The sequence below is a fragment of the Odocoileus virginianus genome, chromosome 7, assembly GCF_023699985.2.
Source record: "Odocoileus virginianus isolate 20LAN1187 ecotype Illinois chromosome 7, Ovbor_1.2, whole genome shotgun sequence".
In the NCBI taxonomy this organism is placed as follows: Eukaryota; Metazoa; Chordata; class Mammalia; order Artiodactyla; family Cervidae; genus Odocoileus; species Odocoileus virginianus.
This window is the reverse complement of record NC_069680.1, coordinates 58,937,966-59,226,323: the sequence shown is the minus strand read 5'-3', so window position 1 is coordinate 59,226,323 and position 288,358 is coordinate 58,937,966. Positions and strand designations below refer to the sequence as shown.

Here is a 288,358-nt window from a genome sequence, read left to right as displayed (position 1 = left end):
GAAGTTGTTTTATTTTTTTATATTCCACATATAAGTAATACACAATATTTGTCTTTCTCTGACTTATTTCACTAAGCATAATACCCTCCAAGTCCATCCATGTTGTTACAAATGGGAAAAATCTCTTGGATTTTTATGGCTGAGTAGTATTCCAATGTGTGTGTCCAAGTGTGTGTGTGTGTGTATCACATCTTCTTCATCCATTCATCTTATTGATGGGCACTTATGTTGCTTCCACATCTTGGCTATTGTAAATAATGCTGCTGTGAACATTGGGGTATGTATATCTTTTCAAATTAAGTGTTTTCATTTCCTTTGGATAAATATCTAAGAATGCAATTGCAGGATTATATGGTAACTCCATTTCCAGTTTTCTGAGTTTTCTACAGTGATTGCACCAATTTACACTCCCACTAACACTGTACAGGAGTTCTCTTTTCCTACATCCTCACCAACATTTGTTAATTGTGGTCTTTTCAATGACAGCCATTCTGACAGGGGTGAGGTGATATTTTTTGTGGATTTTAGTTGCATTTCTCTGGTGATTAGTGATGCTGAGCATCTTTTCATGTGCATGTTGCCCATTCTTCTTTGGGAAAATGTCTATTCAGATCTTCTGCCCATTTTTCAGGTTGTTTGTTTTATGATGTTGAGTCATGTGAGCTGTTTATATATTTTAGATAGTAACCCCATATCAGTCATATTATTTTCTCCCATTTCAGTAGGTCATCTCTTTGTTTTGCCAATGGTTTCTTTTGCTGTGCAAAATCTTTTTAGTTAGGTCTCATTTGATTACTTTTGCTTTTGTTTCCTTTGCCATAAGACACAGATCCAAAAAAATATTGCTACAATTTATGTCAAAGAGAGTGGAAGATTATGGAGATTTGAGGAGGAAAGACAGTATAAAATAGCTGTTTTGGAGGATTTAGGTTATTTCTCTAGTATTTTAGATTAAATGAATTAGTTTTGAAATCCATGACTTAAAATAATGGAGGATGTTGTAACATCAGGTTCAAACTTTGTGCTGGAGATTTAAAACTGAAGCACAGGGTTGCAGAGTTGTATTTTAAGGATGGTGATGATATAAGTTCAGTGATAAAGGGGGTTGCCAGTATCCCCAAAGTGATAATAGGCTTACCTGGTTTGGACACAATGACTTATGTGGCTTTCAGAAGGGTGATTTTCTTTTATTTTTTTTTTTAAATTTAATTTAGAGCTCAGATTGAGTGTAGAAATCTATAGTTATAAAGGTCTGTAGTAAAACCTTTTCATCATTGCTCAGAACTGATCAGCCTTTTATACACACACACCTGCAGCCAATTCTCACTCACCCACCAGTAAGTCCTCAGTTACCCATTGTTGCCTTTACACACACGCACACCTTATTTTACATTATTCTTTGCTTCTCAGAACTACAGAGATCATGCATCAGGTAGACTAGGAGGTCTTCATATGCTCAGATTTGGCTCTTTTCATCATTGATCCACTTTATTTTTTAAAAAAGATTTATTTATTGGCTGTGCTGGGTCTTTATTGCTGCGAGTGGGCCTTCTCTAGTGGCAGTGGGCTGAAAACTACTCTCTCGGGCTATTCTCTAGTTGCAGTGTGCGGGCCTCTCACTTCAGTGGCTTCTCTCACTGCAAAGCACAGGCTCTAGAGCACATGGGTTCAGTAGTCGTGGCTGACGGGCTTAGCTGCTCTGCGGCGTGTGGGATCTCAGTTCCTGGACTAAGGATTGAACCCATGTCCCCTCCATTGGCAGGAGGATTCTTCCTGGACCACCAGGGAAGTCCCAGGAGAGTGACTTTCTATTTAAGCCTGGATATTAAAACTTTTATGATAATTCTTTTCATAATATATCTTTGCCACATGTAACTTTGATATTCAGTGAAATAATGGGCTCTAATACAATTCAATTTTTGTTACTTATGAATTCCTATTGGATCCTTTTTGCAAGTATAAGGCAGGTTTTATTTTATCAAGAAGAGGTATGGCTTTCTTTTTTATGAGTCATGGCCACTTATTCTTCCTCCCCCTAATATCTTTTTTTTAATCACTACTATCTAAACAGAACACTTTTATCACCCCTCAAAAATCCTATACCTATTGGCAGTCACTCTTCATTCCTCTCTCCCTCACAGCCAATGACAACCACTCTATTTTCTGTCTCTATGGATTTTGCCTATTTCTGTACCCTTCATATAAATGGAATCATATAATATGTGGCTTTTTATGTCTGGTTTCCTTCACTTTGCATAATGTTTTCTGGATTCAGCCATGTTGCGGCATTTATCAGTACTTATTTCTTATGGTCAAATAATATTACACTTTATGTATATATCAAATTTTGTTTATCCATTCAGGTGATAGACTCCTATTGGATTTTAATATATAATGTGCTCTATTTACATTAATAAAATAATGTTCAATTATTTTCAATACCTATTGGTGAAAAGTATTCAATTTTTGTTTCTGCCACCAGAAAAAGACCTTGCAAAAGTGTGAGTCATGTATTCTTGTGCATCTTATATACCAGTAAATACATTACAGTTTCACCCTGTACTATGCAGTGAAAATTGAACCATGGAAGCAAGATCCTAAAGAAAACGCTCTGGACAACCCTTCTACCTCCATGCCAAGATCTCAACAGAGGTTGACAAAAGTAAAATCTAGGAATTCCACTTACAAGAAACGGTCAGCCTTGGGAGGTGGGATTTTGCTGGATTCACTTGGAAGTAGATCAAACTCTGGTCCCTTTTCTTCAATGCAGTTTGCAGACTTACTGTCAGGACTGCAGCGTACCCACTGGTACCTGGCTTTCTGCACAGGAGAACCTGCCCAAACAAGGAAACCGCATGGTCAATAAGTATCTCTTACACAGCTTCTAATCACTCTTTCCCTAATAAATTTTTAATTAAATAGATTTTAAATTTTGTAGGTAAGGTGTGGACAGGTTTTATGACCATTTCACCCGTTGTTTCCCAGCCCTTTATACATAGTTTATCCTTCTCATACTACAACTGTGCAAAGTAGCCTAGAGATTAACATTAGAATAGGCTTTGGCAGTTAGCTGCCTCTGCTACTGGTGACCTGTGAAACCTTCACTTCCCCGAGTACCCACCAGAAAATTCAGGTACTAAAAGTGTCTCATTTTCATAAGCTGGTCACAAAAATTAAATGAGAAAATGTATGTAAAGATCTTAACATAGTGCCAAGCACACAGTAAATAAACACCTAATATTACTAACTATTATTCTCTCTGTACTATTATTTCCATTTTATACAAAGGAAAACTGAGGCTGCATAGGTACTAAGCACCCAGAATTCAACCTTCTATCTGACCCCAAAGTCTGCCTCTTCTGATAGAGATGAGTCAAATTATGTTCAGAAAGGTTAAGAAATGTACCAAATAGTCCTGAGATATTACAAAACTCCAGTTCTTTGGGACCATGTGGTATTCTTGAGAATGAAAGCAGATTAAAAACTTAATCTCTTTCTTTGGCCTTAGATCTAGTCAGAGATTTCAAAAGTCAAGGCTCTTCTGTTCACCAAAGCTGGGCTTTCACAGCCTGTTTTAATTTCTACATAAAAGGCTCCATATCCTGTGTTGAGGTTATGTAGGAGATCTCTTATTAATTTATGAAATAAATTTCATTCCTCAGTTTAGCAAGGATGGAGCCCTTGGTGGTGAGAAATACTTCACTACCCTGCCAAAGGATCATCTCCTCCCCACCTCAAATACATATTTGATTCACACAAGTACAGCTAATCGTCATCTAACATGAAGGAGCACATCTAAAACTCCTGAAAAGCAGAAAATGAGATTTTGTTAGGGGCACCACTGACTAAAGCTACCTTGTCCTGGCCAAGCACAGTCATAACCACTTGCTCGAGTTATCTATCATACAATAGGAGGTCCTGGTAAAGAATGCAGACTAACAAGCTACCACCCGGAAGCATTTGGGAAAGGTCAAAAGGAAAGAGGAGATGACAGTCCATACATCCTACAAACCTCCCAGAATCCTCCTCACTAGAATCCATCTTGGCTGAGTGATGTGCATGCTACCAGGAAGAACCCTGAGTCAGAATAACTAGCCAGAGACAACCTGAAAACTAACCCCATTACCCTAAAACCTGAGACTGTGAATTCCATGGAAGAGCAGTTCTCCTGGGTGCCCTACCTGCTGCTCTCTGCCCGGTGTCCCTTCCCAATAAAGTCTCTTGCTTTCTCAGTACATGTGTCTTCTTGGACAATTTATTTCTGAGTGTTAGACAAGAATCCACTCTCAGGCCATGGAAGGGGTCCCCCTTCCTGCAAGAGTATTAAAGCCCAGTACATAATTGTTCTGTACAGATTGAGATGCAACTGATAACACATATTTAAGAAAACAAAATAAAATGAAGAACAGTGTTGTAGATAATCACTGCAATATTTTTTGCAGTACCAAAGACTATAAAATTAAATGTTAGTGAATTAAGGTGCAGCCTACAATACTATGCAGCTATTAAAAGAATGTGGCAGTTCTCTGGGTACTGATATATAATAATCTTCAAGTATGTGTGTATACATAGTACATATATGTATATGTATGTGTGTATGTATGTGTATACATATATATATTTTTTTGGCCATGCTATGTGGCTTGCAAGAATTTAGTTCCCCAAACAGAGGTTTGAACGTGCCCTCAGTAGTTAAAGCATGGAGTCTTAACCACTGGACTACGAGGGAATTCCCTCCAAGGTAAAAAAAAGTAAAGAACACTATGCATTGTGTGTTACCATTTGTATGTGTTGTGGATTTTTGGAATTTATTTACATGCAAGCTTACATGCACAGAACACCTCTTGAAAGATACACAACAAACTGGTCATCTTGGTGGAGGGAATTAGTGGCTAGAAGAGAGTGGAAGGAAGAACACTGACTTTTCACTGCATATCCATTAGAACTTTTAGATTCTTGAGTTATACTTATGTATTATCTTTCAAAATTAATTATTTTTATTTTTAATAGCTTTATTAAGGTGGATTTGACATTCAATAAGCTGTGCATATTTAAAGTGTACAATTTAATGTTTCAACAAGTGGATACAGCATGGAACCATCACCACAGTCAAGGGTATGAACATATCCAACATCCTCCAGAGTTTTCTTGTGCCCCTCTGTGACCCTGCCCTTCTCCCTCCCTTCTCCTGACTCGCCCCCCCCCCCAATCATCAGTCTGCTTTCTGTCATTATAAATCAGTTTGCATTTTCTAGATTTTAAGTAAATGGACTCATGCAGCTACTTGTCAAAAGTTTCTGACTTTAACTCTGGGTCTAGAGGGCTCTCTACCTTTTATAGTACTCTCCTTAAAGTGGAGAGTCTATTTAGACATTCCTTAAAACTTTTAAAAATGTAGCAAATAAAGAAAAAAAAGTTACTCCTAATCTCATTACCCAAACCCCTAGAGACTATAAATTTTAGAGTTTTCTTTTTTTCCTTCTGAGTGTCAGTATTTCTGAGAGTATGCACAAGTTGTTTCCCTTCTCAACTATCAGAGGTTGAAAACTGGAGCCTCTACCAAGGTCAAATTCACTTTATATCTCAATGGGATGGCCAGGGACTTTGTTCCTAAAAGACTGCAGACCCACAGAATTTTGCAAAATGTTCTTTTTCCTTATGAACCTCTATTATGTTTATTTATACTCAACTTTGTTCTAGTTAATATTTCTGATTAATTTTATAAATACAGCTTTGTTAGCTTTCATTAAGATATACATATATATGAAGGGGAATACATAAAGAATTCATGATGCTGTTCACCCTAGTATTATTTAAAATAGGAAAACAGTAAATAACTAATCAAAACAAGAGAAAACACTGAGATTAATTGTGAGGCATTAATATGAGAGAATATTAACCAAACAGAAAAAAGTAGTAGCTATGGAAAAGACTACATAGCATCACAGGAAAGTTTATATTAAAAAATGAGTTAAAAATAGCAGAATGCCATTCTATGCATAATAGTTGTTAATGCAACTACATATACAGATATGGGGGATGGGAGGAAATACACAGAAATAGCTATAGTGGTAGGCTCGAGTGATTATTTTTCTCACTTTGTTTTCTAAATTACTGTAATAAACAATATTCTTTTAAAATATAAACAAAGCAAAGACTCTAATGTAGAAAGTAAATGTTTTAAATGGAAAAAAAAAAGAAAGTAAATGTTCTCCCACTGTTTTCCTTCTTTCTTTCTTTCTGTCTTGCTTTCATTTTTTTCTTTATTTTAGGACTACTACTCTGTCATACTCTTCCACATAGTTCCTGAATATAGCTTACACATTTCTAGTCTGGGAAACCATAGTCATCCAGAATGGGTTAGCTTTGTCACTGCTTAGAGGCTGAAGGTAAGGTTGCCAGATGACATCACAATGGCCGACCCTTACTAGCTATATAACTATAACCTCCCTGTGCCTCAGTTTCCTCATCCATAAAATGGGGACAGTAATAGATCTAATAATAAGATACAAATATTAGGTTCTTAGAATAGTACCTAGCACCATGGTCAGAGCTCTTTAAATGCTAGCTTCTGTGATGAAGAGGAGGATAACAATGACCTATTGACCTATCTCTGATAGAGATAAACCAAATTTAAATTCCTGTCCCACCATTGAGCGCCTCTCTGATTCTCAATTTCTCATCTTTGAAATGGGAATAATAGTATCCCAAAGAGTTCCTGGTGGCTCAGCTGGTAAAGAATCCACCTGCAATGCAGGAGGCTCAGGTTTGATTCCTGGGTCGGGAAGATCCGCTGGAGAAGGGAGAGGCTACCCACTCCAATATTCTGGCCTGGAGAATTCCATGGACTGACTGTATAGTCTATGGGGTCGCAAAGAGTCGGACAGGACTGAGCAACTTTCACTTTCAAAGAGTTCCAGTTTAAACAATATAGAAGTATGTGATACATCTAGCACAAGCTTTTGAGTACGGTAGGTATTTAATACATTTTAGCTCTTTCTCCCTCTCTGATTCTTTCTTGAAGAAGTTTGGCATCTAATGAATTACTGCTTAGAAGCTTCATCGTGTGAAGTCAGGTGAAAATTCAACATCTGCTCCAGCAGAGGGCAATGTCTTCACACCCTATGCCATCTAGACCAATGCAGTCCAATAGAAATAAGAGGAACCATCCGTACATGTCTGAAATTTTCAATATTAGGACAGTCATATTTTAAAAAGTAAAAAAGAAATAAGTGACCTTAATTTTAAAACATTTTACTTAAACCAATATATCCAATAAACAATGTAAGTTATTAATGGATATTTTACTTTTTTTTTCATACTAGGATTTTAAATCTGGTGTGCATTTTGCGCTTATACCAGGTCTGTTTGGACTTGCCATATTTCACACATTTCAAGTGCTTAGTAGCCACAGAGGTTCCTGGCCACCATTTTGGACAGAGCAGGTCTAGACATTCTCCTCTATTGCCACTGGTGGCTGAGTATCAAACCAAGAAACTGCTTGCATAGACAGGAAGTCAAACAGAAAAGTAAAACTAATAGTTTATGAAGAAACATCCAAATGAAAAGTCGTATCTTTTCACTAGCGTAAAAAACACAACTTTGATAAATTAGAAAACTAAAATACAAATTCTTTCTAAAGTTTAGCATCTCAGCTTTTAAAATTTATAATTTTTTTTTTTTTTTTTTGAGAGAGAGAATGTGAAAATTCTCTTAAGGCAAGACATTTCTTTCCAACTTTTATTATTATTAGCCGCATGGCATAGCACATGGGACCTTAGTTCCCTGACCAGGGATCAATCCCACGCCTCCTGCACTGGAAGTGTGGAGTCTTAACCACTGGACTGCCAGGGAAGTCCCCAAGAGGGTTTTCCTTTTTTGGGTAATGAAAATGTTCTAAAATTGACTATGGTGATGGTTGCACATATTTGTGAATATACTAAAAAACCATTGATGTACACTTTAAATGGGTGAATTATATGGTATATGAACTCTATCTTAATGAAGATGTTCCAAAATTTATAAGAAGTCAAAAGTAGAAGTCCATCTTCCCCCCAAAAATGTTTATCTAATTTGAAATTGGGGCTTCCCTGGTGGCTCAGCAGTAAAGAATACTACAATGCAGGAGACATGGGTTTGATCCCTGGGTCAGGAAGATCCCCTGGAGAAGGAAATGACTACCCACTCCAGTATTCTTGCCTGGGAAATCCTATGGACAGAGGAGCCTGGCAGACTACAGTCCATAGGGTCGCAAAGAATCAGACACAACTTAGTGACTAAACAACAACAACTTGAGACTGATGATTTACTTCATTTGTTTTAATTTTAAAAAGTTTTATTGGTATTTAACATATTCAACCCAGCACAAAATTCACTCTTCTAATATGTACATTTCAGTGGGGTTTTTTTTTAGCTTATTCATAGGTATGTGCAACTATCACCACAAATTTAGAACAATTTTATCATCACAGAGAAATCCTCTGTCTTTTAGCTATCCAAGTCCTGTATCTTATATGTCTCATCCCTAAGTAACCAGTAATCAATCTACTTTTTGTCTCTGTATTTTTTACCAAATTGGACATTTTATATAAATAAAATAATATGAGGTGGGTTTCTTTTTTAAGTATAACTGACCTATAACACTATATTTGTTTCAGATGCATAACATAGTGATCCTCGATTATTATACAAAATAATTAACACTGGGGATCTTAAATTTGCTTTAAAATAAAGAACGTGGTTACAGATATATTTATTCCTGATAAATTTATTCAAGAGTGTTGGCAGGATGTGAAAATTCAACAGTTCTAGCCCCCCAATGTGTGGGAGTATCTTGATTCTCTTTTGTTTGAGAGAAGTGTCTTGAGATTACGTAATTTAAAAAATAAGAGGAAACATGCTCATGGACAGAAAAATGATCTTCCTAAGAGGTCCCACTTACAGATCTCCTGGTTATTTCTGCAGTGGATTCAAGGAAGAAGAATGTTTTTTATTTGGAATCACTTCCCTCACTGCCTATACCTGTCCTTTCTTTCTGTGTCTCTGTCTTTGTCTCTCTTTCACATATACACAGAATCTACTAGTCCTACTTTAGCAAAACACTTTCTATGATTAATCATTACCATTTATAAAAAAATAAACCTCTGACATGGGCAAATAACTTACCCTAGTAATCTCTCTGTATCTTTTTATATTGTAGTATCAATATTTCCCCAACGTCATCACAGTTTACTAATTTCCTATTCTTAATGGAGACTTGCTGCGGGTTTGTTAGAAAAACTTTAAAATTGCCATGTTAGGGGAGAAAAAAGACCATTTTCATTCATTATTTAGTGGCATCCAAACAGGCATCACTATATAAGTTGGAGCTGCTTCCTTCTGGCCAATCAGTTGCACAAGATTCCTCACCCTTGTGTGGTTTGACAAGCTATAAAACGTTCCAAGTTTACTTTCAATTTCTCCCTCTCTGTCCCTCGACTCAGTGGTTTTTGTAGTAAGAGCTATAGTCAAAGCAAGGTTGTTTTAAATAAAGACAATCTCTACTCCAACTAGAAAACAGCTAAACTGCAGTAGAAAGTTAATTTGAACTTGAAATCAGGTGACCAGCTCTGCCATTAATTAGTTGTAATGGGCCTAGGGCAAGTCTCATACATTTTTTGCAAGAGGTTGATGTAAAGAAGAAATGAGGTGATGAATGTAAGATCCAGTTTTCTTCTCTATAAATTGGTATTAATTCCTCCTCACAGGGAATGTGATGACCATTTACCTGAGAATGGATGCGGAATCACTTTACAATTGAACAGCAGTGAACACTGGTGGAATCAATATTATTATTGTGATCTCAGAGGCAGTGTAGAGTGGACACAGGGTCTGGCAATGACCCCCCGGCTACACCTGCTCATGGATTTTCCGTTTTCCTTCTTTATGGGCATCTTTGAAAAAGAGAGTTAATAAAACAATTTGGGATTCACAGGCCTTATCAGTAATCTCCTGGAGCTCTACATTAAATTGATTACCCATCTGTCCTCTCCAGGGTCTCCCACACCTTGCCCAACGTCCTTCTCTTTGCACTTGGTAGATGGGCTTTTTATAGCATGTTTTTATTTTAGCTTCACTTACAGTCACTGATGTGGGCTTGAATTGTGTTGCTCCAACTCAATGTATTGAAGTGCTAACCCCTAGTACCTCAGAATAGGACTGTATTTGAGTCTTGGGACTCAATAGAATAGACTATTTGTATTTGGGACTTAAAAGAGATAATTATGGTATAATGAGTTTACACGGATGAGCCCTAATCCAGTACGGCTGTTGTCCTTATAAGAAGAGGAGACCAGGACACAGAAACACACAATCCTTATAAGAAGAGGAGACCAGGACACAGAAACACACAAAGGCCCATGTGAAGACAGAGATAAGATGGCTATCTACAAGCTGAGGAGAAAAGCTTCAGGATGAAACTAACCCAGCTGATACCTTCATCTTGGACTGCTAGTCTCCAGAACTGTAAGGAAATAAATTCCTGTTTTTTAAACCACCCAATCTGTGGTACTTTGTTATGGCAGCCCTAGCAGATTAATACAGTAACCTGAGATGTTTCGTTTCAGTAAAAGCAAGTCAAAAGTCTAGTGGATTTGATCAGTTAAATCAATGGGTTAAGAAAAAAATTATTTTTAAGTGGGGAAAGAGTGCTACAGAATCATATCTGGCATCACATAGAATATTATGAAATAGAAACCTCTTTGCAGCCTTGAGTTGATGTTACACACACACACACACACACACACAGCCAGTGGATGGGCGTCTATTTCCCTTCTTATTCAAATGTGGGCACAAACGCTTAATTCCAATACCAACTGCACTTCTCCTTTGGAAACTCCCTAGTTTTTCAGTCTATTCATTCTCTCATTTTTGGTTCCCTTCCCAACACAGAGCAAAACGTACCCAATGATGACATAAATACTAGTACTTTATAAAATTATATAGTAGTTTCTTCACTACTTTCTGGAAAATACCTATTACATAAAGAACACTTTTGTTTTAATTTTAGTTTTCCCTATTGAATCTTAGTGGGAAATGTGACACTTATGGGAGATTTTAAAGATGTAAAGATTCATCGAGCTCTGGTCAGAGTAGACCCAACACCAACAAGTCACGCGGGTCTGTTCTTCAAACATAGACTTGACTGCCTGGATCTTGTCAGAACACATTAGGGAATTATTTCATTGGCTGAAGGTTTTCCCTGAAAGATTGCAGTAAAGCCTGTTTCTTACAATCAACAATGTTTTATCCTTTAAAAAAAATAAATAGATTAGTGGGAAAGTTTCATCAACATTATTTGCTGGTTTTTCAATAATTGCATAACAAGAAGAAAGTGATTTTATAAATTTCCAATATATAATGAATGTATGTGAGGTTATGTGTACAATTTCATTTCCACCAGAAGTAAAAACAAGACAACTAGAAGTCACTTCGAAGAAACGTATCTAAGATATGTGCATCACTATGACTCAATATTTCCTTTACGATTTGGAGGAACTTAGTGTTTTTCTACTATAAATTCTCCCATCTACTTATCAGGCCATGACTATAATCCCTTATTTACCAAAGGAGAAGAAACTGTTTTTCTTACAAACTGATCATTTTCACTTTCTTAGTCATTAAAGGTTTTAAGTTGTTTTATTCTGACTAAACAATCCTAAATGATAGACCTAACAAAAATTTTCCAAATATGCTGTTTCTCTGAGCAACGACACAATTACTAAAATTCTTTGGCCTTTCTTTAAAATCAGAGAGGGTATTCATTAGCTACGTCTAAACATAAGTGAATTTTCACTAAGAACCAGGTTTAAAAAAGGAGAGAAAATACAAGCACATTTACTCTGATTTTAAAAATAGTATTTCCCAGTGTCTAAATAATTATGACATCACTCATCATTAAAACTTGAGATAGATATGGGCACTTAGAGGGAAACCATTTTCTCTATTCCTTTCTTGAGCCTTTAAAAATTTGTTAGCTATTTTCACCTGACAATAAAATAATACATTTCATTGTATATTTGGCAAATTAAACTTGACATTATCGTAAAAAAAAATAATAATAATACATTTCAATCATTTTAAGAACTTACAAGGCTGTAGCTGCCTCAGAGTTTAACTTTTTTTTTTTTGGTACCAAACTTAACCAACTTCACTCTAAGGAGTTCAGCTACCCCAAATTCTTTTTTTTTTTTTTTCTTGGCCTACTTTCCCTTAATAAACTATATTCTATACCTTAGAGTGAATATAATCATTTGTGTGGACCCTGGGGCATACAAGAAGATTATAAGGTGACAAGATTACTGGGTCTTACCTCGAACTGAAGATAAAATCAGGATGAAGGCAAGAGGCAGAATAAGCCTAGTGCACTGGAGGAGCACCTGCATGGTGACCAGCTTGCTTCAGCACCACCCGCACACCAACCTCACAACAGGGAAGTGTAGCCGGGTGCTCTCTGTCCCTTTTAGAAAAGGTTCCAAAACCGCAAACCCTGCCCAGAAGACACGTCAGTTTCCTGAGCAAATAGAAAGAGATCCACATCAACCCCAGAAAGATTTAGAAAAAAAAAGAAAAAGGAAGCAAAATAACTATTCATACCCGTTATGAAACTGCAGTGAACTCTCCCCAGGTCTGCTTTCTCAAAAGTTTTGTTGTTTGCCACATGCCTGTTAGAAATTTTTCCCCACTGAAACAGTAGAATCAGCATTCAGGACACTTTGTTTTTTCTTTCTTCAGGTAACAATCTAAACACAAGTTTGCTAGCCCACTGCACAGCTGATAAGGGAGCTGGATGCTGCCTTTTCATCACTGAGAACCTTCAACATAAAATATTCTTGATTTTATTTTTCATCAGGAGTAGCATAACTCACAGAGCCAAGCATAACAAGTGAAACTTCAAAGCTGAGTTCTAATCTACAAGAAAGTGTTGTTGGATTTCAGACAACTGGTTTCTTCTTATCAGATTCAGTTTCTCCCACTGGATCACCAGCTCTCCCTCTGCCTCAAGAATCTAGTGAGGATTTTTGGTTATGAAGAACTGGGTAAAAAGTTCTAAAAAAAAAAAAAAATCATTTGCAGTCCTCTGCTCCTTCACACTGAGCATTTCTTATGGCTTGATTCCATTTATACTCGGCTGTTGTTTTTTGTTTCCCCTGGTAAAAATTTTCAACTTGACTGTCAGGTGCTCTGGCCTTGAATAAGCCAGAAATCAGAAACAAGGGGAGGTTGTCCCGTCAGTGGGCTGCTGGACCTCAGAAAACATAAAACAAAGGAACAGCATCTCCCGCATATCCTGGGGATCATATGCTGACTGAAGCCTGAGGAACATGAGGTACAGGCTCCATAATAAAGTCAACAGTTTATCGCACACTCTTGCCCTTGAAACACACACTCTCTCCATTTCAACTTGTCTAACCCTGAAATGCCCACTTTCCATTTTCATCCTCTCTCTGGCCTGTCCTTTGACAGGAGGGAGGAGTTTCCCTTCCCTTGTTCTTGGCTTCCTGCTGATTCCTTTACCATTTCCTGCCAAGGACCAGCCTCAGACTAATCGCTGAGCAGCTGTGGTGCAAGTCCACAAAGGCTGCAAAGCATGCACATTTTGACCCTCCTCAGAACCAGCTGGAAATGTAGGGACGACTCCAAGTGCAGTAATCAACCCCCAGGCTCACAAATCCAGTGAGTTCCCCACCATGCAGTACTAGTTTCAGATTGAAATAACAACCCTCATTTTTGGCCCCTTTTAATTCTATCCCCCAATTTAAAACCCTGGCACCAAAACAATAATCCCTGTCAATAGCTTAAATAAGTCCCCTTTCAGTAAGTTCTCAGATCTGATTAAAGCTTGTGCTTTAAAATGGTAATTTTGGAGCCCTTTTCCACTTGAGTATTTTTTTTATTCTCTAGATTTTAGTGATTTTTTTTAAAGTATTCACAATATTCATTAGCATTTGCTCTGTTTGTGCTACACTGAAAACTAAGTTTCTTTTTCCAAATAGTCTTCCTCCAGCTTCATTTCCCTAGTCCTCTTCAAGCTGTGGAGGAGCAGCACATGCCTGCAGAAGCCACAAATCCTGGGTCTGAGCTCACTTACCAGATGAGAGACGCTGAGCCACGTACTCCTTGCATTCCCATCATTCTAGTTCCAAGGATGGTGTGGGACACCAAGGAGGGGGCACCCGTGAGAGCTCATGACTGTGAGAGTCGTGCTGGCAGTGGTCCTGAGGGTTGGGTATGGTCTTCTTGACCAAAGTGTTCTCCATTATTCAAAAAGGACTCCTATCTTTCCCTAAACCTCAACCTCTACAAAAGACAAATTCCACTCCAGATTTAATCCTTCATTCACCAGGCAACCTTTTTTTTTTAAATAGAGTTCTTCTTTTTAATGTTTATTTATTTATTTTGGACCATGCTGGGTCTTTGTTGCTGGGAGGGCTTTTCTCTCATTGCAACGAGTGGGGGCGACTCTTCGTTGCAGCACACAAGCTTCTCATTGCAGTGGCTTCTCTTGCAGAGTGCAGGCTCTCGGCACGCAGGCTTTCAGTAGTTGCAGCAAATGGGCTGCCCTGCGGCTAGTGGCATCTTCCCCAATAAACCTCGAACCTGAACCCGTTGTCTCTTGCATTAGCAGGCAGATTCTTTACCACTGAGCCACCAGAGGAACCCCTCACCAGGCAACCTTAAATGCACCTACTTTACTTGATTTACCTGTAAACTGAGTATCTTTATGCCTTAAGAGTCATCCTGGAACAGTTCCTTGTTGTCTTAAAGTGTAACTACCCCCCACCCCATTCCAGTGCAACATAAACACTATCTTTCACTAGCTATTGGTATCTGGGTGGTCTTTGGAAAAGGGGAGTCTGTTTGGAGCCCTTGAACTTTCCCAGAGTCACAACTCAGCAGAACACTTGTTACAACAAAGTGATGCTGTTTTAAGACAAATTGAGGTTGTCAGAGGAGATACTGAAGGCAGCACAAAACTGTTCCAAGGGACAGCTCCAGGGCTCAGTTCTTTCCAAAAACTCCCCGTTAAAGATTCGGCCACTCCTCAGCCTCTGGGGCTTTCTTGGCTCTTCGCTGAGAAGGTCTTGACTCTGAACTGGGCACTCCCACCACCCAAGAAAACAGGAAATAGAAACTGTACCAAACCTGTATTATGTTTCTGGAGGCTAAAAGAATGACTTTTCCATGAACTTTTGATTTCTAAAACTGGAAGAGACCTTAGAAATCACCTACCTCACCCACTCAGGTGGGGAAAGCACAAGTCCAGAAGGCTTATGTGACTTGCAGCTGGTCACACAGCCGGCAGATGTCAACACCTGGTCAGAACTCAGGCTTCCTACTTCATAGTCCAGCGACAGAGGAAGAGCGAGGAAGCAGCAAGATTAAGATTTGTAATCATCAGAAGTCTTCCTTTTAGTCTTTTTGGTTTTTAGAGGTATGTGCTGAAATATTCGGAGAAGGCAATGGCAACCCATTCCAGTACTCTTGCCTGGAAAATTCCATGGACGGAGGAGCCTGGTAGGCTGCAGTCTGTGGGGTCACTAAGAGTCGGACACGACTGAGCGACTTCACTTTCACTTTTCACTTTCATGCATTGGAGAAGGAAATGACAACCCACTCCAGTGTTCTTGCCTGGAGAATCCCAGGGATGGGGGAGCCTGGTGGCCTGCTGTCTATGGGGTCACACAGAGCCGGACACGACTGAAGCAACTTAGCACTGAAATATTCCTGTTTAGAATGATAAAAATGACTGGGATTTGTTTCTCAATAATCCAGTTTGAGGAGAGGGGATAAGAGAGGTATAGCAGTGAGCTGATGATTGCTGAAGATGAGCAATGGGAAAAGTGGGGGTTCATTATACTAGTCTCCCTACTGTAAAATGTTTTTAGAATTTCCATAATAAAACACCTTATAAAAAAAAATCAACCTTTTTAAAAGGTATCTTTATCTTTTTGGAATCCCCATAAATAAGAAAACATCACCTGAGTAAAAATAGGACTTTGCAGGAAAAAAAAAATTCTTTTTTTTAAAAAGCATGTTTTCATTCTTAGATCTCAAGTCATCCTTTGAATTTCCCATTCTTTCAGTTCTGCTCTCATTCCCCCCCGCCCCCCTCGCTTCAGTGCATGGGGAGACCGTAGCTAAGACAGAAGAGTATCTGGATGCTTCCGGTACAACAGGAGCAGCTACCATTGTGTCCTCAGACCTCTCACCAAGTATCTGTGTATGGGCACCCTCTGGATGAGTGCCCTAGGAGAGGGCACAGGCATCTCCAGCAGCTCTTTGCCTTGATCCTTCCTTCTCATCACTGACGCTACTTATCCAGCTTCCCAGGAGCAGGTGCCCCCTCCTGCACCTGTTGAAGGTTTCCACAGTCCTACTCTAGAAGTTGCCCTAGGTGTTGCCAAGTACATAAAACCTTGGGAACTTGAGTGTTTTAATCTTGAACTGGGAATAGGGGAGGGAAAGCTCCCCTGCCCCCCAAAGTTTGGTCTATAATTTGACAAGAAAAACACATGGTACTGATGGACCTATTTGCAGGGTAGGAATAGCGATGCAGATGTAGAGAATGGACTTCTGGACACAGCAGGGGAAGGAGAGGGTGGGATGAATTGACAGAGAGAGTAGCATTGGCATGTGTACATTGCCATGTGTAAAACAGATAGCTAGTGGGAGCTCAGCTTGGTGCTCTGTGATGACCGAGTGGAGGGACGGGGGGTGGAGTGGGAGGGAAGCTCAAGAGGCAGGAGATGTGTGTATACTTATGGCTGATTCATGTTGTTGTACAGCAGAAACTAACACAATACTGTGAAGCAATTGTCCTCTAATTTAAAAAGAAGAAGAAAAACAAAGGGGCAGGGGGTATGTAGGAAATCTCCATAACTTCTGCTCAACTTTGCTGTGAATCTAAAACCGCTCTAAAAAGTAAATTCTATTTTTAAAAAGAGACATAAAAGAACCTCTCAAATACTAACTAGAGTCTAGTAGAATACGATGTTCCAATTCCAAAATTATAGGGCTTTGATGAACTGAAATTTGCAGTGGAACTTGTTGAATATTATTGATATAAATAACCAGGAACAGGGGGATGTGTTACTTTTCTTGGGAATATTTTCACAGGGATCAAAAATACAGGAAACAAATCTCTTAGGAAATATTTCAGATGTGAGGGAATGGGAATGCACACATGATTAGGGGGAATAAGACCCTTTGAAAATGAATCAAGAAAGGAGGTCTTTATTTGACTTAAGTCTTATGTTTTCCCAAGACATACTGCCTATCAATACTATTCTAAATTATTTTTATATCTTTGTTAAATTATATTTCCTTGCTAGAAATTAATAAATGCTTACTATGGAAAAGTGGGCAGCTGAGGAATGGCAAAAGGGGATTTATAGGAAAGTACAAATCCCTTATCACCTTCCATTCAGATTACCCCTGCCATGTCCTGCCTTCGGTAATTCAAAGTAGCACCCACCACTTTCTTGCTCACTGGGGTCCTTCTTATCTCCTCTTATGGCTTTTATTTTGCACCTTAACCTGTGGCACTATCTGGCCTCACAAGTGTCTCCAGACCTAACATGTCTTCAGAACTAACTTGATTCCAGTCAGTTCTATCACTCTATCAATTCACCACTTGAATGCTCTGAGCTAACAAACTATCCAAGTTCCCAAACTCAGTGATAATATTTTCTGGGCTTCACAACCCAACCTCATCCCTGCTCCCCAAAATACACAGGTACTGAAGTTCCACTCACTCACCTGCAATTATATTTAAGGTTATCAGTCACTAAGGAAGAGAGAAATTCTTGCCCCTTAATTTGTAGCCACAGAACATAAACCCGATCTTCAACGGCCTGTTGATTTCAATCATCTTGAGGCTGACCACATTTGCCAATAAAGTTACTACACTTTAGTTGGTTCTTAATTTTTCCCAGACTCTAGGCCCATTTTTTTTCTTTTTTTGCAGGAGTTGGGGTGGGGAGGTTGTTTTTGTTACAAACATGAAAATGAACAAAATCTCTTAGTTAAAGTCTTTTTAGAAGCTTCACCATTTGGTCACAGTTATTACATTGAGATAGTAAATATTTTTCTCATGAGAAACCTTAACTTTTAATCCCCACTAAAGAATGAAAAGAAACTGCCTACCCTCCATCCAAAGAGACAGAATCTACTGCTGGAATAGTTGCTTTTCTGACCTCCACACTATGCTCTGCATTTAATGACCTTTATTTGATGACATACATGCCCAAGTAGACCGAACTTCTAGATGAGGTTACCATGCTTCTCTATTTTCCCCTAAGGCAATGAATGAATGGATAAATGAATGGAATCTGTATTGAATACTCCTATTTTGTTGTATGTTCTAGTCTTGTCTTCACACCTCGATTATTCCAGGGATATAGTTTTGACTGTTGTAGAATATAATGGGCTCAAATAACTATTGCTTACCAAGAAGTTAACAGTGGTGTTTTCTAGACAGTGGAATGGCAAATGTTTCTTCTTTATCCTTTGTAGACTATGCCAAATTTTGTAGAATAAAATTATGGATCATCTTAGTAATCAAGGAAAACACAATAAAAATATTTTGGCTGTTTACAAAAGTTAACTTAAAAAAAAAAACACTTTTAGTGGCAAGCATTCTTTGAATAACCTCCCTTGAGACACAGTGAGACTAAAGAAGTTGAGTCAGAGATCAACACTCAGGAACTGCCTGATAAAAGTAATTTTCCTCAAGGCAATGTTGCTGGGAATACCATGTGCTAAGTCACTTGAAACTCATCCAACTCTTTGCGACACTGTGGACACTATCCAACTCGTATCTCTTATGTCTCCTGCATTGGCAGGTAGGTTCTTTACCACTCGTGCCACCTGGGAAGCCCCAGGAATACCATAGACTGAGGGAAAGTAGCAGTCAGGGAGGCTGAAGTGAAAGAACGTTTCTGAGTTAGGCAGATAGTCCAATATCATCACAGACGAAACAAGAAGAATTTCTTTTCAGATTTTAGAATATCCACAGAGATAATAATACTACCAACTCATGGGGTTGGGGGCTTCCCTGGTGGCTCAGCAGTAAAGAATCTGCCTACAATGCAGGAGACACAGGGTTCGATCCCTGGGTCAGGAAGATCCCCTGGAGAAGAAAATGGCAAACCACTCCAGTATTCCTGCCTGGGAAATCCCATGGACAGAGGAACCTTGAGGGTTGTAGTCCATGGGGTCTCAGAAGAGTCGGACATGACTTAGTTACTAAACAGTAACAACATGGGGGTGGAAATGAGGTCTCTTTCTCTCTTTCCAAGAACTCGGAAATAGAAAAATGAGACCCTCTTCAAATAATGAATTTGAGGAAAGATGTACAGATTCACCCTAAAACAGCAGAATGAAGAAAGGGACAGATGAAGAGAGAAATCACATTAGCCTTTGCCAAGGCACATCCTACTCTAAAGACCAAACTGAAATCTCCTCGAATGGAATCAAAGAGAATTTCCCCAAGGGGAAAGGGGTGGTCTCTCCTTCTTCTGGGCTGCTAGGAATGGATGAGCAGGTCAAGTTTGCAAAATTCCTATTTTAAGGGATATAGTTTTTATATTCAGAATCATGCACCTAAAACAATATGAACCCAAGGTGCTCAGAATGCTAGTGTCTGCTCTCATTCTCATGGCTGCTGCCTTTTGGTTAATGAGGTTCCCACTAGAGCTAACTGACTTGTGCTAGAAGGGCTCATTAAAGAGCAGGACACTGCAGAATTAGCTCTGCAAGGCTTTCCTATTACAACTGGCTTTCCTACAATGCTACTTCCCAGAGCTTCCAAACAGAACCCAAAGAGACATTCTACTTCCCATCTTTATCTCTATCTCAACTGCCTTAGTCTCAGGTGATACTCAATGAAGGTATTATCCCAACATTTTCATTTTAATAGAGGATGACAACTATTAATAAACTTATTTTAGATTTTAATCCTCAAGACAAGCAGAGGCGGAGGATGGGCTTAGTGGGGAGGGATAGACCGTTAGGGGCAAGCAAGAGCTTGCTCAATATATCTCTGTTCAAAACCACACTGTTGGACTTGTAGGGCTTGCATCAAGAACCTCCATGTTCCATATGACCAGGAGACCCCCGCTTCCCAGAGGCCATACTAGTTATCATAGTAGTGATTGGGACAAAGTCAGAACACAGAATGACTAACCCACCCAAGCTCCCTGCCCAGAACCATCCTCTTGTCATTTAGAACTGTAGTGTCCATCAGGGTAGTCACATGTGGCTATTAAGTACTTGAAATGTGACTAGTCTCAATTGAGATGTTCTGTATTTGTAAAGTATCATTGGATTTCAAAGATACAGTAAGAAAAAATGAATATAAAATCTCATTAATAATATCTCTATGTATTCATATTTTATGTCAAAATACTATTTTAGATATAATAGGTTAAAATGTATTATTAAAATTAATTTAACCTGTTTCATTTTACTTTTTTAAATGTGACTACCAGAAAAGTTGAAATCAAATATGGTGGCCTGCATTTTTGGATTGCATTGTATTTCTATTAGGCAGTTTTGACTTAGAAAATGGAGGCTCTTTTAAGATCAAAAAACATATTGGTTAGAAAGAAGAGAGGCACAGAGAAGTATATTCAATATCATGTGATAAACCACAATGGAAAATAATATTTTAAAAAACAATATATATATTTAGCTGAATTACTTTGTTGTACAGTAGTAATTAACACAACTATAAATCAAATATACTTTAATGAATGGTAAATATTTCTATAACAAAAAATTAAGAAAAATAAAGACAGAGAGAGATGCATGACCTGCAAGTGTGCTTGTACTGAAAATGACCCTAAATAGGTACTTCTCAATGAAAAACACTCATTGGTTAGGAGGAATCCACATAACCCAAAGAAAAAACACCCACTAGTGACTTTTTCATTAGGACATATGTAAAATTAGATTTCATTGTTTAGTTCACTTGATAATCATAACTGTACTGTGCAGTAGCATCGTTTTTACACCTATTATACAGATGAGGAAACTGAGGCATAGAGAGGTATAAATGCAGGTGGGATTTGACTTTTGGCAGTCAGACTTCAGATGCTGACTTGCACCTGTTCTGCGACCCCTCACATAAACTCTCCTTCCTGGGTGTATTTTCTGGGGGGACTTTTCCTTGTTAGTCTTGTTTCCCCAGCAGGCCCACCTCAACTATGTCCTGGCACTACAAAATCAAACACTCCAGTCTGTCATAGAGAGGGAAAGCCCCTACCCTTAGGGCTCTGAATCTTGGAGTTTGGGCAAACCCAAGTACCTGAAAATATGGTGCTCTCAAACTCCTCTTAGCAACTCAGTAGGTTGTGAGAACACAGTTTTGTATTTCTGGACCCTGCAGCCTAAAGGCTAGAAAGTTTTACCGGGTTTTTATCTTTTTTAATTTGTCAGAAACCGTTTTTTCGCCTTACATAATACTTTCCAAACTTTCCCAAACTGACAGTTGGCTGCTTGCAAATGTTCTGAACTCAGCTAAGGAAATATTCTCAGGTAGCAGCCCAGAGGCCCTCAGAGCCCAGTTCCCACAAAGGGATGACAGTTAAACGCTGGTGAGAGGAAGCCTTTTGCCTCTTTCACCTCGTTTTTTTTTTTTTTTTTTTCCTCCTGACCAAAAGCCATATTCTTGCCTTTGGTTTCCTCAGAAACCACTGACGTTAGATAGTTTTGCTTTTTAAAATGCTCAAAAATAAGAATAATTTTCTTACTCTTGCTGGAAAGATGCCGCAATTGCCATCTTATTTGTAACTTTGTTATTATTGTTGCAACTATTATTGTTATTACTATTATTATTATAAAGTGCGCTCAGGGGATTGGTGGGTAGGAGGGAGTGGCCAGATGTTCCCTGTCTTCTTTGACAGACCTGGTAGCTGAGGCCCAGGGAGTATGTGACGCAGTCAAGGCCATGGCCTATTGTGTAAGAACCTGGATAGAGGCTAATTTCGCTTATCCCAGAGGTTCGGGCAGAGCCTGGTTCCCTGGGTCAGATAAGTCATCCCCCCAGCAGGGCAGCCACAGAACAATTAGCATAGGCATGCGTGGCCCCCTGCCTCCTTCCCCTGGCCTCTTCTCAGATTCCTTATCTTTTGGGTGGCCACTTCCTGCTGTTTGTGTTGGCATTTTTTTTTTTTTTTTGAGATGTTAGCTATTTCCATTGCCTGAAATGCTGGATTTCCAGACACCCTCAAGGCTAAATCCCTTACCTTTTTCAAGTCTTCACTCAAATCTGACCTTCTTAGAAGGCCTGCTTCCCATCTAATGGCTTCCCCATGATGGTGGTGGTTTAGCTGCTAAGTCTTGTCTGACTCTTTGCCACCCCAGGGACTGGGGCTCCCAGGCTCTTCTGGCCATGGGATTTTACACCCAAGAATACTGGAGTGGGTTGCCATTTCCTACTCTAGGGGATCATCCCGACCCACGGATTGAACCCTCATCTCCTGCATTGCAGGAAGATTCTCCGCTCTGAGCCAGAGGCGGGAAGCCGGGAATCCTTGGTGGATCAGCAGTAAAGAATCTTTCTACAATGCAGGAGATGAGGGTTTGATCCATGACTCAGGAAGATCCCCTGGAGTAGGAAACGGCAATCCACTCCAGTATTCTTTCTGGAAAATCCCTCAACAGAGGAACCTGATGGACTACAGTCCATGGGGTCACAAAGACACAAATGATGCTCTTGTGCTTCCTATCCAATACTGCAGCCTCCCAGCCCCCTTCCTTTTATTTTTTTCTATAGCATTTATCAACTCATTGTCTTCCTTCTCCTCTAAAATATAAGCTCCATGAGAACAGCGGTTTTTGTTCATTGATGTTTCCCAAGGGTGCAGAAGAACCCATGGTCACAGTAGGTGCTCAGTAAACACTGGGTGAAATGGAAATTGTTCAAAGCTGTTCTTGATGCTCACCAGTTCAGAGAGTAAGAACTTCAGGGCAAGGACTGTGTCGCTGCCACAGGCCACAAGTGCAGTGCCCGGCACATAGGCAAGCCCTTGTGATCAATGTAAATTCTAATATGCATAAAAATGTCAGGAGAGGAGGTCTTATGGATAACTTTTTTTTTTTTTACTACTTCTTTTCACTTTTATTTTCTGTCTGGAATATGAAAATAACAAGTCAAGCTAAAACAAAACTCTGAAGGCCCCATGTGCTCTCTGGGTGTGACCCTCATTGTCTAGCATGTAACCAGTGGAAGGAGAGAGCCTGTAAACTCCAAACACTGTTCTCAGGGCAGGGGACAGGAAACCAGGCCAGTGGAAAGAAGCCAAGTCCTTCTTCCTCAGAGAGATTTTGAGACATCATAAGACTATTTTCAAGCATGAGAAAGAACATGCTGATGGGCAATTTTCCATTCCTACAGGTGAAAGAGCAAGAGAAAAATGCCCATTTCTGACTATAAGAGCATTCATATGAGATTTAGAGAATACTTGCCTTAGAAGGAGATGAAATATCAGCAGAATATAATCAGGGGAAATTCGAGATGCCTAACTCTGGAGTAAAAAAAGTCTGGTTAAAAAAAAGTAAAGACCTCCCTGGCAGGCCAGCAGTTAAGACTCTGTCCTTCCACTGCAGAGGGCACAGGTTCAATCCCTGGCTGGGGAACTAAGATCCCATATGCTGTGCAAGGCAGCCAGAAAGAAAGAAAGAGAATATTAAAAAAAAAAAAAAAAGCAAACAAGTAAAATTCTTACATTCATAGGACAAAGTTGATGTTCCTTTTCCCAATTCTGGATTCTAAACATTAGGGTCATATTGTGGCAAGAAAATGGTGTGGTTGGGAGCTGAGGCTTAGACTGAAACTGCTTGGGTTTAAACCTGACACATCCTAGCTATGATGCTGGGCAAGTTGTTTAACAAGTTATGCCTCAGTTTTTCTACCTTTTAAATGGGGTGATAATTGCATCAACCTCCAAGGAACACTGAGGATCAGACAAGCGTATTCACCTTCCTGTGAAGATCTGGCACCTTGCAATAAGGAACAAAATCAGGCAGGCCCTCAGTCAGTGTCCAGTAAGCAGGCTCTTTTATCATATTGGCATGGTGAAGTTAGTAGCACTTAAAGGTAGAGGTGGAAAACTGGAATAGGGACCATAGGGTAAACTTAATGGAGACAGAAGCTACAAGGAGACACACTACATCTGGGAACTGGAGGGTGGTAAACTTTGGGGTTGGAGGCCATGAGAGGGTGGACAATTGGGAACTCTAGAATGTAAAAAAGCAGGAGCAAAAGCTTCCTGACAATCCCATTCACCATTGCAATGAAAAGAGTAAAATATTTAGGAATAAATTTACCTAAAGAAACGAAAGACCTATATATAGAAAACTATAAAACACTGATGAAAGAAATCAAAGATAACACAAATAGATGGAGAAATATACATATTCGTGGATTATAAGAATCAACACAGTGAAAATGGGTACACTACTGAAAGCAATCTATAGATTCAATGCAATCCCTATCAAGCTACAATGGTATTTTTCACAGAACTAGAACAAATAATTTCACAATTTGTATGGAAACACAAAAAACCTTGAATAGCCAGAGCAATCTTGAGAAAGAAGAATGGAACTGGAGGAATCAACGTGCCTGACTTCAGACTATACTACAAAGCTACAGTCATCAAGACAGTATGCTACTGGCACAAAAAAAAGAAATATCGATCAATGGAACAAAACAGAAAGCCGAGAGATAAATGCACATACCTATGGACACCTTATCTTTGACAAAGGAGGCAAAAATACACAATGGAGAAAAGACAACCTCTTTAACAAGTGGTTCTGGGAAAACTGGTCAACCACCTACAGAAGAACGAAACTAGAACACTTCTAACACCATACACAAAAATAAACTCAAAACGGATTAAAGGTCTAAATGTAAAACCAGAAACTATAAAACTCCTAGAGGAAAATGTAGGCAGAGCAATCTCTGACATAAATCATAGAAAGATCCTCTATGACCCACCTCCCAGAGTAATGGAAATAAAAGCAAAAATAAACAAATGGGACCTAATTAAGCTTAAAAGTTTCTGCACAATGAAGGAAACTATAAGCAAGGTGAAAATACAGCCTTCAGAATGGGAGAAAATAATAGCAAATGAAGCAACAAAGAATTGATCTCAAAAATATACAAGCAGGTAATGCAGCTCAATACCAGAAAAATAAATGACCCAATCAAAAAATGGGCCAAAGAACTAAACAGATATTTCTCCAAAGAAGACGTACAGATGGCTAACAAACACATGAAAAGATGCTCAACATCACTCATTATCAGAGAAATGCAAATCAAAACCACAATGAGGTACCATCCCAAGCCAGTCAGAATGACTGCTATCAAAACGTCTACAAACAATAAATGCTGGAGAGAGTGTGGAGAAAAGGGAACCCTCTTACATTGTTGGTGGGAATGCAAACTAGTACAGCCACCATAGAGAACAATGTGGAGATTACTTTTAAAAATGGAAGTAGAACTGCTATACAAACCAGCAATCCCACTGCTGGGCATACACACCAAGGAAACCAGAATTGAAAGAGACACGTGTACCCCAATGTTCATCACAGCACTGTTTACAATAGCTAGGACATGGAAGTAACATAGATGTCCATTGGCAGACAAATGGATAGGAAAGTCATGGTATATGTACACAATGGAATACTACTCAGCTATTACAAGGAACACATTTGAGTCAGTTCTAATGAGGTGGATGAAACTGGAGCCTATTACACAGAGTGAAGTAAGTCAGAAAGAAAAACACCAATACGGTATATTAATGTATATATATGGAATTTAGAAAGATGGTAACAACAACCCTATATGTGAGACAGCAAAAGAGACACAGATATAAAGAAGACTTTTGGACTCTGTGGGAGGAGGTGAGGGTGGGATGATTTGAGAGACTAGCACTGAAACATAAATATTACCATATGTGAAATAGATGAACAGTCCAAGTTCGATGCATGAAACAGAGCTCTCAAAGCCGGTGCACTGGGACAACCCAGAGGGATGGGATGGAGAGGGAGGTGGGAGAGGGGTTTGGGACAGGGGGACACATGTACACTCATGGCTGATTCATGTCAATGTGTGGCAAAAACCACCACAATAGTATAAGGTAATTAGCCTCCAATTATAATAAATAAATAAATTAAAAAAATTTTTTAAAGCTTCCTGAGAAATTGTTAACTTGTTTTCTAAAATCTTGGGTGAGCAGGAGCCTACTAGGTTCCAGGCAGGGTGTGGGTGTGAAATCTGATCTTCACGCAGCTCGGCCAGGCTGACCCGACCAGGTCAAGCTGGCTGGTAAAGGGAAAGAGCCAGGATGGACTGAGGCATCTGTCCATCTCTCTTCACGCGGCCACGTATAGTTACAATAACCATCACTCTTGTAAGAGATGAGCAGGCTTTGTTCTAAGCACTTTTCACATATCAACACGTTTAATCCTGTCACAGTCCACTGTGGATGGTACTAGTGGGGAAGCTGAGGATAGAATTTGATCAGCTGAGGCTGAGGTCCGAAAGTGTAGAGCAAAGTGGACCTCCCCAACACAGGGCAGGCCTCCAGAGTTGAGACTGAAGTGGGATCCCAGAGGGCTGACCCCAGAGGAGAGCCCAGACACAGGCCCCGCTAATCCCATTACCACCCAGTGGCCAGAGCCAGCTTGTTATAACATAAATCAGATCAAGTCACACTCCACCAGACCTTCAGAAGGCAGAGCCACCCAGTCAAGCACAATTTCTCCCTAGCAGAAATTTCTATTTAAGGGCTCTTAATCCTGGCCTTCAAAGTCTCCTTAGAAGGAGCTTCTCTGATAGGATCCATCTGCAGCATCTCCTCTTCTGTGGTGTGTATGTGAAGCAGAGATAGGGAAAACCCAACAATAGGCGTGTGAGGCAAGACCCCACAGAGGTCCAAGCGCTGGAGATAAGCAGGCCCTAGAGACCTCCAACCTTGTTTCAGTCCCCTAAAGAGGATAGTTATTATCTCACAGCAGCCACAGAGGATGAGGTTAGTCTCACCCCTTAATGCCTTCTGCAGGATAGGGGAGATGGGAGGCAGGGTCCTGCTCTGCTTAGGTCCAGTGTCCCCTGGATGCCGTATTCCTGGCTGTCCCAACCCTTTCCCCATCCTGGCCTGTCATGACACCAGCATGGAAACTGGTAAGGGCAGGGACTGGTTCTATATGGGTAGCCAGCAGATAGGAGGCTCTCAGGATATTTTTGTAGACCAGACACAGCTGGATCCAGTGCATACTGTATACAGCATGAGGGTTTAGAGCATGGTTGAACCAAGCTGCCTAAGTTCACTTCCCTGCTCAGACATCTGCTAACTGAATACCTTGGGGAGCCTTTAACTTGCATGTACTCCAGTTTCCGCACTTGTTAAAAATGGGGCAATACTACTTCCTTCACAAGGAAGTTATAAGAATTAAGTGAGTTGAAGCAGGAAGCCCTCTAGTAATAAGTGCTCAATGATTGTTAACTGTCAATTAGCACTACTATATTTAGCTGCATAACACTGGGCAAATCGCATCTCTGAGCCTTGGTTTTTGTTCATGTAAAGTAGTGATATTATCCACCTCAAAGAGTTGTTGGGAAGGTAGAGAATATCATGTATAGAGGACTTAGTATACTGCTTAGAAAACAATGGGTAAGAAGTCAGCCATTTACTGTGTTGGGCAGACTTTATTTTCCTGCACTCCAAAATTACTGTAGATGGTGGCTGCAGCCATGAAATTAAAAGATTCTTGCTCCTTGGAAGAAAAGCTATGACAAACCTAGACAGCATATTAAAAAGCAGAGATCTTACTTTACTGACAAGGGTCCATCTAGTCAAAGCTATGGTTTTTCCAGTAGTCATGTATGAATGTGAGGGGTGGATCATAAAGAAAGCTGAGTGCCAGAGAGTTGATGCTTTTGAACTGTGGTGTTGGAGAAGACTCTTGAGAGTCCCTTGGACAGAAAGGAGATCAAACCAGTTAATCCTAAAGGAAATCAGTCCTGAATAATCATTGGAAAGACTGAGGCTGAAGCTGAAACTCCAATATTTTGGCCACCTGATGCAAAAAACAAACTCACTGGAAAAGACCCTGATGCTGGGAAAGATTGAAGGCAGGAGGAGAAGGGGGCTATAGAGGATGAGATGGTTGGATGGCATCACTAACTCGATGGTGAGTTTGAACAAGCTCTGGAAGTTGGTGATATACAGGGAATCCTGGCATGCTGCAGTTCACGGGGTCACAAAGAGTTGGACACAACTGAGCGACTGAACTGAACTGATTTCAGTCTTTCAGGGCCTTCTTAGTTGAGTGAATAACTGGCTGGACTCTCTGGAAAAGATAAACATACTCTGGACCTCCCTTGTTGGGGGCACATCACGAATAGCTTCCAGATATAACATCCATCAACTTGATTCACTGGTAAATTTCCTCCAGTGTTGAGTCACTTAGTGGTTAGTGGTCCTCTTTCCATTGGAGAAATGTCTCAGAGAGGCTCCATTTCCAGACCTGTGCCTGAGCAGGAGCCTCAAAATCCTACCCTCAAAGATGGACTAATGGTGGTATTTCAACCAAAGGGTGGTTAGTGAGGGGTTATTCAGGGCAGGATCTTTACTAGTTAGCAAATGTCAAACCAAACCAAAAACACCCTACTTGTTCCTTGTCCCCAAATCAAGTCCTCCACTATGTGCTGACACAAAGGTCCCCATAAAACTGGCAGAGTGGGGGTCCTATACATACCAGGACCTCAGAAAGGGAAAGATGGCAGTGAATGCCTGCATCCCAGCTTCACAGAGGCCAACCCCTGGAACATGAGGAAGGTCGACCTGCAGTTATCAGCTGAGTCCTGGGCCAAAAGGGGATGTTAGGAAGTGGCCCCTCCCTGAGGGCCAGCAGTTTTTACCTCGCTGTTCTCTGAACTCAGAATGGGTCCCAGGTGGACAGGGGTTTTCCCCTCCTTTTTGTGATCTTATTCATATACAAAAAAACCTTAGAGGTTAAAAAAATTAAATCATTTGGTTATACTGTTACTAAACCACTTTAACTAAAAAGAACTAACTTACATGCAATCTAGACAAGAGGAGACAGTGCTTAAACTTTTCTTTTGATGGGTGGTATGTGGTTCAGAAGTGATTCTTTTCCCAGGTCTTTGCCTCCTCCAATATAAATACCTCTAGGTACCTTCAAAAGAGACCCAAACATTTGGAATATGATGCCCACTGATCCACTAGTTCAGCAAGTGTTTATTAAGCACCTACTATGTGCGAGATACAGGGTCATGAGGGTGAGGCATGAAAAACACAGACCCTGCCTGGAGGAGTTCCATCTAACCAGGACAAGTAAAGGACTTTGGCCCCCTGAGTCCTGGTCATGCCTACCAAGGAATACTCCCACACAGGTCTGGGTTTTATATTATTAATGATGATGCAACCATTAAAATTTAAGAAAAACTTTGACTAGTCCCTGCACATAATCTCACTGTCCTAGCACAACTATCTCCATTTGTCTTTCCTTTCACTTCCTAACTATGGCATACACATCAAGTTCTATAGCAGAAACAATCACAACATACTTACCAGAGAATACTTTTCCACCATTTATATTTTTATATATTCTTGCTTAATTTTCATAATTCACACTTTCAAAAAGCTATACGCTGCCCTATTCTGGGGCAGGAATGCCAGAATTACAAACTATTTCCCTGTTGTTGGACTTCTACTCTTTTTTCTTGGATTGTGGATAACAGTGCAGTGTTCATGGACTCAGAACTGCCTGTGGCGCATCTCTTCCACCCAGGTCCTGTGCTGAGAGCTTCAGGGCCCAGGAGTCACCAGCCACCGTCCTCTCAGAGCACAAGGTTCCATTGACCCATAAAGTCCCCAAGCACACCAGCAAACCATTTTAGCAAAGTACAAAGACACTTTGGAAGACATAGTGAGTGAATCATGCTAAAAGCCCCGGCAAAAGGGACTGAAGTCCGAGGGACCCAAAAGAATTCTACATTTTCAGAATGACTGAAGTAAAATGTTTGAGGAAGTCCCAGCTCCCAACTTTCAGTTACCAGCAGACCTGAAACTACCTCCACACAAGGTTGTATTTCTAAATGGCAAGTCTTCTGATTTCATTGGCAACCGAGGGAAACCCCACCTTTATTTCAGAATGAATTCCCTAACCCTACTGCCAGGAAATCCCAGACGCCTTGCCCATGCACAGGAGAGAGAATTTAGGCCCTTGTCTGGCATGGTAGAGCTACTGCATGGGCTGGCCTCTCTCTGGACCTTCCTGTCTTCTCTCTACTTCTCACTCTGAACAGAGGATGAGAAAGGAGCCCTATGGCTTGGGTTTTCTTGTTATTTGACTTTTCCACTGTTTTGGGGGGGGTTTGGTGGGGTTTTTTTGGCCTCGCTGTGCAGTTTGCAGGATCTTAGTTCCCTGACCAGAAATCAAACCAGGGTCCCCTGCAGTGGAAGTGCTGAGTCCTAACGACTGGGTTGACCACCAGAGAATCCCTTCAGTCTTTCAATGGTGGAGTGATGTCTCCACCATTAAAAGATTAAATTAATTAATTCAATCAGGCTGTGCTTCAATTAATTAGTTGCAGCATGTAGAATCTAATTCCCTGACCAGGGATTGAACCCAGGCCCTCTGCACTGGGAGAACAGACTTAGCCACTAGACCACAAGGGAAGTCCCTCTACTCTTTCTTTAGAAATAAAAGAGCTCACATTCACTTATTCTACCCCACCAGGATTGTCTCTCATGCGGAAACCCTCTTCTCCGGTCCCCATCCTAACCCAACTGCCAGAGACTGATGTAGAAGAAACACTAAAGGTTCACAGCCCAGCTGGAAACTCCAGGCCTCAGACAACCTGGGAGTTGTGGTTTGGCCCTCTTCCTTAGACTCTGAGGCCCCACAGGATCAGCTGTGTGGCCAGTGATGTGGGAGGAAGAATGGTTACTGGTCAGATACTGCCCTTCTAGGAATTTCTGAACAGCAGAAACTCTTCATCATTTTCCCCTCCAAGGCTGGCCCCAAACTCTATCTCCAGTACTTGGTAAACCTCGGGGGATTTGGCAGAGCACTTATCATGCATTGTGAAGGGAGTTGGTGCTAAGCGGCTCGGTCGTGGCTGACCCTTTGTGACCCCGGGGACTGTACCCCACCAGGCTCCTCTGTCCATGGGATTTTGAAGGCAAGAATACTGGAGTGGGTTGCCATTTTCTTCTCCAGAAAGGGAGTTTACTTGCCCCTACAAAGCCTTGAGCTTGGGGGTAGGCATAGATCTCACAATGACAGCTTGGTCAGTACTCTGTAATCAGTGACTAACGAGCCCTCTCTGGAAGCTTCATCCCATCCCAGTCTTCACTAGAGAGGAGACCCAAGGCAAGTCACATCCAGATCCAGTCAGGTCCTGGTGACGGGACAACAGTGGGACCTTCCTCACCAGTAGAGGGCCACATACTAAGTTCACTAGCTTTCTTGGTCTGGATCTCTCTGGCTTTGAAACATTTCAGAAAATGAATTCTCCCACCAGACTCAGCCCAAGGCAAATGTATCTCCAATGGTGCTAAATAAATGCATGTCTATTTTCTTGCCAGAGATTCTGCAGACCAGAGCCAGAAAGAGACTTACAGAGAAAGAGCCCAGAAATAACTAGCACCTGGTCCTCAAACTCAGCTGAAATTGAGTAACGAGCATTAAGAAACCCTCTTGTTAAGGGCGTGGGGTAGATGGGAAGATGTGTGATTAAGGAAGCAGAGTCAGATGGCCATGGCAGAGTCTAGGCGGTGAGTATATGGCTGTTCACTGCAAAGTTCTTTCAATTTTACCATCTGTTTGAAAATTTTCATAATGCATTGTTGGAAGAAAAATCCTGATGCCTGATCTCAACCTAGAGATGCGTTTAATTGGTACAGCCTCTGCGCCAAGAGTTGTAAGAACTCTACCAAGGTTGACTCTCCTTGTCTGGTATGTGGCAAGTGTGGTTCAGACCAGCAAAATCAGCATCAACTGGGAACCTGTTAGAAATGTGAATTCTGGGGCCCACTTCCAAATCTCCCTGGTGGCTTAGATGCTAAAGAATCTGCCTGCAATGCAGGAGACCCGGGCTCGATGCCTGGATTGGGAAGATAGCCTGGAGAAGGGAATGACTACCCACTCCAGTGTCCTTGCCTGGAGAATTCCATGGACAGAGGAGCCTGGCAGGCTACAGTCCATGGGGTTGCAAAGAGTCAAACATGACTGAGCAACTGACACTTTCATTCCAAATCTACAGAATCAGAAATCAGGTGGTGGACCCAACAATTGCTATTTAAGAAACACCTTCCAGTGTTTCCGGTGCATGCTAGCTAAAGCTAGTGGTTTCCAAACTTGGCTGCACATTGGAATCATCTAAGGAATTTGGTGGGGGTAATCAACACAATTTCAGAACCAGGCTCAGACCTTCTGAGTTAGGCCTTAGGAGCCTAGACTCTTTTTCATAAGCTCCCCAGTGATTCTGATGTTAACCAGAGTTTGTGCCCAGGCCCCTCCTCATGTCAGTCAGGAGCTGCGTCCCTTGGGGAGATTAGGGCCAGGTTCCTTGGCTCCTTGATCTACTGTTGACCCCACTCTCCACCTCCATATATTACCCGTTGTTTATGTCAATCAGGTGGTTTTGTTAGCTCCCTTCTAGTTCTCAAACTTTGCTGTACATTGTGATCACCTGGGAGATTTAAAATACCAGAAAACTTTCTCTGAAATAAGTAGAGTATGAGAAACATACTCTGGTATCATTGCATCTCTCCTGCAATTCCCCTCACTGCAGGCCTGTACCCAACCTCAAGAGGGTAGGTGAGAAGGGAGTTCTGTGGCTTCCTGGTGATTGCTAATTTGCTCAATCATCAATCTCAAGCCTTGTTTATGGAATCCGAGCAAGAGATGTAGAGCTACTTCCTGCTCTGCCACTAGCTTGCCCTTTAGCTCTGGGATTGTTACCTTTGTTCCCTGGGGTCACCAAGGAGGTTGGAGAAGCCATTAAAAGGAGTGACTGGCACAGAACTCCTTTTCACCTTGTCTAAAAAGATTTGGTAAATAATGTCCTCAAAAAGTGCTGTGAAGGGACTTCACTGGTGATCCAGTGGTTAGGACACTGCTCTTCCACTGCAGGGGGCAAGGGTTTGATCTCTGGTGGGAGAACTACAATCCCACAACCTGTGCAGTGTAGCCAAAATAATAATAATAATGCTGTGGGGAACAATGGGAAAGGGAAGAAAATGAGACAGGAGGAGGAGGGGATGTTCCTCAAAGTAAGCTTGTCACTTTTCCAGGCCCCAAGCAAGGTGGGAGACTCAACATTAAACAGGGAAAGAGTCCTGCCTGATCTAAGAGCGGTTGAGAGCACTCTTGGCCCCAGGACAATCCAATGGACCAGGCAATGTGTTCTCTTTCTGAGTGTGTCCTCATATAACAAGAAAGAAGCTTACAGGATGGTGGGGTTCAAAATTAACCAGGGCTCTCCTCTTATAGATGAGGAAACTGAGACTCAGAAAAGAAGCAACTTGCCCATCTTATGCTGGCAAAGAGAGAGCCAGAGTCTAAACCCAGATGTGTCTCCAAAGACTGGACTTAAGCAGCATCTAAGTAGTCAAGCTCAGATCCAAGCCTCCAGACTCCAGGGCTTTTGCTCTTTCCCAATAGCTGCTGTTTGTCTCAGAACAGCAGCTTCAGGAAGGTCTTAGAGACCACGAGTCAATCTGTCCTCAGATGCCAGGCAGCGACAATAGCCTCCAAGTGAGCAGCCCCCAGTATTGCCCACCTTCTCAGCTGATCCCAAACTCTTGGTCTGAGTATTTCTAAGCCAACATGACTGAGGTCTAAAACACAAGAAACTGTCTGTGATTTTCTTTTAACAAGACTTATTGCATCCCAACCCAACCACCCCCAGAAGGATCACCAATCCGTGCCCAAGAAAGGCAGGAGAGTTTGAACTTGAAGACACTCACCTCCCTCTGGCTCCAGTCCCTGTCTTTGTCCCTGCCGGAGCTGCACTGCCAAGGGCCAGAGCTGAGCATTAGGTTGTGTTTCTAGATGCCTGGCAAAGTCAGACAGGGAGAGTTCGAGCCTTTTGCATACAATAGGAGCACCTTCAGGTCAGCAGACAGTCTGCCACAAGGGAGGGTCAGAGATTGCTTCTCAAGGTCTGCCCACCTCTGAAAGCACACACCTGCAGCTATCTCAGAGACCATCCTCGAGGGGCAGGGATCCAAGGACCTCAGACCTTTTTGGACTCAGACTGACTTCTTACATTGTGACTTGGTAAAAAGAGCACTGGGATTAAATGGAGAAGGTAGTTTCACTTATCACTCCATTAATCTATTTTACTCCTTATCCATTCACTCATTCATTCACTCATTCAATAGATAGTTTTGGGTCATCGACTGTGAGCTGGCACTGCTATGTACTTAGTAGAATGGTGCCATGACAGGGCAAGGAGTCCAGTTATAATTTTCTTGAAGGAGTCCATGCTCTTGATGTAAACTCCTAAGGCCACTGCAGGAACCCCTTAAGACAGCTGATGAACACTCTTTTTGGAAAAATGACTGTAACCACAAAACTATTCACTTAATTTTAGGGATTTTAGAGTTAAACCTTCTATTCTGATATTTTCTACCTGAACTCTTCCATCACTTCTCCTGGACATATTCTTTCCCTACTGTAGACCTCAGTTTCCCCATATGTAACATGAATTTGCTAGACTCCCTTGGCCATACAGTCTCAAATCTCACATATCAGTGATTTCAGAAGTCCCCTAGTTCTTAGAGAGCAAGCCACCTAAAATGAGATTGGAAAGAGGAAAGCATGCCTGACTTTGGAAGTGTTTGAGGATGAATTGAAGGTGGAAGCTTCCTGTTTCCCTGGTAGCTCAGCTGGTAAAGAATCCACCTGCAATGCGGGAGACCTGTGTTCGATCCCTGGGTTGGGAAGATCCCCTGGAGAAGGGCATGGCAACCCACTCCAGTATGCTTGCCTGGAGAATGCCCATGGTCAGTGGAGCCTGGCGGGCTACTGTCCATGGGGTAGCGAAGAGTCAGACACAACAGAGCAACTAAGCATAGCACAGAATGTGAAGATAAAAAACACAGTTCTAAAGAGAGATGGAGGGAAAGAATGCTGGCCCCACCTGAGGAACAGTCAGTCTTCCTGAGGACAAAGACTGTCTGGATAGGACAGTAATAAACCCCTCAGGAAAGCTTCAGGGCTATGGTGACATGCAGAGGCCACCCCTTTAATCAGAGGAATTTCCAGGAGGATGAGGTCATCAAATGTCCCATCCATTCAGTAAATGACTATTGAGGAAGGCTGCAGGGATACCAAGGTATTGTTCAGAGGTCTGAGGAAGACCCTGGCCTCATAAGTGTCCTTTCTGGAGCAGAAAACAGACAACTCACATGTAAAACAAGATCATTTTAGGTCATCAGGAAGCAAGAAGAGAATAAAACCAGGAATGGATAAAGGATGTGTATGTGGGTGTGGGGAGGGCGGAATACTTTACATGGGGTCCACAGAAAAAGTGATGTTTGGGCTTAGACCTAAATGGTAAGAATAAACAAGCCAGGAGAGGATGGGGGAAAGGGCTTTCCAGGCAGAGGGAACAGCAAGGGAAAAGATCCTGAAATGGGAAAGAACTTGGCAAAGCAGTGAGGGGGTACTGGGGTCTGAAAGTCTTATAGCTGAGGAGCTAGAATCCACTGGAAGGTTTTACAGAGAGGAAAGGATGGATGCCTTTCAGACCACAGTTCCCCCCTCCCCCATTTACCTCTTTGACCTCATTGCCTCCTTTCCTTCCCCCAGCCACACTGCTGGCCTCCTTGCCTTTCATCCACTGCAGGCTACTATTACCTTGAGTCCTTCACATTGGCTGTTCCCCCTGCCTAGACACTTTCCCCCACATAGCTGCACGGCTCACTCCCTCTTTGTCAGTCTTTGCTCAGATGATATCCTCTTGATGAGGCCTTGCCCACCTCCAAATTTAAAACTCTAACTCTTCAACCAACTGCTCCCCATATCCATCCTCTGTTTTATTTATCCCCAGAGTACTTACCATTTTCTATCGGTCAAATGATTTGTATATTCACTTGTTTATTGTCTGTCTCTGTTGAAATGTCAGCTGCTTTAGGGGAGGGATTTTTGTTTTACTCGCTGCTGATCCCCAGTACCTGAACACTGCGACACTAGTAGGTGTTCAGGGGGATTCCATGTGGGCCAGTGGTTAGGACTCTGAGTTTCGCTGCCAAAGTCCTGGGTTCAGTCCCTGGTGGGATCTTAGGATCTTAAGATCCCAAGATACCACAAGCTGCTCAGTGTGGTCAAAAAAAGAAAGAAAGAAAAACCAACCTAGTAGGTGTTCAGTAAATATTTCTGGAATGATTGAAACAATTAAGAGGCAATCGCAGTAGTCCAGACACAAGATGACAGTGTCTTGTAAAAGAATGGAAGCAGAGGAAACAGAGGCAAAGCGCAGAAAGAATCCTGGAATGTTAGGCTGAGCGATTCTAGAGCTGGCTGGTCCCCAGCCCAAGTGCTCTTTCACCATCCCCTGCATGTTAGTCCTGGGGAACCCAGTGTAAAACCTCTCTCTTGCCTTCCTATTTAATATCAATACCTGAACTAGATCAAAGACAAAAACAAACAAAAACTTAATTTTTGAGACTTAGGCTCAGACCGCCACATTCCTACAAAACATAAATAAGTTGCCCACCTGACTTTATGTAGAACTTAGTATACTGTTTTCACTTCCATTATTTTTTTGAGATGTAAGTCAGAGACCGTAACATTCACCCTTTAAAATTTAGTAGTTTGTCAGTATCCTCACCACTATCTAAGTCCAGAACATTTGCATAATCCAAAAAGAAACCCTGTATCATTTAGCGGTCACTCTCCACTCCTGCTTCCACCCAGTCTCTGCTAATCACTTTCTGCCTCTATGGATTTGTCTATTCTGGACATTTTCATATAAGTGGAATCATATAATATGTGGTCTTGACTGGCTTCTTAGAATCATATTTTGAAGTTTACCTGTGTTGTAGCATATGTCAGCACTTCTTTCCCTTTTATAGTCAAATGCTGTTCATACTTTATCCAAGTTTGACATTTGAGTTGTTTACACATTTTGACACTAATATGGTAATGCTGCTATGAGTATCATGTGCAAATTTTTGTGTAGACATGAACTGTATTTTCAGTTCTCTTGGACATAAACACAGGAGTAGACTTGCTATGTCATATGGTAACTCTATGTTGAACTTTTTGAGGAAATGCCAGGCTGTTTTCTAAAGTTTCACCTTTGTCATCATCCTCATTTTGTTGAGGAAACTGAAGTGGGGAGGAAGTGAGGTGATTTGCTCATATTCCCCAGCTATTGAATGGCAGACCCAGGGGACGGATGGGGGTGCCCATGAAAAGGAATCCTCTTTCCAATGCATTTCATCCATTCCTCAAAACTTTTGAGTTCCTTCTATGTGCCAATCACTAGCCTAGGCACTGACATTGCCTCTAAAAGCAAGATAGATAGAATCCCCACTTTCTCAGAGACATAGTCCAGTAGAGAAAACAGAAAATAATTATAGCTTTGACAAGCACCATGGTGAAGTCTATGAGAGGGTATGTCTTAACTTATCCTGTTCTTTGTATAGTGAGGAAGAGCTTGGGTTGGAGCCAGCCATCCCAATTTCAAATCCCTACTATCCACATACTAGTCGAGGGACTTGGGCAAGTTCCCTACCCTCATGCCTCCTTTTCTTATGTGGAAAATGGACAGGGTAATAGCACATACTCTGAGGGTATAAGGTAGATTCAGTGCATCAACATCTGTAAAGCACTTAAAACCTGGTCTTGGTAAATCCCAAAGGAATACTAACTGTTGAAGTAGCTATTATACTGTCTACACTTTACCCATCATTCTGGAGTACAAACTCTGGTCCCTCCAACTTACTCTGTTACCCACTCCGTTTCCCTACCACGGCCCATACATACAGCTCTGGCCAAGAATTAAGCAGAATTCCCACAGTGCTGTGTTCCAGGGTCCTGCAGGTCAGTTCATCTGGTTTGGTGCCCCAATTAGAATCCCTGGATACCAGGTTCCTCATAGGACAGAGAAGGAAATGCTTTGTCGTCTATTCATTTTTTCTCCTTAACCAGATTGTGGGCTTCTTGAAGCCAGGCTTTCTCACTTCTGCACTGCTCAAAAACATTTTGGTGAGGAAAGCAAATGGAGGCTGAGTCATAGAGTGGGTGGTAGGGCTATAGGAGTGCAGGCTCTGGAGCCAGACAGACCTGGCCCTGAGCTCTGCTCCTCCACCTGGAGTGGCCTGCCCTGGGCGGGTTGTTGAGCCTCCTTATCTCATCCATGAAATGTATGTGTATGGTGGGGGAGCGGCCTCTCAGAGCTGTGGTGGATCCATAGTGAGCAGCAGAAGTCCCTTGTTTGTGCCAGAAAGACTCCAGCAGCCCGTGCTTGCCAGCACTCTCATCATGGCAGTGCTGCCGGAGGAGCTGGAGCCCTGCCAGGGCCACACGCCCAGCAGAGTCAGCTGCGCACAGGAAGTGCAGAAATGTCAGGAGGAAAATGAGCTGTCAGAGATGTCCTCTGATCACTATCATGTACATGGGGTTGAGTGGAACAGAATTTGCTGTTTGGGCTGTTTTCCTTTCCCAGCCTCATAGATGCTCCTTTTGCTATTTTTATCAAGTGCCAGCACGAACAAGAAGTATTCATTTAACTATGTCCAGCGAATTCTTAAGAAACGCAAGCGAGCAAAGATTGTGTAATTCTCAAACTGCCAGGCACCATTAGCCCATAATTCAGAGAAATACTATAACTCCTAAATCGTGCTCTGTTCCTAGGAAGTTTCCTGGATTGGCTTTAACACATTACTTAAGAGTTACAACAGAAGACATTAAAAATTCCTCCAACTCAGTGGTGCCCTGCCAAGGAGACCCCAGACCGGCAGTGCACGTCCCATATTTAATCTTCGGAAGCATGTGAGAAACAATACCATGTTTGCCATTGAAAAGTGTCTTTTCTTCAGGTGGGCTTTATTAAGGATGAGCTGCTTATTTGTATCAAAAGTGGGCACAGAATTTTTCTATCGCAATGAGCAAGAATTCAAAAGTAGAACTTATATACACACACACACACTTTTTTTTTTTTAAGTGGCTTTCCAATTTTTTTCTGTGGCAATTCTGAGAGGCAGGAGCTGTGTGAGGATTATCATTCCTGCGAGTCTTACCACGGTAGCTGGGAGGCTGAAAAGAGGCTATGGCAGCTTCTGCTTCATGTCTGTTTTGAATTCAGAGGCTCTTACAGCCAGGAGAACTTTGCACAGAAGGAGCCCCCAAATAGAATTCTGGACTCAGAGAAATCTTATTCATTTTGGCAGGGGTGGACCTGAAATTCCCTTTTACTTAGTAAACTCCTGAGATAGAGCAAATAAATTGTGCAAATATAGATCCAGGGTTGGGAGTGGTTGGAGTGGCATTTCTAATGACTTAAGAAAACTTAAGGGGAGTTTTCTCTTTAATGAACTCTTCTAAGACTCCAGATTAGTTAAGAGACATGCCAATTATAAATCAGTCTCATCTAGATTCCTCTTTTTAAATATTCTCTAACATAGACTCTTCATAAATCAGATAGACTCTACGGGAATTTGTATTTTGCCCCAAATTTGTCAATTTGACCATGAAATAAAAAATTGATTGGTTGGTGACAGGAAGAGAGAGTTGACTTCCCTTTGGTAGTGGCTAAAATTAGGCAAAACAGAAGAAAAGAGAGAAAGAGAGAAGAGGAATAAACTGGTCCACAATGAACTGATATTAAACAGAAACCAATGAAACCTGAAGAGTGAACGCTGGGGACAGAACTCTCAAATCCAGACTCCTATGTAGACTGCTGATCCCTGCCCACAGTAGACACCACAAGGCTTTGCCCCAGCCTTTGTAATGACGTGTTTTCTGAATCAATAACCAGGACACACAACTGAATGGAAATAGCAAAGCTGAAACGAACATTGATTTAGAAAATCCAGGGCCGCTGGGCACAGCATTCTTGAATGCAAGTCTCAGATACCTGCAGCCTGAATCACTCTTGAACCCTTTGGAAATCAGCCCCAAACCTGGGAGGGATTAGCTCACTAGAAGCACATTACCTACCCTTTCCTCCTTGTTTGTAGGTAGAGGAAGTTGAGAGATTGTGGGTGAGCCTCTCTTTTTGCAGCAGGTTCCTCTTGTCACCAGCATCCCCTCTGCCTTGCTGGGGATGTGGGGGGAAAGAGCCTGCCTTCTGCTGCTTAGCTGATTCTGAGAAAACACTACTTCCAGGCACCCTAGGCATAAAACCTTTGGCCCACTTTCCTTCCAGTTTTCAGCAAGGAGAACACTGCAGGGTCACCATGGTTTGGTTCTTGTGAAAATTCTGAAAACTTTCTCTGCTTGAGGAGGAAGGTATTAAATACAGAGGCGGCTAGAAGACTCTTAATAACATCCCCAGGTTATGCCTCACGGAGAAAACTTATTGGTCCTTTGCAGTAGAATCAAGAATTCAGAGAGAGGATGAGAACTGGGGGGAACTAGAAGCCTCTGCCACCTTTGGTGCCCATAGTATCCTATGTGTATTCTTACCAAGTAGCATCCTGGATGTAGTGTGGAACCAGATGTGTGGCCTGCCCTCCATCCCAGTTACCCTCCAAAGGAGACAATGTCGGGAAGGGGAAGGGCATCAGACCTGGGGTTCTGGCTCTGCCACCAGCTGTACAATGGGTTGTGGGGCAGTCAGTCCACTCCTCTGGCTTTATGTCTTTCTCCTGAAAACAGGGGGTTTCCACCTTTTAGTTAAGAACCTCTGAATGCTGTGCAGATTTATAGGGTACACATGCATTCTCCTAGGAAGAAACATCTGTAATTTTCTCCAGGGACTAAAATAATTCCCTGACCCCATGTGGATGAAGTTGTATCTGAGGGCCCTGTTCTCTGACTCTGGGTGCCCTGGGTGCCATTTCCTGGCCTTGCCATTGGACAGGGTTTTATTCAGGCTCTTGTCTCAGTGATCCCCACTCGCTCCCCGCCCCCCCCCCCCCCCACCTGTGATGCCTGCCACCCACAATTACTATTCTTTTTGTTTAACAAAGCCTTGCTTTTGACTGCAGAGCCAAGAAGTCAAGTTCCCGCACGGTGAAACTTCCAGCTCCCACTGACTGGTCACTACTGTCCACAGTGTACATGTCCGCAGGGCGGGGCATGCACCCCAGGGACAATGCCATGATCTGGGCAGCTAACACTCTAGCCTATTCTCATGCGACACCTTCCTCCTCAAGCAGAGAAAATATTCAAGGTCTTAACAAGAACCAAACCACGGTGAACCAGAGTGTTTGCCTTTGCCGAAACCTGAATGGAAAGTAGGCCAAAGGCTTTTGCATCCAGGCTGCCTGGAAATGGTGTCTTCTCAGCAAGAGCTCGGCAGCCCAGGAAGTGGGCCCAGACTCCTCTTTCCAGCTCTTACCTGTGCCTCTACTTTTCACTTCCTCTAAACCACCTCAGCCCTGCTGAGCAACCCACCAACAGCCCAGGAAGCACCATTTAAAATTAACTGAGTTGTTTTCAATTTGTTCCATTCACTTAGATCAGACTTCACCTCCAAACCTTTAAAAGTTTTTTTTTAATTAAAAAAAAATTTTATTGCAGTATAGTTGATTTACAAAGTTGTATTAGTTTCCAGTATACAGCATAGTGATTCAGTTATGCATATACATTTATTCACTCTTTTTCAGATTGTTTTCCCATACAGGTTATTACAGAATCCTGAGGAGAGTTCCCTGTGCTGTACAGTAGGTGCATGTAGGCTGTAAGATTTTAACCTCTTCCTCCTCTGAGTTCTTCGCTCTGATTCCCCTGCCAGAATGCCAGCTCCTAAGGGGCAGGAAATCTGGCTCAGGCTTGGATGTCCTCTGTCTGCTGAAGTGAAGAAGGGCTCTAAATCAATGGGGCTCCCCTTTCCTCCCTCTGGCTGATTACTACACTAATAACAGGGGCAAGAAGGAGTGGTGAGAAGGCAGCTGGGAGCCAGTGGTCAACACGCACTAGCCAAGGCTCAGGGAACAATCGCTCTCCTCCAGTCCAAGCTCTTCTTGTTGCCTAGATGTCTGGGTTGCCCCCTCTGCAGGGGGCCATCGTGACAGAAGGAATAGCCTCAGACTAGCACCAATAGACAGGCCTCCTTCAGGGCAGCCAAGGTGGGGCAAAGGGGCACTTTTGCCCAGAGAGGGGAAATGGGGTGAATGAGCTGGGGTGCCCACCCCAAGGGCAGTCAGACAGCCCTGACCATGAATGGCATGACTTTTGCTGGAGGGCCACATAAAGAGTTACTGTTTCTAGTACATGCCACTTGATTCTCCTCTGGGGTAAGCAGGGACCTTCCTCTGAAGGTTTGCCTTGATCAAGGACCCCTTTGGCCATCTGGGAGACCCTATGGGCCCCCTCCCAGAATAATGTTTAAAAATGCATATAATATACATAGAGTTTCAGTGGAAATGATCATATGGAATACCAGTAATCAAAATACTTTTAACACTGTGTTGCAGATGTAGATGCATGTTACACGTGCATCTATATGAATACATTAAATAACCCAGTCTAAGGCAAGTCTAATACTTACCTTAATTTTGAAGTAGGGATGAACTTATATGTCAAGATACCCTCAACAACCATAAATTGATATGACAATATCTGTGACTTTTATGGGTGACAAAGTCACAGGCACAGTTGACTCTCTTGCTTGACATCCACATCCATAATGAGAGAAAACGCTCAACTCCAGTTAGAGGTTGGTGAATATTAAGGTGTGATCTATTTCCATTCAAGTTCACAGACTCCTTCTAATTCTGTTTGTGAAGCTACAGGATTAAGGATCTTTAACCTGGATCCTCCCCCAGTCCTGGGACAGCAGCAAGACTTCTAGGGCAGTGGTTCTCAAACTGGCTACATGTTAGAAGCATCTGGTGAGGTGCTGCCTGTCCCTACTTCTGACCATCTGAATTAGAATCCCTGAGGAAAGGACTCCAGCATCTGGTGGGGGTTTTTTTAACTCCTCATTTTTGAGTTTACGCTTCTCCATGCAGGCAGAATGAAGAGTCACCAGCTAGAGGAATGGAGTCAAGGGGAGTCAAGCCCTACTGGGTTAGAGGCCCGGTGTAAGAACAAGCCTGCTCTCTTTTCCCAAGACTGGAGCCTGAGCATGCCTCCCCACTCATCAAGCCTTCAGCTACTAGGCACTGGCCCTGGCTCGGCCTTGGACGGGCACAGAGAGCACCATAGGGCATCTCTGACCCTTACTCCTCCTGGCCTTGGGCGGGTGATGTTCTTGGGCTGGGCCCTCCCTCCTTGCTATCACTTCCTGCACATTTGTGCCCCCTCTTTCTTGTGAGCTCTATAACACGGCCCACCCCCATCCTCTCCCCACTTACCTCGCCCGCAGGCAAATATCTTGAAAGAACTATAGGTACCACTTATATCATGTTCTGTGAAAATGGTGCCCCCTGGTGTTGTGCAAGGAGGGGATCTACTCACCCCAATTAAAATGTGAACTCCCAAAGGCAGGCTCTGTGTCCCGCTCTTCTCCCTGCTGCCCCTCTGCTTCTGGCGCCAAGCCTGGCATTCTCAAGTAGTATCCTAAAGAATTCCTATTTTCTGCATTTCATTTCCCTTGCAGGGGAAGGCACAAAGGGGTAATTACTCTGGGCTCTTGTAATTCGGCCACTTAAGATTCTTTCCCAAAACATATTCACTGGTCTATTCATTTCTATCCACAAATATTGGAATACCTACCATGTGCCAGGCACTATACTAGAGTCTTGGGCTCCATCAGACAAAAAAAGGTACAAATCTTTGTCCTCATGGAGCTTACAGTTTCGCAGGACAAGGGTGGGGCGTGGAGCAGGCACAAAGTGACACGTCATGCCCTGGGAAGTTGCACGGTGTGCTGCATTGGGGAAATGAACGAGTCAAAGAGGGTGACACGTCATGCCCTGGGAAGTTGCACAGTGCGCCGCAGGGGAAATGAACGGGTCAAAGAGGACAGGCAGTTTGAGGAGGGATGCACTCTTCTTAAATAATCCAGCACATCTACCACACTGTTTTTCTCTATCCTCCTACCCTGCTTACCACAACCTGACACCATATTATGTACTGATGCATTGATTGTCTGTCTCCATTGCTAGAAACTGGGTTCCATGGACAAAGACTGTGTATATTCATCACTGTGTCCCTAGAGTCTAGACCAGCACCTACCTACCACATGCTAAGTACTCTGTTCCACCCTGTTTTAAATTTTTTAAGAAAATTTTATTTAAATATAGTTGATTTACAAAGTTGTGTTGATTTCTTCTACACAGCAAAGTGACTCAGATTTATATATATAAAGGAATATGAAAAATAATAATATATACTTTCCTTTATGGTTTGTCATAGGATATTGAATCTAGATCCCCATGCTATGCAACAGGACCTTGTTCTTTATCCATCCTATATATAATAGTTTGCCTCTGCTAATCCCAAACTCCCAACCCATCCCTCCCCTCCCCCTCCCTTGGCAACCATAAGTTTGTTCTCTATATCTGTGAGTCTGTTTTTGTCTTGTAGATATGTTGATTTGTATTGTATTTCAGGTTCCACATGTAAATGATATCATATGGTATTTATCTTCCTCTTTCTGACTTACTTCACTTAGTATAATGATCTCTAGGTTCATCCACATGGCTGCAGATGGCATTGTTTCAATTCATTTTGATAACTGAGTAATATTCATATATACATATATATATATATGTATATATATATACATATACATATATCTCAATCCAGTTCAGTCACTCAGTCATATCCGACTCTTTGAGACCCCACGGACTGCAGCATGCCAGGCTTCCCTGTCCATCACCAACTCCCAGAGCCTACTCAAACTCGTGTCCATCAAGTCGGTGTTGCCATCCAACCATCTCATCTTCTGTCGTCCCCTTCTCCTCCTGCCTTCAATCTTTCCCAGCATCAGGGTCTTTTCCAATGAGTCAGTTCTTCGCATCAGCTGGCCAAAGTATTGGAATTTCAGCCTCAACATCAGTCCTTCCAATGAATATTCAGGACTGATTTCCTTTAGGATTGACTGGTTGGATCTCCTTGCAGTCCAAGGGACTCTCAAGAGTCTTCTCCAACACCACAGTTCAAAAGCATCAATTCTTCAGCGCTCAGCTTTCTTTATAGTCCAACTCTCACATCCATGCATGACTACTGGAAAAACCACAGCTTTGACTAGAAAGACTTTTGTTGGTAAAATAATGTCTCTACTTTTTAATATGCTGTCCAGGTTGGTCATAGCTTTTCTTCCAAGGAGCAAGCATCTTTTAATTCCATGGCTGAAGTCACCATCTGCAGTGATTTTGGGGCCTAAAAAAATAAAGTCTCTCACTGTTTCCATTATTTCCCCATCTATTTGCCATGAAATGATGGGACTGGATGCCATGGTCTTAGTTTTCTGAATGTTGAGTTTTAAGCCAACTTTTTCACTCTCCTCTTTCGCTTTCATCAAGAGGCTCTTTAGAGTCAGTCTCTCTCATCAGGAAGCTTCCATAAACCTCTTATCCCTATTCATCAGAGGGCAGACAGAATGAAAACCACAATCACAGAAAATTAACCAAACTGATCACATGGACAAAAGCCTTGTCTAGCTCAATGTAACTACGAGCCATGCCATGTAGGGCCACCCAAGATGGACAGAGCATGGTGGAGATTTCTGACAAAACATGGTACACTGGAGAAGGGGATGGCAAATCACTTCAATATTTGTCTTGAGAACCCCATGAACAGTATGAAAAGGCAAAAATGTATGACACTGAAAGATGAACTTCCCGGGTTTGTAGGTGCCCAATATGCTACTGGAGAAGAGTAGAGAAATAACTCCAGAAAGAATGAAGAAATGGAACCAAAGCAAAAACAACACCCAGTTATGGATGTGACAGGTGATGGAAGTAAAGTCTGATGCTGTAAAGAGCAATATTGTGTAGGAACCTCGAATATTAGGTACATGAATCAAGGCAAATTGGAAGTGGTCAAACAGGACATGGCAAGAGTGAACACTGACATTTTAGGAATCAGTGAACTAAAATGGACTGGAATGTGTGAATTTAACTCAAATGACCATTATATTTACTACTGTGGGCAAGAATCCCTTAGAAGAAATGGAGTAGCCATCATAATAAGAGTCCAAAATGTAGTACTTGGATGCAATCTCAAAAATGACAAAATGATCTCCGTTCATTTCCATTCAATATCACAGTCATCCAAGTCTAAGCCCCAACCAGTAATGCTGAAGAAGCTGAAGTTGAATGGTTCTATGAAGACCTACAAGACCTTCTAGAACTAACACCCAATAAAGATGTCCTCTTCATTATAGAGGACTGGAATGCAAAAGTAGGAAGTCAAGAGCTACCTGGAGTAACAGGCAAATTTGGCCTTGGTGTACAAAACGAGGCAGGTCAAAGGCTAACAAAGTTTTGCTAAGAGAACACACTGGTCATAGCAAACACCCTTTTCCAAAAGCACAAGAGAAGACTACACATGGACATCACAAGATGGTCAACACTGAAATCAGATTGATTATATTCTTTGCAGCCAAAGATGGAGAAGCTCTATACAGTCAGCAAAAACAAGACTGGGAGCTGACTGTGGCTCAGATCATGAACTCCTTATTGCCAAATTCAGACTCAAATTGAAGAAAGTAGGGAAAATCACTCAACCATTCAGGTATGACCTAAGTCAAATCCCTTACAATTATACAGTGGAAGTGACAAATAGATTCAAGGGATTAGATCTGATAGACAGAGTGCCTAAAGAACTATGGACAGAGTTTCATGACATTGAACAGGAGGCAGTGATCAAGACCATCCCCAAGAAAAGGCAAAATGGTTTTCTGAGGGGGCCTTACAAATAGCTAAGAAAAGAAGAGAAGCTAAAGGCAAAGGAGAAAAGGAAAGATGTTCCCATTTGAATGTAGAGTTCCAAAGAATAACAAGGAGAGATAAGAAAGCCTTCCTCAGTGATCAATGCAAAGAAAGAAAGGAAAATAATAGAATGGGAAAGACTAGAGCTCTCTTCAAGAAAATTAGAGATACCAAGGGAACATTTTATGCAAAGATGAGCACAATGAAGGACAGGAATAGTATGTACCTAACAGAAGCAAAGATATTAAGAAGAGGTGGCAAGAATATAGAGAAGAACTGTACAAAAGATCTTCATGATCCAGATAACCACAATGGTATAATCACTCACCTAGAGCCAGACATCTTGGAATGTGAAGTCAAGTGGGCCTTAGGAAGCATCACTATAAACAAAGCTAGTGGAGGTGATGGAATTCCGGTTGAGCTATTTCAAATCCTAAAAGATGATGCTGGGAAAGTGGTGCACTCAACATGCCAGCAAATCTGGAAAAGTCAGCAGTGGCCACAGGGCTGGAAAAGGTCAGTTTTCATTCCAATCTCTAAGAAAGGTAATGCCAAAGAATGTTCAAACTACCGCATAATTGCACTCATCTCACATGCTTGCAAAGTAATGCTCAAAATTCTCCAAGCCTGGCTTCAACAGTACGTGAACCGTGAAATTCCATATGTTCAAGCTGGATTTAGAAAAGGCAGAGGAACCAGAGATCAAATTGCTGACATCCACTGGATCATCAAAAAAGTAAGAGAGTTTCAGAAAAACATCTACTTCTGCTTTATTGACTACACCAAAGCCTTTGACTGTGTGGATCACAGCAAACTGTGGAAAATTCTTAAAGAGATGGGAATACCAGATCACCTGACCTACCTCCTGAGAAATCTGTATGCAGGTCAAGAAGCAACAGTTAGAACTGGACATGGAACACAGACTGATTCCAAATAGGAAATGGAGTACATCAAGGCTGTATGTTGTCACCCTGTTTATTTAACTTTTATGCAGAATACACCATGTGAAATGCTGTGCTGGATGAACCACAAGCTGAAATCAAGATTGCTGGAAGAAATATCAATAACCACATACATACATACTACAAGGGCTTCCCTGGAAGCTCAGCTGGTAAAGAATCTGCTTGCAATGCTAGAGACCCCGGTTCTATTTGTGGGTCGGGAAGATCCCCTGGAGAAGGGATAGGCTATGCATTCTAGTATTCTTGGGCTTTCCTGGTGGCTCAGATGGTAAAGAATCTGCCTGCAATGTGGGAGACTTGGGTTCGATCCCTGGGTTGGGAAGATCCCCTGGAGAAGGGAATGGCAACCCACTCCAATATTCTTGCCTGGAGAATCCCCATGGACAGAGGAGCCTGGCGGGCTACAGTCCATGGGGTCGCAAAGAGTTGGACACGACTGAGCAACTAAGCAGAGCACAACACACATACACATCTTCCTTATCCATTCCTCTGCTGATGGACACTGAGGTTGGTTCCATGTCTTGGCTACTATGAATTGTGCTGCTATGAACACAGCGGTGTATGATATATCTTTTTAACGTAGAGTTTTGTCTGTGTTCTGTTCTTTCTTGAGATTAGAAGATGCTGGGGGAAATATACCTGAACACTAACCAGATTCTTTGGAAATGTCTTTACCACAAGTGCTCACCAGTTGTTTTGGGTTGAATAGTGTCTCCCCAAAATTCATGTCTACCAGAACCTCAGAATGTTACTTTGCTTGAAAATGGAGACTTTGCAGATGTAATTTAGTTAAAATGAGGTCATACTGGAGAATCCAATTGTCCTTATGAGAAGAGGACAATTTGGACACAGAAGGAAGAAGAAGATGCTAGGCAGAGGGAGAAGGGCCCAGGACTGTGGTGGCAGAGATTGGAGTGATGCATCTACAAGCCAAGGATTGCTGGCCACTACCAGAAGCTAGGAAAAAGAAAAGAAGAATCCTCCCCTTGAGCCTTCAAAGGGAACATGATCCTGCCAACATCTAATTTCTGACTTCTGCTCTCCAGAAGTAAGAAAGAATAAAGTGCTGTCTTCAATCAATTTTCAGCGCTTTGTTAGGGCACCCCTAGAACAATACATCATTGTTACCTGAGAGTCTGGTGTCTTAAGTGGCCAAAGATAAATCACTCCATTTGCTGGGTTCCCCTCCCTGGAGGGACCCAGCAGCAGTAGACATTCCCCTGCCCTTAAGGAGCTTTCTATTCTAGTTGGGAAGACAGGACTTACAGCTAGTGCTTGCCAAAATTTCCCTGCCAAGTCTCCTAACTGTCTTCCAGAAAGAGGAAGTGGTGGGCTGCAGCGAAGCAAGCACGCACTGACGGAGTGAAAAGGGTGGGGAGCCTCTGCTGACAGGGTTGTGTCACAGGGCAGTGTTTCCCAATAGACACAGGCCAGTCCCAGGGGTCATTTCGTATATACTAGCCACACTTTAAAAAGGTAAAAAGAAATAGGTGAAATTAGTGTTAATAAAATATTTTAAACCCCAAATATTCAGCTTTTCCAGGAGATCTTCCCGACCCAGGATCAAACCCATGTGTCCTGTACTGGTAGTTGGATTCTTTACCACTTTGCTACCTGGGAAGCCCCTCTCTTTTAATATATAATCCATATAAAAATTATTGAGACACATTCACTGTTTTTTTTCATACAAAGTCTTCAAAATCCAGTGTGTATTTTATACTCACAGTACTTCTCAATTCAGACGAGACACATTTCAAGCACTCAGTGGCCACGTGTAGCTAGAGGTTACCACACTAGACAATGCAGTCATAGAGGCTTCCAGACAGACTGGCAGAGTTTAACAAGGGGCCCATGGACCCCTAGGGCCTCACAAATGAGCTTTGGAAAGTCCATGAATTTCCCTGAAATTGCCAGCCAAAATTTGAGTGCATGAGGCTTTTCCTAAGGAGATAGTTTTATTAGATTTTCAAAGAAGTCTGGGTCAAAGTTTAAGAACTCCCACAGTAGGTACAGATTTATAGGCTAAGGACCAAGTCCAGCATCTTCATTTTGCAGCAAGGAAGTCTGTGAACAGAGAGGAAGGGGGTCCTTACTCAGCTAACACAGCATGGACTAGAAGCCATACCCGGGGCTGTTCATTCCCCCTCACCTCTGCCCAGAGGGCGGCTCAGATTCTTGGCGTGACGCCAGCAGTGGGAGGGGCTGGAGGTGGAAGCTGAAGCCAGTGAGCAATGGTTTCCACAGCTTCTTACGCGACAATGTGACACATCCTTCTGTGCTCATCTCAGTTCTCACACAAGTTTCCACGGAAGGAACAGCTTCCTCTTTTTTTGCTCTTGCCCCATCTTCCTCATCAAAAGCCATCATCTGTGAGTCTCCACCCTGCCGCCTGGAGGGAGGCTCCCAGTAGAAACCCTTCACAGCCTAACCCAGGGCGACCTACAGTGAAGACTCTTACAGTAAGGGTCCCCAAATCTGGCTGGTCACCAGAATCACTTGGGGGCAGTGTTGAAAATGTAGGTGCCTGGGCCCCAGACTTATTCCACCCAAAGCTCTGGGAAAAGGGCCCAGGAAGCCTCTACTGATAGTCTCCTAGTGATTCCACTTGTAGTTGCCTTTGGATTGCCTTTTCCTAAGGAAAGTGGCAGAGCAAGAGCTGAACTTTGCAGTGGCCTGAATTTTGAAGTTGAACTCCTGCCACTTTCTAGCTCTGTAACTTTGAGCAAATTTTTATTTTTACTTCTCTGAGTCTCCATTTCCTTACATGCAGGATAGAGATAATATGAGATTAAATCATTAGGGGGTATAACAGCACTGCAGATACAGCCTTCTGAGCCCAGCAATCCCCCCCAACAACCCCATCTAAATGGGAACTTTCTTTCAAAAATGTGGTCTAGTGATTTGAATGTTTCAGACACCAGCACTTTGGGGTCAAGATACTTCCTTGATCTCCTCCCAGGATGCCAAAATAATTATACAGTTATTTCCATCCCCTGCCCCCAGTGGAAAGAACATTCTTGCAACCAATTTCAGAGTCTCAACATGGTCCCAAGTGACCTTGCAGATTTCCTTCAAGTCCAGAGGCTAGGGTCCTGCAATTTCAATCAACAGAGGCACACTCCCTTGGAGATAAGGTTTGTTAGATTTTTTTCCTTGGAGACCGTGTGCTTTTTTTTTTAATTGATGTATAGTTTATTTACAACATTGTATTAATTTCCTGTACAGCTAATTGATTCAGTTACACATACATGCACATTCTTTTTTTAGTATTCTTTTCCATTATGGTTTTTCATAGGATATTGAATATGATTCTCTGTGCTATATAGTAGGCCCTTGTTGCTTGTCCATTCCATATATAAAAACTTACATCTGCTAATCCCAACCACCTCCCTCCTTGGCAACCACAGTTAACCTAACCATAGTTAGGTTCATTTGTGTTATATTTCAGATTCCACATATGAGTACTATCCTATGGTATCTGTCTTTCTCTTGCTGACATAACTTCACTTAGTATGACAATCTCTAGGTCCATCCGTGCTACTGTGAATGGCATTATTTTGTTCTTGTTTGTGGCTGAGTAGCATTCCATCATATGTATGTACCACAGCTTCTTCATCCATTCATCTGTTGACGGACATTTAGGTTATTTCCGTGTCTTGGCTCTTGTGAATAGTTATGAACATACGGGTGCAGGTATCTTTTTGAATTATAGTTTTGTCTGGATATATACCCACAAGTGGGGTTGCTGGGTCATATGGTAATTTTAGTCTTCTGAGGAACCTCCATAATGTTCTCCATAGTGCCTCCACCAATTTACATTCCCACCAGCAGTGTGGGAGGATTCCCTTTTCTCCACATCCTTCCCAGCATTTGTTATTTGTAGGCTTTTTAATGATGACCATTCTGACTGGTGTGAGGTGGTATCACAATCAAAACATTGTAGTTTTGATTTTTACTTGTCTAATAATTAGTGATGTTGAGCTGGCCATCTGTATGTCTTCTTTATAGAAATGTCTATTTAGATCTTCTGCCCATTTCTAGACTGTATTGTTTGTTTTTTATTTTTGTTGAGCTGTATGAGCTGTTTGTATCTTTCTGAAAATTAAGCCCTTGTTGGTCACATCATTTACAAATATTTTCTCCCACTTTGTAGGTTGTCTTTTCATTTTGATAATGGTTTCCTTTGCTGTGTGAAACCTTGTAAGTTTAATTAGGTCCCATTTGTTTATTTCTATTTCTATTGCCTTGGGAGACTGATCTTAGGAAACACTGGTACAATTTATGCCAGAGAATGTTTTTCCTATGCTCTCTTCTAGGAGTTAATTTTTTTTTTCAACTATATCTATATCTATATATATATATATATATACTTAAATAAATATATATATACTAAATATATATATAATATACATTTTTAGTATTTATTTATTTGGTTGTACAGGAGCCTTGATTTTCATTCCCAAATGTGAGATACTTTTGTTGCAACATGTGAGATCTAGTTCCGAGACTAGGGATTGAACCTGGGCCCCTTTCTTTGGGAGTGTGGAGTCCCAGCCACTAGATCACCAGGGAAGTCCCTCTTCTAGGAGCTTCATCATGTCATGTCTATGTTTAAATCTTTAAGCCACTTTAAGTTTATTTTTGTGTGTGGTGAAGATGGTGGGTTCTGACTTCATTGATTTACATGTGGCTATGAGACCATGTATTTCAAAAGTCCATAAACCCCCCAGTAACAAATTGTTTCAGAAAGTCCCATATTAAGGTTACTCTGAAAGATCCCCTGGGAAGCGGGGTACCATGAGGAACAAGTATGTATCTCCCTCTGCCCTATGCTGGATGGATGATGGGGGCCAGGGAGCAGCTCCAGCAGGCTTAGCCTCACAGCACAGCCTGACATCCACACTCTCATCCCCTTTCACCCGTCATGGACCTCCACTCCACGTAGGAAAACCTCCTCCTGGTGTCCAAACACCACTGGCCCAGCCTAGCCCGAGTCCTCATTATCACTTGTGCCCTCTTTACCTTTCTGCCCCTTCTCATCCTTCTAGTCCCACTTCCTCCAAGAAGTTTCCAGGCCTCTCCAGGTCCCTGGGTTTGCAGACTCCCTCTTCTGAGTTCCCAAAGCCTTGATTATCTGCATTGCCTCCTTGACCTCTTTACCGGAAGCCTAGATTGCCAGGCATGGTCCAGTTGCAGGGACTTTGCGCTAAAGAAGTACTCAATAAAACTTTGCCGATAGTTGAATGAGATAAGCCCTCCAAGGTGTAGAAGTGGAAAGTCAAATTAACTTAGGACCCAGATATAAATTATATCAATCTGAGACCTGGGTCTCCATGGCTCATGTTTAGGTTGCTTCACTGAGCCAGCCGTTGCAAAAGAGAGGAAACAGGGGTTGCTACAAAACAACCTAACCACAGTGTGCAAGTATCTTTATTATCTGCGTATGACACTTTTGGTTTCAGAAACAAAGGCCTATTGCAAGATTAGTTCTCTGGGCCAAGTATTAGGTCTCCTCTGTTGGATCATCTGAAGACAGTCAGGGGTGGGCCTCTCTACTAAGGGTTAGAACTTATGTTATATTTAAAAACACTTTTCCATGAAAGGGCTTATCTTAAGCAAGTCAAGGGGGAAGCATGTTGAGAAGGAAAAAAATCCTGCCCAGAGTGTGTTTTTCCTGAGTCACTAGCTTATTTTATTTCATGGACACAGCATTGAACTATGTAACTGGTTTAGTTTCCCTTTTCTCATTGGTTATTAAGAAACTCAGAGTCAATCCTGTGACCCACCAAAATGAGAATGTCCATTTCTGTATTAGTTTCCTGACAGGCTTCATTTTATTTTCACATCTTCATTTCTTCCTCTATTTTTCTCACCTGCTGAAATTTGCCTTAAGTACTATTTCAAATAATGTGGAGGGTAAGCAGAGAAGGGGGGAAAAGTAACAATGAAGGGGAGATACATAACAATGATAAAAATAATATTATGGAAACTTATTTATTAAATAAATATGAAACAAAATATTTATTAAATATATATTTAGTATACTGGGCTTCCCAAGTGATGCTAGTGGTAAAGAATAGGCCCGCCAGTGCAGGAGACACAGAAGATGAGGGTTCGATCCCTGGATTGGGAAGAACCCCTGGAGTTGGAAATGGCAACTCATTCCAGTATTCTTGCCTGGAAAATTCCATGGACAGAGCAGCCTGCAGGCTACAGTCCATGGTGTCGCAAAGAATCAGACATGACTGAGCACAATGAGCGTATTTAGTATTTAAACAATATGCTATATACTATAGTATATAGCATAGACTATGTATCATATACATATGATACATAAATATCATACATACTATGTATAGTATATATCATCTCACTAAATTCCCCAATAGGCCCACTAGGTAGATACAAAACTGTTATCTTTCTCAGATTAGTATTATAGATGAGGAAAGGGAAGCTGAGAGATATTGAGTCATGAAGACAAGATTACACAGCAGGCAAATGGTATGGCTGGGACCCAAGCCCAGATCTGGGTGATGGCAACACATGGTCTCATAGGCGGCACATCTATGAAAATCACATGTCAAGGGCAGAAAGTGAAGGTGCCATAGTGAGTCTTCATAGAGAGTTTGTGGAATTAATGGTTAAGGACACGACTTTTAGCCAGCATGCTCGAAAAAATGCCAGTATCTTTTTTTTAAACTGAAATATAGTTGATTTACAATATCATGTTATCTTCAGGTATACAGGAAAGTGATTCATTTATACATATTTTTTCAGATTGTTTTCCACTATAGGCTATTATAAGATATTGAATATAACTCCCTAAATTATACAGAAAATCCCTGTCACTCATCTATTTTATGTATAATAATTTGTATCTGTTAATCCCAAACCCCTTTGGTAATTATCCCTCCCCTTTTGTTAATTACCCTTCCCTTTCTATTCCTCTCCCCTTTGGTAACCATGAGTTTGCTTTCTATGTGTGTGAGTCTGTTTCTGTTTTATATATAGATTCATTTGTATTACTTGCTAGATTCCACAAAAGTATTTGTCTTTCTCTTTCTGACTTACTTCACTTAGTATGATTACCTTGAGGTCCATCAATGTTGCTGCAAATGGCAATATTTCATTCTTCCATGGCTGAGTAATATTCCATTGTGTAAATATACCACATCTTCTTAAACCAATCATCTGTCAAAGGGCACCTGGGTTCTTTCCATGTCTTAGATGTTGTAAATAGTGCTGCTGTGAACATTGTGGTGCTTGTATCTTTTCAAATTAGATTTTCATCTTTTCTGGATTTATGCCCAGAAGTGGAAATACTGGATCATATGGTATCTCAATTTTTACTCTTTTAAGGAATCTCTATACTGTTTTCCATAGTGACTGCACCAATTTACATTCCCACCAGAAGTGTAGGAGGGTTGCATTTTTCCCAGCATTTATTAGTTGTAGACTTTTTGATGATGGACATTCTGACTGGTGTGAAGTGATAACTTGTTGTGGTTTTGATTTGCATTTCTCTAATAATTAGTGATGTTGAGCATCTTTTCACGTGCCTTTTGGCCATCTGTATGTCTTCTTTAAAGAGATATCTGTTTGGGTCTTCTGTCCATTTTTTGATTGGGTTGTTTGGCTTTTTGATATTGACTATGTAGGCTGTTTGTGTAAAAAATTCCAATATCTTTGACTCAAATTAAGACTATTACTGGCTTCATTGTACCTTGGATGTAATGACATATAGCTAAGACAGTAAAGAACTTTTGGGTCCCAACTCTACGGCTCCTCATTTCCCCTCAAACCCAGGCTTCAGGGATGCATTGAATTAATAAATAAGTGAATGGGCTCTCAGATGCTTCACAAGCATTGTTGACACTGTACAGATGGAAGCTATACCCAAAACCACACAGAAGTATTCTGATTATGCACATCACACAGACACACGGATATAGATGCAGTCAGATCCCAGTTTCCTATAGAAGAACCTGACTTTTCCAGTTTAAACTGCTCACATCAAAAAAGCAAAAGAGTTCTAGAAAAACATCTACTTCTGCTTTATTGACTACGCCAAAGCCTTTGACTGTGTGGATCACAATAAACTGTGGAAAATTCTGAAAGAGATGGGAATACCAGACCACGTGACCTGTCTCCTGAGAAATCTGTATGCAGGTCAAGAAGGAACAGTTAGAACTGGACGTGGAGCAACAGACTGGTTCCAAATCGGGAAAGGAGTACATCAAGGCTGTATATTGTCACCCTCCTTATTTAACATATATGCTGAGTACATCATGCAAAGTGCCAGGTTGGATGAAGCACAAGGTGGAATCAAGATTTCCAGGAGAAATATCAATAACCTCAGATATGCAGATGACACCACCCTTATGGCAGAAAGTGAAGAGGAACTAAAAAGCCCCTTGATGAAAGTGAAAGAGGAGAGTGAAAAAGTTGGCTTAAAGCTTAACATTCAGAAAACTAAGATCATGGCCTCTGGTCCCATCACCTCATGGGAAATAGATGGGGAAGCAGTGGAAACAGTGACAGACTTTATTTTCTTGGGCTCCAAAATCACTACAAGATGATGACTGCTGCCATGAAATTAAAAGATGCATGCTCCTTGGCAGAAAAGCTGTGACCAACCTAGACAGCATATTAAAAAGCAGAGACATCACTTTGCTCACAAAGGTCCATCTAGACAAAGCTATGGTTTTTCCAGTAGTCATGTATGGATGTGAGAGTTGGACCATAAAGAAAGCTGAGCACCAAAGAACTGATGCTTTTGAACTGTGGTGCTAGAGAAGACTCTTGAGAGTTCCTTGGATAGAAAGGAGACCAACCAGTCCATCCTAAAGGAAATCAGTCCTGAATAGCCATTGGAAGGACTGATGCTGAAACTGAAGCTCCAATACTTTGGCCACCTGATGTGAAATACTGACTCACTGGAAAAGACACCAATGCTTAGAAAGATTGAAGGCAGGAGGAGAAAGGGACGACAGAGGATCCTGTCCTGTCTTGCTCCTCCAGACCAAGCTCCAGGAGTTTGTGATAGACAGGGAAGCCTGGTGTGCTGCAGTCTGGGGTTGCAGAGTTGGACATGACTGAACAACTGAACTGAACTTCAGTCAGGCCCTGGATTTTTCTTCCTGTTGATAGTCAATAAACATAGTTGACAGATCATGGAAGGCAGAATGGGGTAGTTACTAAACTCCAGGACTTTGGAGTCTAAACCAGGTTCAAATCCAATCTTAAGCACTGTGTGAGGGTTCTCAAAAGTATATATACATATACATAATTAGAGATTGAGATTGTTGGGTAAGTCCCAAGTCTTCAGGAAAGGCAGGTGAGCTAGAGATTCCCACAGGAGTTGATGTTGCAGTTTTGAATTCAAGGGTGTCTAGAAACAGAATTCCTTTTTCCTAGGGGATCAAAGTCCTTTAAGACCTTCAACTGATTGGATGAAACCCTTACTCATATGGGAGGCACTCCGCTTTACTCAGTCTATTGATGTAAATGTTAATCTCTTCTGAAATGGACTGATTTGCCCTCCACCAGATTCACATGTTGAATATGAATTAGAAGGTATTAGGAGGTAGGCCTCTGGGAGGTCATTAGATCCTGAGGGTAAAGGCTTCTTGAATGGGAATAAAAGAGACCAGAGAGTTAGCTTGCTCTCCTTCCACCCTGCAAGGACACAGGGAGAAGATGGTCATCTGCAATCTGGAAGAGGATTCTCACCAGAACCCAACCATGCTGACCCACACAGTCTCAGAATCCCAACCTCCAGAAGTATGAGAAATAGATTCTGCTGCTTCCAATCCACCCAGTCTCTGGGTGGTACTCTGTTACAGCATGCTGAAAGGACTAAGACATTATCTAAAAAATATTTTTCCAATGGCATCTAGATTGGTGTTTGACCAAACATCTGGACACAGTAGCCTCACCAAGCTCACACATAAAATGAGCCATCTCAGGCATTTACTGGACAGTGACTTGGGCCTCAGGGATGACATCTATGTCATAGAAGTGTTGGGAGGGTCAAATAAGGTGCACACCTGAGCACTTAGCACAGTGCCTGGCTCATGGTAAGTGTGGTCAGGTCTGGGCGGGACCCCTGGGAGTGGTGTAGGGGAGAGGTGGGGAGGAGGATTCAGACTGCTGATATGAGTGGCAATGGCAGCTGATTCACCTTTCCAATCAAGTACATGCATTCTGCCAGGTCAGAGAGCAGCTTGGAGCAGAGACCCATTCTCATTTCTGAGGACCACAGAAGCACAGGTGTCAGCTGCCTCTCTCTAGATGACCTGACCCTGAACTGGATCTGGCTGGGCTTGGCTAAGGTATGGTACTCAGTTGTTTAGTCAAAGGCCAGTCTAGATGTTTGGGGGAAGGTATTTAGTCCATTCAGAGTCACTTTTAAGCTCCTTCCTGAGGGCACTGGTGCCAATGCACTAGCTGAAGGGCCAGCTCCAGTGACCTGTCTCTGTGTCTCTTTTCACCCTAGAGGAAGGATCAGGCCATCAGATACATTCATCCAAGAAAGGATCCCCAGGAGATCCTCAGCAGAAAGTTCAACTTGTGTGACAAAGTTGAGCCTGAAAACACATAGCAAACACACATGTGAAAGGGAAATATTTCCCTCAGAATTAAAATCTCAAATCTAGACAGGTCCCCACATTTCCATTATCCAGTCATTTTCAGCCACTGACATTGCTCTAAGATGCATGAAATAAAATTTGAAATTAAGAAAGAATGACTTTTTAAAAATCATACTTATCTCAAAAATATCCATCCCAGCTTTGATGGAAAATTTATGGGAACACACATCTGCTGCCTCCAAGACGATGGACTACATGCATATTCTGGAAAAGGAGAGCATTGGGCCAAGGTGAGGGTGAATACAGAAGGCTCCCACCCCCACACCCTGTGCATGTCTGTGCCAGGAACAGATGCAGATGGTAGAGATGTAAGAGTCCTTCCTATACCTTCTCTTTATTCTTCTGTGAAGAGGAATCACGGAAAGACTAGAGTGTCAATGATCTTCTACTGTAAATCCCAAGTTCAAGAATCACATGATGGGACTTCACGAGATTAAAAATCCACCTTCCAAAGCAGGGGACATGAGTTCGATCCCTGATTGAGGAACTAAGATCCCACATACTGTGGGGCAACAAGGCCTACGTGCCACAACCAAACATCCCAAATGCTGCAGTGAAGATCCCACATCCTGCAGCTAAGACCTGATTCAGGCAAATAAATAAATAAACATTAAAAAAAAAAAAAGAACCACATGAGGGAACTTCTCTGGCAGTCTGGTAGTTAAGACTTGCCTTCAAATGTAGAGGTTGTGGGTTCAATCCCTGATCTGAGAACTAAGATCCCACATGTCTCATGGCCAAAAAAACCAAAACATTAAGCACAAGCAATATTGTAACAAATTCAAAATGACTTTAAAAATGGTCCACATCAAAAAAAAAAAAAAAGAATCACATGAAAACACACCCTCTCTCCTTCCCACAACAGGAAGTAAGACAGCTCAGAGGCAAGGTAACCTATGTATGTAAATGAACAGCTAAATGTGAATGGACACCTAGAGGGCCAGAGCACAGCCAAGACCCCTTGCTGACCCTTGTTTGTCCAGATCTGGAGTCTAGTTCAGTGGTCCCAATTTAACAGATGGATGTTTCAACCAAAGCTTCAGAGGATCCCTTTGTTGATTAAGAGCAAATGTTTTCAGAAGATATCAGCATTCCTGTTCATCTCCTAGTGTCAGGGCCATTCCTTCCTCTCTGTAGCCCCAGCACTGATTGTCCTTCCCTTTCCCTGGTTCATTTCCCCTTCCAGTCCAGAGCAGATTTCCTTCCAGAGAGCATCAGCCACACCACCAAACACTGACTGAGTGCTGCTTGGTGTCCAGCACTGTTCTCAGACTTGGGGCCCACAGCTCTGTCTCTGCCCTTGCAGAGGTGGCATTCTTGGCCTTTACACCTTCCATTTCCCTGTGTGAGTCAGAGGTTCACTAACCTTGACCTCCAGCTGGGACCTGACCCAGGAGCTCCAGCCCAGTTGGTCAGTCTGTGTGGCCCAACTCACTAGGACCCTATCAAACTTGTCTCACCCTCCTTCCCTGTCTCCACCCTCTACATCCCTATTTCTGCCAAATGCACTGCTACTTGCCTGGTCACCCTGGCCCCAGACTTCAGTAACAACAGAAATGGGTCACATCAACTGAGTGCTGAATAAGTTCCGGGCCCATTTTTGTTGTTGCTCGGTCACTCAGTTGTATCTGACTATTTGTGACCCCTGGGCTGCAGCACGCCAGGCTCCCCTGTCCTTCTCTATCTCCCTGAGTTCGCTCAAACTCATGTCCATTGAGTCGATAATGCCATACAACCATCTCATCCTCTGTCGTCCCCTTCTCCTCCTGCCCTCAATCCTTCCTAGCATCAGAGTCGTTTCCAGTGAGTTGGCTCTTTGTATCAGATGACCAAAGTATTGGAGCTTCAGCTTCAGCATCAGTCCTTCCAATGAATATTCAGGACTGATTTCCTTTAGGATGGACTGGTTTTATATCCTTGCTGTCCAAGCGACTCTCAAGAGTCTTCTCCAACACCACAGTTCAAAAGCATCAATTCTCCAGTGCTCAGCCTTCTTTATGGTCTCACATCCATGCATGACTACTGGGAAACTCCATGGCTTTGTCTAGACGGACCTTTGTCAGCAAAGTGATGTCTCTGCTTTTTAATACGCTGTCTAGATTTGGCTTTCCTGGTGGCTCAGTTGGTAAAGAATTGGCCTGTCAATTTAGAAGATGCAAGAAACACAGACTTGATCCATGGGTTGGGAAGATCCCTTGGAGAAGGAAATGGCAATCCACTCCAGTATTCTTGCTTGGAAAACTTCATGGACAGAGGAGCCTGGTGGGACATGACTGAGTCAGACATGAATGAGTGTTCAGGCTCAGGTTTGTCATAGCTTTCCATCCAAGGAGGAAACATCTTTAATTTCATGACAGCAGTCACCATCCACCATGATTTTGGAGCCCAAGAAAATAAAGTCTGTCACGGTTTCTATTGTTTGTCCATCTATTTGACATGAAGTCATAGGACCAGTTGTCATGATCTTAGTTTTTTGAACATTGAGATTTAAGCCAGCTCTTTTACTCTCCTCTTTCACTTTCATCAAGAGGATCTTTAGTTCTTCTTCACTTTCTGCCATAAGGGTGGTGTCATCTGCATAGCTAAGGTTATTGATATTTCTCCTGGCAATCTTGATTCCAGATTGTGCTTTATCCAGCCCAGCATTTCACATGATGTACTCTGCATATGAGTTAAATAAGCAGGGTAACAATATATAGCCTTGATGTACTGTAAGGTAGTCTGGACATACAGTCAAAGGCTTTAGCATAGTCAATGAAGCAGAAGTAGATGTTTTTCAGGAATTCCCTTGCTTTCTCTATGATCCAACGAATATTGGCTATTTGATCTCTGGTTCCTCTGCCTTTTCTAAACCCAGCTTGTACATCTGGAAGTTCTCAGTTCATGTACTGTTAAAGCCTAGCTTGAAGGATTTCGAGCATTACCGTGCTAGCATGAGAAATGAGCACAGTTGTGCAATAGTTTTAACATTCTATGGCATTGCCTTTGTTTGGGATTGGAATGAAAACTGACCTTTCCCAGTCCTGTGGCCACTGCTGAGTTTTCCAAATCTGCTGACATATTGAGTGCAGCACTTTCACAGCATCATCTTTTAGGATTTGAAATAGCTCAGCTGGGATTCCATCACCTCCACTAGTTTAGTTCATGGTAATGTTTTCTAAGGTCCACTTCACACTCCAGGATGTCTGGCTCTAGGTGCTAGGCTCTAGGTGAGTGACCACACCATCGTGGTTATCTGGGTCATTAAGACCTTTTTTTGTATAGTTCTTCAGTGTATTTCTGTCACCTCTTCTTAATCTCTTCTGCTTCAGTTAGATCTTTGTCATTTCTACTCTTTATTGTGCCCATCTTTGCATGAAATATTCACTTAATATCTCCAAATTTCTTGAAGAGATCTCTAGTCTTTCCCATTCTATTGTTTTCTTCTATTTCTTTGCATTGTTCATTTAAGAAGCCCTTCTTATCTCTCCTTGCTATTCTCTGGAATTCTGCATTTAGTTGGGTGTGTCTTTCCCTTGCTCCTTTGCCCTTCACTCCCCTTTTTCCTCAGTTATTTGTAAAGCCTCCTCAGACAACCTCTTTGCCTTCTTGCATTTCTTTTTCTTGGGGATGGTTTTAGTCGCTGCCTCCTGTACCATGTTACAAACTTCCATCCATCGTTCTTCAGGCACTTTGTCTATCAGGTCGAATCCATTGAATCTATTTGTCACTTCCACTGAATAATCATAAGGGATTTGATTTAGGTCACACATGAATGGCCTAGTGGTTTTCCCTTTGTTGTTTAGTTGTTGTGTCTGACTCTTTTGGGACCCCATAGACTGTAGCACCTCACATTCCTCTGACCATGGAATTTTCTAGGCAAGGATACTGCAGTGGGCTGCCATTTACTTTCCAGGGGATCTTCTCGACCCAGGGATCAAACTCGTGTCTCCTGAATTAGCAGTCATATTTTTTACCACTGAGCCACCTGAGAAGCCCAGTGGTTTTTCCTAATTTCTTCGATTTAATCCTGAATTTTGTAATAAGGAGCTCATGGTCTGAGTCACAGTCAGCTCCTGTATAGAGCTCCTCCATCTTCAGCTGCAAAGAATATAATCAATCTGATTTTGGTATTGACTATTTGGTGATGTCCATGTGTAGAGTCATGTTTTGTGTTGTTGGAAGAAAGTGTTTTCTATGACCTCCTGGGGCTCAAGAATTCCAAGACCCACTCCCTTTCTTATTTAAAATGCTACCTGACTAGTTGTGTTTGCGGGCAGGCACAGAATCTGGGCAGTGTCCATGCAGGTCAGAAGCAGGACCAGAGGCCTGAACAAGACTTCCTCCATTTTAATTTCCATGAGTGGGTATTTGTGTGTGCACTCGCGTCCAACTCTTTGCGCCCCCATGGACTGGAGCCTGCCAAGCTCCTCTGTTCATGGGATTCTCTAGGCAAGAATACTAGAGTGGGTTGTCATGTCCTTCTTCAGGGGATCTTCCCAACCCAGGAATCAAACCCCCATCTGCTGCCTCTCCTGAATTGGCAGTCAGATTCTTTACCACTGAGCCACCTGGGAAGCCCCTTTAATTTCCCTAACAGCGTCCTAATCATTCTAATCTCTGAAGCCTGTTACCTTACTCAGCAAAGGAAAATTAAGGTTGCAGGTGGAATTAATACATAATCAGATCTTACAATCAGGCATGGCCTGGGTTATCCAGGTGGGACCAGTGTAATCGCAAGCATCCTTTAAAAAGGGAAGTCAGAAAGGTCAGAGTGATGTGGTCTGGGAAGGACTCAGTTCACCTTTGCTAGCTGTGAAGCTGGGATTAGGAGCCACAAGCTAGGGAACGCAGAAGCTGGAAAAGGTAAGGAAGCAGATTCTCCTCTAGAGTCTTCAGAAAGGAACGCAGCCCTGCCAACACCTTAGTTTTAAGCCCAGTGAGGCCCATGTCAAACTTTCAACCTATAGAGCTGTAAAATGGTAAGTTTGTGTCGTTTTAGGCCAGCAAGTTTTTGGTAATTTGTTATAGCCGTCATCAAGTATGTGCTAATTTGTTCCAGTTTGACTTAGAAAATGAAAACACCTTGTATTTTATCTGTTGCCTAGCCTGCAGTTATCTGTTGCCTCGGCGGCAGGCCAAGTCTACACTTCTCACTGGAAACTGAGGTCCTTCATGGGCCATCCAGCAGCCTCAGCCTATCTTTCCAGCTTCATGTCTCTACTGGTGTTTCTCTCAATATCTTCATCAGGCAGTTTCCCATTTTCTTCCCTGGGCACCTGGTGTTAAGACTGACACCCACTCTCCCCAACACTCTCCCCAACGAGTGATGCCACACTCTCCCTTCTGCCACTGCAGCCTACCTGCCCCTCCCTTCAGGGCTCAGCTCTCATCCCACCTCTTCTAGGTGACCTTCATCCTCAGCTGCCATACACAAGCCCTCATTCGGACGCGGACACTCCTGCCTAAAGCTATGACTGTTTTAGAGGTGAGGACAATGGTTTGTCCCACTGGTGCTGTGTTGTCAGTCCTAGAGGGTGGCCTCCTTCCTAGGCTGGGCATCTGGTCCCTCCAAGTACTTTTTAGGAGGAGAAAATAGGCTCTGAGTGAGCAAGCGATGCCCCCCAAAGCCTCCTAACTTTCACTCCATCGGTCTTTCCACTTGTGTTTGCAGCCTTCAGGCCCTCAGTAGACATGTGTTGCATATGATGCTTTGATTTTTCAGCCCGGCTGGGTGAGTCGCCTACCTCCACAGGCCAGCCAGCAGAAATATGTGTGGAGTTGTAATGTGGGGGCTTCAAGGCTGGCTTTTTATGTTTTAATGCAGAAATAATTCAGCAAGAGGCAAAGTGATAGATAAGTGATTTATTAGAATAGGATGCTTGTGAACCTTCTAAGAGGGTCGCAGGCAAAGGAAGCGCTGAACCCTAAGAACTTAGTGGGCCACAGTTTTATAATCAAAGGAAAAGTGGGGAGGGGGAGAAAATCTGCTTTCATCATCAGCTCCTCCTCCACACCAGGTAAGGAAGTTTTCTTGTCCCTACGTGGTCATATTAGGAATATTGAAGTGCAGTGGAAATGAGCAAAAAGGTGGTCACATATACTAAATGTGGTAAATCATCTCGGGTTTCAATATAACATCTTTTCCTTATATTTTTGTTTTCAGCATGCAGAGGAGCATGTCCTAGGAATCAGTATCTTACTGAACTCGCTGGGCAGGATGTGGGTCTCATTCCACTATTGCTTTATTTGGGAGGAGGCCTATCTCATACTTCTGTTGCATGGGTTTGTGGCTAAGCAGGTCTGCTTGGTTTTGTGGTTAAGCAGACCTGTAAGTGAATGAGGAGTCATTCACTTGCAGGGGTCTCCCATATTTTTTTCTCACAATCCCCTAGTGGGATGACCTATTTAATCACCTATCTTGTCCCATTACTCTGTCCCTATCAGAACCAGTCTTTGAGCCAAGTCTACAAAATCACAGAAGGTTTGTAGGAGCAGAACAATATTTGTCTCCTAGCCCAGCAGAGTAAAATGGGGTGGGCATATGTCCTTCACCCTGCTCTCCTTTACAGTGTGAATGAGGTGTGCTTAGGGAACTTTACTGATACAGGAGGAATCTCCGATTCCTTGTTGAGCCCCAAGGCACTGTGCTAACACAGAAATGAAGCAAGTGTAAAATTGACTTGGGCAACATCAGTGCTCTGCTCTGAGCCTTGGTTTCCTCATCTGTATGTAAGAAATGTGTGCCATTGTGCTCATCCACACTGGTTGGTCAGAAAAATGCAAATTATAATAACAGCAAGATACCATTTTCACCCAGCAGGCAAACAAAACTCTGTAAAAAGTGATTTCTAATGTTAGAGGGAAATTGGTACATTTGTGCGTTACTTGTGGGAATATGAATTGCTATAGTCCTTGGGGAGAAGAGTGTTGCAGTATCTTCAAATGAAAAACATGCATGCCATCAGCAGTCAGGAGAGAGGGCACCCTTGGGAGTGGAGTATCGACCCAAACTATGTATAGTGTGGGCTCCTCAGGTGCTGGTAGTATTCTATTTTTGATTTGGGTCTGGTCATACTATGTCATATTGATGAAAATTCATTTATGAACAACTGTACACTTATGGCACACTTTCTGGCATGTTATATTCTGATAGAGTGTTATATGCTTGTCCTTTGATCCAGTAATGCCAGTTTCAGAAATCTATCCTACAAAAATAAAAGCACCAACATGTATCAAAAGTAAGGATTCACTCACAAGCATGTTGATTTGCAGTGACATAAAACCTGAAAATAACCTGACTGTCCTTAGGAAATAGATGAATAAACAATGTATATACCCACTGTGGAATCAGAAGCAGATTTTTCAAAAAGTTATATCAATCTTAGCTGCAGAAAGTTTTATGATAAATCATTAAATTAGGGCGGGGGAAGCAGGTTTGCAGAGTAAGATGTATAATATGATTCTGTTTTTGTGAAAGAAGAGAAGAAACTCATGTACATGTTCATATGTTTGAGTATGTGTATTTGAGGATAGATGAAGATGTAGAAGGGCATCCACCATGCTGCTAACTTAGATTCCCTCCCCTGAAAGTTTAGAAGAGAGGTTTTTATATTATATGCTTGCTTTTACAAGCATAATATGGGGCTTCCCTTGTAGCTCAGTTGGTAAAGAATCTGCCTGCAATGCAGGAGACCCAGGTTTGATTCCTGGGTTGGGAAGATCCCCTAGAGAAGGAAATGACAACCCACTCCAGTATACTTGCCTGGAGAATCCCATGGTCAGAGAAGCCTGGAGGGCTACAGTCCATGGGGTCGCACGAGTCGGACATGACTTAGTGACTAAACCACCACCACCACGAGCATAATATATTTTAAAAATTAGAAATCTTCATAAACCAAGAAAAAGGAAGACACATGCTCCAGGAAAGAGTGGCTCTACAAGGAGAAAGCAGAGGGGAGTCCCAGGACGGAAGTGGAGCGTCTGACCTGGAAGGCAATCAATGCAGGCTGGGGCAGGAGGAAGGGAGGGCTCCTAGAGGGAGGTCTTTAATGGGAAAAGGATGAGGAGATAACTATGACGGTGGATTGGCAGCCAGAATATGTTGACAGGGCAATACTGAGGGGGTAGGAGCAGTTAGAAACTCTAAGATCATAAGTCTGTAGTAGAGACTTCCCTGGTGGTGCAGTGGTTAAGACTCCACGTTTCTAGGGCAGGGGACATGGTTTCAGTCTCTAGCTGGGGAACTAAGGTCTCACAAGCTGTGAGGTACAGTCAAAAAAAAAAAAAAAAATACTGTGCAAGAAAAGAATATAATCATAATATATATTCTTAATTTTGCAGTGGGTGATATTTACACAATCATTGTAATGTAAATAGAGCTTATCATTAACTTTAGAATCCTTCTACAAAGATAAAGGAATTTGATTATAATAAAGTAAAATGTACACATAATAGGATGTATGTTTATCAACACTGCCAATGTATAAATTAAAATATAGATGATTTGTGAGGAAAGTTAAAGGCAAGGGTTTGGGCACTTAATGGATGATTAAGAAATTGAACAATAGAAGAAAAACAAAGAAATGGAACAATATATACAAGTATAAACAAATATATTTGTTGTTTACATAAGTATACCTACATATTTACATATAAATTCACTACATATATTCTATATGGCACATGTATAGTTTAACCAAAAACAATTTAATATTGGAGCTATATTGAAAGAGATGACAAGGGGCAGTAAGTTGTTGAGATATATATCCTTTACCATCATTGGAAAAAGCCAATAGATAGTGTTTTAAATTGATAAATCAAGAAGTAGTGACATGAGAATATTGTTACACTTAACCAGGTAACCAGCAAAATGCAGCTAAACAAGTTCCCTCCTTGGAGTGGTTGAGGGAAGGTAGGGGTAGAAAAAGACGGTACTAGAAACTACTCCTTTTCATCTTAAACTCCTTGAAGCTATTTTTTTCAATCAAGGGTATTTCTTAAATTGATTTTCTTAATATTTAAAATACAAGTTTTTTGTTTTTTTTTTAAAGGGAATGAATGTGATAATTGAGTGTAAGTAACCATCAACAAATTCTAATTTGGGGACAAGTGAACTAAAAAAATCAAGAACTACATCTCAGTGGTAACCAGGATTTTAAGAGTGGATGACATTGTTGTGGGGAACCTGGAGAGACTGACACTAGGTCAGAATGCTCAGGATCATATATTTAGGTGATTTTAAAAGCCCTTAAAGGAAAGCCAAGAAGTTGCCAGCAAGGTAGAGTAGGGGAAGGCAGTGTTGGGGAAGGATGAGGAAAGAGCCTTTTCAAGGAAAGGCCATGCTATCGAGAGGTCAGGAAATGCATATGTGTATGTGTACTGAACAAACTTAAATCCTTATTTGAAACATCTAATCTTTCTCGATGTGTAAAAGTACACAAGTGTTGAAAGTAGACAGTTAAAGTGGCACCTTCTAAGTATTCTGTTAATTCATAGGATTGGTTGTATTTAGGGAGTGGAATTGTTAAACTTGAGTCTTGGAGAGGAAGCTGACTGTTCACTGGGTGGTAGGGGATGGAGGAGGAGACAGGGAAGGAAGTGCAGAGAGAAAGGTTCTCTCTGTGTCCATCACGCTTTGGACAAGTTCAAAGCGATGGTCTAACCATTGTTCCATCTGTGCATTCTAGTTAATATTGCTGCGTGTTAAAGAAAATAAGCAAGTCCTAAAGCCCAGAGTATATTAAATGTAGAAGTATAAAATAATCCCTTAATATCTGTGCTTTTGTTTGTTTATTGGAAGGGCTATGTGTTCTGGGGATGTATGTTAATCCACCTCTTGGAGTTAGATACTGTTCTATATCCCAGTCACTGAAATTCTGAGGGGGGGTAAGAGGAAGAGGGAAGGCAGGGCTCCATGTCTAGAGGATAGTTACAGGTTATAACCATAATGTGTGTGCGTTTTTGTAAAGTACCTGTGTTTACTGTGGCCAAGGTTCATTCTTTTCTTTTGCAACATCTACGCTTCTTTTAGGGCCTTCCCTGGTGGCTCAGACGGTGAAGAATCTGCCTGGGGCGCAGGAGACCCAGGTTCAATCCCTGGGTTGGAAAGATCCCCAGGAGAAGGGAATGGTTACCTACTCCAGCATTCTTGCCTGGGAAATCCCACGGCAAGGAGGGGAACCTGGGGGGCTACAGTTCATGGGGTCGCAAAGAGTCAGACATGGTTGAATAACTAACACTTCTACTTCTCATGCTTGTTACAGGGCTTACCAGGTGGTGCTAGCGGTAAAGAATCCCCCTGTCCTTGCAGGAGACACAGGAGATGCGCGTTGTGTTTGATCGCTGAGTTGGACATGCCTGAGCATGACACAGCATGATGCTTTTTAGATGTCCTGAGGTTACAAGGTATGATAAAACATGGATGAATTAATCAATTTGTAAATCATAAATGTAAATTAATCAATTTGTTATAATTGATTTAAAAAAATATTTTGGGCATGGAATTATTAAATGGTTGCTGAAAAATGTACATCAGGACTTGCTTCTTAGGTTGGTAGCAAAGTGGTAGGAGGAAGTATAACAGGAGGGATGTGTGTGGATGTGTTTATGTTTATATATTAATGATACCCATCGATGTGTGCGCATCTCTTGGCTGTACTATAGGAATGCATTGTTAAATAATTCAGTGGAAATATACCTCCTTGCTAATACTTTAATAGCTTATATCAGATTTTTAAAATCCTGTTAGAAGCATTATACTTTGTGCACTCTTTACTATATTCATTTTTAATTGAACATTAAGGGAATATAGTATTTTAATCATAACTCTGCCAATATCTTTATCTAGAGGCCTGTTGCTATATTTGTCTTTTCTGAAATTTTTGTTTGCCAAGAAAGGCAGGATTACATTTTTCCTTCCAAATTGAGTTGGTGTGTATTCAAATACACAAATACAGCTTTGGGACTCTGAAATGGTAAATATTCATGCTGTGTTAAAAAAAAACATGGTACATTACTGTATGATCTTAATTATGTAAAAATGGATGCTTAGTTGTATGAATACATAAAGGACCTATAAGGACATAAATACATAAGTGGACCTAGAAGGACATATCAAAAGGTAAGCTGCTTGTGATTATGGATGATTTTGTTTTTTGCTTCCTGTGTTTTTTGATTTCCTGTCATGTACATGCCAACTTTTAAGAAATATTAATGTTGTTAAAAGGCTTTAAATGGGGGAGGGTCACGAATGAATGAATGAGAACTTAAAAGTTCCCATTGGGCTGATCAGCATGGTGGTCTCTGGACTTCTGGCCAGTGACTAGGTCTTCCACATCTCGTGTGCACATCCCTTGGTATATTGGACCATCTGCACTGTATTTGCTATGTTGGTGTCTTGGACTGCCTACTACAGAAATATGAGGGGAAGAGCACATTTTTCTCATACTGAGTTCCAGGTGGCATGTGACTCTCATCGCCTCCAAAGGAAGAGTGTTAATGGCAGGTCCAAGTTACAAATGTGTCTCCAGTCTACAATTAGGGCATTTCCCTAGGGAAGAGATGCTCTACAACCAGAGAAATGATGGCATCCCCACAAGCAGACACTCATTCTTCTTGAGCAGAAAGTCACCAGAATACACCCTTTCTTGGAATGTGAAAGTGGGAGAATCTTAAGTATTTGCTCTACCTCAAACTTTTCTAGCTCCTGAGAGATAGTCCGGGCTTTACATGCATAGTATTTAGTACCACACCCCTGGGACAACCACTGAGCATTTCCATTTATCCTCCAAGAATTGCTGCTTTCCTAGTCTGTGTTCCTTGCCAAACAACCTCTTTCTTTTTCCTTGCCTCCCTTGAGACATTCTAAAAGATTCTTCAGGGTTCACCAGGGAATCCTTAGCTTTCATGTAGGAGGCCTCCTCTTGAGCCCTGAAAGACCTAGTGTTGTGGTTACCAGTCTCAGCCCCCCACTTTCATGCACCCAGAAGAATGCTCCCCCTCTTACAGGAGGAGGGCCTTACAAGAACTAGGAGAGGGTTGCAGCTCCTCGGCTGCCTATAGCTGCAGGGAACACTCTGTCCCCAGGCTTGGTGCTCCTTGGAAACCAAAGGCATAGAGTAGCTTCGTGGTTCAGGACGATTCTCCCTATAGAAGCTACTCGAACACACTCTAGCTTCCTTCTCTGAATTTGAACAACAGAACTTCTTGCACTTAATGTACGTAAGAATTAAATGGGGTTCTACTAAAATGTAGATACCTGGTTCCCACCCCAAGTTGCTGATTATTTAGAGGCTGGAGCCTGGGAGCCTGCATTTTAAGTGCTTTAAAATGATTGACACAAATTGATCCTGGGACTTGACTTGAGCAAACAATGCCCTATACAACCTATTAAAAATATCTTAATTATCCAAATGATTCAATAGTCATTAACTATCATTAAATATATAAACAAATTCCTGCTGCTGACCCTGGAACAGCAGAGTCGCCCACATGAGAAGCAGCTTAATTAGGGGTCAGGATTTGAATTGGGAGATCATATTTTAAAGGTATTTGTGTTCTGTCTCTAGCAGCTTAGTGCCATCTCTGCTGAACAGTGGTCACCCAAGCCTCTAATATAATCTTCTCTGGAGGGTGTCTGCCAATTTCTGTAAACACCCCAAGTAATCTCAAAGTGACTTTCATTTCTAATCTATAATCATATATCAAGTCCGATCATTGCAAACATACCCAGTGTATTTGATATATATGCTTTATTAAGTTTGTGTGATGAGATATATATTCAAATTAAGAAGGTAAAAGCAACCATAATGTAAAGCAATTATGTTATTGTTCAGTCGCTCAGTCATATCCGACTCTTTGCAACCCCCATGGACTGTGCAACATACCAGCCTTCCCTGTCCTTCGTTATCTCTTGGAGTTTGCTGAAACTTGTGTCCATTGAGTCAGTGACGACATTCAACCATCTCATCCTCTGTCGCCCCTGTCTCCTCCTGCCTTCAATCTTTCCAGCATCAGGGTCTTTTTCAATGAGTCAGCTCTTTGCATTAGGTAGCCAAAGTATTGGAGCTTCAGCATCAGTCCTTCCAATTAATATTTAGGGTTGATTTCTTTTAGGATTAACTGATTTGATCTCCTTGATGTCCATGGGACTCTCAAGAGCCTTTTCCAACACTGCAGTTCAAAAGCATCAATTTTTCTTCACTCAGCCTTCTTTATAGTCCAGCTCTCACATCCGTACATGACGATTGGAAAAATCACAGCTTTGGCTATATGGACCTTTGTGGACAAAGTGATCTCTGTGACTTTTTAATACACTGTTTAGATTTGTCATAGTTTTTTTTTTCTTTTTTTCCCGAAGAGCAAGCATCTTTTAATTTCATGGCTACAGTCACTGTCCACAGTGATTTTGGAGCCCAAGAATATAGTCTGTCACTGTTTCCACTTTTTCCCCATATATTTGCCATGAAGTGATGGGACCAGATGCCATGATCTTTGTTTTTTGAATGTTGAGCTTTAAGCCAACTTTTTCACTCTCCTCTTTCATTTTCATCAAGAGGCTCTTTAGTTCCTCTTCACTTTCTGCCTTAAGGGTGGTGTCACCTGCATATCTGAGGTTACTGATATTTCTCCCAGAAATCTTGTTTCCAGCTTGAGCTTCATCTGACCTGGCATTTCTCATGATGTACTCTGCATAGAAGTTAAATGAGCAGGTGACAACGTACAGCCTTGACATACTCCTTTCTCAATTTTGAACAAGTTATATTCCAATTTAAAAAATAAATTCCTTTAAAAGTGAAAGCTGGCCTGTGGAATTGAATTAAATTACAAACCGGAACACTATGGCACATCCTCAACAAGTGAAACTTGAGATATTCTTCCAGAAGAGCTTCAGAATCATTTCCCCTTACTTTTAAGTGGAATGTAATTAGATTTTGTGGGCTCCAGGCAGAGAAAAACAGAAGTTTAAATATTCAGAAGCAAAGCTCAAAACTCCAGTATAAAAGGACAATAAGTTGTTAACAAAGCCATTCTATAGTTTTGTGTAATGGCAATTATTCTGTTTTCATTTTTATAATTTCTGATGTGATTGTACCATTTTCTTAGTGTCTAAGCAATAGATGTGGGGTGAAAATTAAAAGCATAAAAGTCATCTAAAGGAGATCACAGATGACTTGGAGGATGATGAGTCTCCTAATAACAAAACCTGACTTAGGGTGATAACAGGAAAGCCAAAGTGATTAAGATAACAGGAGGAGGAAGAGTGAGTGAGATAGTGCAGAAGGAAATGGGGGGTAAAGAGCTCCGTGTTCACAGGTGAGTGGCTGCTGCAGGTCACATCAGATTCAGAAGCTCATTATCATCCAGCAGGTTCTCTGGTTGGTTTTTCTTAACTATATTTTTGAACCCAGGTTTTATACAAAGCACTCATAAGGCCTTTTTGTCACTTCCTGTAGATGAAAAATTAATGTTGGGTCATGACCTCCCTGAGAAGTACCGGCTTAAAGAATCTGACTGGGTTGTATGGGTGACATTTATTCCCCCCATGAGAGCTATACTTTCTCTGGGATTTATCTTTGACACATAGTTCCTGGTTGTTTTGTTGAATTTTTTCCTCTATTTTAGGTTTTTTCCCAAAATCTCAAAATAATAAGTAATGATAACAACTAGAATGAATATTATGACCCCCAATTGATTCCCCCCAAAAACAATCACATCTCTCTGAAATGGTCCACTGGTTAAGAGTCCACTAAAAGGTCCAGTTGTGTACTGACACTTACCTATTAATGCATCTACATACACTGAGCCACTTAAAAAATACATCATTGCCCTAACGTATTTGAGTTTTCTCTCTCCATATCTCATGATTGGTAGCTGATTGTGATAATCAAAAACAGACCTGCAATGCAGGTACCTATGAAAAATTTAGAAATACTGCAATAGCTACTAGGCTACAAAGTAGAGAAGTTTTTAAACATCTATGTGTGTGTGTGTGTATGTACACATATAACTATATTTATGACTTGGATAATCTGATTTTAGGTTAATCTTCCCTTAATATAGCTTCAACCTGGTTCAATGGCTTGTCATCAGTTTTACTTCAGATGTAGTTGTCCCTTTAAAAAAAATTTTATTGATGTATTGCTGATATACAATGTTAGTTTCAAGTATATAACATGTTTGGACATTTATATATGTTCACCCTAAGTCTAGTAACCATTTACCACCATACAAAGTTACTGATTGGTAATGTTAAGTCTATAAGTAATAATATTGACTATATTCCCAATGCTGGATATGACATTCTTGTGATTTGTAACTGTGTATCTAATCTCTTTCACATATTTTCCCAACCACTCCTCTCATCTGGCAACCATCATTTTTTTCTCTGTATCCTTGACTGTTTCTGTTCATTTATTTTATATTTTAGATTATATATGTAGTGAAATTATATGGTATTTCTCTTTCTTTGTCTGACTGACTTCACTTAGCAAAATACCTTCTGGGTCTAGCCATGTAGTTGCAAGTGGCATGATTTTATCCTTTTCTTATAGCTGAGTAATACTCTGTTGCCAATATCCATTGGATCATTGAAAAGGCAAGAGAATACCAGAAGAACATTTACTTCTGCTTTATTGACTACGCCAAAGACTTTGACTGTGTGGAGCTCAACAAACTATGGAACATTCTTAAAGAGATAGGAATACCAGACCACCTGACCTACCTGCTGAGAAATCTATATGCAGATCAAGAAGTTAGAACTGCAGTTAGAACTGAACATGGAACAACAGACTGTTTCCAAATAGGAAAGGAGTATGTCAAGGTTGTATATTGTCACCCTGCTTATTTAACTAATATGCAGAGTACATCATGCGAAATGCAGGGCTGGATGAAGCACAATCTGGAATCAAGATTGCCAGGAGAAATATGAATAATCTCAAATATGCAGATGACACCATCCTTATGGCAGAAAGCAAAGAAGAACTAAAGAGCCTCTTGATGAGAGTGAAAGAGGAGAGTGAAAAGGATTGGCTTAAAACTCAACATTCAGAAAACTAACACCATGGCACCCAGTATCATCACTTCATGGCAAATAGATGGGGAAATAATGGAAACAGTGAGAGACTAATTTTGGGGGCTCCAAAATCACTGTAGATGGTGACTGCAGCCATGAAGTTAAAAGATGCTTGCTCCTTGGAAGAAAAGCTATGAAAACAACCTAGACAGCATATTAAAAAGCAGATGTTACTTCGCCGACAAAGGTCTGTCTGGACAAAGCTATGGTTTTTCCAGTAGTCATGTATGGATGTGAGAGCTGGACCATAAAGAAAGCTGAGTGCTGAAGAATTGATGCTTTTGAACTGTGGTGTTGGAGAAGACTCTTGAGAGTCCTTGGACTGCAAGGAGATCCAACCAGTCCATTCTAAAGGAAATCAGTCCTGAATATTCATTGGAAGGACTGATGCTAAAGCTGAAACCCCAATATTTTGGCCACCTGATGTGAAGAACTGACTCACTGGAAAAGACACTGATGTTGGGAGGAGAAGGGGACAACAGAGGATGAGATGGTTGGATGGCATCACCAACTCAATGGACTTGAGTTTGAGTAAGCTCCAGGAGTTGGTGATGGACAGGTAGGCCTGGCATGCTGCAGTCCATGGGGTCGCAAAGAGTCATACACAACTGAGTGACTGAATTGAACTGATTATTTTTCATATTCTTTTCCATTATGATTTATCTCAACAGATTGGATATAGTCCCCTGTGCTATACAGTAAGGCCTTTCCTTTATTCATTCTACATGTTACAGTTTGCATCTAGGCACCCAAACTTCTAGTTCATCCTTCCTTCTCCCCCACAACCCCCTTGGCAACTACAAGTCTATTCTCTGTGAATCTATTTCTCTTTTGTAGACAGGTTCACTTGTGCCATATATTCCACATAAAAATGATATGATATCATGTGGTATTTGTCTTTCTCTGATTTATTTCACTCAGTATGAAAATCTCTAGTTGCATCCATGTTGCTGCAAATGACATTATTTCATTCTTTTATGGCTAAATAGTATTCCGCAGTACGTGTACCACACGTTCTTTATCCACTTACCTGTTGATGGACATTTAGGTTGCTTCCATGTCTTGGCTATTGTGAACAGTACTGCTATGAACACAGGGGTGCATGTATCTTATTGAATTATAGTTTTGCTTTATGTATGCCCAGGAGTGCAATTGTTGGATCATATGGTAATTCTAATTTGAGGAACCTTCATAACTATTTTCCATAGTGGCAACTTACATTCCCACCAACAGTGGTGGAGCGTTCCCTTTCTTCCACAGCTTCTCCAGCATTTGTTATTTGTAGACTTCTTAATGAGGGCTATTCTGACTGGTGTGAGTTGGTACTTCATTATAGTTTTGATTTGCATTTCTCTAATGATTAGTAATTCTCTAATAACTGGTGATGTTGAGCATCTTTCCATAAGCCTATGGCCAACTGTATGTCTTCTTTGAGAAATGTCTGTTTAGTCTTCTGCCCATTTTTTTCCATTTGGTTGTTTGTTGTATGAGCTGTTTCTATATTTTGTAGATCAAGGATGGCAGCAGTTCTGAAATTAGGGACCAGAGAACCTCAGGCTTGGGCAAGAGACCCCATGAAGCTGTTATCATAATAATAAGACATATTTTGTTCACTCATGCTCTCATAAACGTACAGTGGAATTTTCCAAAGGCTACATGCCATGTTACATCATACCAGTTATGAGAATCAATCTGTTTCCTGTTGTCAGACATTAAAGATGTTTACAAAACTGTAAAATATGCCACTTTTTCTGGGAAACAATTTTTTCATAAAATTGTTTAAATCTAGGTCCATCCCTGGTAGTCAGGTTGTTAAGTCTCTGCACTTCCACTGCAGGAAGGCCAGGTTCAGCACCTGGTCAATGGACTAAGACTCCATGTACCTTGGAGTGCAGCCAAAAAAAATTTCAATGGGTTTATTATTAACACAAATTACTGAAATTTCCTTGAATTTCAAATAAACATAAAATATGCAACCTACATAGACAGTGGGCTTCCCTGGTGGCTCAACTGGTAAAGAATCCTCTTGCAATGCAGGAGACCCCAGTTCAATCCCTGGGTTGGGAAGATCCCCTGGAGGAGGGCATGGTAACTCACTCCAGTATTCTTGCCTGGAAAATCCCCATGGACAGAGGAGCCTGGCCGGCTGCCATCCAGGAGGTCGCAAAGAGTCAGATATGACTGAGTGACTAAGCACAGATGCACGTGAATGATGGCTCTCTGGCATCCTCCATTTTCAGTGCAAAGAGACCTTGAGACAAAAAAGGTTGAGAATTAATTAATCATCCAGAGAAGCAACAAAGTGTAGGAGAGCAGCTGTCTCTGGGAAGCTCAGAAAGCAGTTTGTTGCAAAGGCTATGTGAGTAAAAAGGTGCAGGCCACAAGCAGCCAGCGAAACTTTCTGCCAATAAAGACAAAGTCTTAAAATATGAAAGTCACTATAGACAGGAATGGCAAAGGGGAATGTGGATAGTTATGAGACTAAAGGCTGTTTTCTTATGATTTAATATTTATTATTTCTAGCTGTACTGGGTCTGCGTTGCTGCACGTGCTTTCTCTAGTTGCAGTGAGCAGGGGTTACTCCCTAGTCCTGGTGTGTAGGCTTCTCATCGCACTAGTTTCTCTTGCCGCAGGGCATGGGCGCTAGATGTACAGGTTTCAGTAGTTGAGGTTCATGGGCCCTAGCACTCTGGCTCAGTAGTTATGGCACATAGGTTTAGTTGTCCCCCACATGTGGGATCTTCCCAGACCAGAGATGGAACCTGTGTCTCCTGCACTGGCATGTGGATTATAGACCACTGAACCACCACGGAGGCCCCTAAAGGCGAGTTTTAAGACCAGTTCTTGTTACACTTGAATTTTATCTTTAGATCAGGATGAATTCAGTTGAGAAGAGGAAAAGCTATCAGGATTTAAGAAGCTGTGCCTTACAGGTTATATTCTAGAGTGTGGCACAGAGAGTAGCCCACAGAAAGAGCTCATTTAGTATCTGTAAAGCAAATGAATGAATGGTTATAGAGTGAAAGTATGAAGCTGAATAAGTTTGAGAACAAACTGGCCATACCAAGAATGGCTTATAACAGGGGGACTTGTTCCAGAGTCATTTCTCCAGAGGGATGAAGAACTGAGAGGAGCTGAGATGCAGAGCCATCTCACATCCCCAGTAAACCTTCCTCTGCTCTTTGCCTCATCTTGAATCCCCTTCACTTTCCCCTTCCTGATTAAAGGGGGCTGTTAGCAGTCATTCCTTCTCAAGCACCTTAGCACCCTAAACTCACTATGACCTAAACAGAAGTCTTCATTCTAACCCCACATCTCCCTCATGGAAATGAGGGTCTCCTGCACACTTCGACTTAATATGGTTCTTGACTCCTTTCCCCCTCATGCCTTCTACATAATCCTCTAGCACGTCCTGTGATTCTACTTCCAAAGTATACTTTGAATTTATCCATTTCTTTCTATCCCTACTTGATCACTGAGCAGTTACTGCATTAAAGTGTGTGATTGAGTTGTATGAGCAAATTTTTTTATGAGAGCTGTACTTTCTCTGGGATTTCTCCTTGACACATGGTCCTTGGTGGCTTTCTTGAATTGACTTTCCTGTTTTAAGTTTTTTCAAAGTCACAAAATATTAGGTAATGATAAAAACAACTTGAAAGGTTATAATAATAACCCCCAATTGACTCTCCCCCTCAAAGATCACATCTCTCTGATTGCAAAATGACTAAAAGGCTTCATTGTGTACTGACACTTACTTATTAATGCATCTATTACACGTACACTAGGCCATTTAAAACAAAATATTGTTGCCAGAGATCAAATTGCCAACATCCACTGGATCATCGAAAAAGCAAAAGAGTTCCAGAAAAGCATCTAATTTCTGCTTTATTGACTACGCCAAAGCCTTCGACTGTGTGGATCACAATAAACTGTGGAAAATTCTGAAAGAGATGGGAATACCAGACCACCTGACCTGCCTTTTGAGAAATCTGTATGCAGGTTCCCAATAGTAAAAGGAGTACATCAAGGCTGTATATTGTCACCCTGCTTATTTAACTTATGTGCAGAGTACATCATGAGAAACGCTGGGCTGAAAGAAGCACAAACTGGAATCAAGATTGCTGGGAGAAATGTCAATAATCTCAGATATACAGATGACACCACCCTTATGGAAGAAAGTGAAGAGGAACGAAAAAGCCTCTTGATGAAAGTAAAAGAGGAGAGTGAAAAAGTTGACTTAAAGCTTAACATTCAGAAAACTAAGATCATGGCATCTGGTTCCATCACTTCATGGCAAATAGATGGGGAGACAGTGGAAACAGTGTCAGACTTTAATTTTTTGGGCTCCAAAAGAACTGCAGATGGTGATTGCAGCCATGAAATTAAAAGACGCTTACTCCTTGGAAGGAAAGTTATGACCAACTTAGATAGCCTATTAAAAAGCAGAGACATTACTTTGCCAACAAAGGTCTGTCTGGTCAAGGCTATGGTTTTTCCAGTGGTCATGTATGGATGTGAGAGTTGGACTGTGAAGAAAGCTGAGCGACGAAAAATTGATGCTTTTGAACTATGGTGTTGGAGAAGACTCTTGAGAGTCCCTTGGACTGCAAGGAGATCCAACCAGTTCATCCTAAAGGAGATCAGTCCTGGGTGTTCATTGGAAGGACTGATGCTGAAGCTGAAACTCCAGTACTTTGGCCACCTCATGCAAAGAGCTGACTCATTTGAAAAGACCCTGATGCTGGGAGGGATTGGGGGCAGGAGGAGAAGGGGACGACAGAGGATGAGATGGCTGGATGGCATCACTGACTCGATGGGCCTGGGTTTGGGCGGACTCAGGGAGTTTGTGATGGACAGGGAGTCCTGGCACGCTGCAGTTCATGGGGTCGCAAAAAGTCGGACACGACTGAGCGACTGAACTTAACATATTTGAGTTTTCTCTCTTCATGTCTTATGATTGGCAACTGATTGTAATAATAAAAAACAGACCTGCAATGGAGATAACTAGGAAAAGTTTAGAAATACTGCAATGACAACTTAGCCACAAAATGGGTAATTTTATTTTGTAACTTTAAATTTTTATTTTGTATTGGGGTATAGCCAATTAACAACGCTGTGGTAGTTTCAGGTGAACAGCAAGGGACTCAGCTATACATATACATGTATCCACAAAATGGATAATTTTAACCTTAACATCTATGTATCTATATATATCGTTGTTGTTTAGTCCCTAAGTCATGTCTGACTCTTTGCATCCCCATGGCCTGTAGCCTGCCAGCCTCCTCTGTCCATGGGATTTCCCATGCAAGAATATTGTTGTAGGTTGCATTTCCTTCTCCAAGGGATCGAAACCAAGGGATCGAAACTGAGTTTCCTGCATTGGTGGATGGATTCTTTAACACTGAGCCACCAGAGAAGCCATCTATATATATAATAGGTATAGCTATAAATATGATTTGGAAAATATGTGTTTTTGGGTTCATCTTCCCTTAATATAGCTTTGACCTGGTTCAATGGTTTGTCAGTAAATTATTTCACATGCAGTTGTTGCTTTAAATTTTTCTCATATGATGTATAGCTCATATACAATATTTGCATCATGTACAACATGACATTTATATACATTACAAAATGGTCAGCCTGTTAAGTCTAGTAACCATCTGTCACCATGCAAAGTGATTGCATGGCAATATTACATCTATAAGGACTATTATGACTATACATTATATTCATTACAGATTATGCTATACATTACATCCCCATGACTTATAATTGTGAGTGTGTACCTCCTGATCTCTTTCATCTGTTTTGCCCAACCTCTCACTTCCTCTCCTCATCTGGCAGCCCCATATGTTCTCTGTATCCATGAGTTTGTTTTCTGTTTTGTTAATTTATTTATTGTTTTTCAGAATCCACATGTAAGTGAAATCATGGGGTATTGTCTTTCTCTGTCTAATTTACTTCACAGAGCAGAATATCTTTTGTGTCCATTCATATTGTTGCAAGTAGCAAGATTTCACACTTTTCTTATGGCCAAGTAATATTCTACTGTGTATATATACGACATTTTCTTTATCCATTCATCCATCAATGGATGGTTATCTTATAGTCCATTTAAGCTGAAATTAATAGAACTAGCAACTTATTAACTTGGTAAAAGATACTCATACTGGCCTTGGTTCAAATAATAGTTCTGCCAGTGCCTACTTGTATGATCTTGAGCACGTCACTGAAGCTCTCTAAGCCTCAGCTGAAAACTCTGTAAGAGGAGGATGAGAGTATCCGTGTCAAAATTTACATGCATTATTTCATATAATTGTCTCAAAGTCCTTAGTAGCCTATCTGGAATAGACTAGGTATTGCTCAATAATGTTAGCTTTTATAAGTACGTTTTTTACATAATGTATAAAGAAAATCTAAAAGTAAACCAATAAAAGCAAGAGTTGGTAAATGATGCCTCCAGGCCAAAGCCAGCCTGCCACCTATTTTCACAAGTAAATTTTTGTTTTTGTAATGCAGCCACATTCCTTCATTTATGTATTGTCTTCAGTTGCTTTCACAGCAGCAATGAATAGCTACAGCAGACTTCTTGGCCTGAAAAGTCTAAAATACTTACCATCTGGCCCTTTACAATTTGCCAGCCCCCAAGTACATGGAGAAGAAAACTAATTGGCTAAGAAAAATAGCATTTGAAATATGCATGTGGCTATTTTCTAGTCACAAACAAAAATAAGTGCTTGCTTTGGCAGCATATATACTAAAATTGGAATAATATAGAGATTATCATGGCCCCTGCAAAAGGACAACACGCAAATTCTTGAAACATTCCAAATTTTTATTACCTATGGCTGATTCATGTTGATGTATGGCCAAAACCATCACAATATTGTAATTATCCTCCAATTAAAAATAAATTTTTTTTTCCATTTATTTTTATTAGTTGGAGGCTAATTACTTTACATCATTGCACTGGTTTTTGTCATACATTGAAATGAATTAGCCATGGATTTACATGTATTCCCCATCCCGGTCCCCCCTTCCACCTCCCTCTCCACCCGATCCCTCTGGGTCTTCCCAGTGTACCAGGCCCGAGCACTTGTCTCATGCACCCAACCTGGGCTGGTGATCTGTTTCACCCTAGATAATATACATGTTTCGATGCTGTTCTCTTGAAACATCCCACCCTCGCCTTCTCCCAGAGTCCACAAGTCTGTTCTATACATCTGAGTCTCTTTTTCTGTTTTGCATATAGGGTTATCGTTACCATCTTTCTAAATTCCATATATATGTGTTAGTATAATGTAATGGTCTTTATCTTTCTGGATGGCTTCGCTCTGTATAATGGGCTCCAGTTTCATCCATCTCATTAGAACTGATTCAAATGTATTCTTTTTAATGGCTGAGTAATATTCCATGGTGTATATGTACCACAGCTTCCTCATCCATTCGTCTGCTGATGGGCATCTAGGTTGCTTCCATGTCCTGGCTATTATAAACAGTGCTGCGATGAACATTGGGGTGCACGTGTCTCTTTCAGATCTGGTTTCCTTGGTGTGTATGCCCAGAAGTGGGATTGCTGGGTCATATGGCAGTTCTATTTCCAGCTTTTTAAGAAATCTCCACACTGTTTTCCATAGTGGCTGTACTAATTTGCATTCCCACCAAGAGTGTAAGAGGGTTCCCTTTTCTCCACACCCTCTCCAGCATTTATTGCTTGTAGACTTTTGGATAGCAGCCATCCTGACTGGCGTATAATGGTACCTCATTGTGGTTTTGATTTGCATTTCTCTGATAATGAGTGATGTTGAGCATCTTTTCATGTGAAAAATAAAATTTTTTAAAAATGAAAAAAACCCCACAAATCTATCAAGCTCTTCCCCTCTCACACGATTTGGGGAAAAACTAACAGCCCTGGCTCAAACTGATCTGAGAAGCAAAGTAGACAACCCAGACGAACAAGATGCAGATAACCAAGAAAACTCCACTGAACCACAGGCAATTGCTAAACTTTCCCCACAGCAATTGTAACGGAAGAAGTCTCTCCTACACCCAGTGTGGCCCCTGAGACACACAGCCAAAAAATGAGAGTGGCGTTTAAGCAATCTTGTCCTTAATAACCAAGCTTTTCCCCCAAAGATAGCCTACCCCATCTGAAAGACCCTAAAATTCACAGGCAGTTTTCAGTGTTTTTCTCAGATAACAGATCAGAATTGACAAATGCTGTCTTCTGATAGTAGTCATTCACTTGTTGAATAAGTGAATGAATAAAGGAATGCTTTCAGCCTATTAGTTGTCTAAATCTAGCCATATTTTTGAGATCTTTTTTCTTTCAGTTTTATTGATATATAATTGACATATAGCACTGTATAAATTTAAGGTGTCCAGCATAATGATTTTATTTACATACATCACGAAATGATCACAATAAGTTTAGTGACAATCCATAATGTCATGCAGGTAGAAAATTTTTTAATAAGTATTTTTTCCTTGTGATAGAATTCTTGGAATTTGCTCTTAACAACTTTCATATATAACATAGAGCAGTGTTGTTAATTCTATTGCTTTTCTTTTTTTGTCCTGCCAAGTGTCATGCAGGATCTTAATTCCTGGACCAGGAATTGAACCTATGCCCCTGCAGTGGAAACGCTGAGCTTTAACGACTGGACTGCCAGGGAGGTCCCTACATTGTTTTCTAATGCCTATTCAGGTCCAAATGTGTGTTGTCATTTGTCTAGCAGTTAAAACAGTCAATACCCCGAGATATTTCTTACTCTTCTCCCTGAATTGTTATTTAAATTATGTACTTTAATTTTTATGGACTTTTGCCAGGTCTCTACCTAGAGTGTTAGTTCTTTATTTTTTTTTTTATTTTAATTTTTATATTTGGATATGGTTGTTTTACAATGATGTGTTGGTTTCAGTTATACATCAAGGTGGTTCAATTATACATATATCCATTCTTTTTCAGAGTCTTTCCCCATATAGGTTATTATAGAATATTGAGTGAGTTCCCTGTGTTATACAGTAAGTGCTTTTTGATTATTTTTAAACTTTAAAAAAAATTTTTAATTTATCTTTGGCTGCATTGGGTCTTGTTGTACTCATATCTCTGGTTGTGTTACACAAGCATGTATTATTTCCTGGAAGGTTGATACCATTCTTGGAATTTGCTCTTAACAATTGATATATAACATAGAAGCGTTTGTTAATTCTATTGCTTTTTTTTTTTGTCCTGCACACAGTGTTTGGATCTTAATTCCTGGACCAGGAATTGAACTCATGCACCTAGCAGTGAGAACGCATGACTTTAACGACTGGACTCCAGGGAGTCCCTGGTTGTTTCTATATGCTATTCAGGCAAATGTGTGATTGTCATTGTCTAGCATTAACAGTCCATACCCCGAGAATTCTTATCTTTCCCTGATTGGTTATTTAAATTATGTTTTAATTAGTTTTTTATGACTTTTGCATAGGTTCTTCGTACTATAGTGTTAGTTCTTATATTATTTTTTGTCTTTTAACTTTTTATTTGATATGGTTTTTACATATGTGTTGTTCAGATACATTAATTTCATTCTTCTATGCGATATATCCATTCTTTTGTCAGAGTCTGTGTCCATGCTTCTCATTGTGGTATCTTCTCTTCTTCCAGAGTACGGGCTCTTGGGCACAGTGACTTCAGTAGTTGTGGCTCCTGGGCTTAATTGCCCCGAGGCATGTAGTATCTTCCTGGACCAGGGATTGAACCCCTTCCCCCTGATTGGCAGGCAGACTCTTAACAACTGGACCACCAGGGAAGTCCTTATTTATTTATTTATTTATGACCATGCCACCCGGCTTGTGGTTTTAAGCTCCCCGACCAGGGCCTGAACTCCAGCACTAGGCAGTGAGAGCACGAAATCCTAACCACTGGAACACCAGGGAATTCCCTGGTTATATCTTTTGTATATAGAAGTGTGTATATGTCAATTGCGAACTCCAAATTTATCCCTGCCCCCAACATCTTTCCCTTTGGTAACTCTAAATTTGTTTTCCAAGTCTGTGAGTCTGTTTTTGCTTTGTAAATAGGTTCATTCGTAACATCATTTTAGATTCCACATGTAAGTGATATCATATATTTGTCTTTGTCTGACTTACTTCACTTAGCATGATATTCTCTAGGTCCATCCATGTTGTTGCAGATGGCATTATTTCATTCTTCTCTATGGCTGAATAATATCCCATTGTGTGTGTGTGTGTGTGTGTGTGTGTGTGTGTGTGTGTGTGAAGCTAGTGACATTGAAAAGAAAATGACAAGCAAGGACTTTTGTACCAAAAAATCTCACACTCTTTTTTCAGACTAGGTTTTACTAGGGCTCCTTCTACAGCATAGGGGAGTGAGACCAAAGCGTTTTCCCTTGCTTGCTCTCTCCCTGACGGGGAAGAAAGTCTGCTCCTTATATGAGGTGAGGGTAGGGCTGTGACTAGGGTCCGACCGGAGGGGTGGCTTAGGTACCTGCCCACCTGTTAGGTGGTGGCATGTGCAGGGCCATGCACAGTACCCTGCTCTTGCTCTCAACCATCTGCTTATGCTCCAGGCTCCGCAGAAGTGGAGGTTGGGGGTTTTTGCTGTCTTTGTATCGCTTAGGTCCAGAAATTGCCCCAACTGCCTACGCAGGCAGTTATTTTTAGCCCCACATAGTTCCTCTGTATTTTGTTGCTCCAGGAGAGATGTATTCAGGTGCAAGCATCATGCACTTGAGCAACGGGTCCCAGTCCCAGCCTGTCTCATTCCCCACAAAATACTCAACACCCTATTCTAAGACGGTAAGGGGCCAAAGTTCTCTTCTTCTGAAACTTCTTCCTCCTGGACAGAGGCTGCAGACCCTAGCCTGCCTGAGAGGTGTAGAAGTCCCTTGCTGACTGTTCCAAGCACCTATAGGGACCAGGGCCACTCTACTGGAATGGGCTGAATTGCTTGAGTCATCATGAGCCTTATTTCAAACTGTTGGAGCCTAAAAAACACACATTTAACCAACAGTTTCAATGAACAAGGATTGAAAAGGAGAACAACAAGAATAGCCTTTAAGAGGCCTAGAAACGGAAGGAACCAGGTTAACTTTGGGCTTTCTTAGCTGTTGACCAGACAAGGGAGGTGAAATTGCCCCTACCAAAATTATGAAGCTTCCTGGGCTCTTATTTCCTTAATATTAACTTTTACATGTCCTATCCCATTGATCCAAGTGCAGCAGAAAGTATTAGTTATCACACAAACTCTACCTTGTTCCACCAGAAGATATTCAAGTGTCAGATGACTGGCAAGAACCACATCAGCCAAGGAAACGAGAGGTCCCAAGTCCTGTTAAGGATTCAGATAGAAGCCAACCCACTACATCGTTTTACTTTTTTGTTGATGGTGCCCCCTTTTTTTAAAAAGCATTTAAAAAATGTCTATTTACTTATTTTGTCTGTTCTGGATGTTTGTTGCTGTGTGTGGGTGTTTCCCTAGTTGAGGCAAGCAGGGGCTATTCCCTGGTTTCGGGGTGGAGGCTTCTATTTGTGGTGGCTTCTCTTTTTTGCGAGGCACACGCTCTAGGCTCCAGTAGTTGCGGTGCATGGGATTAGGTGGCCCTTAACATTTGGGGTCTTCCTGGACCAGGGATTCAACTGGTGTCCCTTCCATTGCAAGGTAGATTCTTAACCACTCTACCACCAAGGAAGACTGGTGCCTGTTTTGTGACTAGGTATCTCAGATCTTCCACTGGCTTACAGCTTTCCTGCTCCTCTCCAGTGACCTGTGGGGTTTCTGGAAGTAAGAGTTTTAGTCTGTACAAACATCCCTTGCAGCTTGGCAGCAGTGGGGGTGGTTAAAATTACTTTATAGCTGTCCTTCCATTTTGGCAATTCTTGGTCCTGGGAGGACCCCTCTTTCCTTAGGAAGGATTTGATTTCTTTGATAAGGAACTGCTCCATTACTGTAGTTTTCAGTGGGAGCTTGACAGTACCTTGTAGGCGTAATCCTGGATTGCCTTCTCAACTTGTCCTAGATTAATAATATATGTCAGAGCCTGGTTCACTTCCTCATCAGTGAATGTCAGTAATAAGAAAAGGCCTCCCACAGGTCATTTCAATGTGCTATGTCTCAGACCATTCCTGGAGGCTACACAGACCCAGAGGACTGCAGTAGGAAGCAAGTTGTCCAGGGTTTCTGAGTTTCTTGGCAGAGCTTTGCCAAGATTTTCTATAAAGTATGGTTCATTTTCTCTACCTTACTTGAAGGGGTGTGTCGCTTGTAGTCTATCCCTGGGATAGGAGCCCCTGTGTGATTTGGGCTATAAGAGAGAGCCTGTTATCACTCCAGAGGGACTTTGAAAGTCCAAACTGAGGAATTATTTCTTTCAAAAGGGACTTACAGACTTCCATAGCCTTTTCAAATCATGTAGGGAAGGCTTCAGCCTACCTGTGAAAGTATCAATGAACACCAAAAGATATTTATGTCCTGATCATGAGAACATTTGGGTGAAATCTAACTATCAGTCTTCCCTGGGATATGTCCATCGGGGTTAAACCAACCTGGTAATGCAGGGGGGTTGGATGGGTGTGTGGGTTATTGTGGGCATATAAATCATAGGCCAGCATGACTCGTTTCATTGTTTGTTTGAGCCTCTTCCCTCCAATAATGGATGACATCATGTAAACTCTTAGTGAGTTTCCATTGTTGGGCCCCAGGGATTAAAACCTCATATTCCTTTTTATACCAGCCTGTGCTTCCCTTCTCATAGTCCTATTTTTCAGTATTTGTGTTCCTCTGGGGAATACTGGGGAAGGCTAGGAAGTTCAGGGGGGCCAATCACTAGAGGATGAGATGGTTGGATGGCATCACTGACTCAAATGACATGAGTGTGAGCAAGCTCTGGGAGTTGGTGATGGACAGGGAAGTCTGGCGTGCTGCAGTCCATGGGGGTTGCAGAGTCAGACACGACTGAGGGACTGAACTGAACTGAATCACTAGAGCCATGACTTGTTCGTGTGTGCTCAATCTCTCAGTCATGTCCAAGTCTTTGGGACTCCATGAACTACAGACCACCAGGCTCCTCTGTCCATGGAATTTCCCAAGCAAGAATACCAGAGAGGGCTGCCATTTCTTCCTCCAGGCTATCTTCCTGACCTAGGTATTGAACCCACGTCTCCTGCCTTGGCAGGAGGATTCTTTACAACTGAACCACCTGGGAAGCCCAGGTTCCTGCATTCTAGCTGCCTGTTTTGCAAGTCGATCGTCTTTGCTGTTCACTTTGCTGACAGCAGATCCTTTCCTCTGATGCCCTCTATAGTGGATTACTGCTACCCAGATTGGGAACTGCACGGCTTCTAAAACAGCCAGAACAAAATCTTCTGTTTTATGGGAGAATTTCTAGCAGTTAACCTTCCCCTTTCTTGACAAATGGTAGCACAAGCATATGGCAGGTGGAACCCACATTTAGAGTAAGTGAAAATATTTAATTTTGTATTCCTCCCTAAAGCTCTCATTAATGCAATCAGTTCAGTCATTTGGGCTAATATCTGAAGTGGCAGGGCCTTGGCCTTTATGACTTCATCTAGACTAGCTGTGGCATATGCTGCCTGTCAGGTTCCCATTTTTACAAAACTCCCATCAGTAAAGCATTCAACCTCAGGGCTGTCAAGAGGCTCATCTAGAAGATCAGACCCACGGGAGCAAGTTTGTTCTCTTGGGTTCCTATAGCTCGGGCAACAAGTCTCCACTCTCAACCAATGAAAGCAGAGTTACTAGATTCAGAGTTTGGCACACCTTTAAGGTAATGTCAAGGATGTCCATTAGAAGGGCCTGATATCTTATTAACTTTCCCAGTCAACCAACGACGTCCTCTGACTTCCAGCACAGATAGTACCTGATGAGGGGTTAACACATCTATGTGTTGTCCCAGGGTGAGCTTGGAAGCCTCATTAACCAACCTGGCTGTGACTACTACTGCCCACAACAGCTTAGCATTCCCAGGGCCACTGAGTCCAGTTGTTTTGAAAGTAAGCCACTGCTCTCTGGTCCAGTCCCAGCTTTGGAGTCAGGACTTCTAGTGCAATTCTTGACCATATAGAGTAGAGGCCTTGTCCAGATTTGGAAGCCCCAGAGCTGGTGCTCTGTTCAGCTCAATCTTTAGAGTCTCCAAGCCTTGCTGGTGGTCTTACTCCCTTGAAGGGGTACCCTTCCCCTCCCTTTAGAGCCTCATATGGGGTTTTGCTATGAGGCCATAATTTGAAATCCAGATAGCATCCAGCCATCCCAAGAAAGCTTGGAGTTACCTCTTTCTGATTGGAGATGGTAATGCACTAATCGCTGGTTTTCGATCTATGGCCAGGGCTCATGACCCTGGAGTCAAAACAAATTCAAAATATTGAATCCATTGCTGAGATTTGTGCCTTGGTTAAAGAGGCTTTATACCCCCTTTTTGCCCAAAACTTTACACCCTAACAGTATTTTTATTTGAGTCTTGTTTGGTCTCACTATTCATCAATAATTACCAACATAATTGTAGCAGAGTTCTCAAGGCTCAGTTCTCTCAATTCCCTTGCTAATGCATTTCTCAAAAAAGTGGGGGCTAACCTGAAAACCCTGTGTAAGCACTGTCCATGTATATTGGGTAGCCTCCAGGGTGTCAGGGCCACTCCATTCAAAGGCAAAAAGGTATTGAGAGTCGGGATGGAGGGGAATACAGAAAAATGCATCTTGGAGATCCAAAACAGAGTAATACTCAGCTTTCCCTGGCAGTTGTGTGGGAAGGGAGTACGGTTTTGGCACCAGGGGTGAACAGGGAGGACAGTCTCATTCTCTGCTCCTTAGTGTTGCACAAACTGATTCTCCCTGCTAGTCTTCTGAGCAAGGAGGCCAAGGTGTTGTAAGGGGATCAGCAGAGCTTAAAAAGTCTGTGTTTTAGAAATTAGCTGAACAGTGCTTGGATTACCCTCAGGGCCTCAGACTTTAAAGGATATTGTCTCTTCCAGGGGTGTTTTCCCCAGGCCTTATTTTTATTGGGGGAACACGTTTTGCACTTCCTGGCACCAAGGGATCCCAACTGCAGGATCTACTTGTCCTCAAATTTCTTGGGGGAGGTCTTGGGGAATATTTTGATGCCCAAAAGGTGGGTCATCTGGGACAACTAGCAGATGCATCCTCTGTTCAGATTCTTTACCTCCTTGGACTTAACCCTGTCCTAAGAATATACTAGCTCCTAACTTATTTAACAAGTCTCTCCTGGGAGGTGGACATGGCATTCTGGCATACACAAAAAGGAGTGAGTAATAATAACGGATCTGATTTTTATTGGCAAGGGGAGATTGCCGATAAAATTGCTTATCTTTGGCTGTCCATCAACTCCTGTCACTGCAGTCACGGTTGGAGAGGGAGTTGGCTGGCTAAGTCAGAATAGTGTCTACAAGAAATGCAGTTCTGCTACCTGCTGCACTGAGGGTGACCCGGAGCTCTGCACAAGTATTGGGGATGGATCAAGTGGGATCTGGAGCCATACAGGTGCTCAGGCCCCATCAGTTGGTGTGCAGAATCTCTCTTCTGAGAAACTCACAAGAATTGGGGCTGGTCACCGTTGCCCCTCAGTCATCACACCAGTGGGAGCTCAGGACATTCCCCCTTCCGGAGCCCCTCTTTCTGACAAAAGGCACACTGGCCCCAGCTCAGGTGGCTCCTTGCTAGTCTGTTCAGTCTCCCTGGCCCTCTAGGGTCCCCTTAGGTGGTGGGTGAGTGAGAACAGCCAAGAGCTGTGTTTTTTCCATTAGCCTCTTATCCTTATTGGCCTCCTCTGTTATGTCTTGGTTGCTATAACCTTGAAGGCCTCCTCTACCAAGGTTTACATTGGAGGCCCAGCCTGAAGCTTTTGTAATTTTCTTTTCATGTCAGGAGTAGTCTGGGTGATAAAATGCATGGCCAGTATGTCCTCTTCTGTGGACTCTGGATCTGTATTGGTGTCCTTCCTGAAAGTCTCTGTTACCCAGCTCAGGAATACTGCCTGGCTTTCATCTTTTTCCTGTGTAACCTCAGACCTTATAATTTACAGGGTTCACCATACACCTTTTCATTCCTTCTGACAGACAGGTAATATAGTATCTCATCCTTACCTGGCCTACTCAATCTTCATAGTCCCATGTGGGTCATGATCATGTGGGTCATGATCTATAATTGCATCCCCACCCACCTAGTAAATGTAATGGTGTTGATTGTTGGCCAGTAGACCTGCTGTATGTTCCCTGGACTTTCTCAGTATATGCTCCATTTCATCCCAGGTGCAACAGTGGGCCAGAATAACCATGCTGTCCTGCCAGGTGAGAGAGACTGCCAACCCCAGCCTGACAAATTTATCCCTAAACTTGTCAGGGTTCTCTGAGAACCTGCCAAACTTCTCCTTACAGATTAACCCAATTAGCTTAGGATCTCTCTTTGGGATGTTCCAGGGGCCCCTTGAAGCACACCAAATTTTACTGGAAGTCAGAAGAATTTCAATTAGAATTTGATATTTGGGAAGTCTGTCAAAAAAAATTTTTAAGTTTTAAAACATCCGGTCAGATAAGATCATATGTTTTTGTGAAAAAGTGCTTATTCTTTGATCTATGATGGGGAAAAAAAAAAAGTAAATATAGATCAGTTAAAGGCACCGGAACTCACACAGTCTGTTTTCAAAAGTAGCATCCAGAACAACTTTGTTCTCTTATGAGGGAGAGAAAGAAACCCAATCCTGCATCAGCCTATTCATAATAAAATCCACTCACCTAATTAAACTTAATCTACCTTAGAAGATCCTGACCACATGCAAAATTCTTTTCTCAATGCTCACCTTCCTTAAGCCTTCTACAACTTCCTGCAGCCACACATTGTCCCTTATTCTTTCCTCCATTTAAAAATAGCCAGCTCTAAGACAACATCATTCTTTTACCTTTCAATAAAATATATTTCCATTCCTCATACCTTCTTTTCTGAATATCATCCTACTTTCTTAAGCAACCACTAATTTATTGTGTGTGTGTGTGTGTGTGTGTATGCACGCGTGTGTGCGCACACACAGACTCAGTCACGAAGGCCTGACTCTGAGACCCCTTGGGCTGTAGCCAGCCAGGCTCCTCTGTCCATGGAATTCACCAGGCAAGGATACTGGAGTGGGTTGCCATTTTCTTCTCCAGGGGATCTGATCTTCCCAATCCAGGGATCAAACATGCCTCTCCTGCTTTGGCGGGCAGATACTTTCCACTGAGCCACCTGGGAAGCCCATCCTTTATATTAGAATTCCATAAATTAGTAGAAAACATGTTAAGGTGGCAACAAATATCTTTAGTTTCTCTCTCACAAGAAGAGAAAAATAAGTGAGTTTAGATTTGTTTAGCAATTAATGTTCCAACATTTTATCTTATTTGAAATGCCCTGTGTGAGTGTCAGTTGCTCAGTTGTGTCTGACCCTTTGTGACCCCATGGACTGCAGCCCACCAGGCTCCTCTGTCCATGGAATTCTCCAGGCAAGAACACTGGACTGGGTTGCCATTGCCCTTCTCCAGGGGATCTTCCTGACCCAGGGATCAAACCCAGGTCTCCTACACTGCAGGCAAATGCCCTATATATCCAATTAATTACCATCATTGAACTTAATTTGGTTTCAAATTTATCAAAATTTGGACAGACTATTTTAGATGGATATTTCCAAAACACGTAATCATCCCATAGCTTACCAAAACTTTGTATTCCAATTACATGTACTTAAAGTTTTATCATATCAGGTTATTTTTCCCTGTTAACAAGTTTATAAGAGAAACAATATGCACTTATTGACTTTCTATAACTCTTGGTATGGTGAAAGTACTATCCTTAATCTTGATAACTCTTAAAGATCTGGATTAATTAATGCCACAGGTTTGAGCTACACAAGTTAATTTCTACAGAACCAGAGATCTCATAGTTTTCCCACTTGTGTTTAAAATGGCCTTCTTTATCCGTCTCAGTCTGGCGGGACTACAGATGAATCAGGAAGTTCCCGAGAGCTGAGACAGTCAATTCCTAAGTAGGCTGATAAGAAGTCCAGGGTTCCCGAGGACGAGAAAGGGGTCTGGAGCCCTTGAGAAGGAGAAAGGGATCTGGGGCTCTCAAGGAGAAAAGGACAAATGTTCTTTTCTACATTGCTTTGTCTTAGTAAATATAACACTGTTATCTTGCTCGAGGACATGTTTCTCCTTAACAAGAACCTTCTGACTAATCTTGTCATCTTAAAATGTATATTATGGGAGTGGGTCTGGTAAAATCTTTCTATTGTTCACTCTAATCTTGTTAATTTAAGATGTATGTTGTGGGAGTGGGTCTGAAAAAAGTATATAAGGCCTTGATAAGACTAGCTGGGGGCCACTCTCAGTCCCCCTTCTGATGTCTGTGTCAGAAGTTTTCTCTGTCCCTGTTCTTACTTTAATAAAACTCTGCTACATAAAAGCGCTTGAGTGATCAAGCCCGGTTCCTGGTCCCGCAGCTAAATCCTCTGGAGATCATGAATCCAACATTGTTCACCGTAAGCTATCAGAGCCCTGATGGAATAGTTACAGTGCAAAAGCAGAGAAGGGAAAAAAAAATGAAAGCTCCTGTCTTGTCTTGTCTTTTCTTTAAAATCCCACTAAGGACCCCCAACAAGGCTAAGTCCAAGGCAATGAGGGCCTGTTTGTATTTCAAGGCTTCAGTGATCCACTGTGTCCACAATGTCAGCAGAGACTTACAGGAACATTTGGACAGACAAAACTAAATTACAAAGATACCAATGACAAAACTTAAACACACAAGCAAGAAGTTTTGAGGATAAAGGGGATGGGAGTATAGGGGTGAGGACCAAGGGAGAGGTATGGTGGGGGGAGACAGAGATTGCCATTTCCACCTGCCACCTGCAGGTGTCTATTTAGACACCAAACTGCATGCTTCCAGGAAGGGCCAGTGAAGGACGGAGTACCCTGTCCACTGCCCACCAGGGTGATCAAGTCAGGAAACCAGACTAGTATGTCCTGTGTGGGACAACAACCCACAGATGGGTCTCTCACCCACTCATACACCAGTACATAGAAATCCTCAGCCTGTTCCCAACTAGACTTCTCTTGGCGGCAGGAAAATAAAGGTGAGAATATTAGGAGGCTTTTCCAGTGGTCATGTATGGATGTGAGAGTTGGACTATAAAGAAAGCTGAATGCAAAAGAATTGATGCTTTTGAACTGTGGTGCTGGAGAAGACTCTTGAGAGTCCCTTGGACTGCAAGGAGATCCAACCAGTCCATCCTAAAGATCAGTTCTGGATGCTCATTGGAAGGACTGATGTTGAAGCTGAAACTCCAATACTTTGGCGACCTGATGTGAAGAGCTGACTCATTTGAAAAGACCCTGATGCTGGGAAAGATCGAGGGCAGGAGGAGAAGGGGACAACAGAGGATGAGATGGTTGCATGGCATCACCGACTCAATGGACATGAGTTTGATTAAACTCCGGGAGTTGGTGATGGACTGGGAGGCCTGGCGTGCTGAGGTTCATGGGGTCGCAGAGTTGGACACAACTGAGTGACTGAACTGACTGATATTAGGAGGATCAGACTTCCAGACACTACATGTAATGAGGTTTGAACCTGTATCACTGTCTTAAATCTCTGGTCAGTGGGGAGCCCCTGGACAAGGTCTGCAGGGTATGAGGTGAGCTTCTCCCTCCTCGGCTTGTCACCCATCAGGGTGAGCCTGTGCCGGCCAGAGGAGCAGGTCTCACAAGCCGAGAGGAGTGACACTGTAGCCGCCTGACAACCAGTCTTTCCAGGAGAGGATAGAAGTGACAGAGGACAAAGAGAAGTAGCTAGATTTCAGGAAAGGGAAAGGGAAGCAGCCTGAGTGAGAGGGCTGAGGCCCCAGGGGCCTAGAAGCAGGCTTAACAAGCATGGTTATGCTGAAACAAGAGAATCAGGTGACTGCTTTTTTATCACAGGGAAGATTCGATTGGTGGCCCCGGAGCTCACAGATCCTCTCCCCAAAAGGGGACAAGCCCCACGCTGGACACCACAAAATGTTACCAAGCAGAGTTTCTGCCCTTGTTAATCAATAGAAATTGATCAGAGGCCAAGACTAGAAATTCAGGCAAGGTTTTATTGGGATCGCTGCTACATTAAGGGGGACCAGGAAAAAACAACTGATTCCTTTGCTTGCTCACTCAAAAAATCCCACTTTTTAGTAGCTCAATGTGTAGTCTTTACCTGAATAACTAGTTTTAGGGGTGAGGAAAAGAACACAAGGCTATTTGAAATAACTCTATAGCTCTGATATATCACTGGCTCTGGTCCAAATTTTATCATGCTACAACGCTTCAAAGGGGTCTGGGCATATGTATTTCATGGAAGATTTTACCAAATCCCAGAACCATGAACCAACTGTCTAGGTAAGGGGAACTCTATTACCCTTCAGCGACTCCACAGCAACAGGGATGAAAACAACAGTGGAAAAGCTCTAACAGAGTTGAATCAGACAAAACAGTATGAAAGAACCCAGCATTGTCAAGACACCCAATACATTCCATGATGAAATAATAAAGACATGACATTGTCGTGATTCCAGACTGAACCAAAACCAACATGGACTAAATAAATGAGAGGAGTGTATATATTTTCTTTTAAACGCAAGACCTAGACCTGCCACTGCAGCCACGCTAGTTTCCTCAAGTAGCCCTCAACATCCTCTCTGCACCTTGCCCAACACAGAGCAAGGCCAGGACAGCGCTGCTTTTTTTTAAATTGAAGTATAGCTGATTTACAGTGTTATACTAACTTCTGCTATACAGCTATGTGACTCAGTTATGACTATGTACACACTCTTTTTATATTCTTTTCCATTATGGTTTATTCCAGGAGATTGGATACAGTTCCCTTTGATATACGGTTGGACTTCGTTGTTTAGCCATTCCAAATGTAATGGTTTGCATGTTCCAACCCCAAAATCCCAGCCCATTCCTCCCTTCCACTAATCCCTTGACAAGTCTGTTCTCTCTTGTTCTGTTTTGTAGACAGTTTCACTTATACATTTTATATTCCTCACATAAGTGGTATCATTTAAGATTTGTCTTTCTAGTTGCAACCATGTTGCTGAAAATTACATTATTTCATTCTTTTTATGGCCAAATAGTATTTCATTGTAATTATATGTATGTACCACACCTTCTTTATCCAATACCCTGTTGATGGGCATGTAGGCCGTTTCCATGTCTTGGCTATTGTGAACAGTGCTGCTATGAACATAGGGGTGCGTGTATCTGTTTGAATTACAGTTTTGTCTGATGTATGCATAGGGATGCAATTGTTGAGTCACACTGGGCTTCCCTGGTGGTGCTAGTGGTAAAGACCCGCCTGCCAATGCAGGTTAGATGTGAGACATGCAGGTTCAATCCTTGTGTCAGGAAGATCCCCTGGAGGATGGCACAGAAACCCACTCCAGTATTCTTGCCTGGAGAATCCCATGCACAGAGAAGCCTGGCAGGCTGCAGTTTGTACTGTTTCACAGTCAGAAATGACTGAAGCAACTTAGCATGCACATGGTGATTCCATTTCTGAGGAGCTTTTATACTGTTTTCCATGATGGCAACTTACATTCCCACCAACAGTGTAGAAGGGGGTCCCTTTTCTCCACACTCTCTCAAATGTTTGCTATTTGTAGACTTTTTAATCGGGGCTATGCTGACTGGTGTGAGTTGGTACTTCACTATAGTTTTGATTAGCATTTCTCTAATAATTTGTAATGTTGAGCATCTCCCCAACTCAAACTACAGGATCCACCTGATTTCTAATTCCTTAGAGATATTCTGGAAAATATTTTGATGACCAGCAGGTGGATCATCACTACCAATAGATATATTTTCTGTAATTCTTTACCTACTTGGATTTCACTTATCCTGAGACTATATAACTCCTAATTATTTATTTATTTTTTAGCCAACCTCTCCCAAGGAGGGGGACAGGGCGTTCTGTCATATACAGAAAGGAGTGAGTAGTGATAATGGACCCGAGTCCGCACATAAGGAGAGACATAAACCACCTTCCCTTTGACTGTCCATCATCTCCCATCACAGTACAGTCATGGCTGGAGAGGGGGCCGGCTGGTCAAATCAGAACAGAGCAGGTGGATCAGGTGTCCAAAGAAATTCAGTTTTCCTACCTGCCATGTCTAGGGTGACCTAAGCCTCTGCTGGAGTCATGAGGATGGCCAACTAGGATCTGGAGACAGGCAGGCACTTGGGCCCACCAAACAGTGTACAGGAGTCTCATTTGAGAAATTATCAAGAAACTGAAGCTGGCCAGGGGGTGCCCCTCAGTCATCCCACCAGAGGGTGCTCAGGACATTTCCCCTTCCAGTGTCCCTCCTACAGATGAAGGCACACTTGTTTCAGCCCAGGTGGCTTTCTAGCTATCTGTTGTATCTTCTCACCCCTCTAGGGTCCCCTCAACACAGCAGGTGAATCAGAGCAGCCGAAAGCTGCTTTCTTCTTCATTAGCCTCTTATCCTTATTGGCCTCCCTTGTTATATGCCTAGGTCCTTTTTGACCTTGAAGGCCTCCTCTATCAAGGTTGACAATGAGGTTTGGGGCCCAGACTCAAGGTTTTGTAATTTTCTCTGGATATCAGGAGTAGCCTGGGTGATAAAATGCATAACCAGTACGTCCTCCCTTCTATGAATTCAGGGTTCGTACTGGTGTTGTTTCTGAATGCCTCAGTCCCCTGGCTCAGGAAGACGGCCTGCTTTTATCGTTTTCCTGTATAACCTCTCAGACTTTATCATAATTTACAGGCTTTGCCACACAGCTTTTCATTCCTTCTGATAGACAAGTAGTGTAATATCTCATCCTAGCCTGACCCACATGATCTTCATAGTGCGGGTGTGGGTCATGTTCTGGGATTGCATCTCCACCCACCTGGTAAATTTGGTGTGGATGGGTGGCCGATAGGCCATCTGTGTGTCCCCAGCTTTCTCAGTATATGCTCCTTTTCATCCCTGGTGCAACAGCGGTCCAGAATTGCCAGGCTGTCCTACCAGTTGAGAGAGACCTCCAACTCCAGCCTGACAAACTCATCCCTAAATTTGTCAAAGTTCTCTGAGAACCTGCCAGATTTTTCCTTACAGATTAACCCAATTAGTTAGGACCTCTCTTTTGGATCTTCCAGGCATTTGAGCAGACTCCAGGAGATAGTGGAGAACAGGGAAACTTGGCATACTGCAGTTCATGGGGTCACAAACTGTCAGACCTGACTGCGCGCGCACACACACACACACACACACACACAAAGAGGGAACGCTTTTAGCACACCAAAGTTAACTGGAAGTCAAGAGAACTTCAATTGCAATTTGATATTTGAGGAGTCTGTCAAAAATTGGTAAAAGTTTTAAAATACCCAATTGGATAGTGTCATAGGTTTCTGTGAAACAGTACATGTTCCTGGCATTAAGTTGGGGGGAAAAAATCAAAAGTAAATATACATCAGTTAAAGTTACAGGAACTCACATGGAATGTTCTCAAAAGCAGCATCCAGGACAACAGTGTTCTCTTATGAGAGAGAGGAATCAAATCCAGCCATGCATCAGCCTGTTTATTAAAAAATCCACTTACCTAATGAAACTTAACCCAACCTTAGAAAGTCTGACCATATACAAGATTCTTTTCTCAATGTTCCTCTTCTAAACCTTCTATAACTTTCTGTAGCCAACTTATGTCCCTTATTCTCTCCCTACTCAGAAATAGCCAGGTCTAGGACAAAGTCACATGTTTTCCTTTCATCAGAATATTTTTCCACTCCTCATACCTTCTTTTCTGAAAACACACATCCTACTTAAGCAACTATGAACTGTCCTTACATTATCTTTCCATTCACTGATAAAGAACATGTCAAGGTGGCACCAAACATTTCTAGCTTCTATCTCTCAAGAAAACAAAAGTATGAGAACTTAGACCTGTTTAGCAATTAATGTTACAATAGTTAACCTGGTTTGCAATGGCCTGAATATCCAATTAATTCCTCTCAATTAACTTATTTTCAAATTTATCAAAATTTAGAGACTGCTTTAGATGGACGTTTCCAAAACATAATTATTCCTATAGTTTACCAAAAACTTCTTTTACAAGTTACATTTACTTAAAAATTTAATCATATCAGGTTATTTCCCTGTTGATAGGTTTTACAACAGAAACAATATGTAGGTATTGACTTCAGGTAACTTTAGGTACAGTGAAAGTGTTATTCTTCATATTGATAACTCTGAAAAGTCTATATTAAAGCCACCTGTTTAAAGTAGACAAGTATATTTCTACAAAACCAGAGATCTCATAGTTTTCCCACCTGAATTTAGAAGGGCCCCTTCCCCCCTCACTCTGGGAGACTACAGGTGAATCAAGTGGTTCCTGAGAGCCCGGGCAGGATAATTACATTGCAAGACCAGAGCAAGGAGGACACAAGCTCCTGTCTTTCCTTTTTGTTCTTTAAATTCCCACTAAGCAGCCAAAGAACGGAGTTCCGGGAACTATGGGCTGTGTCTGTATTTCAGCCTGGAGAAGGGCATGGCAACCCACTCCAGAATTCTCGCCTGGAGAATTCCGTGAACAGAGGAAGTGCTCCACTTGTTCACAGTATCGGCAGAGACTTGCAGGAGCAGTTGGACAGACAAAACTACATCAGAAACAATGATACCAATGATAAGACTTAAAGACAAACAAGTTTTCAGGATAAAGGGGACTGGAGAATAGGGCTGAAGGCCAAAGGAGAGGTATGGGCGGGGGGGGGGGGGGGGCCGGGGTGCGGGGACGGAAAAGACAGAAAGAGAAGCACTGCCATTCCCACCCTCCCCCTGCGGGGGTCTGTTCAGGCACCAACCGGCACGCTTCCAGGAAGGGCTGTGAAGAAGGGAGCACCGTGTCCACTGCCCTCCGGGGAGACCAAGCCTGGAAACCAGATATTTATATGTCCTGTGTGTGATGGCAAGCCGCAGGAGAGACTGTCACCCACTCATGCACCAGAACATAGAAATCCTCAGCCTGTTCCCAACTAGACTTCCCTTGGCAGCAGGAAAATAAAGGTGAGACTTTTGGGAGGATCAATTTCCAGCCACCACACCCGATATGAGGGTTGAACCTGTGTCCCTCTCATACAGCTTCCCACAGTGGGGAGGCCCTGGACCAAGGTCTGCAGGGGATGAGGTGAGTCCCTCCCTCCTCTGGTTGGTGAGCTTTCCAGGCCAGAGGGAGCAGCTCTCACAAGCTGGGAGGAGTGATTCTGTAGCTGCCTGGGGACCACACTCTCAGGCGACAGAAGTGAGAGAGGACAGAGAGAGAGGAGAGGGACGTAGAGAGGTTTCAGGAGAGGGAAAGGGGGAATGGTGGGGGGAAGGGGACTGAGGCCTCAGGGCCAGGGGAGCAGAGTTAGCAAACGTGCGACTCTGAAACAGCTGGAACAGGTTGCCGCCTGTCACCCGTGGGAGGCTGTGTTAGGTGTCCTACGGGTGCCCAGGTCCTTTCCTCAGTAGGGGACACACCCCATACTGGGCGCCATAAAATGTTACCTGCCAGGGTGGTTGGCTGCCATCATCAACAGAAATTGATCACAGGCCAGACTAGAAACTCAGGAAAGGCTTTATTGAGGCCCTTGCTGCAGCAGACGGGAGCTAGGACAAACAACAGTTTCCCTTGCTTGCTCCCTGAAAAATCCCCACTTTTTATTACCTCAGTATACAGTCTTTGCCCCAGTAATTAGCTACAGGAGTGAGGGAAAGAACAAAAGGCTCTACGGCTCTGATAAGTCACAGCTCTGGCCCAAGTTCTATCATGCTGCCAACCCATCTAAGGGTTCTGAAACAATCCCAGAACAATGAACCAACTATCTTCATAAGGGGGAACCACTAGTACCCTTCAGCAACTCCACACTAAGGGATGAAAATAACAGTGGAACAACTTTGACAGAGTTGAAGCAGACAAAATAGGATGAAAGAACCCAGCATTGCCAAGACACCCAATACATTCATGATAAGATAATAAAGACATGACATTGCCATGTCTATACACTCAACCAAAGCCAATGTGGGGTAAATAATAGAGGAGTCTATTTTTTCTTTGCATGGGAGAAATAGACCTGCCACTGCAGCCAGACTTAAACAAAGTCTCAACATCCATTCTGCACCTTGTCCAACACAGAACAGGCTAGGGAAGCTGTTCTTTTTCAATTGAAGTATAGTTAAATTACAATGTTAATTTCTGCTATACAACAAAGTGACTCAATTACACACATATATACATTTTTTTTTCATATTCTTTTCCATTATGGTTTATCCCAGGAGATTGGATATGCTTCCCTGGATATGCCATACAGCAGGACCTTGTTTTTATCCGTCCTTGATGTAATAGTTCGCACCTACCCACCCCAAACTCCCAGTCCCTCCCTATCCCTCCCCCAATGCCAACCACAAGTCTGATCTCTATATTTGTGAGTCTATTTCTGTTTTATAGATAGGTAGATTCATGTGTGCCATGTTTTAGATTCTACATATAAGGGATATTATCTGGTATGTCTTTTTTCTGACTTACTTCACTTAAAATGATTCTAGTTGCTTCCATGGTGCTGCAAATGCCATTGTTTAATTCTTTTTAAGGCTGAGTAGTATTCCATTGTATGTATGTACCACACCTTCCTTTTTTTTGTTTGTTTGTATCTATATCTGTATATGTATTTATTATTTTTTATTTATTTTTATTAATTGGAGGCTAATTACAATATTGTAGCAGTTTTTGCCATACATTGACATGAATCAGCCATGGGTTTACATGTGTTCCCCATCTTGATCCCCCCTCCCACCTCCCTCCCCATCCCATCCCTCTGGGTCATCCCAGTGCACCAGGCCTGAGCTCTTGTCTCATGCATCCAACCTGGGCTGGCGATCTGTTTCACCCTTGATAATATACATGTTTCAATGCTATTCTCTCAGATCATCCCACCCTCGCCTTCTCCCACAGAGTCCAAAAGTCTGTTCTATACATCTGTGTCTCTTTTTCTGTCCTGCATATAGGGTTATCATTACCATCTTTTAAAATTCCATATATATGCATTAGTATACTGTATTGGTGTTTATCTTTCTGGCTTACTTCACTCTGTATAATGGGCTCCAGTTTCATCCATCTCATTAGAACTGGTTCAAATGTATTCTTTTTAACGGTTGAGTAATATTCCATTGTTTTTATGTACCATAGCTTCCTTATCCATTCATCTGCTGATGGGCATCTAGGTTGCTTCCATGTCCTGGCTATTATAAACAGTGCTGCGATGAACATTGGGGTACACGTGTCTCTTTCAGATCTGGTTTCCTTGGTGTGTATGCCCAGGAGTGGGATTGCTGGGTCATATGGCAGTTCTATTTCCAGTTTTTTAAGGAATCTCCACACTGTTCTCCATAGTGGCTGTACTAGTTTGCATTCCCACCAACAGTGTAAGAGGGTTCCCTTTTCTCCACACCCTCTCCAGCATTTGTTGCTTGTAGACTTTTGGATAGCAGCCATCCTGACTGGTGTGTAGTGGTACCACACCTTCTTTATCCACTCATGTATTGATGGACATTAAGGTTGTTGGCATGTTCTGGCTATTGTGAACAGTGCTACTATGAACACAGGGGTGCATGTATGTTTTTTGAATTACAGTTTGGTACAGATATATGCCTAGGAGTGGGATTGTTAGATCATATGGTAATTCAATTTTTAGTTTTCTGAAAACTTCATATTGTTTCCTATAGTGACTATGGGAATTATATTAATTCCCACCAAAAGTGTAGGAGGGCTCCCTTTTCTCTATACCATATCTATCATTTGTTATTTATAGACTTTTCAATGATGGCCATTCTGACTGGTGTGAGATGGGACCTCCTTGTAGTTTTGATTTGCATTTATCTAATAATTATTGATGCTGAGCATCTTTTCATGTGCCCATGGCCAACTGTACATCTTCTTTGAGAAATGTCTTTAGGTCTTCAGACCATTTTTTGATTGCGTTATTTTTTCTTGTTGTTGAGTTATAAGAGCTGTTTGAATATTTTGTAGATAAAGTAGGGCAGCAGTTCTTAAGGTAGGGTCCAGGGAAGCTCAGACTGGAGCATGATGCCCCATGAAACTATTTTCATAATAATACGACATTACTTTGTTCACTCACACTGTCACAAATGTACAGTAGAGTTTTCCAAAGGCTATGTGACATGTTACATCACACCAATTATAAGAATCAACCCTTTCCTATTAAGTCAGAGATTAAAGATGTTCCAAAAAAGTAAAGTATACCACTTTTTCTGGAAGATAAATTTTTCATAAAATTGTTTAAACCCAGGGACTTCTCTGGTGGTCCAGTGGTCAAGACTGCACTTCCACTGCACAGGCTATGGTTGGATCCCTGGTCCGTGAACTAAGATACCATATGCCACAGGGTCCAGCAAACAGCAAAAAAAAAAAAAAAAATCCAATGGATTTATTAACATTAAATTGTTAAAGTTTCCCAAAATTGAATTTCAGATAGGGCAAACATTAGATAAAACCACACAAAACAAAAGCTCTCTGACATCCTCCATTTTCAGTACAAAGGGGCCTTGAGACCAGAAAGTTTGAGAACTGCTCATCCAGAGAAACAAGGAAGTCTGGGAGAACACGGGTCCCTGGCCCCTCTGCTCAGGGAAAATGGTCTGTGGAATAGGCTGTGTGAACAGAGTGCAGGCTACAAAGCAGTCAGAGAGATTTTCTGCAGATAACTAAAGGCAAACTCTTAAAATATGGTGAGTCACTATAGATAGCAAATGGTAAATAGTAAAGTATGTTGATGGTTACAAGGATAATGACTGATTTAAGACCAGTGCCTTTTAACATGAAGTTTACCTTTTGAACACAAGTTGAATAACAGATGAGAGGAGGAAAAACCACCAGGGTTTAAGGGGTTGTGCCTTACAGATCATGTTCTAGAGTTTAGCACAGACTAGCATGCAGAAAGAGCTCAGGAAATATATGTTAAGCAAACGCATGAATGATTATAAAATGAAGTTATGAGAGTGAATACGGTTGAGAACTAAATGGCCATACCAAGACAGGCTTGTAACAGAGGGACTTGTTCTACACTGATTTCTCGAGAGGGTTGAAGAAAGGAGAGGCGCTGAGATGCAGAGCCGTCTCACATCCCCAGTCAACGTCTCTCCCTTCTTTGCCTCCTCTTGATCCCCTTCACTTTCCTTTAAAGTCTGATTAAAGGGGGCTGTTAGCAATCATTCCATCTCAAGCACCTTAATATCCTAGACTCACTATGACCTAAACAGAAATTTTCACTCTAACCTCACATCTCCCTCAAAGAAACATGTTTCTCCTGCACACTTCAGCCTAATATGGTTCTTGACTCCTTTCCCACTCATGCCTTCCACGTAATCCTCTAGCATGTCTTGTGATTTTACTTCCAAAGCTCATACTGAATTTATCTAGTACTCTCCATCCTGACTTGATCTCTGAGAATTTGTTGCTTTAAAGTGTCTGATTGGGTTGTACGGGTGAGATTTCCTATGAGAGCTGTACTTTCTCTGGGATTTCTCCTTGACAAATTGCTCCTTACTTTCTTGAAATTTTTTTTCTTAAGTTTCTTCCAAGTCCAAAAATAATCAGTAATGACAAGAACAACTTGAATGGATATTATGACCCCAGTTTTTTCCCGAATGATCACCTCTCTTTAGAGTGCAAAATGAGTAAAAGCCCTAGTTTGTACTGATATCCTATTTTTAAAATAATTTTACTTATTGTTTATGTTAACTCTGCTGGGTCTTCATTACTGTGAGGGCTTCTCTCTAGTTGTGGTGCAACCTTCTCATTGTGGAGGCTTCAGTAGTTGCGGCAGGTGGCCTAGGCAGTTGAGCTCCCGGCTTTAGAGCATAGGCTCAATAGTTGTGTGGCACCAGCTTAGCTGCTCCACTACATGTGGCCATCTCCTAGATCAGGGATTGAACTCATTGTTCATTGGCTGGTGGATTCTTTCCCACTGAGCCACCAGGGAAACCCTCCGATGCCCTTTTAATGCATCTATTCTACATACACAGGGCTACTAAAAGCAACATCACTCCCCCAATGTATTGGAGTTTCTCTTCATATGCCATGGTTGGTAACTGATTGTGATCATCAAAAACAGACTTGCAATGCAGGTAGCTATGAAAAGCTTAGATAGACTGTCACAGCTTAGCAACTTAGCTACAAAATGGATAATTTGTAAATCTATATATCTGCATATAGATATAGCTCTAATTATAATTTGGACAAAATGATTTTAGGTTATCTTCACTTATTATAACTTCAGCTTCGTTCAATAGCTTGTCAGCAATTTTACTTCAGGTTCAGTTGTCATTTTAAAGAAATTTTCATATTGGTGTCTAGTTGATATACAATGTTAGTTTCAAGTGTACAACATGAGTTAACATTTACATAGATAACAAAATGGTCACCCTAATAAATCTAGTAACAACCAGCCACCATACAAAATTCCTGTATGGTAATATCATGTGTATAAGTAACATTATTGACTAAATATTCCATTTTTCATTGACTATCATGTACATTACATCCCTGTAACTTGACTTATAATTGTGTGTACCTCTTGATCTCCTTCACCTATTTTTTCCAACCTCTTACCTCCTTCTGTCATCTGAAAACTCCAGTTTTTTCTCTGTATCTGTGAATCAGTTTCTATTTTGTTTATTCACTTATTTAGTTTTTTAGATTCCACGTGTAAGTGAAATCATGGGGTATTGTCTTTCTCTGTCTGACTTCACTTGGCATAATACCCTCTGGGTCCATCCATGTTGTTGCAAGTGGCAAGATTTCATCTTTTTCTTTTTTTTTTTTTTTCATCCTTTTCTTATGGCTGAGGAATACTGTCCATATAAATTAAATCTTCTCTTTCCATTCATCTATCAGAAGATGGTTGTCTTTTCCTATAGTTCATTTAAACTAAAATTAATAGAAACAGCCGCTTGCTAACTTGATAAAAGATACTCATACTGACGTTGGTTCAAATTTAGCTCTGCCACTTCCTACCTGTGTGACCTTGAGCAAATCATTGAAGCTCTCTAAGCCTCAGATGCACATTCTATAGAAGACAGGATGAAAGTGTCCATGTCAAAGTTTGAGACAATTATATAAAATAATGCATATAAAATGCTTAGCAGAGTACCTGGAATAGACTAGGGAGCACTCAATAACATTAGTTTTTATGTTACATACATAAGGTATAAAGAAATTCTAGAAGTAAACCAGTAAAAGCAAGAGTTGGTAAACCACACCCCCAAGTCAAATCTGGCCTGCCACTTATTGTCACAAGTAAATTTTATTGTATCACAGCCACATTCCTTCATTTATGTATTGTTCAGTTTCTTTCACAGCAGAATTGAACAGCTGTAGTATACTGCATGGCCTGAATAGTCTAAAATTTTTACCATACGGCTTTTTACACAGAGTTTGCCAACCCGCAGGTGCACAGGAAAGAAACTTAAATTGGCTGAAACATAATTAAGTTTTGAAATGTGGATGTGGCTATTTTCTAGTCAAAACAACAAAAAAGAAAAATACAAAATCTATCAAACGCACCCTTTCACATGATTTGGGGAGAAACCCACAGCACTGACTCAAACTGATCTGAGGAACAAAGATGAGCAAGATGTAGATAACCCAGAAAACTCCACTGATCTACAGGCAACTGCAGGAACTTTCCCCAAGGCAATTTCAAGGAGAGAAGGAGAGTCTCTCCTACACCCAGGCTAGGCCCCTGAGAATAACAGCAAAGAGATGAGAATAGCATGTAAACAAACCTATCCTAATAATCAGGTTTCCCCCCTTATCATATAATAACCCATCTGAAATACAGTAAAATTCATAGACAATTTTCAACTTTTTTCCCAGATAACTTCTCAGAATTGACAGGTAAATGCAGTCTTCTGATAGAAGGTATTCACTTGTTGAGTAAGTGTATGAATGAAGGAATGACACCTTTAGCCTATTAGCTGTGTAGTAAAAATTATTTTTGAGATCTTTTTTTCCTCCAGCTTTATTGAGATATAACTGCCATACGGCACTGTATAAATTTAAGGTGTAGAGCCTAATGAGTTTCTTTACTTACATCATGAAGTGATGACTACAATAAGTTTGGTGGACATCCATCATTTCATGCAGGTAGAAAATAAAAGAAAAAACTATTTTTTCCTTGTGATGAGAACTCTTAGGATTTACTCTGTTAACAACTTTCATATATCACATACAGCAGTGTTATTCTACTGCTTTCTGGTGGGTGGCAGGCCCCACCAAGTGACATGCGGGGCCTTAGTTCTGGAACCAGGGATTAAACCTGTGCCGCTGCAGTGGGAGCTCCAAGTCTTAACTACTGGACCACCAGGGACGTCCCTCCACTGCTGTCTATGCCTATTCAGGTCCAGAAGTTATGTCTGTGCTGTCATTTGTCTAGCAGTTAAAGCTTTCAATACTCTGAGCTATTTCTTACTCCTTCCCCTGAACTGTTATTTAAATTAGATACTTCTATTTAATATTCATGGACTTCTCTTGGGCTCTGCCTAGATTGTTCCTTTTTTTAATTTTTCTATTGAGATATAGTTGATTTTCAATGTGTTGTTTTCATGTGTACACGAAGTGGTTCAGTTATATATATATCCATTCTCTTTCAGATTCTTTTCCCATATAGGTTATTACAGAATATGGAGTAGACTTCCTTGTGCTATACAGTAGGTCCTCGTTGATTATCCATTTTATTTTTAAACTTATTTTTTAAAGCCTTATTTTTGTCTGTGCCGCGTCTTTGTTTTTGCACGCAGCTTCTCTAGCGGTGGCAAACGAGCCACCCTCTAGGTGCAGTGCTCAGGCGTCTCAACGTGGTGGCTGCTCTCCGTGCAGAGCGCGTGTTCTAGGGCAGACCGGCCCAGCCCAGGCACTCGGGCTAGTGGTTGCCACTCACACTCAAGTGTGAGCTCAGTAGTTTTGGGGCACGGGCTTAGTTGCTCCACAGCATGTGGAATTTAACCCCAGACCAGGGGTTACGCCTCTTCCCCCTGCATTGGCAGGCAGATTCTGAACAACTGGACCACAGGGGAAGTTCTTATTTATTAACGGCCACGCCGCACAGGTTGTGAGATCTTAGTTTCCCCCAGCCCTGGCAGTGAGAACATGGAGACCTAACTACTTGACCACCAGAGATTTCCCTGATGATACATTTTGTATATAGAAGTGTGTATACCTTAATCCCAAACTCCTAGCTTATCCTTCTCCTACTTCTTTCCCTTTGGTAACCATAAATTTGATTTCCAAGTCTGTGAGTCTGTTTGTTTCATAAATAAGTTCATTTGTATCATCTTTTAAAATCCACATATAAGTGATATCATATAATATTTATCTTTGACTTACTTTACTTAGTATGATAATCTCCAGGTCCATCCATATTGCGCCAAATGGTATTATTTCATTCATTTTACAGCTGAGTAATATTCCACTGGGGCTTCCCAGGTGGTGCTAGTGGTAAAGAATCCATCTGCCAATGCAGGAGACCCAAGAGATGTGGGTTCAATCCCTGGGTCAGGAAAATCTCCTGGAATAGGGAATGGCTTATAGGGAATTCCCTGAGTAGGGAATATAACAGATTAAAATATTTCATTAAATATATATATATATACACACACACACACACACATATACATGTAAATCTAGCAAGATTGACTAGAAAATGGCAAAGGACTTTCATATAAAAAAACTCACTTTTGATTTTTTTATCAAAAAAATAAAAAATTGGGGCCTCCTGCTGTAGCAAGGGGAGCAGGGATAAACAAAAAATTCCCTTGCTTACTCATTCCCTGAAGGGGAGGTACTGAGCTTGTTTCTTGTATGCAGTGAAGATACAGTGTGTCCAGGGGTCAGACCAGAGGGGTTGCTTAGGTGTTTTGCCCACCCCTTAGGTGGTGTTGCCTGCAGGTGCATCCCCAGTACCCCACTTTTGCGCCAGGCTTTTCAAAAGTGACAGTTGGGTTCCGTGGTCTCTTTGTATATTTGGTCCAAAATTTGCCCTAACTGTGCACGCAGTTATTTTTAGCCCCAACCAGTTTGCTTGTACTTCGTTGCTCAAGGTGTGTCCAGCTGCAAGAATTGCAACACTGCAGCAAAGAGTCCCAGGCCTGCCTGTTTCATTCCCCCTAAAGGAATCTACATCCTTACTCTAAAGGTAAGGGACCAAAGGTCTCTTCTTCTGAAACTTCTTCCTGCTGGACAAGGGCCACAGGCCCTAGCCCACCCAAGAGGTGTAGAAGTCCCTCAATGACTGTTTCAAGGACCGATAGGAACCTGGGCCATTCTCCACCAGAATGGGCTGAATTCCTTGAGCCATCATAAGCCTTACTTCAAACTGTCGGAGTCTAAACACATGAACTTAACCAAAGTGTTAAACAAACAATGGCTAAAAAGGAGAACAACAATTGCCATTAAAGGATCTAGAAAGGAAGCAACCCAATTGATTTCTAGCTTCTTTAGCTGTTGACCAGACAAGGGAGGTGCCATCTTCCCTACTAAAATTATGAAGCAAAATCTGCCTGTACATAAATTTCCTTGACAGTAACTTTTACATGTTCTGTCACATTGATCCAAGTACAGCAGGAAGTATGCCTTGTTCAATCAGAAGGTACTGAAGAGCCAGACAATTGTCAAGAACCACACCTGCCAAGGAAAGAGTAGAGGTCCCAAGTCCATAAAGGCTTAAGATTGGAGCCAACCCACTACATCCTTTTACTTATCTGTTGATGGTGTCTGTCTTTTGAATAGGTTTCTAGCCACATCTTCCACTCACAGGTGTACTGTTCCTCTTTTGTGACCTGAGGGATTTTAGAAGGGCAAAAGCTTTAGTCTGGACCAATGTACCCAAATAGATATCTCAAGCAGTTTGAGATATTTGATCTGAATCTTCTTTGGTCACACTACTTATCAATAAATCATAAGCACACTGTAAGCAGAGTTCCCTTCTCAAGGTTCAGGTCCCTCGTTTCCCTTGCTAATGCATTTCTAAAAAGATGGGGGCTCTCCCCAAAATTCTGTGGGAGCACTATCCATGCATACTGGGTAGTCTCCAGGGTGTCAGAGCCACTCCCCTCAAAGACAAAAATGTAAAACAGTATTGAGAGTCTGGATGAATGCAGAAAAATGCATCTTTGAGAATGCATTTTGAGAATCCAGAAAAATGCATGTTTGAGGTTCAAAACAGAAAAACACTGGGTTTTCCTGGCCCTTGATGAGGAAGGCGTATGGTTTTGGCATAGTATGATAATCTCCAGTTGTAGCCATGTTGCTGCAAATGGCATTATTTTGTTTTTTTTTTTTTTTATCATTTTATTAGGAATAATTCCAAATGGGTTATGAAGAAAACTTATTCATTGAGTTTGATGAGTTTTCCAAAAACTCTTAATGAAGATATGTTCACCAATAAACAATAAAACATCAGCAGAACTATCATATACTGGGCAAAGAGTCAGGCTGATACCAAAAGCAACATGCAACATAAAAAAGATACAATATAAAGGAAGACAATCTGCTGAGGATTAAAAATCATCTCCATATGCACTCTTTGCATCTAGCACAGAACTAATTATCAAATCCAAACCACACCAAGGTACGCTTGGCTGATGAAAGCCAGGAGTCAATAACAATGGGGGGAGAAATAGAAGTTCCTCAGTGCAAGATCTGAATAGTGTTTTGGAGCATTTATTTTGTTTTTTATGGCTGAGTAGGATGCCATCATGTGTATGTTCCACATCTTCTTTACCCATTCATCTATCAATGGGCATTTAAACTGTTTCCATGTTTTGGCTATTGTAAATAGTGCTGCTGTGAACATAGGGGTGTGTGTATGTTTTGTTCATTTTTGGGTCTGTGATGAGTCGTCTTTGCCGCATGCAGGCTTTCTCTAGTTGCTGTGAGTGGGGGCTGCTCTTTGTTGCAGTGGCGAGTCTCTAACTGGCTTCTCTTGTTGAGCTCAGTCTCTAGACATGCAGGCTTCAGTAGCTTGGACACACGGGCTTTGTTGTCTCATGACACGTGGAATCTTTCCAGACCTGGGATCGAACCCTATCTCCTGCATTGGCAGGTGAATTCTTAACCATTAGACCACCAAGGAAGTCTGCATGTACCCTTTTGGATTATAATTTTGTCCAGGTATATACCCCAAGCCTTAATCTTCTTTCTTCAAATCTGTTTATTTATCTTTTGGCCATGCCACATAGCATGTGAGGCCCTAGTTCCCCAACCAGGAATCAAAATAGTGCCCCAGGCAATTGCTGAGCAGAGTCCTAACGACTGTAAAGCCAGGAAGTCCCCTGAGTATGTAACTCCTAACTAATATATCACATAGTATGCATAAACACCAAATTTAGGACCTCTGGGGGATGAAGTGGGAAGGAAGGAAATGAAACAGGAAGGGGTTAAGCAGTGTTCTGGGTATATTGGTGCTCATTATTCTTTATATCTTTTCATAAGCCTGAAATATCTTTCCTTTTTTTAAATTGAAGCACAGTTTATTTACAATATTAGTTTTATGTGTACCTCATAGTATTTCAAAATTTTAATACACTATACTTCATTTTAAATTTATTATAAAATGTTGGCTATATTCCCCGTAATGAGCAGTACATCCTTGTAGTTTATTTATTTATTTATTGAAGTATATCGCTTTGCATTGTTGTGTTAGTCTCTGCTTGACAATGGCATGAATCAGCTATATGCATATGTATTTACCATCCCTCCTGAACCCCCCGCCCACACCCCATCCCACCCATGCAGGTCACCACAGAGCGCCGAGCTGAGCTCCCTGCCCGTAGAGCAGCTCCCCACTACATACATATTACATACACGGGGTAGCGTATGTGTGTCGATGCTACTCTCCCCGTTCATCTCACCTCCCCTTTCCCACCTCTGGTGTCCATGTGTCCATTCTCCATGCCTGCACCTTTACTCCTGACCTGCAGATGGGTTCATCTGTACCATTTCTTATATATGCATTAATATACTATAGTTGTTTTTCTCTTTCTGAACTCCTTCACTCTGCATGACAAGACATCCGCATCACTACAAATGAACCAGTTTCATTCTTTTTAATAGCAGAGTCATATTCCGTTATATAAATGTACCACATCTTCTCTAACCATTCATCTGTCAGTGGACATTTAGGTTGTCTCCATGTCCTGGCTATTGTAAATAGTGCTGCATGAACATTGGGGTCCATGTGTCTTTTTGAATTATGGTCTTCTCAGGGTATATGCCCAGTAGTGGGATTGCTGTGTCCCAGGCCTTAATCTTATTTTTATCAGGGGAAGGAATTTGCCCTTCCTGGCACCAAGTTACCCCAAACTACAAGATCCACCTGTTATTTAAATTCTTAGAGAATGTCTTGGGATACATTCTGATGACAAACAGTAGGTCATCTGGGACTACTGCTACCAATAGACTCATTTTCTGTTGAATTCTTGACCTCCCTGGATCTCGCCTATCCTAAGACTATATAGCTCCTAGTTTAGTTAGCAAACCTCTCCTGAGGAGGGGGACAGGGCATTCTGGCACATACAGAAAGGAGTGAGTAGTGACAATGGACCTGAGTCTGCGGGCGAGGGGCGACATAAACCACCTTCCCTTTGCCTGTCCATCAGCTCCTATCACAGTGCAGTCATGGGTGGAGAGGTGGCCAGCTAGTCAAGTCAGAACACATCAGCGGGCTCAGGTGTCAAAAGCAATTCAGTTTTCCTACCTTCCATGTCTAGGGTGACCTGAAGCTCTTCTGGAGTCATGAAAATGATCAGGTAGGATCTAGGCAGGTACTTGACCCCATCAGCCAGTGTGTGGGAATCCCATTCTAGAGGTTATCCTGAAACTGGGGGGGGATCAGAGCTGTCTCTCAGGTGTCCCACAGGAGAGTGCTTGGGACATTGCCCCGTCAGTGTCCCTCAGACAGAATGCACACTGGTTCTGGCCCAGGTGGCTTCTTGGCTGTCTGCTGAATCTTCTCAACCCTTTCATGTCCACTCAATGAGGCAGGTAGGTTACAGCAGCAAGCTGAGCCTTCTTTACTAGCCTCTCATCCCGACTGGCGTTCTCTGTTACGTCTCAGTTGTTACAGACCTTGAAGGCCTTTCTGCCAAGGTTGACAGCAGGGCTTGGGACCCAGCTACCAGCTTTTGTAGTTTTCTCCTGATATCGGGAACAGACTAGATGATAAAATGCATGGCTGATAGCGACCTCCCTTGTGTGGACTCAGGGTCTATATTTGTGTACATCCTGAATTCCTCTGTCACCAGGCTCAGGAAGACTGCTGAGTTTTCATCTTTTTCCTGTGTAACCTTCAGACTTTATCATAATTTATAAGCTTCAACCTTTTCATTTCTTCTGATAGACCAGTAATGTCTCATCCTAGCCTGGCCTACACGATCTTCACAGTCCTTGTTTGGATCATGTTCTGGGATTGCATCCCCACCTACCTGATGAATTTGGTGTGGATGAGTGGCCAGTAGTGGATGCATGTTCCCTGGCCTTTTGCATACACAACTTTTCATCCTTTGTGCAACTGTGGACCAGAATAACCATGATATCCTGCCAAGTGAGAGAGACTGCCAATCCCAGCCTGACAAATTCATCCCTAAACCTGTCAGGGTTCTCTGAGAATTTGCCAAACCTCTCCTAACCCAGTTAAATTAGGATCTCACTTTAGGATGTTTCGGTGGCCCTTTGGGGCGCCCCAAAGTTAAATGGTAGTCAAGAGAATTTCAATCAGGATTTGGTATTTGGGAAGTCTGTCAAATATTTTTTTTTTTACGTTTTTAAACACCCAGTCTGATGGAATCATAGGTTTCCATGAAAAAATACTTTTTCTTGAGCTAAGTGGGAAAAAGAACTCAAGCATAGGTCACGTAAAGACACAGGCACTCACACCACCTGCTATCAAAAGCAGCCTCCAGGACAACATTGTTCTCTTATGAGTGAGAGAAACCAAATCCCATCCTGCATCAGTCTACTTTCTAATAAAATCCACTCACCTAATTAAATTTTATCCAACCTTAGAAAATCCTGACCACTGAGAAAATTCTTTTCTCAATGTTCCTCTTCTGCAAACCTTCTGTAACTTTCCGGAGCCATCCTTTGTCGTTTATTCTCTCCCCATTCAGAAATAAACAGCTCTAAGACAACATCGCCCTTTATCCTTTCAACAAAATATATTTACATTCCTCATACCTTCTTTTCTGAAAACACACATATACTTTCCTCAAGCACTCCTGAACTGTACTTTACGTTAGCATTCCATAGATTTGTAGAGAACATGTCAAGCTGGCACCGAACATCTTTAGTTTCTCTCTCAAGTGAAGACAAAAGTAGGCAAGTTTAGACCTGTTTAGCAGTTAATGTTCCAACATTTTATCTTATTTGAAATGGCCTGAATATTCAACTAATTCCTATCATTTAATACCTATTTTTTAAACTTATTTGGCTCTGCCAAGTCTTAGTTGTAGCACTTGGAATCTTTGATCTTTATTGCAGAATGTCAGATCTTTAGTTACGGCATAGGGGATCTAGTTTTCTGACCAGGGATCAAATCAGAGGGCCCTGCATTGGGAGCGCAGATTCTTAACCAATGGACCACAAGGCAAGTCTCTAGATAAGTTAATTTCTACAGGGACCAGAGAGCTCATGGCTTTCTTTCTTGAACTTAAAATGATGTTCTTTTTTCTTCTCACCTCAGTCTTAGAGACCACAGCTAAATCAGGTATTAATAGTTCCTGAGAGCCCAGGCAGAATAATCACATTGCAAAAGCAGAAGAGGGGAAATGCGGGCTCTTGTGTTTTTTGTTCTTTACAATCCCACTAAGTAATCCAATGCTGGAGTCTCAGGCAATCTGGGCTGTGTTTGCACTGCAGGCTAAAGTGCTCCACCATGCCCGCAATGTCAATAGAGACTTGCAGAAGCAGTTGGACAGACAAAACTACATCACATACAAAGATACCGCTGATAAACGTAATGATACAAACAAGTTCTCAGGATAAAGGGACTGGAGTATAGAGTTGAGGGCCAAGGGAGAGGTCAAAGGAGGAGGGACAGAAAAGAAGGAAAAAGTGACAAATGCCATTTCCACCCACCCCCTGCAGGTGTTCATTCAGGCACCAACCTGCATGTTTCCAGAAAGGGCCAGTGAAGGAGGGAGCACCCTGCCCACTGCCCACCAGGGTGATCAAGTCTGGAAACCAGAGACGTGTACTTTCTGTGTGAGACTACGACCCATAGGGGGGACTCTCACCCACGCATACACCAGTATATAGACATCTGCACTGTCCCCAACTACACTTCTCTTGGTGGCAGGAAAATAAAAGTGAGGATTATGGGATGATCGGATTTCCAGAGCCTACATGTAATGAGGTTGATCCTATATCCCTGTCACAAATCTCCAGTCAGAGACAGCTCACTGGACCAAGGAATGCACTGTATGAGGTGAACCTCCCCCCACCTGCTTACCATCCATCAGGGTGAGACACTGTCGGCCAGAGGGAGCAGGTCTCACAGGCCGAGAGGAGGGATGCTGTAGTTGCCCGATGACAGCACTCTTGCAAGGATAGGACAGAAGTAAGAGAGGACACACAGACAGAGAAGAGTTCAAAGAGAAGCAGAGACGTCAAGAGAGAGAAAGGGACCAGGGGGAGCGAGACGCATTGCCTGAACGAGGCCTCAGGGGCCAGGAAGGCAGAGTTACCGGACATGGTGATGCTGAAACAGGAGGCTCACATGGCCACTTGTCACCCAGGAGCAAGCTGTGTTTGGTGGCCCTGGAGGTCCCAGGTCCTCCCCCCAGAAGGGGACAAGCCCCACATTGGGCACCACAAAATATGTTACTAAGCAGAGTTCTCAGCCTCCTTAATTAGTAGAAATTGATCAGAGCTTAAGACTAGAAATTTAGGCAAGATTTTACAGAGGCCCCTGCTACAACAGGAGGGAGTGAGAACAAACAATAGTTTCGCCTGCTTTTGCTGACTCAAAAATCCCACTTCCTAGTAGCTCAGCATGCAGTCTTCCTTCAGTCACTAGTTGTAGGGGTGAGCAAAAGAACACAAGGCTGTTTGAAATAACTCAGTTGCTCTGATAGGTCATTGGCTCTGGCCCAAATTCTGTCATGCTGCTAACACTTCTAAGGTTCTGGGCATGTGTCTCTCATGGACAATTTTGCAAAACTACTCCAGAACTGTGAACCAATTGTCTAAGTAAAGGGAAACTCCTATTATCCTTCAGTGACTCATTCAGTACCAGGGATAAAAACAACAATGAAACAGCTTTGACAGAGTTGCAGACAAAACAGTATTAAAACACCCAGCATTGCCAAGAGCTCTAGTACCTACTGTGGTAAAATAGTAAAGATGTTACACTGCCATGATTCTAGATTCAACCAAAACCAATGTGGACTAAATAAGAGGGGTGTCTATATCTTTTTCAAATGGGACACCTAGATCAGCCACATTAGTTTTCTCAACTAACCCTCAACATCCACTCTGCACCTTGCCCAACATAGAACAGGCTAAGGGAGCAGTACTTTTTTTTTTTCCAGTTGAAGTATAGTTGATTTACAATGTTATGTTAATCTCTCCTGTACACCAAAGTGACTCAGTTATATACACATAGACATTTTTTTTCATATTCCTTTCCATTATGATTTATCACAGGAGATTGGATACAGTTCTGTGGGCTTTACAATAAGACCTTGTTGTTTCTCCATTCTAAATATAATAGTTTGCATCTACCCACCCCTAACTCCCAGTCCATCCCTCCCTCTCCCCTCTTCCCCCCAGCAACCACAAGTCTGTCCCCTATGTGAGTGTATTTCTGTTTGGTAGATAAGTTCACTGGTGTCATATTTAAATTCCACATATAAGTGGCATCATTTGGTATTTGTCTTTCTCTGACTTACTTCACTTATGATAATCTCAGGTCGCATCCGTGTTGCTAAAATGGCAACAAATATTCTTTCATTCTCTTTTATTGCTGAGTAGTATTCTACTGTATGTATATACCTCACCTTCTTTTTCCACTCACCTTGGATGGACATTTAGGCTGCTCCCATATCTTGATTGTTGTGAACAGTGCTATGAACACAGGAGTACATGAACTTTTTTGAATCATAGTTTTGTACAGGTATATGCCCAGGATTGGGATTGTTGGATCATACTGAAAAATCTGAGAAACCCCTTCATAGTGTTTTCCACAGTGGCAACTTACATTCCCACCAACAGTGTAGGGAGGTTCCCTTTTCTCCACACCCTCTCCAGGATTTGTTATTTGTAGACTTTTTAATGATGGCCATTATTCCTTTATTTTATTTATTTATTTGGCTGTGCTGGGTTTTAGTTATAGCACGGAGGTTCTCAATCTTCATTGTGACATGCAAACTCTTATTTGCATGCAGGATCTAGTTCCCAGTGAAAGTGAAATTGAAATCATTCAGTTGTATCTGACTCTTTGTGACCCCATGGACTGTAGCTACCAGGCTCCTCCGTCCATGGGATTTTCCAGGCAAGAATACTGGAGTGAGTTGCCATTTCCTTCTCCAGATCTTCCCAACCCAGGGATTGAACCCAGGTCTCCTGCATTATAGACGGACCCTTTACCATCTGAGCCACCACGGAAGTAGACCAAGGATCAAACCCAGGCCCCCTGCATTGGGAGTGCATAGTCTTAACCACTGAACCATCAGAGAAGTCCCAATGATGGCCATTCTGACTGGTGTGAGGTGTGTAGTTTTAATTTGCATTTCCCTAATAATTGGTGATGTTGAGCATCTTTTCATATGTGTTGGCCAACTGAATGTCTTCTTTGAGAAATGTCTGTCTAGGTCTTCTACCCATTTTTCGATTGGGTTGTTTTTGTTGCTGAGTATGAGCTGCTTGTGTATTTTGTAGATTAAGGAGGACAGGAGTTCTCAAAGTGAGGTCCAGGGAACCTAGACTAGGGAAAGAGACCCCGTGAAATTGTTTTCATAACAGTTTTTTCTTACTTACACGCTCACAAATGTACAGTGGAGTTTTCCAAAGGCTCCATGACATGTTACATCACCCCAATTACGAGAATCAACTTGTTTCCTATTACATCAGACATTAAAGATGTTTGCAAAAATGTAAAATATACCACTTTTCCTGTAAAATAATTTCTTTAAAAAATTGTTTAAACCCATTTGCTAGCTGTCCAGTGGTTCAGACTCCATGCTTCCTTGGCAGGGGGCATGGGTTCCACCCATTGTTGGGGAAGTAAGATCCCACATGCTGCTGGACTTGCTGAAAAAGGAAAAAAATACATTGGGTGTATTATTACATAAATTATTAAAGTTTCCATGCATTAAATTATCAAATTGGGTAAACATAGAAAGAACCACAGGAAGAAAAGCTCTCTGTCATCCTTCATTTTCAGTGCAAAGAGTCCTTGAGACCAAAAAGTTTGAGAAGGAATAAGCTAGAGAAACAAAAAACCTGGAGAAGAGCTGTCTCTGAGACTCTGGGCTCAGGGAGAGCAGTTGTGCAACAGGCTATGGGAGCAGAGTGCAGGCTACAAAGCAGCCACTGAGATTTTCTGCTAATAACTAAGGACAAACCCTTAAACTATGAAAAGTCACTATAGACAGAAAATGGCAAATAGCAAGCTATCTTGATGGCTATGAGGATAAAGACTGGTTTTAAGAGCAGTGCCTGTTACATGTAAATTTTACTTTTTGAACTCGGGTTGAATAACACAGTTGAGAAGAGGAAAAAGTTATCTGGATTTAAGAGTCTGTGCCTTATAAATCATATTCTAGAGTTTAGTGCAGAGACTAGCACGCAGAAAGAGTTCAGTAAGTATATGTTAAGCAAACGCATGATTGATTGTAAAATGAAGTTACAAGATGGAATAACATTGAGAACAAAGTGGCCATATCAAGAAAAGCTCATAACAGGGGCACTTGTTCTAAAGTCAGCTCTGAAGAGGGTTCAGGAACTGAGAGGAGCTGAGATGCAGAGCCATCTCACATCCCCCGTAAACCTTCCTCTGCTCTTTGCCTCATCTTGGTCCCCTTCACTTTCCCCTTCCTGATTAAAGGGTAATGTTAGCAGTCATTCCATCTCGAGCATCTTAATATCCTAGACTCACTATGACCTTAACAGAAGTCGTCATTCTAACCCCATGTCTCCCTCATAGAAACATGCTTCTCCTGCACACTTCAACTTAATATGGTTCTTGACTCCTTCCCCCCTCCATGCATTCCATGTAATCCTCTAGCATGTCTGCACTAGTGATTTACTTCCAAAGCACATTCTGAATTTATCCACTTCTCTCCATTCCTATTCAATCCCTGAGAAGTTTCTGGCTTAAAGAGTTGTATGGGTGAGATGTTCTATGAGAGCTGAACTATCTCCGGGATTTCTCCTTGACACTCAGTTCTTGGTTGCTTTCTTGAATTTTTTTTTTTTTTTTTTTAGGTTTTTTCAAAGTCCCCATATGGTAAGTAATAAAAAAACTTTGAATGAATATTACAACCTCTAATTTTTTTCCCTCAAGTGATCACATCTCTCTGAATTGCCAAATGAGTAAAAGGCCCATTTGTGTCCTGACAGTTCAGGTCAGTCGTGTCCAACTCTGCAACCGCATGAACTGTAGCACACCAGGCTTCCCTGTCCATCACCAACTCCCAGAGCTTACTCAAACACATGTCCATGGAGTCAGTGATGCCATCTCATCCTCTGTCATCCCCTTCTCTTCCTGCCTTCAATCCTTCCCAGCATCAGGTCTTTTCCAATAAGTCAGTTCTTCGCATCAGGTTTCCAAAGTGCTGGAGCGTCAGATTCAGAATCAGTCAGTCCTTCCAATGAATATTCAGGACTGATTTCCTTTAGGATGGACTGGTTGGATCTCCTTGCAGTCCAAGGGATTCTCAAGAGTCTTCTCCAACACTACAGTTCGAAAGCAACAATTCTTCGGTGCTCAGCTTTCTTTACAGTACAACTTTCACATCCATACACGCCTACTGGAAAAACCACAGCTTTGACTAGACAGACCTTTGTTGGCAAAGTAATGTCTCTGCTTTTTTTTTTTTTTTTTTGTCTCTGCTTTTTAATATGCTTTTAGTTTGGTCATAGCTTTTCTTCCAAGGAGCAAGTGTCTTTTCATTTCAAGGCTGCAGCCACCATCTAAAGTGATTTTGGAGCCCAAGAAAATAAAGTCTGTCACTGTTTCGGTTGTTTCCCCGTCTATTTGACATGAAGTGATGGGACCAGATGCCATGATCTTAGTTTTCTGAATGTTGAGTTTTAAGCCAGCTTTTTCACTCTCCTATACACTTTCATCAAGAGCCTCTTTAGTTCCTCTTCACTTTCTGCCATAAGGGTGGTGCCCTCTGTGTATCTGAGATTACTGATATTTCTTCCAGCAATTTTGATTCCTATTTCTTCTGGCAATCTTGATTCCAGCTTGTGCTTCATCCAGTGTAAACTTGAGCAAATCACTGAAGATCCCTAAGCCTCAGATGCACATTCTGTAAAATGAGGATGACAGTATACATGTCAAAGTTTGAGTGTAGTGTCCCTTTAATTTTTTTAAAATTGATGTAAAGCTGATATGCAATATTAGTTTCAAGGTTACAAGATGATTTCACATTTATATATACTGTGATATGGTCACCCTGATAAGTCTAGCAATCATTTGCCAACATACAAATTTACTATATGATAATATGATGTCTATAAGTAATATCATTGACTTTACATTACCTAGTTGACTGTGTTGTATATTACATCCCTGTGACTTTACAACTGTAAGAATGTACCTCCTGCTTTCCTTCATGCATTTTGCCCAACCTCTTACCCCTCTCCTCTCATCTGGCAACCCCAGTTTGTTCCCTGTAACCTTGAGTCTGTCACTGTTTTGTTTATTCGTTTTTTCTTTTATTCTACATGTAAGTGAAATCATGTGGTATTGCCTTTCTCTGACTGGCTTCACTTAGCATAATACCCTCTGTGTCCACACACGTTGTTGCAAGTGGCAAGACGTCATCCTTTTCTGATGGCTGAGGAATATCCTATTGTGTATATATACCACATCTTTTTTATCCATTCATCAATGGATGGTTGTATCTTTATATAGTCCATTTAAACTAAAATTAATAGAACTAGCAGCTTGTTAACTTGGTAAAAGATGCTCATATTGACCTTATTTCAAATAACAGGCCACTTCCTGCCTGTGTGACCTTGAGCATGTCACTGAAGCTCTCCAAGCCTCAGATGCACATCCGATAAAAGGATGTCAGTATCCATGTCAAAGTTTGAGACAATTATATGAAATAATGCATGTAAAGTGCTTAGCAGAGTATCTTGAATAGACTAGGTAGTGCTCAATAATATTAGCTTTTATTAGTACATTTTATATATAAGTACAAAGAAATTCCAAGAGTAAACCAGTAAAAGCAAGAATTTACCCCAGTAAAAGGAGTAAACCACACATCCAGGCCAAATCCAACCTGCCACCTATTGCCACAAGTAAATTTTTACTGTAACACAGGGCCATTTCTTCATTTATGTATGGTTTTTCACAGCAGCATTAAATATCTGCACCAGACCACTTGCCTGAAAAGTCTAAAATTTTCACCATCTGACCTTTTACAGAGAGTTTGCCAAACCCCAAGTACAGGAATACAGTTAATTGGCCAAAACAGAATTTCAAATACATTTGAAATGTTGATGTGGCTATTTTCTAGACAAAAACAAAAATCTATCAAGCCCTCCCTCTCACAAGATTTGAGGAGAAACTAACAGCACTGACTCAAACTGACTTGAAGAGCAGAGATGAACAAGATGTAGATAACCCAGAAAACTCCACTGAACTACAGGCACCTGCAAATACTTTCCCCAAGGCAATTGCAAGGGGAGAAGACAAGTCCTGCATCCAGTGTGGGCTCCTAAGAATTAACAGCAGAGATGAGAATAGCGTGTATACAAACTTGTCCTTAATAACCAGTTTTCTTCCCCAAAGATAGCCTGCACTATCTGAAGGATCCTAAAATTTATAGACAAATTTCAGTGTTTTTCTCAGATAACTCCTCACAATTGACAGGTAAAATGCAGTCTTCTGATTCTAGGTTCACTTGACAAATAAGTGAATGAATGAAGGAACGCTGCTTTTAGTTATCAGTTCCCTAAAAATAGCAAGATTTTTTTTGAAATCTTTTTTCTTCTAATTGTATTGAGACCTCAGCATTGCTTAAGTTTAAATTGTACAGAATATTAATTTGACTTACATACATCATGAAACGACCACAGTAAGTTTTGTGAACATCCATCATCTCATACAGATATAAAATAAAAGCAAAAAATTATTTTTCCGTGTGATGAGAACTCTTGGATTTACTCTCAACAGCTTTCTTTTTTTTTTTTTTTTTTTTACTTTTATTTGCATTTATTTTCTGCAGCATTTATTCCCGGGCCATAAGTTTTTGTTTCTTCAGTTTCTTCTGGGATATCTTTTTCTTCTGTGCAACCTCCTCTTCTGCTTTAGGAACAATCTGTTCTTTTTCAGTAAGGATCATCTCAATGTGGCAGGGAGAGCTCATGTAGGGGTTGATCCGACCGTGAGCTCTGTAAGTCCTGCGCCGCGTCTTGGGGGCTTTGTTCACTTGGATGTGCTCAGTGACCAGAGAATCTACATCTAAGCCCTTAAGCTCAGCATTACTCTCTGCATTTCTGAGCATGTGTAGTAAAAATTCAGCACTCTTTTTGGGCCACCGACCCTGCGTCCAGCCCCACTGTTTGGCCTGTGCACACCTACCAACTCCACCATTGTAACGACGGAACGGCACACATTGCTTCTTTAAAGTGACATCCTTCAGATACTTGGTGGCTTTTCGGATATGCATACCCTTTATGGCCTGGGCAGTCTCACGAGTGTTCTTAAAGTGAACATGAAGATTTGAACCTCTTGATTTGCATGATTTTGTGGGGTTTTCTGGGTCGAGTGAATAGCGCACCATTTTCAAGGGTCAGCTCAGGCCGCTTACCGGAAAAGTTCTCAACAGCTTTCATATATCACAAAGAGCAGCGTTATTAATTCCACTGCTTTCTAATGCCTGTTCAGTTCAGTCAGAAGTTATGCATGTGTTGTCATTTGTCTAGCACTTAAAGCAGTCAGTACACTGGGGTATTTCTTACTTCTTATCCTGAACTTTTACTTAAATTATATACTTTAATTTTCACAGACTTTTCCTGATCTCTACCTAAACTGTTCTCTTTTTAATTTAATTTTTATATTGATATATAGTTGAATTATTTGTTTCAGATGTACAGCAAAGTGGTTCAGTTGTATATGTACATAGATCTATTCTTCTTTGGATTCTTTTCCCATATAGGTTATTCACTTATTTTTATTGGAGGATAATTGCTTCACAATATTGTGATCATTCTGCCGTACATCAACATGAATCAGTCACAGATATGCAGATATTCCCTCCCTCTTATACCACCCTCCCCATTCCCTCCCCATCCCACCTCTCTAGATTGGCAAGGAGCGCCGGCTTTGTATTCCCTGCTTCATACAGTAAATTCCCGCCTGTTATCTATTTTACATGTGGTAATATACCCACATAGGTTATTAACTGAGTGGAGTTCTCTGTGCTACATAGTAGGTCCTAATTCTCCTGTGCTCAGTCATGTCTGACTCTTTGTGACCCTACAGACTGTAGCCCGCCAAGCTCCTCTGTCCATGGGATTTTCCAGGCAAGAATAATGGAGTGGATTGCCTCCAGATCCCTCCCCTCCAGGGATCTCCTCCAGGGGATCTTCCCTACCCAGGGAACAAACCCACGTCTCCTTCACCTCCTGCAAAGACTTTGCAGGTGGATTCTTTACCACTGTGCAATCAGGGAAGCCTGTTGATTATCTAGTTTATTTTAAAGCCTATTTATTCATTTATTTATGGTCACACTGCACAGCTTGCAAGATCTCAGTTGCCAACCAAGGATTCTTCTGGGCCCTCGGCAGGGAGACTCCAAGTTCTAAGCACTGGACCTCCAGGAAATCCCTGATTATCTATTTTATAGATAGTAGTGTGTATATGTTAACCCCCAACTCCTAATTCATAATTCCTCCTAAACTTTCACCTCTAGCAACCATACCATTTGTTTTTGTGAGTCTGTTTCTCTTTTGTAAATAAGTTCATTTGTATCTTTTTAGATTCCACCTATAAGGGATGTATTTTTTTTTTGTCTGCCTTCCCTTAGTATGAAAATCTCTAGGTTCGTCCATATTGCTGCAAATGGCATTATTTCATTCTTCTTTACAGCTATGATTAGTGATGTTCCACTGTGTGTATGTGTGTGTGTGTAGAAAGATTGAAAGGAAAATGGCAAGGGACTTTTGTATCAAAAATCCCACTTTTTCGGTAATGCTCTATTAAGGCCCCTGCTGCAGCAGAGGGGAGCAGGAACAAACGACAGGTTCCCTAGCTTACTCACTCCCTGAGGCAGGCCAGCCTGTCCCTTGCATGGAGCGAAGGCAGGGGTGTGTCTGGCAGTCGGGCCTAGGGTGGCTTAGGTGGTCTGCCCACCCCTTAGGTGATGTCATGTGCAGGGCCAAGTGCACTACCCTGCTTCCACTACTGTTGGAAGCTAAACACACAAATGTAAACAAAAGGGTCAATAAGCAATGGCTAGGAGAGGAAAAGCAATGGTCATTCAGGTCTGAGAAAGGGAAGGAACCAGGTTAACTTTGGGCTTGCTTAGCTGGTGAATAGACAAGAGAGACCATATTGCCCCTACCAAAATTATGAGGTCACTCTGCTTGGGTTTTCAGTTCAGTTGCTCAGTCGTGTCTGACTCTTTGTGACCCCATGAACCGCAGCACATCAGGCCTCCCTGTCCATCACCAACTCCCAGAGTCCACCCAAACCCATGTCCATTGAGTCAGTGATGCCATCCAACCATCTCATCCTCTGTTATCCCCTTCTCCTCCTGCCTTCAATCTTTCCCAGCATCAGGGTCTTTTCCAATGAGTCAGTTCTTCACATCAGGTGGCCAAAGTGATCCTGCTGCTGCTGCTGCTAAGTTGCTTCAGTCGTGTCCAACTCTGTGTGACCCCATGGACAGTAGTCCACCAGGCTCCTCTGTCCCTGGAATTCTCCAAGCAAGAACACTGGAGTGGGTTGCCATTTCCTTCTCCAATGCATGCATGCTAAGTCGCTTCAATCGTGTCCGACTCTGTGTGACCCTATGGACAGCAGCCCACCAGGTTCCTCTGTCTGCAGGATTTTCTAGGCAAGAATACTGGAATGGGTTGCCATTTCCTTCTCCACAAAGTGCTCCTAAGTCTGCACAAACCAACACTCCCCACTAGACTTCTGAACCGGGAGAACAGGGCTGCTGCAAGGGGGTTAGCAGCGCTTAAAGAGTCTGTGTTTTAGGAATTTTCTGACCAGTGGTTGGATCCCCCTCAGGGCCTCAAGCTTAAAAGATATTTGTCTCTTTCAGAGGTATCTTTCCTCAGTTCTTAATCTTTTTTTTTTTTAACTCTGTCAGAAAAAAAAATTGACAGTGTTTAATTTCTTTTGTTCTTGTTTCATGTATTGATATTCTTTTTATTACTTTTTAAAAATTGTAGTTCTTTTACAGTGAGCATCAATCTTTTTTTTTTTTAGTGTGTGTCAATCTTTGCTGTACAGCAAAGTTTTAAACTCAGTTTAAAACAGTTTTGCTCAGTTTTAAACACGCATACATTCTCTTTTAAATATTCTTTTCCATCATGATTTACCCCAGGAGACTGGATATAGTTCCTTGTGATATACAGTAGAACCTTGTATATGCATTCTGAAGGCAATAGTTTGAATCTGCTCACCCCAAATACCCAGCTTGTCCCTCTTCTGCTCCCCTCTACCTCGTGAACCACAAGTCTGCTCTGTAGTCTGTGAGTCTGTTTCCGTTTTGTAGACGTGTTCATTTGTGTCACATTTTAAATTCCATATATAAGTGATATCACTTGATATTTTTCTTTCTCTTTCTGTATTTCACTTCATTTGATAATCTCCAGTCGCATCCATGCTGCTGCAAATGGTTTTGTTCTTTTTACAGCTGAATAGTATATCATTGCATATACGTACTCCTACTTCTTATCTATTTATCTGTAGAGGGAGATGTAGGTTTCTTCCATGTTTTGGCTATTGTGAATAGTGCTGCTATGAACTTAGGGGTTCATGTATCCTTTTTACTTGTATTTTTTATTTCAGCTGTGCTTGGTCTTCCTTGCTGCACACGTGCTTTCTCTAACTGTGACAAGTAGGGGCTGCTCTTCACTGCAGTGCTTGGGCTCCTCATTGCAGTGGCTTCTCTTGTTGCCAAGCTCAGGCTCAGCAGTTGTGGCACATGGGCCTAGTTTTCTCATGGCATGTGGAATCTTCCTGGACCAGGGATCAAACCCATGTCCCCTGCATTAGCAGGTAGATTCCTAACTACTACACCATCAGGGAAGTCCACATGTATCCTTTTGAATTACAGTTTTGTCCTGGTATATGCCCCAGGACTTAGTCTTTATTTTTTAATTTGTTTATCCTTTGTCCATGCTGCTTGGCCTATGGGATCTTAAATATGAGATCTTAAATCCTTAACCAGAGATCAAATTCTCGCCCATGCATTAGTAGAGCAGAGTCTTAATGCCTGAACTGCCAGGGAAGTCCTCTGAATGTGTAACTTCTAACTAATATATATTAAAGGAAGGAAATGAAACAGGGCTAAAGCAGTGTTCTGGTTATGTGGGTGCTCATTATTTTTATCTTTTCATAAGTCTGAAATATTTCATTCTTTTTTTTAAACTGAAGCATATTTGATTTACAATATTAGTTTTATGTGTACCACATAGTAATTTGAAATTTTTATAAATTTTACTCCATTTTAAGTTATAAAATATTGGCTATATTCCATGCTGAACAATATATCCTTGCAGTATATTTATTTGAGTATAACTGCTTTACATTTTTGTGTTTTTCTTCTGATGTGCAACAACATGAATCAGCTATATGTATACATATATCTGGGCTTTCAAAACAGTCAGTCATATAGGAAATCGATCCTGAATATTCATTGGAAGGACTGATGCTGAAGCTCCAATACTTTGGCCACTTGATGGGAAGAGCCAACTCCCTGGTAAAGACCCTGATGCTGGGAAAGATTTAGAGCAGGAGGAGAAGGGGTGAAAGAGGATCACCCCTATCAGGGGGTGTGCCATCTGTTGGATAGCACAACAGATTCAATGAACATGAGTTTGAGCAAACTCCGGGAGATAGTGAAAGACGGGGAAGCCTGGTGTGCTGCAGTCCATGGGGTCACAAAGAGTTGGACATGACTTAGCGACTGAACAGTAACAAGTAGCCCAGGCTTCCTAGATGGCACTAGTGGTGAAGAATCTGCCTGCCAATGCAGGCTATGTAAGACAGACTTAGATCCCTGAATCAGGAAGATCCTATGGAGGAGGGCATGGCAACCCACTCCAGTATTCTTGCCTGAAGAATCCCGTGGACAGAGGAGCCTGGCAGCCTATAGTCCATGGGGTCCCAAAGAGTTGGACACAACTGAAGCAGCTTAGCACAGTCGCATACATATACCCCTCTTGAGACTTCCTTCTACCCCACGCCCCATCCTATCCATCTAGGTCATCACAGAGCACCAACCTGAGCTTCCTGTGCTACCCAGCAGCTTTGCACTAGCTAGCTATTTTACACATGGCTGTGTATATATGTCAATGCTGCTTTCCAATTCCTCTGACCTCCTTTCCCCACCCCCACCTTGTCCGTGTACCTGTTCTCTGCGCCTGCATCTTTATTCCTAACCTGCAAATGGGTTCATCAGTGCCATTTTTCTAGATTCCATTTAGACATGCATTAATATGTAATATTTGTTTTTCTCTCCCTGATCTACTTCACTCTGTTTGACCTACTTCACTGTGTACGACGGACTTGAGGTTTATCCACATCACCACAAATGACTCTTTTTTTTTTTTTAAATGGCCATGGGATCGCAAAGAGTTGGGCATGACTGAGCGACTAACACACACAATATTCCATCTTATATATGTACCACATCTTCTTTATCCATTCATCTGTCAGTAGACATTTAGGTGACTTCCATGTCTGGCTATTGTAAATTGTGCTGCATGAACATTGGGGTCCGTGTGTCTTTTTGAATTATGGTCTTCTCAGGGTATATGCCCAGTAGTGGGATTGCTGTGCCCTGGGTCTTAATCTTATTTTTTTTATCATTTCACCCTTCCTGGAACCAAGTTATCTCAAACTGCAGGATCCACCAGTCCTCTAATTTCTTAGAGGATGTCCTTGGTTATGTTTTGATGACAAGCAGGAGGGTCTTCACTACCAATAGATGCATTTTCTCTTTGAATTCTTTACGTCCTTCGATTTTACCTACCCTAGACTACATCACTGCTAATTTATTTAGCAAATCTCTCCCAAGGAGGGGAACAGGGCATTCTGGCATATACAGAAAGGAGTGAGTAGTGATAACAGACCCAAGTCCGCAGGCAAGGAGAGACATACCACCTTCCCTTTGGCTGTCCATCAACTCCCATCACAGTGCAGTCATGGCTGGAGAGGGGGCCGGCTGGTTAAGTCATAACGGAGCAGTGGCTCAGGTGTCTTTAAGAAATTCACTTCTCCTACCTGCCACGTCTAGGGTGACCTGAGGCTCTGTTGGAGTCCTGAGGATGGTCAAGTAGGATCTGGAGCCAGGCAGGCACTTGGGCCTGCCAGACAGTGTACAGGAATCTCATTTGAGAAATTTTCAAAAAACAGGCTAGTCAGGGTGAAAGGTTGTTGCTGAACCTCGAAAAGACACTGGGATTCTTGGGCTCTGGAGAAGAATTCAATCCGGGGCCAGAGACAAGGCTTGATCGCTCAGAGCTTTTGTGTAATAAAGTTTTATTAAAGTATAAAGGAGATAGAGAAAGCTTCTGACATAGGCATCAAAGGGGGATAGAAAGAGTACCAGCTTGCTAGTGTTAGCAATGGAGTTATATAGTCTCCAATGAATCCAAAGAATGTCTGGAGGTTGTAAAGACCTCACCAGACCCACTCCCATAATTTACATTGTAAAATAACAGAATTAGCCAGAAGGTTTAATCCAGAGACTGTCCTCAGGCAGGATACATTATTGTTATATAATCCTAAGGAATGTAGAGGGAAAAAAAGTTTGTCCTTTCTTCCTCCTTGAGAATTCCAGACCCCTCTCTCCTTGCAGACCTCTAGACTTCTATCAACCTACCTAGGAAATGACTTCTCAGGCACCCCACTGGAGGGTGCTCGGGACATGGCCCTTCCGGTGTCCCTTCTCAAACAAAGGCACTGATTTTGGCCCAGGTGGCTTTTTGGCAGTCTACCGGGTGTTCTCACCCCACTAGGGTCCCCTCAACATGGCAGGAGAGTTAGAGCAGATAAAAACTGCGTTTCCTTTATTAGCCTCTTATCCTCATTGGCCTTCTCTGTTATGTCTTGGTTGTTATAAACCTTCAAGGCCTCGTCTACCAAGGTTTACAGTGGGGTTTGGGGCCCAGCCTCAGGCTTCTGTAATTTTCTCTGGATGTCAGGAGTAGCCTGGGTGATAAAATGCATGGTCACTGGTGTCCTCCCTTCCGCAGACTCTGGGTCTGTACTGGTGTCCTTCCTGAACGCCTCTGCCACCTGGCCCGGGAAGACGGCCTGGTTCTTACCTTCTTCCTCTATAATGCCTCTGAGCTTATCATAATTTACATGCTTCACCATACTCCTTTTCTTTTCTTTTTTTTTTTTTTTTGTTACAGCTCTATTTAGATAATAGCAGGAAAATCCATCTTTGAGGCATGAGGGCACGTTGATCCAAAGACCCGAAGAGACGATCTCCCCATCGCGGGGGGGAGAGGGAGGGAGCAAAAGGGGGGCAGAGGGCTTTGGCTCCCCTTTTTGTATGTTTCTGTCCCTGGGCCTCTCTTATGTAAACTGGGCCGGCCAGGAGTGTTGTTGGTTTGACCTGAGGTTTTCACTCAGGTCCTTGGACCTTCCTTTGTTCTATTTTCTCGGGCTTTCCCTTCCAGGTCTTTTAGCCACCACCATTTTGGACTCTTTTTCCCTATTCTAACTACCTAACATTCCCCCCTCAAGAGATGGGAGGCCCAATTCTTTGGGAATAGGGGCGTTGAGGTCTCTCTGGCTACTTCCTGCTGAACTGGGACGGCGAGGGGCATTGGGCCTCCCCCTCTTGCTAGTCTCAGGCCTCAGAGTCCTTATAAGTGGTGTCCATCTAAGGTGACTGATGTTTTCTGTGGTTGGCTGTAGTTTTATCTTTGTTGAACTGGTGCTGCATGTCATAGCTTGACCTGGGCAGAGACAAGACAGGTTAGACAATTGACAGTACATGGAACAATCATTAGCAGCAGCAGCACCATACCCCTTTTCATTTCTTCTGAAAGACAAGTAATATGCCTCATCCTAGCCCAGCCTACCCAATCCTCATAGTCCCAGTGTGGAGTCATGATCTAGGATTAGATGCCCACCCACCTGGTAAGTTTTGTGTGGCTGGTGGCCAGTAGGCCATCTGTGTGTTCCCCAACTTCCTCAGCATACACTTCTCTTCATCCCTGGTGCAACAATGGGTCAGAATAACCATGATGTCCTGCCAGGTGAGAGAGACTGCCAACCCTGGACTGACAAATTCATCCCTGAACTTGTCAGGGTTCTCTGAGATCCTGCCTAACTTATCTTTATGGATTAACCCAGTTAGTCTAGGATCTCTCTTTCAGATCATCCAGGCATTTGAGCAAACTCCAGGAGGTAGGGAAGGACAGGAAAGCCTGGCATGCTGCAGTCCATGGTATCACAAAGAGTCGACACGACTTGGCGACCGAACAGTAACAAAGTCCACAGGCTCGCAAATAGTCGGACATGACAAAGCACGCACATACATGCGCACGGGGGACCCCTGAAGCACCCCAAAATTAACTGGAAATCAAGAGAATTTCTATTATAATTTAATATTTGTGAAGTGTGTCAAAAATTTGTTTGCAGATCATAGGTTTCTGTAAAACAAAAATTATTCCTTGCACTAAGTTGGGGAAAAAAAATCAAAAGTAAATAGAGATCACTTAAAGGCATAGGAACTCATGTGATCTGTTCTCAAAAGCAGCATCCAGGACAATTTTTTTTCGCAAGAGAGAGAGAGAAAGCAAATCTAGTCCTGCATCAGTCTACTTTTTAAAAAACCCACTTACCTAATGAAATTTAATCCAACCTTAGAAATCCTAACCACGTACAAAATTCTTTTCTCAATCTTCTCTTCTGCAAATCTTCTAAAACTCTGTAGCCAAGTTTTGTCTCTTATTCTTTTCATATGCAGAAATAGCCAGTTCTAGGGCAAAATCACCCAATTTCCTTTCAAAAAACGTATTTCCACTCCTCATACCTTCTTTTCTGAAAACTCACATCCTACTTAAACAACCCTGAACTGTCCTTTACATTCTCTTTCCATTCATTGGTAGAGAATATGTCAAGGTGGCACCAAACATCTTTAGCTTCTATCTCACAAGAAGACAAAAGTATATGAACTTAGCCCTGTTTAGTAAGTAATGTTCCAATATTTTATCTCATTCGAAATGGTATGAATATCCAATTAATTCCTCTCATTTAAATTTATTTTTCATTAATTAATTTTTTTAAATTGAAGGATAATTGCTTTACAGAATTTTGTTGTTTTCTGTCAAACATCAACATGAATCAGCCATAGGGATACATACGTCCCCTCCCCTTTGGACCTCCCTCCCATCTCCCTCCCCATCCTACTCCTCTAGGTTGATACAGAGGCCCTGTTTGAGTTCTCTGAGACATAATTTAGTTTCAAATTTATCAAAATTTGGAGAAACTATTTTAGATGGATGTTTCCAAAACATAATTATTCCTATAGATTATCAAAAACTTCTTATCCAAGTTACATTTACTTAAAAATTTAATCATCAGGTTATTTTTCCCTGTTGAGAGGTTTTGTAACAGAAACAATATGTACTTATTGATTTCCTATCTCTAGGTACAGTGAAAGTATTATCCTTAATATTAATAACTCTGAAAGGTCTATATTAATTAAAGCCACAGGTTTAAGCTAGACAAGTTAATTTCTACAGAACCAGTGAGTTCATAGTTTTCCTCCTTAAATTTATAATGGTGCTTATTTTTCCCCTCTCAATCTAGGAGATCAAATAAATGAGGTATTACTATTTCCTGAGAGCCCAGGCAAAATAGTTAGATTGCAAGTACAGAGGAGGGGAAAATCCAAGCTCCTGTCTTTTCCTTTGTTTTTGAAGGTCCCACTAAGTAACCTAAAGAAGCGTAGCAGGAAATATGGGCTGTTTGTATTTCAAGGTTTCAGTGGTGTGCCGTGCCCACAATGTCAACAGAGACTTACAGGAGCAGTCGGACATACATTGGTATCACAAAGATACCAATGACAAAACTTAAAGACACAAACAAGACGTTTTCAGGACAAAGAGGACTGGAGCACAGGGGAGGCGGGACAGAAAAGACTGAAAATGAGAGAGAGCTTGCCGTTTCCACACACTCCCTGAGGGTGTCTGTCCGGCACCAACCTGCACTCTTCCAGAAAGGGCTGTGCTCTTTAGCTGCTCACCAGGGTGATCAAGCCCAGGACCCAGACCGTTGTCCATCTGTGTGGGCCTGCAACCTCACAGTACACCGGTTCATAGAAATCCTCAGCCTGTTCCCAACTAGACTTCTCTTGGAAACAGGAAAATAAAGGGGAGAATATTGGGACAATTGGACTTCCAGCCACTACGCAATATGAGGTTTGAGCCTGTATCATTGTCATTAATGTCCATCAGGCAGATCCTGCTGGAACTAGGTTTGCACCGTATGAGGTAAGCCTCTCCCATCTCTGCTCATCACCCATCAAGGTGAGCCTCTGCCGGCCAGAGGAGGCAGGTCTCACAAGCTGAGAGCAGTGATGCTGTAGCTGCCCATTGTCCACACTCACGCAAGCACAGGATAGAAGTAAGAGAGGTCAGAGAGAAATAGATTTCAGGAGAGGGAAAGGGGAAAGGGAAGCATTGCCTGAGTGACAGGACTGAGACCCCAGGGGCCTGGAAGCAGACTTAACAAACATGCTGAGGCTGAAACAAGAGGATCAGGTGGCCTCTTGTCACCCACAGGGAAGGTGCGGTTGGTGGTCCTGGAGGTCCAAGAACCTCTCCCCAGAAGGGGACAAGCCCCACACTGGGTGTCACAAAATATGTTACCAAGCAGAGTTCTTGCCCTCCTTAATCAATAGACATTGATCAGAGGCCTAGAAATTCAGGCAAGGCTTTACTGGGGGCAAAGAGATAGCAGTGGAGACAAAGGACAAACAACGGATTCCCTTGCTTGCTCATGCAAACAAAATCTCACTTCGTAGGAGCTCAGTATGTAGTCTTTGGGGCTACATACTAGTGGCTCAGACAGTAAAGAATCCGCCTGCAAAACAGGGGACCTGGGTTCAATCCCTGGGTTGGGAAGATCCCCTGAAAAAGGGAAGGACAACTCACTCCAGTATTCTTGCCTGGAGAATTTCATGGACAGAGGAGCCTGGCAGGCTACAGTCCATAGGGTCACAAAGAGTCCTATACGAATGAATGACTTACACTTTAACTTTCACTTTCATATAATCTTTGCCTCAATAACTAGTTTCAGAGCTGAGGGAAAGAACACAAGGCTCTTTTGAAATAACTATATGTCTCTAACAGGTAACTGGCTCTGGCCATAATTCTGTCATGCTGCCAACACATCTAAGGGTTCTGGGCATATGTGTTTCATGGAAGATTTTGCAGCACTATTCCAGAACCATGAACCAACTGTCTAGGTAAGGGAGAACTCCTAGTACCCTTCAGTGACTCCACAGTAACAGGGATGAAAACAACAATGGAACAGCTCAGACAGAGTTGAAGCAGACAAAACAGTGTTAAAGAACTCAGCATTGCCAAGACACCCAATATATTCCATGAGAAAATAATAAAGACAAGACATTGCCATGACTCTAGACTCAACCAACCAAATGTTGACTAAATAAATAAGAGATGAGTCTATATTTTCTTTAATCAGAAGGCCTAGACCAGCCACCGCAGCCACAGTAGTGTCCCCAGATACCGCTCAATATCCACCCTGCACCTTGCCCTACACAGAACAGGCTAGGGCAGAAGTTCTTTTTTTAATTGAAGTAAAATTGATTTACAGTTATGGTAATTCCTGCTGTATAGCAAAATGATTCAGTTATATATATATATGTACACTTTTTTATATTCTTTCCGTTGTGGTTTATTCCATAATGGAGAAGGATATAGTTTATTCCACAGAGGAGATGGAATGTAGTTCCCTGTGATATACAGTGGGTCTTGCTTTTTACCTGTTCTAAATGTAAACGTTTGCATGTAGCAACCCCAAACTCACCGTCCATCCTTCCCCCTCCACCAGTCCCCTGACAACCACAGGTCTGTTTTTTGTGTTTGGAGTCTCGCTCTGTTTAGTAGACAGTTTCGCTTATGCATATTTTAGATTCCATATGTCAGTGATATGATTTAGTGTTTGTCTTTCTCTGACTTATTTCCCTTAGGACGATAATCTCCAGTTGCATCCATATTACTGCAAATGGCATTATTCCATTTTTTTAATGGTTGAATGGTATGTATGTACCACACCTTCTTTATACACTCATCTGGCGATGACCATTTAGGTTCTTTCCATGTCTTAATCATTGTAAACCATGCTGCTATGAACATAGAGGTGCATGTACCTTTCTGAATTATAGTTTTGTCTGATGTATGCCCAGGAGTGCAATTGTTGGATCATATGATAATCCTATTTTTTAGTTTCTGAGGAACCTTCATACTGTTCCCCATAATGGCAACTTACGTCCCCACCAATAGTGTAGGAGGATTCCCATTTCTCCACACCCTCTCCAGGACTTGGTATTTGTAGACTTTTTAATGAGGGCTATTCTGCCTGGTGTGAGTTGGTACCTCACTGTGATTTTGATTTGCATTTCTCTAATAATAAGTGATGTTGAGCATCTTTCCATATGCCTATGGCCAACTGTATGTCTTTGAGAAATGCATGTTTAGTCTTCTCCTTGTTTTTTTTCCATTTCATTATTTGTTGTTGCTGAGTTGTATGAGCTGTTCGTATAATTTGCAGATTAAGGAGGGCAGCAGTTCTGAAATTGGGGGCCAGGGAATCAGACCCATGAAGCCATTTTCATAACAATAGGGCATTATTTTGTTCACACACTCTCTCATAAATGTACAGTGCAGTTTTTCAAAGGTTACATGACAGTTTACATCACATCAGTTATGAGAATCAACCTTTTTCCTATTAATTCAGATGAAAGATGTTTGCAAAATGTGAAACATGCCACTTTTTCTGGAAAATAACTGTTTCACAAAATTGTTTAAATCCAGGGACCTGGCTATCCAGTGGTTAGGACCCCATGTTTCCACATCAGGGGCTGTACATTCAGGCCCTGGTTGGGGAACTAAGAATCTGCATGCCACGAGGTACAGCCAAAAAAAGAAAAATTCAGTGTGTTATTATTAAATTATTAAAAATATATAAATTATTTTTATATAAAATATAAATATAAATTATTAAAATTTCCTTAAATTGACTGTTAAATAGGGTAAACATAGAAAGATATAACCTACATAAACAGAAGCTCTCTGGCATCTGCCATTTTCAGTGTGAAGGGCCCTTGAAACCTGAGAGTTTGAGAACTGCTGATCTAGAGAAACAAGAAAGTCTGGGAGAACACCTGTCTCTGGGGCCCTGTGCTCAGGTGAAGCAGTCTGTGGAATAAGCTGTGTGAACAGAGTGCCGGCCACAAAGCAGCCAGTGAGATTTTCTGCTGATACATAAAGATAAATTCTTAAAATATGAAAAGTCACCATAGACAGCAAATGGTAAATAGCAAAGTATGTTGACGGTTTTTAGGGTAATGACTGGTTTTAAGACCAGTGCCTCAACTTCAATTTTACCTTTTGAACTCAAGGTGAATAACACAGATGAGAGGAGGAAAAACTCAGGATTTAAGAGGCTGTGACTTACAGATCAAGTTCTAGAGTTTAGCACAAAGACTAGCACACAGAAAGAGCTCAGTAAGTATATGTTAAGCAAATGCATGAATGATCATAAAAGGAAGTTATGAGACGGAATAAGGTTGAGAACAAATTGGCCATGTCAAGAAACACTTATAACAGGAAGACTTGTTCTAGTCAGTTCTCGAGAGGGTTGAAGAAAGGAGAGGAGCTGAGATGCAGAGCCACCTCACATCACAGTAAACCTCTCTCCCCTCTTTGCCTCCTCTTTTTGATTCCCTTCACTTTCCTTTAAAGCCTGATTAGAGGAGGCTGTTAACCATCATTCCATCTCAAGCATCCTAACATGCTAAACTCACTTGCTCTAGATAGAAGTCTTCATTCTAACACCACATCTCCCTCAGAGACATGTGCTTCTCCTGCACACTTTAACTTAATATGGTTCCTGACCCCTTTCCCCCCCATGCATTCCACGTAGTCCTCTAGTATGTCCTGCGATTCTCCTTCCAAAGCGCATTCTGAATTTATCTACTTCTCTCCATCCCAACTCCATCACTGAGAAGTTTCTGACTTAAAGTGTCTGATTGGGTGGGATGGGCGTTTTTTTATGAGAGCTGTACTTTCTGTGGGATTTCTCCTTGACAAATGGCTCCTTGCTTTCTTGAAATTGTTTCTTATTTTAGGTTTTTCCAAAGTCCAAAAATAGTAAGTATTGATAAAGTCAACTTGAATGGATATTATGACCGCCAATTGATTTTTTCCCCAAAAAGATCACATCTCTCTGAGGTCCAAAATGAGTAAAAGGCCCAGTTCGTACTGGCATCCTATTTTTTCAAATAATTTCATGTATTTATCTTGGCTCTGCTGGATCTTCACTGCAGTGCGGGCTGTCCTCTAGTCGTGTGGGCTTCTCACTGCACTGGCTTCTCTTGTGGAGCACAGGCTGTCGGGTGAGCGGGCTCCGGTAGCGAGGGCACACGGGCTGCGTAGTGTTCACTCCCCGGCTCTAGCGTAGAGGCCCCATAGCTGGGGTGCACGGGCTCAGCTGCTCCGCTGAATGTGGAATTTTTCCGGATCGGGGATTGACCTTGTGTCTCCTGCTGCTGTCTGGTGGATTCTTTCCCCCTGAGCCACCAGGGAAGCCCCCTGACACCCTATTAATGCAAGTATCCTACACAGACAGAGCCATTAAAAAAATCATTCCCCTAAGGTATCCTGAGTTTTTCTTCATATCTCACAATTGGTAACTTATTGTGATAATCAAAAACAGACCTGCAATGCAGGTAGCTATGAAAAGTTCAGAAGTACTGCAACAACTTAGCTATTTAGCTACAAAAAAGACTATTTTTAACATCTAAGTATCTGTTTATAGATTTAGTTCTAATTATAATTTAGACAATATGATTTTAGGTTAATCTTTACTTATTATAACTTCAGCTTGGTTCAATGGCTTGTCAGCAATTTTACTTGACATGTAGTTGTCAATTAAAAAAAAATTTATTGATGTCTAGATGATAAACAGGCTTCCCTGGTGACACAGACGGTAAAGAATCCACCTGCAATGCAGGAGACCTGGGTTTGGGAAGATTCCCACGGCAACCCACTCCAATATTCTTGCCTGGAGAATCCCCATGGACAGAGGAGATTAGCAGGCTATAGTCCACAGTGTCACAAAGAGTCAGACACAACTGACTAAGCACAGCACAGGTGATATACAATGTTAGTTTCAAGTGTACAAGATTTGACATTTATGTACATAACAAAATTGTCACCCCAATAAGTCTAGTAACCATCTGCCACCATACAAAATTCCTGTATGATAATATTATGTGTATAAGTAATACTATTGACCATATATTACGTCCATTGTTGACTATTGTGTATGTTATATCCCTGTGACTTGACTTATAGCCCTGATCTCCTTCACCTGTTTTGCCCAACCTCTCACCCTCTTCTCTCATCTGAAAACTCCAGTTTTTTCTCTATCTGTGAGTCCGTTTTTATTTTGTTTATTTGTATAGTTTTTTTTAGATTCCACATGTAAGTGAAATCATGGGGTATTGTCTTTCTCTGACTTCACTTAGCATAATACCCTCTGGGTCCATCCATGCTGTTGCAAGTAGCAAGATTTCATCCTTTCCTTATGGCTGAGGAATATTCTATTGTGTGTATATACCACATGTTCTTTATTAATTTATCTGTCAATGGATGTTGGTCTTTTCTTATAGTCCATTTAAACTAAAATGAATAGAACCAGCAGCTTGCTAACTTTCTAAAAGATACTCATATTGACCTTGGTTTAAATAATAGCTCTGTGAACCTCTGTGAACTTAAGCAAGTCACTGAAGCTCTCTAAGCCTCAGTGGCACATTCTGTAAAGGAGGATGACAGTATCCATGTCAAAGTTTGAGACAATTTTATGAAATAATGCATATAAAGTGCTTAGCAGAGTACCTGGAATAGACTAGATAGTGTTCAATAACATTAGTTTTTATAAGTACATTTTATATACAAGGTATAAAGAATTTTTTTAAAGTAAACCAGTTTTATTGACTATCGCAAAGCCTTTGACCGTGTGGATCACAATAAACTGGAAAATTTTGAAAGAGATGGGAATACCGACCACCTGAACTGCCTCTTGAGAAATCTGTATGAAGGTCAGGAAGCAACAGTTAGAACTGGACATAGAACAACAGACTGGTTTCAAATGGGAAAAGAAGTACGTCAAGGCTGTATACTGTCACCCTGCTTATTTAACTTATATGCAGAGTACATCGTGAGAAACACTGGGCTGGGTGAATCACAAGCTAGAATCAAGATTGATAGGAGAAATATCAACAACCTCAGATATGCAGATGACACCACCCTTATGGCAGAAAGTGAAGAGGAACTAAAGAGCCTCTTGATGAATGTGAAAGAGGAGAGTGAAAAAGCTGGCTTAAAACTCAACATTTAAAAAACTAACATTATGGCATCCGGTCCCATCACTTCATGGCAAATAGATGGGGAAACAATGGAAACAGTGAGAGTCTTTATTTTTGGGGGCTCCAAAATCACTGCAGATCATGACTGCAGCCATGAAATTATAGGACTCTTACATTTATATGCAGAGTATATCATGAGAAATCCTGGGCTGGAGGAAGCATAAGCTGGAATCAAGATTGCTGGGAGAAATATCAATAACCTCAGATATGCAGATGACACCACTGTTAACGGCAGAAAGTGAAGAAGAACTAAAGAGCCTCTTGATGAAAGTGAAAGAAGAGAGTGAAAAAGTTGGCTTAAAGCTCAACATTCAGAAAACTAAGATCATGGCATCCGATCCCATCACTTCATGGCAAATAGATGGGGAAACAGTGGCAACAGTGGCTGACTTTATTTTTCGGCTCCAAAATCACTGCAGATGGTGATTGCAGCCATGAAATTTAAAGACACTTACTCCTTGGAAGAAACATTATGACCAACCTAGACAGCATATTAAAAAGCAGAGACATTTTGTCAACAAAGGTCAGACTAGTCAAGGATATGGTTTTTCCTGTGAGAGTTGGACTATAAAGAAAGCTGAGCGCTGAAGAATTGATGCTTTTGAACTGTGGTGTTGGAGAAGACTCTTGAGAGTCCTTTGGACTGCAAGGAGATTCACCCAGTCCATCCTAAAGGAAATCAGTCCTGAGTGTTCATTGGAAGGACTGATGTTGAAGCTGAAACTCCAATACTTTGACTACCTGATGTGAAGAGCTGACTCATTTGAAAAGACCCTGATGCTGAGAAAGATTGAAGGCAAGAGGAGAAGGGGATGACAGAGGATGAGATGGTTGGATGGCATCACCGACTCAATGGACATGAGTTTGGGTAAACTCCATTCTTTCTCAGATTCTTTTTCCATATAGGTTATTACAGAATTTTTAATAGAGTTCCTTGGATTATATAGTAGGTCCTTGTTGATTATTTATTTTATTCTTAAACCTATTTCTTTTTTAATTTTTAAAAACTTATTTTTGGCTGTGCTGGGTCTTTGTTGCTGCGTGGCTTCTCTAGGTGTGGCAAGTGGGGGTTACTCTCTAGTTGCAGTGTTCAGGCTTCTCATTGCAGTGACTTCTCCCCTTGCAGAGCACAGGCTCATGGGCACACTGGCTTTAGTAGTTGTGGAACTTGGGCTCAATAGTTGCAACTCACTGGGCTCTAGAGTATGAGCTAGTAGTTTTGGTGCACAGGCTTACTTGCCCCAAATCATGTGGAATCTTCCCAGACCAGGGATTGAACCATTCCCCCTGCATTGGCAGGCAGATTCTTCACAACTGGACCACCAGGGAAGTCCTTATTTGTTTATTGATGGCCATGCTGCATGGCTTGTGGGGTCTGAGTTCCCCAACCAGGGATTGAGCCCCAGCCCTGACAGTCAGAGTACAGAGACCTAACCATTGGACACCAGAGATTTCTCTGGTTACATTATTTGTATATAGGAGTGTATATATGTTAATCCCAAACTCCTAATTTTTCCTTCCCCTACATTCTTCTCCTTTCAATTCACTCAGTCATGTCTGACTCTTTGTGACCCCATGGACTGCAGCATGTCAGGCTTCCCTGTCCATCACCAATTCATGGAGCTTGTTCAACTCATGTCCATTGAGTCAGTGATGCCGTCCAACCATTTGTCCTCTGTCTTCCCCTTCTCTTCCTGCCTTCAGGAAGAGATGCTTTCCCAGCATCAGGGTCTTTTCAAATGAGTCAGTTCTTCGTATCAGGTGGTCAAAGTATTGGAGTTTCAGCCTCAGCATCAGTCCTTCCAATGAATATTCAGGACTGATTTCCTTTAGGATTGACTGGATCTCCTTGCAGTCCAAGGGACTCTCAACAGTCTCTCCAACACCACAGTTCAAAAGCATCAATTCTTTGGTGCTTAGCTTTATTTATGGTCCAACTCTCACATCCATACATGACTACAAATTGTATTTCCCAGTCTTGAGTCTGTTTCTGTTTGGTAGATAAGTTCATTTGTATCATCTTTTAAGAGTCTCCATATAAGTGATATCATATAATATTTGTCTTTGACTTACTTCAAATCACTTACTTCATATCACTTAGTATGATAATATCTCGGTCCATCCATATTGCTGCAAATGGCATTATTTCATTCATTTAGTGGCTGAATAATATTCCACTGGTAAAGAATCCTCCTGCGAGTGCAGGAGACACAAGAGATACAGGTTTAGTCCCTGGGTCTGTCAGGGAAGATCCCCTAGAGGAGGGAAATGCCTGTAGGGAATTCCCTGAGTAGGGAATATAATGGAATATAATGTTCCATTATACATATATGTAACTCTAGCAAGATTGAATAGAAAATGGCAAAGGACTTTTGCATTAAAAAAATCTCTTTTTTTTTTTTTTCAGGCAAGGATTTATTAGGGTCCCTGCTGCGGCAGGTGGAGCAAGAACAAACAACAAATTCCCTTGCTGGCTCACTCTCTGAGGGGCCCCAGCTCTTTCCTACACGGGGTGAGGGTAGAGCGTGTCCAGGGCTCAGGCCGGAGGGTGGCTGAGGTGCACTGACCACCCCCGAGGTGGTGGTGTGTGCAGGGGGCAATGCAGCACCCTCCTTCTGCTCTGGACGATCTTCTTTTGATTCAGGGCTTCAAAAGAGACAGAGTTTGGGGCCTCTTTACATCTTTTGTCCAAAATTTGCCCTCACTGTGCATACAGGCAGTTATTTTTAATCCCATACAGCTTCTCGGTATTTCGTTGCTTGAGGAGAGATGTGTTCAGGTACAAGCTTTGCAGCACTTCAGCAAAGGATCCCAGATCCCAGCCTGTCTCATTCCCTCCAAAAGACTCAACACCCTTATTCTAAAGGGGAAAGGGGCTGAAGGCCTCTTGTTCTGAAACTGCTTCCTGCTGGACCAGACTGCTGACCTTAGCCCACCCGAGAGGCAGAGAAGCCCCTCGCTGACTGTTTCAAGGACCTGTGGGAACCGAGGCCACTCTCCACCAAAATGGACTGCATTCCTTGCACCATCATGAGTCTTATTTCAAACTTGCGGAGCCTAAACACACAAACTTAACCAAAAGGTTAAATAAACAAGGGCTAAAAAGGAGACTGACAATAGCCATTGAAGGGCCTAGAAAGGGAAGGAACCAGGTTAACTTTGGTCTTCCTAAGCTGTTGACCAGATAAGGGAGGCGCTAAATCCCCTACCAAAATTATGAAGCCAAGTCTGCCTGGGCTTATATCTCCTTAATATTAACTTTTATGTGTCCCGTCGCATTGATCCGAGTGCAGCAGGAAGTATTAGTTATCCCACAAATTCTACCTTGTTCTGCCAGAAGGTACTCAAGGGCCAGACAATTGGCAAGAACCAGGCCAGCCAAGGAAACAGTAGTGGTCTCAAGTCCATAAAGGCTTCAAATAGGATCCAACCCACTGCATCCTTTTACTTACCTGTGAAGGTGCTTGTCTTCTGACTAGGTATCTCAGATCTTCCGCTGGCTCACAGGTGTACTGTTCTTCTCTTGTGTTGTTTCTGGAGGTAAAATCTTTAGTCTGGACAAGTATACGCATTCTCTTTCAGTTTGACAGCAGTGAGGATGGTTTAAATTACTATAGGGGGACTTCCCTCTTGCCAATGGTTGGTTGGGGGAACCCCTTTCCAGGTTTTAAGGAGAACTTGGTCACCGGGGTTTCTTTGTGAAGGAACTGCTCCTTCCTATGTATTTTTAGGGGGAGCTGGCAGTGCCTTGTGGGGACAGTCCTGGATTGCTTCTGAACTTGTCCTAGGTAAATGATATATCTCAAGGCCTGGTTCAGGTCCTCATTCACTAGAATGTCAGTAGGAAGAAAAGGTCTCCTATAGGTCATTTCAAACGGGCTAAGTCTCAGATCACTCCTGGGGGATACACAGAACTTGAGGACTGCAATAGGAAGTAAGCTGGTCCAGGGTTCCTGAGCTTCTTGCCAGAGCTTTGCTAAGGTTTTCCTTAAAGTATGGTTCACTTCTCTAGCTTACCCGAAGACTGGGGGAGCCAAAGGCAGGGAGCTTGTAGTCTGTTCCTGGGGCCACTGTGAGCCCCTGTGCCATTCTGGCTATAGAGAGGGCCTGGTATCACTCAAGAGGCACTTTGGGAGCCCAAACTCTGGAATTATTTCTTTTGAAAGGGACTTACAGACTTCCACAGCCTTTTCAGATTGCGTGGGGAAGGCTTCAAACCATCTTGTGAAAATATCAACAAACCTCAGAAGATATTTATGTCCTGATCATGAGGACATTTGGGTGAAATCTACCTCCCAGCCTTCCCCTGGATATGTCCCTCAGCATCTAATCGATCTGAGCAGCAAAGAGGGATTGGATGGGTGTGTGTTATTACTGGCACGTAAATCCCAGGCAAGTATTAGTTGTTTTACTGTTCTCTTGACCGCCTTCCTGCAAAAGCCTTCTGCCCATATTGCATCCCTCCCATAGCAGGCGGCATCAGTAAGCTCTTCATGAACTTCCATTGTTGGGCCTCAAGGGTTAGAACTTTTTCTTCCTTTCCATACCAGCCAGTGCTTTTTTTTTTCTCATAGCCCCATTTCTCGGCATTTTCTTCTTCCTGTGGGGAATACTGGGAAAGGCTAGAGAGTTCAGGGGGGCAATCACTAGAGCCATGACTTGTTTGGCTCCTTGCAATTGAGCTCCTGTTTCGCAATTCGATCAGCTTTGCTGTTTCTTGGCTCACAGGAGATCCAGCTCTCTGATGGCCCCTACAGTGCATCACTGCTGCCCAGGCAGGGGCTGCACTGCTTCTTAAAGAGCCAGAATGAAATCTCTGTTTTATGTGGGAATTTATAGTGGTTAACATTCCTCTTGCTTCCCAAATGACAACATGAGGATTTAGCACATGGAACCCGTATTTAGAGTCAGTAAAAATATTTAACATCTTATCCTTTGCTAACCGCAATGCTCTCACTAATGCAATCAGTTCAGCCTTCTGGGCTAAAGTCAGGGATGGCAGGACTTCGGCTTCTGTGATTTCATCTAGACTAACCAAGGCAGAGCCAGCCTATTGGGTTCTCACTTCTTCAAAACTGCTCCCATCATTAAGTCACTCGACCTCAGGGCTACGAAAAGGCTCATCTGGAAGATCAGACCTGCTGGCGTAAGTTGATTTTAGGGTCTCTATACATTCTGCATTAAGTCTCCACCCTTGACCACTGGAAGCAGAGTTGCTGGGTTCAGGGTTTGGCACACCTTCAAGGTAAGGTCAGGGGTGTCCTTAAGAAGGGGCCTGATATCTTGCTAACCTTCCTTCAGTCAAAAATGATGTCCTTTGACCTCCAGCACATATTGTACCTGATGAGAGGTCAACACAACTAAGTGTAGTCCCAAGGTGAGCTTGGAAGCCTCATTAACCAACAGGGCTGTGGCTGCTAAAGCCTCCAGGCAACTTAACGATCCCAGGGCCACTGAGTCCAGTTGTTTTGCAAAGCAAGCCAGTACTCCCTGAATCAGTCCGAGTCTCGGGGTCAGGACTCCTAGCGCTGCCTCTGACCTCTTGTGAGCACACACAGTAAGTGGCGTGTCCACATCTGGAAGGCCCAGTGCTCTACTTGACTCAGTCTTAAGATTCTCAAAGCCCTGCTAGTGATTCTTATTCAGTTGAAGGGCTTCCCTTTCTCCTCCCTGTAGAGCCTCAAGTAGGGGTTTTACTGTGAGGCTATAATTTAGAATCCAGATGTAACAGAAGCCAGCCATTCTGAGAAGCCTCGGAGTTGCCTCTTTTTGGCTGGAGATGGTAATGCACTAACTGTTCATTTTTGATCTATGATCGGGGCTTCTGCTGCTGGGGTCAAAAGAAAACCCTAAATGTTGAATTCATCGCTGTGAGATCTGTGCCTTTGTTAGAGAGGCTTTAGAGCCCCTTTGCCAGGAAATTAGGACCCTAATGGTATCTGATGTGAATCTCGTTTGGCCACACTACTTCGTCAATGATCACCAACATATGGTAGAAGAGTTCCCATCTCAAGGCTCAATTCCCTCAGCTGCCTTGCTAATTCATTTCCAAAGGTTGGCAGCTGTCCAAAAACCCTGAAGAAATACTGTCATGTGTACTGAGTATCTGTCAAGGTGTCAGGGTTCCTCCATTCAAAGGCAAAATGGCATTAAGAGTTTAAATATAGATGAATACAGAAAAAGAATCTTTGAGGTTCATAACAGAGAAATACTGGGTGCTCCTGGCACTGGGGTGAGGAGTCTGCATTTGGCACGAGTGGGTGAACAGGGATGACTGCCTCATTCACTGCTCCAAAGTCCTGCACAAACAGTTACTCTCCACTAGGTTTCTGAATGCGGAGGATGGGGGTGATGCAAGGGAACTGCTGCTGTTGCTAAGTCGCTTCAGTCATGTCCGCCTCTGCAACCCCATAGACGGCAGCCACCAGGCTCCCCCGTCCTTGGGATTCTCCAGGCAACAACACTGGAGTGGGTTGCCATTTCCTTCTCCAATGCATGAAAGTGAAAAGTGAAAGTGAAGTCGCTCAGTCGTGTCTGACTCTTCACGACCCCATGGACCGCAGCCCACCAGGCTCCTCCGTCCATGGGATTTTCCAGGCAAGAGTACTGGAGTGGGGTGCCATTGCCTTCTCCGCCAAGGGGACTGGTAGGGCCTAAAGAGTCCGTGTTTTAGGAATTTTCTGACCAGTGGTTGGATCCCCTTCAGGGCTTCTGGCTTTAAAAGACATTGTCTCTTTCAGTGGTATCTGTCCCAAGGTCTTAATTTTTTTTTTTTTAACTCTATCAGAAAAAAATTGGCAATGTTTGATGTTTTTGTTCTTGTTTCATGTATTGACTTTTGTTTGTTGCTTTTTAAAATTGAAGTGTGGTTCTTTTATAGTGTGTGTTAATCTCTACTGTTCAGCAAAGTGACTCAGTTTTTCCATAAAATACACTCTGTTTTAAATACTCTTTTCTGTTATATCCTGGGAGATTGGAACTAGTTCCTTGTGCTATATAGTAGAGCCTTGTTGTTTATGCATTCTAAATATAATAGTTTGCATCTTGTTGTTGTTCAGCCGATCAGTCGTGTCTGACTTTTCTCAACCCCATGGACAGCAGCATGTCAGGCTTCCCTGTCCTTCACTGCCTCCTGGAGCCTCCTCAAACTCGTGTACATTGAGTTGGTGATGCCATCCATTTTGTCCTCTGTCATCCTGTTCTCCTGCCTTCAAACTTTCCCAGCATCAGGATCTTTTCTAATGAGTCAGTTCTTCACATCAGGTGGCCAAAGTGTTGGAGCTTCAGATTCAGCATCAGTCTTTCCAATGAACATTTAGGACTGATTTCCTTTAGGATTGACTGCTTTGGTCTCCTTGCAGTCCAAGGGACTCTCAAGAGTCTTCTCCAACACCACAGTTCAAAGGCATCAATTCTTCAGTACTCAGCTTTCTTTATAGTTGAACTCTCACATCCACACATGACTACTGGAAAAACCATAGCTTTGACTATACTGATCTTTGTCAGCAAGGTAATGTCTCTGATGTTTAATGCACTGTCTAGGTTGGTCACAGCTTTTCTTCCAAGGAGCAAGTGTCTTTTTATTTCATGGCTGCAGTCACCATCTGCAGTGACTTTGGAGCCCAAGAAAATAAAGTCTGTCACTGTTTCCATTGTTTCCCCATCTATTTGCCATGAAGTGATGGGACCAGATGCCATGATCTTAGTTTTTTGAATGTTGAGTTTTAAGCCAGCTTTTTCACTCTCCTCTTTCATGTTCATTAAGAGTCTCTATAGTTCCTCTTAGCTTTCTGCCATTAAGGTGGTATCATCTGCATATCTGAGGTTATTGATATTTTTCCTGGCAAGCTTGATTCCAGCTTGTGCTTCATCCAGCCTGGCATTTTGCATGATGTACTCTGCATATAGGTTAAATAAGCAGGGTGACAATATACAGGCTTGATTTAGAACCAGTCCATTGTTCCATGTCTGGTTCTAACTTGCTTCTTGACTTCGCAGGAAGCAGGTAAGGTGGTCTGGTAGTCCCATCTCTTAAAGAATTTTCTACAGTTTGCTGCGATCCACACAGTCAAAGGATTTAGCAGAGTCAATAAAGCAGAAACAGAGGTTTTTCTGGAACTCCCTTGCTTTCTCTATGATGCAACTGATGTTGGCAATTTGATTTCTGGTTCCTCTGCCTTTTCTAAATCCAGCTACCCACCCCAAATTCCCAGTCCATCCCTCTCCTCCCGGCCTCCACCTTGTGAACCACTAGTCTGTTCTCTAGTCTGTAGGCCTGTTTCTGTTTTGTAGACATGTTCATTTGTGGTCATATTTTAAATTTCACATATAAGTGATACCATGTGGTATTATTATTCTTTTTCTGTATTTCCCTTCGTATGATTATCTCCCATTGTATCCATGTTGCTGCAAATGACATTATATTGTTCTTTTTTTATAGCTGAGTAGTATACCATTGTATATATATACTACATCTTCTTTATCCACTCATCTGTGGATGGACATTTAGGTCATTTCTGTGTTTTGGCCATTCTGAATAGTGCTATGAACATAGGGTGGAAGTGTATTTTTTATTTTGGGATGTGCTTGGTCTTCCTTGCTGCATACATGCTTTCTCTAGTTGCTGTGACTGGGGGCTACTCTTCGTTGCAGTGCTTAGACTTTTTGCAGTGGCTTGTCTTGTTACGGAGTTCAGGCTCGGTAATTATGACACAAGAGCTTAGTTTCCTCATGGCTCAATCCTGAATCAGGGATTGAACCCATGTACCCTGCATTGGCCGGTGGATTCCTAACCACTAGACCATCAGGGAAGTCCACATGTATCTTGTTGAATCACAGTTTTGTCCTAGTATATGCTCCAGGCCTTAGTCTTTATTCTTTAATTTATTTACCTTTTGGCCATGCTGAACGACACGTGAGATCTCAGTTTCCCAACCAGGGATCAAATTTGCAGCCCATGCAATGTCAGAGCGGAGTCCTAACCACTGGACTGTCCTGAATATGTAACTTCTAACTGATACATAATACAATATGCATAAATGCCAGATTTAGGACCTCTGTGGACAGAAGTGGGAAGGAAGGAAATGAAACAGAGGTTAAGCAGCGTTCTGGTATGTTGGTGCTTATTATTCTCCACATATTTGTTAATATCTGATATTTGTCTCTCTCTCTCTGAGCCACTTCACTCTGTATGACAGACTCTAGGTCCAGCCACATCATTAAAATAACCCAATTTCACTCTTTTTAATGGCGGAGTAATATTCCTTTGTATACCTATACCACATTTTCCTTATCCCTTCATCTGTAAGTGGACATTTAAGTTGCTTCCATGTCCTAGATATTATAAATAGTACTGCTGTGAACACTGGGGTACATGTGTCTTTCTGATTTATGATTTTCTCAGAAGTACATGCCCAGTAGAAGGATTGCTGTGCCCCAGGCCTTAATCTTATTCTTATAGGGGAAGGAATTTCGCCCTTCCTAGAACCAAGTTATCCCAAACTACAAGATCCAATGTTCTCTAATTTCTTATAGGATGTCCTGGGAAATATTTTGATGACCAGCAGGTGGGTCATCTGGGGCTATCACTACCAATGAATGCATTTTCTGTTTGAATTCTTTCCTCCCTGGATTTCAACTATCCTAAGACTACATGGCTCCTATTTAGCAAACCTCTCCTGAGGAGGGGGACAGGGCATTCTGGCTTATATAGAAAGGAGAGCAGTGAGAGCGGACCTGAGTCCGCAGGGAGGGGAGACATAAACCACCTTCTTTTGACTGCCCATCATCTCCCATCACAGTACAGTCATGGCTGGAGAGGGGGCCGGCTGGTCAAGTCAGAACGGAGCAGTGACTCAGGTGTCTGTGAGAAATTCAGCTGTCCTTCCTGCCACGTCTAGGGTGACCTGAGGCTCTGCTGCAGTCCTGACGATGGTCAAGTAGGATCTGGAGCCAGGCAGGCACTTGGGCCCGCCAGACAGTGCACAGGAATCTCATTTGAGAAATTATCAAGAAACTGAGGCCGGTCAGGGGTACCTCTCGGATGTCCCGCTGGAGGGTGCTCAGGACGTTGCCCTCCGTGTCCCTCCTTAGACAAAAGGCAAACTGGCTTCGGCCCAGGTGGCTTCTTGGCTGTTTGTTGGTGAGTTACAGCAGCCAAAAGCTGCTTTTCCTACATCAGCCTCTCATCCTTACTGGTCTCCTCTGTTAATTCTTGGTTGTTATAGACCTTGAAGTCCTCCTCTATCAAGTTGACAGTGGGGTTTCAAGCCCAGCCCCGGGCCTTTGTAGTTTTCTCTGGATGTCAGGAGTAGCCTGAGTGATAAGATTCATGGCCAGCAGTGTCCTCCCTTCTATGGACTCAGGGTCTGTACTGGTGTCCTCTCTGAATGCCTCTGTCACCTGGCCCAGGAAGACTGCTGAGTTTTCATCATTTTCCCTGTGTAATGTCTCAGACTTTATCACAATTTATAGGCTTCACCATACACTTTTTCATTACTTCTGACAGACAAGTAGTAAAATGTTTCATCCTAGCCTGGCTTACACAATCTTCATAGTCCAGGTGTGGGTCATGTTCTGGGATTGCATCTCTTCCACTTCGTAAATTTGTTGTGGGTGGGTGGCAGGAAGCCATCTGCACATTCCCTGGCCTTTATCCGTATATGCTCCGTTTCATCCCAGGTGCAACAGTGGGCCTGAAATACTGTCATGTCCTGCCAGGTGAGAGAGACTGCCAACCCCAGACTGACAAATTCATCCCTGAACTTGTCAGGGTTCTCTGAGAACCTGCCAAACCTCTCCTTACAGATTAACCCAATTAGTTTAGGATCTCTCTTTGGGATCTTCCAAGCATTTGAGAAAACTCCTGGAGATAGTGAAGGAGAGGGAAGCCTTGCATGCTGCAGTCCATGGGGTCGCAGAGTCAGACACAGCTTAGCAACTGAGTGACAACAGGCAGTCTAGAGCGCATCAGGGTCATGAGGGGTCAGAAACAACTGAACATGCACCTACATGCACACAGGGGATCCTTGAAGCACCCCAAAGTTAACTGGAAGTCCAGAGAATTTCCATTAGATTTTGATATTCGGGAAGTCTGTCTAAACTTTGTAGAAGTTTTATAATACTCATATATCATAGGTTTCTGTGAAACAATACTTATTCCTTGGGCTAAGTTGGGGGAAAAAAAGTAAATGTACATCAGTTAAAGGCACAGGAACTCACATAATCTGTTCTCAAAAGCAGCATCCAGGACAATTTTACTCTTATGAGAGAGCAGAACCAAATCCAGTCCTGCATCAACCTACTTTAAAAAAAAAAATTCAGTTACCTAAAGAAATTTAATCCAACCTTAGAAATCCTGACCACATACAAACTCTTTTCTCAGTGTTGCTCTTCTGCAAATCTTCTAAACTTTCTGTAGCCAAAGTTTGTCCCTTATTATTTCCCCACTCAAAAATTGCCAGCTCTAGGAAAAATCACCCGTTTTCCTTTCAAAAATATATTTCCAGTCCTCATACCTTCTTTTCTGAAAACACACATCCTACTTAAGCAACCATGAACTGTCCTTTACATTGCCTTTCCATTCATTGCTAGAGAACATGTAAGGTGGCAACAAACATCTTTAGTTTGTCTCACAAGAAGACGAAAGTAGACCTGTTTAGCAATTAATGTTCCAATATTTTTATCTTGTTTGAAATGGTGTGAATATCCAGTTACTCTCATTTAGTTTCAAATTTATCAAAATTTGGAGAGAGTCTTTTAGATGAACATTTCCAAAACATAATTATTCCTATAGTTTACAAAAAACTTTCTGATCCAAGTTACATTTACTTAAAAATTTAATCATATCAGGTTATTTTTCCCTGTTGACAGGATTTATAAGAGAAACAATATGCACTTACTGACTTCATGTAACTCTGGGTACAGTGAAAGTATTATCCTTAATATTGATAACTCTTAAAAAGTCTATTAAAGTCATAGGTTTAAGCTAGACAAGTTAATTTCTACAGAACCAGAGATCTCAGTTTTCCCACTTGCATTTAAAATGTCTCTCTCCTCCCCCCAACCCATCTCAGTCTGGGGGACTACAGGTATTTCCTGAGAGCCCAGGCAGGAGAGTTACAAGCCCATGGCAAGAGCAGAGGAGGGGAAAATGCAAGCTCTGGTCTTGTCTTTTGTTTTTTAAAATCCCACTAAGAACCCGCAGCAAGGCCGAGTCCAAGGCAATGCAGGCTTGTTTGTATTTCAAGCCTTCAGTGCCCCACTGCGACCACAATGTCAGCAAAGACTTGCAGGAGCTGGTGGACAGACAAAACTACTTCACAAAGATACCAATGATAACACTTAATGACACAGAGTTTTCAGGATAAAGGGGACGGGAGTATGGGCTGAGGACTGAGGGAGAGGTAAAGGCAGGAGGGGCAGGAAACACTGGAAAACAGACACAGAGAGAGATCGCCATTTCACCCCGTCCCCTGCGGGTGTCCATTCAGACACCCAGCCACACGCTTCCAGAAAGGGCTAGTGAAGGAGGGCACACCCTGTCTCCTGCCCACTGGGGTGAAAGAGCCCGGACCAGTCACCGTCCGTCCTGTGTGGGACCGCAACCCACAAGTGGCCTCTCACACGTTCACCAGTGTATAGAAATCTGCTGCTTCAGCCCGTCCCCATGGGACTTCTCTTGGCAGCAGGAAAATGTGAGAATGTTAGGAGAATCAGACTTCCAGTCACTACAGGATATGAGGTTTGAACCTGCATCCCTCTCATAAATCTCCAGTCAGTGGGGAGCCCCTGGACCAAGGTCTGCAGGGTATGAGGTGAGCCTCTCCCTCCTCAGCTTGTCACCCATCAAGGTGAGCCTGCGCCGGCCAGAGGGAGCAGGTCTCACAAGCCGAGAGGAGTGACGCTGTAGCTGCTCCATCCACTCTTTCAAAAGGAGAGGACAGAGAGAAACGTAGAGATTTCAGGAGAGGGAAAGGGGAAATGGTGATGGAGGAAAAGGTATAAAGGCGAAGGGAAAGCGTTGCCTGAGTGAGGGGACTGAGACCCCAGGGGCCAGCGGGGGATTTAACAAACTGGGGTGACTCTGAAGCAAGTGGTTCAGACTCCTGTCACCCACGTAGAAGCTGTGTTAGGTGTGCAGAGGTGCCCAGACCCTTCCCTCAGGAGGGGTCGAGCTCCACTTTGGGTGCCACAGATCATTACCAACCAGGGTTGTTGGTCTCTTTCATCAATAGAAATTGATCAGAGGTCAGACTAAAAGTTCAGGAAAGGCTTTATTGGGGCCTTTGCTGAAGCAGAGGGGACTAAAGACAAACAACAGGTTCGCTTGCTTGTTCCCTGAAAAAAAAAAAAAAAAAAACCCACTTTTTATTACCCTGGTGTACGGTCTTTGCCCCAGTAATTAGTCTCAGGGGTGAACACAAGGCTGTGTGGCTCTGATAGGTCACTGCCTCTGGCCCAAGTTCTGTCTTGCTGCCAACACATCTAAGGGTTCTGGGCATATGTATTTCATGGAAGATTTTGCAAAACAATCCCAGAACCAAGAACCAGCTTCATAAGGAGGAATCACTAGCACCCTTCAGCAACTCCACACTAAGGGATGAAAATAACAGTGGAACAGCTTTGACAGAGTTGAAGCAGACAAAACAGGTTGAAAGAGCCAGGGATTGCCAAGACACCCAATACATTCGTGATAAGACAATAAAGACATGACATCGCCATGACTCTACATTCAACCAAAACCGATGTGGAATAAACAATAGAGGAGATTAATTTTTTTTCTTCTCATGGGAGGATTAGACATGCAACTGCAGCCACATTAAACTAAGTCTCAACATCCATTCTGCACCGTGTCCACCACAGAACAGGCTAGGGAAGCTCTTCTTTTTTAATTGAGGTATAGTTGATTTACAATGTTACGTTAATTTCTGCTGTAAAGTGACTCAATTATACACATATATACATTTTCATATTTTTTCCATTATGGTTTATCCCGGGAGATTGGATACACTTCCCTGTGCTATAAGGTAGGACCTTGTTGCGTATCCAGTCTCGATGTAATAGTTTGCACCTACTCGCCCCAAACTCCCAGTCCCTCCCTCTCTCCCCCAATGGCAACCCCAAATCTGTTCTATTTGTGAGTCTATTTCTGTTTTACAGATAGGCTCATGTGTGCCATATTTTAGATTCTACATACAAGTGATATCATCTGGTATGTCTTTTTTCTGACTTATTTCATTTAGTATGATAGGATCTAGTTGCATTCATGGTGTTGCAAATGGCAGTTTCATTCTTTTTCATGGCTGAGTAGTACTCCATTGTATGTGTCTACCACACCTTCTCTATCCTCTCATCTGTTGATGGACATGTTCTGACTGTTATGAACAGTGCTGCTATGAACATAGGGATGCAAGTATCGTTTTGTATTCTAGCTTGTAGATATATGCCTAGGAGTGGGATTCTTGGATTATATGGTAATTCTATTTTTACTTTCCTGAGTGTTTGTTTCTGATAGTGACAACTTCTGTTCACTCTCACCAACAGTGTAGGAGGGGTCTCTTTCCCCATACCCTCCTACAGCATTTGTTATTTGTAACAAATGGCCAATGACGGCCATTCTGACTGCTGTGAAGAGGTACCTTATTGTAGTTTTGACTCACATTTCTCTAATAATTAGTGACGCTGAGCATCTTTTCATGTGCCTGTGGCTGTGTCTCTTCTTTGAGAAATGTCTTTAGGTCTTCAGACCATTTTTTCTTTGGGTTGTTTTTTGTTGTTGTTGAGTTATATGAGTTATTTATTTTGGAGATAAAGTAGGGCAGCAGTTCTTAAGGTAGGGCCCAGGGAACCTCAGACTGGACTATGATGTCCCATGAAACTATTTTCATAATAATATGACATTACTTTGTTCACTCACACTGTCACAAATGTACAGTGGAGTTTTCCAAAGGCTACATGACATGTTACCTCACATCAGTTATGAGAATCAACCTGTTTCTTATTCAGTCAGACATTAAATATGTTTCAAAAATGTAAAGTATGCCACTTTTTCTTAAAGCAAATGTAAGCTTTTTCACTTTTTCATAAAATTGTTTATATCTAGGGACTTCCCTGGTGGCCCAGTGGTTAATACTCTGCAATCCCACTGCACGAGCTATGGGTTTGATCCCTGGTCAGTGAACTAAGATCCCACAGGATGCAGCCAAAAAAAAAAAAAATCCAATAGGTTTATTAACATTAAATTATTAAAGTTTCCCAAAATTAGATTTCAAATAGGGTAAACACAGAAAGATATAACCTTATAACCTACATAAAACAAAAGCTCTCTGGCATCTTCCATTTTCAGTGCAAAGGGGCCTTGAGACCAAAAAGTTTGAGAAGTACTAATCCAGGGAAACAACAAAGTCTCAGAGAACGGCTGTCTCTGGGGCCCTGTGCTCAGGAAAGCAGTCGGTGGAACGGGCCCTGAACAGAGCAGGCCATGAAGCAGCCAGATTTTCTGATAACTAAAGACAAAGTCTTAAAATATGAAAAGACACCAGATAGCAAGTAGTAAATAGCAAAGGATGTTGATGGTTACGAGGATAAAGACTGGTTTTAAGACCAGTGCCTGTTACAGCTGACGCTTACCTTTTGAACCTAAGTTGAACAACAGTCGAGAGGAAGAAAAGCTATCAGGGTCTAAGAGGCCGCGCCTCACAGGTCACGTTCTAGAGTCTGGCACGACCAGCCCACAGAGAGCGCTCAGTAGGTTAAGGAGACACCTGACTGGCTACAAAAGGAAGTGATGAGACTGAGTAATGTTAAGAATAAAACGGCTGTGTCAAGAAAGGCTTATAACAGGGGGACTTATTCTAGAATCGGTTCTCAGGACAGTTGAAGAAATGAGCAGACCTGAGATGCAGAGCCATCTCACATCCCCAGTCAACCTCCCTCCCCTCTTTGCCTCCTCTTGATCCCTTCAAGTCTGATAAAGGAGGCCACTGGCAATCATTCCATCTCAAGTATCTTAATATCCTAAACTCACTATGACCTAAACAGAATTCTATTCTAACCCCCATCTCCCTCAGAGACATGTGCTTCTCCTGCACACTTCAACCTAATATGGTTCTTGACTCCTTTCCCCCTCAGGCTTTCCACATAATCCTCCAGCACGTCCTGTGGTTCTACTTCCAAAGCACATTCTGAATTTATCCACTTCTCTCCATCCCTACTCGATCACCCTAGTCCAAACACTTGGATTAATCCTAATGGAATGTGGCTTGTTTCCTTGCTTCTCTTTTGGCGCATCCCCCTTCTCCCTACAATCTATTCTCCCCCCAGGACCCAGATCAGTTTTTCTTTAATATGCCCATCAGATCATGCTCACCCTTAAAAAAAAAAAAAAAAAAAAAAAAATCCACAAATGTTCCCACCAAGCCTACAATAAAACCCTAACTCCTTACCCTCATCTACAAAGTCCTCTCCCACACCTGCCCACCTCCTATGCTGCAGTCACACAGGCCTTCCTATCTTCTCAAATGCAAAACTCCTTCCTGAGTTCAGTCCAGCCTGAGGGCCTCACATTCTCTGGAACACTCACCCAAAGAATATTGATTTTGCTGCTCTTTTCAGTCAGCTCAGTTGCTCAGTCGCGTCCAACTCTTTGCAACTCCATGGACTGCAGCACACCAGGCTTCCCAGTCCATCACCAACTGAGCTTGCTCAAACTCATGTCCATTGAGTCAGGTGATGCCATCCAACCATCTCATCCTCTGTCGTCCCCTTCTCCTCCTGCCTTCAATCTTTCCCAGCATCAGGGTCTTTTCCAATGAGTCAGTTCTTCACATCAGGTGGCAAAGTATTGGAGCTTCAGCATCAGTCCTTCCCATGAATATTCAGGACTGATTTCCTTCAGGATTGACTGGTTTGATCTCCTTGCAGTCTGAGGGACTCTCAAGAAGAGTCTTCTCCAACACCACAGTTCAAAAGCATCAATTCTTTGGCACTCAGCTTTCTTTATGGTCCAACTCTCACATCCATATGTGACTACTAGAAAAACTTCAGCTTTGACTAGATGGACCTTTGTCGGCAAAGTAATGTCACTGCTTTTTAATATGCTTCCTGGTTTGTCATAGCTTTTTGTCCAAGGAACAAGCATCTTTTCATTTCATGACTGCAGTCACCATCTGCAGTGATTTTGCCCTTTTAGCCCATTAAAGTCTTATCTCAGTGTCACTGCCCACCTTTTCAGCAGCCTTTCAGGTCATTCACTAAACTAGTTCCACTTCCCATTTAATGTCAATCTAGCATTCTGGTTCCTTTTTAAAAAAATACTTATTTTATGTGGCTGCACTGGTCTTAGCTATGGCATGCAGGCTCTTTCAGTTGCAGCATACAGGATCTCTAGTTAAAGAATGTGGGATCTAGTTCCCTGACCAGGGATCAAACCTGGGCCCTCTGCAGTGGAAGCAGGGAGTCTTACCCACTGGGCCACTAGGAAGTCCCTCTGGTTTCTTTCTTAACAGCATTCATGACCTGAAATCTTCTTGCTTCTCTATTTACTTCCTCCATGAGAACAGCACCTTGTTGATCTTCTTCATCATTGTATCCCCTAAGCTCAGAAAATCAAGAACAGTGCCTGACCCACAGTAGATATTTAATAAGCATTAAATATTCAGTGAATCACACAATGCTGTTACATTCAAAGATCCACACCCCCACCTCCCTCCGGCAAACTGACCTCAAAGGAAAAGCAAGGTATTTACCACACATACATAAACATTACAGAATCTCAGGCTTGGCTTCAGAAAGCTTAGGACTAGGTTAACACACAGTGTTATTCTCTGTATCAAATTTTACAACTGATCTTGATATTTGCACTATCTGAAGAGGAGCTCCATTTCAATTCTGCATCTACTTAACATATATTAACAATGTTATTATGTACAGATCTTTTTTCAACAATGCTTTAAGGTTCACCAGTATACTAGGTGGAGAAGGCAATGGCACCCCACTCCAGTACTCTTGCCTGGAGAATCCCATGGATGGAGAAGCCTGGTAGGCTGCAGTCCATGGGGTCGCTAAGAGTCAGACACGACTGAGCGACTTCACTTTCACTTTTCACTTTCATGCATTGGAGAAGGCAATGGCAACCCACTCCAGTGTTGTTGCCTGGAGAATCCCAGGGATAGGTAAGCCTGGTGGGCTGCCGTCTATGGGTTCGCACAGAGTCGGACATGACTGAAGCGACTTAGCAGCAGCAGCAGCATACTAGGATCCTCTGAGAAACTGAATCCAGTAGAACTTTTCTGGTACATGGTAGTATTTCAGTAAGGATACTCAGTAAGATTTTATGTGTTCTCTCTGTACAACATTACCAAAGAAATATTCTTCTCTGGCTTCAAATAAGGTAATACTTTTGAAGTATCAAAAATAAACCAATTCTTAATGGGGAGGGAGGTGGGAGGAGGGTTCGGGATGGGGAACACATGTACACCTATGGAGGATTCAAGTCAATGTATGGCAAAACCAATACAATGTTGTAAAGTGAAATAAATAAATAAATAAATTTTAAAAATAAAAAAAATAAACCAATTCTTACAAGAAGACAAAAGAATAAATGGAAGCTTTTGTTAGTGAAACAAGTCAATTTATTATATTTCCAACAAGGCCTTTTTTTCTCTATAATGAAACATACTACAATATTTTACAACATAATTTAGTTTTTTAATATCTCAGAAAGGAAACTATTTTTTTTAGGAAAGTAAATATTTTGGGAAGAATAACTACAAGAAGTTACTTTTTCAATTTTAATACAGTAACAGCTTGCCTCCTAGGTATATTAACCAGCATTTTTTCCCTTAACAAATCCATCAAGTAAATATTAGCCAACAAAAAACCTACTTTTAGAAAATGAGGCAGGAAAGGCATGTATTTAAATAGGAAACAAGCAATCTAAAATATCAATCACATGTCACTTTAACAAGGCAATGTATTTACATAATTAGGTATAAATTCTTAATTATGCTGATTAAGGTCCTAGCAAAGACTCAATTGGTCTGACTATATCTCAAGCTCAAACAGCACTCACCTGGCTATTAAATTAAACATCACAATGGAACTGGGTCTGTTTAAGGGGGAAAAAAAATCTCAATATTGCACATCTTGTCATTAGAAACAAGGATCATTAAGTCAGGGCCATCTTGGTTCTGAATCGCTCCATTTTTGTTGGAAGAAGACTTACCATCTCTTTGCTAAGCTCTAGCTCAACTTCTATTTCCTGGGCAGCTTCAGGGTGCTTCTCACAGTAATCAACAATAAATTTGTAATGTTCCAATGATGTTGCCAAATTTTCTAGCTCTTTCTTGGGATCTGCAGTGATGATTTTGCCATAGAGGCGGGCAACTCGAAACTTAGCTAACATGGCAGGGCGAAGAACATCTTCCCCTATATGCTCAGGAAAGACTTTATTTGGGTCTCTTAGAGAGTCTAAGAAGAGCTGATAGTACTTCAGTGCTGACTTATTCAGATTATTGATTTTTTTCACAATGTGTGAATCAGGATCCCTCAGCTTGTCAGCTATGGCAACCTTCAGATCCATCATATCATAGTAAGCATGTGCAATTTCAAACTGAATCTGTCTGTTGACCAACAGGTAATACTGTGGATTGAGGTCCACCATCAGGGGTTCTAGCATAGCTATTCTGCGTTTATGCATCTTGCACCGTCTTTCCATGTCAGTTTCAAAGAATGCAAGCACCTTAAACAGAGCACTGTGGTCTTGGACAACTTCAATATGGTCAGTGACATAACCATCAATCTGAAAGAACTCTTTTGCCTCAAAGACATAGTGCTGGCCCGTTAAAAAAAGCTCTCTGGCTTCTTCAAAATCTAAAGGTCTCAGATAGCTCACTTTCTCTTCCACTGCAGAGATGGCATCACACAGTTCACCGGTTCCAAACTGCACAGCTTTTTTCCTAACTCTTTCTTCCTCATCTAGTTCTTTTTTTCTTAAAGCTCTAAGTTCAGATTGTTTATCAAGATCAAGCTCTCCTATGTTGTCCTGAAAGAAAAAAATAAATTATGGTTAAGGAAGATAGACACTGACTTGTCTCCTGCTGTCAGTACTAAAGCAAATTTAAGATCCCCTGGAGAAGGGGATGGCTACCCACTCCAGTATTCTTGCCTGGAGAAGTCCATGGGCAGAGAAGCCTGGCAGGCTACAGTCCACAGGGCTGCAGAGTCGGACACAACTGAGCAACTAACACACAAGACAAGAAAACCCTCTTACTTCCCGCCTGGGGGAGGAGGTATTACAATCACATCTTTTAGTCGCTCAGTTGTGTCCAACTCTTTGTGACTGTACGGACTGTAGCCTGCTAGGCTCCTCTGTCCATGGAATTTCCCAGGCAAGATTACTAGAGTGGGTTGCCACTCCCTTCTCCAGGAGATGTTCTCAACCCAGGGATCGAACCAAGATCTCCCACACTGCAGGCAGATTCTTTATCATCTGAGCCACCAGGGAAGCCCACATCTTTTTAAAGCTCTTAGTTTTTTTTAGTATTTATCTACTTTTTTTTTTATTTGACTGATCCAGCTCCTTAACTGTGGAATGTGGGATTTTTTAGTTTGTGGCAAGCAAATTCTTACTTGCAGGCATTTGGGATCTCGTTCCCTGACCCAGGGATAGAGCCCAGGGCTCCTGCATTGGGAGTGTGAAGTCTTAGCCACTAGACCACCAGGAAATCCTGACTTCTTTCTAGTTATATTCCAAGTAATTAAAAATGAAAGAAACTAGGAAAAAAGTAAATAACACAACTAAACTGTTTATTATTTTCCTCTTGGGGGAACTAACTCATTTATAGTTACTCCTTCAGATAACATAAATGCATATGAAAACTGTATTGATATTTTAACATTAAGAGTAAGGCTGAAATCAGTCTTAAAAATATTGCAAAGAAATTCCATTAAGATTAACAGCATGATGTTTATGCTAAGTTATTTAATAAAATATACTACAGAGAAATGCTCTAGGTCTCTCAAAGATACTAAAATAAAGACAGTGTTAAATCTACCATCATAGTTAAAGTTATCTCCCCTACCTCCTGGGGCAAAAAAAAAAGAGGAAGGAACTAAGATGGCTGAAAAATAGTCAGTTCATTCTCTTCTTCCTGGATGATAAAATTAAACATCAGATAACCAGTGGTCAGCCCCAAGGCCAGTTCTTCATTCATTTGAGGTCCTCTCTCTAGATCTGCATTGTTCAGAATAGAGTCATGTGCTATGCTCGGATGACTACTGAGCATTTGAATTGTCCAAACTGAGATGTGATCGGTGTAAAAGAGTACACACCCAATTTCCAAGATTTAATACAGATTATAAAATAGTGCAACAACTTTTTAGTATTAATGACAAATGGAAATGAGTATTTCTTTATATATTCTAGGTGGAAGAAATACAAGTTAAAATTCATTTCACCTGCTTTCTTCTTTGTCTAATGTAGCCACTTCCCAGATAGTGCTAGTGGTAAAGAACCCACTTGCCAATGCAGGAGACATAAGAGACACGGGTTCACTCCCTAGGTCGGGAAGATCCCCTGGAGCAGGGCATGGCAACCTACTCCAGTGTTCTTGCCTGGAAAATCCCAAGGACAGAGGAGCCTGGCAGGCTATAGTTCATGGGATAACAAAGAGTTGGACACGACTAAAGCGACTTAGCACTGAGCACAGTGTAGCCACTAGACAACTGAAAGTGACGAATATAGCTGTTTTTCTATTTCTATTGCACAGCACAGCTCTACACAGGTGTCTCCATCTGTGCCCATGGTTGCAACTGCCATCCTCAGGAGGAGGACCCACAAATCTTCAGCTACACCAGGCTCTTATTAGGCTCCAGACCCATAACTAAAGCTCCTTACACACCTCCTCCTCCTCTCAGAAGACTTAGACCCCTCATCCTCAATGTGTCCACAATGGAACTCTCCCTCTTCTGCAAACAGGTTCCTATTCTACTCTTATTTTAGTGAAGGTCACTCCCTCGAGCTGGACAGCCAGCTGATGCAGGAGAATCATCCTTGATCTCTCTCTCCTCTCTTAGCCCACACTTCTTATCTATCATCAAATCCTTTGTCTTGCCCCCTAAATAACCTCTTGCACCCACTCTTTTCCACCATCTCTTCCTCCACTGTCCTAGCCCAAGCTCCCTTCACATCTCACCCCCACTGTTCCAGTGATCTAAGCAATCCTCCTTGTCCACGCCTGCCTTCCCTCAATCCTCCATTCTGCCACCTAAGTGATCAGTCCAAACCCTCCCGCCCCCAACCAAGGCTTCCAGTCATGGAAGACCCAGAATGTTCCAGCCCCTTTCTAAGCCAGTCTTCTATCACACACGCTCACTCTGCTCCAGCCTCACAAGCCTTGCTCCATCATTTCCACCACCATGCTCCCCACACCACAGAACTTTTCAACATGCCGCTTCAGCTCCTTGGAATGCTGTGCTTTTTCTCCAATCTAGAAATTCCTATGCATTCCCAGAGCTTCCTTCAGATGTTACTTCCTCCCATAGTGACTCCTCATATCTTATGTTTCTCCTTTGTGGAACTTAACTAAAGTTGCACTTCCGTATGACGTAAACACCAGGTCTGTTTTTGTTCATCATAGTACAATGACTACTATAAGCCTGTCAGAAATAAATACTTAAATTGTAGATGTTATTAAACTTGAATTAAAGAAGGCTTTTCAGGTAAGCAAATGATCAAAGGATGAAGCTAAGGTAACAAAGCCAGATTAAAGGAAATCTAAGTAATTTAGAAGTTATGGTCTAAGTAATTTAGAAATGTGGTCACTATTTGAGTTTAAAACAAGCAGGTGGTAAATTCCAGTGCCCAGTCTGGAAAGCATGGACTAAACGAATGGTAAGAGTAAACCACAGGGCGCTTTGCTTGACACAATTACTTCAAATGCAGGCCTAAGTCTCTAAATCTTGTTTATTGACCATGCTTCCTGGCGGTGTGTTGATTTACACACTTTTTAGACTGCTTTCTGAGAGGAAGAACACGGACAGATTTTCTGGGCTGCAATTTCTCTAGACATAAAACTCCCTAGTTCTTCTCCCCACTTCCTTCCTTTTCCAAATATGCCTCATCTTTACCCTCTACCTCCAAAGTGCTCTCACCTTTGAAACACTTCTGTTTCTGGGGTTTTGTGGTTTGTCTGCTTTTATTTTGTATAGTAGTTTCACAAGGTTCTATATTTACTAGTAAAAATGGTTATACTTTAATGCATGTAAACAGAAAAGAGGCATAGCAACTCCTCCAGGAAAGTCTCCAATGTACTTTAGAATATGCATCCAAATAATTTATTTTCCTCTGAAGTGTTAGTGTCTCAGCCATGTCTGACTCTTTGTGACCCCAGGGACTGTAGCCCTCCAGGCTTCTCTGTCTATGGAATTCTCTAGATAAGAATACTGGAATGGGTTGCCATTCCCTTCTCCAGGGGAATCTTCCTGACCCAGGGATCGAACCTGGGTCTCCTGCATTGCAAGCAGATTCTTTACCGTCTGAGCCACCAGGGCTCTGACTAGGAACTAGAATCCATTAAGTATGGATTAGTAATAATGGTATCAACAATGACAGTTAACATTGATTGAGGACTTAGTTACCTCTTGGACACTTTTCTGAGCCCTTTTTTAACTCACTATTATTATCTCCATCTAACTTGTGAGGAAACTGAGACACAGAGAAGTTAACTGCCATGGATACACAGCCACAAACTAGCAGGGCTGTTTCCAGATACATTTATACTTACATTTTTATCAATATGTGTATTTACTGTCTAAAGTATATGAAGATTAGTAAGATTTCCTGCCATCAGGTTGCTTACAGTCTAAGAAGGGGTAAAGGAATAAGATAAGAATATGAATAAGGATAATACAAAGTCAAGTGACTTAGGAAGGGTTCTTAAAGGAGGGAGAAGAGATTTGTAGGGTTTAAGAATCGTATATACATTCAATCGTTTCTGAACACCTGTTATGTCTAGACATCGGTACATAGTATGAATATGATGAAGACTCCCCTCTGGTGGGGCTTATGCTCTATCCAATGGCAAGTCTTGAAGGAAGAGGTGCTGTTTGAGACAGCCTTAATGGATGAGTAAGATTTGAACAGGCTGAGACAGGGAAAGCAAGAAATAAGCCTTCTGCGTGCCATGAATAATACACAATGCAGTGAGTCCAATGAGCATACTTCCCATTTTAAGCCTTTAGTTACATCCTGCTGTTTAAGACAGAAAAGATCACTTTTGACTGTATTACCTGCATGGAAAGTTGGGCATTCTGCATGAGAGTCAAACAGTACTTGATCCAGCATCTTGCTATTTCCCCTTTTCTTTGGTGATAAAGCTCTGGCACATCTCCTTCAGCTTCCGTAGCTAAAAGGTACAACGTGACTTGTGTAAGCCAATGGTCACAACTGTAATTTTCATTGTGTATGCCATTCTTCTTTATATCACTCTTGATTTTAAAAATAACAAGTCCTAACTGAAGCAGTGGGAAGAAACAAACCCAAAATTCCTACCACCCAGAGCTTCTTTCTAGTTTTTTTCTTTAGTATTACCTACAGGTAAAAACTAAGGTCACCACATATCTTAAATTTTGCATACAAGCACCTCAGATATTGCAGGATTGGTTCCAGATCACTGCAATAAAATGAGTCTCGTGAATTTCTGTGGCTTATAAAAGTTAGGTTTGCACTACAGTGTAGTCTATTAAGTGTGCAATAGTATTGTCTTAAAAATGTACACATTTTCATTAAAAAATATTGCTAAAAGCTAAACATCATTTAAGGCTTCTGGGAGTCATAACCTCTTTCGCTAGTTAAGAGGGTCTTGTCTCATCGCTGATGGCTGCTGACTGATCAGGGTACTGGTTACTGAAGGCTGGGGTAGGGAGACTATGGCACTTCCTTAAAACGAGAGAGAAGTCTGCTGCACTGATGGACTCTCTCCTTCAGGAACAATGTCCTCTGTAGCATGCAATGCTGTCTGATAGCATTTTACCCACGGTAGAACTTCTCTCAAAATTAGTCAATCCTCTCAAATCCTTGCCCCACTTTATCAGGTTTATGTTATATTCTAACTCCTCTGTCGTCACTCCAGCGATTTTCACAGTAGCTTCACCTGAAGCAGATACCATCTCAAGAAACCACCTTCTCTGCTCATCCCTAAGAATCAAGTCCTCAGCTCTCAAAATTTAGCATGAGATTGTAGCAACTCAGACAAACCTTTAGGTTCAACATTTTTTAAATCTTTATTTACCTATTTATTCAGCTGCACTGGGTCTTAGTTGTGACACATGAGAGCTTTAGTTGTGGCATGTAGAATCTAATTACCTGACAAGGGATCAAATGTCGGTCCCCTGCATTGAGAGCATGGAGTATTAGTCACTGGACCACCAGGGAAGTCCCCTAGGTTCAACTTTTAATTTTAGTTCTCATGCTATTTCTACTATATCTGCAGTTACTTCCTCCACTGAAGTCTTGCAACCCTCAAAATCATCCCTGAGGGTCTGGTCAACTTCTTCTAAACTGCTGTTAATGTTGATATTCTGACCTCTTTCCATGAATTACAAATCTTCTTAATGACATCTAGAATGGTAAATCCTTTCCAGCAGATTTTCAATTTACTTTGCCCAGATATATCAGAGGAGTCACATCTACGACAGTGATAGCCTCATGATTTTTTTCTTCAAATAATAAGACTTGAAGGTCGAAATGACTCCTTGATCTATGGGTTACGGAATGAATGTTGTGTTAGCAAACAACATTAATCGTAAGTAAATCTCCATAAGAGCTCTTGGATAACCCAGGTAGACTGTCAATGAGCAATAATACTTTGAAAGGAATTTCTTTTTTTTTTTTTTGAACAGTAGGTCTCAACGATGAGCTTAAAATTTTTAGTAAACCATGTGTTGTCATCCAGGTTTTGTGTAATCAGCGTAATTTTTAAGGACCCCAGGATTTTCAGAATGGTAAAGTCACCAGCTGCACTAGCCCCAAACAAGAGAGTCAGCAGCTTGTCCTTTAAAGCCAGGCACTGACTTCTCTCCAGCTGTGAAAAGTCCTGGATGGCCTCTTCTTCCAACAGAAGGCTGTTTCAGCCACACTGAAAGTCTGTATAGTGTAGCCACCTTCATTAATGATCTCAGCGAGATCTTCTGGATAGCTCGCTACTTTACCCTTTCATGTTATGGAGACGGCTTCCTTCCTTAAATCTCAACGGCACACTTTTCTTCTGTAGATTCCTCACCTCTCTCAGCCTCCACAGAATTGAAGAAAATTAGGGCCTTGCTCTGGATTAGCCTTTGGCTTAAGGGAATATTGTGGCTGGTTTTACCTTCTATCCAGACCACTAAAACTTTCCCCATTATCAGCAGGAAGGCTGTTTTGCTTTCTTATCATTCGTGTGTTCACTGGAGTAGCACTTTTAACTTCCTTCAGCAACTTTTTCTTTGCATTCATAACTTGGCTAACTTGCACAAGAGTTCTGGCCCATTTTGACATGTGTTCCTCACTAAGCTTAATCATTTCTAGCTTTTAACTTAAAAGTGTGAGATATGCAACTCTTCCTTTCACTTCAAGACACAGCATTATTAAAATTAGATCAGTAGGGTTATTAACTGATCTAATTTTAATAACGCTGTGTCTTCAGGAAATAGAGCGGTCCAAGGAGAGGGAGCGAGACACAAGACAATGGCCAGTCAGTGGAGCAATCAGAACACATTTACCAATTAACTTTACCATCTTATATGGACATAGTTAGTGGCACCCCAAAACAATTTCAACAGTAAAATATCATTGATCACAGACCATCATAACAAATAACAATGAAAAAGTGTGAAATATAGGCATTACCAAAATGTAACAGACATGAATTGAGCAAATGCTGTTAGAAAAACAGTATTGATCAACTGCTCCAGAGTTGCCACAAAACATTTTCTTTTTTTTAATTCAGTGAAATGTAATAAAATGAGGTCTTCCCTGATGGCTCAGATGGTAAAGAATCTGCTCCCAAAGCAGGAGATCCAGGTTTGATCCCTGGATCAGGAAGATACCCTGGAGCAGGGAATGGCAATCCACTCCAGGAATCTTGCCTGGAGAATTCCATGGATAGAAGAGCCTGGTGGGTTACAGTCTATGGGATCACAAAGAGTCGGACATAACTGAGCAACTAACACAACATACTTATCATCATCAACTCTTTAACGTCATTTTTAAGTATAGCATCATGTACAATGAATTATATTTCTATACTTTATAGTCATTCTTCTAATACTGGCCACTGTTTCTAACTCCTCTACTACAAACAACTCTAAACAGGAAGATCTCTGTGCACAGATTTCTCTGGATTTGCAATTATTTCCTTTAGATTCCTAGATGTGAAATTTACTGGGTCAGAGTTTATACTATTTAAAATGCTCTTGATACACACTGCCAAATTATTTTCAACAAATACTGTAACAACATATAAAGCTACTCAATAAAGTTATTTTAAAAACATCAAACATCGCCAATGTTTTAGCTTTCTACTTCGAAGAGTAAAAACAAAACATCTCACTGGAGGTTTAGTTCTCATTACCTATTTTTCTTTCTTTTTGAGAAATGCCTTTTAGACTTCAACCAATCAATGATTGAATGTAATAAGAGAGAGAAAATTTAATTTTATAATGTACAATCCTCTAACTCAGCCTCTGTATTCTTCTGATCCTTAATGATACATTGTTACTTTACTATAAAACTTGTTAGATGACTAACACAGTTTTTAAACTGAGATAACTGACATATAACATTATATTAGTTCCAGGTGTACAACATAATGACTTGACGTTTTTAAATACTGTAAAATGATCACAACAGTAAGTCTAGCTAGAATCTGTCACTACACATAGTTAAATGCTTTTTCTTAGGATGAGAACTTTTAAGATCTACTCTGTTAGCAAATTTCAAATATGCAATCAATATATTATAACACATACCATGCTGTCCCTTACATCCCCATGACATTAATTTTATGACCCCCTTCACACATTCACCCACACCCACCTCTGGCAACCACTAATGTGTTCTCTGTACCTAGGAGATTTTTGGGTTTTGCTTTCTTGGATTCCACATGTAAGTGAAATCATACATGGTGTGCTGTTTTCTGATTTCATGTAGTATGATGCCCTAAGGTCCATTCATGTTGTAAAAAAATGGCAAGATTTCTTCTTTTTCTCTTTCCTTTTCTTTGTCTCTATCTTTCTGCATACCACTGTAATAGCTAAGATTTACTTTTCACTTTCCAAAAAACCATGTTCTCCCCTAGTAAGAACACATACTTTAGGTATTTTAAGCATCTTGTTAGAAACCAACGCCCATTATCATGATGTTCAGCCTGTTGTTCAGAACAAGTTTGGGAAAACTTGTTCCCAAACCTGTAGGTTTGGTTTTTATCTGTCCTGAGCCTTCCCAAGGTTGCAAAGCCCCCCGGCCCATTTCAGAGAGCAGAGATCAGGTCAGTGGCTCTACATGGAGAGAAGCAAGTTGCTCATCTCCCAGCAGTGATGTAAGTCACTGATCAGCTGGATCATCTCCTTCATATGAATGTTTGGTTCTACAGAAAAGGTAATTTTTAATCCCAACAGTAAAACTTTTCTACCTGGATTCTAAGGAAACAATATACAGCTGATTCTCATCATTTATGGTAGTTATGTTCTATAAAGTCACCGTGAATAATAAACTAGGGAATGCTAAAACATCACGCCTAGGGGAAACATAGAGTTAGGTTCTAATGAGCTTCTGGACACAATATTTTCATCAACTGATCAATATATAACCTTATTTTACACACATTTCTGTTTAAAGACACCTTATTTCATGTGTAACTGTTGACTCATTAACAATGAACTCATGGCCAATAGCACTGTCGCCTGTGCCTGAATGAAGCTTATCTAACACTGTATTTTCTCCAGAAGGTGCATCACAGCCTTCACGTGCTTACAAACACTAGATACCACCTCAGCACTACACGTGGGGGCCATTTTAAACAACAAAGTGCAGAACAATCTGAAAAATGTGGAACTAAATAGACCACAAAAAGGATACTTGCTTATAGTGTGAGGGCTTGAAATGAGAAGGCAGAGCGTTGCCTTGTTCAACTTCAGCAGCTGGTAATGTGCACCTCAAGTGTCTCAAACCCTCTGGCTCTCTGCAAATGACCACAGACGTGCTGCGAGTAGTAATCTTGGGGTTATAAGTAGATTGTAGCAAGTAGGCAAATTCAAAGATATGAAGCCCTTGATCTTTCCTTTTTAGACATAGCTTATGGATTATAGCTTATGGATCTGAGTAACTGACTTCCTTAAGGTCTAGAACCAAAAGTTACTGGACTGATACCTTACTAAAACGTGCTCCGAGGTCCTATGTGGGCATATTACTGCTTTGTTTTTTAATATTATAATTAAGAATGTTACGTTAGCATACAGCAGAGTAATTCAGTTATACATGCATCATTTTTCAAATTTTTTCCGCTTAGGTTATTACAGCATATTGAGCAGAGTTCCCTGTGCTATACAGCAGGTCCTTTCAGGTAACCTATTTTAAATACAGCAGTGTGTACATGTCAATCCCAAACTCCCAATCTAATCCTTCTCCCAATTTCCCCCCCTGGTAACCATAAATTTATTCTCAAAGTTGGGGAGTCTGTGTCTCGCTTGTAAAGAAGTTCATTTGTATCATCTTTTTCAGATTTCACTTGTAAGTGATATCATATGATAGTTGTTTTTTTCTGTCTCACTTCACTTTGTACGATAATCTCCAGGTCCATCCACGTTGCTACACACAGCATTGTTTCATTCTGTTTCCTCGCTGAGTAAGACTCCATTGAAAAGACAAGCCAAAGAGCGGGAGGAAGTATCCGTGAACGACACGACGGATTCATCTCCAAGATCTACAAACAGCTCACACATGGTTCAATAACAAACAACCGAATCAAAAAATGGGCAGGGGACCTGAACAGACATTTCTCCAAAGACATTTAGATAGCCAAGAGGCATATGAAAAAATGCTCAGCATTGTTACTTATTACAGAAATGAGGTATCGCCCCACACCAGTCAGAATGGCCATCATCAAAAAGTCTACTAATAACAAATGCTGGAGAGGGTGTAGAGAAAAAGGAACCCTCCCACATTGTTGGCAGGAATGTGATTTGGTACAGCCACTATGGAGAGCAGTATGGAAAATCCTTAGGAAACTAAGAACTACCATATGATCTAGCAATCCCACTCCTGGGCATGTATCTGGAGAAAATCATGGTTCAGGAGGATACAAGCACTGCAGTGTTCATTGCAGCACTGCTGACAGTAGCCAAGTCATAGAAACAAGCTAAATGTCCACTGACGGATTAAATAAAGAAGGTGTGATACAGACAGACACCGTGGAGTATTACTCAGCCATTAAAAAGACACTGCTAGCAAAGCTACCATCTGTGGGATTATGACTGAACGCCCAGGCGGAACGATATGGCAGCGCCGCCTCGGTTAGCCTCGGATAGCCGGTCCCCCGCCGTTCCGCGTCCCTCGGGGCGCGCCCCGCTGCTCGTAGGGACCGGAGTCCGGTGCGGAGAACCCCTCGTCCCGGGACACAGGGCGCGGCCGGAAAGGCGGCCGCCCCCTCGCCTGTCATGCACTGCACATTCGTGGGGAACCTGGTGCTAAACCATTCGTAGACGACCTGCTTCTGGGTCGGGGTTTCGTACGTAGCAGAGCAGCTCCCTCGCTGCGATCTATTGAAAGTCAGCCCTCGACACAAGGGTTTGAAAAAAAAGACACTGCTATATTTAAAATAGGTTACCTACAAGAACCTACTGTAGAGCACAGGGAACTTTGCTGTTTTCCGGAAACATAACACTGTTAATTGACTATACTCCAGTATAAAATAAAAATTGTTAAATAATTATAGAAAGTTCCAAAAGCAAAACTTGAATTTGCCACATGTTGTCCATTACTTATATAGCATTTACACTGTATTTAGTATTTGTAAATACTTTAGAGATGATTTAATGTATACAAGAGAGGATGTGTGTTGGTTATATGCAATATGATGGGAGCATCCAGAGGTGTCTGGTATCTGTGGGGGGTCCTGGAATCAATCTCCTGTGGACACGAAGGGGCAACTGCACCCAAGAATTACTGGATCATATATAGCTCTATTTTTAATTTCTTGAGGAGCCTCCATACAGTTTTTCATAGTGGCTACACCAATTTACAATCCCACCATAGTGCACATGGGTCCCCTTTTCTACATCTTCACCAACACTTGTTATTTCTTGTCTTCTTGATAATGGCCAATTAACAGATGTGAAGTGATAGCTTGTTTTGGTTCTGACTGGCTCAAATACAGAAGCTGACTGTGCTGTGATTTATAAAACTAAGTGAAACACTATAATTAAACTAGATATTTGGACACATCACATATATAGTATTCCAACCAAAAACGTATAATCTGAATCTTAGTGTAAGGAAACAAATATCAATTCATAGAAAATCTATGAAATAAGAGGCCTATATTTTTTCAAAAATGCCTGATGAAAGAAAAGCTGAGGGAACTGGTCCAGATTAAAGACGACTAAAGAGATGTGACAATTATTATGGAAAACAGTATGCAGGTTCCCTAAAAAACTGAAAATAGACCTCTCCTATGATCCTGCAATCCCACTCGGGCATATATCCAAAGAAAATCATAATTCAAAATGATATATGCATCCCAATATTCACTGCAGCACTACCTTCAATACCCAGGAAATGGAAGCAACCTAAATGTCCATAAACAGAAGAATGTATAAAGATCTGGTACATATATACAATGGATTATTGCTCAGCCATTTAAAAAAAAAAGGAATGAAATAACACCATTTGCAGCAACATGGATGGACCTAAAGATTTGAGTGAAGTCAAGTCAGAGAAAGACAAATATCATATGATATCACTTATATATGAAATCTTTAAAAGTGGGACAAATTAACCTATTCATAAAATAGAAATAAAGTCCCAAATGTAGAAAACAAACTTATGAATACCAGGGAGGAAGGCAGGGCAAGGCGGGATAAACTGGGAGGTTGGGACTGACATGTACACAGTACTACATATAAAACAGATAACTAATAAGGACCTACTGTATACCACAGGGAACTCTTCTCAATAATCTGTAATGACCTATATGGGAAAAGAATCTTTACCATCTGAGCCACCAGCGTAGCCCCTGGGAAAAGAATCTAAACAGTGTATCTTCGACAAAGGAGGCAAGGATATACAATGGAAAAAAAGACAACCTCTTTAACAAGTGGTGCTGGGAAAACTGGTCAACCACTTAACTAGAACACCTTCTAACACCATACACAAAAATAAACTCAAAATGGATTAAAGATCTAAATGTAAGACCAGAAATTATAAAACTCCTAGAGGAGAAAATAGGCACAAAACACTCTCCGACAAAAATCACAGCAGGATTCTCTATGACCCACCTCCCAGAATATTGGAAATAAAAGCAAAAATAAACAAATGGGACCTAATTAAACTTAAAAGTTTTGCACAACAAAGGAAACTATAAGCAAGGTGAAAAGACAGCCCTCAGAATGGGAGAAAATAATAGCAAACGAAGAAACAGACAAAGGATTAATCTCAAAAATATACAAGCAACTCCTGCAGCTCAATTCCAGAAAAATAAATGACCCAATCAAAAAATGGGCCAAAGAACTAAACAGACAGTTCTCCAAAGAAGACATACAGATGACTAACAAACACATGAAAAGATGCTCATCACCACTCATTATCAGAGAAATGCAAATCAAAACCACCACGAGGTACCATTAACGCCAGTCAGGATTGCTGCTATCCAAAAGTCTACAAGCAATAAATGCTGGAGAGGGTGTGGAGAAAAGGGAACCCTCTTACACAGTTGGTGGGAATGCAAACTAGTACAGCCGCTATGGAAAACAGTGTGGAGATTTCTTAAAAAACTGGAAATAGAACTGCCATATGACCCAGCAATCCCACTCCTGGGCATACACACCAAGGAAACCAGATCTGAAAGAGACACGTGTACCCCAATGTTCATCGCAGCACTGTTTATAATAGCCAGGACATGGAAGCAACCTAGATGCCTATCAGCAGATGAATGGATAAGGAAGCTATGGTACATATACACAATGGAATATTACTCAGCCATTAAAAAGAATACATTTGAATCAGTTCTAATGAGATGGATAAAACTGGAGCCCATTATACAGAGTGAAGTAAGCCAGAAAGATAAACACCAATACAGTATACTAACACATATATATGGAATTTAAAAAGATGGTAACAATAAACCTATATGCAAAACAGAAAAAGGGACACAGATGTACAGAACAGACTTTTGGACTCTGTGGGAGAAGGCGAGGGTGGGATGATCTGAGAGAACAGCATTGAAACATGTATATTATCAAGGGTGAAACAGATCACCAGTCCAGGTTGGATGCATGAGACAAGTGCTCAGGGCTGGTGCACTGGGAAGACCCAGAGGGATCGGGTAGAGAGGGAGGTGGGGGGGGGGGGGGTGATCGGGATGGGGAATACATGTAAATCCATGGCTGATTCATGTTAATGTATGGCAAAAACCACTACAATACTGTAAAGTAATTAGCCTCCAACTAATAAAAATAAATGAAAAAAGAATCTAAAGAGTGGCTACATGTATATGTAACGCTGATTCACTTTGATGTACAGCAGAAACTAACAACACTATAAATCAACTAGATGTCAATAAAAATTTTTTTAAGTACTAGAGAAACTAGTACTATAGAGAAACTGCTACAAAACACATCATGTAGACAGCTGCTAAATATGAATTATAGATAAAAGAACTGTATCAATGCTACATTTCCTGTTCTATGATTATGTAAGAAAATATTTCTAGGAAAAACTCACTGAAGTATTAGAGGGTAATGGAGCCTAAACATATCTGCAAATGAGGCAAATATAAAAACTCGGTGAATTTAGATGGGCCTATGGTAATTCTTTGTTCTGTTCTTGAATTTTCTAAATTAACAGGATTTCAAAATAAAAAGATTTTTTAAAAAGTTATATAATGAAACATGTACACATAAACTTACTGTCTTCTGTGGTTCGGATCTTTCCAATTTGACCAAAAATGACATTAGCAGCAGATAAACAGTGTCTGGCTTCCATAAAGCATTGCTGTTGCAGAAATAAGAATAAATTCAATTATCACAAAACCTTATTTGCAATAGATACTTGCATAGTCTTTTAATATGGGAAAAGCTATAAATTCAGGTAAAAAACACTACTAAGGAGACCCTGTATGGTAACTAAACAAGAAAGTATATGTCTGAATATTATTTGATTAAAAAACTATCTTAAAGATTAAAGTAACAATACCCACAAACTCTTAATAATCCAAACTGCCTGGAAAAATACCTGCTGATTGAAAATTAGCTCCCCTCCAGTATTCAATCAGCAGAAAAGAACGGCTATCATCCTAGTGTCCTACCACGCCTCCGCATCCTTTAAGCTTCAGTCTAAATAGCCGAGTTCTCTGCATGAACAATTTTTAGACCACTTACATTCTGTCAAAGACTGGAAGATTTCATCTTTCTCAAGTTTAGAGATCCCTTTTAAATACAATCATTCAAAGGCAAACAGGATAAATTTTGATAAGAGATTCTGTCTTCTGAAACCTTTACAATTTTACATATAATGAGGCTTCCCACCAAGTTTTGAAGTCAACAGATTTCCAGAGACGAACTCTGTGGAACTGCTTTACCGACAGTTGAAGACTTCACAGTTCAGATGGGGGCGTGGTAAGCTTCTCAAACCCTTGGAGAAGATCTCCTCCTTACTTACTTTACATGTGTCATGTATGTCACAGGAATACTCAGCAGAAGTACCAAGTTAAAAGTCCAAATTTTAGTTGGAAGCCACCCTTGTTAAATATGTCTACTTCATATGAGTAACACTGATTTTGCCAAGGTGGTTTTTAACAGTTGACTATGACTTTAAAATATCAGCACTCAATGTATCCCCCCATTATGGTAAATTCAGAAGCCATCTTGAGAACAGCTGGGTACCATGTGAAGTACTAGACCAGCAGTATCTACAGATCAAAATATTGGTATTAAACCTCAAAAACCAAAAGAAAGTTACAGTTTACATAAAGAAGTTTTAATTGTTGCCCTATAACTTGTTATTCATTATCACTTCAGCACTGTCCAGACTGGTCATCTGAAAGTAACCACTGTTAGAACTAACAGTGAGTGCACATGGGGTCCTCGACGTGGCTGGTAAATGTGGGACTTTAGCACTTGCAAGGTAGGGACTCAGTATGTAGCAAAACCTCATGGAACCAGATGAAATGACAGTGATATAAATGATAATTGTATTAAAAAAAAAAAAAAGGGCTCAAATCTCTCTGTGCATTATAACTTAGCTAGTTGGAAGAAAACTTACAAAACACTTTGGTAAAAAAAAGAAAAAATAAAAGCACAGGGTAGGGGAGGTACTTGTGAAATTTACTGCATGCTCTACATAAGCAATGCTTAACAACTTTATAAACTTGTAATTACACTTTAATATCTGGATATCTTAGTACAATTACAGTGAATAATTTTAAAGTTGCTAAACAAAACAAGAGGCCTCTGGGAACTATTATTAAAAAAAAAAGGTGCCACAGGCAGAAGCACCAGGTAAGTTTTGATGATCACAATGAAATGAATTCATGAGATTTAGATTTAACTGAATGCTTGGATACACACAGTAGCGTTACTTACACGCTTGATCTTAGACCAAAGTCCTAGAAGCGATGCTGTAGTCACCACAGCCCTTTCTCTCCTGCTAATAGCTTTTCTGAATGAAATTCTGTGGGACAATACTTTAAACACAGGGTGCGTTTATAGAACCAGCACTAACAAAACACTCAGAAAGGATAATAGGCCTAGTAAGGATACAGCAGCAGATAAACAGAGATCTAAGAAGGAACTCTGATAAGCAAAGAATTACCAAAGTTTCAGAGGCATGTGAATTCAAAATACAAAGAAAAGTTATTTCTATTACTGAGATACTGAGAATTAATATAAAATCTGGCTGGGAAAGGAGGCTTTAAAGTGTTTTAGCATTAAAAATTCTTGTAAGGGCTAAAAAATTTAGAAGGTCAATTAAGAATATATATACATAAAAAAATAAAAATACACATAATTCAGAATAATTCTGAAAGCAAGGAAGAAGCTCAAATTTGTCCTTGTGTAATACTCTAGGAAAAAATATAACCACCTAAAACTCTAGAATTGAGCAAGACATCCCCAACATAGAATAAGTTTCACTAAAGGAGTTAATTCTAAAGAATAACTGAAAGCATCACATGCTTCTATCAAAGCCCACATTTAACAGTCAACTTCCTCAGACAAATTCTCACACTTGCCAGATTACCAATGCATAAAGATAAAGTTAAATCTACAAGATAAAATCTGCAATTTAAGGTAAGAGATAGCCTGCCTGTATCAAAAAAGAATTGGTCTTAAGCAACATGTAGGACATGATAAAATTATTTTAAGATTTAAAAGGATTACTGCAACAAAAAGCTACAAACTTGAGTACAATGGCAAACTGGACTGCATTTTTCTATTTAGTTTACATCATAAACTACAAGCTATCTGTTTTTGAAAGATGACATTTTCAAGGTACTTTCGGTTCTATTTTTAGACACACTAACTGCTCTGAGAAGCTTACCTTATTGATATAAAACTGTGACAAGGTAGCAGCATTAATAGCCCACTCCATAGGATGGTAGGCATTGTGCTCAAGCTGGCGTTTTAGGGTACTGTGGCAATAATGGGCAGCCTTCTCAAACATTTCCATATGCTGGTAGACTTGAGCCAGGTAATACAGATTATGAGTGTAAACCTTCTCAAATCTATAAAGGAAAAAATATCTCTGTAACAGTGTATAATTTATAAGTAACTTTCAAATCTATCAAATTTATAAGGAACTTTTTATCTTGACCCTCCAGTTCGTATGACTACTGTATCTGACAGACAAGGAAACTGGGCCCCAGATATAAACAGGGTAACGCATCTAGAAAGTGGCAAATGAAGGTTTTAATCCACATCAGAATCCACATTCTATAACCTTTGCCTTGAAAGAGAAAATACTGAGCAATCATCTCAAATACACTATGTGGAAATACCTGTGAGGGCTGATTTCTAGACCTGCTCACCTTTTTGATCTCTCCTGTTCAGGAAGTTTCTCTTCTTCAGGAAGAAAATGCTCAGCAGGGTCAAGAGGAGGACTCCCAATCTGCAATCAAAGAAAAAGAAACTAAATTTTTGCTGTAAACACCAAGCGCCCTCCTCTGGAGGAAGTTGAGAAATCAAATTTGATTTTATTTTAATTTTTACTTCATTTTAACTAGTTCATTTTCACATACTATCCAAGAAGTAACTTCTTAACAATATTCTTAGAGTCAAACAAATTAAAAAGAGAATACATACAAGCTCACACTTAATAATACTTTAATTGCTGCTCAGGAGAACTTCAAATACACTTAAAAAATATTTCATTTTTAGAGATGTATAATTCTATAGGTATCTTAAGTCTTAATCTTCTCACAAACAAAAGCTCTTCTGAAAACTAACATAAGCATGGTGTATAAAAAAATGTATATACGTCCTCAGAGCAATATTGTTCTAAGCTGACCACCAGTAAAAATCAAAGTTTCCAATATTTTTTCTAATATTGTCAGGGGAACAAGGAAAGCATACACATACCCCCCTTTCAACACAAGGAAATTAAAGTCAGTTATTCCATCGTTTAATTACCTTGGGCAAGTTACGCCATCTCTTGTTATGTTTCCTCATCCATAAAGTAAGGATAATAAACATCTACCTCAACAAGTAGTTATGAGGATTCACTGAGTTAATACGTATAAAAAACATATAATCTCATCTGAGGTCTTCCAAAAGAAGCAGAACTCCTTAACCACTGCCTCATTCTACTTCCGGGAGGGCAGGCTCATCTGCTTTAAACTGAATTCACTAACTTCAACCATGGTTTCCATTAAAAAAAAAAGTGATCTTATATTCCAGATGCAAACATTAAAAGGATCACAACTTCTGTTCCTAGAACTTACAAAAAGTAAAAATGGCTAAGACAGGAAGTAAGGCCTAAGCGAACAAAATATTCTTCAGAAACCTCCTTAACAACTTTGAGGGCTGTTTTGAATGTTTAGCCCTGTACTGACGAGAGGAATTAATGTATTTTTTGATGTACATACTAATCACACTTCATACTGTAACACAAACCAGTCTTCAAGTCAAACCAGTCTCTTAAATTAAAAAGAGGTACAATTAAGAACAAAGAATTCTGCTATGTGTTTTATGTTTTTATATTAATACTAGTATTTAATGAAATATAGGCAATTAATAATAATGTTAAATGAAATACTTAATGACATTAAATGCTAATTAATACTAGCGTTTAATGAAATACAATGTTCACATTTTAACCTAACAATGTCATGTGTAAGACTATGATCCTAAATTCATAAAGGAAACAAACACATCAATCTGGCTTTGTAAGGCTCTGCCCTTAGCACTTTATGAGGAAATTTTAAAAACTAAGGTAGAATATCCACAGCTTTTAAAATTCAATTTGGTGATATATTCCTCAGAAAAAGTGTTAATGGCCTAAAAATGAACATTCAAAATTACGTTAAACTAATCAAAAATGGTCAGACATTCTAAAAAAAAAATCTTTTCTGAAAAGAAAAACACACAGCTAAGAGGCACATGAAAACATGCTCAGAACTGTTTTTTAATATTTATTTTAAAAATTCAACTCAGAATTAAACATGAGACATGATCGCAAACCACTCAGAAAACCCATCGTCAAAATTTCTACAAACAATAAAAGCTAAAGAGGGTGTACAGAAAAAGGAACACTTCTACACTGTTAGTAGCAAAGTAAATTGGTACAACTATTATGAAAAGGAGTACGAAAGTGCCTTTAAAACGCTAAAAAAACACAGCTGCCATATGACCCAGCAGCCCCACTCTTAAGAGTCTCTGGGAGAGACGCGGACTTTGAAAAGACACAGACACGCAAATGTGCCCCGCAGCACCTTTCACAACAGCCAAGACGTGGAAGCAACGAATGTTCATGGACTGACGAACAGATAAGGAAGTGGAACATGTTCACAACGCAACCTGACTCAGGCATGAAACAAGTAATCATGCCAACTGCCAGAACCTATGTGAAATAGAATCCTACTACATGACGTCAGAAAGGCAAAAATTCTATATCACTTGCAGGTATAATCTGCACACGCCATGAACTAATTGGGAAAACAGATTCAGACACTTTAGAACCAAATTTATGGTAACAACAGGGGAAAGAAGCGGGGAAGGGATAAATTAGGAGCTTGGAATGAACAAATACAATCTATTACCCATAAAACATAATTAACAACAAGTGATATTCTACAAAGGAAGACCTAATTAACACTCTTTAGTAACCTATATGGGAAAAGAATCTGAACATACAAAGATGCATGTATATGTGTAACAGGAAGATTCTGTACACCTACATCACCCACATGTATTTAAAAGTTACTCCAATAAAAAATTAAACATTTAATACAAAAGAGAGCTACCAAGGCAAGTTTTGGGGTGCTTCTTCTGAGGCATTCCACTCTACAACCCAAAAGCAGGACTTGCTCTAAGGTTCAATGTCGGCTTGCGGCGGGTGGAGGTGGAACAGGACTGGGGATGAAGAAATGCTGCCCACCTGTGGCCGCTTCAGGCAACAGCAACTTCAAAACTACTGCCTCAGTTCAGTTCACTTCAGTTGCTCAGTCATGTCCGACTCTTTGCCACCCCATGGACTGCAGCACACCAGGCTTCCCTGTCCATCACCAACTCCTGAAGCTTGCTCAAAGTCATGTCCATCGAGTCAGTGATGCCATCCAACCATCTCATCCTCTGTCGTCCCCTTCTTCTCCTGCCCTCAATCTTTCCCAACATCAGGGTTTTATCAAATGAGTCAGCTCTTCGCATCAGGTGGCCAAAGTATTGGAGTTTCAGCTTCAACATCAGTCCTTCCAACGGATATTCAGGACTGATTTCATTTAGGATGGACTGGTTGGATCTCCTTGCAGTCCAAGGGACTCTCAAGAGTCTTCTCCAACACCACAGTTCAAAAGCCTCAGTTCTTCGGCACTCAGCTTTCTTTATGGTCCAACTCTCACATCCATACTTAACTACTGGAAAAACCATAACCTTGACTAGACAGACCATTGTTGGCAAAATAATGTCTCTGCTTTTTTACATGCTATCTAGGTTGGTTACAGCTTTTCTTCCAAGGAGCAAGCTTCTTTTAATTTCATGGCAGCAGTCACCATCTGCAGCGATTTTGGAGCCCCCCAAAATAAACTCTATCAGTGTTTCCAATGTTTCCCCATCTATTTGTCATGAAGTGATGGGACCAGATGCCATGATCTTAGCTTTCTGAATGTTGAGTTTTAAGTCAACTTTTTCACTCTCCTCGTTCACTTTCATCAAGAAGCTCTTTAGTTCTTCACTTTCTGCCATAAAGGTGGTGTCATCTGCATATCTGAGGTTATTGATATTTCTCCCAGCAATCTTGATTCCAGCTTGGGCTTCCTTCAGCCCAGCATTTCTCATGATGTACTCTGCATAGCAGTTAAATAAGCAGAGTGACAATATACAGCCTTGACATACTCCTTTTCTTATTTGGAACCAATCTGTTGTTCCATGTCCAGTTCTAACTGTTGTTTCCGGACCTGCATATAGATTTCTCAGAAACCAGGTCAGGTGATCTGGTGGTCCCATCTCTTGAATTTTCCAGAGTTTGTTGTGATCCTCACAGTCAAAGGCTTTGGCATAGTCAATAAAGCAGAAGTAGATGTTTTTCTGGAACTCTCTTGCTTTTTCAATGATCCAACGGATGTCAGCAATTTGATCTCTGGTTCCTCGGCCTTTTCTAAATCCAGCTTGAACATCTGAAGTTCACAGTTCACGTACTGTTGAAGCCTGGCTTGGAGAATTTTGAGCATTACCTTACTAATGTGTGAGATGACTGCAATTGTGTGGTAGTTTGAGCATTCTTTGGCATTGCCTTTCTTTGCGACTGGAATGAAAACTGACCTTTTTCAGTCCTTTGGTCACTGCTGAGTTTTCCAAATTTGCTGGCATATTGAGTGTAGCACTTTCACAGTATCATCTTTTAGGATTTGAAATAGCTCAACTGTTCAAACAGGAATTCCATCACCTCCACTAGCTTTGTTCATAGTGATGCTTCCTAAGGGCCACTTGACTTCTCATTCCAGAATGTCTGGCTCTAGGTTGATGATCACACCATAGTGATTATCTGGGTTGTGAAGATCTTTTTTGTATAGTTCTTCTGTGTATCCTTGCCACCTCTTCTTAATATCTTCTGCTTCTGTTAGGTCCATACCATTTCTGTCCTTTATTGTGCCCATCTTTGCATGAAGTGTTCCCTTAGTATCTCTAATTTTCTTGAAGAGATCTCTAGACTTTCCCGTCCTACTATTTTCCTCTGTTTCTTTGCACTGATCGCTGAGGAAGGCTTTCTCATCTCTCCTTGCTAGTCTTTGGAGCTCTGTACTCATATGGGAATATCCTTCCTTCTCTCCTTTGCCTTTCCCTTCTCTCTCTTCTATTCACAGCAATTTTAAGGCCTCCTCAGAAAACCATTTTGCCTTTTTGCATTTCTTTCCCTTGGGGATGATCTTGATCCCTGCCTCCGGTTCAATGTCACAAACCTCCATCCATAATTCTTCAGGCACTGTGTCTATCAGATCTAACCCCTTGAATCTATTTGTCCTAGGGGAAAAGAATGTCCACAAGCACTTGTGGGCTGTGTATGGTATCTGTTCTCCAATATTTCCAAGAAAAAGTAAGCAAAAATAAACAAACATGGGGCACACTTTCAGGAAGACAATTTCAACAGGTAAGTACAACTCACAGTGTTTAAAAAAAAATAAAGCACTTGCAAATATACGAGACATGGTGAATTATCAGAGACATGCAAATCACAATCAAGAAAGATATCCCCTTCTTAGTGGGCTAACTAGCCATAATCAAGACATCTCCAGACAATAAAAGCTACAGTGGGACGAAGGTAAGGGGACCGTCGTCTGTGCCGCTGAAATGTCCACGGTTAACAGCCACCGGAGAGAACCAGCGAAAGGACCTTTAACAGCAGTAAGAGGACAGCTGCCAAATGTTCGGTCCTGCTCCTCAGAGTGTGAACCACAAACCAGACCCCGAAAACAGGCACCCAAACACGCACCACAGCACCACTTACAACAGGCAAGACAGGGAAGCACCGAAATATACATCACCAGAAGAATTGATCAGGAAGAGGAACATACAATGCAATCTGAATGAGGCATAAGAAACTGTACACACCAACTGCTAAAACACAGCTGAACCTAGAGATAATCCTACAAGGTGAAGTAAGTCAGAATTAGAAAGGCAACAATCATTTGCTATCACTTATAAGTGCAATGTAAACAAGCATACCCATGAACTAACTGGAAAGCATAAAAAGACTGGAGAGACTTGAAAACTACATTTATGGTAACCACAGGGGGAAAAAGTGGAGAAGGGATAAATTAGAAGGATGGGATAAACAAATACAAATCATTACCTACAAAGCACATGATCAAAAAAAAAGAAAAAAGACTATCAACCAAGGGAGGCCTACTCAGCACTCTGTATTAACCTATCTGGGAAAAGAACCCAAACAAGTATACGTATATATGGAAATACTCTTCAAGAAATGAGAATACCAGACCACCTTACCTGCCTCCTGAGAAATCTGGATGCAGGTCAAGAAGCAACAGTTAGAACCAGACATGGAACAACAGAATGGTTCCAAAATGGGGAAGGAGTATGTCAAGGCTGTATATTGTCACCCTGCTTATTTAACTTATATGCAGAGTATATCATACGAAATGCCAGGCTGGATGAAGCACAAGCTGGAATCAAGATCACTGGGAGAAATAGCAATAACCTCAGATATGCAGATGACACCAACCTTATGGCAGAAAGCAAAGAGGAACTAAAGAGCATCTTGATGAAAGTGAACGAGGAGAATAAAAAAAGCTGGCTTAAAACTCAACATTCAAAAAACAAGGATCATGGCATCTGGTCCCATCACTTCATGACAAATAGATGGGGAAACAATTTATCAGTGACAGACTTTATTTTCTTGGGTTCCAGAATCACTGCAGATAGTGACTGCAGCCATGAAATGAAAAGACACTTGGTCCCTGGAACGAAAGCTATAACCAACCTAGACAGCATATTAAAAAGCAGAGACATTACCTTGCTGACAAAGGTCAGTACAGTTAAAGCTATGGTTTTTCCAGTAGTCATGTATGGATGTGAGAGTTGGACTATGAAGAAAGCTGAGTGCTGAAGAATTGATGCTTTTGAAATGTGGTGTTGGAGAAGGCTCTGGAGAGTCCCTTGGACTGCAATGAGATCAATCCAGTCAATCCTAAAGAAAATCAGTCCTGAGTATTCACTAGAGGGACTGATGCTGAATCTGAAGCTCCAATGCTTTGGCCACCTGATGCCAAGAACTGACTCATCCTGATGCTGGGAAAGATTGAAGGCAGGAGGGGAAGGGGAAGACAGAGGATGAGATGGTTGGATGGCATCACCGACTCAATGGACATGACTTTGAGCAAGCTCCGGGAGTTGGTGATGCACAGGGAAGCCTGGTGTGCTGCAGTCCATGGGGTCGCAAAGAGTTGGACACGACTGAGCAACTGAACTGATGTATATATGTAACAGGAAAAGATGCTATACAACTAAAATACACAAAACATGTGTTTCAGTGTTACTCAAAAAATAATAATAATACAAGAAAGTGGTAACAAGGCACAAGTTTCTGGGTGATACTTCTGGCCCACTGCATTTTAATATAAAAACCCACACCAGGACTTGCTCTAAGGCTCTGTCAGCTTGCCAGGGTAACCAGAGCTGAGAAAGAAGAAATGCTGCCACCTTGTGGCAAATTCCCACAACAGCAATCTGAAAACTATTGCCTAAAGGGACAGAAAGAATATTCACAAGTACTGGCAGGTTTTATGTATATGGTACACACCCCATAATTTCCAGAAGTTAAGTAAGGGAAAACAATTAAACCCAGGAAACACTTTCAAAAAGTCAATTTCAACAGGGAAACACAACTCGAAGTGTTTAAGAAAAAAAAAAGCACCCGCAAACATACACACTGTGGTACATTATTAAAGACATGAGACTCAAAACCAGGTATACCTTTGCATTGTTCAAACTGGCCACAATCAAGAAGTTTACACACAGTGACTGCTACAATGGGTTAAAAAAAGGAGCTCTTCCTACGTTGCTGCTGAAATGTCAACGGTAGAAGCCACTGGAAAGAACAGTATGAGTGCCTGACCAGCAAAGCCACAGCTGACAATGATCTGGCAGTCCCACTCACAGGAGGCAGCGCACAGCAAACCAAAATTCGAAAAAACACGGGAACTCGAAGGTGCTCTTTAGCACCTTTTACAAAAACCAACACACAGAAGCCAAAAAAACTTTCCATCGACAAACGAATGAATAAAGAAGAAATGCAAATATTCACAATGCTATCTGATTCAGGCATGAAAAAGAATGTGATGACGTCAATATCTGGGACCTACCTGAAACTAGAAATAATCCTACTAAGTGAAGTTCAGCAAGATTCAGAAAGGGAAAAATCATAAGACATCAATTACAAGTGCAATTTACACATACACACCTATGCACTAACTGGGAAAACATAAAGGAGTCAGAGAATTGAAAATCAGCGGGGAAGGGATAAATTAGAAACTTAGGATGAACAAAATCTATTTCTAAAAAACAGATAATAAGGCATGATATCTAGCATAGAAGGTTTAATCATCACTGTGTAATAACCTAATTGGGAAAAGAACTTGAACATATGAAGATATATGTCTATGTGTAATACGAAAAATTCTGTTCACATACAACACACAAAACATTTAAATCTCACTCCAATAAAAAAAAAATTAATACAAAAGAGAGGTAACGACACAAGCTGTTGAGTGCTTCTCCTAACACACTGCACTGTGACTGGCAACCCCAAAGCAGGTCTTGCTGTGAGACTCTGCCCACTTGTAGGAGGAACCAAGGCTGGGAACTAAGAAATGCTGCTGCCTTGTGTCACACCCGCAACAGCAACCTGGAAACGACTGCCCAGGGGAACAGAATACTAACAAGCACTGGTGGGCTGTACATGGCACCTTCCCTCCAAAATTTCCAGGAGTAAGTAAGTGAAAACAATTAAACACAGGGCACACTTCCAGGAATTTTAATTCAATTTTAACAGGGAAGTACAACTTACTGTTTAAAAAAGAATAAGTCACACGCAAACAGGCAAAATACAGTGATTTAGAGATATGCAACTCAGAACCGCAATGAGTTATGCCCTTGCACAGGTCAAAATAGCCATGATCAAGAAGTCTACAGACAATAACTGCTACAGTGGGGTTAAGAAAAGGGGACGCTTTTACCGAGCAGCTGACATGTCAAAGGTAACAGCCACTAGAGAGGACAGTATAGAATGCCTTAGGAGTAAAAACATAGCTGACAAGGATCCGGCAGCCCTACTCCCAAGCATATGTGCACAGCAAACAAGACTTCGAAAAGACATGGAAGCCAAACAAATTTTCCGTCAACAAATGAATGGATAAAGAACTGCAACACATTCACAATGCAATCTGATTCAGACACGAAAAAGAATGTAATCATGCTAATTTCCAGAACCTACTTGCAAATAGAGATAATCCTACTAAGTGAAGTAAGAAAAATCAGAATGTCAAAAATCATGACACCACTTATATGTGCAAGTTACACATGCACACCCATGAACCAACTGGGAAAACATAAACGGAGTCAGAGACTTACTTGAAAGTCAGGTTTATGGTTACCACAGAGGAAAGAAACAGGAAAGGCATAAATCAGGAGTTTGGGATGAAAAATTTCTATTTCTACAAAACAGATAATCAATAAGTAGTGATCTACCAACGGAGGTCTAATCAACACTCAGATTCTATTTGGGAAAAGAATCTGAACATACGTAGAGTTATATATATCTGTAAGATGAAAAATTCCACACCAACAACACAAAGATGAGTTTAATACAGAAGAGAGGTAACAACACGAGCTGTGGGTGCTTCTCCTGGCACACCGCCCTGTAATTTACAACCCCGAAGCAGGGCTTGCTCTAAGGCTCTGTCCCCTCGTGGGGCAACCTGAGCTGGGAACGAAGAAATGCACACAGCAAACCAGACTTCAGGAAAACACAGGCATCCAACTCACTGTAGCAGATGGAAGCCAAAAGAGGTTCCCACCAAAAAAACTGATGGATAAAGAAGAACCGCAACATGTTCACAATGCAGTCTGACTCAGGCACCAAAAAGAAAGTACACGCCAATTTCCAGAAATTACCTGAAACTAGAGATAATCTTACTAACTGAAGTAAGCAAGAATCAGAAAGGAAAATATGTCATGATATCACTCAGAGGTACAGTGTAAACATGCACATCCTTGAATAACTGGGACAACATAAACGGACTCAGAGACGCGAAAATCAAACTTTTGGCTACCACAGGAGAAAGCAGGAGGGAAGGGATAAAATAGGAGCTTGGAATGAAAAAATACAATCCATTTCTACAAAACAGATAATCAATAAGGAGAGATACCTACCAAGGGAGGTCTAATCAACACTCTGTAATAACCTAATTGGGAAAAGAATCTGAACATACATACATATACGTGTATGTCTCACACGAAATTCTGTACACCTAAGCACAAAAGACTTGTATTCCAATGTACTATGGTAAAAAATAAGAGTCACTTTAATACACAAAAGAGGCAACAAGACAAGCTGCCGGCTGCTGCTTCTGGCACCCAGCACTACTTCTGGCGCTCTGAAATTTCCAGCTCCAAAGCAGCACTTGCTCTAAGGCTCTAGCCAGAGCTGCGAATTAACAAATGCTGCCGCCTTGTGGCCACTTCCCACAACAGCAACCTGAAAACCACTGCCTAGGAAAACAGAATTCAGCAGCACTGGTGAGCTGTGTATGGTACCTGCCCTCCAAAATTCCCAGGAGTGAAAACAATGAAACAGGGGGCACACTTTGAAGAAAACAATTTCTACAGGGAAGTACAATTCATGGTTTTTAAAAAAGAATAAAGCACCACAAACATGTGAAATATGGTGACTTACAGACATGCAACCAATAAAAGGTTATCCACTTGCACTTTTCAAAATGGACATGATCGAAAAGTCTACAAAGAATAACTGCTACAGTTGGGGTTTAAGAAAAAGGTACCCTCCTATGGTGCATCTGAAATGTCAGTAGTAACAGCCACTAGAGAGAACAGTATAAAATTCCCTTAAACACTCACCACAGCTGCCAAATGATATGGTAATCCCACTCTTAAGAGTATGTGCATAGCAAGCCAGAATATGAAAGACATGAGCACCCAAAAGTACACTACAGAACTGTTTGCAAAAACCAAGATCTGGAAGCCAAAAAATACTCCGCTGACAAACGAACGGATAAAGAAGAACTGAAACATGTTCACAACGCGATCTGATTCAGGGAGGAAAAGGAATGTAATCATGCCAATTTCTGGAACTCACCAGAAAATAAGAGATAATCCTACTAAATAAAGGAAAAAGAAATAGGAAGGCAAAAACCACATATCACTTACAGGTACAGTTTATACATGCACACCCATGAACTATCTGGAGAAACATAAATGGAGTCAGAGGCCTGGTAATCAAACATATGGTTACCGCAAGGGAAAAAAGCAGGGAAGGAATAAATTAGGATCTGGAATGAACAAATACAATCTATTACCTACAGAACAGATAATAAATAAGAAATGATACTTACCAAGGGAGGTCTAATCAAAACTCTGTAACAACCTAATTGGGAAAAGAATCCGAACATATGTAAACATATGGATACGTCTGACATGAAAATCTCTACACATACAACACACACAATGTGTATTTCAATCTTACTCCAGTAAAAAATAAAAATGAATTTAAATACAAATGGAAATAACAACACAAGCTGTCTGGTGCTTCCTCTAGCACACTGCACTGTAATTTGCAACACCAAAGCAGGACTGCTCTAAGGCTCTGTCCGCGTTTGGGGGTAACCAGAGCTGGGCGTGAAGAAATGCTGCAGCCTTCCCACAACAGTAAACTGAAACACTGCCGAGGGAAACATCCTATGCACAAGCTCTGGGGCCTGTAAATGGTATCTGCCCTCCAAAATTGCCAGGGGTAAGTGAATTAAACATGGGGCACACTGTCAAGAAGACAATTTCAAAAGGGAAATACAACTCACAGTGTTCAAAAAAGAATAAAGCACCCACAAACATGTGAAATATGGTGATTTAGAGACACGCAACTCAGAAGTACAACAAGGTATCCCCTCAAAACGGTAAAAATGGCCATGCTCAGGAAGTCTATGGACAATAACTGCTCAATGGGGTTAAGAAAAGGAGTTCTCCTATGGTGCGGCTGAACGTCAACACTGACAGCAACCAGAGAGAACAGTATATACTGACGTCAGCAGTAAAACCACAGCTGACAAATGATCTGGTAGTCCATGCTTAATCATATATGAACAGAAAACTGGAATTCAAAGATACGGACACCTAAATGTGCACTGTAGCAGCTTTTACAATAACCAAGATGTGAGCCAAATGAATTTTCTATCAACAAACATATTGATAAGGAAGAACTGTGACATATTCACAATGCAATCTAACTTAGGCATGAAAAAATCTAACTTAATCATGACAATTTTCAAAACCTACTTAAATTAGAGATAATCCTAATTATCTCTAATAAAGTCATATGATATCACATATAGGTGCAATTTACACATGCACAACCTTGAACTACCTGGGAAAACATAAATGGAGTCAGAGGCTTGAAAATCAAACTTTCGGTTACCACAGGAGAAAGAAGCAGGGAAGGGATAAATAAAGAGCTTGGAATGAAAAAATACAATCTATTTCTACAAAACAGATATGAATCAATAAGAAGGGATATCTACCAAAGGAAGTCTAATCAACACTCTTTAATAACCTAACTGGGAAAAGAATCTGAACATATGAAGATATATGTATAGGTCTAACCCAAAGAAGTTCATACACCTAAACACACACAACTTGTATTCCAAGCGTACTCTGATAAAAAGATAAGTTACTTTAACACACAAAAGAGGTAACAATACAAGCTGCTGGCTGCTTCTTCTGGCACAATGCTCTGTAATTTCCAGCCCCAAAGCAGCACTTGCTCTAAGGCTCCGTCACCGTGCCCTGCCACCACAGCTGGGAACTAGCAAATGCTGCCTCCTTGTGGCCACTTCCCACAACAGCAACCTGAAAAATATTGCCCAGGAAAAGAGAGAATTCAGAAGCACTGGTGGGCCGTGTATGGTACCTGTCCTCCAAAATTCCCAGGAGAAAGTAAGTGAAAATAATGAAGCAGAGGGCACAGTTTGAAGAAGACAACTTCAACAGGGAAGTACAACTCATGGTTTTTAAAAAAGAATAAAGTATCAGGAAACATGTGAGATATGGCTATTTATAGACTGGCAACTGAGAACGGTGAGGTATCACTGGTCAAAATGGCCATGATCAAGAAGTCTACAAACAATAACTCCTACAAAAGGGTTTAGAAGAAAGAACCCTCCCATGGTGCAGCTGAAATGTCAATAGTAACAGCCACTATAGAGAACAGTAAAAAAAAGTTCCTTAACTAGTAAAAACCACATCTGCCAAATAATCCAGTAGTCCCATCTTTAAGAGTATGGCACAGCAAACCAGAATTTGACAAACTTTGGCAAGCAAAAGTGCACTATAGCACCTTTTACAATAACCAAGACACGGAACTGAAAAAACTTTTCCATCAACAAACGAATGGATATAGAAGAACAGCAACATGTTCAGAATGCGATCTGATTCACACATGTAAAAGAATTCAATCATGCCAATTTCCGGAACCTATCTGAAACTAGATTCAGTACTACTAAGTGAACTAAGCAAGAATCAGAAAGGCAAAAATTATATGATATCACTTACAGGTGCAATTTACACATGCACAACCACGAACTATCTGAGAAAACAAACAGAGTAACAGACTTGAGTATCAAATTTATGGTTATCACAGGGGAAACAAACGGGGAAGGTATAAATTAGGAGCTTGGGATGAACAAATACAATCTACTACCTATGAAAGAGATAAGAAATGATATCTACCAAGGGAGGTCTAATAAAAAACTCTGTAGCAACCTAATTGGGAAAGAATCTGAACATACATGGATATATGAATGGAGAAGGCAATGGCACCCCACTCCAGTCCTCTATGCCTGGAAAATCCCATGGACAGAGGAGCCTGGTAGGCTGAAGTCCATGGGGTCTCTAGGAGTCAGACACAATTGAGCGACTTCACTTTCCCTTTTCACTTTCATGCACTGGAGAAGGAAATGGCAACCCACTCCAGTGTTCTTGCCTGGAGAATCCCAGGGACGGGGGAGCCTGGTGGGCTGCCATCTATGTATGGGGTCAGACTGAGTCAGACACGACTGGTGTGACTTAGCAGCAGCAGCAGATATATGTATATGCATAACGTGAAAAATTCTGTACACCTACAACACACACAACATGTATTTCAATCTTACTCGATCCAAAAATAATTTAAAACCAAAGAAAAGGGAACAAAGTAAGCTGCTGTGTGCTTTTTTCTGGCATATTGCACTGTGATTTACACCACAAAAGCACTCAGGCTCCCTTGGCTTGTTGAGTAAGCAGAAATGGGACTGAGGAATGCTGCCCCCGTGTGGCCATTTCCCACAACAGCAACCTGAAAACTACTGCCTCAGAGAACAGCCACTGTTGGACTGTATAAGGTCCTGACCTCCAAAATCCCCAGGAGTGAGTGAGTGAAAACAAACATGGAGTAGACTATCAAGAAGACAATATCAAAAGGGAAGCACAACTCAGCGTTAAAAACAGAACAGAGCACCCGCAAACATGCAAAATATGGTGATTTAGGGACTTGCTACTGCCACAAGGCATCCCCATGCAGCAGTTAAAATGGCCGGATCCAAGAATTCAACAGGCAAAAACTGCTGCAATGGGCTTAAGAAAAGGGGACCCTCCCGTGGTGCGGCAGAATGTCAATGGTAACAGCCACTAGAGAGAACAGTACAAAGGTGCTTTCAACAGTGAAACCACAGCTGGCAAATGATCCGGCTGTCCCACTCTCAACAGTGAGTGCACAGCAAACCAGCACCCAGTGTGCACTGTAGCACCTCTTATAATAACCAAGACATGGACCAGAAACTTTTCTATTGACTAATGGACAAAGAACTGCAACATCTTTAAAATCTGATTCACAGATGAAAAAGAATGCAATCATGTCAGTTTCCAGACATACCTGAACTCGAGATAATCCTATTAAGTGAAGTAATAAGAATAAGAAAGGCAAAAACCATATGATATCATTTATAGGTGCTTTTAACATGCACACCCATGAACTGTGTGTAAAACATAAACAGAGTCAGAGACTTGAAAATCAAAGTTATGGTTACCACGGGAGAATGAAGGGGGGAGGGATAAATTAGGAGTCTGGGATAAACAGATACAACCTATTACCTACAAAACACACAATCAATGAAGGGCGGTATCCACAAAAGGAGGTCGAATCAACACTCTAACAGAAAAAAGAATCTAAACACATGCAGATATACGTATAGCTATAACATAAAAAATTCTATACACCTACACATATACATGTATTTCAATCTTACTCCAAAAAAAATGAATTTGATACAACCCAGCAGGTTGCTGGGTGCTGCTTCTGGCACACTGCACTGTAATCTGAAATCCCAAAGCAGGACTTGCTCTACGGCGCCATCCTTTTTCAGGGAACCACAGCTGGGAATGAAGAAATGCTGCCCCCGTGTGGCCACTTCTCACAACAGCCACCTAAGGCTCTTCCCCGGGGGGAACAGAATAGATCAGACGCACTGATGCGACTCTATGGTGGTAACCACCCTCCAAAATATCCAGCAGTAAGTTAAGTGAAAACAACTGAACAGAGCACACACTGTCAGGAAGACAACTTCAACAGGGAAGTGCAACTCACAACGCTGAAAAAAGAATAAAGCACCAAAAACGTGTGAAATACGGTGATTCAGAGATAAGCAACTCAGAACTGCAAGGAGGTCCACTCGCACCAGACAAATGGCCAAGATCAAGAAGGCTACAGACAGTAACTGCTACAATGGGGTTTTGAAAAGGGGATGACCCTCCCCTGGTGTGGAGGAATGTCCGTGGTACTGGCACGAGAGCTCAGTATGAAAGCGCCTTGAGCAGAAACAGTGCCACGGGATCCTGCAACTGCCACGCTGAAGAGCATGCGCACAGCAACTCAGAATTCAAAAGACACGGGCAGCCAACACGCACTGCTGCTGCTGCTGCTGAGTCACTCAGTCGTGTTCGACTCTGCGCGACCCCACAGACCGAAGCCTATCAGGCTCCTCCATCCATGGGATTTTCCAGGCAAGAGTGGGGTCCCATTGCCTCCTCCTCCATGCACTACACCACCCTTTATAATAACCAAGACATGGAAACGAAAAAAATTATTCATCGAGAAACGAATGAATAAAGGAGAACTGCAACATATTCACAATGCAATCTGATTCAGGCATCAAAAAGAACGTAATCATGCCAATTTCCAGAACCTACCTGAAACTAGAGATAATGCTACTAACTGATGTAATGAAGAATCAGAAAGGCAAAAATCTTAAGCGATCACTTACTGGTGTGATTTACACATGCATAGCCTTGAACCAACTGGGAAACAGAGTCAGAGACATGAAAATCAAACTTTCAGTTACCACAGGAGAAAGTAGTGGGGAAGGGATAAATTAGAAGCTTCAGTAAAATAAATACAATCCATTCCCACAAAACAGATAAGCAATCAGGAGCGGTATCTACGGATGGAGATTTAACACTCCGTAATAGCCTAACTGGGAAAAGAATCTGAACATACATAGATACATATGTATCTATGTAACATTAAAATTTTGTACACCTAAATACATGCAACTCTGTACACATAAACACACACAATCATACTCCAATAAAAAATACTAGTTACCTTAATACACAAAAGAGGTAATAATACAAGCCACTGGTTGCTTCTTCTGGCACACTACACTGTAATTTCCAGCCCCAGAGCAGGACATGCCCTAAGGCTCTGACAGCTTGCCAGGGCAACCACAGCTGGGAGTGAACAAATGGTGTCACCCTGTGGCCACTTTCCACAACAGCAACCTGAAAAATACTGCCTAGGGGAAGAGAATGGGCTTCCCTGATGGCTCAGTGGTAAAGAACCTGCCTGCCCATGCAGGAGACATGGGCTTGATCCCTGAGTTGGGAAGGTCCCCTGGCGAAGGAAATGACAACCCACTCCAGTATTCTTGCCTGGAGAATCCCATGGAAGGAGGAGCCTGCCCAGGTGGTGCTAGTGGTAAAGAAGCTGCCTGCCAATGCAGGAGACGTAAAAGACACAGGTTCAATCCCTGGGTCAGAAAGATCCCCTGGAGAAGGGAATGGCAACCCACTCTAGTATCCTCGCCTGGAGAATTCCATGGACAGAGAAGCCTGGCTGGCTACAGTCCACAGGGTCGCAAAGAGTCGGACACTACTGAAGCGACTTGGCAGGAGAACAGAATATTCATAAGCACAGGTGGGCTGTATATAGTACCTGCCCTCCACGACTTCCCAGAGTGAGTGAGTGAAAACAATGAAACACAGGACATGCTTTGAAGAACACAATTTTAAAAGAAGGTACAACTCAGTTGAAAAGGGAATAAAGCACTCACAAACATGTGAATATGGTTATGTAGAGACACGCAACTGAGACCTACAAAGACGGAACTACTCCCACTGGTCAAATGGCCATGATCAACAGTCTACAGACAGTAACTGCTACAAGGGGCTTAGAAAAGGGGACCCTCTTATGGTTCTGCTGAAATGTCAGTGGTAACAGCCCCTAGAGAGAACAGCATAAAAGTATCACAGACAGTCAAACCACAGCCGCCAAATGATCCCCTACTCCCACTCTTAAGAGTATGTGCACAGCAAACCAGAATTCAAAACACAAAGGCACGCAAAAGTGCACTATAGCACCTTTTACAATAACCAAGACATGGAAGCCAAAAAAATTTTTCATCAACAATCTAACAGATAAACAAGAACTGCAACATGTTCATAATACAATCTGATTAACGCATGAAAAAGACATCATCATGCCAATTTCTGGAACTTACCTGAAATTAGAGAGAATCCTAAGGGAAGTAAGAAGAAACGGAAAGGCAAAAATTATATGGCATTACTTACACGTGCAATAGACATGCACACCCATGAACTAACTGCGAAAGCAAATGGAGTAAGAGACTTGAATATCAAATTTACAGTTGTCAAAAGGAAAGAGTGGGGAAGGGATAAACTAAGAGCTTGGGATGGACAAACCCAACCTACTATCTACAAAACAGATAATCAATAAGAAGCAATATCTACCAAGGGAGGCCTAATCAAAACTCTGTAACCACCTAACTGGAAAAGAATCTGAACATACAAAGATACATGCTTATGTGTAACACGAAAAATTTTGTACACCTACAACACACACAACATGTACTTCAATCTTACTCAATAAAAAATAACAATTCAAAACAAAAAAGATGAAACACAAGCTGTCGAGTGCTGGCTTCTGGCACACTGCACTGTAATCGCAAACCCAAAGAAGGACCACTCTAAGGCTCTATCTGCCTTTGTGGGTAACCAGAGATGGGAATGAAGAAATGCTGCCACCCTGTGGCCACTTCCCACAACAGCAACCTGAAAACTATGGCCTGAGCGGCTTCACTTTCACTTTTCACTTTCACACATTGGAGAAGGAAATGGCAACCCACTCCAGTGTTCTTGCCTGGAGAATCCCACGGACAGGGGAGCCTGGTGGGCTGCCGTCTATGGGGTCGCACAGAGTCAGACACGACTGAAGCGACTTAGCAGCAGCAGCAGCAAGGGAACAAACACAGGTATGCTGTACATGGCACCAAAATTTCCAGGAGTAATTAAGTGAAAACAATGAAATATGGGCACACTATCACAAAGACAACTTCAACGGGGAAGTGCAACTCATAGTGTTTAAAAAAGAATAAAGCATCCACAAACATGTGAAATACGGTGATTCAGAGACATGCAACTCCGAACTGCAATGAGGTGCTTTTGAACTGTGGTGTTGGAGAAGACTCTTGAAAGTCCCTTGGACTGCAAGGAGATCCAACCAGTCCATCCTAAAGGAGATCAGTCCTGGGTGTTCACTAGAAGGACTGATGCTGAAGCTGAAACTCCTATACTTTGGCTACCTGATGGGAAGAACTGACTCATCTGAAAAGACCCTGATGCTGGGAAAGATTGAAGGCGGGAGGAGAAGGGGACGACAGAGGATGAGATGGTTGGATGGCATCACTGACTCAAGGGACATGAGTCTGAGTAAACTCCAGGAGCTGATGATGGACAGGGAGGCCTGGTGTGCTGCAGTCCATGAGTGACTGAACTGAACCGATCCCCTCATGACGGTCAAAATGGCCATGATCAAGAGTCTACAGACAGCAGCTGATACAGGAACTAAGAAGAGGGGACCTTCCTACGGTGTGGCCGAATGTCAATGGTAACAGCCACAATAAGTAAAACCACAGCTGCCAAATGATCCCGTAGTCCCACACTTAAGTCATATGGGCACAGCAAACTAGAATTCAAAAATACAAACATGCACAGTAGCACCTATTACAATAAACAACACATGGAAGCCAAATAAAATTTCCATCGACAAATGAATGCATAAAGAACTGCAACATGTTCACAATGCAATCTGATTCAGGCATGAAAAAGAGTAATCATGCCAATTTCCAGAATCTACCTGACACTAGATACAATCCTAATGAGGGAAGTAAGCAAGAATCAGAAAGACAAAAATCGTGTGATATCACTTACAGCTGCGATTTACATGTGCACATCCACAAACTAACTGGGAAAACAGAGTAAAAGAGCTGACTATCAACTTAAGGTTATAACAAGGGAAGAAGGCAGAGAAGGAATAAATTGGGAGTCTGGAGTGAACAATACAATCTATTTCTACAGAACCGTCAATAAGGAGCGATATCTGCCGAGACAGGTCAATTAACACTCTGTGATAACCTAGCGGGGAAAAGAATCTGAGCATACAGATCTATCTACGTGTGTGAACAGAAAACTCTCTACACCTACAAAACACACAACATGGTTTTCTATCTTACTTCAATGAAAAATAAAAATTAGTTAAGACACAAAAGGGATAATGACATAAGGTACTGGGTGCTCCGGCAAACTGCACTGTAATCTGCCACCCAAAGCAGGACTTGCTAAGGCTCCGTCCGCTTGCCCTGGTAACCGGAGCTGGGAATGGAGAAATGCTGCCGCCTCGTGGCCAACCTAGCAAAAGCAGCCTGAAAACTTGCCTGGAGGATCAGGACATTCACTAGCACTGGGGGGCTGTGTGGTACTGGCCATCCAAAAAGTCAAGCAGTTTGAGTGAAAACAATTAAATATGGGGCACACTTTCAAGAAGACAATTTCAACAGGGAAGTGCAACTCACAGGGTTTAAAAAGAATAAAGCACTCACAAACATGAGAAACACGGTGATTTAGAGACATGCAACTCAACACAGCCACGAGGCATCCCCTATGGGTCAAATGGCCATGACCAACAAGTTTACAGACATAACAGCTACCATGGGGTTAAGAAAAGGGGACTCTCCTATGGTGTGACTGAACTGTCAATGTAACGGCCACCTGAGAGAAGAGTGTAAGAGTGTCTTGAGCAGTAAAACCACAGCTGCCAAATGATCTGTTAGTTCCACTCTTAAAGAGTATTTGCACAAAAAACAGACTTTGAAAAGACACAAGCAACCAAACTTGCACTCGAACACCTTTTACAGTAACAAAGACAACACAGAAGACAAATTTCTCATGGACAAATGAATGGATAAAGAAGAACTGTAACATGTTCACAATGCATTCTGATTCAGGCATGAAAAAGAATATAATCATATCAACATCCAGAACCTACCTAAAACTAGAGATAATCGTACTGAGTGAAGTAAGCGAGACTCAGAAAGGCAAATATCATATAATATCACTTAGAGCTGCAATTTACACACGCACAGCCATGAACAAACTGGGAAAACAGAAATGGACTCACAGACTTGAAAATCAAACACCTGGTTACCACAGTGGAAAGAAGTGGGGAAGGGATAAGAGCTAGGGATGAAATCCATGGCTAATTCATTTCAATGTATGACAAAAACCACTGCAATGATGTAAAGTAATTAGCCTCCAACTAATAAAAATAAATGGAAAAAAAAATAAAATCAATACAAAGGGCAAATAAAAACTAAAAATATTTTAAATTAAAAAAATTTTTAAAAAAAGAGCTAGGGATGAACAAAAGCAATCTTTTTCTACAAAACAGATAATAAGGAGAGATTCTACCAAGGGAGGTCTAATCAACACTCAGTAATAACCAAATTGGAAAAAAGAGTCTGAACATATGTAGATACTTGTATCTGTGTCACACAAAAAATTCGATACACCTACAACACACACATGTATTTCAATCCAACATGAATAAAAAAATAAAAATTAATGTGATACAAAAAAAAGGTAATGACACAAACTGTTGGGTGTTTCTTCTGGCACACTGCACTGAGTGTGCAAGCCAAAAGCAGGACTTGCTCTAAGGCTCTCTGTGTCTGCTAGAGTAACCAGACCTGGGAACGAAGAATGTTGCTGCTTTGTGGCGAATTTCCCAAAAGAGCAAACTCAGAACTACTGCCTACCTAAACAGAATATTCACAAGCACTGGTGGGCTGTCTGCTGCACCTGCCCTACAAAATTTCCAGGAGTAAGCAAGAGAAACTCTGAACACGGGGCACACTTTCAAGAAGACAATTCCATAGGGACGTACAAGTCACAGTGTTTAAAAGAGAATAAAGCACCACAAACAAGAGAAACATGGTGATTTAGAGACATGCAACCCACAACAGCCAGGAGACCTCCCTTTGCACTGATCAAAATGGCCATGATCAAGAAGTCTAAGACAATAACAGCTACAATGGAGTTAAGAAAAAGTGACCCTCCTATGGTGAGGTTGAAATCTCAGTGGTAACAGCTACTAGAAAGAACATAAAGTATAAAACTGCCTTGAGCAGTGAAACCACAGCAGTCAAATGATCTGCTAGTCCCACTCTTAAGAGTCTGTGCACAAAAACACTCTCTGACATAAATCACAGCAAGATCCTCTATGACCCACCTCCCAGAATATTGGAAATAAAAGCAAAAATAAACAAATGGGACCTAATTAAACTTAAAAACTTTGGCACAACAAAGGAAACTAGACAGCCTTCAGAATGGGAGAAAATAATAGCAAACGAAGAAACAAAGAATTAATCTCAAAAATATACAAGCAACTCCTGCAGCTCAACTCCAGAAAAATAAATGACCCAATCAAAAAACGGGCCAAAGATCTAAACAGACATTTCTCCAAAGAAGACATACAGATGGCTAACAAACACATGAAAAGATGCTCATCACCACTCTTTATCAGAGAAATGCAAATCAAAACCACAATGAGGTACCATTATACGCCAGTCAGAATGACTGCTATCCAAAAGTCTACAAGCAATAAATGCTGGAGAGGGTGTGGAGAAAAGGGAACCCTCTTATACAGTTGGTGGGAATGCAAACTAGTACAGCCACTATGGAGAACAGTGTGGAGATTCCTTAAAAAACTGGAAATAGAACTGCCATATGACCCAGCAATCCCACTCCTGGGCATACACACCGAGGAAACCAGATCTGAAAGAGACACGTGCACCCCAATGTTCATCGCAGCACTGTTTATAATAACCAGGACATGGAAGCAACCTAGATGCCCATCAGCAGATGAATGGATAAGAAAGCTATGGTACATATACACAATGGAATATTACTCGGCCATTAAAAAGAATACATTTGAATCAGTTCTAACGAGACGGATAAAACTGGAGCCCATTATACAGAGTGAAGTAAGCCAGAAAGATAAAGACCATTACAGTATACTAACACATATATATGGAATTTAGAAAGATGGTAACGATAACCCTATATGCAAGACAGAAAAAGAGACACAGATGTATAGAACAGAATTTTGGACTCTATGGGAGAAGGCGAGGGTGGGATGATCTGAGAGAACAGCACTGAAACATGTATATCATCAAGGGTGAAACAGATCACCAGCCCAGGTTGGATGCATGAGACAAGTGCTCGGGGCTGGTGCACTGGGAAGACCCAGAGGGATGGGATGGGGAGGGAGGCGGGAGGGGGGATCGGGATGGGGAACACATGTAAATCCATGGCTGATTCTTGTCAATGTATGGCAAAAACCACTACAATATTGTAAAGCAACTAGCCTCCAACTAATAAAAATAAATGGGAAAAAAAAAAAGAGTCTGTGCACATCATACCAGACTTTGAAAAGACTCAGGCACCCAAACATACTGTGTAGAACCTTTCACAATAACCAAGACAAGGAGGCCAAAAAAATTTCCATCAGCAAATGAATGGATAAAAAAGAACTGTAATATGTTCACAATACAGTCTGACTCAAACATGTAAAATAATATAATCATCCCATCTGTGTAACACGAAAAATTTGGTACACCTACAAGACACCCAACATGTATTTCAATCTTACAGCAATAAAAAAATCTTATTTAATACAAAAAAGAGGTAACACCACAAGCTGTTGGCTAATTTCCCCTGCCTGCCTGCTCAGCCGCTTCAGTCGTGTCCCACTCTTTGCAGCCCTACGGACTGTAGCCCGCCAGGCTCTTCAATTTGCAACCCCAAAGCAGGACTTGCTCTAAGGCTGTGTCTGCCTCCCGGGGTAATCAGAGCCTGGTGAACTATTAGACATGCAAATCAGAACAAGGAGGCAACCCTTGGAACCAGATCAAATAACCATGAACAAGAAGTCTCCAGACAGTAAAAGCTACAAGGTGGTTACAAACAGAGAAGCTCTACGGTGTTGGTGAAATATAAGTGGTAACATCCACTATGGAGAACAGTGTAAAAGCGCCTTTAAAAGGTAAAACTATAGCTGCCCGTGATCTGGCACTACCGCTCTCAAGAGAACGTGCACCACAAACCAGACTTCTAAGACACAGATCCCGACTGCGCACTACAGCTCCTTCACAGCGGTCAAGACAGGAAGCACCAGGATGTTCACTGACAGATGAATGGGTAGAGAAGTGGGGAAACATATTCACAATGCAATCTGACTCAGGCATGAAAAAGAATGCAGCCATGCCAATCCCCAGAACAGAGCTGAACCCAGAGATAATCCTATCAAGTGAAGTAAGCAAGAATCAGAAAGGCAAAACTCATACTGACATTCACTTATAGGTGCAATTTACACATGCACACCCGTGATCTAACTGGAAAACAATATCAGACTCAGAAACTTGAAAAACCAAATTTACGGTTACCACAGGGGAAAGAAGTGGACAAGGGATAAATTAGGAGGAAAGGCCAAACAAATACAAACTATTACTTATAAAGCACATTAAAAAAAAAAAAAAAAAAGCAATATCTACCAAGGGAGGTATACCCAACACTCTGTACCAACCTACACGGGAAAAGAATCTGAACATGCAGAGCTATATGCACATGTGTAATAGTAAAAGCTTCTGTATATAGACAACACATACAACATTATTGCAATGTTATACCAAATAAATTAAAAACTAACACAAAAAGAGGTAACAAGACACAAGTTTTTGAGTGCTTCCTCTGGCGTATTCCACTCTAATTTACAACCCCAAAGCAGGACTTGCACTAAGGTGGTGTTGACAAAACTGGGTAACCAGGACTCGGCATGAAGAAATGCTCCTATTCTGTGGCCACTTACCGACCAAAAACAACAGCAATTGGAGCTTAATATTCACAGGCACTAGTAGGTCTTAAATCATACCCATCTTCCAAAATTTCTAGGGAGTAACTCACTCCTAGAAGCAGAAGAATTAAGCACAGGGCACACTTTCAAGAAGACAACTTCAACAGGAAATTACAACTCAGTGTTTAAACAAAACAGCATCTGGAAACATTTGCAACATGGTGAATTATTAGACATGCATATCAGAACTACAAGAAGGTATTATTCCCTTGCACCAGTCATGAACCAGAGGTCTACAAGGAATAAATGCCACAGCGGGGTTAAGAAAAGGGGACCCTCCTATGGTGTTGGTGAAATGTCAAAGGTAACGGCCACTAGACAGACCAGTGTAAAAGTGTCTTTAAAAGGTAAAACCAAGCAGTGACGTGCACGCGGCAGGTGCAGACGACGCGCATGCCCTCGCTCCGTCTGCTTTCTCGCCTCTATCTTCGAGGTAGCGGCAGTGCTGCCCGCGATCTAGTCGCCAACATGCAGCTCTTTCTGCGCACCCAGGAGCTACACACTCTCAAGGTGACTGGCCGGGGATGGTCACCCAAATCGAGGCTCATGCAGCCTCACTGGAGGGCATCGCTCCAGAAGATCAAGTCCTGCCTCCTGGCAGGCACCACCCTAGAGGATGAGGCTACTCTGAGTCACTATTGGGTGGAGGCTCTGAGCACTCAGGAAGTAGCCAACCGCATACTTGGAGATAAAGTTCACGGTTCCCTGACCAATGCTGGGAAAGTAAGAGGTCAGACTCTGAAGGTGGTCATATAAGAAAAGAAGAAACCAATGGGCCAGTCAAGAGGCGTATGCAGTACAACCAGCGTTTATTAATGTTGTGCCCTCCTTTGGCAAGAAGAAGGACCTAATACCAACTCTTCAGTCCTCTGTAATTATGGCTTTCTCTAATAAAGCCATTTAGCTTTAAAAAAAAAAAAAAAGGTAAAACCACAGCCACCATATGATCTGGCAGTCCCACTTTTAAGAGTAAACGCACCGCAAACCAGACATCCAACAGACAAAGGCACCCAAACAGGCACTGCAGCACCTTTCACAACAGCCACGACATGGAAGCCACCAAAAAATGTCCACGGGCAGATTAATGGATAAAGAAGTAGAAAATGTTCACAACGTAATCTGACTCAGGCGTGAAACGAATGCAGCCATGCCCATCGCCAGAACATAGCTGAAACCAGAGATAATCCTACTAAGTGAAGCAAGCCCGAATCAGAAAGGCAAAAACTGTATGATAGCCCTTATAGGTGCAGGGGATCACCTGGTGGCTCAGACGGTGAAGAGTCTGCCTGCAATGCAGGAGACCTGGGTTTGATCCCTGAGTCAGGAAGGTCCCCGAGAGAAGGAAATGGCAACCCAGACCAGTATTCTTGCCTGCAAAATCCCATGGACGGAGGAGCCTGGCTGACTACAGTCCACAGGTCACTAAGAGTCAGACACGACAGAGCAACTTCACTTCACTTCACTTCACCAGGCACGCTCACGAGCTAACTGGAAAACATAAACGGACTCAGATACCTGAAAACCAAATTTATGGTTACCACAGGGGTAGGTAGCCTGGAAGAGATAAATTAGGGCAATGGGATGAACAAAAACAATTACCCACAAAGCAGATAATTAACAAGGAGCAATAACTACCAAGGGAGGTCTATCCAACAGTCTGTATCAAGCTATATGGGAAAAGAATCCAAACACACATTATACAGGTATATGTGTGACAGGAAATGATCCTGGACACCTACAACACACACAACATGTATTTCCTGTCACTCAAAAAAAAAAAAAACCCTCCATCTCTATTGACACTGGATTGGATAAAGAAGATGTGCTACATACATACAATAGAATGTTTCTCAGCCATGAAAAAGAATGAAATGATGCCATTTGCAGCAACACGGATGGACCTAGAATCTGTCACACTGAGTGAGTCAGGCAGGCAGAGAAGGAGAAGTATAGACAACATCTCTTATATACGTGGAGTCTATAAAGAAGCGATACAAATGAACTCCCTTACAAAACAAAGGGACTTACAGACTTATAAAACTAACTTAACGCTGTGGGGGGAGAGAGGTAAGGGACAGTTAGGGAGTTTGGGATGGACATGTTCACACTGCTATATTTAAAACTAATAACCAATAAGGTCCTATTGTATAGCACAAGGAACTCTGTTCAATGTTATGTGGCAGGCTGGATGGCAGGGAAGTTTGGGGAGAAGGGACACACGTTCATGTATGGCTGAGTCCCTTTGCTGTTCACCTGAAACTGTCATTAACATTGTTACTTGGCTATATCCCCATACAAAATAAAAAATTCAAAAGAAACAAGAATTAATACAAAAAAGAAGCAATGAGACACAAGCTTTGGGGTGTCTCTTCCTGCACACTGCACTCTAACTTACAACCCCAAAGCAGGACTTACTCTAAGCCTCTGCTGGCTAGCTGGTGTAACCAGAGGTGCGATGAAGAAATATTTCCACCTTGAGGCCATTTCCCACAACAACCTGAAAGCTATTGCCATGGGAACTTTTAATATTCACAAGCACTGGTGGGCTGTATGCAATACCTGCCCTCCAAAATTTCCAGTGGTGATTAAGTGAAAAGAATTAAACACAGGGCATACGTTCAACAAGACAATTTCAACAGAGAAGTACAACTCATAGTATTTTTTAAAAAGCACCCACAAACATGCACAATATGGTGAATTATTAGAGACATGCAAATCAAAAGCACAACGAGGTATCCCCTCACACCAGTCAAACTGGCCATAATCAACTCTGCAGACAATAACTGTTACAGTGGGGTTAAGGGCACCCTCCTCTGTGCTGCTGCAAATGTCAACGGGAGCAGAACCAGACAGCAGTGTAAAAGCGCCCTTAACAGCGAAACCGCGGCTGCCATGTGATCCTGCATCCTCACTCCAAAGACTAAGTGCCACAACCCAGACTTCGAAAAGACACTGGCACTGCAGTGCCTTTTACAACAGCCAATACATGGCCGCACCAAAATGTCTATTGACAGTTGATGAAGAAGTGAAACGTTCACAATGCAATCTGACCTGGCATGAAAAAGAATGTACTCATTCCAATTGCTGGATCACAGCTGAACCTGGAGATAATCCCACTAAGTGAAGTAAGTCAGAATCTGAAAGGCAAATATCACATGTCACTTACAGGTGCAATTTACACATGCATATCCATGCACATCTTCTTACCAAAGAAGAAAGAAGCATGGAAGGAATAATTCAGAAGCTTGGGATGAACAAATTCAATCTATTTCCTACAAAACAGACAATCAACAAAGAGCAGTATCTACCAAAGGAGGTCTACTCAACACTCTGTATTAACCTGTATCATAAAGAATCCAAACGTGGAGATAAATGTGCGTGTATAATAGGAAATGATTCTATACGATACAACACACACAACATGTATTTCCAAGTTGCACCAAAAATAAATAAATAAAAGACATAATGAGAGATAAATTTCGGGGTGCCTCTTCTGGCACGCTGCACTCTAACTTACAACCCCAAAGTCGGACTTGCACTAAGGCTCTCTTGGCAAGCCTGGGTAACCGGAGCTGGGCATGAAGAAATGCGCTGCCTTGTGGACACTTCCCACAACAGCAACCTGAAATCTACTGCCTACGAGAACTCAGTTCAGTTCAGTCGCTCAGCCGCATCTGACTCTTTGCCACCCCATGGACTGCAGCACGCCAGGCCTCCCTGTCCATCACCAACTCCCGGAGCTTGCGCAAACTCAAGTCCATTGAGTCGGTGACACCATCAAGCCATCTCATCCTCTGTCGTCCCCTTCTCCTCCTGTTTTCAATCTTTCCCAGCATCAGGATCTTTTCTTGAGTCAGTTCTTCGCATCAGATGGCCAATGTATCAGAGTTTCAGCTTCAGCATCAGTCCTTCCAATGAATATTCAGGACTGATTTCCTTGAGGATTGACTGGTTTGATCTCCTTGCAGTCCAAGACAGTCTCAAGAGTCTTCTCCAACACCACAGTTCAAAAGCCTCAATTCTTCGGCACTCAGCTTTCTTTATAATCCAACTCTCATACCTGCCCTCCAAAATTTCCAGGAGTAAGCAAGCAAAATGGAGAAGGAAATGGCAACCCACTTCAGTACTCTTGCCTGGAAAATTCCATGGATGGAGGAGCCTGCTTGGCTACAGTTCATGGGGTCGCAATGAGTCAGACACGATTGAGCAACTTCACTTTCTTTCTTTCTGTAGTTCTTTTGGAGAAGGAAATGGCAACCCACTCCAGTGTTCTTGCCTGAAGAATGCCATGGACGGAGGGGCCTCATGGGCTACAGTCTATGGGGTTGCAAAGAGTCAGAGACAACTAAGCAACTAACACACATACACACACACAAGCAAGCAAAAAGAATTAAACACAGGGCACACGTTCAAGAAGACAATTTTAACAGAGAAGTCCAACTCAGCATTAAAAAAAAAGCATCCAGAAATAGGCGCATTATGATGATTTATTAGAGACATGCAAACCAGAAGTTCAACAAGGTATCCCGTCACATCAATCAAAACGGTCATAATCAAGAGGTCTACAGACAATAACAGCTACAACAGAGTTAAGAAAAGGGGACCCTCTGATGCTAACAGCCACTAGAGAGTATACTATAATAGTGCCTTTCAAAGGTAGAAACACAGCCACCCTATGACCTGGTGATCACACTCTTAAGAGTATGTGCGCAGCAAACCAGACTCTGAAAAACGCACCCAAACATATACTGCAGCACTATGTGCAACAGCCAAGTCATGGAGGCCACTGAAATGCCAGACAGATGGATGGATAAAGAACTGACACATGCACAGAATCAAATATGACTCACCATGAAAAAACATATGAAATGATGCTATTTGCAGTGACCTATGGACTTGTACATAAGTTTAGTAGGTGAAGTAATTCAGAGAAAGAAAGATATAATATGATATTACTTGTAGGTGGAATAGGTTAAAAAAAAATTGACACCAATGCACTAATTTGCAAAAGTGAAACAGACATTCAAACTTCAAAAACAAACTTAACAGTTACCAAGAAGAAAGGTGCTGGATAGGATAAATTACGAGGTTTTGATTAACCTATACACACTAATCCATATGAAACAGATAGTCAACAAAGGTTTACTATATGGCAAGAGGGGTGTACTAAGCAGTCTTTAATCATCTGTATGTGAAACGAAACTGAAGATGAATACATAAATGTGTATTTAACTGAAGAAGACTCTGTAAACCTAGAACAAATACCATGTTTACATGGTACCAAGTTTACATCACTAAGAAATATGTATTCAATTTAAAAAAACAGGGAGTTTTGAGACACAAACTTTTGGGTGTTTATTCTGGCACATTTCACTCTAATTTACAATCTGGGAAAAGGAATTCCCCTAAGGCTCTAGTCATTGCAACAAGAAGAGTTGGGCGTGAAGAAATTCAGCCGCCCTGTGGGCATTTCCCAAACCAGCAACCTGACAATCTACTGTACAGCACGGAGACCTCTACCGAATACTCCGCAACGGCCCACACCGGGAAGAACCTAAAGCCGTGTGGATGCATGTGTCTGGGTGACTGAGTTACTTTGCTGTATACCTGAAACCAACACAACATATAAATATTCTATACTCCAACAAAATTTTTTAATTCTGTTATACATCTGAAAGTTGCTAAGAGAGTAGATCTTAAAATTCTCATCACAAGAAAAAAATTCTAAAAATGTGTGGTGACGAATACTAATCAGGCTTACTATGATCATTTCATAATATATACATATACTGAATCATAATGTTGTACACCTTCAACTAATGTTATATGTCAATGATAACTCAAAAAGCTTTAACATAAAAGAGCAAACAAATCAGCAAGAAAACACAAAAATTGAGTAAGTGTAAAAAATATGCACTTTCAAAAGAGAAAATACAAAAATGAAAATATTTTTTAATTATCATTTTAATCAAGGAAATTCAAGTTAAAAATGAGACATTTTGCCTATATTAGCAAAGAATTTTTTTAAATCTATGTAAGGAAAATATGTGAAGGAGATCAGAACTTCATATACCAGTGGTGTAAGAATACATCGGGAGACTTTTTGTAGCAATTTTATAATGACTGACATGCTTATAAAATGGTCATCTTCCAAATACTGGATAGCATCATTGATATGTGGAATCTTAAAAAAAAAGAAAAAAAAGAGTGAACTCCTAGAAACAGAATAGAATGGTGGTTGCCAGGGGCTGAGGTGATGGGAGAAATGGGGAAATGTTTGGCAAAGGGTACAAACTTCAAGTTATAAGAAAGTTCTGGGGATCTAATGTATAGCATGTTGACTATAGTTAATAATACTGTATTGTATACTCGAAAGTTGCTAAGATGGTAAACCTTAAATATTCTCACCACAAAAACAAATAAAAAGAAAGGTAACTTTATGAGGTGATGGAGATGTCAATCAATCCTGTTATGGTAATCATTTTCAATATATCTGTGAATCAAATCATTACCCTGTGCGTCTTAAACTTACACAAATTATATGTCAATTGTATCTCAAATCTGGAAATAAATCAATGAATGAATGTTTAAAATTCCTCTGCAGAAGAAAAAAAAAATAAATTCCTCTGCAGGACCTTCCCTGGTGGTCCAGTGGTTAAGAATCTGCCTTTCAATGCAGAGGATGCAGGTTCAATCCCTGGTTGGGGAACTAAGATCCCACTTAACGTGGGACCACTGAGCCCATACTAGCCACAACTAGAGAAGCCCCCGTACACTGCAACAAAGAGCCCACACACTGCAGCAAAGATCCAGTGCAGCCAAAAGAAAAAAAAACTGGTATGTATGGTAATGTCCAAAATCAGTAATAATAAAATAAAATCCTTCTGGCTTATAAGACTGTGTCTCTTCAACCACCACCACCCAAAACCTGCTAATAAATAACTCTTCAGAACTACAGAACGCATTTTCTTTTTTATTATTTTATATTAGAGCAATTTTATGGAGAAAAAGAATCCTTTTATTTTAATACAGTAACTAATATATCACCTTGGAAAGCAGCATGACAAAGAACAAGAGTTTGGGATCAGACAAACCACACTTAAATTCTGATTGTGTCACACAGTATATGCTAATCTCACTGAATCACAAATTCCTTACTTATAAATGGGAATAACAGTATTTCTTTCATAGTGTTGTTATGAGAATAAAAGGTAGTCTGCTTAAGCACTCAACAAATATTAGTCTTTATTAGTTGCATCTTCTAAAACTAAAACATTAGTTTTATTAGTTATATCATCTAGTTCATCTTTACAGGGCCTTACAAGAAAAAATGTTAATATAGTTGTAATCACAGTGTACACGTTAAACACATTTTCCATATACTGATGATCCAAATACTTCTATCATTTTAATGGCTACATTATATTGCCTTGCTAAGACAGGATCATGATTTATTTAACCATTCTGCAATCACTGGATGTACACAGCATATTTTCAGTGACTCTGCATTAACTACTTTATTATCTGCTTTCCTATCTTCAAATTCAATGATTCCTCACTTTGTTTAGATCTCTCCATTATCTACAACTATATTTTGAATGCATAGATTTTTAAAAAATGGCATTCTAACCTGCCACTATTAATTAGGTCAATTTATGAAATATTTTATTTAAAATTATTAATTACTGATTGATACCAAACAAGTAGAAAACCATATAAGCAATCAAACTTCTCCAACTAAACACTAGTTTATACATTTTTAAACTGAAACTCTCTATTAAATTCATTCAAGCATTCACATAGTAGTAACACCATTCCTTTTTTGGTTGATCTGGATGAACAAGGTAAAATATCACTCACTGGTTATCAAGAAATAGATATTGTTCTAGATGCTGCAGTGAATACAATAGCAAAAATATCCTTGTCATCCTGGAGCATACCTTCTAGTACTGAAGATGGGTGATAAATAACATATTAAAATGAATAATATGTTAGTGACAAGTGCAAAGCAAAAAAAGCAGGAAAGCGGGGGCAGGGCAGGAAGTGTTAGGGAGGGTTGGTGTGCAGTGTGAGGTGAGTAGCCAGTGAGTCCTCACTGGATGGGAGACATGAGAGTCAAGATCCGAAGAAACTGAGGGAGCGACCCAGACAGGTGTCTAGGGGAAGAGCGGTATTAGCAGAGGAAACACAAGTGCAGGCGTCCTGAGTCGGGAGCTTATCTGGTGTGTTTTAGGAACAGCAAGGCCAGTGTGGCTAGAACAGAATGAGACAGGGGAGAACAGTGGATGAAATTAGAGAAGTAATGTAGCCAGATCAGATAAAGAACTTGGAGGTTTTCACGGGTCTTCAGAGTCTACTGAGTAGGATGGGAAAACCACTGAAAATCTGAGGAAAGGAGTGATGTGATCTGATTTACCTTTGAACAGGGCTGAGAAGAGACTGAAGGGGGCATAAGAGCAGGAAGACCAACAAGAAGGTTACAGCAAGAGATGATGGTGATAGCAGTGGTCTGATTCTAGACATTACTTTGCCAACAAAGGTCCGTCTAGTCAAAGCTATGGTTTTTCCAGTGGTCATTTGTGGATGTGAGAGTTGGGCCGTAAAGAAAGTTGAGCGCCGAAGAATTGAGGCTTTTGAACTGCGGTGTTGGAGAAGACTCTTGAGAGTCCCGTGGACTGCAAGAAGATCCAACCAGTCCATCCTAAAGGAAATCACTCCTGAATATTCATTGGAAGAACTGATGCTGAAGCTGAAGCTCCAATACTTTGATGGCCACCTGATGCGAAGAACTGACTCATTGGAAAAGACCCTGATGCTGGGAACAATTGAAGGCAGAAGAAGGAAATGACAAAGGATGAGATGGTTTGATGGCATTACTGATTGAATGGACCTGAGTCTGAGCAAGCTCCAGGAGTTGGTGATGGACAGAGAAGCCAGGCATGCTGCAGTCCATGCGGTCACAAAGAGTCAGACACGACTTAGCGACTCAATTGACTGATTCTAGACCTAATTTAAAAGTAAAGCCAAAGGGACTTCCTCAGTGATCCAGTGTTTAAGACTCCACGCTCCCAACGCAGGAGGCTTGGATTAGGCCCCTGGTTGGAGAACTAGATTCGCATGCCACAACAAAAGATTCCACACGCCACAACAAAAGATTCCACACGCCACAACAAAGATCTAAGATCCCAAGTCCCGCAACTAAGACCCAGCACAGCCAAATAAATAAATAAATATTAAAAAATAAAAGTAAAGCCAAGAGAATCTGCTGAGACTGTGAGTAGGAGAGAAGTCTCCAAGGTTTCAGGCCTCAACAATTCATGAAAGAAACTGGTGTTCATAGCAAGCAAGGTAGGAAGGGGAAGGTATCAGAAGCTCAATGTTAGGCAGTAGTTTTAGAGATACCTACCTACCTCATAAAAAGTGCAAGTGTCAAATCAGCAGATGGACAGACAAGTTTGGAATTAGAGAGGAACAGACTGGGGAGATAATTTGGGAGTCATCAGTATAGAGATGGTAGTTAGAACAAAGAAGTGAATGTAGACGGAAAGAGACACCCAAACACACTGAACTCTGGGTACCCCACTGTTTAGAGGTTGGGGATATAAAGATGAAGCAACAAGAACTGAGAAGAAGGAACAACAAACATTTGGAAGCTAAATAAAAGGAGTAGTCAGACTTCCCTGGTGGTCCAGTGGTTAAGAGTCTACCTTCCACTGCAGAAGACATGGGTTCAATCCCTGGTCTGGGAAGATGCTGCCCAGCAACTGAGCCTGTGGGCCACAACTACGGAGCCCACCCTGGAGCCCATGCTCTGCAACGAGAGGCCACCGCAGTGAGAAGCTTATGCACGGCAACCATAGGAAGCCCTCGGGCAGCAACGAAGACCCAGCCCCAGCGCAGCCAAAAATAAATAAAAATACAACTTGGTATGAAAGAAGTATGTCAAAGAAGAAAGACTATTCAACTGAGCCAGAGTCCAGACTGAGTAACTATGCCAAATGCTCAAATAAGATGAAGACTAAGAATTTACTACTGAATTTAGCAATATATGAATCATTAGTGAAACTGGTAAAACATTGATTCTTAACCTTGAGTTTGAAAAAAACCTCAAAATACCTGGTTATTTCCAAAACTGCTACACATAGCCTCAGGACAAAATTAACTAAATCCATTTTAATTTCAAAAGACTGCCAATATTTTTTTGTAATAGACTTCACTTTTTAGAGCAGTGTCAGGTTCACAGTAAGCTGAGTAGAACGTACAGAGATTTCCTATTGACCTCCCTGCCCTACAAAACATGTACGGCCTCCTCCAGAATGCCAAGGGGCACATAAAATTTATTAAGGAAATGATCGGCAACACAGAGGTGTTACAAAGGTCACTTCTGTAGGACGGTGAGCCTCTAAAGCAAAAGTTTTCAACCGTCGCTCCCTAGAACCCTAGAACGAGTTCCACAGTGCCTCTTATGCTACCACAGCGGGGAGGGAAGAAGGTATCTGTAGTGCATTGGGCTCAGCGTTCTTCTGACCTGTTTAACCAGAGTGGATTTATCAATTTTGACATATTGTATTTCAGAAGGGTTTTACAATTCAAGAAAATAAAGTTACTGAAAATCACTGCCCTGAAGCAGTGCTTCTCAAAGTGCAGTAGCCAAACCAGTAGCAGCAGTAGCACCTGGCACCTGGTTAAAAAGGTCCCAACCCAGACCTACTCACTCAGAGTCTCGGGGTGAGCACTGTATTTTAACAAGTTCTCCAGGTGATTCTGATACATGCTGAAACTTGAGAACAAGTGCCTCCAAAATTTCAGATATTTTGCTTAAGTACTGATAGCTGTTTGCTTTCCTTTAAGCACTGCTATCCTCAGTAGAAATCAAAATAGAAATTTTGCAAATATCAGTATTTCAGGATATTAGAATATTTCTTACACAGTTATACTTGGATTAAGGCATCCATTAGACTTTATCCAAGGATAATTTTTAAGAATGCTAAAGTCCTTAATAAAAAATATTAAATAATTTTAACTATTAGGTGACCACATGGACAGTTGTATAAAGACATCTCAAAGCACACTGAAAAGTCATACTGTAATATTATGAATGAGGAATTCTTAACATCAATTCTTGACTAGTTTCAATCAAAGATTAAAATTTATCTGATATGCAACATACCTCTTTCATATACTGATTATATAGAGCTTCTGATGATTCTAGATAAGCTTGTGCAGTTTCAATTTCTTCTCTTTCAGACCACAAGATACCCAGGTTATTCTGGAAAATAAAAAGAGAAAAAAATGACAGTATAAATTTTCCAATAAAGTAGTTTTCATAGTTTCAAAGTCAATGCCTACCTAAATAGTACTAGTGTCTGATTAACAGTGAATTGATTATTCATAATACTATTGTCCTTATGTCACAGGAGGCAGTCACTAAATTGGGTTTCCCAATGATTCCTGCCTTCTGGTGTTCATACCCTTGTACAATCTCTTCCCTTTAAGTCTGGGCTAGATTTAGTGACTTGCCTCTAACAAACAGAACATGGCAACAGTGATGGATGGTCCCCTCCAACACCAAGTTACAAAACACTGTGGTTCCATTTTGGGTGCTCCCTCTTGCTGTTCCCTTTGAGGGATGCCAAATGCCATATTTTGCGCCACATTATGGTGTCAAGGAACTAAGGGAAGTCAACAGTCAGGGCCTCAAACCAACAGCCTGTACGAATCCCGCCCACAGCCACACAGCGAGCTTGGATTCTCTAGCTGAGCCTTCCAGAGCAGCCCCAGCAGGCCAATAATCTGATGACAGACCTTGAGCTAGGCCAAGCCAGCCTGATTCCTGTTATTTCAGTAATTAAGTTTCAAGCTACTAAATTTGGGGGTACAATGTTACATTTTAAAAACTAAGTCAGTTCTCCACCTGCTACACAACTCTTTGATCATAGCAAATCAGGCCTGTCCTGAAGACTAGCTCCTGCTTAGACAATGGGATTAGTCAACCTCCCAACCCTCAGGACAGTCTTTCCAGAACAGGGATTCATCTGAGGCTGGGCTTCTACCATCTTTTGCTTTCCCCAGGGAAGGGAACAAGATAAGGAAACAATGTTTTTAAAGCAAATTTTTAATCTTGGCCCAAGAACCCAAAAGTTACCCAGGAAGAGAATTCAGTCTATGAATATGGATGGGGAAACATTACAAAGTCATTTTCACTATACCCTCTTAAAATTTAGCATTTTTTTTTTCCAGTTATGAAGGCAGTAAACAAAATGTAACAGTTACACTACCTGGGATTTTGTGGTCTATAGAAGTGAAAAAAATCTTTGTATTATAGCTCATAGATATCTTAAACCATCATTAGTATTCAATAATATTTTAAAATTATATTTAAAAATAGATGTTATTTAATGGACTCATAAGGAACCTTATATATCACTATATCATACATTTGTTTTTAAAAATATTTTGATAACTTCAATATTACTGGTTTCTTTTGCAACCCTCTACATTTTATTTTATACATTTAAAATCATTATTCTGTTTCATGAAATACTGGCTTCATCAGACTGCAAAAGGGGCATGTGACAGACACAAAAAAATGTTTCAAAATCCTACAGTTTAGAGGTAATATGATTGCTGACCTGGAACACAGACCTCTGGTCCTATATGGCTTTACATAGTATACCTATTCTATAGTTTGGGGGGGGGGGGGGTTTAAGTGACTTGATAAGTTCTCAGTGTCTAGAGCTGCAGGTAGGTTATAGTGATAAATTATTGAGATTGGGCAATTCTCTCCTCTGTATTTCTTTGCAGTACCCTGGGGAAGCTTAAAGACTCAGTACTAATTTAATGATTATTCTGCCCATCCGGCCTCAAGAGAATATCATTTGCCTTCAAACTCTTTTCTTCAATTTAGAAATGAATCCACAAGTCACCTTTTCTCACTCCCTAAGTCAATTCATTTTTCGTCTGAGACACTCCATTTGGCCATGATTCCAACCAGCCCAAACCCAGCAGATTGTACCTAACTAGAGAAGCACCTATTACCAGGAACTGGTTAGCCACATTTACTCTTTTTAGATGGGATGGTGATGCATTTAGGCTGCTAGATCCAGGGTAGGCTCTACCACAGAAAGCACCAACTCTGATGTGTGATAAATCTGAAACCAAGTAGAGACCTAGAGTGTGTCTAGAAATGACACAGGTTTTTCTTCTGAACCATAACTTACTGAGGTCCTGAAGTCAAGGACCATGCAAGGGATCTAAAACTGACCTGACTTTTCAAAATAGTGTTAATGTTTTATTTCAGTGTTTCCTCCACAGAGGTAACTTTTTTGATATGCTAATTATTTTTACAATATAAATCCCATAATACATCAGAAAGTACTGTATCATTTACAGAGCATCACCATGTTCTTGCCCTTGGGGTAACAGAATAGATAAGGGAAAAAACTGAATCAAAAACAGCTAAAAAAGTACTACTAGTGAATTCTACCAAATATGTAAGGTAAAAATAATACCAAGTCTACACAAATTCATACAGAAAAACAAAGAGGAAAAAACAGTTCCTCTATACCAAAGACATAACAAGAAACTACAGACTGATATCCTTCATGAACAAAGATACAAAAAATACTAACAAAATTTTAGCAAATTCTGTCCAACACTACATAAAAAGAGTAATATGTGACCCAAGTTTGGCTTGGCAAAAACTCCAAGTGGAGTTTACCACAGGAAAGAAAGGATGGCCTAACATTAGAAAAATCAATCAATGCAATTCACCGTACTAACAGGCAAAAGAAAAAAAAAAAAAAAGATTATCTCCGTTGCAGCAATGAAATGAGATGATGAGTTAAAGAAGTCAGACAAAAGAAGGGTATAGACCATACAAGTCCATTATGAAATTCTAGAAAATGTGGGGGAGGAGGGCAAGAAGAGAAGAGAATACAGGAGTGGGCGAGGAATTACAAATGCACGTGCACAAAGAAACTTCTAGTGGTGACGGATATGATCATTACTGTGACTGCCGTGATTGTTTCATGGGAACATGGAGATGTCGAAATTCAGCAAATTATATACTTAGATATGTGCTGTTTACTATATTATATGTCAGCTGTACCTCAGTAAAGCTGAGGTCCTCCTTATATATGTCCTGGTAGTGGGGAGAACAACCTACTAATTTGTCAAGTTAAATTTTGCTCAGCATGATAATGCAAGTGTATATTTCTGACAGCTAACTGGAGAAAAACACATTCTTCTGGAGAAGGTAGAAGGGGGATAGCCTCTCTTGATAATCTAATGTGGGTCCAGGTCCTGTGTATCAATAATTTCCCAGGAAGCAGACACCAGATTGGAACAAAGCAGTCAGAAACTCATAAATTCCCATGAACTGATACTTTCAAACTTTTTCTTATACAAACACAAACACACAGGTAGTCATCTACCAAAATGGAATCACTCTACATAATTCCAAGCATGCCTCAGAGTCTTCTCTCTCCTCTTAGTAATGATATTTTGGTGAACAAACATAAATCATTTCTAAAGGCTGCATACTGCTCTTCTATATGGATGGACCAGTACTTATTTAATTATAGAGCTACTCACTAATGTTTATTTTCTTTTCTTTTTTAAATTAACAATGATATGACAAACATCCATGTTAACAGACCTATGCATACCTGTCTCAGTACTCTTTTAGAATACTCACAGGAAATTTTTAAGTCAAAGTCTTGACTCAGATACCTACTGATCTCCAGAAAGTTCTACAGATTTATATTTCCACCAACAATTATGCTAATGGACAGTATCCATCTCCTCATAGTTTCTCCAACAATGAATGCAATCAATATCTTTAATAATCTCTGCCAATGTGATACAATTATCCTATTCCATCCTTTCAGTTTGCTTTATTATTAGTAAGGTCATCTCTCATCAAAGCAAATATTAAATGTAATAAAAGGCCCATGTAATAAATAGATCAGCTGAGCAGTAGACTTCAGAAACAGACTAGCATAAGCCAAACCTGAACACTCTTGCCATGGAGGAACATGGTACATCATTCCTTTCAACATCATCAGTTCTATTATCCTGCCCTTTGTAAATGCAATTTCTAAAAATAACACTTTTAACAAATTATTGCTTATATACAGAATACTACTGATATTATATATTTACCATATAACCTCCTGGTTTTGTTTTGTTAACCTTCTGTTTTATCAAACAGTTCTAAGACTTTTATAGTTGATGACTTTAGGTTTTTAGGTATACATAAATCACATTAAAAAAAATGATTTTTATTTTAAAAGACTGATACTGTTTTTTGCTTTCTATATTATTGCAATGGCCAGAACGTCTAATTAAGATTTTGTTCCTGGTTTTAGTAAAAATATCTCTAATAATTCACCCTTCAGAAAAAGCTGGCTATTCAAAATACTGTAAATCACTGAATGTAAGATGTTAAAATTTTTAATACATAATTATTTTATGTATCAACAAGAAAACACTGCCAAGTAAATTTTGACATAAAATCAGTCAGCTGTAAGATGGATCCTGATTTCAGATATTAATATATTTAAGAACATGCACATTAAAAGTCACAAAAGTACAGTAAATTCTGGAGATCTATATTACAATAAGGAAGGTTTTTATTTTTGAGATATCAAAGGAATTTTTTAAATGTTCATTAAGATCTTAGGAAGCCAAATGGTTGAAGAAAATTTCAAATAATTGAGATTTTGTTTGAATTCAACATCTTATGGATATCATTAGATCATTCATCCACTCAACAAACAAATGATTTAGAATGGTCTTTTGTGTGCCAAGGACTGAAATTACAAATAATGAGCAAAAAAGAGATATAGTTCCTGTTATTATGTAGCTTTTAATTTAATAAGGCCATGATAACAGAATATGTCCTATACAATGTCCTTTTTAACTTTGAGACCTACTTACCCTAAGATCAACTGAGGTAAATGTTCCCTGGATCACATATACTAGGAACTGGAACTACTGAATGTAAGGGTTTGTGAACTAACTTAAGCAAAGTACGTGACACAAAAGTTCATACATATTTGTATTCTGAACTGTTACGTTCCCAACGAGAATGTCAGATTGATTTCTTAATAAACCAAGCACCATAGAAATACGAAACAATAAGTATTACAAGAAATCAAACGTACTAGGAGGAAGTCAGTTCAGAATACAATGATCCAAAGAAAGTTACTAAAACTATGAAGCGAATCTTGAAATCGGTTTTGAAGAATGGGCAGGAATTCCCTGGGAAGCAAACGAATGACTATGGCAAGATAGACATCTTATTTCAAATTAAGAATGCACTCTGATTATTCTTTACAATTTCCATGAGACCTGAAATTAAGAAACAAATTACTTTGGGTTTTTCTTAATAGAATGAACTGGATTTGGAAAGGTGGAGAGCTGGAAAGAGCATTTACAATGTAGGAGGGTCTTGGGTAACCGATGCCTTGACTACAATCAAGTGAAGCAAAGCGATGGAGGAGGAGTAAGCGGAGAGGAAGGAGAGGGGATTTGGAAGCCGCTTACCACCGAGGTTTGAAAACGTGGGGACAAATTGTGCCTTATTACGTTTGCCTTTGGTCTCGGCAAGAGTTGAGGCCCCTCTCCGCCCACTGGCCTGCGGCCAACAGCAGCGGGCCCGGATCTTTCTCACCTGCGCCTGGATGTAGAGGGAGACGCAGTCGTGCGACAGTCTGTACTTGCGCAGTAGTCGCAGGCATTTCACCAGATGCTCCTCCCCAGCCGACAACTCCTCGGTGTCAATGTGGTTCACCCCGAGATGGAACTCAATAACCGCTCGCCTCACTGCCCCCTGGGCGACTGGCCCCTCGGCCTCCACCAATTCAGCCGGCAACCCCAAGGCGTGTTCCCCCGCGCCCAAGCTATCATCGGCCTGCGGTCGCTCATCCTCGTCCTCAGGAGCGGGTCCCAATAGCGCCTTAACCTCTTCCAGCAGCGCCCGGGCGCTGTATTTAGACTTGTACGGTTCCTTCTCCGGGTTTTTATGCAGTTCCACCCGTGATAAGGCCAGCGCAGTCTGGAATTTCTCACGAATCTCGGCCCACGGAGCATCCGCCATAGCGGCCTAGTCAGCCTCGGTTTCAATCGGGACTCCCGCCTTCCTTCTGTTTTGCGACGCTTCAATTACGGCCCCGACAGCCCTGCGCCTGCGCATTGCGGAACGCTAGCCAATAACGTACTCCCGGGGAACCGCAGTATGCTTGGCAGTGACCAATGGGAAGGCGTAGTCGTCACCACAGCAACCGTTGTCACGGAAAGGAAGCTGTCCGAAGGCATTACCACTTCCAGCCCAGCCCCGCCCTCAGGGGGCGGAATTCCGTCTCTCTTGCTTAACTGGTGATATCGATTGACTAACAGATCACCAGGAAATGTTGTTTACAAACATAGCTAGGTAACTACTCTCGTTAATTGCTATAAGCTGAAAGGCAGAAACGTTTTGACATTAGTATATAACCCAGCCCATAGTGGATCCAGTAAAGTAATTCTCAAAATTCTCCCAGCCAGGCTTCAACAATACATGAACTGTGAACTACCAGATGTTCAAGCTGGATTTAGAAAAGGCAGAGGAAGCAGAGATCAAATTGACAACATCCACTGGATCATCGAAAAAGCAAGAGAGTTCCAGAAAAACATCTATTTCTGCTTTATTGACTATGCCAAAGCCTTTGACCGTGTGAATCACAATAAACTGTGGAAAATTCTTCAACAGATGGGAATACCAGACCACCTGACCTGCCTCCTGAGAAAGTTTTATAAGAGCTGGGTATATTCAAGGCTTTGAGATACACAAAGGAGCACTGATTCTGGAAGCTCACAGACACAAAGTTTGAATCTCAGATCTGCTTCAAATTTATTAGCTTAAAAATTTTTAAACTTCACCTTTCTCAAGCAAAACATAAGTGATAACATTATCTTATCTCTACAGATTCTATCCTTTATAAATGCTGGTGCTTCTCAGGATTCTTCCCTAAACTCTGTCCTGGGGAGATCTTACAAACTTCCAAGATTTCCGTTGCATGGGCTGCTCACTTCCAAAACTTGTCTCCAGGCCAGATGGCTCTCTGGAGATACACTGTAATATTCATCTCCCAACTGGAAAAACCACTCCTGGATGTTCAACTGACTCCTGTATATCATTATGTTCAAACTGGAACCCAAGTTTCCTCTTCACATTTCCTTTCCCACCCACACCAAAATGTTCTCCTGTTTTGCATCTCAGTGAGTGACACCACTATACACAAAGCTGATTTCCTGCATTCACTCTCCTTTCTTCTCTCATCCTCAAATGTAAAACTAAACACTAGCCACCTCCAGTCCACCTTCTATAAAGCTCTTACATTGGTCTACTTTTCATCTCTAGTAGTTTAGACCATCATCTTTTGAATTATTTTAACAGGTACTCTTGCTGCCACTTAGCTTCCTACCAGTGTATTTTCCACAACACTTCAAATGAGTAATTTGTTCATTCGAGAAATATTTTAAATGTCTGTTAATTTGCCAGGCACTGTTCTAGGATCTTGGAATTCAGCAATTAAAAAACTTTCTGCCCTAGTACAGGGAAGACATTAAACTATCCAGGTGGCCCAACAGTAAAGAATCCACCTGACAATGCAGGAGACTCAACAGACGCAATTCAATCCCTGGGTTGGGAAGATTCCCCTGGAGTAGGAAATGGCAACCCACTCCAGTACTCCTGCCTGGAAAATTCCATGAACAGAGTAGCCTGGTGGGCTACAGTCCATGGGGTTGCAAAGAGCTGGACACAACTGAGCACATATACACACAGTAATATAAGTTGTTATGGAAACAAAGGTGATATGGACTGTTAGCCAATGAGGCAAGGTTGCTATTTTTAAACATGGTGGTCAGGAAAGACCTTCCTGAAAAGTCGTCCTTTGAGTAAAGATCTGAAGGTGAGAAATTGAGCCATGAAGACATTGGAGGAAGGATATCCCAGAGAGACGAACAGCAAATACACAGGCTTTGACACAGGAGACTGCCTTATGTGTTCAAGGAAAAGGAAACTTCTTGGCTGGAGTAGAGAGAATGTAGAGAGCCATAGAAGATGAAGTCAGAGAAGTAGTGTGGACCTGATTATGCAGCATTTATAAGGCCACTATAGCGAGTTTGGATAGTCTGTGTGAGATGGGATGGTTTTGAAGGAGTGACAAGATATGATTTAACAGGATTATTTAGAAAACAAACTGAACGGAAAAAGTGGGAAGACTCATAAGGAAACTACTGTAATCACCATAGTAGGTGCTCAGTATACATCTGTGACTAGGAAAGTGATTCGCACATGGTTAATTTGGTATCTCATTACTATGAGCCAGCTAACATTCTATATATTAAAATCACCTAATCCTCAGAACAACTCTGTGAGATATTATTATTCCCATTCTGCAGATTAGAAATTGAAGTCTAGAGAGATTAATAATTTACCAAAGGTCACATACAATAAGGCAGTTTTGCTCAAGAGCCCATACTTTTGATCATTATGCAATACTATCTTGCACTAGGAGCTCAACAAACCACCATGACACCTGGTGCAAACCTCTAAAGACCTTGCAAAACGCATGCACAGATGAAAACAAAAGGATTTTTATAAATCCTTAGATAGATACAGCTGAGAAACACAAAGACATGGGACTAGGAAACTTGAGATGCGAGAGTTCTGGCTGCCAGAGGAGCAGTCCCTGTGGAAGTTGTCCAGTGAGTGGCATAGAGTACAGATCACCAGAACACAGTGACCTGAGATTTAAGCAACAATCACTTCTTGCTCTTAACATCAAAAGAGCGACAACTGGACATTGGGTACACGTTGCAATCTAATTATCAATGTATTAGATAGATACAGGAGGAAAAGGAGCTTAAGTGACAGATGGGAGATGCCTCAGTAGAATTCAGAATGTGGTAAAATCTACAGAACAAATGGCCTGGCTTCTTCAAAAAATAAATTCCAAGAAAAAAAACTGCCCTTCTAGAATTCCCCTTGCCAATACATGATAATAAAGAACAAAAACTACATATGCACTTACCTTCTGACTCAGCTATCCCACTGCTAGGCATCTACTCTGAAGATACCCCTCTGAAAGTACATAAATACACATATAACAAGATTTCTCACTGCAGCACTGTAATTGAAAAATACTGGAAACAACCTATGTGCCCATTCATAAGAAAAGGGTTGAATAAACTATAGTGTACCCACACAATGGAGTATGATGCAGTTGTAAAAACAAAAGATTTCTGTGAACGGATGTGATTTCCAGGGTATACTGATAAGACAAAAAAAGCTAGATTCAAGGAAGCATCTATGGGATGGTACCCTTCATGTTAATAGATTGGTTTTGTTCATTGTGCTATGATAATGGAAAACATTTATTAACACTGGTGGAAACTGAGTGGAGAGTATACACAAACTTTGTTCTATTTTTGCAACATTTATCTAAGTACAAAATTAGTTCAAAATAAAGTCTTTTCAAGAAATGCAAGTGACCAATAAAGATGTTAATCCTCACTCAATTAAAAGATGTAAATAAATCCATGTAATGCACCTAGCAAAGTGACAAAAAGCAGCCAACAACTAGTGTTACTGCTGCAGGGAAACAGGTTTCTCTCCTAGAGTGGAGGGTAGGACCATAAACTGGAACTGCTTTGGAGAGCAACTTGCACCAAAATTCAAAATTCATTCACTTTGACCCTGCAATTCTTTTATAGGATTTATCCTACAGTGGTGAGAAATCAGCTAAGTACACAAAGATTTAAACAAGAACATTCATGTTAGGGCTGTTTACAGAATAACCAACATGACCATCTTATAGTGGCATATTTATACTGTAAGATGGCATAGTTATCAAAAATGGCACAGGGCCTTACCTGGTGGTCCAGTGGTTAAGATTCCACACTTCCACTGCAGGGGGTGTGGGTTCCATCCCTGGTTAGAGAACTAAAAAAAAAAAAAAGAAGACACAGAAAAAGATGCACATGCCCTAGAGGGAAAAGCAATTCAAAAAACTGAAGGAATGATTCCAGTTTTGTAAATGAATTCCTGGAAGAGATGTTCACAAATGTGTTGGATATATGGTGACTTACTTGCTTTTCTGTTTGGATATTTATATCAGTTATTATTTTTAAAATAAAAATTCCAAGCTTCAATTTTAGGGAAAAAAGTCACCAAAAACATATATAGTAAGTACTAGTAACTTTATTATGGCATAAAGGTCTATTTGTTTACATTAACTCAATTTTACAGTAAAAACACTTTATGTACAACTGTAAAGAAACTGCTGCACAGATAGTTCCAACATAAAAACTGGTTGTTTTTTACAAGTTCATTGAGTTGTCTGATACATAAATTGGAAAATACTTTCTCCGTAGAAAATGGTAAAAATGGTATTATTTCCCAGGCTAGCCCAATAAGCCCATTTAAACGGTACAGTAGTTGAATTATACATTTATAAATATGGTTTGAACTCTGGGACCCAGGAGAAACTTTAGCTTCATTTATTCAGTCAGTCATGTTGTCCTAAGCCGTGTAAAGTTAAATTCCCATTCATCTTCTCCCTTACTCTCTTGAGTATTTCCTCCTAAAGGACAGGTACACTGTCCTACTTGATAAACCACCCCATTCCTATCCAAACTTAAATGTTTGGGTTGTTTTTTAAGTATGCTCAGTATCTCAGCAAAAGCAGAATTGAATAAAACATGATCCACAAGGCAGGAGTTGTTGGTCATCAACTACCTAACTCCCTCTGGTTTGAAAGGGAAACCATGAGGAGGTCAAGCGATAAAACTGACAAGTGGATCAAAGAAGAAAAGCCAAGAGAATGTAAGAACAGAGACATCCAGTCAGGATCCAAAGACAGAACTGAAATCTTAATAGAAAAAGAATGCTGTCTCAAGAACCGAGGAGTTGGTTATCTGAGAGCCCCTTACTGAAAAGGTGACTGAATAAGAAGCAGTTGGCTACAAAGACCCAGTCAGAGAAACCAGTGTCTAGCAAGATTTCAGTTGTTCAAAATAATTAAGTGAAAGTAAGATAGGCCACGTGTTTGAATTCCTCAAATCATAGTTTATTTCCTGAAATTCCCAGTACATAATTTCTAGGAATTAAGGCAAGAGGACAATGCTACTTTTAAGCTCCAGTACCATGTGCAAAGTTTCCCAGAGAAATAACACTTGAGACCTCAGAGCAATACTGGCCAGGGGCTATATTAGGTTCTTCAGTTCCCTCAAAGCAACAACTTAAAAATAACCATAGTTTGTTCTTAAAAGAATTCTAGGTAGCTGCAACCTTTCAATGGAGTAGCAGTCTAATAGGAAGAGATTCTATACTGTGGCTATAGCAGCTAGGCTTTGAGAAACTAAACTGGATCGTTGTACCTAAAATCCCCAGCTTGCCCATTAGAAGTTAAACTCTAGAAACAGTAATGAACCATTAAGTTTTCACCATTTAAAAAAAAGCTTTATCAAAAAAAAAAAGCTTTATCATGCACCTTCACTCATTCTTCTCTTTGCTCTCAATATACATGTTTCCTTCTTGCATGTAGAAAATATTTTCAGTGGTTTTTTGACTCTTCAGCAATGCAAATCTCTGCCCCCTATTCCCCTAGTTCCTTCTTGGTAAATAATGTTAATTTTCCAATAGGAGGTGGAGTACATTATCATCAAGCACCATTTATCTAACCTTCTTACGCACGAAGAAAGTTATGGGGCCATGTTATACACCTGGAATTCCTTAAAGATACTTACTTTCTAGTAAAATACTTGTATTTACACATATACATTATTTTTAAAATCTATGAAGAATTCACTGAAGCATTATTAAATCACCTTTTATTGAGAAGCTAAAAATGTATCAAAATGCATATAACAATAGCTAATCTAAATACTATCTCCTATCAAATTATCACCATCCTCCAAATCTAGAGCATATGCAGGCATAAACTGTATTACTCACGGTTAAGTGTGAAACCTCGCTTAGAAACATTGCTATTAATTCTCAGAAGACATACACTAGAACCACAGGAGTAACTGGAAGGCAAGTGGCTGAGGAATACAGTTAGAAAACAAAGCTTTGAGTGCTCAAAGTGCTTCTCTAGAAACTATTGTATTCCCCATGGTATTTAGGAAGGGCACTATTAAGAATGAGTGTGAGTGACAGTTCCTCAATCATGCCTGACTCTTTGTAACCCCATGGACTGTAGCCTGCCAGGCTCCTCTGTTCATGGAATTCTCCAGGCAAGATTACTGGAGTGGGTTGCCATTTCCTTCTCCAGGGGATCTTCCTGACCCAGGGATCCTGCATTGCAGGAGAGTCTTTACCATATGAGCCACCAGGGAAGCCTACTATTAAGAGACATTTCTAAGTATAAAGACAGGTCAACTTAAAAAGTATCAGCAGATACATGCTTGACTTTATCTTATAATCTATTAATACATTAGAATATGTAATGAATCCATACACCTTTTCCAAAGGAATACCCAAGATGGAAGTAGCAATAAAGTTATAAATGACAGTCATCAATCAGATGAAATAATTTAAATGAAGCTTTTCTCTCTCGAAGAGATGGGGACTGGGCAAGTGGTCAAGAAGGAAATACAATGTGCTTTTAACTTTGTATGAAAAATAATGTTCAGTTCCACATTGCTGAACATAGTTCTGTTTTTGCCAAATAAATCCTCTACTTCAAGTTACTGTCCAAATGCTTTATTAAAACTCCGCTTCTGGCCTTTGTTTTGGAATCTGTTACTTTTGTTGCCACCTCCTGATCGCTGTCCTCTGAAGCTTCGACTTCTTTCCCGCTGTCCCCTGACACCTCGGTTGCCCTCACGCTGTCCCCTGAAGCCTCGACTGCCTTCCCGCTGTCCTCGGAAGTTGCGATACCCTTCCCGTGGACCTTCCAGCTCTGGTTGCTCCGTGGCCACAGAAAGCTGCCAGCGCCGTGAATCATGCCACTTTTCCTGTTGAGAGAAGGTACTGTTTTAACCTGCTGTGATTTCTACTGAATTTGGTTTTAAAAGGCATGAGAAAGACAATATTTTTACCCATTTTCTAAAGAAAAATCAGATTGATAACCTAAGTGCTTAAAAGGTCACTGGTCAAAAATAAAGTATCACTATGCGTACCCTCATCATTTATCCAATCTAGTAACTACAGGGTAGCCACAGCGTCAGGTAGTAAAACATAACTATACCATGTATAATCATATTTCTGACAGTACCGAATAACGATATAGCAATTTAAAATGTCTATATAAACCCCTTGTAAAATCCATGGAGAAAAAACCTGGGTATTGTTCACAATGTTGTAAACAAAAACAGGAAAACAGGAAAGCTCAATAAAGAAAAATACCAGTATAAAAAGAATAGCAGAAAAAGTAGTAAAATTTACTTCTTAATGGTCTTTTAGAGACTAGAGCTGTTGTTTCCCTATTATTCTGTGCTTTAAGTAACAAACATTTTACAGTTTAGATACACATTAACTTCAAAATCTAAGAGAAAAGAATACCTGTACTTCTGTTACTGATGCAGTAGGGATATCAAAGCAAACACCCTAGAAATCAAAACAAATGCAAGTTAATCCAGATTTTGACAAGAATTATAAAATGCTCATTAATCAATACTCCAAAAGACTAGGTAATTATGTAAAAGACAAACAAAAAGATCAAAAAAACCCATTTTAGAGAAACTTTAGACCAAGTCTAACACAATACATGCCCAAAGAACAAAAGCAAAGCCAGGGGTATTTATGAAAGGACTCAAGACTACCTAGAATTGACTACAGATCATTCTTGGCTATTACACTGTGCTAATCCTCATGGAGCAATCAGCTGCATTTTATAGCTGAGAAAACAAAGGTTTGATGAGGCTAACTCACTTGTCTTAGGTCCCACAGTGGGTAAGAGCAGTTTTAAAAACTTGGTAAGCATAGCTCTAAAATAAAACCTATGGTTTAAAACCATTAAAATACACTGCCTTCCTGTAATCAGGATGACCTAACTAAAAGCAGAAAAATAAATTATATTGTTCATTTTCTAGTTTCTATAATTCAAGCTCCAATGAAAAGTATTTAAAAATTAACTACTATACAGGACAGTATCTTTGTTAACAAGCAGTGCCATCATTTCCAATTAAGAAGTCCTCAATCCCTGGTCAAGGAACTAAGATCCCGTAAGCCACTGGACACAGTCAAAAAAAAAAAAAAAAAATAGAAGAAAAAAGTCCTCCTGTTTCTCAGTGTCCACAAAATAATCAAATTCCCCTCGTGACACAGACACTCCTCTCCCCTGGCTATCTTTAATTGCAAAATTTTGAGGAACATCCATTTCACCAACAATTTACCCAATTATAACCACAGATAGCATCAGGTACTGCTGGATTTTGCCATCTGTGGGAATCTTCATTCACATATTAACTAACCATTCAATACCAGGCACTCACTGCAGTACAGAGACATCTAGAACACAGTTTTGGCCCCTGAGTCGGCCATAGAGTTCCTGAGACTCAATCAGTAGGCAAGCACAGCAAGGCAAAATTTACAGGAAGAAACCCTAAGGATGCTGAAGTACACACAGAGGTGCCCCCAACTCTGCAATCTGGCCTGGGGAAGCTTCACAAAGACTTAAGGCTAAGCCGAGTCATAAAAGATACCATGGAGATAAGAAATACTATGTAAACAGTGGACTGTGCATACACTAGGATGAAAGAAAGCAAGATGTACTTGGCATTGTTGGACTGGAGGGTGCTGGTGGTGAGGAGATAGAAAGGAAGTTGCTAATGAGAACAGGAGCCAGCTAATGAAGAACCCCTATGTGAAAGCTGGGACTCTATCCCACAGATAATGTGCAGTTGCTTAAGAAGGTAAACAACACGGTCAGATAAGCAATGAGTTGAAGATAAACCTGATTTGGTTTACAAGGTCAGTAGTTCTCCAAGTATAGCCCAAGTGCTACTGGAACTCTGAGATCTTTGAGGCATTCTACCAAGTAAATATATTTTTATAATCCTACAATGTTCTCTGTCCTCTTCACTCTCTTAAGGGTAGAAGGTTTTCAAGACACTACATTATAGTTGATATTGTTGTCTGACGACTAACAGAACATATTCTTATGCTTTATTAGAATTTCAGTCTTAATTTCTAATACATAAATATCAATCGGTATAACCCACATAAACAAAAGCATTTTGGTGTCCCTAACAATTTATTAAGAATGTGAAAAGGTCATTAGAGCAAAATACTTGAGAATTGCTATGAGAGTCTATGCCATAACTGACAGCCGGAGTCAGAAGAATTAACACTAGGTTCAAAAGGCAAGATTTTAAATTTTTAACAATTTTGAATATTTCTGCATTAAGTTACTTAATAAACCCCATCTGGGTGGGGATGTCAGAGAAGTAGATGGATCTTCAAGTCTGGCACTTTATGCAGATAGTTCAGGCTAGATACACTTGGGGCAGTTGTCAATGACTAAGTGGCAACTGAGGGTCATGGAAAACACTGCCCAGAGAAGACTATCTACAGAATGAAAATATGCAGCATCCGGTAGAATAGGGAAAAGCTACCACACAGCGTTTCACGGCCAGCATGAAGCTACTGAACCAAGGTGAGGCTACAACAGAGGCCTCAGCCTTACCTGCTTTCCTTTGAGAAAGACCATTCCCTTCACTTTGGAATCAATATCCTCACCCAGCTGCTCTTTAAGTTCTTTCCAAGCATAACTAATGTTTGGCATTTCAATTGAGCACCGCAAGATCATGGTCACAAAGCCCTATGGAAAGAAAACAAAGTTAAAGTCTCAAAAACAAACTTAAGTGATATAAACACTTGTCCTCATGTTTCTAAAGTATTTATGAGAAAGTTCTTTCTGAAAACATACCCCTCTCACCCTGCCATTTTAGTACAAGTAAAACTGAGAAGCTCTGAGTAAGACTGGTGCATTGTGCTAGCTATGGTATCCAGATCATGATACTACACTTTTGTAAAATGTTACCGCTGCGGGAAACTGGCAAAGTGTACAAGGAATCTCTCTGTATTAACTCTTACAATTTCACTAGAACCTACAATTATCTCAAAAATTTCAACTTTAAAAAAAGAAAAGCATTACTTTTTAAGTTTCTAGGTATGCTGGCTAAAGGAATCATATGTGCTTACATTGTTTATATGACTGGATTTTTTTTAGGATTAAGAAAAATTGACATACGATGCACATACCATAAAATCTGGCATTTTTAAAGTATACAATTCTTTGGCCCATTTTTTGATTGGGCCATTTATTTTTCTGGAGTTGAGCTGGAGGAGCAGCCATTTCTCCAAGGAAGACATACAGATGGCTAACAAACACATGAAAAGATGCTCAACATCACTCATTATCAGAGAAATGCAAATCAAAACCACAATGAGGTACCATTATACACCAGTCAGGATGGCTGCTATCCAAAAGTCTACAAGCAATAAATGCTGGAGAGGGTGTGGAGAAAAGGGAACCCTCTTACACAGTTGGTGGGAATGCAAATTAGTACAGCCACTATGGAAAACAGTGTGGAGATTTCTTAAAAAGCTGGAAATGGAACTGCCATATGACCCAGCAATCCCACTTCTGGGCATACACACCAAGGAAACCAGATCTGAAAGAGACATGTGCACCCCAATGTTCATCGCAGCACTGTTTATAATAGCCAGGATATGGAAGCAACCTAGATGCCCATCAGCAGACGAATGGATGAGGAAGCTGTGGTACATATACACCATGGACTATTACTCAGCCATTAAAAAGAATTCATTTGAATCAGTTCTAATGAGATGGATGAAACTGGAGCCCATTATACAGAGCGAAGTAAGCCAGAAAGATAAAAACCATTACAGTATACTAACACATATATATGGAATTTAGAAAGATGGTAATGATAACTCTATATGCAAAACAGAAAAAGAGACTCAGATGTATAGAACAGACTTGTGGACTCTGGGAGAAGGCGAGGGTGGGATGTTTCAAGAGAACAGCATCGAAACATGTATATTATCTAGGGTGAAACAGATCACCAGCCCAGGTTGGGTGCATGAGTCAAGTGCTCAGGCCTGGTGCACTGGGAAGACCCAGAGGGATCGGGTGGAGAGGGAGGTGGGAGGAGGGACCGGGATGGGGAATACATGTAAATCCATGGCTAATTCATTTCAATGTATGACAAAAACTACTGCAATGATGTAATTAGCCTCCAACTAATAAAAATAAATGGAAAAAAATAGTAATAATAAAAAAAATAAAAAAATTTAAAAAAATAAAGTATACAATTCAGGGGGTTTTAGTATTTTCACAAGATCTACAATCATTACCGGTATTTAAAATTCCAGAATATGTCAGTATCCCTTTACCCCACCAAAACCCACATTGCCTTTAGCAATCACTGCCGTTGCCCTCCTCCAGTAAGACACTGCAACCAGTAACTTTCTGTCTCTATGGATTTGTTAATAAGTATCAACCTTCAATTCAAATTATAAAGTGTCAGAAATTTGACAGGAACCCCTACCGCTTCTGAGTTGATCAAGGAGCGCTGGTCTACCGACGTGGCACCGGAAATGTGGGCCAGGGCTGCTGCCAGGGCTTCCACAGCCCCCTTCTCCTCAATCAGCTTCTCAGCTGACTGCTTGAAGTGACCGATCGCAGTGGGAGGCACAGAGTCCAAGAGCCTGTGGTTTGATGGAAAGTAGATTTGTTAGGAAAAAGGATAGTCAAAGTGGACAGATTTCATTTTCAAGACAGCACAATCTTGAGATCCAAATCTCAATCTTTCAAACCAAATCTTACACATGTGTAACATCATTTTGATGTAGTGTATAAAATTATTACATTTCTGTAGCGATAAACCCACTCCTTTGATTGTGTCTACTTCTAATTTACCATCTAACCAAGAAAAATTTATCCAAGAAAATAATAAATAAGACAAGTATTAAGATGTTCATCACACTGTTACAGAACAAGTATAAATAATTTTACAATGTGCACCAATATGGACTGGCTAAGTAAACCATAAAACAGATACAATGACATGCCATACTGCTACTAAAAATGCATCAATAAATGACAAACTTTTACAATAAAGTATGTGTTACTTTTAGAATTAGAAAATACTACAGCTATTCTCATTCTGAAATAAAAGAACTCTCAAATCATGTTATATCAGACCTTTATGAGACTATACATTTGTTAGGAAATGACTATTATCTTGGTGATAAGAAATAAATGTCACATCTCAAAATTGAAAGAGACCACCCAAGACAAGGAGGAACAAGGCTACATGAAGCAGCTTCTTTTGGCAAAGCTGACGCTCTAGAGGCCTTCTCATGTACTGCTAGCATCTTGGTCTCTTTTCAACTTTCTGGCCATCTAACCCCAAATTTCCTTAACTGGAATCACAGGAAACCCTGTCTGCAGGATAAAGAAAAGCATGCCACACTAAAGTAAATTTGAAAAATGCTGAGTTAAATTCTTTTCATTTGCAAAACTTTCCTGAGCTATTAGTATGCTGATATTTAACATTTCTTCTGATCATGAACTCTTTTTTAAATTAAGTTTCTCACACATTTATAATAGTAACTATGAAAAACACTATAAAAATGTTGCTCAGACTCTGGTTCTTAAGCAGGGGATGTAGCTCACCACTTGGAAACATTTGAAAAATGACTGGGACCTTTTTGGTGCCACCTCACTCAACCTCAGGAATACACTGCACAGCCAGTGATGCTAAACAGCTAAGTATCTTTGCCAATCAAAAAAATGTGCAGAAGACCCAGACACTTCCCCAAAGACATATGCATAGCCAACCAGCACATGAAGAAATGCTCAACATCACTAATCATCAGAAAAATGGAAAAGAAAACTACAATGACCATCACCCCATAGCTGTCAGAATGGCTATTATCAAAAATATCACAAATAAATGTTGAAGAGGATGTAAAAAAAGGGAGTTCTTGCACACTGTTAATGGGAATGTAAATTGGTACAGCCACTATAAGCAACAGTATGGAGGTTCCTCCAAAAACTAAATTACCGTGTGATCTTACAATTGCACTCCTGAGTAAATATCCAAAGAAATTGAGACCACTAATTTGAAAAAATTTCATAGCAGCACTAGTCACAATTGCTAAGACATGGAAGCAACCTAAATGTCCATCAACCAATGAATGGATAAAGATGCGCTACATATACACAAGGGAATACTATTCAGTCATAAAAAAGAATTTGAGTATTGCTATTTCCAACAACATGGATGACCTAGAGATTATCATAATAAAAGAAATCAGAGGAAGACAAACATCATATGTTATGACTCATATGTGGAATCTAAAAAAATAATGCAGATGAAACTATCTACAAAAAGGAAACAGACTCACAAACTTATGGTTACTAAAGGGGAATAGTGGCGGGACAGAAGGGATAAATTAGGAGTCTAAAACTAATACAATACAGTAAATCAACTATAGTTCAACAAAAATTAAGTACTCTTCAATTTATAGGACAACTGCACACAATGAAGAATGGTCTTGCCCTTACGCAAGTAGCACCTCCAATGATAGTGTTAATCTAATCCTTACCATCCAGATATTTCCCATAACTTTTACCTACGCCATATCTAAGATATAGTATTTAAAATACCCAACACAACCAAACTATTAATATGGTTTCCTCTGGTAAACAGGATTGGGCACAATGTTCAGAAATGAGAATTTTTATTTTATACAATTTTACTCAGCACAGTCTATTTTTTTAACAAGCAGGTTATAAATTTTTTAAAACACTAAATAGAATACATTTTAATCTAAATTTCATTAATGCACAAAAACATGTAATAAATAGAGCAAGCATAAAACAAACCACAGCAGTGGTAGAGAACATACCTGATGGCATCTTTGCTAGAAGCTTTTATTATCTCTGTTGCAGAAGGAACACCTATTCGTTTAAATTTAATTCCCTACAAGGAAATGAACCATAATTTAATGTACAACATCGCCATCAATTATTTCTATTGAGACCAGCAGTCCCCCAATTTTCTAATACTTACCAAACAAATTTGGTAAATATTTAAAGCAAACCTTTTATCTTAGAAAGGTTTTTAGATTTACAGAAAAGTTGCAAAGACAGTACACAGAGTTCCTGTCTACCTGCACCTATTACTTTGGTACAGTTGTCAGAGCTAAGAAACCAACATTACTATTAACCGAACCCCACGTTTCACTCAAATTTCACTAGTTTTTCTAACATCCTTTCTTTTGTTGATATCTGACCAAGGACACCACATTACATTTAGTTAACAATGTCTTCTTAGTGTTCTCTGATCTGTGACAATTTGTCTTTCCTGTTTCTCATGACCTTGACAGTTTTAAGGTGTGCTAGTCAGTATTTTGTAGAATGTCCCTCAATTTGAGAATATCAGTATTTCATTCACCTATCACAGGAGAAAGTATAAAATTCTTCTGCAAGGAAAAGTGCCTTCTTTCTCATTTTAAGTTTCTCCTTTAAAAAAAGGATAAAAAGTTTCTCCTTTTGACAGTCTCGTCTTTTACAGTTTTCAAGCAATTCTCCAAACTTCACGTAACCCCCTAAACCTACACTGAAAATATTTCTGATGTATTCATTGTGTGTGCATCACTGTCTGAAAACTGCCTTTCAAACATCTCAGTAAGAAAAGACCCCTTCTCATCATAAATATTAAGACAAAACCACTGCTTTCAAATGCAAAGTTATTCAAAAAGGCTTTAAATCATAGGAGAATACATAAAACATATTTAACAACAAGCTTTTACTCATGGCCACATGATTAGAAATAAAACTTAAATAAATAAAGTTAATAAAAACCAAATAAAGAGACAAAGACTGACTTTGGAACTCAACATTAGCTGCATGAAGGCTAAGAAAACAGTTTTACCGCTTTCTGCTCCACTTGGACTAACTGGTATTCTTCTTTGTGCTGGTAAAAGCAGATGCAAACCCCGGTTCTCCCAGCTCTACCTGTTCGCCCAGAACGATGAATGTAGGATTCAACATCCTATGGAAGTAAAATATGTCAATGATACTGAACCATGAAGAAAAGTAGTCCTGAGCGCCTATGCAGAGCCAAGCGTGGTGGTGACAGACCTGGACCAAGAGGGGATAGTGCGAGGGAGGAGGCACCTAAGCATTCCAAGTTTAAGAACTGAAAAAACTTTAAAACCTCTAGAACGGTGGTCTGTCCCTATGCAGTGGGTAAATCTGCAAAAAGTATTGCTTTTTTAAAAAAGCATTATTTTATTTAACCCACTATATCCAAAAGTTTGCCATTTCAGTATGCTATTTCCACAAAACATGTTATCAATGAGATATTACACATTCTTTTCCCACAAGTCTTTCACAACTACTCTGCGTAATAGAAAGTTCACATTTTTAAAAATCCAATGTCTGTTTCATACTGACAGCACACACAAGTCAATTAAGACCAGTTGCATCTCAAGTACTGAACAGCTCCACGTGCCTGGGGTGCTCATGCTAGATAGCGCAGGTATACAGGCTTCCTTAAATAATGTCTATGTTACACACTTATGGGACATCCTGTGTAAGAAATGGTGACTTTGCAGTAATGTATTTCTCCATCACTGTAAACATTAATCCTAAGGGATTTGCCAAATTTGGGGGTAATGGGGTCTTCATGCTTGAAGTGATGGGAACAAGCTTCTTCAGACCAACTTTTAAGTAAGCGTCCACACCATATAAACTGTTCATCAAAGACCTCTTTGGGAAGTTCCCATCACCCAAGCAGTTTTAACCAGAGGTTGTTAACTACAGGCCTTTCTCGCTTCTCTATTCTCTAGCTCTCAAGTTTATCTACCCTACCACACACCATCTAAGCCTTACCAACTTCAAAGTCCAGTTCAAAATTGCACTACCCCCATCCAGCAACCTTTCAGGACAATGCTCTGACCAAAAACTATCTTTCCAACCTCTGCCCACTCACGACACTGTCAGTTCTGAGAGGTGGGGACATATGACAAGTTCATTTAAATCACCCTTAGCAACCTAACACCCCAAAGAAAGCTATCACTAATCATCTGAAAAGAAGCAATACAACTTTCAATTTGTTTTAGCGTCCAAAAGAAACAATAAAATAAAAGCTAAGTGTAGCTTTGCACAGTAGAAGTATCGTAGCCAATGAAGTTTATCCGAGGTGAATTACTAATGGGGGGGGGGGGGAATCTAACTGTAAAACCCTTACCTTTGGCGGAGAACTTTGAACAACCAGATCGACCTCAGGGATGTCTAACCCACGTGCAGCAACATTGGTCGCAACCAAAACTCCAAAATCACCATTTCTAAAACCCTTCAGGGTGATTTCCCTTTGCTTCTGGGGAATGTCTCCATGCAACGACTGGGCATCCTGCCAAAGAAACAAGCTCACTTAAGAATACCAGATCAAACAATGCAAGTACTTTTATTTTTTTTTTTAATTAATTTATTTATTTGGTTGTGTTGAGTCTTGGTTGAGGCATCTGGGATCTAGTTCCCTGACCAGGGATCAAACCTGGGCCCCCTGCACTGGGAACGCAGAGTCTTAGCCACTGAACCACCAGGGAAGTCTCCTGCAGGTACTTTTAAAATCATCAATTAAAAATAAAATTAAATAAATAAATTAAAATCATCAATTAGAAAAAAAAATCATCAATTAGGACTATAAAGACATTCACATTTTGGTGACACCTCTGCTAAAAATAATACAAAGAGGAAAATATGCCTTCCATGGACAAGCCTCAAATTTTCAATGGTGGTCATTAAATCAACTGTATTCCACTATTTGTTGTCATTCAGTCACTAAGTCGTGTCCGACTCTTTGCAACCCCATGAACTGTAGCATGCCAGGCTTCCCTGTCCTTTACTATTCAACTATACCAAATATGAGTAATCAAATATTTGTCAGGGTAACCTTGGGTCTGAGTCACGCTTTCTTCATCTGTGAGATAAGATGGGCAAATCGGATGAACTCTAAGATGTATACTCTATTAATTAAAAGATGCTGTCTCCTTATGGGAAGAGAAGGTAAAGACCAACCTGTCTTATAGCCACATTCTGTGACAACTCCTGAGCTTCCTTCTTCGTTTCACAAAATATGATAGTGCGCCCTTGAAAACCACTGTACACTCGGATAACGTCTCCAATAACTGCTGCCCTCTGAGTCCAGTGGCACTTGATAGCCAAATGCTTAAGAAAGAGGGAAAAAAGATTATTCAGTAAAGCCTCGTGAGAATCTAAAATCATCTGCCCAACTCTAATGATACTAAAAGCAACTGTTTAAGCCTGACTAGAGAAAACTTCTACCACCACTGTTTAGAGGGGAAAAAAAACTTAAACAACTAAAGCAGAGAGCCTTTCCTCTTTCACCAAAGAGTACCCGGCTTCTTTATCCATTTTCTGACCTAACCCGGAAAATGTACGAACAGAAATGCTGTTCCTAAATTCCCACAAGAAACCAAATAACAGACAGCAGGAAAGCCTCTGTGTGTTCTGTTCTTTCATCCACTTAAACATGCAATCAGTAGTCAGTTTCCATACAGGTCTGTTGCTTGGATGCAATAAATTCCACTAGGTACCGGACCCTAAGAAAAAAACAGCTTCAACACCAACACTAGGATTCTGTTGCCCTCTAATGTATAAACTCAAGGTGTAATGTCACTCCACTTACTAACTTATATAGATTTAAGTTCCAAAAGATTCTTCAATCAGGCAACCAGATGATGAAATTTAGAAAATACAGATACCAATATACCACTCAATTAGAAACATAACTTTACTTGACTTTTCACATAGATTTAGTACATATCTGGAAAAGGAGTTTGTATTTGCAGTCTAAATATGATCAGACAGGGAAAAACATTATATATTATTTGCAACTAATGCCAGCAACTGAATGAATCATTTACCTCTACAGTTATCGCCGTTTTCTGTGTCTTTTTACCAATTAGGTCCACTTGTTCATATGTAGATTTCATGTATTTCTTAGCAACATTAAACACCCAATAAGGGCAAGTTGCAGAAAAAAGCAATGTTTGAGGATTGTCTTCTGAATCTTTGAGGGGAAAAAAAAAGTATGAATAATTCAAAATAGCCTACACAAACAGAATTCCACCTCACCCAATTTTTCCAGGGTCCATCCAACATTCTACAAGAAAAACACTTTTGATACCAAGCCAGGCATTGAGGACATAAAAATTAGACACCAAGGTTCCCAGTGGGCAAAGAAAAATTACCTTAATTATTTAAGTAAAGGATTCTTGAAATACCCGAGAACTTAGTTATTTTGCTTTCTAACCATTGGCCCTTACAAACCACGAGGAAAATCTGTCCTTTCTAATGAGACCTACTAAGTGGTTAACACCAATTAAACAGGTCCAATAACCAACGAATTTGAATCACTAAATAACCTGTAATCAACACAACAGATTCTGTACTCATCTATTTTCCCAAGCATTTCCTCAACATTTGGAGGCTAGAATTCTAATTTATTCATTTTTTGAGGTCAGACACTAAAAGTAACTCCCCAACCTCAATTTTTTTAAGTTTGCTCTTAGAATACCACTGCATTTTCCTATATTTCAAGTGGCAGCATAACTGACAGAGCCCTTCTGAGAGCAACCTGACAGTGTATATTGAGGAACATGAACTATTTATACCTTTCAAATCAGATCTCCTTTGTGGGAATCTATCAAGAACTAATTTTGAATATTGTTGTTTGAAGTAAGCTGTCTACATAAAAATATCTGTAAGCAGATTTATATTATGCAAAAATTAAAATACATAGACAGATTATCATGGCACAAATAGTTCATGGAGTTTTACATGTACAGTATGATTACAGTTAACACACACACAATAGCACAAATCAGGAATAAACCAAAAACAAAGTATACCAACCTGGCTTCTCTTATTTTCCCAAATTTTCCCTATTATTATGCGCAAATCATGGAAATTTCCTGCCAACTTCCTAAGGCTTCATTTAATTTTCAGAAGACTACTTAATCACTACCCTTCCTCCAATCCCTTATGCCAGTTCTTGAATGTGGAATTTACCTTTCTTGTATGCTACACATAAAATCTCTTCCACTTGATCAGCAAAGCCCATATCCAACATCTGATCAACTTCATCCAGGACAACATGCTTAAGTTTGGTGAGATCTAGCTTGCCATTCTGCAGGTGGTCTTTGATACGACCTGGTGTCCCAACCAGGATATCGATCCCATTTTTCATGCGTTCAACTGTAAAGAACACCAATGATGAGATATGCTTGATTTTTAAGTCCTTTTATTAATCTGGAACACCAATTTGATATATTTTTATTCCAAAATATTTATTAACTACAAGTATTAATACAAGGTACTATGCCAAGTATTTTAGAGACACTCGAAGCACTCCTTGACCTACAGGGGAAATATGTAAGAAATGACAGTCCAAAGACTTCCCTTGCAATCAGTGGTTAAGACTCCATACTCCCAGTGCAGGGGGGCATGGGTTCAATCCTTGGTGGGGGAACTGAAGATCCCACATACCAAACAGTGTTAGTGAGATGGAAAAAAATAGAGTGGTAGTCCAGTGTACTACATGACCTAACAAAAAAAAATGCACCAATGAGGGATGGTAGCACCAGGAAAGAGATTATTTCCTTTACTGGTGGAGGGTGTCAATATTTCACAAAGTGAAAATAAGTATCTTAAAAAATAGTAGCTTCCTATAGGCAAGAATGCCAGGAGAAATATCAATAACCTCAGATATACAGATGACACCACACTTACGGCAGAAAACGAAAAGGAACTAAAGAGTCTCTTGATGAAGGTTTAAGAGGAAAGTAAAGAAGCTGGCTTAAAACTCAACGTTCAAAAAACTAACATCACAGCATCCGGTCCCATCATTTCATGGCAAATAGATGAGGAAACCATGGAAACAGTAACACTTTTTCTTGGGCTCTAAAATCACTGCAGATGGCGACTTAAAAGAAGCTTGCTCCTTGGAAAAAAAGCTACAACAAACCTAGACAGTACATTAAAAAACAGATATTACTTTGCTGACAAAGGTCCGACTAGTCAAAGCTATGGCTTTTCCAGTAGTCATGTATGGATGTGAGAGCTGGACCATAAAGAAGGCTGAGCACCAAAGAATTGATGTTTTTGAACTGTGGTGTTAGAGAAGACTCTTGAGAGTCCCTTGGACTGCAAGGAGATCAAATGAGTCAATCCTATATGAAGTCAATCCTGAATATTCATCTGATCCTGAAGCTCCAATACTTTGACCACCTGTCACAAAGAGCCAACTCACTCAAAAAGACCCTGATGCTGGGAAAGGCTGAAGGCAGAAGAAGGGGACAACAGAGGATAAGATGGCTGGATGGCACCACCAACTCGATGGACATGAGTTTGAGCAAGCTCCAGGAGACGGTAAAGGACAGGGAAGCCTGGCATGCTGCAGTCCATGGGTCGCAAAGAGTCAGACACGACTGAGCGACTGAACAACAGCATAGGCAAGCAGGTATAGGAAGATGGGCAAGTATTACAGGATAGATGGGCAAGTATTACAACAAAGTGCAGAGATGTTCAGAAAAGTGAGGTTCAATGTAACTGGGGTGAGATGGTAATGATACAACTTTTTTCTATCCTTTTTTTGAAAATTAATTTTTACTGCTGTGTAGTTGATTCACAGTGCTGTGTTAGTTCCAGGTGCACCGCCAAGTGTCCCCTGTGCTATACAGCAGGTTCTTATTAGTTATCTAGATGTAACTTTCCATCGTTACTGTAGTTGAGGAATCTACTGCTAGGTACTCGACATACTTACCCAATTTCATCCTCACAGCACTGCAGGGTGAGTTTAGCAATCCTACATGAATAAACTAAAGTGCAGAAAAATCAAGCAACTTAAACTAAAAAATCACTCAGGTACTCTGTAAGCAGAGGTTAGAGGCAAACCCATGCCGTTCTGATGCCAAAGCCAAAAAGAGATAATCACAAGCCTTGTGTGCCAATACTAAGTCTTCTTTTGTCATTTTCTATATTATTTGTAAATTTTTATTTTATATTGGAGCAAGCTGCCACTGCCCAGCATCCTGAGAGAGTATCATACTGCATTTCACTAGCCCAGGAAAAGACAGAAATTCAAAGTATAGTTGCTACTGACTATGTATCACTTTTGTACCACTGTAAAGTCAAGAATTCTTAAGTCAACTCATCTTAACTCAGGGACCTTAAGTAGCTGTCAGGGACCTTAAGTAGCTCTTTGGCTACATGAGTATCATATCGGTAGGGTAAATTCCTACAAAGTAGAATTACTGAGCAAAAGGGTATATGTATTTCAATTTAAGGAGGTGGTTTAATTCTCTAGTAGTAAAGAATATGCCTGTTTTCTCATTCAAGGAATTATCAAACTATCTTTTATCCTTTGATAGTCTAACAGGTAAAATACTCATTATAATTTTAATTCACATCTCTAACTGTGAATCAAACTGAATTTTATTTCATATATTACAATGCGCTTTCTTATAATGTGAAATATTAATGCTCTGTTTCATCTTTAATCTTTTCCTTATTGATATACATATTAAGGGCTTCTCTGGTGGCTCAGCAGTAAAGGATCTACCTGCCAATGCAGGAGATCCATCTGCCAATGGATTCCATCTCTGTGTTGGGAAGATCACCTGGAGAAGGAAATGGCAACCTGCTCCAGTATTCTTGCCTGAAAAACCCCATGGACAGAGGAGACTGGTGGGCTATAGTCCACAAGGTCACAGAGAGTCAGACACAACTTAGCAACTGAACAACAGCTGATTTACAATGTCATTTTAGTATCAGGTAGATAGCAATGTGATTCAGTTATACATATACATATATCTATTCTTTTTCAGATTCTTTCCATATACAGATTATCACAGAGTACTGAGTTTCCTGTACTATACTGGAGCACCTTATTATGTTTTATATACAGAAGCGTGCAGATGTTAACACCAACCTCCTAACTTATTTCCCACCCACCACCCCTGCCACCTTTCCCTTTTGATAACATAAGTTTGTTTTCTTCCTTTTCGGGTTCCAGGGGATGAAGACTGGAGGTGGAGTGGGCTGTGTGGCTTGCAGGATCTTAGTTTCCTGATCAGGGACCAACCAACTGGGTCCCGGCATTGAAAGCACTGAGTCCCGATCACTGGACCACCAGGGACTTCACAAATATGAGTTTGTTTTCTGAGAGTCTGTTTCTGTTTTGTAAATACGTTCACTAGTTTCATTTTTTTAGATTGCATATATAAGTGATACCATATATTTGTCTTTCTCTGCCTGAGTTATTTAGTATGATAATCTCTAGCTTCATCCATCCTGCTGCAACTGACATTATTTCATTCTTTTTATGGCTGAGTAGTATTCCATCGTATATATGACCATATCTTTACTCATTCATCTGTCCAATATGAAGACTTTCAAAATCTTTAAGTTGCTTCCTGAATTATGTATCTTGACCTACAAAATAAAGTTTCTAGGTCTTAAAATTGGGAAATAATGGAATATTATAGGAGGGGATACAAATGGCTCTTGGCACCAGAGAAAAGAAAGGCTGTCTACGGTAAAAAGAAGCAAAGACCCAAGGTCTTTGACAGATAAAAATAATAACCTTGAGTTCTGACTTTCTAGTTCCTGGACTCTGTCCTCTTAGGCTCAGTAAGGCATTACTGCAGCCTTTAGGTAAACATAGATAAATAATAACAAAAGTCCTAAGATCCATATACAGATCTGACACATCATCATGAAGGACCATGTGCCTGACCATCTTTAAAAAATAATGGCAAAAGAGAGAGTTCCCTGGTGGTCTAGTGGTTAGGATTAAGCACTTTCACTGCCATGGCCCAGGGTCAATCCCTAGTTGGGGAACTGACATCCTGCAAGCCACACAACATGACCAAAAAATAAAAGAAGAGAAAAAAAAAGACAAAAGAAAACCACAATAAATGACTAAATCAGGTAGGAAAAGATAGATGTCAGAAGTCAGAAGAAGTTCAATCAGGTCACCTTAAAAGTAGATGGCATTTTCCTTTCCTCACTTGTGGATTAACTTACTTTGTCCTCCATAGGGAGTTCCACCATAAAAACAAGCTACTGCCAGCTTTTTTGTGATGTCACTGAAGTCTCTGCTTACTTGACTTGCCAACTCCCTTGTGGGTGCAAGAACCAGTACCTGAAAAGAAAAACTAATAATGGAATCCAAAGTATTATGCAATAAGTGTTTAATAAATTTCTAATGCACCAGGAGGTTCAACTCATCCTAAAAATTACTTTCAAAGTATCTATAATAATACCTACAATAACACACAACAGATTTCTAAAACCAACAGGTAGAGCCTAGATTTAAATTCAGGTAGCCAGGATACAAAATATATAGTCTGAAATCTCCACACTGCAGTGAGATGGAAGTAGAATGGAAGTCAGAAGAGTAAGAGCAGACCAATATGGTGAAGGGCTTTGATTCATAACAGGAAACACAACACACAACCACAACAGATCCTCAAATAGGGTAACAGCATGAAAACAAATGTGATTTAAGAACAACCTCATACATCCATTCAACAGGTATTTACTGAACATCCATTAGGTACCAGGCACTATTACAGGTGCTAGAATAATTTATTGTTACAGCTGCTGAAATTGCAGACAAATAACAGTAAACAAATCAATGAATGAAGACAGGATATGGATACTGGAGAGCCCGTGAATGAGGTGAGGCCAAAAAGCCAGGTACAACAACCCAAAGCCAAGGTGACAACGCAGGCATTGCAGGGAGGTCAAGGCTTGGCAAATGCCAAGTTCTTCAGAGATGAGCTCAACAAGCATCCTGATCAGAGGCTTGGCCTCTTCACATCTAATACTCCTTCCTATCCAGGCATCTCTATTAAAAATGCTTTCCCCATTTCAGGCAAAAATGGAGACACTTGACCAAATCCTTGAGTCCCAGGGACATCTAAGAGTCTTAAAGAAATATATAGGGATTAATAATAGAGGTGAGCATTACCATGGAACAAATTACAATATTTAAATACATAAGATTTGCGGTCAACAGCCTTAGAAGAATTATCCTGATTTATACCTTCAGATAAAGATCTCTAGTAAAAAAGATCTTAAGAAAAAGGCCTTAAGAACTCAAAACGAAACAAAGGGATATATAAGCGATGTCCAAGCAATGTCTCCTTCTTGTGTGGACTTGGAACCTGTAAACTCTAAAGACTGTGTTAAAGATACTTACCTGAGGGGCACGCCCTCTCTTCCGGTCTTGCAGTTCTCCAAGAAGTTTCTCAACCAAAGGGATAGCAAAGGAGAATGTCTTTCCAGTTCCTGTCCGTGCCTGTGCAATCAAATCCTTCCCACTATAGACATGGTGAAACGTCTTTGCTTGTATAGGAAACAGGAAGGTCACCCCACGGGCTGTGAACAAATGAGCCATGTTACCTGGCTGTGCAGTTCTTAAAGCCCCAGCCATACTGGAGGATGAAAGCATAGTCAGGCTTCTGATCCTGCAGAATTCTACATTCTGGTCACATCTATAAAGTCAAGTTTAAATATATTCTGGCAATGAAGAATCTTCTTGACCAAAAAATATCAATAAACTTTAAAGCACTAAAGTACACTAAATACTTATTATCTTAAGAGATGAAGCCCCTTGTCACGAAATCTCATCCACAGGCCAATATAAGCTCAAAAATCAGGGTTTCGCTGTCTTGACTGCACCACACCTGATTCAGAAAACATGTAAGTTGAGCATCTGTGACTTCCTACTTGGTTCACAGGCACAATACTAACATGAGTCAGGCTAGTATCATTAACCTAGAGATGCCTCAAGAAGTGCAAGAGGGTAAAAAAGAAAATACCAACATGGCATCAACTATTCAATTGCACCAGTACTATCAGTCATTATACCTCTAAATATACATAATGTATTTTCTGTTTTTTTGAATATACTATATTGAATACATTTTAATCATTTGTTCAAGAGGCAGTAAAGGCCATCACTAGTTTAGTCCTTTACCAAATATACAGACCTACTTCATTATATGGCTGCATAGATCATCCTCTAATAAGAACATGTCCCAGTTTATCTCAACAAAATCAGTAGAGTGCTTCCAAATAACGTGTTCTAACATTATACAATATTTCCAAGAATATTACCTTTAAGAAGTTTAATAGTTTCTTCAGATATGGGAAAATTAGAGAAAGCTCCTTCTTTTTGCTCCACAGTCATTTCCTATCAAATAAAGGGCCACAGAAAGAAATCAGTAACTTTACCCCTACGGGTTAAATACAGAAAGCCTTCTAAGAAATTATCCTAAAACATTTAAAAAGACACAAACACTCTGGTAAGTAAATCAAGATCTGAAAAGGATAAAGATGATAGTAATCTATAAAACCCTAACAGAAGAAAATTTTGTGGCAAATATATACAGCACCGATATACCACATACGGCTAGTGAAAGTAGATTCAGTCTCAACTAAGAAATTTTCCAGTTATTCCAAATCAACAATACACTGGTGAACAGGTTATTAACCACTTCCCATAGCAACATCTTTCAGACATATATCCACAGAAAAGAAGGGATAAGCATTTATGACAAATGATTACACTGGCACTATGTGAATGTGCCAAAATCTGAATGTCCAACAACTGAATAATTAAGTGAATTTCTAAACATCTATATGATGGATTACATAACCACTCAAAATACTTAATATTTAAAAGTAAGGAAAATGCCTATATAAAAATATAGGCAATTGGCTTCCCTGGTGGCTTAGTGGTAAACAATCCACTTGCCAAAGCAGGACACATAAATTCAATACCCAGTCAGGAAAGATCCCACCTGCCACGGAGCAACTAAACCCACCCACCACAACTATTGAGCCTGTGCTCTAGAGCCTGGGAGCTGCAACTACTGAGCCCAAGTGCCATAACTACTAAAACCAGCGAGCCTTAAAGCCCATGCTCCCCAATAAGAGAAGCCACCACAATGAGAAGCCCAGGTATGCCATCCAAGAGTAGTCCATGGAGCAACAAAGACTCAGCACAGTCATATATAAATAAAAATATTTAAAAAATAAAAATATAGGTAAGCTAGGAAAAGGCAAGATACAATATTGATAAAATTATAATCTGACAAAAAAAATAGCTGTATATGTATTTTATAATCAGGAAAAAATTTTAAATGTTGATTACAACCCTACGGCAAAGAGAAATTTACTAGATTTGGCATTTTTCTTTGATGACCGAGCTTCTGAAAAAACAGTATTAGCTTCCAAAGGGACATTTAAGCATCGTATTCAACTCAAGTTAGTTAATGACCTAAAGAAAAAGACTTGTACAATCAAGCAAGCACCTTTCAGTGGTTCCACTTAATAATGATTTACTAGGTGAAACCCTCAGAGGGATGCTGGAGCACATATGCTAACTATATACCTCCTGTTGATTTCTGACTTGAAAATAAGCAGATCAAGTGTGGTGAGAAGACATTCTCTAAACTTAAACCTTGCTTAGTTGCAAAGGAGGCATTCTGACACTGCAGTTTTTATTTATTTATTTATTTATTTATTTATTTTTACCTGGCATGCTGCAGTCCTGCAGTCCATGGAGTCTACAGAGTCGACAGGACTGAACTGAACTAGCTGCTGTAATATGTATATAAAAAACAACACATAACCTCTATGTTTAATAGTTACTAGCTTGAGGGAGCAGTGTATTCCTTATTGAGGAGAACTTGTTCAGTAATGTTTACTTTTTGCGAGCTCACAGACTGTAGCCTACTATGCTCTTCCTTCCATCCATGGGGTTTAACCAAGCAAGAGTACTGGAGTGGGGTGCTATTTCCTTCTCCAAAGAAACTCTCCGAGGGTTTCTTACACTGCACGAATACTGTGTCACCGGGGAAACCCCACGCTACCTTAGAAGACAGTTCTATTATTCAAACCATAGTTGCCAGGGGAAAGCGCACACGCAGTCCCCCACTACCACAAATTATGCAGTCAAGTTTCCCACATTTGAGGAAATTGCAGAGGTCAACACACCCGCAGTGCAATGGGTGAGCCTCGCTCTGGGAAAACCACCTTCGTGATCACAGTACCTCCCCTGCCAGGTAAGTATTGACACTGCAGTTTTTAAAATACTCACCCTGCACCTCAGCGCTATGAAGTGCTGACATATCCAATTTCCTCTCATTATTAAATAATGTGTAACAATTATATACTTATTTACCTGAATCAACATCAAAAGATACATTCTACATATTAAAACGCAACTTTACCTGCTCTAACTCACTGTTTCCTTCACTGGCAGCTTCCCTGGAGTTGGAGTCAGGTCCAGAGTCAGGAAATCCATTCTTGAGGTTGGGGCTTTTCTCTTGAATTTCTCCATTTGTTTCTTTTTCTTTCTTAATCTTTTTGGGCTTAGGTGCACCCAATTCTTCTTCAGAAGGCTCTTCATTTTTTAAAACTTTTTTGGTTTTAGGAGAAACAACTGTCTTTTCACAGGGCTCCTTTGATTTTTTCAAACTTTTAGTTTTAGGAGAAATAATCTCATCTAGAGATGGCTCCTCTTTCTTTTTTGCCTTTTTAGATTTAGGAGAATCCACGTCAACCTCAGAAGTCTCTTTCTTTTTAACCTTTTTAGCTTTGGAAGAAATCATTTCTTCCTTTTCTTCTACTGCCTCTTCAGTCTTACTAGATTTTGGCTTCTCTTTTTTACCTTTCTAAAAAATAAAGACAATGCAAAAGCTGAGCAAAGCACTGATAGTTGCATAATACATTAATTATGCATTATTTCAAGATCACATCATTATAAAAAATACAATTTGGAGGCATTTTTCAACATGTGTACTTGCACTGAGGCAAAAATCAAACAGTATGTTTTTTAATACTGTTTCTTGGCTAACATGGAGAGAATAATATACCAATAACTTCATTAGCTTGTAAGAGAATGCTTCTTGGTAACTATTCAATTGTACAAGCTGTACAGTCCAATTTTTACAAGGGACTTGGAATGGCTCACAGGATTCTCCAACATGTTCTAAACCACAAACTACAGGAAGTGATCAAGAACAATTTAACTTAACTTGATTAAGTTAATATGACCATGTCATATTGTCATATATGTCCACAGATAGATGATATTAAGCAGATTTCTTTCTCTGCTTGAAGCCCTCTACAGGTAAAAAAGAGATTCATAATCTCTGCCTTGCTTTTCTCACAAATGCAAAGAAATTGACATACAGACACTTTAGGAACCAAAAAGTTGTAAAAACCCAAACTATCACCTCATGCATAAAAAAGATATACCTAACTTAAAGGGAAAAACAGAAAAATCACAAGAAAATGGAACAAGGGAAACCTCAAAACCAAACTAGATTACAGTTCCTACTTGAAATGTCTGACCACCTCCAACTTTCCATATTTCTGAAAACTTGGTATTAGTGAAAATGTGTTTTACCTTCTGTTAAAACCTCTGTGGCAGAGCCTCAGGCCAAGGCAAGAAATATGGGGACTATTTCATTGAGCTGAAATCTGCCTCCATAAAACTTCAGGTCTGGCCTCTGCTCTTAAATCGTGGATGAATGGTAATCTCTCTCATATGACCTATCCTTCAGACATCTGAAAACCAATCTGGTCCACTCCATCTTGAGGCTTCAATTCTATCATCCCTTTGTTCCACCAATGAGGGTGGATTTTCAGTCCCTGTGAACTGCTTTGGAATGCAGTGGAGTTTGCAGGTTATATGCTTTCTAACTTCAGCATCCCACAACTGAATAGGCTGGCCAATGCAAGACTAGGAAACCAGGCCTACTTCCTCCCCTTGGGGACAAGTCTCTGCTACCTCCGCTTCCTACAACGCTGGAAAACTCTCCCGTTAAAAAGACTCAGAAACAGCAGGAAAGAAATTCTAAGTCATGAACAACACAAGTTCCTAGGGACAATCTTTGTTCTCTGTGACCTTACCTCAGAACAGAGAATCAGTCACAAGTTAAATCGCTTTCTAAGGAAGTAACAGCAAGGAAGCAGACAGCTATCGAGGTAACTTAAGACTACCGCACACTGCTGGCCTATATAAAAAAAAAAAAAAAAAAATACGGTGTGCAGTTAGCACAACACGTCTACATTTCCACGGGAAATCTGGCCAACAAATATTAAGAGGAACTGAACTACTTTTTCGTCTAAGGGCCGCTTTCCGGAAAACTGTATTCCCACCACTAGAGTAAAAAATGTCACGACGGACACTACCCACGTGTGCAAGATGGGTTTCTGACTGCGCCACTTCAGGAGGAAGTGCTGGTCCCTCTTTTGATTTACAATTCCCTCCACGCACTCTCACGCCGGGAGGTCCGAGTCTGGGCCAAGATGTGGGGCCTAACGGTGACCGGGTGCCGGACGTCCAGACTCTGGGACCACGTGGGACACCGGCCGGCTCACTAGTTCACATCTGCCCGGACTTCTCGGCAACGCGCACACCGCCCATGGAGAGCACCGATCATTCCCAAAACCCACTGGTCGAAACCCACGCGGGTCTCCGGCCGGGCAGGGTCCGCGCCGCTCGCCTTGTTCCCCGGCCCGGGCTTCTACTCTTAGCGCCCGGCCTCTCGTCCTGCCTGGTCCCAAGTCCCTCGGCCCTCAGTGGTACCTTCTCATTTTGTTTTCGCGGCATCTCCACTTCTGCCACGGCTACGTCTGACTCCAAATCCGCGTCACTACGAAGTTTCCCCGGCATCACTCAGCACAAGCTGTGTAGGGCGACCAGTCTCGTCTACCGCGTGGAGAGGGAAAGAAAACGCTGCCTCTACAGCCCACCCAGCTTTCGTCACTTCCTGTAGTAAAGCGGAAGCGGAAGATACTGGGAGGCGAGGGCGTCGGTGGTAGTACCAAAGTAGCTTCTTCTCACATCCGGGGGACTCTGTGAATTAACTGCTTACGGCGCCTGAACTAGAAGTCATCTATAGAAGGGTAGGAATCACAAAGGTTGATTTTATTCTTGTTCAAACACTGCACAGATTCTCGCTAGCCCTGGCCTGATAAATGAAGATTTGAAGTTGCTTCCGAGTGGCGCCTCTTCAGTGCTTTGTATTAGATTGCTCGCGTTTGTAAGGTCCTTTCACGCGCAGACGAGCGAGATGTGTAATCATCTTGTGGAAACGTCGACCCAGACTCACAAGCCTGGATAAGAACTAGATGTCAAGCGGGTCTGGTCATGCATTCATGCGTGCGCTCAACATATATCCGCTGAGCGTTCACCGTGTCAGGTGTGAGAAACAAGGTTGGGATTCGGCACAGCAGTCCTGTCTTCAACAAGCTTTGTAGACTGGGGGGAGATGGAGAAGTGTCAGTTGTTTTGAAGGCATAAATAGGCACTTAAACCAGCCTTGGGACCTGTAGAAAGGGTCCCAAAACCATGTAGACCTCTACTAGAAAATATGAGGTGTCTTAGTCTTGCAGAATTTGGACGTAAACTACTTAAAGCGGTTGAGGGAAAGTGGTCTACTGAATGACGTATGACAGTATCGCTAAACTTCCTGTGAAGAACTAGTGAGGCAAATAATTGGGAACTACTTCATCATAAAATCATTTTTTTAAATGGGTTGAAATCTTTCCTGTCTTTGAAAAACTGAACCGTTTGCTCTGTGATTTTGGCCATATTTCTTCATCTGAATCTGAGTTTCTCATGCATAATGGGGATAACAAAACCTACTTCATCGGTTAACAAAATTAAGATAATGAATGAAAAAGGATTAGCATTGTCTGGCACACAGAACACAATAAATAAGAGCTATTTAAACTGATAAGCGGAACTATACCCAACATTTTGTAATAACCTATGAGAAAATAATCTGAAAAAAAGATATATGTGTATCAGTCTAACTGAATCACTAACCTAAACTCACACTGTAAATCAACTATACTTTAATTAAAAAATAAAAACAAGAAAAAAAAGCCTCATAGGTATGTCAAGGTTTTTAGAAAGAACTCAAAATGTAATCACTTTGTGACCAAGGGAAATACTGGGAGTTTTATTTCTGTATTTCATAAGATTAGTTTTTACTGCACATTCTTTAATCTGACAGTTCAAAGGAAATTGTTCATGATTCACAATTATGTTTCACAGTGTCAATTTTTTAACAGATAAATTTATGTAAATATACGATGCTTTCACTTAACACCCTGTGATATCCTTGAGCCAGGAGCTTTGATTTATCCATCTTTGTATCCTTAAGATTTTGGACAGTTCCTGGCACATATTAGCCTACCACTAGTAGTGGGGTTGGAGAAGGCAATGGCAGTACTGGCACTCCAGTACTCTTGCCTAGAAAATCCCACAGGCAGAGAAGCCTGGTAGGCGGGAGTCCATGGGGTCGCTAAGAGTTGGACACGACTGAGCGAATTCACTTTCACTTTTCACCTTCATGCATTGGAGAAGGAAATGGCAACCCACTCCAGTATTCTTGCCCGGAGAATCCCAGGGATGGGGGAGCCTGGTGGGCTGCCGTCTATGGGGTTGCACAGAGTTGGACACGACTGAAGTAACTTAGCAGCAGCAGCAGCAGCAGTAGTGGGGTAGAACCCTTTGAAATAAATTTTAGTTATATGTCCAGGTAGGAAAGCAATTAGGACGTTGCAGTCTAGTCAATAAACCACAAAATTTCATGGTGCTGTTGTATATGATATGGCTGTACACAGTACAGGGACATTTTTAATACCAACATGTTCAACAACAGAATAAGCCCAGAATGCTACTAAATGGGAAATTTTTGTCAAGGCTCATACAGTAAATTCTTTTTTAACATACCTGCACATAGGCACAAGGCCAAAATTCCAAGAGGAAATATGCAAATGGCCCTTTTTGGCTCACAGGTAGCCAGATTACTATATTTAATCTAATCGTCTGTACAAAATTCAGTAGCAAGTGGAAGAAATGGGTTTTACATCCATTCGATAGGGAATTGGAAGTACTTCTTGAATTCTGCCAAGCCAGTCTCCTCTGATGTAGATAGTGTAATATGTTTTCATAAGATTGGGAGAATTTTCTATTTCAAAAAGTATGTACACACACATACACAGTAAAATCAAAATCTATACAACAAAATGTAAGCAGTGATGGTCTCTGAGAGAAGTAATTATAGGTGGTTTTAATCTTCCATTTGCTTCTCTTTTTTTTTCAAATTTCCAACAATGAACATACAATTACTAATATTTTTTAAAGGAATATAGTTTTAAAAAATAACTATTAAGCACTACTCCCAAATTATACAAAACAAAAATGACAGGCTTTCAGACATTCACACCAAAGTGTGAATTTATTATCAAATTTCTAATGCTGAAAGGAAGAAAACATATTATTTACAAATTCAAAAGCTGAAGATCAAGGTAATAGATTTAGGTTCAAGTAGATATTAGGGGACCACAACACTAGGGTACAGAGCATCATACAGAAGGCTCTGAATAGCCAAAAGGTGGAGCCATGAAGCTGCTGAGCTCTATGAAGAAGGAGCAAAGATAAGAGGTGGACTGCAGCCCAAAGCTGAGAATTTGATAAGGAATTTCCCTGCCCCTCCTTCTTCCAGAAGACAGAGAAAGCTATTGTTTTCTTTTCTTAGGATCTGCCCCTTTCCTTCAGAGAAGGAAATGGCAACCCACTCCAGTATTCTTGCCTAGAGAATTCTGTGGACAGAGGAACCTGGTGGGCTGCTGTCCATGGGGTCACACAGAGTCAGACATGACTGAAGCGACTTAGCATGCATGCATGCATTGGAGAAGGAAATGGCAACCCACTCCAGTGTTCTTGCCTGGAGAATCCCAGGGACAGAGGAGCCTGGTGGGCTGCCGTCTATGGGGTCGCACAGAGTCAGACACGACTGAAGCAACTTAGCAGCAGCAGCAGCCCCTTTCTGTGCTAATAAGGATTCCAGCCTTTAGCAAGGGGACCCCTTAAATCCATTCTCCCCCTTGGTGTTTACCTGCATGCATTATCTTTTTCACTCTTCTCCCTTACCCTCCAATGGCTCTTCTAAAACAAGGTCTATGAAGCCTTCCAATATATGACTCTGGTCGTGTTCTCACCACCACTTTCCTCACAGTCAAGATCCTGGCAACAAGGACTACTTATCTTTTGCCATGCTTAGACCATGTTGCATTAGCTACTCTGTGCCTGTTTCTTTTACCTCGCTTAACTCATAATCATCATAGCCAAAACGCTTTCTCTGAACCTCCCACCCCAGGTTCCTGGGCTGCGCTTGGTGTTCTGGTACATTTTGCCAATCATCACACTTCGTCATTGCCATGGACCTATGTTTATGTGTCCATCTATTTCACTATATTCTGAGCTATCAAGGGCAGAGACTGAGCACTCCTTATTAACTTTTATATTAATAAGTTATTCTGAGGTACCACACACCTCAGTAGGAATGCAGCCCTTATTCCATTTTGGGTATCAATACAGAGTTCACACTTACACAAATGCAGACAGAGCCATCTAGATTTCCCTCCCCCAAGTCATTAGCTATTTGGAATCCCACTGCCCATAATCAAAACTTCTCAATCCAGCACCAACAGTCCTTCTTCCCTCTTGGGCTAACTGTAATCTGGCCCTTACTGGAAAATACTCCCCTATTGCTTCCTCATACATACATTGCTTATTCCTTCACATGCAATGTATATTGGTGTCAGTGTCTTCCTCTTTTCCTCAGAGTTACTCCTTGACTTTCATGTAAATGCCCTTGTCCCTTTGGAAATCTGTGATAATCTCCTTTTCCCACTCCTAATTCAAGTAATTTGCCAACCTCCACCACTTATGGTATTTTGACACCTGGATTAGTCTTACACTCCCTCCTCAGTTCTCATTTGTCTTCATTATCCATGGAAACCATACACATAACTGGCTTCTCGGTTCTTTGACCACTTAAACTGAAATAACCTTTGCCCCCAACAGGCCTGCTCTGCAGTTGTCTTCTCAGCAGCTCCTCTCCTGAATCCTGACTCAGCCCTCAATCCTGTGCCCCTTCTCCATCCTCCCTGTCAACCCCATCTCCACTTCAATTCCTAAGCAGTCTAGACTCCTTGGACTGTTACTCTAATCACTTCACTGAATCCTTAACATCTTCACCTTGTCATCATTTAACTTTAGAGCAAAACCCCAGTCCCCCCATCAGCTGTCCCCAACCTCCACTCCTACAGCACAGTGCTGAGTGTTGTCATAGGAAATCCCTCAACCACTCTAATGCCACTACAAATTCAGTCTCTCATCACGACTGGATGTCTGTGACCCTGTTTGCCTGGTGAGTTCTTCATCATGTTCTCTACTCAATACCTCTCGTTCCTCCCCTTTCCTCAAATTTCCTAGCCTACTACTTCCCTTTTCACCTTCAGTGGCTGACCATGTAAAACTACCACAGGAAAAAAATAGGAAGACATTAGGCAGATAATCTCTCAACTTTTTACCTTAACACCTGCAAACTCACCTCCATGATAATCATAATACCTTCCTCTTGCAATGCAGGAGACTCAGATTCAATCTATGGGTTGATCCCTGCATCAGGAAGATCCCCTGGAGAAGGAAATGGCAACGCACTCCAGTATTCTTGCCTGGAGAATTCCATGGACATAGGAGCCCAGCAGACTGCAGCCCATGGGGTCACAGAGTCGGACACAACTGAGCAACTAACACTTTCATTTTTCACTTTTCTGCTAAGGCTATAATCTCCAGGATGCACTTGAGCTCATTTGTTTGGATCTTCATAGGGATTTTGATCCATCATATATTCATTCTTTCTGCTCCCCCCTCCTGTCCTGCTCTCTCCCATATTAGTATTTTAGCATGTTCAAATTTCCCTCATCTCCCCACCCAGCCAACACAAAATTCTCACTGCAATCTCATCCTTTCTTCTACGTCGTTTTAGCTTGTTCTTCCCTATTCCTAGCCAAGTTTCTGGAAGAAGTGTTCATTGTTTGTTGTCCCTACTTCACCTCCCATATCCTGCTGAAGCCATGGCTAAATAGCTTCTCTCAATACTGTGTTAATATGGCTGCTCCCCACATCAATGTCTGCTTGCCAAATCCAAAGGCCATTTCAATTTTCTCTTCTGGTGCCTCTGGAAGCCCCATATTTCTGGGCTTTGGGCCCTCTTCTTCTCATCCCTTCTCAGTGGGATTCCCTTTTCCTCTGCTATGCAGTAAGTACACTGGTGTGCCTTCAGGTTCCGTTTTCAGACCTTTTTCCTTACTATACTTTCCCTGGATCATCTCATCTACTAACAGCTACAATTACCATTTTTTGTTTATTATTGCCAAATCTTTCGAACATCCTCTCTCCTTCATATAAATCCAACAGCCTACTGTTTATCTCCTGACATATGGGCTGCTGCTGCTGCTGCTAAGTCACTTCAGTCGTGTCCAACTCTGTGCGACCCCATAGACGGCAGCCCACCAGGCTCTGCTGTCCCTGGGATTCTCCAGGCAAGAACACCGGAGTGGGTTGCCATTTCCTTCTCCAATGCATGAAAGTGAAAAGTGAAAGTGAAGTCGTTCAGTCGTGTCCAACTCTTAGCGACCCCATGGACTGCAGCCCACCAGGCTCCTCCATCCATGGGATTTTCCAGGCGAGAGTACTGGAGTGGGTGCCATTGCCTTCTCTGGACATATGGACTACTGAGTATTAAAATACATCTAATCCTGAAAAAAAAAAAAAAAGAGATAAAATACATCTAATCCTGAACTAGTCATGTTCCCTCTCTCCCCCACATAACTTTTCTCGCTCTTTGTTCTAGTACCTATCCCAGTGACAAACACAGGTTTAATTCTTCTGCCTCTTTTATCTTCCAATTGAAAGCACCAAGTCCTAACAATTCCATATCCTAAAAACCTCTGAAATCTATCCATGTTTCTCAAAGTCCATGGCCACTATTTAGCATAGTAGTTAAGAATGCTGGTTCACAAGCTAGACTTGGTTTAAATAATCACTCCACTATATATTATCCAGCTGAGTGATTCTAAATAAGCAATAACGTCTCAAGTGCCTCAGTTCTCATCACTCAGAATATGTTGCCTATCATTCATTAGTGCAGACCACCATCACCTCTACCTGGGATTACTCTAACAGCATCTTAAGAGGGCTCATAGTGCCTAGTCTGGCCCTTCTGCAATTCGGTCTCCTCAGTGTAGTCAGTAATCTTTCTAAAACACAAATCTCATCATGTTAACTTCTTACTATAAAGACTTTAATGATTCTTCCTTGTCTTCAAGAAAATATTTCAACTCCTGGGGCCTCTCTGGTGGTCCAGTGATTAAGACTCCATGCTTCCACTGCAGGGGTTGCAGGTTCAATCCCTGGTCTGAAAACTAAGATCCTATATGCCATGTGGCAAAAAAAGGAAAAAGAAAAAAGCTCTGTGATAAATACAGTATTTCAATTCCTTAAAAATGCACATAGGACTTTTAAAATCTGGTTCCTAAATCCTTATCTATTACTGTCCTCTATCACATGTAAGTCATACTGAACTATGTGGAGGCCTTCAGATTTACCATGCTATTCTCTGCCTCTGTCTGGGTTGCCGCATATACAAGCATCCCTAGGAAATATCGTGGGTTCAGTTCCAGACCACCGCAATAAAGCAAATACTGCAATAACGTGAGTCTCACAAATTTTTCAGTTTCATAGTACATATAAAAGTTATGTTTACACTATACAAGTCTAAAGTGTATAACAGCTTTATGTCTAAAATAATGTACATACATTCGAAAATAGTATCAGAAAAAATGGGACCAACAGACTTGTTCAACACAGGACTGCCACAAACCTTCCATTTTTAAAATATACAGTATCTGTGAGGTGCAACAAAACAAGGCAGGCCTGTACTGTTCTGGCTACAAGCCCCATCCCTTCTAAACTGGCCAGATCAACGTGTGCTTCTGCTTTACTTCTATCACTCCATCTAAAAAAGCCTGACTCCTAAGACTGATTAGGCACACCCCAGTTAGATCCTTCACATTCCATAGCTACTTTCATCCTAAACACCAGGTGTTAATCTCAACCAGAATTGCTGCTTTAAACTATAAGTTCCTTGAAGATGGTGACCATGCCTTATTCACCACTGTACCCCTAGGGGCTAGGATAGTGATGGACACGTAGTAAACCTTCAACAAGTAACTTTAACTGTGGAATATATTACTGAGGATGCACTGCTCGCACACCTTTTAATTAACTTTATCCAACATTTAAAATGTTACATCTAACCAATCATGTTACCAGTCTTTATAGCCCTTTAATGCAGAAGGAATTTCTTATTTTCTACTATATTATTATATGGAAGGAATGATCTGAATACAGACACACCATATTTTGTATTATGCAAGTAAGATTAAGATTGACTTGGCTGCCACATTTTAGAAGAAATTTTAAAAGATAACATTGAGAAAATTCTTAACACACAGTGAAAAGAGACAATAAAAGGTTTTTTTATTCAAAGGTATAACTGGGTAAGTAGATTTGTTTACAACCATTCTTGTGAAATACTTTTTAAAAAAATACAACCAACTTCTTTCCAAATAGCAGACACAGACCTCAGCTATGTTGACCTAATTTTTGGTTGATAATGTACATGATTATGCAGAAACAGGCAAGCTCACACTGGCAGATTAACTATCTCAGTCAAAACTCCGTTTGTGGCCCCCACTTCTTGATCGATTTCTATTCCCACTTCGTCTTCTACCATCTTGTCGACTTCCTGACCGACTCCCCTGCCGACTCTGTCTACCTGACCGGCCACCGGATCGACCACCTGGCCGGCCCGACCGGCCTGACCGGCCACCTGACCAACCACTCCTCTGTCTGGAATTAGAAGATGTGTTTCCATCATAATATTCTTCAATTTCAGGCAACTTGGCTGGCACTGAGAGTATCCAGTCTGAATCATGCCACTCTGCCTGTTGGGGTAATTTACAGGATTAACACAAATGCAAAATAGAAACCATAAGCAAGCACATGAGTACAGGAAACTCTTTGCATATCTATTAGCTAAATGTCATCAATCCATAAAGTCCAGAGTATCTGGAATAAAACTAAAAACCAGAAAGCAAAAACATATTCAAAGCTAAAACACAGGAACTTGAGTTCCTAAATTTTATGAACAAACAAAACAGAAACAGACTCAGATACAGAGAACAAACAGGTGGTTGCCAGAGGAGAGAGACATGGGGGGATGAGTGAAACAGATAAAGGAGATCAAGAGACAGGAACTTCCAGTTACAAAATAAATTAATCACAAGGATGAAATGTACAGCTTGGGGAATACAGTTAATTATACTGTAATATTTTCGAATGATGAACGTAGCAAGACTTATTGTAGTGATCATTTTGTAATATAAATACCAAATCACTATATTGTACACCTGGAACTAACACAGTTTCGTAGGCCAATTATACTTTTTAAATTTTTTTAAAAATGTAGACACTGGGAGGAAATGCTTCAAAATGCTAATAGTGGTTATCTCTGGGGGATGGGAATTTATGTATGATTGTTACTTTTTTTTGTCAATCACTTAGCCGTGTCTGATTCTTTGCAACCCCATGGAGTGTAGCCCACCGGGCTCCTCTGTCCATGGGATTCTCCAGGCAAGAATACTAGAGTGGGCAGCCATTCCCTTCTCCAGGTGATTATTACCTTATACTTTTATGTATTTCTAGTTGTCTGCAATGAACATGTACTGCTTGTAATATTACAAAAAAAAAGTCATTAAAAATGAAAAAAATCCTCTTAAAACTTAAATCTCAAATTTAATGTAACAGTACAAAGCTTGGATCCTCCTCGACCCAAAAAAAGTTTCTAAAAGCTCAGTATTAGTCCGAGGAGAAATTTTCAGGCCAATTTTGGGACTCTAAATTCCTACTCGGTTTATACATTCTAAAAGAGCCCACCAGTTTCTCAGCACAAAACGAATAGGCCACACTAATTAGTGGTCATTGCTTTCAGAAGATATACTGACAAAAACAAGATCTGAGAGCTGATAATGCAGATTAAAAATCTGTCAACAGGGACTAAAAATGTCACTATTGGAAACAATTTGGTATCAGGGTAAGCAAAATATAAAAATCAGCAGCCCTTAAGAGCATCAATATGTCATATCCTGCTACACTGTTTTTCATTGTGATCACGAGTTGCCAAGGCAAGTTAATATCAAAATACCTTACATGTCAGAATGAGCAGAGACAAACAGCCACATACACACAACTGGTGGCAATGTATGACCAAAGCCTTAAAAATACACACATTTTTTGGCCAAGCAGACATCTTAAAAAGTTCATCTTAAAGAAAGAAACTTGGCAATGCATAAAGAATTAGCTATGCCAACATTTAAAGCCAACCTGTTTATAATGCATGTGAGTTGCTCAGTCATGTCCGACTCTTTGTGACCCCACGGACTGTAGCCTGCCAGGCTCTTCTGTTCATGGAATTCTCCAAGCAAGAATACTGGAGTGGGTTGCCATTTCCTTCTCCAGAGGATCTTTCCAATCCAGGGATCAAACATTGCAGGCAGATTCTTTACCATCTGAGCCACCAGTGCAAATCTGTTTATAATAGAGTATTAGTATTGGAAATAATCTAAATGTCATAAAATAGGACACTGTTTAAGTTGGTCACCCATGTGGCCAAATGCCAGGGGGCCAATAAAAGTAAGTAACTGTATAGTTGATAAACAAATGTGTTTACAACATATTCTGAATTTTAAAAAGGACTTTGGAAACCAAATAATCCCATTCTTGTGTCAAAATATGTATATAAATATGCACAGGGACACAAATAGACAAATTTCACAGTGTAGGAATTTAGTGGACAATCTCTTTCTTCTTCAGATAAAACACAGGAAAATTTTTTTAAAGAAAGAGAGAAAGGAATTGAAGAAAAAGAGACAAAAATCAAATTATATAGAATGAACTTTGCAGACCTTCTTATATTTAAAAACTTCAGGAGATAGGGGAAAATGTAAACACAAAATTGGATAATACTAATGAATTACTATTTGGGGGGTTAATAATGGTATTATCTTTTTTTAAGTGCTTTTAATATCTTAGCTATATAAAAGTATTTATGAAAAAAAAAAAAAGTCTTTATGGTTGAAATGATAGACTTCCTAGAATTTGTTTCAAAAGAATACAGGAGAGGGCTTCCCTGGTGGCTCAGTGGTAAGGAATCCACCTGCCAATACAGGAAACACAGGGCGGTTCGAGCCCTGATCCAGGAAGATCCCACAGGACGTGGAGCAACTAAGCCTGGGTACCACGAATACCAAGCCTGTGCTCGAGAGCCTGGGAGCTGCAACTACAGAGCCCACGAGCCACCAGTACTGAAGCCTGTGAGCGCTGCAGCCCGTGCCTCGCAGCAGGAGAAGCCACCGCAATGAGAAGCGCATGCACTGCAACTGGAGAGCAGCCCCCACTCTCTGCAACTGAGGAGAAGAAACGCCCACACAGCAAGGAAGACCCAGCACAGCCATAAATAAAATTAAAAAAATACAGTGTAAGTGGATGGAAGTAGACATGAAACACACCTGACCATGAGTTGATAACTGCTGAAGCTGGGTGATGAGTACATGAGGATTTGGACTGCAATTCTATTTTTTCACATTTGACAAACTGGATATTTATAATTTATTAGTTTATTAAGGAATTTTTAATTGATTTACACATGATAAAGATATTATGAATATGTTTTTTAATCCCTATCTTTTTGAGAAACATATTCAACTATTTAACAGATAAAAATTTTTATATACCTGTAACCTTTCTGATTCAGTTGTGGGAACATCAAAGCAAACACCCTAAAAGCAAAATGAAAATATTTTTATTTAGATGCACATGAGTTGATTTTTTAAAACACCTTCTTATAATTTTATATAAACTAAAAAAAGAAAAGATTAAGTGGGTCCCATGACTGCTTACAGAATTAAACCAGCTAATACATAATAATGCATGACACAGAATGGCTGCTAATTATACTTCCTAAATCTAAAAGTAAACCAATATCTAATAAGAATTGACTCCTAATAAGCATCTAGAGTATTCTCCAGAAAAGTTTTTGTAGACACTATAATGTTCCATGTCCCTTGTAAAATGACCCATCTAATAAATTCCTTTAAAAATTTAGTGCCAGGAGATAACCTAAGATGTTTCCTCTTTGATCTGGGCTGCCAGTACACTGAAAGTTAATTAATATCCAAGTACAGCAAATGGTTTGGCCTAAGGATCTAGGTATATTTTCCCTCCCCCTCCACATTTTTTCTGAATGTACAAAGTTGTCCTACTTGCCACAGATCTCTTTTGAAGGTAATATTAAACTTTGAGAAAGATAACTTTCCAATAAACAAGTTAATAAATTCTAGAGTAGCATGAACTTATATAGTCAGGTGAGATGAATAAATGTAACATCTTTTCACAAAACCATTAGAAGAAATCAGCCACTAAGATTACAGATGGCTTTAACTTCGCTATTTCATAACTGTATGAAAATACCTAATTCAGTTATCCTCATTAACAACCAACAGCAGGCCACTTAGAAATCAATATTGTGTATTCTCTTTAAAAAAAAAAAAAGAACTATTTGGCTGTTGCAATTATGTTACTCAATTGTAAAATAAACACACACAACCACATATGCATTCAAAGGCAGAAACTTAGATAACTTGAAAATTACAAATTAGCAGAATGACTTAACAGCTTTCTAGAGGAATGGGTTACTTACATAACTCCCCAAATTTCCAACTGGAAACACACTAACACATGGATAAAACAGTATTATCCATCCCATTAGACTTAAAAAAAAAATGAACAAAATCTATTAGTCTTTATAAACATATACGGCAGTTGCCTAAGAAAACCTACCATATTTCCTTTTAGGAGGCACATTCTGGTAATTTGGGACACAGCATTACTACTCAGCTTTCTGTTAAGTTCTTTCCAAGCACAGCTGACATCCTGTATTTCTTCTGGGCTTTCCAGAGTCATGGTCACAAACCCCTTAAGGAATAAAAGTCACACTGTGTTTGAGAGAAAAGCAGCAGCAGTAGGACAATAACATTCTAACTTGACAGCCTTTTTTGACTTACGGCATCCCAAGTGGCACTAGTGGTAAAGAACCTGCCTACCAACACAGGAGATGCAAAAGACAAGGGTTCAATCCCTGGGAAGATCCTCTGGAGGACGGTATGGCAACCCACTCCAATACTCTTGCCTGGAGAATCCCATGGACAGAGGAGCCTGGAGGGCTGTAGTCCATAGCATTGCAAAGAGTTGGACACAACTGAAGCAACTTAGCATGCATGTGTGCACTTCTTATAAGCCAACATGACCAATATAACATGACCACTAAAAAAATAACTTATTTTAAACTATATTAATATAAGACTAATGCTTACAGATCATTAAAAGCACCATTCTTGTATACATTGATGTAAAGAGTACATTTAATTGTAAACATAATGCTTCAAGAGGAAATTAAACTACAGCATCAAGGATAAGAAGGTAGTGAAGAATTAAGGAAATGCTGAAGGACTCAAGGTTAGCTTTGAGTGGAAAAACAAGAGGACATAAACTTCTTTAAACTTTTGAAGGACTACACTTGAGCAAAAATGACTTGCTCTGTGAAACTTCACTGGACAACAAAATGGTCAAGTGAAGAAGATATAGGGAGGCACTGATGTAACAAATAGTTAAGTGCCCCCTAGGTATGTGCCAGTACTGTCCTAGGTACTAGAGATTCAGCAATCTATAGTCCTTTGTCTCAGAGTTACCCTGTAGTGTATATGTAGCAAGGGGTTGGGGTGGGGGCAGTGAATAACGATGGGAGTTGTTGCTGTCTAGTTGCTAAGTTGTGTCCAACTCTTTTGCTACTCTTTTGTAGCCCACCAGGCTCCTCTGTCCATGGGATTTCCCAGGCAAGAATACTGAAGTGAATGGCCATTTCCTTTTCCAGGAAAGCTTCCTGACCCCGAGGATCAAACCCAAGTCTCCTGCTTGGCAGGCGGATTCTTTACCACTGAGCCACCAGCGAAGTCCAACGGTGGGTGAGGAGACAGTAAACAAATAAGTAAATATATGTAATGTCAGACAGTCATAAGAATCATGAAAAAAATAATAAAGCAGGAGAAGAAAATGAAAAGAGAGAGTCAAGGCAGCAACAAGCTACTTTAGACAGGGTGATGGGGAAATTCTCTGATACAGTGATACCTGATAGAAAGCTGAATGAAGTGAAGGAGGGAGCGAAGATTCGTAAGAGAACATTCAGTATAATACAAATAAGCACAAAGGCCTTGTGTAGGATTAAGTTTATATTTGAGTATCAGCAAGTAGGTTATGACAATTGAAACGAGCAAGGGGAGAGTGATAGGAGATGAGGCCAAGAGGTAGAAAGGGAAGACCCTGCAGCACATTCCTTGTAAAGACTTTGGACTTTGATTTAACCCATAAAAGAAATACAAAACCACTAACACCCTGTTGCTAAGATATTTAAGCAGAGGTTAGATGACCCATCTGCCAAAGAGGGATTCTTTTATTAGATAAAAGTTGGGATTAGATGACCTCTTAGATACTTCTTAGGTTTAAAAGTCTACCTTATGTTGATGTATGGCAGATATGAAACAAATACTATAAAGCAATTATCCTTCAATTAAAAATAATTTTTAAAAGGTAAAAAAAAAAGATATTACAATGGTAATGATGCAATATTATAAACAGTTTTATGCCAATAAATTTGATGACTTAAAAAGTGTACCTTAATGTTTCCTTAAGAAATGTGGTTTAAGTTTTCTTGAGAAGTATCTGGTAGGTTATTAGGGATAAAGTATTTGCTCAGTGCTAAAATAACACCCCATGGATTTCTTACTAATTACAGAATAAAATATACTTTTTATAATGGGAATACATGGCTCTGGTATGGTTTGACATCCGATACTGACCTGGCAGGGGGATAGGTCAGATGGTGTTTTATGCACACATACATACTCTCCACATATACAGGCAATCCTTACTTTGCATGGCATTATGTTAGCTGCAGAGTCTATTTCTCAATTTGCATGGCTCCATGACCAAAAAAAAAAACATGAGGAACAGGTTCTGACATACAAGTTTCAGTTAACACAATACTGTGCAAAGTAAAGATGCCCTGTATTTCTCTCCAGATAGGTATCTATGGTTCAATTTTAATCTTTCTCAACCACATACAATTTTCTCACAGATTTCTACCTTATCGGAGGTGATCAAAGATCGTGGTTCAAAACTCGATGCGCCAGAGATGTGGGCTAATGCTGCAGCCAGTGCATCCACTGCCCCTTTCTCTTCTATCAGTCTCTGAGCTGATGGTCGGAAAAAATCAACAGCAGCATAAGAAACGGAAGCCAAAGACCTACGGTTTAAAAACAGTAAATTTTCCTGGTCAAGACAAAGGGGAAAGATTAAAGATAAAAGAATGAATGGGAAAAGAAAGCAACATTTTCATATTTTAATATAATTAAATGTCTGTTGGTAAAACTGGTGATTAAATTTTCTGATATGTCAACTAGGAGAGCTTAAGATGTATAGCCTAATACAAGAGAAAAAATCATTCAGCAAGGTCAGAAAGCATACCTGATGGCATCCATGCTTTTAGATTTAACTAAATCCATTGTAGAAGGAACACCTACACGTTTAAAAGTAATTCCCTGAAAATGAAAGAATTACATTAAAGAAAAATGGAAGTCTTTACAATTAATTCCTAAATTAATCTAGTTTGTTGAATTTCCATTTCTTGGACTTAAAGATTTCCAAGCCCTAGCAGATCAAGATTTCCTAATAAATCATCAATAACAAATTCTAGAAAGAGAAAAAAAAATTTTTTTTCAATTGTCTCTTAGTTACAAATCATAGAATTACAGTTACAAAACAGCTGATTTTTAAAAAAAGATGCTGTTTACAATAAATTTTTTCTTATTAGCTTCATCGTACAAAGTATGTCAAATAATGTATGAAAATACACATCATAAAAACAGGAAAAATACTACAAAAACTTGAGACCACAAAAAATGTGTAATTTCTTGTAGAAACTCGCTATTGTAACATTACTCAATACAATCTTGACTATTACACCAAGATAATGTCACAATCATCCATTTACAATATCAGGCTAAGAGGTACAGAAATCACAATGCACTTCTGATTTTAGTCAGGGAGAAATTCAAGGGAAAAGGGAGAAAGTCAGCTCTTCTGTCTTCATAATAAAAGCTGTATTAAAACAAAGTCTTGCAGCTAATATAACTTTAGCTCTCCACATGCTTCACATCCAAATGCAGCTTAAATGAGAAGTCATAAAATCTATTTGTGAGAACAAATATAAAAAGATCTCTTTTCTAAGGCACCATTTAGATAATAAGCCTGAAATAATTTAACTCTACTTACTGCTTTTTGTTCCACATATCGTAATTGACCTCTTTCTCTCGGTTGATAAAAACATATGCAGATCCCTGTCCGGCCAGCTCGACCTGTGCGTCCAGAGCGATGAATATAGGACTCAACATCCTAAAAATAAAAGAGGTAACTCTTCTTAAAAATCTGGCAAATTAAACAGTCATTCCAGCAACCAAATAGTAATACTAGAAGCAACAAGACTACTACTATCAATAATAACATTTTTATTTCAATCCTGCTGCTCTTTTTAATATCCCAGAGAATGTTTATGTTTGAATTCTGCAGTGAAAGGGATGAGATTTAGAACCTTTTTATCCAGCCTATCCCAAGGTTCTTTATATGGCAACTTTTTATTCTTCTCTTGCATGATTTCATACTTCAAATGTAAATAAAGCAGTTAATTATTTGCAAAGGTACCAGATTCCGATCGATTTAACTACACTAACAAAAACTGGCTAAGAGCAAGAATAGATAATATATATATATTTTAATCTAAGCGAAGTCTTGTAAATAAAAGGCAATTTACATAGCTACTCTTATTTTCTCCAAATCAAATCTCATTTCCTTGCAAAGTAAAAACCCAACTTACACCTATTAGAATGGCCATCACCAAAAAGACAGAAGAGAACAGATTAACATTTGTTAATGCTGGTGTGGAAGTGGAGAAAAGATAACTTTATGCACTGTTGGAAAACAGTATGGAGGATCCTCAAAAGTTAAAAACAGAATGACCGCATGATCCAGTATTACATTTCCAGGAGTATATCCAAAGGATATGAAAACACCATTCAAAAAGATATTCACACCCCTATGTTCACAGCAGCATTATTTACAATAGTCAAGACACAGAACCAACCTAAGTGTCCATCAAGATACGAACGAATAAAAAGGTTTATATGGAATATTATTCAGCCATAAAAAGAGGAAATCCTACCATTTGTGACAACATGGATGAACCTTAAAGGCAATATGCTAAGTGAAATAAGTCAGAGAAAGCCAAATACTGTATGATCTCACTTATACATGGAATCTAAAAAAACAACAACAACAAATTAAAAAACTAAACTCATAGAAAGAGATCAGACTTGTGGTTACCAGAAGCAGAGGGTGGGGGGAAGGAGAAATGAAGGAAGATGGTCAAAAGACATAAACTTTCAGTTAAAAGATAATTCCTTTCTTCTTTTATACCTACATGAGAAGATGGATGGTGGTTTAACCTACTGTGGGCATCAATTCACAACATATATAAATCAAAGCATAGTGCTGTTATGGCTTAAACTTATACAGTGATGTATGTGAATTATTTTTCAATAAAATTGGTGGGGGAAAAACTTATTTCCTACCTGTGGAGGTGAACTCTGAATCACCAGGTCAACCTCAGGAATGTCCAAACCACGGGCAGCCACATTGGTTGCCACCAAAACTTTAAAACTACCCTCTCTGAAGCCTTTCAGTGTAATTTCTCTTTGTGACTGAGCGATGTCCCCATGTAAACACTGGGCATTCTATTTGAAACAAAAAGGAAAAGTAAGTGTATAGCACATACTTAGCAGTGACAGCATCCAAATACTATAAAGTCTGTGCTCTTTTTGTTGTTGTTTTTATTTATTTGGCCACACCGTACAGCATGTGGGATCTTAGTTCTCCACCAGGGATTGAACCTGCACCCCGGGAGTGCAAGTGTGGAGTCTTAACCACTGGACCACCAGGAAAGTCCTTCCTCTTTTTGTTGCTGTTTCTAAATCTGGTAATTATAAAAATACATGCTTTTAAAAATCAAACAATGCAGAAAAACATTTAGCATAAAATGGAAAAGCTTTCCTAGTATCAGTCTCCTAATAAGTAACTGCTAACAGTTCAATAAATATTCCTCCACACATTATTTTTTAAACATACACACCTCACAAATCCTAGCATATAATTTTATGAATTTACTTATAAAGGTGGGATTATATTGGGACTTCCCTGCTGGTCCAGTGGCTAAGACTCTGCACTCTCAATGTATGCGGCCTAGGTTTGATTCCTCGGGGAACTAGATCCCACATGCTACAACTAAGAGCTCACAAGCCACACATGCTGATCCCAACAAGATCCCACATGCTGCAACGAAGACCTCGTGCAGCCAAATAAATAACTTTTTTTTAAAAAAGAGATTATACTATATATGTATGGTTTTACAACCTACCTTCTAAATTTGTTATATCTCAGCCAGATACACATCTACTTAATTTTTTAAAACTACATATGATTTCTTCATACAGTATCTTCAGTATCTTTCTTCATACAGATCTACAGTATCTTCTTTTTTTCTGGCCGCAACCCATGCAATCTTAGTTTCCCCAACAGGGACTCAGCCCAGCCCCAGCAGTGAAAGCTCTGAGTCCTAACCACTGGACTGCCAGGAAATTCCCAGTATCATTTATTTTAGCAATACTCTACTAATGAACATTTGGGTAGGATCCAAACTTTCACCTTTAGAAACAATGCTATAGTGAATAACCTTGTACTGTATCTCCAGATCCCTCAGTATATGTATATTTCAGTAAGCTACATATCTAGAAGTTGAATTCCTAGGTCAAAAATTCTAAACATTTAACATTTTAATAGCTACTGTAAAATTGTATTATAAAAAGAAGTTTGTAAACAGACAGCATATGCACATATGACTGGAGCCATAGGAGTGATTAGTTATATTTATCTATACACATAACAATACTTAGTCCTAACCACTAGACCACCAGCAAATTCCACAGCTATACTTCTATATTTCTATACTTACTGACTGCTTGTTGTAAGAAAAGCACTGTAATAAACACCTTAAATTATTTTGTCTTAAAAGTATAAAAAAAAATTAATATCAATTTTTAAAATGGGAACATGGGCAGTGACGTATGAAGTGATTCGCCCTAGGTTACAGAGCCAGGAAATAACACAACTGGAATTTACATTGTGTTCTGACTCCAAAGTGCAACTAATCATTATACACAGAAAGAACATGTTAATAAGTGAGAACAATTACAGAAGTAGAACTGTAAGGAATGCCAGTATTTAAAGTGCAAGTAAGAACACAAAAAGACTTCAATAAAGTTGGGAAAGATTAGCCAGGGAAGAAGGAAGAAACCTGTGTGATAGCATGGAACCCAAATTAGGAGAACTGTTTCAAGAAAAGATACTTTTTTTTAAAGTCAAAAGCAAATATACTTTTCCACAAACATCTATGACAAAATTTAGTGACAAAGTATTTTCATGGTTTCCACACATAAGAGAGACAAAAACCTATGGCAGGGGGGTGGGGGGTGCTTGCTAGTCCTAAGAACAGATAGATACTCCCCAGAAAGCATAATGGGGAAAGCATAATTTGAGAAAGTCAGCTGAAACTGGTAGAATTCTTACACATTTAAGGGTGATTGTGAGGAGCCAGAGATAAAGTGTGAAACCAAATACCAAAAAAATTAGAATTCTAGAAATTCTGCTGAAAAAGCCTTAAACAGTCTCGGCCCAAATGAACTTTCAAATTAACAAACTGATGCTTCCTTGCGGGGACAAAACCCTAAAATTCAAACTGAGGATGACAGGGATCCCAGAAGCAAAGGAACGAGATGACTCTCAGATGAAAGTGAAAGGAAAATCAGCCAGAGCTCAGAAAGTGGGAGACTTTTTTAAAACAACTTTACTGAGATATACTTTGTAGACTGTATTCTTAAATACTATCAAAAATAAAAGAGGCAGTTCTAGACCTGTGAAGTGAGAAAACTATTCTGACCCATAGCTCCTCATCAAAAGTTTGAAAAGATTAATCCCATTTAAAAATGAGCAACACAACTCCAGAAAAATAAATGACTCAATCAAAAAATGGGCCAAAGAACTCAACAGACATTTCTCCAAGGAAGACATACAGATGGCTAACAAACACATGAAAAGATGCTCAACATCACTCATTATCAGAGAAATGCAAATCAAAACCACAATGAGGTACCATTATACGCCAGTCAGGATGGCTGCTATCCAAAAGTCTACAAGCAATAAATGCTGGAGAGGGTGTGGAGAAAAGGGAACCCTCTTACACTGTTGGTGGGAATGCAAATTAGTACAGCCACTATGGAAAACAGTGTGGAGATTCCTTAAAAAGCTGGAAATAGAACTGCCATATGACCCAGCAATCCCACTTCTGGGCATACACACCAAGGAAACCAGATCTGAAAGAGACACGTGCACCCCAATGTTCATCGCAGCACTGTTTATAATAGGCAGGACATGGAAGCAACCCAGATGCCCATCAGCAGACGAATGGATGAGGAAGCTGTGGTACATATACACCATGGAATATTACTCAGCCATTAAAAAGAATTCATTTGAATCAGTTCTAATGAGATGGATGAAACTGGAGCCCATTATACAGAGCGAAGTAAGCCAGAAAGATAAAGACCATTACAGTATACTAACACATATATATGGACTTTAGAAAGATGATAACGATAACCCTATATGCAAAACAGAAAAAGAGACTCAGATGTATAGAACAGACTTGTGGACTCTGGGAGAAGGCGAGGGTGGGATGTTTCAAAAGAACAGCATTGAAACATGTATATTATCTAGGGTGAAACAGATAACCAGCTCAGGTTGGGTACATGAGACAAGTGCTCGGGCCTGGTGTGCTGGGAAGACCCAGAGGGATCGGGTGGAGAGGGAGGTGGGAGGGGGGACTGGGATGGGGAATACATGTAAATCCATGGCTGATTCATTTCAATGTATAACAAAAACTACTGTAATGATGTAAAGTAATTAGCCTCCAACTAATAAAAATTTAAAAAAAAATAAAAAATAAAAAAAAAATAAATAAAAATGAGCAACAGAACGGGTTATGGTTAAATACTATAGAAAGTAATTATAAGGGGACAAATAAAAATATTCACCAAAACAATGAAAGAGCTCTAGAAAGGCATGCCTGCAAAACAGATAAAGAGTATATATTATATTTCTGAATGAGCTAAAAGAAAATTTTTAAATATATGATATATGACAGAACAAGAAAAATCAGAATGAGAAAAAGTAAAATATGGGATGAAATGACTAAGAGGTAGAAATAAAAGGCAAAGACTTTTCACAAATGAAGACTACACTGGAAGGAATACAAGACTGATTGAATAAAACAAATGATGCCTTAATTTTGAAAAGTTTGAAAATTTAAATAAAGATTTTAAAAATCTGTTATCAAGTGATAAAAGAGGCAAAAAGAGCCAACATATGTATAACAGGAGTCCTTGAAGAAAAAAACCAAAGCAATCAGACAAACCAAATACCAGAAAAATTAGAATTCAAGAAATTTTGCTGACATTTAAAAATACTTATATTTGAAACTACAAATTGTGTGCACTGTGCACTCATAAAAAGTGAACAACACCGAAATAAATTCTAGTGTAACTACTGATTTTTAAAGAAAAAGGAAACAACACGTTTGTATTCAGGCAAAAAAACTAAATCAATCATTTATAACAGGAAAAAATCAGACTGGTGTCAGACTTTTTATAGTATGCTTTATTCCAATGGAAAACATATTTAAGATACTGAAGGAAAAGGTAAACCAAGAATTTTATATCCATCCAAAATGATTTTAAAGTTACAAACAAGCTATCATCAATACTACTACTACTACTACTAAGTCACTTCAGTTGTGTCCGACTCTTGCAACCCCAGAGACGGCAGCCTACCAGGCTCCTCTGTCCCTGGGATTCTCCAGGCAAGAACACTGGAGTGGGCAACTTGCCATTTCCTTCTCCAATGCATGAGAGTGAAAAGTGAATCATGAGCCCTTCCTTGGGAATCTTCTAGATACTAAGTGACAGCAAAAATGACTGAAGAGACATTGATACAAAGGCCAATGGTGTTGTTACCAATAGATGTTAATATCATAAAAAGGAAAAAGAACTAGATATTACATCTCCAAATGGAAGTATATCATCTATGAAATAACTTTGCACAAACCAACCAACCTCAATTTACAGGAAATACAGAAAGCAGCAGCATACTATTTTCTGTTAAATGGTATCACTCATGAAAACTTGGTTTCTTAAATAATTTAAAAAGCTATAAGAAGAAACAGAAGAATCCATGTATTGAAGAGATTTAATGAAATCACTTATTTGGATTCAGATTAAAAAAAAAAAGCCATAAAAGAAAAAACAAAGCATGCATGCATGAAGCAATAGAGAATTTGAAGACTGATATTTAAAGATATTAATTACTATTAATTTTTTAGATGTCATTAACAGTATTGTGAGTTTTTAAAAAAATAATCCTTTTATTTTAGAAATACATACCCAAATATTTCTGGGCATAATAACATGTTATCTAGCATTTGCATCAGACTAATTAAGGCACAAGAAGTGAGGGGGCATTTGGATAAAGTAATTGTTGCAGCTGAGAAACAAATACACAGGGGCTCATGACACTGTCAACTTCTGTATATATCTTAGATAAGTCTGAAATTTTCTATTACAAAATCTTAAAAAAGACATAAGGATTCAGTGTTCTGACCCATTCATTCAGTAAATATTTGTGTTTCAACTTACACACAACTCTACAACATAACCCACTCTTATCCATAGAAACTCATCTTGTTTCCCTCTTTTGTGTTTTCAAGATCACATTTTCAAAGTCTTAAGAAAACTTCTGATGAAAATGGATAGAATTCAGGATTTTCCTGGTGGTCAAGCAGCTAAGACTCCATATGCCCAATGCAGGGGGGGTGGGTTCAATCTCTGGGCAGGGAACTAGATCCCATATGCTACAACTGAAGATCTCACATGCCACGACTAAGATCCAGCATAGCCAAATAAATAAAGAGTTGCAAGAGGATTTAGAAATCATATATTTAAAAAAAATAAAAATGGACAGAATTCAATCCTGACTTAACAGATCATGAGAGGCTGGCTCTAACGTCTTTCTGAATTAGACTCAACTCTAAGAATGACAATCAAACCTAGACTACAAAGGACATGACTTTTTTACTCAGTGATTCATAATCTATAATCTCAATTAAAGAAAGCATGAAAAAAGACTTACCTGTTTTATGTGTGGATTCATGGCCATTTCAGTTACATTCTTTTTGGTCTCACAGAAGATAATAGCCCTCCCTTCAGACCCACTGTAGACTTGAAGGACATCTCCAATAACTGCTGGTCTCTGAGACCAGTGGCACTGGATGGCCAAATGCTTTAAGGAAAGAAAATGTCAAATATCTGCTTCATTCAAATTACTGAAAAGATTTCTTTTCTACATTTATTTCTATTTGCTCAAGAATTGGTCTTCCTGGAAGACAATAAGACAATGATACTCCCTGATGACACTTAGTGAAACAACAGGCAAACTGTAGTACACTTATACAGTGGAATACTATTCAGCAATTAAAAGGAACCAACTAGTGATCTGTACAACAATATAGATGAATCTCAAAACATATCCTAGGTGAACGAAGCCTTACATAAAAAGAGTACACATGATACCATTTATATGAAGTTTTAGAACAGGCAAAACTAATCTATGATGGAAAAAACACAACAGTGGGTTGCCTCTGAAAGGGGAATGGGCAGGGGCAGGGGGAGCTTTCTGTGATGATGGTATAGTATTCTTTGTTTTGATAGGGGTTTGGGTTGCACACATGCATGAATCTACCAAAAGGAAGCAAATGTACACTTAAAATCTTGCATTTTGTTGTATGTAAATCTTATCTTAAAAACTGTAAATATTAGGTGGATGAATCTCAAAAACATTATGCTAAGTCAAAGAAGTCCAACACAAAAAAGCCACATGTTGTAATGATTACATTTATATGAAATATCCAGAAGAGGTAAATCCATAGAGACAGAGAGAAGATTGGTGGCTGCCTGGGGCGAGGATAAGGTGGGAATGGACAGTGACTGCTTAACAGCTACAGGATTTCCTTTCCAAGTAACGAAGTGTTTTGGAAGTAAATAGAAGCAATGGTTGTATAATACCATGAATGTACTAAATGACTCTGAATTGCACACTTCAAAGTGTTTAATTTTAGCTATATGAATTTTACTTCAACTCAAAAAATTGTAAATATTGAAATCTAGCTAAAGATATGCACACTAAAATACTCATGGGAAGGGAATTCAGTGTCAGTCCAGTGGTTAGAATTCCACGCTTTCACTGCTGAGGGCAAGAGTTCAATCCCTAAACTAAGATCCTGCAAGCGGCATAGTATAGCCAAAAAACAAAAACAACTTACAGGGAAGTATATAATTTCTGTAATTTGAAGTAAATTAAAAAATCAGATTGATATAAGGGATGAGTAGACAGGCAATAAGCAAATACAGCAAAATATTACTGGCAGAATCTAGCTGATGGGTACATGGGTGTTCACTATAAAATTCTCTCAGCTTTCAGTGTTTGAAAGTCTTCATGATAAAATGTTAAGGAAAAATCTACTGTAACATTTTAAATCTATTCATTTTAACATACTATATCTCAATAAAATTGTTTAAAACAATTAATTATCGAACACATGGAAAACACACCAAGCACAAAGAAGAAAATTAAGAATCATCTCTACCAGGTAAATCAAAGTCTTGCTTCTTCCTCTCCACCTCCCAAAAATAAAAATAAAAAAGCAGGGCTTCCCTGGTGGCTCAGTGGTAAAAAAAAATATGCCTGCCAAATGCAGGACACCAGGGTTCAATCCCAGATCCAGGAAGATCCCACATCGAGTGCGCCACAACTATTGAGCTTGCGCTCTAGAGCCCCAGAGCCGTAACTACAGAGCTCACGTGCCACGACTACGGAAGCTTGCACAGCCCAGCGCCAGAGTTCTGCAGCAAGAGAAGCCACCACAACGAGAAGCCGCATACCACAACCAGAGAGAAGCCCCACTCGCTGCAACTAAAGAAAAACCCACGCGGCAACAGTGACCAGCACAGCTCTAAATACAGTTTTAAATATCAGGTCGGTGCAAAAGTAATAATGGTTTCTGCATTGTTGAAATCTGCCATTTGATATTGGACTACATTCTAAATGAGGTTATCTTATACATCATTTTGCTGTGCATTTCTCGCTTTATGGGGGTTTTTTGCTAATAACTTATTACTTATTTTATACTTATTTTAGACTATGGAAATGATGTTACACAAAAAAGCAAATTCAAGCAATTTTCTTATTTGAGTTCAAAATGGGTCATAAAACAGCAGAGACAACTCACAACATCAACAACACATTTGGCCCAAGAACGAACATACAGTGTAGTAGTGGTTCAAGTAGTTCTGCAAAGGAGACAAAAGCCCTGAAGATGAGGAGCATTGTGGCTGGCCATGGAAGTCGGCAACAACCAATTGAGAGGGTTTATCAAACCTGATCCTCTTACAACTGCACAAGATGTTGCCGAAGAACTCAAAAGTTGACCATTCTATAGTTGTTTCGCATTTGAAACAAACTGGAAAGGTGAAAAAGCTTGATAAGTGGATGCCTCATGAGCTGACCAAAAATTTTTTTTAAATCATCATTGTGAAGTGTTGTCTTCTCTTATTCTATAGAACAAACAACGAACCATCTCTCGATCGGATTATGACGTGCAATGAAAAGTGGATTTTACAAGACAGCCAGTGACGATCAGCTTGGTAGTTGGGACTCAGAAGAAGCTCCGAAGCACTTCCAAAGCCAAAGTTGCACCAGAAGATCATGGTCATTGTTTGGTAGTCTGCTGCCCATCTTATCCACTATAGCTTTCTGAATCCTGGCGAAATCATTACATCTGAGAAGTATGCTTGACAAATCAATGAAAAGCACTGAAAACTGCAACGCCTGCCACCAGCATTGGTCAAAAGAAGGGGTCCAATTCTTCTCCATGACAACATCTGACTGCACACTGCACGACCAACACTCAAAAGTTGAACTATGAAGCTCTGCCTCATTTGCCACATTCACCTGACCTCTTGCCACCGACTACCACTTCTTCAAGCATCTTGACAACTTTTTGTAGGGAAAACGCTTCCACAATCAGCAGGATGAAGAAAATGCTTTCCAAGAGTTCACTGAATCCCAAAGCATGGATTTTTATGCTACAAGAATAAGTAAACTTATTTCTTGTTGGCAAAAATGTGTTGATTGAAATGGTTCTTATTTTGATTAATAAAGATGTGTCTGAACCTAGCTGTATTGATTTAAAATTCACAGTCCCAAAACATAATTACGTCTGCACCAACCTAACAAATAAATAAAAATAAAAAGATCCTGAATCTGGTCAAGCCTGACAATCTAACCATTAACTCACAGGAATATTAAAGCAGAGGAACATGTTAACTAACACCAGAGTTGCAAATCAACAAAACTGAAACTATGGGAAACTTGAAAGACAATCTTTTATTCAATTAAAAACTGCAAAGAAGAGACAGAGGAATCTATACTTAAAAGATTTAATAGATAATTGGATAAAAAAGATATATACGATGGAATATTACTCAATGATAAATAAGAAAACGAAACCTTGCCATTTTCAACGACATGGATGAATCTAGAAAATGTCAGACAGAGAAAGACAAATATTGTATGATCTCACTTATATGTGGAATCCTAAAAAACAAAACAAAACAAATGAAAACAGAAACATAGATACAAAATTCAAAACAGTGGTACTGTTTTGAAGTGCCAAAGTTGGGGGGAGGGGACTTGAAACAGGTGACGGGGATCGATAGGTAAAAACTCCTTGTTATAAAATAAATAAGCCAAAGGGATGCAATATACAGCATAAGGAATATGGTCAAAAATATTGCAACAACTGAGTATGGGAACAGATGGTTATCAGATTTCTTGTGGTGACCATTTCCTAACATATGCAAATATCAGATCACTATGTTAGTACACCTGAAACTAACATAATATTGCACATCAACTATATTTCAATTTTAAAAAAGAAAACGATATGGTGAGTAAACGTTCAACACAAGAATAAAAAAAAATTAAAACACACATAAACCAGTAGCAATATAAGGATCTTATGTGAATCCATATTCAAACGAACTACCTACCAAAAAAAGGACAACTAGGATAATGTGAACACTAGCTATTTAAAGATATTTTTAAAAATTGGTTTTTTCTACTGTGATGGTAACTTTGTGGGTTTGTTTGTTTTTAAAGAGCTCTTCTTTCCCAGAAGTAATCATTATTATTAGTTTGATGCTTATCCTTCCCACCTATCCACCTATAAATATCTAAAGAATCTATTTAAGACTATCTGTGTATCTTTTAAAATAGTATGATTCTGTACTGAGAATTTTGTAATCTGGTTTTATCATTCAAATTCATTCTTTTTAGCCATTATGTTGTGTTTATAGATCATACTCTTGTTCATTTGGACTATTTTTATCTACGTACACATATATGTACATCTATCAAATGTAAAGGTGACATGTGATACATACTTGTCAAAAATATTGCAAATATTACCTTAATTCTCTTAAAAAATATATACTACAAGTTTAAATTTTCATAAAGTCAAAATTATAAAGCTTTTCCTTTATGGTGTCTTCTATCTTTATGTCTAGAAAAGTCTTCCCTCTCTGAAATCAAATAATTATCTACAAACTGCCGAAAATTATTTTATGGCTTAATTTTTTTAAATATTGGTGAATACTGTTGGTACAGGTTATGAAATAAGGATCTTTATTCCACCTAAGCTTTAATAAATTATCCCAACACCAGCAAACTGTGAATAATCACCTCAATTCTCACATTCTACATACTTTAAATCTGTCTCTATGGATATTTGTATCTCTCTCCTGTTAGGACTTGCCTGTTTGCAAACGTTTTCCCCTATTTTACTCTGCTCCTCAGTCTTAGACTATAGAAATACCTAGGCATCTTATTGACTAAGGACCAAAAACAAAAGATTTGGCCTGAATTGGTACCCAAAACATGTTTAGCTTCAACAAATTTCAAAACACCAACTAAAAGCTAAAATCTATCACAATGGAAAGCTACTTACTTCTACAGTAGTTGCAGCCTTTTGAGTCATTTTCCCAACAAGGTCAACCTGTTCATATCTGGATTTCATGTATTTTTTTGCAACTTTGTATACCCACTGTGGGCAAGTTGCAGAAAAAAGTAAAGTCTGAGGATTGTCTTCAGAATCTTAAATAAACAAAAAGAAATCAAATGCTTTATTTCTTAATATCCCACAAGATAGTCAGCTCTTAAAAATCCCCCCAAACTTCAAAGAAATAATGAAAAATTCAAAACTTGGGGTGAATTTTGAACTTTACTGCAGTTATTAAAACTTTCAACTTTCAAAACTGAGGGAAAATATGAAGAAACTGAACCGAAGCGGAAGATGCAAATTTAAGAAAGAACAATGAGCAACGAAATCAGTAAAATAAGTTAGTAAAACTACTCCTATAAAATAATACATGTAAGAAAACATGGAAAGTGAAGAAAATGATTAATGTATACTATTAAGCATTCTTGTTCAGAAAAAAATATACCAAATACTTTTAGTTTTGTTAGAACACTGGGGACATGTATTAATATTAAAAATTATAAAATAAACAACTCATAAGCTTTTAGATAAGAGAATAATTGCTAAATGTGCTTATTTTGAATTAGTATATACCAGTTTTGTAGGACTCATGGAGAATGTCTTCAACTTGTTCAGCAAAACCTAAATCTAACATTTGATCCACTTCATCAAGCACAACATGGCGCAGTTTAGAAAGATCTAATCGGCCGCTCTGCAGATGGTCTTTGATACGACCTGGGGTCCCAACCAAGATGTCAATACCATTTCGAATATGATTAACTGTGAGAGGAGAGAAATATCAGTAATATATAAAATTCAAATATAGATTTTCGCATCATACTTTTTTTATTTCAGTAGCAAATAGATCTTTGTGCTACCATCATATACAGTTACTCACTTTGGCTTTGATATGATGTTCCACCATAGAAACATGCCACACTGAGTTTCCTAGTTATATCTTTGAAGTCTTTGGCTACTTGGTTTGCCAGTTCCCTTGTAGGAGCCAAAACAAGTACCTGAGCAAAAGGTTTTAAAAACAAAAAGATAAATTTCTATAGATCTCTAAATTCAAACTGAGAGTTTTTAAGAAGCATTTAAAACTAGAAATCTCATCATTAATGTCATAGTATTTAAAGACAGAGCACAAACAATAACAAGGACGGCTTATGTTTATTATATCCTCCTTTACTTCCTTCTGGAGAAGGAAACGGCAACCCACTCCAGTATTCTTGCCTGGAAAATTTCATGGATAAGGAGCCTGGCAGGCTATAGTCCACAGGGTCACAAGACTTGGACACAACTTAGGGACTGAAAACCACCATTACTTCCTTCAGATCTCTTTTCAAAAGTCACTTTCTCAAAAAGATTCCTAACCTTCTTTTCATATCCTCCCAACCCTGATTAACTGTTTCTTTTTAACACTTATACCATATAAAATATTTATATTCTACATAATTGCTCACTGTCTATCTTGCCCACTAAAATGTAAGCTCCATGAAGGCAGGGATTTATGTCAGTATGAGCTACTATATTTCCTGGACTTCAAACAGTGCCTGGCACAAAACAGGTGCTCAAAAAATATTTGTTGAATGAATGAATGAATGTCCAACATGTGCCATTTTTTAAAAAGAAATAGTTCAATTTATTTAAATTGCAAGTAGCATATAAATGGAATTTGTAGCTAGCACCAAAGAATGGAGGGCTTCCCAGGCGGTGCTAGCAGTAAAGAGCCCGCCTGCCAATGCAGGAGTTGTACAGAGATGTGAGTTTGATCCCTGGGTAGGTAAGATCCCCTGGAGAAGGACATGGCAGCCCACTCCAGTAGTCTTGCCTGGAGAATCCCTTGGATAGATGAACCTGGTGGGCCATAGTCCATAGGGTCTCAAAGAGTCAGACACAACTGAAGTGACTTAGCATGTACACACCAGAGAATGGACTTAACAGTTTGGTGTTTAATGAGAAGAGCTTCTTCTACACAGGATTCCAAGAGACTTACTTGTTTTATTAAGCAAATAAAACTCATGCTTCAAACAGGTTATACAGAAATTGATTTACACTTCGATTCCCTTTTTTTATATTTTGAAACTACAGATTTAACAAAAGGTAGCCATAACCTTTCAATGTACAGGGTCAATTATAATTATGCAAACAACAGTGCTTTACACAATTTCATTTAATCCTCACACACAAAAAAACCTATGATGTGGTATTATCTTCCCAATTTTACAAATGAGGAACATGAGTCTTAGAGAAATTGAGTCTCACCCAAGATCAAATAGCTAGAAGTGACAGAGTTGGAATCTCCAGTAACATCCTTCTAGCATGAAAGTTTTAAAGATAGTGTTGGGATTGTGTCCTATTTCTATTACTTTCAATCTTCCTAATTTCACCTAAGAAACAGAACTCTCTAAAAAAGATTTGTCCTGTTCCAAGACCATTATTATTTAATTATAGTCATATATGTGAATTTACTTTCACACTATTTGGGGATCCAAATAGGTGGCTGACCAGGGACTGAACCTGTGACCCCTGCAGTGGAACCCTGGAGTCTTAGCCACTAGATGGCCAGGCAAGTCCCAATACAGTTTTTTTTTTTTCCTGCACTTTTATGAACCTGAAAGTGAACACAGGTTCTAAAAAGGCCAAAGTTTAGGCCAAAATTTCACCAGGTCCTCTCTGTTCTTTACTACTGATATTGTTAAGACAGATCTTCAGTATCATTTCTATAATACTCTAAGAGTCAATCAATAGAATAAATATTATTTACTGAATGACCAAATAAATTAATACCTCTAGCAAAATCACTGTTTAAAAGCAAAGGTTAGAAAAAAAGAAAAAAAGCAAAGGTTAGGACTGAAAAAAGAAGAAATTAGATATGCTGGCTTCATAATATACAGCTATCAAAGACATCTATGGACCCATAAACATTACATTCATATGCAATAACTCACTTTAGCTTCACTTGAGATATATCTTAAAAATCAAACGTCTGCTTTAGGCCCCAAATTTTTACTTTATGCCCCAGGAGTAACTTTTCTATCTTTGGGGCACTTGAACTTAAGACCAGTATACTGTTTCTTTTTCTTTTTTGGGGGCCATGTCATGCAGCTTGCAGGATCTTGGTTCCCTGACCAGAGACTGAACCAGGGCCATGGCAGTAGAAGCACCAAGTCCTAACCACTGGACCAGCAAGAAATGTCCAAGACCGGTATATTCTTTCTTTCTCTGTCCATTAGAGTAATGTATAAAACTTTTACTCCCTATAATGGTTACCTTTGGTGAGCGGCTTTTTTTAATTGTCTCTTGATTTCTTTGGAGTCTTTCAATCAAGGGGATGGCAAAAGAGAATGTCTTTCCTGTTCCTGTCCGTGCTTGAGCAATTAAATCTTTTCCTTCATATACAGGACCAAAAGTCTTAACTTGAATAGGAAAGAGATATGTTACCCCTCGACCTGTAAAACGAAATTTCATTGAAATATTTACTTAAGACTAGCATTAAGAAAAAATACAAAAAAAAAAGAAAAAATACATTTATTTGAAATTAACATTTCTGATTCATCAACATGTGCCTAAAGATATACCACCTGGCAACATCTACAACTATCCCTACCCCAAAGAGGAATTATTTAAAAATTGGTCTCAACTTTAAACGAATACATTTAATTCTTTGTTAAAAACTGATCAGAATACCCAAAAAATGATGTAGAAATAACTGCAATTATAAAAGCTATTTCTCTGTTTTGTACATTTTTCTCTGGGTCAGAAAAGGTATAAGAGTTTTCTAAAATCTAGTTTTAGATTTTCAATTGCATATGCATTAAAATTCATTGTACCTTTCAGAAGCTTTATAGTCTCTTCAGAAATAGGGAAATTGGAGAAGGCTCCTTCTTTCTGTTCACGTGTTAGGGTCTGTCAAAATGAAATCAAAGTTCTAATACAGTTCATATCCAACTAGGTATTTAGAATCCTTCATGCATTTACTGCTTTTAGTTTTACTAAAGGAGCTAGCAAATCAATTTCTAGTTAGTACTTGCAAAAACTGTAACTTACAAGATAAATTAATGGGAAATTCTTTTTAATCTCAAAAGTATCCCTTTAAACATCAAGTTTATTTAATAATTTTCCCATAAAGCATTTAAAAATTATTAACTCAGACATAAAACTTCCTTTAGACATACACTTACTACACAAATCAAAATATAATTCCACTTGACTAAGATATTACAGAAGAGTTATTCAATAACTCCATATTCACAGATATAGATAGTATTAATTACAAGATTAACACCAGACTATAAGCCAACCTCTAAAGAAACTAAGCAACGAGGAAACTAAGTTGTTTCTAAAAGTTAAGTTGTTCTATGAATCTAAAGAGCATATTTTAGTTCACTCATACAAGGAAAAGTTCCTGTAAGCTTGAAAATTTCTCTAACATATATATACAGGTTATACATATACATATTATAATTTAACATCTATTGAAAACTTTGTATATTAGTCAATGTATATATAAAACAAAGACAATATATCTACTTTATAAACTTTAAGATTAAAAGAAAAAAATTTACTACAAAAATAATACATTTTCATTGCAGAAATTTTAGAAACCACATATTAATAGAAAGACATTTCAAAGTTATCTGCAATCTGGTCAGCTAAAACCAAATTTGAAACACATACTTGTCCAATCCTTACTCTATGCATATATACATTTTAAAATTAAATAAATCATACTGTACACACTATTTTGTAATCTGCTTTTTTTTGCATTTAATAAGATAGACTGAATATCTTTTTAGCATACTTATGCTCTCTAGAATCAATGCATTCTATTGCAGGAATATAGCAACATATTATTAAACTGATTTGCCTACTATCAGATATTTAAGATGTTTAAATTTTTTGCTATTATCAACATCACTGTGATAAGATACTGATTCACCCAACTAGGCACACCTCATGATTATGTCTTTAGAAAGAAAACTCCTAAAAGTAGAATTCCTGAACTCTAACATAATCTAAACAAAATAATAAAGTTAAGCCTATTATAATACAGAGCAGTATAGCAGGCAAAAATCCCAACACAGCAAGATGTATATTCCACTACTGAGCAACTCAGATTTGCAGGGCCTTCCTTAGATCAACTTTCTAACAGATGTGCTTCCTGACAGATAGCAAACTCACAAACTGCAGGAGACACTGTAAAGCAAGGACTCAACATCTTCTCTCAAAGCTTCCCAAAGATAGCACATTCAGTTCAAATGTATCTAAATTAACAGCAACTATCAGATTTCTTAAATATAAAGAATACTAAGTATCAAGTTATTAAGCATCTCAAAGTTGTTTCTTTCTGAAGATCTGAATGATTTACTGACAATTTATAATACCTAGATAAACCTATGAACTCTGCTAGAAGAACATACAAATTGAATAAATTCAGTGCAAGAAAATACCTACACTAACAAATACTGATAAAAGCAGTGACCCAGGAATGAAGATTCTATACTAAGCATGTTTTCTATACCTCCCCCCAAAATTAATACCCAGGAGAACAGAGATCTTCAGATCATTTGTATATGTGTCATTTCTGCTTACAAATAGCAAACAGCTCTAAGACTGAATTACAATAAGACCTAAAAATCATTTAAAGTTGCTATTGTTACAGAAGTACAATAATAATAAGGCAAAATATACATTATCAATAAGACTTTTATGTACCCTGTTTTCAGAAAAGTCAGAATTTAATTGTACTGGCAAGGACTGAAATAACCACAAGAATACAAGTAGGTGACCATCAATAAGCAATTTGGAAAATCTATTTAGGAACCCAATGTACAGGAAAGGTTTAAATTTGACCACCACTCCTTCTCCACCAACCTCTGCACCAAGAAAAAGGTAATATAATGAAAAAAAACACAGGAAAAAAGGCTCAGGTTTCAGCTCTATAGAGCCCCCAGTCCAACTGAGAGTATTGGATATTAAGCAGGAAATATTATAGAATCAATTCTAATTAGTCTATAAAAATCAAATTATCCTATATTTCAAGAATAATGTCAAATGCAAAACAAAAAATATCCATACCTCTTCTAGTTTATTATCACTTGATTTATGAGTAGAACTATTTAAAGATGACACTCGCTTTGATTTTTTTTCATGTTCATCAATATCTCCATTTGATAGATCTTTTCTTCTTGGCTTATGAGATTTAGAAAATTCATCTGAAAGTCTATCACATCCTTCCTCGGTGTCACCATTTAGCTTCTCTTTAATTTTAGCTTTTTTGGGTTTGGGAGCATCCAAGTCATCTGTAACACCATTTTCTCTTGTTTCTGATTTCTCATCTGAGTCATAATGGTGCCTTGACTTCCTTCTATCACTCTGTGGAAAAACAAAGAAGCAGTGACAGGAGGATCACAAGGTCTGCTTTTAAGACTCTAGAGAAGTTCGAGTATGACTCCCCACAACCAGCAAAGCTCAATTTATCACAATCTTAAAAAGTTAGCTGCTAGAATTCTAGACTAGTTGCTATCCATTGTTTTCTTTCTCATCCCAGCTCTTGCACTCTTAAGACTTGGCCTCTAGTCCCTCTCTAATCCCATTATAACATTTAAGGGAAACTGAAATAATTCCTTTTCAGTAAAAGAATGAGAACCCAAGACTATAAATTAAAAAGCAGAAATTTCTAATATCTTCAAGAAAGAAATTAAGATTTATTGAGTACCTACCCAACACTGTGTAAAATGTTTTCAGCTTATCTTGTTTAAATCTTCATAACAACCCTATAAGGGAAGTACAGGTCCATAATCCCTTATCCGAAATTCCGATATCCATAATGCTCTGAAAACCGAAAGTTTTTTTGTAACTTATTTGGAGACAAAACCTTATCTGACCTCAAGTCATTTTGTGGCAAAATTTGACTTCAAAAAACATAAAACTATTTTTAATTTTTATTTATTCCATTCAATATGAACATTCATATTTAACATTAAAGTGTTTGATTACAGGTTGGGGGCCCCAAACTCTACTGAGGTGTTACCCTTTTAAAAATCCCCGGAGTTTTGAATTCCAAAACTAGCCTCAAGGATTTTGGATAAGGGATAGGGAACCTGTATTAGCTCTGCCATTTTACAGATGAGGAAACAAGTTCTCAGATATAAGTAACTTGCCAAAGACCCACATATGGGATTTCCTGCAAGTGAAAGTCCTATTTGACTTGAAAGCCCATGCTCTTTTCACATCATGCTTCCTCTCTGAACTCTGATAAACAGAGACCAAAGTATGCAATTTATATAAAACCATGATTGTTAATACTCCTATGGAAGGACAACTGTATTAGTAATCCCAGAAATTTTTTTAAAGTTTTTAAAATCTGGATAACAGAAAAAAAAAAAAAATTGGCTAACAGGACTTACAAAGGGGGAAAGGAGGTGGCTTTCTGCAACTTTAGTTTTGAAATGCCAAGCTAGTAGCCAGCGTTTTAATATTGGCAGACAGCAAGAAATGTTTTGGAAATTCAGCACTTCAAAATTACTTGGTCAAACGTTCAAAATAAATTACATAGTAATAACTTGTCTTATTAAAAACTACCACCACCAAAATATTTCACCATGATTTACAGTTTTTATACAGAATACTTTCACGTACAAGCTTCTCATCCATAAAATAAAAGTTGCTATGAAAAATGAATAACATATATGAAAATGCTTTGTAAACATTAGAGCTTTACGTTAATACAAGCTATACAGTTATATGTTACATCATTTGATCTTTAGTTAACTGAACTAGCCCACATCTCATCAAACCAATAGGTTCCATAGAAAAACAAGATTATTTATAGACCCAGCCTTGGGGTTTGAATTGCTCCTGGGCCCAGCACTTCAGGGAGATGAAGCAAGGTAAAATGAGACCTGAAGGTCCAAGCCCGCAAAATCACAAGGTGATGAAATACACTGTTCCATATCAGATCCACTGTGCTCAACATTCTCCACTTTCTTGGCTTCCAAGACACACAATATCCCCTCTTTACTCTCTTACCTCTATCTTCTTCGATGTTTTCCTCTTTCTCCTTTTGTGGATGCTTAAGTCTCTGTTCTTTATGTACACTTTCATGCCATTTTCATGGCTTCAACATACATTTCCAGGCTTCTTTCCTAACCTGCACTCCAATTCTGAGAACCTAAGGCCCAGCTCCGTATCTCAACACATCCAAACCCAGTTCATCTCAATGCCAGACCACTATCTGAATGCTCTATTTCTATTAGTTGGTACTCTGTTTCCAAATCTTTCATTATCTCTCATAACTAAAGGAAAATCAATGAGTACATCTGGAGAAACTACAATGTGAAAACTACCAATTTACAAAGATAAAGTGAAATACAAGCCTGGGCAAAGATATGGTAATTTCCCTCAAGAATCTTTGGGAAATTTGGGGGAAGGATACACACAGGAAGAATGAGCTAACTTTTACAAGGAAGTGCATAATAAATGCTAATCAAATTATAAAGCCAGCACTGGAACAAGACTTTAAGGGGGAATGAGATTACTGTATGTGTAACAAGTGGTTGTAACAGACACAAACTGAACTTTGACATATGGGCAGGATATGGATGCAAAATGAGGGACAAGTATTTTTGGAGGAGCAAAAACTAAAATAACTGCTTGATCGATTTCACTTACAGGAGTTATCTAGAGTAGTCAAATGCATAGAGACAGAGAGGAGAATGGTAGATGCCAAAGGCTAGGGAGACAGGGCAACTGAGGAGGTTGATGTTTAATGGGCACAGAGCTTCAGTTTGGGAGAATGAAAAGTTCTAGAGATCAATGAAGATGACGTCTGCAAACAAATGTGACTGTTACTTACTGCTACAAAACTATATACTTTAAAACAATTAGGGATTTCCCTGGTGGTCCAGTTGCTAAGACTCAACGCTCTCAACACAAGGGACCTTGGCTCAACTCCTGGTTGGGAAACTAGATCCCACATGCCAGGGCAGCCAAAAATAATTAATTAATTTTAAGAAGTAAATGTAAATTTTATGGTACGTGTATTTTGCCACAATAAAAAATAAATAAATAACTGCTTGGCTGGAATGGTAAGTCTACCTTGTTGACAAGGTCAGAAGGGTAGGGTCGGCTTTCTGGAGCTATGCAGAGTATTTTTCATTCTTTGGTCAAGTGTCAGGCTTCAAATATTGCTTCGTACCCTCCAAAGCTCCGTTTCCTTTTCTCTAAGTCTCTTGAGAAGTGGGGCGGGAAGTCTCTGCAACTCTTTTAACAGACTCCTTGAGGGCAGGGACTTTCTTGGTGCCCAGCAAAGTCTGGTATAAACTAGGCTCAATAAATATTTGTGAATTGAATGAGAACACTAAGAGAAAAGACTATTAATAATAATAGTAATAACAACAAGAGTAATAATAATAACCCACATGATCTCCATCAGCCAAATCCTGGCAATGTTGGCTGTAACATTTTCCTCAATCCTCTATTGACCCGTTATCGAGGTTTGTAAAGCTAAGATCGCTTTCCCCAAGATTCTCGCATACAGGACAGGATGACGGAGAAGTTACACATATTCAAGGCAATCGTTTTTCTTAAATCATCTTCTAAGACGGCCAACGAGAACCAAACGACAGGCCTCGCTGCTTAAGAAGAGGAAAGAATTGATTCCGCGATGAAAACTTGAGTCTGCCCATCTCTTAGGCGCCGACGGGAAGGACTGGGGGACCACGGGAGGCTGGGCCAAAGCCCAGTGCTGCCCTTCTCCGGCTGGGGATGTGGAGGTTGGAATGGTTCCAGAGCGACCTCCCAGGAACGAGGCCGGCGCGAGGAGAGGCCCTCGGATGCTCCGGCCCGGTTGGTGACAGACCATCAGGGAGACTTCCCTCCCCGCCCAAGCCGGCGCTGCCCAGGAGGCGCGGCCCATCCTCAGCGCACCTTTTGCCTCTCCTTCCTCTGGCTCTCGGTCTCCTCCAAGGGTGCCTCCAGCTCCATAATGTCCCCCCAGAGGAGTTTCCCAGGCATCATTCGCCTCCACCGCTTGCTGCCGCCTCCCCCTGGGCACGGTGGCCACAACCACCTACAGGCAGCGACAGCGTGAAAGGAAGCGGGGGCTGGACGGCCTCCCGGCCAAGGCCGTGCGTCATTTCCGTAACACGCATCGCACGGCGGGGGAAAATAATCCCGGATACTCCCAGTTTAAACTCCTTCCTTGCGACGCCGTCTCCCAGCCAATCAATGCTAAGAGTCTCGACTGACCCACCCTTATTCTGAAATGATTGGCTTCTAGAGTAAAACCCTGACCAATCGCCATAAAGGATACCCAAACTGATTAGCATTAAATGTTCGGCATTTTTTTTTCCCGCTTTCTCTCCCCCTCCCCCACTCGGAACTCCTCGCAGCACAGCGGAGATGATTTGGAGCTTCCCAGCGTGCAGTGCAAGCTTTGGGGAGAACCCCAACTGCGGTGGAGCGTGGCTCACAGGAGCGACTGGCTGAAGGGAGGACATGCCCGTGCCAGAGCTAAGCGAACGCCACGCGTCGCGTTGCTTTTCGCCGCCGGAAGCTGACAGCCGCGGCCCCGCCCACTGCGGAGTGAGGCGTTAACGTCTAACGGCTACGCGCGAAGCCAGCCGCCTAGCGTTGGTGGGAAGGGGCGTTGTGGGGTCTGCAACGGCGTAGGTGGGCTTGGATTGAAGGCCAGGGCCGAGCAACCTTCCCGCAAGGTTTTAGTTGTGAAGTTAACCCTTTGTTCATTTTAGGGCCTTCCCACCTTACCCTTTTGACATTAGAGGAAACTAACCCCCTAAGGGGCTCCCTGGTGGTTCAGTCGGTGAAGAATCCGTCTGTAATGCGGGAGACCGGGATTCGATCCCTGGGTTGGGAATGTCCCCTGGAGGAGGGCATGGCAACCCACTCCAGTGTTTTTGCTTGGAGAATACTGATGGACAGAGGAGCCTGGCGGCTGCAGTCCATGTATCACAAAGAGTGGGACACGACCGAACGACTAAGCATACAACCCCCTAAGAGGGATTAATTTTGCTTAAGTCACACTATCAGTGGCACAGTGAGGACTAGAGAGCTCATCTCCTGAATCCCAGATCTTTGCTTTCTCTGCCACACCAGTCTGAAAGCTTTGAGTTTACCAAAACGTTTTGGGAAAGATGTTCCCATGAAACAGAATGAATAATAGGGAAAATCTGGAGAAATCTAGGAAAGAAACAAGCCTAAAATGTCTTCGACAGCTTATGTATTTGCAATGGATAAAAGGATTTTACTTACGGGGATTAACTGACCATGAGTTAGAACCTTCAACAAAAGTGGAAACCTTTTGATAATACAAAGGGCTAACTCTTTGGCATATACCTTTTCTTACATCACTGGTGCTAGCTTGTTTCTGACTTTCTTTTTATCTCTTCATGAGCTCATCAACCTAGCTACTCTTGAGTGGAGAAAAGACAAATTGAGATGTAGGTGGAGGGGCACTCACAAACCTTTTGACAATGTCTAGCACACCAGCTTTTTAACATGAGTATCAAATTTAAGTCTTTGCAACATTTCAATTTGCTACATGTTCCCGAAGAGTTGGACAAGACTGAGCATCTGAACTGAACTGACATATCCTAGAGTTTGATTATTCATCCTGAATAGCTGAAACCCCAAAGATAAATCTGTGATTGCTACAGGTCTTCTGTATAATTATGGGTTGGCCTGAAATCAGGGGCTATATGTTTATCTAAAGTGACCATATGGAGTCAGTAATGTTAACTGAACAACTAGTGGGTTGTTCAGTTGATGGTGAAAAAATGCTTCTCTCTCCCTAAATCATAATAGCTATGCATCTCTGGTGCTTTTCTAAAACCTTTATGTCCCACTCTCACACCCACTCCCAGTTCTACCACTGTGAAGTCTTTTTAGCCCTACAACAAGGTATGATGTGCATAGAAACACAGGAGTGGATGGGACTAAGAATGTCACGTGCAAAATTGGGATAATCCTAGGAATAGCTGTTATTATGGTTGAAAATCAAATACAGATAAAATAAGTCTTTAGCGCCTCAACTATTATTGGCATTCATTGTTATGTTGGAGGTCATACAACAGGTCTGAAAAAGGACTAGACTGTTCAACACTCCCTAAGCAAGAGACTAATAAGTATATTAGTATTTTTTAGAATGACCTTATATGATTTGGGACACTTTACAAACCCTACCATTCTAAGCACTAAACTCATTGAATCAAAACTCTGACTGCTGTCTATGTCAGGTGGAGAGGGCTACTGTGAGGAAATTAAACTTGAGTCATAAATAACTTGACCAAAGTGTGGCTTAGCTGAAAAAAATTGGAGTACCACTACATATGTGTTCTCAGTGGGCATCAAACGAAAATGTTGGGAATGGAGATGACGGAATGGATAATTCTTTTTTTCATATTTGGTCTCTTATAAGTCTCAAAATATTTATACAGATGATGAAATTTATTGGGGGGAACACAAAGGGGGTAGAATGAATAAAATGTACAAGTAACTCAAAATGTAGTATTACTAGAACATCTTTGTTTTCCAAATATTTTGCCAGAGTTCCTGATACAGTTTCTCAAAATTTGAGAGTCGGAGTGCCTCATCTGTTGCTCTGTTGTAACATTCCATAAGATTTTCCTTGCCTTGGTTTTGGCTCATTAAACTCTATAAAAACAAGATGTTTATAAACTTGCCTCTCTCTCTGGTCTTTCTCAAACCTTAGTGGGCTAGATCTTTATTTTTATTTCATAGAAAGTAGAGGGTAAAAAGAACCATTTGCCATCTTCATGTCAAGATTATGTGAGAATTGAACCACCATTTTGAAATGTTAGGACATGGAAATAGTTTAAGGGACAGCTACAAATGGATCAAGAGATGTTGAAGGCAGAGGTTGAGGAGAGTACTAAGAAGTAAGAATATGAAAGGGAACAGAAAAGGTGGTTTCTACCATTGCTAGCCACATGACCTTGGCCAACTGTAAAACCTGGTTTTTAGTAAAGTAGGGGCAAAATGCCTTTCCTGCTGATAGTTCAAGGAATTGGGGGGATCCCCTGATATAACAATACAACAGAGATGATGTACAGAGGTACTTCTATTTCTTTTAGCTTCGGGTTTTGACATTGTTGGCAAGGAGACAGCTTTGAACATATTTATTTAGCACATGTATACTTATATATGTATCTAGCTCATAATTCAAATTATTTAGGAAAGCTTTTTAAAGGTTTAACCTATGGAAGAAGGTCTGTTTCTTTAGTCAATTACTTTGTAGAAGCTTTCAATCAAACTTTCAATCAAACTTGAGTAGTCAGTCAGTTTCTTCAGAAGAGGGCACCATTCCCCAAGAAATGGAATAGCTACTGCTAACCCACTACAATGCCAGACACCAAGGTTCAATTCCTGGGTCAGGAAGATCGGCTGGAGAAGGGATAGACTGCCCACTCCAGTATTCTTGGGCTTCCCTGGTAGCTCAGCTGGTAAAGAATCCATCTGCAATGCGGGGAGACCTGGGTTCAACCCCTGGGTTGGGAAGATCCCCTGGAGAA

At 40.6% G+C, this 288,358-nt stretch overlaps 4 protein-coding genes, 4 non-coding genes and 1 pseudogene across 11 annotated transcripts in view; 2 read left to right on the top strand and 7 right to left on the bottom strand.

Moving 5' to 3' along the window:
- The window catches only part of SRGN (serglycin), a 15,362-nt gene extending 2,876 nt beyond the window's left edge, over window positions 1-12,486 (bottom strand). The window contains exons 1-2 of the mRNA XM_020901432.2: window positions 12,350-12,486; window positions 2,687-2,834 (exon numbers count right to left, since the gene is read on the bottom strand). Of these exons, the coding sequence (XP_020757091.2) occupies window positions 2,687-2,834; window positions 12,350-12,422 (221 nt within the window). The 5' untranslated portion in view covers window positions 12,423-12,486. The remainder of the gene's footprint in view (window positions 1-2,686; window positions 2,835-12,349) is intronic.
- On the bottom strand, window positions 1,213-1,280 carry LOC139036125 (small nucleolar RNA U2-30). The gene has a single exon (XR_011488863.1). It is a non-coding gene; the product is annotated as a small nucleolar RNA U2-30 (small nucleolar RNA).
- Window positions 1,405-1,484, bottom strand: LOC139036126 (small nucleolar RNA U2-19). Its single transcript, XR_011488864.1, has one exon. It is a non-coding gene; the product is annotated as a small nucleolar RNA U2-19 (small nucleolar RNA).
- A 69,002-nt stretch (window positions 12,487-81,488) lies between the features above and the next one.
- LOC139036174 (U6 spliceosomal RNA) lies at window positions 81,489-81,592 on the top strand. The gene has a single exon (XR_011488906.1). It is a non-coding gene; the product is annotated as a U6 spliceosomal RNA (small nuclear RNA).
- A 75,980-nt stretch (window positions 81,593-157,572) lies between these two features.
- Window positions 157,573-217,421, bottom strand: KIFBP (kinesin family binding protein). The gene is made up of 7 exons (XM_020869858.2): window positions 216,924-217,421; window positions 211,416-211,514; window positions 176,241-176,320; window positions 175,754-175,937; window positions 173,125-173,209; window positions 163,255-163,370; window positions 157,573-159,007 (listed from the first exon to the last, which is right to left on the bottom strand). Exons 1-7 carry the CDS (start codon window positions 217,347-217,349, stop codon window positions 158,132-158,134), a joined length of 1,866 nt encoding a protein of 621 aa, XP_020725517.1. The 5' UTR covers window positions 217,350-217,421; the 3' UTR covers window positions 157,573-158,131.
- On the top strand, window positions 200,714-201,149 carry LOC110122394 (ubiquitin-like protein FUBI pseudogene; annotated as a pseudogene).
- A 4,923-nt stretch (window positions 217,422-222,344) lies between the features above and the next one.
- DDX21 (DExD-box helicase 21) lies at window positions 222,345-247,191 on the bottom strand. 2 transcript variants are annotated; one of them, XM_070470751.1, is made up of 16 exons: window positions 246,986-247,074; window positions 246,307-246,410; window positions 244,620-245,063; window positions 242,500-242,575; window positions 241,580-241,758; window positions 240,400-240,517; window positions 236,383-236,568; window positions 235,236-235,381; window positions 234,367-234,516; window positions 233,537-233,698; window positions 232,217-232,336; window positions 231,189-231,262; window positions 228,821-228,980; window positions 226,930-227,064; window positions 224,805-224,849; window positions 222,345-224,257 (listed from the first exon to the last, which is right to left on the bottom strand). In XM_070470751.1, the coding sequence occupies exons 3-16, from the start codon at window positions 244,998-245,000 to the stop codon at window positions 223,988-223,990; spliced, it is 2,202 nt and encodes a 733-aa protein (XP_070326852.1). In that variant the 5' UTR covers window positions 245,001-245,063; window positions 246,307-246,410; window positions 246,986-247,074; the 3' UTR covers window positions 222,345-223,987. The 2 variants fall into 2 exon arrangements, with proteins under 2 accessions (XP_070326852.1, XP_020725515.2); XM_020869856.2 differs by lacking the exon at window positions 246,307-246,410 and having other exon boundaries at window positions 246,986-247,191.
- Window positions 244,296-244,459, bottom strand: LOC139036137 (U1 spliceosomal RNA). Its single transcript, XR_011488873.1, has one exon. It is a non-coding gene; the product is annotated as a U1 spliceosomal RNA (small nuclear RNA).
- A 7,587-nt stretch (window positions 247,192-254,778) lies between the features above and the next one.
- DDX50 (DExD-box helicase 50) lies at window positions 254,779-284,985 on the bottom strand. Of its 3 annotated transcripts, XR_011488773.1 has the most exons (16): window positions 284,736-284,985; window positions 280,884-281,180; window positions 278,636-278,711; window positions 278,076-278,254; window positions 275,701-275,818; window positions 275,397-275,582; window positions 274,773-274,918; window positions 269,840-269,989; window positions 264,121-264,282; window positions 262,769-262,888; window positions 261,962-262,035; window positions 261,581-261,740; window positions 259,223-259,357; window positions 258,118-258,162; window positions 256,709-256,912; window positions 255,183-255,270 (listed from the first exon to the last, which is right to left on the bottom strand). XR_011488773.1 is itself a non-coding variant. In XM_020869864.2 (15 exons), exons 1-15 carry the CDS (start codon window positions 284,823-284,825, stop codon window positions 254,992-254,994), a joined length of 2,217 nt encoding a protein of 738 aa, XP_020725523.1. In that variant the 5' UTR covers window positions 284,826-284,981; the 3' UTR covers window positions 254,779-254,991. The 3 variants fall into 3 exon arrangements, 2 of the variants coding, with proteins under 2 accessions (XP_020725523.1, XP_020725524.1); XM_020869864.2 differs by lacking the exon at window positions 256,709-256,912 and having other exon boundaries at window positions 254,779-255,270; window positions 284,736-284,981; XM_020869865.2 differs by lacking the exons at window positions 256,709-256,912; window positions 284,736-284,985 and adding an exon at window positions 282,837-283,838 and having other exon boundaries at window positions 254,779-255,270.
- Between the last annotated feature and the right edge of the window lie 3,373 nt (window positions 284,986-288,358).

Coding starts and splice junctions, on each gene's coding strand:
- DDX21 (XM_020869856.2), bottom strand. CDS start 247,072: ATGCCGGGGAAACTTCGTAGTGACGCGGATTTGGAGTCAGACGTAGCC. Junction 240,518..241,579: donor AGAGAGGGCGTGCCCCTCAG/GTAAGTATCTTT, acceptor TTTTCTTTTCAG/GTACTGGTTCTTGCACCCAC. Junction 231,263..232,216: donor TCCAAGTGGAGCAGAAAGCG/GTAAAACTGTTT, acceptor ATTTCCTTGTAG/GGAATTAAATTTAAACGAAT.
- KIFBP (XM_020869858.2), bottom strand. CDS start 217,349: ATGGCGGATGCTCCGTGGGCCGAGATTCGTGAGAAATTCCAGACTGCG. Junction 211,515..216,923: donor CCCTCTACATCCAGGCGCAG/GTGAGAAAGATC, acceptor TTTATTTTCCAG/AATAACCTGGGTATCTTGTG. Junction 176,321..211,415: donor ATAATCAGTATATGAAAGAG/GTATGTTGCATA, acceptor CTTTGATTGCAG/ATTGGGAGTCCTCCTCTTGA.
- DDX50 (XM_020869864.2), bottom strand. CDS start 284,825: ATGATGCCTGGGAAACTCCTCTGGGGGGACATTATGGAGCTGGAGGCA. Junction 264,283..269,839: donor TGAATCCACACATAAAACAG/GTAAGTCTTTTT, acceptor TGTTTCAAATAG/AATGCCCAGTGTTTACATGG. Junction 262,036..262,768: donor GATATGTGGAACAAAAAGCA/GTAAGTAGAGTT, acceptor TTTCATTTTCAG/GGAATTACTTTTAAACGTGT.